Raw genomic sequence first — 288,358 nt, forward strand, 5'->3', positions numbered from 1 at the left:
TTCTCCCTTCATTCTATCCTTATTGATGTGGAGCCATACCTTGTCCCCCACTTGAAATTGATGGTCAACTCGATGCTTATCATGTCTAGCTTTATACCGGGCCTAAATTTTCTCCAACTGCTCATGTACTACTTGATGAATCACTTGTATCCACTGAATAAACTTCTCTATTTTGTCCCTTTCCATCATCATCTTTCCTAAATACCATGTCTAAGGGATCCCTTGGTAGGTAACCAAAACATGTCTCGAATGGTGAGCTCTGTGTGGATGAATGTGTTTCTCAATTGTATGCATGATGCACATAAGGAAGTTCTTCATCCCACAACTTGGTATGTTTTCCACAATAGCCTTGAAACAAGGTGTACCACGATGCGGTTGACGGCCACTGTCTACCCATCTGTTTGTGGATGAAATTTCACACTTCTTTTCATCTTATTATCCATCATTCTCCACAAGCTAGTCGAGAACTATCTAATAAAGAGAGAGTCTCGATTAACACAATAGATGTGGGCAACCCAAAATGGACCCAAACATGCTGAAAGAAAAGATAAGAAGTATGCTCAGCATTGACCTGCTTTTTAATTCCTTTTAAAAGGAATTAAAATACACATTTTACTAAAATTATCCGCGATGACATACAAATAGTTGTGACCTTTCCTATACATAGGCAAACCACCTACAAAATCCATGTACACACTCTCCCATGGTCGACTTGGAATAGGGAGTGGTGTGTAGAGCCCAAGTTTTCTATTAGCTTTGAAACAGACCACAACACACAACCCTTTACAAAGTGATTCACAATGTTTTTCATATGAGGCCAAAAAAAAAACCTCTGTAAATGACAAAGTATTTTCAACCCCAAAATGACCAAACACAAGAGAGGTATGAGCCTCTCAAATTACATGTACCCTTTCATCAATGGGTATGCACAGTTTGCCAAGGTGAAACAATAGTTTCCCTTGCAAGTAATAATTCTCCACTTGCGATCCACGAGTCATTTTTGCATAAATCTCTTTAAGATCATTATCATTAGCATATTTTTTAGCATAACCTTCTAATGATAAAGAAGAATTTTGCAAAACTAGAGATGTAGAAATAGGAGGGCGAGAAACCATATCTGCTACTTTGTTGTTGGCGCCCTTCTTGTATTTTATTACCAGACGAAATTTCTAGAGGAATCTCATCCATCTAAAATGAAGGGCTTGTTGAAGCTTGGTCTATGATTGAAGTTACTACAAGGGCTGATGATATGTATGGATGATGGTCTCCTTGTTGATCAGGTAATGTTTCTACTTCTTTATGCTCTGGACCAAGGCGTACAACTCCATGTCGTATGTAGGATAATTCACAACATCCTGGGAGAAATTTTCTGAATGGTAACATACAGGCTTCCTTTTCTGCATCAATACAGTGCCCATGGCATATCTGTTGGAATCTATTTCAATCTCAAAAGGTTGTTGAAGGTCTGGTAAGGCTAGCACGGGTGTTGTGCTGATCTTCTCTTTCAGCATGTCGAAGGGTTTCTGCTGCTTTCCTCCCCACTGAAAGGTATCCTTCACACTTTTCAATGTGTGTAAGGGAGCTGTGATAATAGTGAAGTTCGCAATGAACCTTATCTAATATTGTACCGTGCCCAAAAATCTTCAAACCTCTGTAACATTTGTGGGATTAGGCCACTTCATAATGGCATATACTTTAGAGGGATCTATTTTGAATTTCCCATTACCGACTATGTGACCTAAATAAACCAAAGAGGTCTTCCAAAACTCACACTTTGAAAGTTTTACATACAATTTTTCTTCTTTTAGAACATCAAGCACTTTCTTCACGTGACATAAATGTTCATCCCATGCCCTACTATAAACAAGAATATCGTCCAAATATACAAGCCCAAATTTTTCAAGAAAAGGACTAAACATATCATTCATTACCCTCATAAATGTGGCATCACCATCCATTCGAACAACCCCTATTTGGTTTTGAATGAAGTGTTCCAAATGTCTTGTTCTGCAACTCTAACCTAGTGATATCCACTACGCAAATCGGGTTTTGTAAAATAGACAACATTTTTCAACTGATCTAATAATTCATCAATGTGAGGGAGAGGGTATCCATTCTTCACCGTAATTTTTTTTAGCACCCTGCTGTCTACACACATTCTCCATGTGTCATATTTCTTTGGCACCAACATGATCAGTGAGCCACACAGAGAAGAACTCAGTCTGATGACCCCTTGATTTATCAATTCATGCACCTATTTCTTGATCTCATCCATGTCGATAGAATCCATCCTGTACATGCCAATATTCATTAAAGGAGCATCCTGTAATAAATGGATCTCATGTTGGATTCCCATTTTGGGGGCAATCCTCTCGATTCCTGAAGCAATCCATCATAGCAAAAATAATTTCAAATAATTATTTCTTATGATCAGGATCACAACCTTTGAAAGTGCCAGTTGACTTGGCCTCTTTTTCTCTCACTACCATGATCATGCACCCTTTACTACAATTAACCAGTTGTTTATTCTTTCGTGCACTTACAAGGCTAGCACTAACTTTTGTATGATGAGCTCTGACTATATATTCTACCCCGTCCTTTGTGAGGTGGTATTTATTTTCGTGCCGAAAGAAAACTTCATTTTTGTCATATAAATACGGACTTCCCAGGATAATTCCATAGATATCCAAAGGCACAACATCTAACTCTACCTCATCAACTAATTTGGAAGCAATAACAAATCTGTCCCTACACCGCTTGGTTACTTGTAATTTTCCATGATCGCTTACCCAACCAAGCGGGTATGGACTCGAATGAGGCTTAGTTTCGAGGCCTAACTTTTTCACTAAGGACTCTGAGATTAAATTTGCTTGGGATCCTAAATCAAACGAATTTTCCACCTTTGTGTGTTTTATAATAACTCTAATGTGGAATAATTCAATTATCTTTTGCTCATTACTTACAAGATCATTCAAATAAATAGTACTTGCCATTGAATAAGAATTATTACTAACAGAAGGAGTACCTTTTGTGCCCTCGGTTGTGATCAATGTCTCATCATTGGAATTTGATCCAAGGTCCTACTGCGTTGTTGCCACTATCTTCTGCTTTCCCTTTTTGTTGAATCTCTTTGGTCTCAGCTCTGGATGTAGCTTCCAATAATAGTACTCGTCATGACCTTCTCTCTTGCAATGCATGCAAGATGGTTTTGCTCCATCCTCTTTCTTGGCTGTGACAGTCTTCTTAGCCTTCCCCTTGCCTTTCTTCTGGAATTTGCCATGCTGAGGGTTGAACAGTGTTTTCTTGGCTTAATCATCTCTGTCATTCTTACCTCGGATTTCAAGATGAATTGCCTTTACTCTGGATGCATCAATTATAATAGGCTCGAACAATAATAGTGAGTGTCTTATGTAACTATGTAGTGCACCAACATACTTAGTTACAGTCTCTAGCGAATCTAATGAGATGTTGAAAATCAATGCTTGTTTCTAAAATTCTTTAGTGAAGCTTTGTACATTTTGGCCTTTACCTTTCCTTAGATATTGTCATTCCATTAGTGCCTTTTGTTTATAACCCAAAGGGTAAAATTGGTCTTTCAATGCGAAAATAAAACTGGACCAAGAGGAAAGAAGGTTACCTGACTTTTTGTTGCCCTTCTACAACTTCCTCTCCCACCAAACGAGGGCAGTGCCACTCAGCCAAAGAGATGCTAATTGGACCGTTGCCTCATCTTCTTAGATTTGTTGAATCCGGCAGTAGACCTCTATCTGTCTTATCCAATTATTAAGTTTTTTCTACACTACACTCTCCATTGTACATGGTAAAGTCAAACTTTACATCTAGCTTGAAGAATGGTTTCTTAGATGTATTTTTGGAATTGTGATTAGAGTGATGAGAGCTATCAATTGAAGAAGGAGAGGGAGGAGGCTCTTCTCCACCACCTTCATGATTTTTTAATCTATTATCATCGACATCTTCCTTCTCATACTCTGAAAACAGCTTGTCCATGTTCTCTACCATATTGTAGAATACCTTGCAGATATTTTGTTCCTCTTGCCAACGAGCCTATTCATTTTCCATGTTTCTTCTTCTTTGTGCACATCCTCTTCATGGTCAAAGGACTTAAGTGTTCCTTCTCCTTTTCGCAGCTTGTTCCAAGTTAGCATATACTCATGCAATTTGCATCAACAAATACATTCTCTAATACCAAACTTGATCCAAGACATTTTACTTATATATGCATCATAGTTACATGAAATCAAGCTTGTAAACCATGGAACTTTCAAGCACATAAAACAATGTGGAAATAACATGATAAGCAAGAAACCATGACACAAATATTTGATTACAGAGTTCGTCCAATTTGGACTATGCCTCCAGGCATTACTCAATAGTGGGGAGGCCTTCTTTCATTAAGTGGCATAAAAAGAGATAAAAGTACAAGAATCATTCAATTACAATCCTTATAACTCCAAGATGGTAGATGGACGAAGAATGGAGAGCCCGGCTTGAAAAACAGATAGTACCACCGAACTCCTGGCGAAAAATCATGCAAAAACGCCTATCTAAACACCTAATTCGAATAATCAGGATTTCTGCACCTTCTCGGAACCTCCCTATTTTTCAAGGCAAGGTTTTGGCCCCTGCTGCCAAGTCAGGTTATTGCTACATACAATTCTGAATTATCAGCTAGTCTCTTCCCCTTCTATGATGTGGATAGTCCTTTATATATGCTGGCGGTAAACCCCTCAACTCCTGGGTAGTTCTAAACAATAGACAAAGTTAGCATGCGGGTTTGATTTAATATCAAGGATCTCGGGTTATGGCAACAACCCTTAATTAACATGGAAAATCTCTTTAATTGCGTGTTTAACCCGACGGCCTTTTACTATCGGTGTTTCCCCCATTAGCATTTCTAATTGGCGGACAGACCAAAGCCCATACATTAAGTGCCCTACGATAACCGTGGACCCGATGAACTATTAACCACAATATATAAAATATCGAGCCTTATTGCAAATTGCAATCGGTGGGAACTGGGGTTGGCACTCCATACTATTGCTCCCCTTTTGCCAATTGTGATTGTGATATATCGCATCGCAACTGGAATATGATGGGGGCCAATTCATAAACACTTGATCCCCTCCAATCCGCGATCTGCAATATCGCAATTGCAACCGGGATCCTGTCGGAGGCCGCTTCATAAACACTTTGCCTTTTGTGATTTTAATATGAGATTATCGCATCATAACTTTTCTTGCCTAGGCACGATTTGAAACCACTAACCTCTGCCTTCTGCGATAAGAGAAATGTGGGACCAATGGTGTCCTACCACTTGGTGCTTCCCCATTTGCTAAAGTTTTGCCACGTCATCTCCTCTTGCCACTTGTCCAAATCAAACATAAACTTTGACTTCCTATGACTTCTTCATATGAGCTCGAGTTTGAGTGTCGTTCACACCATTGGAATCAGGATGACAAGCACTTCGATCCAATGCTAATTTTATAGAGTTTCTACCACTTTTAGTTTTGAGCCTTCTTACCATGCCACTGGTACTTTTTAGAGATCCTGGATCATTGTTTAGCCATGTTTGGCCATTCTAACCTTGGTTGACCCTAGTTGACCATTAGGAATAGGTGGAGGAATGAGTTTTCTAGGTTGATAGGGATGAGCATGGTTGACCATGGTTGACTATGGTTGACCAAGGTTAACCATGGTTGACTATAGCTAACTAAGGTTGTGCATCATTGAGCATGGGCAAAAATGAGTGACAATGATTGACCATATATGACCATGGTTGAGTTTGTTTTACCATATTTGCCCTTGGTTGCTTTTGTTTTTCTATATTTGATTGTAATGTAAATATAATTAATGTTATTTATTAATATTAATCTTAATAATATATATTTAAAATGTTAATATCATTAATACTATCATTTATAATTTTTTAAATATCATCATTATTTTTTATAATGTCATTATTAGTATAGAATTTTTAGATTTAATTTTTTATTAATTATTACAAATTAAATATTAAAACACTATTATTTATTAATATTAATGATAATTCTATTTATATTAACAATGTTAATCTGTTTAATAATATTGATATTATTAATTAATGTTAATAATATTAATATTATAATTCAAATGTTATTAATAATATTAATGTTATTATGTTAATAACATTAAATGCTAAAAAAAAATTATTATGATTAAAAACATTATTTTTCTATGCAAATAATATTAATGATAATATTATTAATATTTATTTTAATATTAATTTGAATGTTGTTGTTGTTGTTGTTGTTGTTGTTGTTGTTATTATTATTGATGATATATATTAATATTAATAATATTCAAATATGACCATAATTGACTATGATTCACCTAGGTTTTCCATGGTTGAACATGATTAGCTATCGTTTGATATATTTCAACATGGTCAACCATACTTTCCTATGATAGAATATGGTTGTCCAAATTTACAACGGTTGACCACGTTCAACCATAGAGAGCTTGGTTGACCATGTTTGGCCATTCTAACCTTGGTTGATTATAGTTGGCCATTAGCAATGGGTAGAGAAACAGGTTTTCTAGGTTGAAAGGGATAAACATGGTTGACAAAGGTCGACCATAGTTGACTATGGTTGAAAAAAGTTAATAATAGTTTACTATAGCTAACAAAAGCTGTGCATCATTGAGCATGAGCAAAAATCAGTGACAGTGATTGGCCATACATGACCATGGTTGAGTTTGTTTTACCATATTTGATTAGAATGTAAATATAATTAATGTAATTTATTAATATTAATATTAATAATATTTATATTAAAAATGTTAATGTTAATATCATTAATATTTTTTAAATATAATTATTGTAATTATTAGTATCATTACTAGTACATAATTTTTAGATTTAAATTTTTATTAATTAATTTATTATTAATTTTTATAAGGTAAATATTATTAAAAAAATCTTCTAGTCTAAAAGGGTCATGAATCTTCATAAATGAGGATCTTATTCCAGAAGAGCAAGTTGAACTAAGGAAAGAGGTCCAAAAGGTAAAAAGGCAAGAAAGGAAAGCAAATGGGTAATCATTAGAAATAGAAAAGTTATTATTAGAGATAGAGTCCAAAATAAAAGTGATAAATAGGAATTACAAACACATTGGATCCTCTTCTGGAACTGTCATGGTTTTCCGTGGCACAAATTTCCTAAGTTAAGTTGGATCCCATGTAATTGGGCAGTATTTTCATATATTCAATAATTGGACCATATGACTTTACTTATCCTTTTCATAGTGTGAAAATGCATCCATTTCCCTTGCATCCATTTCGATGGGAAAACTATTGGAGTGCAAGAAGTGATCTAAGGAAGGAGAGAGGCCGAATCAATAACAAGTCAATACCTTGTATGCTAAGAAACGTTTGAGGTCTATTCGTGGTGATAAACACAAATTACAAGGATTAACATGGTCCAAAAGGCATATCGATCATGATCGAATTTGTAAGCTTACTTGGGTCATGAGATTTTAACTGGAATAATAAAATTGCCAATGATGGATGATCATGGACAATATTAGTTCCTATTCTTCCAATTCCTCTTCCATCACGGGAAAAATAAGTGATATATACTTCCTCCAGTTATTGTTCGATCCGGATGCTGAAAATGGTCCAATCATTGAATATATGAAAATATTGCCCCATTAACTCATTAGTCAAAACCTGGGAGCATAATGAATCTTGGGTTCCCCACATTGATGGGTTCACTCTTTAGTCTACCTGGAACAAGAGATCTTCTCATGGAGGAGTTGGTGGTATAACCTGTTATATAAAAAATAACATTTCTTCCCACATACGACTTCATAATATTGACCCCCTTAATTAATATGTTTGGATTGACATCTCTAACTCTAATACCAATAGAATCTTCCTTGAAACTTACTATTTTTCTCCATTCAACTCTACTTCCTATAAGAAGAACAACCTAAATAAGCATTGTCCCTTCATAAACTTAGAGTGTGATATGCACAACCTAAGGAATGAAGGAAACATTCTCTTACTTGGGGACTTTAATTCTCATATTTCCAATAACAAGGCCACCCTATTAATTAATACCTATAACCCTAACCCTTTATGGCTTCATGAGTATTGTGTTTTGGCTAGTAGATTCCAAAGAAATTTTGAAGACATTACCGAGAACCTTTTTGGCATTGAGCTAATTAAGCTTTGCAGTTCCCAAGTCCTAATTATTTGTAATGGGACCAATAGGTGTCCTTCCTCTACCCAGATGACTTGTATTCATAGGTGTGGTAGTGGTGTTGTGGACTATGTGATATATGTTACCCAAGTTCTCCACCATATTGTTAATTTTGACCTCTAAAGTGACCATGAGCCTGAATCTAACCATAGACCTCTCTCCTTAACCCTTAGCCTCAATATGTACACCAACCACACACATAAGAATGATGAGATTCCAAGGCACATGTGTTTTGACAAAATTAAAATGAATCTCTTCTTAAAAGTTTTAACAAGGGATCTAGGTTCCTTAACATATAATGACAGCATTTATCACATATATCGCAACTTTACTACTATCCTCTCCACTACCATTAACAACTTCTCTAAGGAGGTATCATATAATAAGGACAATAGGACTTCCAACCAGTGGTATGACAATGATTGTAAATCTACCAGGAAATCATTTAGAGATGCTCCCAATGAAACTATTAAGGATGAAAAATAAAGGTGTACAAATCTATTATCAAAAGGGAAAAAAGAGAGTATATAAATAAGAGGCAAGATCGTCTCCTTAACTTCTCTAAAGTTGAGCCTAGAAAGTTTTGGAGGAATATTCTTGTCCATAAATCAAAATAAAATAATCTGATCCCCATAAAGGAATAGGATGTCTATCTTAGGAATCTCTAAGACTTCCTAGACACCATGAGCTACATCAAAAGCACTCCTATATGTTGGAAAATCAAAGTAATTATATTAGGGTTTGATTCTTCTTTCTTGATAATTACTTGTGAGTGTTTTTCCTTCTTTTACTTATTTATTATCTTATCTTTCATCAATAAATTACCATATTATGTGTGTATGAAGATCACAAAACAAGACACACAAGATATAGGCACATGATAGGGTAAAACCCCCTCGCGGGGAAAACCTAGTCAAGATAATTCTTCCTTTCAATAGTATTCTTTGAGACTCTTCACCCTAGAAAAATACAAGACCTTCCCTCCACACAAAGTCAGCCTCCCAAAATTTCGACCTCTTTCCAGAAACTTTGACTAGGGCAGCAACTTTATGGAAACTAGCAGCTTCCGGCAACAATGAAACTTAGGTGACTTCATTATCCTAATCCATAACATGAAACAGGGAGAAAGACGCACCAAATTTTTTTATTTTTCCTTTATCCTTAGACCCCCCCAAATTCGCATTCACTTCAGCTCCCCAGCAACAGACTTCACACATTTTCCCATCTACAAGACAACTTCGCACTTCTTCCCAGCGACAAGAGAATTTAAACTTGTGTGTAAGAATGATGCTCTAAATGAATTTTATGAGCTTACTTTTATAGGCTTCATGTGGGGTTGAATAAGGTCCTTATGCCAACTTGATCTTCTTCTAGGCCAACATGGTGTGGAGGTTACATAATTCATATTTGACTCAATACTTAACCTTTTTACATGATTCAAAATCCCAAGAATGGTCTCTTTAAATGTTCAATGACTCTATAGACTCAGAATAAATCCTAGAAGTCCTCAATGGGGAATTTGACCTGAAACATGGTGACCCAAGCATGAAACCCATGCTTTAATAAGTCACAATAAAAATAATAGTTATTATTTTCTTTATTCATTTGACAAGTACATTACATGATGACTCAAGTACATTATTGAAGACCAAACATAGTTACATTTTCCAACATTATAGAGGGAGATACCTTTTCTTTGGAGGACGTTGAATCCAGGATTAAGAAGCTTGCTAATAGGAAAGTTAGGGATATTGAAAGGTACCAAGCTAAAATTCTCAAAATTGGGAATTCCATCCTCACCCCACACTCTCACAATCTCCTCAACTTGGCTATTAAAGAAGGCTTCCCTAACATGTGGACGCAAAGCCTTATTGTGCCTATATTTAAAAGCGGGGATAAAAAGGTTCCCTCTAACTATAGGACTTTCATGATTAGCCACATTTTAGCCAAGTTGTGTGGGCTCATTCTGGAAAACAATATTAGCACATGGCTTGAAATCCATGGTAAAAGACCCACTCGGAGAGCTAGTTTTAGAAGGCATCACTCTACGATCGACCACTTTGTCACTCTTAGGACCATTGTCTAGGATTATAATAACAGTAAGACTGATCTCTTCTGCTGTTTTGTTGACTTTAGAAAAGATTTCAACACAGTTCCTCGACAGAAGTTATAGAAAAGTCTCAAGGAGATAATGGTTCCTCCCAAGTTAAGGGTCATTGTTATTCGATTATTCAAGAATGTTATTGCCAATATTAAGACCATTGAGGGTTGGTCTACTCATATTAAATGCAACATCAATGTTAAGCAAGGGTTTCCCCTATCCCCTACCCTTTTAGGCTTTTACATTGACAACCTTGAGGAATGCTTAGAAGTTATTGGTTGTGAAGGACCCAAGCTCATTGGCATAGTCATTACTATTATCCTTTATTCTGATGATATCATTCTTATTTCTAGGAGTCCCAACAATCTCAATAAGAATCTTAACACCCTCCATGATTACTATTCCAAGATGGGTATGATTTTTAATACTAACAAGAATAAAGTTACGATTATTAAATCCAAAAGGATTGCCTATGATAATTTCATTTATGATAACAATTACTTAGAGAATGTTTCTTCTTACAAATATTTAGGTATTGACATCGATCATCATCTCAATTGGAACTATAGCATTGAGAAAAGGATTATAGAATGTCGAAAAGCTTACGATGACCTTGAAAACAATTGTAATATGTCCAATCTTTGGGTTTGGAGTAAAAAAAATTCCTCTTTGAGACTCTCGTCACCCCTGTTATTTTATATGGATATGAGGTGTGGGGTTGCAGTCTATCTAAATATTCATGGAGAAATATTGAAATGATCCAAATCAATTCATAACCTACAACCTCAAGATTAAAGGTAATAGTCCCTACCCTATTCTCTTAATTGGGACTAGCCTTTCCCCCATTGAATGCATGTCTATTTTTAGGTATTTGATTTATAATAAGAGGTTATATGACATGGAAGCCAAGAGACTCCAAAAAATTGCTTCTAACTCTAGTCAAAACCACCTTTGACTCAAGTGAGGGTGGCATAAAGATGCCAATTCCTGGCTCAATTATTATATATTTATTAATATAATTGTCAATATCTTTTATATATATATATATGGATATATATATATATATATATATATATATATATATATATATAACCCAAGAGATTAATAATCCCATTGAATTAATATTATAAACTTAAGGGATTAATATTATAAACCCAATAGATTAATAAAACCAAAAATTTTATTAACATTATAAACCCAATGGATTAGTAGACCCAAGAGATTAATAAACCCAAGGGATTATTAATATTGTAAGCTCAACAGATTAATATTATAAACCCAATGCATTAATATTAAAAAACGAGGGGAATAATATTATAAAACCAATGGATTAATAAACCCAAGGTATTATTATTATAAACCCAAAAAATTAATAATCTAGACTAAACCTAATGGGTTAATAAACCCCAAGTGATTAATAATATAAACCCAATGGAAAATAAACCCAAGAGATTAATATTATAAATCCATCAGATTAATAAAACCTTGGGCAATATTATAAACCCAAGGGATTAGTAAACACAAGAGATCGTTAATATTTTAAACCTAAGGGATTGTTAATATTTTAAACTTAGTGGATTGTTAATATTACAAAGCTTATGGTTAATAAACCCCAGGGATTATTAATATTATAAACCCATGGGGTGATTTTGTTTACACTCTGACGTTGGACAGATTTTTGTACCGAGGAGATTAATAAACCCAAGGGATTAATATTATAAACCCAAAGGATTAATAAACCCAAGCGTTGTAAACCCAACAGATTAATAAACCCAAGGGATAAATATTATAAACCCAAGGGATTAATATTATAAACACAAGGTATTATTTATACTATAAATCCAAGGGATTAATAAACCCTTGGTATTAGTATTATAAACCCAAGGGATTATTAATATTATAATCCAAAGGGATTAATATTAAAAGCCAAAGAGATTAATATAGCCAAGGGATTAATATTATAAACCCAATGCATTGATAATAAAAATTCACGAGATTAATATAATAAAAACAAGGGATTAATAAACCCAAGAGATAGATATTATAAACCCAACAGATTAATAGTTTGGACTAAACCCAACGGGTTAATAAACCCAAGGGATTAATATTATAAACCCGAGAGATTATTATAAAGCCAAAGGATTAATAAATCTAAGGGATTAATAAACCCTTGGGATTAATATTATAAACCCAAGGGATTAATAAATCTAAGGGATTATTGATATTATAAACCAAGGGACTAATGATATTATAAACTCAAGGGATTAATAAACCCAAGGGATTAATATTATAAACCAAACGGATAATTAACCCTAGGGAATAATATTAAACACTATGTTATATATTATAAACCTAAAGAATTATAAACTCTAGGATTAATATTATAAACCCAAGAATTAAAAACCCTAGGATTAATATTAAAAACCCTAAACCCAATATTACAAACGAGAATATTAAACCCTAATTTATTCAATGTCACAATGTGTTATTGAATAAATTGCAATGTAATGTATAATTGTGGCAATGATTGTCATGCTGCTTGTCACATTGGAAAGATTCTTATCACACTGCGATGTTGGATAGATTTTCATACCCAAGAGATTAATAAACCCAAGGGATCAATAAACCTAAGGGATTAATATTGAAAATATAAGGCATTAATATTATAAACCCTTGGGATTAATATTATAAACTCAAGGGATTAATACTATAAACACTAGGATTAACATTAAACCCTCGGAATATAAACCCTAAGATTAATAATATAAACTCACAAAATTATAAACTTAAGAGATTATTATTAAACCATAGGATTAATATTATAAACCATAAGATTAATATTATAAACCCTAAAATTATAAACCTTAATCTATTATTATACACATTAGAGATTAATATTATAAAACTAAAGGATTATTGATATTATAAGCCAAAGGAATTAATAAATGTAAGGGACTAATAATATTATAAACTCGAGGGATTAATAAACCCAAAAGATTAATATTATAAACCCAACGGATAATAAATACAAGGGGATAATATTAAACCATGGGCTTTATAATATAAAACCAAGGGATTATATAACCTAGGATTAATATTATAAATCCTATGATTATAAACCCTAAACCCAATATTATAAACTAGAATAAACCCTAAAACTCAAAGCCAATATCATAAACTAGAATATTAAACCTTATTTTTTTCAATGTCACAATGTGACATTGAATAAATTGCAATGTAATGTATCATTGTGACAATGCTTGTCACACTCCTTGTCGCATTGTGACGATGTTTATCAAACTGAAACATCGGATAGATTTTTGTATCATTCCAATGTCATATTATTAAACCCTAATATTAAACCAAATATTATAAACTCTAACATTTTAAAATCCAATATTATAAACTCTAAGATTAATATTATAATCCCTATGATTAATATTGTAAAACCTACTATAAATATTATAAATTGTAGGATAAATATTATAAACGTTAAGATTAATATTACAAAACCTTGCATTAATATTATAAATCTTAAAATTATAAAACTCAATATTAAACCCAACATGATAAACCCCAAGGGATTAATATTGAAAACCTAATGGATTATTATTACAGAGCCTTGGGATTAATATTAAACACTAGAATTAATATTATAGACCTTAGGATTAATATTAAACCCTATGAATATAAATCCTAAGATTAAAATATCAAACCCAAACTTAATATTATAAACCCTAATATATAATTATACATATTAGGTATTAATATTATAAACCCATGGGACTATAGATATTATAAACCAAAGGGATTAATAAACCCAAGGGACTAATAATATTATAAACTCAGGGGATTAATATTGTAAACCCAATCGATAATAAGCTGAAGGGAATAATATTAAACACTTGGATTTATATTATAAACCCAATGGATTATAAACCCTAGGATTAATATTATAAACACTATGATTATAAACCATAAACCCAATATTATAAGATGGAATATTAAACCCTAATTTATTCAATGTCACAATGTTATATTGAATAAATTGCAATGTAATGTATCATTGTGACAATGGTTGTCACACGTCGCATTGTGACAATGCTTGTCAAACTGCAATGTTGGATAGATTTGTATATCATTCCAATGTCACAATATTAAACCCTAATAATATTAAACCATAAGATTTATATTATACACATATTAGATTATAGACCCTACGATTAGAGCATGGAATGTTCTAGGTTTTCTTTAGTTGACCAAAGATGACAACAAGATTGTGACCATGGTTGCCCAAATATGACCATGATTGACCTAGGTTTCCCATGATTGAACATGATTGGCCATGGTTTGATATATTTGGTCATGGTCGACCATAATTTTATTGATAGAATATGGTTGTCCAATTTTACAATGGTTGACCATGTCCAACCATAGAGAGCTTGGTTGACCATGTTTGGTCATTCTAGCCTTGGTTGACCCTAGTTGGCCATTAGGAATGGGTAGAGCAACAATTTTTCTAGGTCCAGAGGGATGATCATGGTTTACCAAAGTTGACCATGATTGACTATTGTTAACCAAGGTTAACGATGGTTGACTATAGCTAATGAAGTTTGTGTATCATTGAGTATGGGTGACAATGAATAACAATGAATGACCTTGTATGACCATGTTGACTTTGTTTTTCCATGTTTAACCTTGGTTGGTTTTCTTTCACCATGTTTGATTATAATTTCAATATAATTAATGTTATTTATTTATATTAATCTTAACAATATTTATATTAACAATGTTAATGTTAATATCATTAATAATTTTATAAATATCATCATTATTATTAATAATATCATTATTAGTATAGAATTTTTAGATTTATTTTTTTATTAATTATTACAAAGTAAATATTATTAATATTATTTAAAAATCAATATAATTAAATTAAAATAGATATAATTAAAACATTAAATAATTAGGACTAATAAAATTAAACAATAAAAACTAAAACTATAAAAAAAATAATAATAAATAAATAAATAAATAAAAATAAAAATAAAGATAAGATAAAATAAATAAATAAATAAAATTTAAAGACCTGTCGGCTAAGCATCTCATGCATCTCTATATATATTTGGCAAAAAAGACCAGTCTCTCAATTAATTCTCTCACATCCTGAAGATGAACCACCGTTGCTGGTTCGAAACGTCAATCTAAAAAGAAATTGAATGCGATGGATCCGGAAGAAAATCTACACAAACATGAAACTCGCAGAAACCTCAAAGACAAAATGTGAGGATCATTCCAAGCATTTTCAAGCAGAGGAAGACCACATTCTAGAGGACAATGACATGGAACCAGCAATGACAAAAACTTCCCCTAAAAACAACGCAATAGAGGAATCCCTCGAAGGAGTTGATCTCATCTCCATAGCAAAAGAATGGAAAAAATATGGCTTGGCAGCTATACGAATAGAGCACATACAGAGAATAGAAGGAGCTTACCTTTTACAAGAAGAACTAAAACAAGGTACGTTCTAGAAATTCCCAGAGGACCCGGTACACAAAGGAATACTGGAAAACATCACAGTCGAGTAGTATAACCCCAAAGGACCCAACAGAAAAAGAGGAAGGAAAACCACAAGCCAACTCCTCCAGGAACTTGGAGAAAGACTTCTCAATGAGGGCAAGGTAAAATCTCTCACTCTAACCCCACATATTTATCAATGAATTGTATCTCATGGAATATAAGAGGCCTAAATGGTCCAGGAAAAAGAAGAATCTTAAAACACAAACTCATCACAGAAAAACCAGACATTGTTCTCATTCAAGAGACCAAGATTGCCATGGAGAACCTTAACACTCCTCGAAAGAATTGTTTCAAAAACTATAGCTACATTGCTAACTCAGCAATTGGCACTACAAGAGGGAAATTGATACTATGGAAAATCTCACTTTATGAGCTATCCTCATCTGTTGCGACGAGAAACTCCATCACTATAGTTCTAAATATCATTGGTTCCAATGATAACATATGTGTTACAAACATATATGTTCCCCATAAGGCTGCTGAGAGAATCCAAATGCTACAAACGGTCAGGAAGATCCTTGAGACCATACCTCTACCCTACAAAATCATTGTAGGGGATTTTAATATGGTCCTAAATCTAGATGAAATGAAAGGTGGGATTTGCAAGTTGGACAAAGACTCAGAATCCTTCCAAACAACCATTGATGAGCTCAGTGTGATTGATATCCCAATGATAAATTACACCTTCACCTGGAAAAATGGAAGGGGTGGAGTAAGACAGATCACCTCTAGGCTTGATCATTTTCTACTCTCATAAGTCATCTATATGACCTCCTAAGAAACTAAAGCTCACATCCTCCCCCAAATGGGTTCAGATCACTGGCCTATAGCACTAAAAGTGCACATATCCTCTGGCCCCAAAAATTGGCCCTTTTGTTTTGAAAAATTCTGCCTTGAGCATCCAGACATCACTGAAAATCTGAAGGAATGGTGGAAAGGCCTACCACCCCAATCAGGTACCATAATATATCAATTCCAACAAAAATTAAAGTTCAAAAATAAAATCAAATTATGGAATAAAGAGGTCTTTGGCAACATCCTTAAAGACAAAAAAAAACTGGAACAAAGTATGGAAAATCTCCAACAAAGAATCATCAGCAATGGCATCACTGGCCAAACGAAATAGTAAGAAATAAGCCTCCATAAGGGATGGGAAGAAAGAGTCTCACAAGAGGAGAAACTTTGGCAACAAAATTCTCGAATCAGATGGCTTAAGTGTGGTGAACGCAAATCTTCCTTCTTCCATCGCTCCATGATTCAACACAGGAGACACAACAAAATCCTTGGCCTCAAATCTAAAGAAGGAAGCATTGTACATACCCATGAGGACATATCGAATGAACTAAATGAATACTTCAGCAATATTCTAGAGGAGCCCAGGGTAGACAAAACCAGAGCAATCATGGAAATCACTCACAACATCCCTGTCGTCCTCGACCAGGATCATAACAAAATGCTTCTAAGGGAAGTAACAATGCAAGAAGTGGAGGAGGTTGTAATGTCTATGCCAACGGGAAAGCCCCTAGACCTGATGATTTCAATATTGATTTCTATAAAGCCTATTGGCCTTTCTTAAAAGAGGAATTTCATGCTCTAGTGGAAGACTCCAGAATAATCCATTAATGCCACCTTCCTTACTCTCATTCCTAAAGAAGGTGGTGTCGATTCTCTGGATTGGTTATGTCCAATTTCCCTCTGTAATGTAATCTAAAAAATCATCTCTAAGGTCCTGGCCAACGGAATCAAGTCTGTCCTTCACCTCCTTATATCCTCAAACCATTCGAGCTATGTGGAGGGTAGACAAATAATGGACAACATTATTCTATCTCATGAACTGATTCACTCACTCAAAGTTCAAAAGAAACCTGGCATGATGATGCAGCTCGACATGTCGAAGGCCTTTGATAAAATAAGTTTGGATTACATGCAAGAAGTAGTAAAGGAATTTGGATTCAATCAGGATTGTATAAATTGGATCATGGCCATTGTTTCTGGAGCCTCCTTCTCCATCCTTCTCAATGCCTCCCCCCCCCCCCCCCCCCCCCCTCCAAGCCTCTTTTCAGGGAAACCCATGTCTCCCTTCCTCTTTGCCATTATGGCCAAAGGCCTAAGAAAATACCTAAAGGTTTTGAATCTTAAAAACTCCCGCATTGGCCTCAAGATTCATAATAATGCCCCCTCCTCAACCCATCAGCAATTTGTAGATGATACCTTGTTAATGGGCATACCCATAGTCAAGGAAGCTCTCACTTTCAAAGAAATTCTCAAATATTTTTCAGATGCCTCAGGAACTTCTATCAACCTTGAAAAATCTAAATTATTCTTCTTCAATACTCCCATTTCCATTCAAAGAAATATCACTAAAACGTTGGGCTTTCAAAGATGTTATCTCCCCTCCAAATATCTGGGTGTCCCTCTAACCGACAAATATTTCAAAAAATTGAACTAGGAGGACCTTCTCAACAAACTTAGCAAAATACTTTCAAACTGGACATTCTACTCCCTTTATTTGGTGGGAAGATTGGTCCTGGTTAAATCAGTGTTGCAATCCATGCCTTTGTATATGTTTTCTACTCTAGTCGCCCCCAAGTCAATCACCAATGCCATTAGATGCATCCAAAGGAACTTTTTATGGAGGGTCTTAGACACTAAGAAAAAATGGGCTCTTGTAGCCTGGGAGAATGTTTGCAAACCAAAAAATGTTGGAGGGTTGGGTTTGAGGGATATGGATATTCTTGGAAAAGCCCTAGGGGCCAAGACCTGGTGGCGTTGGCTAGACAACCCACAAACACCTTGGGGCCTCATATGGAGGGAAAAATATGTGCCTACTCACTCAAATGACGATCTCATCAGGCTTACAGGCGACATCAAAGGTTCGACGATTTGGAATCAAGCTTGGGAGAATAAGGCTATCATTCAAAAGCACAGCTTCTAGGAGATTGGTAATGGAGAAAAAGCCCTCTTTTGGGAAGACACCTGGCAGCGACTACCCGACCTAAATAGGGACCAGTTCGCCTCACTTCATAGTGCTATGAAAGAAAAATTCAAGCACAGGGTGGCTCATTACTGGAAGCCCAACAACGGAATGGAAATATAGTGAGAATGGCTAGAAGACAAAGATTGGGAACCTCTACCCATAGGCTTTGATTGGAACACTTTTGTCGCTACCATTCAAGAAAGACAAATCCAATTCGACAGAGGAGAAGATAAGATTAGATAGGGTAAAAAGTCAGAAAGGCATTTCAATCTTAAAGAAGCCTATGGCTATATGGAAAACCATGATCAACTACAACCTCAGCAAAAATGGGAAATTCTATGGAGTAGACAATTATGGCCCAAAATCACCCTTTTTCTTTGGCTAACCATGCAGAGGAAGATACTAACATGGGACAATTTCAAGGGACCTTCAAGATTCCCTCTTTGTAAAGAGAACGAGGAAATAATAAACCATCTCCTGAACAACTATGATTACACCAACAGAATTTGGGAGTGGGTTGAGGTTAATTCAACTATTTTGACAGGGACAGGGCTTCCATCCTTAACACTCAAGAAAATTGGAGAACTTCATTTTCCTCACACCTAATGGTTGACAGTGCCTGGAACATTATCTCAGGTACCATATGTTAGGCAGTATGGAAAGAGTGAAACGCGCGAATTTTTAGAGAAGAAAAAAGGCCAGAAGAGAATATCCTCACCTCAATTAAACAGGTAATCTGGGAATCTGTCACCATCTCTAAATTGCCAAACTTCAGTGACATCCCTCGTCCTATTGATCATAGGATCTTGCAACTCCTTGAAATCCATCCTCCCCCTCAGAAAAACATGTCTCTAACGATGGAAAACCAGGAAGCTCCCTGTCATTGGCATCCTCCAGATAAAGACATCCTCAAATTGAATTGTGATGGAGCTTCTAAAGGCTATCCGGGAGTTGCAGGTTTTGGTGGAGTATTTTCAGGAACTCAAAAGGAGAGATAATAGGTTTATACGCAGGTAGCCTGGGCATAGATACCAACAATGCAGCTAAACTCCACGCTCTGGAACACAGTCTGGACATTGCCAAAGTCTAGGTATTATGGCCTGTCATCATGGAAGGAGATTCAACTCTCGCTACACAGGCCTGTCGAAAGCTTCAGCAAAGCATGGTTGTCACCAAGGTTACAGACAACTAGAGGCTCAGCAAGTCTACCCGACATCGCATCAACTGGCACGTCGAAGAGTTGAGTGAGCTCCACTTCTAGGCCATCAGACAAAAGACTAACAGCCTAGCTGACAAGTTGGAAAATGAAGGTACATATGGCAGCACAAGAATCCGCTCCCTTGAATGGAGGGACCTGGAGGATGGACCTCTTAGCCGGGATTGTGAGGCTTTAAACAACAATGAAAAAGGAGTACGGTAAACTCTCAATAATGAGATCGCATGTCAATCTCCAGAATAGGAATGGTACAATCCTCGCATTCCCTCATAATGAATTCCTCAGATAGCAGTTGTCCCAATTCTTCGCATGAGGTAGGAAAATCCCATATCGCATCGATCTTTCATAATCATCGCTTACCTGATCCCTCGACTAGTATCGTTTCTTGCTCTCTCATGAATTCTCTATACCTCACACTAGCCACAATTAATGGCTCATTCATGGTTGCCTCTTTCCCTCCTACCTCTATCGTCTGCTCCTCCTATGAATACCTCGCCCGCTCACTCTTCCCCACTACTTTTTTCTTCCTCGGGACTTCACTTTCATCACCTCTGCCCTAGTTTTACCTCTTGATTCCCCTCTCGCCCATATCATGGCTTCTCATCATGGCTCATCCCTTGTCCCCCGCCACGGCCACAACTGCAACAATGAAAGGTGGGACAAACCCAGCATGAAGCCCCGCACAAGATTTGAGACATCGGTGAGAAGAACATTCCTCAATTATTTTATCTCTATTAACCCTGAAACTCAAGACCGAATTCAGAATATGGAGCTCCATGCATGGAACATAAGAAGGCGGGTGACCACGAAAGAGGTAGATGCCCAATTTGAGTGGATACCCGACCCAAGCCTCACCTGAGCTAGAGAGAATTTATACAGTCGCACCATAGAGCTCTTGTGGCAGCTCAAGTCCATACTTGGACTCGCATTGCAAGAACAGTCTGAAAATACTAAAGCATTGGAGGCAATGTTAGACATGTTGAATGATAAATTCATTGTCTATGTGGAATAAGTCCACCACCGGCATTTCGTTACGAGAGACTCGCCCCACTATGCTTTGCTCAAGCATCATATCACCACCGTGTAGGCCAGCAATGGTGGCTCTCCGAGCATCAAGAAAGAGACAGCAGGTGCATCCACCAATCACCAGGACGCAGCGGATGCCCCAACTGGCAGCTCTCTAGAGAAGCCCATCAGGTTGGAGGACGATCCCTAAGACGAAATTTCTTAATGAATATTTTTATGATGCTTTCTGCATGTATTTGTCACTTGCCGCATGTCTATGGAAATCTTGGCAGTAATGCTACTCTCTGCGGTTTGGTTCCCATTGTCACTTACAATTCTCGCCCTCTCGGGTTAATGGGCAATTTTGGTAAATTTTGTAAAATTGGCAAGCATAACTTCTATCTCTCCTTTCAGCCCAGAAGAAGGGGATTTTTTTGTAACTATTCTAAAAGGAAAGTTTGTAACTGGTGTAAGAGCCTTGTGCTCGAAACACCCCACTACGAATGTAAATACCATCGTTTAAATTAATAGAAACTTTCTTACTTACAATAAAAAAATACAACCCCTCACTCTGGCTCTTCTCTCCTCCAATCTCTGTGTGACTACCTGAACTGCATCCCAACTAATTCAGAATTCGTGTTGCATGTGTGGTCTTCCTTCCAACTCCAAAAATGCATAGAATTTACCTCCATAGTGTGGCACTCATGGTCCACCGAAAAAGCGGGTGAATTTCCCCTTGGAAACCTCTGGTGCTAAATAGCACCTATGACTCAATTGAACAGCTTGAGCAACAAAGTGCAAAATATCAAATGATCAAAAAGTGTTTAATGATGTTTCCTTCCGCTTATTTATAATTATTTCTCTCTTCCTTCACATGGGCCCCTTCACCAAACAATTTGATCCCCCTCCTTAGCCATTCGAAATTATCCATCATGGGGTGCATATTTAATCATGGCGTGGTCCCCACATCTCACTATGTGATTAATCTTCCCTTTGTCTAATGTTTGGGGCCTCCACTACCACACAAAATTAATTTAATTAATGTCCATCTGCTTTTCCGAAGTTTGTATCCAAAATTTTCCCCATCCATAATTTACAAAAATTGAGAAAGGCACTTAGAAAATTTTTATGGGAAGGGATATTACAAAAGCTAATCAAAGAGGACATCATTCTACTACATGGTATGTTATTTAAGATTAGGATTTGGACTTCACTACTCCATATTATTTAAATTTGTATCTTGAAGTTTTTGTTTTTTTATGTTGGTACAAATTTTGGAGGTAAATAAGAGGCTTACTGAGTTCATGATTAAGGTTAAAGGTTGCTAGTCATTAAAAGCTAGAGACAAATAACTTTTCTAATTTAAAATCCTAGTTACAACCATTGCTCTAATGTTAGGGGAACATTGTCTCTAATAGTTTATATTATTCAAATGAGCTTATAAGAAATATATTTCTGTAACGTTCATTTTGTCCTTGGAAGAAATATATCAGGCCAATATTTGGAACAATATATATCCATGGTTTTGATCATTTTGAACAGATTGGTCATAGAATTGAGCAAAATTTTCTTCATATTATGTTCGATGCTTTATATTTCGGTAAGAGATTTGACAATAATGGTTTTATTTTGTGATGCTTCTACATGGATGAGGCTTAATCACAAGCATTTTTATCTTCCTTTTCTTCAAAGATCGAGAAGAGGAAAGCCAAAAGAGTGTGGTCTAACAATGAGCAATGAGGTGATCGGGATTTTTTTAACACAAAGACTCAAGTTCAACACCCCCGCCCCACCCTCTTCCCCCAAGTGGGTGAAAATGAGGGCAGGTGCAAGTCCTTGGTGATTTTTATAGCATAAGCATGCCCCTCATAGGCGACAACTTACCCAAATATATTATATAAGTATTTCTCTAACCAAACAAACAAAAAATGGTAATGATACCCTCTTACCCCCTTCTAATTTGTATCAACGAAATCTCATCACATTCGTGTGGAATTTTCCATTGGTGCTCCTCCAAAGGTTGAACCCTCACCACTAGTCAAGGATTGCCTAATCTTTGGCTTGAATGATAAGAATATTAAATGTAGAATTCACTGATCATAGTTGAATTTTTTGAACAACAATTTCCCTTTCAAGTTGATTTTTACCAAGATTGGATGGCTTTTCAAGTCAAGAATTTATATTTCCCTCAAATGTAACAATATTTGTGGATATGCCTTTTCTTTAGAAATTTTCTTAAGGTTAACAAAAAAACACTATGGATTGAAAAAATTAGTCTAGCTCTCATAAAGTTCTTTTTTCCAAAGAGGAGATTTCATGTTTCTCAAAAATATAGTTTCTCTTTTCTTACTTATTATTATAGATGTACATTTTGATATGAAAAGAGGATTATGTGAGATTATTTAAATTGTGAGGGTAAATGGTATGACATGAAATAATGTAGAAATGATATGATTTCCCTTGACATAGCAAAATTCCTAGCTTTAATCTCACTTGTAAATTGATCACAAACTCTTTGAAAGGTATTATCCTATGAAAATGCTTGCAAGGTGCACTATTAATACAAGTTTTACAAAGAAACAAAAGTAGATAGGCCCTTCTTTAATTAATCTTTTATGTGGAGCATTTGAAATTAAGGTTGAAATTTCTCCTTTTTGTTAAAATCAATCTGGAATGTTGGGTCTTGTTAAGAATTTATTTATCAACCCTTTTTGCCAAGCAGATAATCCCAAGGATTTTACAAGAGGAGGTTGTTGATAGAGCTCGTTGTATAATAAACTTATCTAACCTGATTTAAAGGCACTTCAAATTAATGAGGTTGAAAAAGGATATTATGAAATTTACCCATCTCTACCTTTGTAAAGTTAAGGAAATGAAATCTAGGGGGTAGGGGATGTCAAGGTTGTTAAATTCAAAAACTAACTCAATGGATATGGTTAGGGAGCAAGTCAGATCACATGCATTGGTAAGATTGATGTCCAATGGCAATATGTTTCTTCTACCTTTTCATCATTGTCTAACACCCTCAAAGACAGTAATAGGCTTGAAACCCTCTAATAGATTATGGATAAGAAAGTGACTTGCAGAAATAATCATAACATTGAATAAGATGCTACTTACAACCAAGTCTTGTTTTAAGTGGTTTGAAATGAAATTGATTTTGGATTATGGAATTTATTGTAAGAAGCCCTCTTTAAGAGGGTTATGATCAAGCTAAAACACTCAAGACAGTGTTGTATAATAATTCATTTGTTAGAGGATTCTTTAAAAAGTCTTCAATGATATATAATTTTTTGTTGGAAGACTAATAATTTGTGAAAATATATGGCCAAACCAATTCAATGTAATAAAATCCCCCATATTTAGTTTCATTTTATATAATGTTCATGCTACAAAAATTTTAGACTGCATGAAAAGTTAAAAATAGAGATAACTTTAGTAAGCAGTAAACTTACTATCTTTGACTTGAAGTCACCCTTTACCACATCAGTTTATAAAGAGTTATTTGAGTTAGATATTGATTTAGTTCAATTAAGATCATTTTCCATAACTAGCAATCCTTTAATTAGTAGTATGCATTTCCTTTAGAAAAATGACTTTAATTGTTGTTATCAAAGTTGTTCATGGTAAGTATGATAAAAGATATAGATTAGGTCATCATTTTCATTATTTCATCTTTGCCTAATAGAAGGCTAGTTTTGGTAAGCTAGAAGGAACAAGAGCTAACATGAACAATTTGATAATCACCCCAAGATAATGTTTTTGGATGGTTTGTTGATCAAGAGTACAATGGATGAAAACGAACAGTTACCTGGAGACACTATTGGGGGATATCTTTGATGGTAGAGACCAAGGCGACTTCGGAGCGGAAGCGAGACGCAGGAGTGGAAGCGGCAGCGAGGAGCGACATTTTCAAAAGCTCCCAGGTCGGGAGCAAATCTGGAGCGAAATATTCATACAATATATATTTTTATATATTTTGATGCATATATGTCAACAAAAGCGTGTAGAATGATGAATTTGATTTTAAAAGCAAACAAACATGCATTGAACCATATAACGTCAATCATATATAAGTTATAATCTTCAACCACGTCCACAAGTTAGTAACATCCAACATATCGAGTCTCATGATTCATCAATCTTAGAGTTTCAAGCTTTCAAAATTCAATATATAACATTTATCATCATTGATCACTAAAGTTGTACTTGTAACCATTACAATTACCAATTAACCAAACTATAACAAAGAATATCTAACATGAAATGAAATGCTTCAACTTTCATGAAGCATCATATTCATAACTCATTACCAATGATTTATAATTGCCAACTTCAAACTTAAATTTCCATAAATTGTTTACAAAAAATATCATAATAAATATGAAAGAGTCAACGGTTATAAAAACTACTAGAAACTAGAAAAGACAAGTGAATCTATTATCTATTGCTTCCTCTGGCTCTTGCCACGAGAAATGTCTAATTTCTGAGAAGGTCGTGGTGGTCTACTGGGAGTCTCCTCCCACATAATCGGACGACCATGTCCAAAACCAAAACCAAAAAGCACATGACCTCCATGTGAGGATGTAGATGGAGGTGGCGGCAACAAAGGAAAAGAGTGTGGAACTAGAGCACTGCTACTAGATGCTGGGGGTGGCATGGATGTGGTTGTTGCTTCATCATCATCTTTCAAAAGTTCTATTTCCAATTCTTCTACATGTAGAGCTCCATCCTCCAATAGATGATGGGGGTGGCATGGATGTTGTTGTTGCTTCATCATCATCTTTCAAAAGTTCTATTTCCAATTCTTCTACATGTAGAGCTCCATCCTCCAAATTATCTTCCTTTGGGTTGTTGTCCCTAGTCATATATTGTGTATCATCACGAGCCTAGTCACAATAATGTGTCAACAACCTCAAGTTGTATTGCACAAAAAACAAGGTTTCTTCCTGGTTTTCATTGAGGTTGCTTCTTCTCACATTATGGATGAAGCTATAGGTGCTCCAACACCTCTCTACAAAAGAAGTATTTACAACCTATGAAAACACTTTTTTTGCCAATTTTCCCAAAAGTCCCTGGCTACCATACATTTCCCACCATGCGACAACATCTAATCTATCCATATCTTCCATTGCATGCAAAAAACCAAACACTCCATTGCTAGTGAAGTATATTCCTAATTCAAGACCTAATCTAGCACACACCTCTCTATCAGGGACCAGTTTGTCTAATGTCATCATATACCCATTTTGTACCTCTGGATTTGTATGGGGGTTAGTCCTAACCCCACCCCTAGGTGCAAGTTTTCCCAACCAAGATGGAGAGTAGTATTTTGGCATAAAGATATACGCCAAGGTATGTAGTGGAACATTGAATTTATCCCACTGTGCACACACAAAATTGTAAATAATATCATACAAGTAGGGATCTTTTTGCTGAACAATATCTTTTATTTGCCACAAAATGTTATCCATCTGCTCATACACCTCCCCAAGCACTGGTGCATTTGTATCTGCAAAACAAATCATGTTATAAATGGGCATGGTGTATTGCAAAACATCCTTCGCACGTGCCCAAAACAGAGCATCAAGAGTCATCTCCTCCACCTCTTCAAAACCTTGTATGCCAAGTGTGATTGGAGCCCTATCCTTTAATACCTGCCTATGTTGACTTGATATCATCCTACCCAATGACTCTGTTACCTTCAAAAGGCACCTGAAGGTGAGGTAATAGATAGCAAATCTAGTCTTCGCAATCTTCAACAGCTCCAACCTTGAGTGGCTGTGGAAAAGCCCATGTATATTGCTATGGTTGGTAATAGATTTTATCATTCTCTTGCTTCTCTTGTACAAATCACCAATCCATCTGTATTGAGGTTGTTTGTTCTTACTAATATCATGCATCAAAAGGTGCATTGTGTGAACCAAACACCTAGCCTGAAATATGTTGGGTTATTTATCCTCAATGATTCTTCTTGTTGCCTTACAATTAAAAGCATTATCAATGATGACTTGGATGACAGTGTATGGCCAATACTTTCAATTGTTTGAAGTCATGGTTCTGCAATGTTGATGGTGGTCTTGAACTTTTTTGAGTAATCATATGTTGAAATGAAGACTACACCACTAGCAGACACACCAAGAACACTTATCAATGGCTCTCCTTTTACATTTGTCCAGCCATTAGATATAATGGATACCCCATAGTCATTTCAAGAATTTGTCAATTTACCCAAAGCATGTGTTATTTTAGTTTATTTCATGATCAAGTCACACGGTTCTAGCTTTGTCATACTCAGGGCTCTTGTACCCTTTAGGGGCATCATTGATGCCGGCAACCATTTCATGCCAGTAAGGAGAGCGAAGAACATTCAACAGTATTCCACATGCATAGAAAAACCATAAAAATTTTGCGTCCATATCATCCCTACACCCTTGATCAAGAAAATCTGATATGGTTCGACGCCTTAAAGGGATGTTTATGCTTGTACCTCCATATCCACTACCATGGGTAGATGTTGATGGAGTTCTTAGTCTATGTGATTGTGGGCTAGTGGTGTCATGTTCAAAGTCACCCGTTGATCTTTTCGATTCGTATTGGGCTTCCTCCTCTTCCCTTGTGTATTTTGCTCATTGAACTTGTGACACACTTCCACAAGTTTTGGTTCCTATCTGTTTATTTCCTCCCATGCCATTTTCCCACTGAGATGTTTTCTAGCACGAGTTGCATAAGTTTTTTTGTAATGGAGACATGTAAATTTAGTGGTTCCACCCCCTTTCCCTCATTAAATCCTAGTAACATATTTCCACAAAAGGATTTGGTACACTTTGATTTTTTTCCCTCATCATCTCCACTCTCATTATCCTCCTCCTCTTCCTCTCGGTACTCCTCTCTAGGGTTTTAATCCTCCACCACCCACTTCTTCATCATCTTCATCACTTTTCTTCTTCTGCTCCCCAACACCATCATAACAAAAAAGGGAACCAACATCAAGAAAATGCCAAGCCATATAGCCATGATGTTAAAAGTTTTGAACTTTAGTGGGGTTACAGTTTCTTGATTGCAATAAAATGGAGGAATGGGAATGTGAAAGAGAGGAGAACATCTTTCATTTAACAATGAACATATAAAAAACACAAATGCTACATGGAAAAGTAAAAGCAATGGGAATAGACTCTAGACCCTACCTCTTTGGCTCTCCAATGATGCCTTCAATCCCAAGCTCCAATCTCCCTTGCAATCTTCAAGCAACCCTCTCAATCTTCCTCTCACTCACCTCAAGCTCCAAATGCGAATGATGCATTGTGGGAGGGGAGGAGGGCTTTTATTTCTTTTGTCCTTTTCCCTCCCTCCCACCAAAAAAAAAATTCATGCCCTTTTTTTTGCCAGGTGAGCGCTTTTTGGCAACATGGGAGCGGTCGAGAGCAATCACTCCCCAACTTAAAAATTCACTCCGAGAGTGAACGAAAGCAATCATGGAGCAACCACTCCCTGACCGCTCCCTTGTTCGCTCCTAGAGAGGCAAGGAGTGAAATTTTTTTAAGGGAGCGCACTCCCGAGGTCACTTTAGATCTGCTCCTGAATGGAGCGCACTCCCGGAGCGGATTCAGGGGGGTGCTCCCCCACAGCCCTAGTAAAGACTTGCTCATTCAACCACAACTTGGGATCCATATTACATCAGTTTGAGAAAGAAAATCAAAAGAAACTAGTCTTACTATGCTGGAATTGCATGTGCTAAAGGACAGTCAAATGCTCCAAGGAATCAATTAAATATTGGAGTTTTCTAATGTAAAGGAAACTAATCTTAAGATGCTGGAATTGCATGTACTAAAGGACGATAAAATATGCCAAGGAATCAATTAAATGTTGGGGTTGTATAATGTTTGATGTTGAGGTTCTTGTTATTATTAATTTTGATGCATTGATAGCCTTTAAACTTCTTAGCGGTTGTTGTGGGTAAAAATGCCTATGCAGGACGATCCTATCCACCTAAGGTGTGACAGTGCCTTAGCAACAAACAAGGACAGTTATTCTGGCTTCTTCCTTTATGAAATGTGAAAGAAGAGAGATCAATAGACTTACCGGTGTCTTCCGTTTGTCCCTCGATCCGGTCTCTCTTCTCTTTGGGAGTTCACAGCTACTTGCCTTCTCACTCGCCCAGCTTCAACAGGTTCATGCAAGATCACAAGAGAACAGCTACTTGCCTTCTTGCTTGTCCAGCTTCAACGGGTTCCTGTAAGATCACAAGAGAACAGCTACTTGCGACAAGAGAAGAACACTACACAAAGACAGATATTCACATTCATAACTAGTTTAGGATTAGAAATAAACCAAATACACTAATGCAATCATACATCAAGAATACATCAGTATATAGGAGAAACCAAGATAGCTTTATTGATTAATAACAAGGTTCAGGAAGAGATACAACCCAGAGGGCTCCAATCCAGCATCTCCTTCCCAGCAAATGGAATTCCTATCTTCACCCCCTTCAAAGCATTACGCACCCAATGATTCCAATCTCAAACCAACAGCGATTCTTTGCAATAACAAAATTCCAGCCCCCTAGATCTCATGGAGGAGAGATCCATATATAGATGTTTGGAGAGAGGATGAGTCAGCTTGAGATCTGACTAGTGTCCTCTTCCTCTGTCAGTTCTTGATTCCACTTGGAGGTTCTTGCTTCCACTTGGAGATTTGGAACCTCTTACTCATCACCAGTCGAATTCCCTGAGGCAAGTGTCATTTTGGAAGCTTCCTGGGTTTTGACACCTTGAGAAATGAGCTTGCCACATGTCCACTCTCGTTCAGCGCAGGTAGCCAGTGTTCCCTTTGACATTCAACGCAGGTAGCCAGTGTTGGCTTTGACATTCAACGCAAACAGCGAGTGTAGCCACTGAAATGATCCTGAATTGACTTGTTTTTGAGCAGTTTCTGGTGGAGAACTTCTGTGAATTGCTGTGGTTTGTTAGCCTTGTTCCTCTAGGGGTAAGAACAACATGTTTAGGGACTTTGGATCCCTTAAATTATGGACATTTCATGCTCAATGCTGTAAGGCACAAAAATGTCTATAACAGTTGCCCCCTAAAGTATGAGGCTGTTTATCGGGTGAAATGCTTTATCAGGGGGATCCGAAGTTCATCCAATGCCGGGAGGAGACCTGTAATAAGATACAATACAATACATTATTTTTCATACTGCTTTCATGATCTAGCTGAGGCGGGCATTCCCATGCTCAACTTTATAAATTCATTTTTCTGTACATAGAACAAACAATTGTCTGATGGTAGACTGATAATTTTGATGAAATTATCATCCTTTGAGTAGGATGATTATCTACTGCAATGATGTACATGTCAATGTCTTTATCTTTCCTGAATATATATCGCAGCCCGGATGGATGAAACTAGATCCGGGGTCTTCAAACTCGTTCGATCTTCACTCTAAGTACAAGTCGATCCATGTGAGAAATGTTCTGAAGTCGAACATGGAAAGACATCGCTTGATTACCGGTCAATGATGTAAACCGTTAACAAGCGCGAGAGGAATCACCGATAATGATAATGACCCTCAAGGTACTGCAGTACAATTCACGTGATGTGAATAAAGGACTTGGCGTCGAACACCACGCAAAATCTTTCGGTCGAAGGTCATTGATGTATACCTGTCGCCGGAAATGAGAAACTTGCCATTGAGGCATGCAAGCTTCAAAGTACTGAAGGGGTTGTTCCTAGATCAACTTCTTGGATAATGAGCTGATGTCGACAAGAAGTGATCCGTCAAAGGAGGGCCTTAATGAATCCCACATCAGTGACACGGAACGGAGCTAATGATTTTGATGGAGGTGAAAACGATCTGTGACATATGATTCAGGGTGGCGGTCATGAAAGGATGAAGGATAATGTATGGCAGTGGATGGGACACGGTTGACTTTTTCTGAACGACTTCTCTTGAACATATGGCGACACTGATGCGATGGATTGGTAACATTACCCCAAATATGGATGGTATGGCGAGACCATGGTGATGTGACCGGTGAATGAAACAACCCAACCCGATTGTGGTACGGAGGAAAAGTGTCATGTTCAAGAGCGACTTGCTACCATCAAAGTTTTCTTTAGTTTCTCCCAATTTTTCCCCAGTCATTGTTGACCAGTACCTCTTTATTTTTGTCAAGCTTGAAGAGGATAACATATGCTTGTTCTATAACATGCCCTTCGGGCAAGCCCATCGCTATGTTTTAACGAGCCTAGCGATAGTGAAACTCGTTCTCGTCTAAAGAGAAGTTTGTCGCTATTTAATGATTTTAACGAGTCTAACGACAAGGATAACTCGGTCCTTTTCATTTTTAGAGAGTCTGAAAAGGTACATAAAGTTAACTCCAAAAGTCCTTTTTCGTCATCTAATCCCTTAAGTCCGAAAAAGTATAAAACAATACAGAAGGGATGAGTTTTCGATAGTTTTAACGAGCCGAACAAAACAAGCGCTCGATCTTTTTGTGCAATAATCACTCAGGTCCAAAAAGATTAAAATCTAGAGGAGGGATAGCTCTTCCGGTCGCTTTAACGAGCCGGAAGGCCAAAACTCGGCAATCTTTTCATATTTTACGAGTCAGATGAAAAGAGCTTAAAGAAGACTCGTCTTTTGAGGAACGAGTGATAAACAGGGTTAGCAGCTGATTCCAGGTACAAGTTGGAATTTTCCAATCACGGCAGTGTCACAAGGATGGCTAGGTGTAATCACTCTTCGCAGTTGTTCCTCAAAATGGGTAAACAATCATATGGAGGTGAACGATCAGCCAATGGAAAAGTGGAGGTGACGGTGCAAACACGACCAAGGCTTTAATGGCTGATTATACTACATTCACTGTGGTTATTTACCGGGATAGTTCATTTTTTAACGAGCTTAAACGCGGGTGGAAACATTTGCTCGGTCTTATGTTTATTTTTTAACGAGCATGAACTATGTGCTAAAACTGCTCGGATCTTGCGTTTATTTTTTAACGAGCATGAACTGTGTGCTAAAACTGCTCGATTTTATGTTTGCATGCCCCCAGCATAATAACGCAAATCGAGGTGCATGCATATTGGTCACTATTTAAGCATAGTAACGCTTGAGGTACAACCCATTACGGGGCTGCGCCAGTGGAATTCCGTCATAATCCATTAACTCGTAGGCTCCTTTTGCTAACACTCGTTTAACAATATAGGGGCCCATCCATAAAGAATTAAATTTACCCGCTCCCAATTTATCGGATTCTTGATCGTAAAGCAAGACCAAGTCACCTTCTGAGAAGACACGGGGTTTGACATTTTTGTCGAACTGCGCCTTCACTAGTTTCTTATGGGCTTCGTTAGCCAAAGCGGCATCACGACGGGTTTCATCCAATTGGATTAATTCCAAGAAACGGGTCTCTTCTTTTGAAGTTCCGGGGAGGAGATCAATTGCGAGTTTAAGAGACGAGATTTCACACTGGATTGGCAAGACTGCTTCCAGGCCATACACCAGTTGGAAAGGTGTGAACCCGGTCGCATTCCTTACCGATGTTCGGTAAGCCCACAAGGCTGAGTACAGGATTAGGTGCCACCTTCTTTTGTGAACTCCGATCATCCTTTGCAACATACGCTTCAGGACCTTGTTGATTGCTTCAACTTGTCCGTTGGCTTGTGGATAATACGGGGTAGAGCTGTCGTGAGATAGCCCTAGCTTGGCAGCTAATTCAACCATCATGTGATTGCGAAAATGCGATCCATGATCTGTAACTATAGCCTGTGGTACGCCGAACCTGGCGACTACATGATTGAAAAAGAAAAGGGCAGTTGTTTCACCAGTGACTGGGGAAAAATTGGGAGAAACTAAATAAAACTTTGATGGTAGCAAGTCGCTCTTGAACATGACACTTTTCCTCCGTACCACAATCGGGTTGGGTTGTTTCATTCACCGGTCACATCACCATGGTCTCGCCATACCATCCATATTTGGGGTAATGCTACCAATCCATCACATCAATGTCGCCATATGTTCAAGAGAAGTCGTTCAAAAAAAGTCAACCGTGTCCCATCCACTGCCATACATTATCCTTCATCCTTTCATGACCGCCACCCTGAATCATATGTCACAGATCGTTTTCACCTCCATCAAAATCATTAGCTCCGTTCCGTGTCACTGATGTGGGATTCATTAAGGCCCTCCTTTGACGGATCGCTTCTTGTCGACATCAGCTCATTATCCAAGAAGTTGATCTAGGAACAACCCCTTCAGTAATTTGAAGCTTGCATGCCTCAATGGCAAGTTTCTCACTTCCGGCGACAGGTATACATCAATGACCTTCGACCGAAAGATTTTGCGTGGTGTTCGACGCCAAGTCCTTTATTCACACCACGTGAATTGTACTGCAGTACCTTGAGGGTCATTATCATTATCGGTGATTCCTCTCACGCTTGTTAACGGTTTACATCATTGACCGGTAATCAAGCGATGTCTTTCCATGTTCGACTTCAGAACATTTCTCACATGGATCGACTTGTACTTAGAGTGAAGATCGAACGAGTTTGAAGACCCCGGCTCTAGTTTCATCCATCCGGGTTGCGATATATATTCAGGAAAGATAAAGACATTGACATGTACATCATTGCAGCAGATAATCATCCTACTCAAAGGATGATAATTTCATCAAAATTATCAGTCTACCATCAGACGATTCTCTGTTCTATGTACAGAAAAATGAATTTATAAAGCTGAGCATGGGAATGTCCGCCTCAGCTAGATCATGAAAGCAGTATGAAAAATAATGTATTGTATTGTATCTTATTACAGGTCTCCTCCCGGCATTGGATGAACTTCGGATCCCCCTGATAAAGCATTTCACCCGATAAACAGCCTCATACTTTAGGGGGCAACTGTTATAGACATTTTTGTGCCTTACAGCATTGAGCATGAAATGTCCATAATCTAAGGGATCCAAAGTCCCTAAACATGTTGTTCCTACCCCTAGAGGAACAAGGCTAACAAACCACACAATTCACAGAAGTTCTCCACCAGAAACTGCTCAAAAACAAGTCAATTCAGGATCATTTCAGTGGCTACACTAGCTGTTTGCGCTGAATGTCAAAGCCAACACTGGCTACCTGCGTTGAATGTCAAAGGGAACACTGGCTACCTGCGCTAAACGAGAGTGGACATGTGGCAAGCTCATTTCTCAAGGTGTCAAAACCCAGGAAGCTTCCAAAATGACACTTGCCTCAGGGAATTCGACTGGTAATGAGTAAGAGGTTCCAAATCTCCAAGTGGAAGCAAGAACCTCCAAGTGGAATCAAGAACTGACAGAGGAAGAGGACACCAGTCAGATCTCAAGCTGACTCATCCTCTCTCCAAACATCTATATATGGATCTCTCCTCCATGAGATCTAGGGGGCTGGAATTTAAGCAGAGAAAAGGAGTTATCAGACTGGTACCTATGCTGGTTACAGGCTGCAAAAATCAGAGATCAAAACAAGGCAAAACAGAGCAGAGAACCCCAGCTGCACAAGGGCAGACTGGATCAGCGCAACCTCAACACAGGGGTTTTGACATTCAGCGCAGGTAGCCTTCACGGGACCTACGTTGAAATGCAGAATCCCTTCACTGGGTCTGCGCTGAAGGAGAAACTCTCGTTTCTCACTGGTTCTGGGTCACAGATTGCTATTTAATTCACTGTTTCAGGCCAAATAAAAGCAACAAGCAAGGTGTAATCAAAGGGATGCTTTGAGGGGGTACTAAGATCTATCACAAAGGATCATCAAATCATTTGTGAGTCCATTGTTCAGATCATAGACAAGTCCAGTGATTGGATCAAAGCAGCAACTGTCTACTTTGCATCCGGGAATAGCAGATGCAGTTCGATTGTTGCTGTCAAGTCTATGAAACAAACAATGATAGAAACACAAATAAAATGACTAAACAGATCTCCCCAGCGGAGTCGCCAATTTGTTGTGGGGAAAAATGCCTATGCAGGACGATCCTATCCACCTAAGGTGTGACAGTGCCTTAGCAACAAACAAGGACAGCTATTCTGGCTTCTTCCTTTATGAAATGTGAAAGAAGAGAGATCAATAGACTTACCGGTGTCTTCCGTTTGTCCCTCGATCCGGTCTCTCTTCTCTTTGGGAGTTCACAGCTACTTGCCTTCTCACTCGCCCAGCTTCAACAGGTTCATGCAAGATCACAAGAGAACAGCTACTTGCCTTCTTGCTTGTCCAGCTTCAACGGGTTCCTGTAAGATCACAAGAGAACAGCTACTTGCGACAAGAGAAGAACACTACACAAAGACAGAAATTCACATTCATAACTAGTTTAGGATTAGAAATAAACCAAATACACTAATGCAATCATACATCAAGAATACATCAGTATATAGGAGAAACCAAGATAGCTTTATTGATGAATAACAAGGTTCAGGAAGAGATACAACCCAGAGGGCTCCAATCCAGCATCTCCTTCCCAGCAAATGGAATTCCTATCTTCACCCCCTTCAAAGCATTAAGCACCCAATGATTCAATCTCAAACCAACAGCAATTCTTTGCAATAACAAAATTCCAGCCCCCTAGATCTCATGGAGGAGAGATCCATATATAGATGTTTGGAGAGAGGATGAGTCAGCTTGAGATCTGACTAGTGTCCTCTTCCTCTGTCAGTTCTTGATTCCACTTGGAGGTTCTTGCTTCCACTTGGAGATTTGGAACCTCTTACCCATCACCAGTCGAATTCCCTGAGGCAAGTGTCATTTTGGAAGCTTCCCGGGTTTTGACACCTTGAGAAATGAGCTTGCCACATGTCCACTCTCGTTCAGCGCAGGTAGCCAGTGTTCCCTTTGACATTCAACGCAGGTAGCCAGTGTTGGCTTTGACATTCAGCGCAAACAGCTAGTGTAGCCACTGAAATGATCCTGAATTGACTTGTTTTTTAGCAGTTTCTGGTGGAGAACTTCTGTGAATTGCTGTGGTTTGTTAGCCTTGTTCCTCTAGGGGTAGGAACAACATGTTTAGGGACTTTGGATCCCTTAGATTATGGACATTTCATGCTCAATGCTGTAAGGCACAAAAATGTCTATAACAACGGTAAAACCTTGTGGCTTACATTTTTTTATCGATAGTTTATCCTCTTGGTTTATGCATCCATCAGATACAAGGTTCTTAACACATTCTATCTCTGTACCCATTAGGTGGCATGGTGGTTCTATTTCAATCTTAAATAATGGCCTAAGAATTTTATTGTAATATTTGGATCACACTATAGCAATCGATTGTAATTGCATTGTTGCTAGTGTGCAGAGATGCTTTGGGGGGTTTATAATTTACGAGTCAAAGAGACAGTGAGAGAATAGTCTCTACAGGAGATATATTGCCCACCAATAGAGGCCTTTTTCAACCTGCTTCAGCATGGATAGGAGAATAATCACATATGAAGAATAACATGAAGTAGAAAGGGATTTTAATATACAACGAGACATGTTTTTACCTCAACTGAAGGGAACCATTTAATTAGGTAAAATATTAATAACCCTAACCCTAAAACAAAAGACCGATTAATTCAATGAACATCATTTATTTGAGTAACAGCTCATATCAACATAACCAGAAAGCTAAATTTCACATCGCCAACCAACTATTAAAAGCTAATAGCACCACTGGAATCCATAGAATTTAGGAAAGCTTCAAACAAAAAGTAAAAACAATCTTTGAATCCAACGCTATAGTCTCCAAAGCCGAACTCCTCTAAGGCATAAACAACTTTAAGTTATTGTCTTGCATCTATTTACCATAATCAAACATCAATTCCAATACATTAATGCATTTCTAACCACAGATAATTAAGAACTCGGCCATATAACTATTTTCACCATCATTAGCAGCTAACACTCTTGTTATATTGCCCGTCCTGAGAACAGCATTCATACAGCCCAAATTCACAACACCTTATGTATAAGCCAATAACCCATAATACCATCTTAAGTGATCCCCCTCTATACCATCACATATCCAAGCCTTAAAATGCAGAGATCTATCTAACATTCATTGCATAGACAACTACCCTAACAATGCTTGGACTACATCTCACCCGCATTATTAATCAATGTAAATATGTGTATCCTCACCTGTATGCACTCACTTCTATTGTTACACTTATTAGCACCCGCAATCCTGATATATAAACCCCCTACCCCATTTAATTATGGTGGTTGCAGTTCACAAGTTGCATAATTTCTATTAGCATATTTTCAAATTGCATTATTCCTATCATCACAGAATGGCGTGCCTCCAGCATTAAGGGAAGAATCACTTGAAATACAACCATTGATTTGCTAGCCATCATCTTCATTCTGCATGCATTTGGAGTTGACTTGCATCATGCCATATGAGTGATCAAGAAAGACAAATTTTTTTGTATATAATTTCCAACAAAATAAGTCACTATTTTGCAAGCTTTAATGGCCTACAGTCAATAGCATTTATTAACTACCACTATAGGAGAATTCCTGTGTGCAGTTGATGAAGCTATTCTGACAGTTGACTAGTCTAAAGCAAACAGGGAGACCAGACAATACTTAGCCATAATTCTATACAATTTAGTGATTTACATGACACGACACACCAGGATATCTACAAAGTATTTGATTAATATACAACAAACAACTTTATTAATATACAAAAATAGCATACAAGAGGTTTGAGAAAACAAAGATGATTACAATATCTAGCAAGCTTCCATAGAATATCTTAATAAAGCGCAAACAGCTTCTACAGTCTTTGGTATTGAAAAGGACCAAACAAGGAATACACCAAACAATCCAAAACATTCAACATATTAGTTTCAAATAGGAGCCCTAATTCAAATAGTAGCCTTCTGAACATGTCCAAAGTGCTCTGACACATTTAGAAATTCCTCACAATCTGCTCCAACTTCCTTAAATGCTGAAACAAGCTTTGGAATAAGCTTAGCCAACATAATCTTGAAACCAATCGAGCTGGTGCTTTGAGTGTCTGCCCTGTCATGCACTCCCATCATTGTTTCTCCTGAAAGACATCCGACTTGAGCACCCATCATATATGCATTGCAGGCAGCAAGAATATAATGGCCCCGTTGGCGGAAGTGCTCTCTCACAAATGATTCAAAATGCTGCAAAAAATGTAAGGAACAATATAAGGGTTCTACAGTTAAAAGCTATAAACAATCAGATGGAAACAGAAATAAATTATACCTGCCTAAAGAATAACTTTTGAAGCTTAACTGTCAGATTTGCATGAGCGATCTCAATGAATCATACCTTTGGAGGTTTACGTAGCAGATATAACATTGATTTACAGGATAACAAGAAAGAATTTTCATTATATGCCAGAGAGTTCTTCTCCCCTTCAGCTCTACCAATCTGTTTCTCATATCCAGCCTCGTTGAAGTAAGGCTTTGAATTTAATACGAGACCTTGAAGTGAAACAAGAACTTGAAGGATGCTTGAATTCAACGGGTCCCAAATTTCATTCCCTCTGCCTGTCCATGTGTTTAAAAGACTAAGGCAGATCTTCCCATTTTCATACAGATTGGGATTTAATCGAAGACCACCAGAATGATAGTGTACTGACTGCGAGGATTGAATCATCAACCCAAATAAAATAAATAAAACATCACATGAGATTTAACAAGCAGAAAGAAATAAAAATCGTGTTTACATGAATTTTCTATAAAAATAAGCTTACTGGTGGAGTTCGAGGATACTCTGATGGAAGATGAATATCAAAGAAGAAAAGGCCATCTTGATATGGTGTGCCAGCTGCTCCAATAATTACAGCCCTAAGTAAATCTATCCGATCCTCATAGACTCTAACATAAATCGCGTCTGTCCAGTTAAAGCAGAGTTCATAAGATTTACGTATATAATAAAGTAGAAGACCAGAGGAGGAGCTAAAACATTACTGACAAATAACGGATGAATTGATTTGATTTTTATAACTAACACTAGACAGCAGCATATTTCTGGAGGATTTGGTGAAAGTCTCCCTATTAATATAGAATAAATAACCTGTCAGAAATCTAATGAGTTTTTCTGTGACCAACAAATCACTCTAATGGCAAACTAGCATTGCCTACAAAACATGAGATCAAATTTCACTTGAGAGGCTGGCATACAATATTAGCAGAGAACTGAAATTACGGACAAGAAGGATCACAAATAATTTTTAGTAAAGAAGTGAAATGCCTGCAGTGCTTACCCGGCAAATTCTTTTCTAAGATAGCCCACTCTTGATGAACTTTCTTTGTCCATTGATGCTGACCAGTAGACTGTACATGAGGACACAAATTTTCATAATCTTCTTCAAGAAATTTTGAGCTTTTTTGACACCTATCAAGCAGATACACATTCATATAAAATCTTTGAAATCCACTTGCAGTGATAGAGCCACAATGCCATACAAAAAAAATACCTGGCTGGTTTTGTTCAAGAAGAAATGGTCCATGGGATCCTTCACAGTATCAAGATGATTTAAGTATCCAGATTCATCGTTGTCAGAAGTAGCCAAATCAGACAAAGGATCCTCCTTTTTCTGTTTCTTAACAGTATTAAATGTACATTCCCCTGAATCATCTACACATTTTTTGAAACACTGTACTCGATCGTCAACCCTACAAACACTGTATTTTGATTTATCTTTTGGAGTACATAACTCTGCTTCCTCTTTCCCTTCTTGCATAGCTGAGTCATCTATAGGGTAGAGTGCATCCATCGATTCCAGCAGATGATACTGTGAACCTCTCATGAATTCTTTTTCCTTGAAAATGTCCAGATCAGTCCTATCAAGAATATGTTTCTGGGCACGCTCTCCATGATTACTCAAATTTGATGCATCTGGCAGCATTTTGGACTCTCCAAACCCAAGCAAACCCCTGGCAAGCTGTGCAACAAATTTAAAAGCAGCTTGAGAAATTGAAAGAGTTCCACTATCACCTTGGTTCAATCTTTCCTGTGCATGAATAGCACTTTTCCCATGTGCACTATTATGATCACTGTATGCATCAATCTGGCACAAAGAATATTCCTCGACCTGTTTCATTCCACCGATCCATCACTTACAAGTAAAGACACTATATCCCAGACTTTAACGTATCATAACCCCAACAAATTCAACCAAAGGAATTCCTGAAAGACCTGTCTTGACTCTTACCAGTTGCTCCTGATCAGGTATATGCATTCTATCAGAATCAGCAATCTCCCAACTAGCAGCATCGTACCTATCATCCTCAGTTTCCTCATCAGAGCCACTCTGGATTGAATCATCTTCATATTCATCTTTGTGAACAACATCAATCTCTTGAGGTCCAACCTGCAAGAAATAAAGAAAAGCAGAACAGTCATGCCAACTGCTAGGAATGATCTAGCTATAGCCAAGGAAAGTAGGCTGCCAATGTGAAAAAGCAAGGCAACATATAGAATGGCACTGTGAATGCAATCATGCTACAGAAAAATAGATTTTATTACAACGTTATAAGGTTTACGCCATCAAATATCCTCCATCTGCATGCTTCTTGGATAGAGAGAAGACTTATCGTCACTAGAAAACATAGTTATATAGTATGTAATGCCAATGCAGCATATAAATATCATGCTTATTTGAGTGGTTTCTTTATATTACATGAGAATGCTGCCATGACATCTCTTTTTTGTTGTAAAATCATTCCAGAGCCTTCGTTAAAAAGTTAGATCACATGCATTATTGTCTCCTTCAAAAAGTAAACGCATCTATGATATACAGGTAAGATTTTGAATAAAGTCCTTCCTAAAATTGGTTCTTGAACAATATGATCAATTCTCACCTCCAATTATCTTACATCAAACTTAAATTGCAAAACTGAAATCTTTAAAACGTTGTAAATATTCAAAGAGAGGTTAGTATCTGTTTCAATAAATGACAAGGAATAAAATCTTGAAAAGATGAGCCATATGACCATTTCCAAATATTCCATATTGGACGTTGTGCATCCAATATGAGTTGATGTTGGGAATGATAGTGCCGCAAAAGTTTGTTTGTCAGCTATAATATTTGGGTGCAATCAACTCCTCTCCATGGCAGCCAATTGCACAAATCTGTGTCCCAAAAATCACCCTATGTATGAAAATCACATCCTTGTGCTGAATACTCAATGTCGGGCCTGAGTTTTCATGTTCCATACATGCCTCAAAGTCAAAACCAAATGCTGCCTCCTCCCATTCCTACAAATTTCAGCACTAGAGATGGAAATATACACATTTTTTTTTGCTCCCCACACAACCTAGTGCCCAACTAGATCAGATGGCATGAGTTAAAAAAAGAATATCCATAGTCAAGCAAAGATAAGTAATTTTATTAATGTCCAATGAATAACCACATAAAGTAGGTCAATGAAACTGTTGGGAATCATGATGTCAATACAAAGTGAAAGCACTAAAATAGCTCCTATAAAAAGCAAGATGCAGAAAGTAAAGAGTGAATCTAATCTAAATCCCAAAAGGCTAACTCTGAAGGTAGAAAGCCAATCTAGGAGAGAGATAATGGATCTGAAACTATGATAAAAAAAGTAGTAAGCCTATCATGGTCCACCGGAACCATCTCCCCTAACATCGAAGGTTGGATGGAGGAATCTCAAAATAGAACTCCTAGAGGAAGAATTGGAAGAAGAGCACGACTGAGTAATTGTTGTTGTCTGGAAAAAGGGGCTTATCGTTGTGACCTAGAAGATAGCATTTGACTGCTATTATGAGACCAAGACTAGCCATGCTACTTGGGTGACTGGGTCTACTTGGGTCTTGCAGAAGTGGAGGTGGTCCTCTGTATCTACACCAATGCTATCAAAACGGGAGTGGATATTGAACTGGTCAACCCCAAAAATGTGAAACGGAGCAGTACTGGAAAAAAACCAGACCCAAAAACCGATTGACAAAAAATACATAAAATATTCAAATTTCCAAGGAAAAAAACATATATATTCATATGTATCCATATGAATCCAAACTATCATACACAAATATTCAAAGTTTATCATATATATATATATATATATATAGCAAGGGTGCATATAACCAATATAGCACCAACTGCAAACCATCTCTGAACCAAAAATACATCAACAAAGAGACTCTAAATAGCCTCTCAAGTAAAAAAAACTCATGCTACAACAAACAACTAAATATCATCAAAATCATTGCCTATATTGGGATCCTCATTATCAATATAACCCTCTAAGCATTATAATAAGATAGAAAAAGCTTAACATGTCAGAACAGTGATTTCGCTTGAGCAAAGGGTACATTTTAGTAGGTCATGGCAGAGGAGTTCAGCAATCAATGCCACCAACATTCATGTACATAGAGGACATGGTGCTCTTGACTAAATGCTATTTCCATACACTCAAACATGATAGAATCCAATGGAGACATTGCAGTCTGTCCAATCTTGAAATCCTGAAAACTATTAAGTCTACTAAATTTTGAATGTGATCTAAAATTCTACTTTCTCCATTTGAAATCCAATGAGATTGGAACCACTCTCAAACATCCTGAAACAATTAATGGTAATGTTAAAAATTCAAGTACAGTTGTTGTCACTTTTACTTTAAGAATTTAACATTACCACTAATTACATAGCATTAGTAGGGCCCTAGGGTTAAGTATTACGCTGCCCCACCCATAAATTATTGGTTTTTTTAGATTTGAGTTTTGTCCTTAGTTGCATCATACAATATTGTATAGAACTAGCCAGTTTGGTGAAAAAATGTCAGTTCAATATTGAATCTGCCTTTTCTTGTTCAGGGCAACTGGTTGGACCGGTTTTGCCTCCAAATCAATCAGACTGGCTAGTTCCACCAGCCCCAATAATGCCGGTCTTCACTAATCTATCGAAAACAATATCACCATCTATCTACCTTCTAGTGCCCCTATAACATGGGAGCACTCTAAAAAAGGAAGTGACCCACCAAATGGAGGCTATTCCAAGATGTAATGTAGTTGGAGGAGGAGGAAGCAAAGCTAGAGAGCCTCCTACATGTATAAGGCTAAACATTTCCGGTCAAGGTCCCCAAAAAAACTAGCCAGAGTCTGGAGCTCCCTAACAAGAACCTCCTGGAATAGATAATGGAACTGCCATCGGATCACAGAGTAGACAAGATAACGGAAAATCAAGTGCTCCTCAATCTCAAACTCCTAAAGGTGGCACATATGGTAGATCCCTTTTGATTAGTGAATCTAGTGATTCATCTCCACCCTAAGTCTATGAGAACCCACTTTGTATTGGCCTAAGGGAATACGAAGAGCATGCACCCAATGGTGAAGTGTGTAATAGGGCCAAACAATGAGCTTGTCTTTTAGATCAATTAATTGCTCAACATAAAAGGCCATCTTTGGACATAATCCACCCTAAGAGTTGATCCAAGTGACCTACCAGGCTACCTATAGATATCATCTAAATTGATCCTATTCATCTCTACATGGTATGTAAGAGGTGACCAAGCATGTCCAGGGAATATATAAACAAAAGAAGTCAGTCTATCTGCAATAATAACATACTCCAAAAGGCCCAATACCCCTACATAACTGCAATGATTGCAACGTCAAGGGTTCGCTAAGGCAATGGACTCCAATAAACAATAGGACACATAGGGATATTGATCTTGTCCCTTTGTCAAGTCAACGAAGCTCCAAATGCGAAGCAGAAGTAAGACAAGGCTTAGCATAGTCTCAAGCCGAAAAGGCCAAGCACCAAACTCCACAAGTATGAGTTGAGGTATTGTCTATTTGCATCTAATGATGCAGCAAAGGAGGAGGAGTTGAACTCTCTCTATTGAGGCCCAATTAGAATCTAGTAAACAAGGCCCCCACACCTCTAAACCATAAAAAATTGTGGGTCAGATAAGGGTGTCCATGAGAGACAACTTGGACGAGATGTCTTTAAAATGGTTCTAGAATACTCTCTTGATAAGGGAAAAGAATCCATAGCCATTGTTGAATCGAGGCCAAAGGGAATGTCACAAAATGAAATGAGGAACTTTGTACCCTTAAGGTGGTATAGTGTTGGTGATCTTAGACGATCCAAGAGGAGCTTCTTCAACCGTCGAAGGTCATGACCTTGGTTTTACCCAAGTTGATTGTAAATTGATTAAGGTCACAAAAGAGGAATTAGGCATCCAACCATATTTGTAGCCCCTCTAGAGATGAGGCAAAGAGAACCATGTAATCAGGGAGAAGTAGGATAGATATCAAGACCTTGTGGATGAGAAGGAACCAATCACTATCCTAAATGTTCTCCCATAAGGACTCCAACTCATTAATGTAGATCCCATATGAAGTGGGGGATAGGGGGGCAATCCTAAATGTTCTTACTGGGAAATCTTGAATGTTCTCTTATAAGGACTCTAACTCATTGATGTAGATCCCAAATAGAGTGGGGGATAGCAGACATCCCTGATTGACCCCAATGGTACTTTTTGCAGCAAAATCTAGCAATCCTTGAGAGTGAAACCTTACAAGGTATAAACTAGACCAAGAAGCAACAATGGGATAGTGGCCCACTATCACCACAACCAAAACCCCCTGCTCTTTATGGACTTTCACCGATGGGATGAGTCCCGGTAAGAGAGGGATCACTCATAATAGATATTTTAGGGTTAATGTGTGTAATGATCTCACTAGGAAGCCTCCAAGAAAGACACAATTTAGGTTCAAGGCTTCACAAAGAAGCAATTCACTTTATGAAGAGACCTAGAAATAAGGGAACAAGACCTAGGGTTTGATAGATTTGACGAGTGTTGGAGAAACTCAAGGTCAAGGCAAGGAGAAAAGGTTTCTTGTAATGTATGTTAGCTAAGCTAAGGCTCATGAAACCTTCAATAAAGTCCTCAAGTTGAAGGAAGAAAGACTAGGGTTTCCCTCTTAGGGAAAACACCTAGGGCAAGAGAATTTATAGATGAAATTGGAGTGGATGCCCACCAAAATGTAGGTTTTGTGGGAAGCCCCATCCTCTTGATGTTTAGGCTTTCCAACCACCAAAATACCTTCTCCATAGAATTTCGCCCTAGCCTTGAAAGAACTGAAATTTAGAAGGAATAAAAATGGATTGAAGTAAGAGATGATCACCAAACAACTTGACCAGTGTCTTTCCCCTTGGGAGAATGGAGTCAAGGATGATTTAGGATAGTTGAACTTGTTTGTAAGGGGTCGAAATTTGATGCCCTAGCAAGCAAATTTCAAGCATTTACCCACTCAATGAACAAATGAGCTTTTATGGAAGAACTTCATTGAGTTCACCGCTAGGACTATTCAATACATGTTATACATGAGTAATGCATGCAATATTCATCTAGATAGCGACATTAATTAATTTTCAACAAATTAGGGCACAATTTTGCATGACCTAGAATCAATAATTCCATACATTAGACATAGAAAAATAAATCTTCAACAAATTAGGGCACTTACAAGACAACATGCAAGAATTCCTTCCATTATGCCAAAGAGTAGCTCCAAAGAATATCCAAGATTAACTCAAAATATCAAAATGCATCCAAAGGTTCCAGTTCATCCATAAGAGAGAAGTGCGAGTTCCTCTATGAGGCTAAAATTCCAAGTGTGATGATGAGAGATCAAATGAAATGATCTCTAATATATATGTGTGCTACTAACTCTAATTTTAGCCTACAAACCCCTCAAGTAATAAAATAATGGACAATCATTAATCAAGGTCACAAGCCAACATTGTAGCTAATGTAAAAAGTTAAAACAAGATAAATCTCTGAAAGGAGGGTCAAAATCTTGATGTCATGTTGTCGTAAGACCTTTTAGGGCACACATTGAGCTCCTTCGGTGCCATGATGAGTGTAGAAGGCTCCTAAAATCAAGATCTAGGGGTTAGCCCCTAGATTTCTCTACAAATCATCCTGTAGCCCCCAAATGTGGGTTTGGGGCACAAAATTGGGTCTCATGGGTCTCTAAGTGATGAATAATCTTGATTCTGCTCCAAAATTGAGGGCTCTAAAGATGGTGCTAGCCCTCCCATCTCTCACGGTGTAAGACAAGCCTCCTCTAGGCCCTGGATCAACTGCCACACCATGTAATTACAACTAAGCCGGTTGGGGCAAACTGGTCCAACTGCATCCTCCCATGAATAATGAAGCAAATGCAAGAACGTTGTGGGTGCTATAGGCGCCCATGGCTATGAATGATGCTCTATGACTACTCGGAGTCCCATGTCTCTCAATGCATCACCTAAGGGTGTCAATAGGTTCCTCTAGAAGACCTGGACCCCAGTTAAGTTGCCCAAACCTATAGATGGAACCACCTGCCAATTACACATGATATCCAATGCTACAACTTTCACCATCAAGTACATTAATCATTATTGCATCTAAGTGAACCAAGCTTGAAAGAAATGGTCACAATAACACTTGATATGTGGCTTCTCTTCCAAAATTTGGGGCCTTGGTCACGTCATGGTATTACCTCCCTAAGTAGGGGTGGCTAATAGACGACCCTATTAGGTGTTCTCTACCCCCAAAGGGAAGTGACCTGTCCTTGGTCCACCCTTCAATCAATAAGTGCCATGTGAATAATGAAAGAAAGAAGAAAGAAATTATTTTAACGCCCATGAGGCTAAAGATAGCCTATGGGACAGATTGCTTCTTCATCTGCTTGATGTATTCGGCCCTTTTTCTATGAAGCTTCAAAATAAATGCTCCCAACTTCTCGACAAACCCCTCAATAAATAGATTATCCCAAGAGCTAACTGCCAGCATATCTGCATAACTTTCCCTATTGTATTTGAAGGCCTCACATTCTAAAATGAAATGTTTTTTCTGTTTCCACTTTTCCGGAAGAACAAAAAATGCATACCCTTTCCTCCCACACTTCGTTTGGCCTTTTCCAGTGCCCTATTTCACAACGGAGTTGATGAGAATTAGTCCTTAATTGAGCAATAAGAATTTTGGCTCTCCAAGAGATATTGGCCTCTATGTATGCTTTTGGTTGATGATTATGAGTGGGATTAAACACTTCAATATAGTAATTTTTCTTTCTTCCTAGCTCCTTATCCCAAGTACGTTTGTGGAAATTTTCCATAACAAAAGCTTTTATCTCTTTGTTGTTTATGAGACACGCGTTCAAGCATATACCCCATTTACTAAACCATTTGTTATTTTGCTGCATCCAAGTTTTTTTGCTCTTACGCAATCTATCATTAAAGACAACCTTAGGCCATCTACCTTCTTCCATTTGCTCAATTTTTTTTAAATACCTTATGACTCGCACCATAGCAATTGCTTCAATAGGAGCAGTCCCTATTTCACTTAACAAGATATCATAAAAAACCGCACTTTTAATCTTAAATTTGTTTGTAATCAAACGCTTCTGAATTTTCTCAATTTGTCTCCACTGCATGTCGGAGGTACTGCTAGCCCACAATTCACAACCATAGAGAATCACCGGAATCACTAGAAGCCCAAAAAGAGTTTGAGTGGTTTTCCAATCCCATAACTCTGCCTCTCTACACCTATTTTGAAAAGCATAAAATGCTTTCCAACCCCCCAAAGTTCTTTTCTTTCTACAACCATTCCAGCTTAGATTTTTGTTGAAGTCAATTCTAAGGTATTTGTAATCCGCAACTTCTTCCAGAATGTTGCCTTCAAAGTAGAACTTATGCTGGTTATGTTTTCTTTTCTTAGAGAAGACCACTACTTTTGTTTTGTTGATATTGACTTGCATCCCCACACTTTCACAAAAATGCTCAAGGGATAGTAAGTGCTCTTGCAAACCAAGAGCCGATTTAGCAATCAGAATAAGGTCATCTGCATACAAAATAAGCCTTATAACAAACTTGCACAAATAGATACCATCACCCCCTTGCGAATTTAACCACTCCTCAAGCTTGTCGATATATAAACCAAAAAGGGTAGGAGACAATGGGCAACCTTGCTTGACCCCGATATCGCTTCTAAAACTTTCAGAAATGCCTGCTGAAGTTCTAATTTTGACTTTCACCTCTTCATACAGCCTATGCACAGCTGCTCTCAAATGTTTAGGAACCCCAAGTTCCTCCATTCTGTGCCAAAGTTTATCCCTAGGAACCGAGTCAAACGCTTTTCTGAAATCAACAAAGCAACAAAAGACTTCTTCCTTTTTCTCCCAAACTTTTTCAATGATGTGCCTTAAAGTTATGCAATGATCAACTGTGGAATGTTTAGGTCTAAAACCTGCTTGCCCTTTAGCACGCTTATCTCTTTCTTCTGCCCACTTGCTAATTTTGTTTTCTAGCATGCTTCCAAATAGCTTTGCAAACAAAGGGTTTATCATGATGGTCCTATAATTGGAGGGATTATTGACATCACCGCTCTTGAAAAGAGGTATTGCCAGACTAGTTGTCCAATCTGTGGGGAGCCCTTGTTGTATGATGTTGTTGAAGATTTTTGTAATGTGAGGTGCAAGAATCTTTGAGCCCTACTTTAGATATTCTGCTTGGATTTCAGCTAAGTCTTTTGCTTTTCCAACACCAAAACTCCATGGCCAAGTGCCATAGTCAAAGGGACCGATTATGATGGAATACCTCATCCTGGGTGTACAGATGTAAGGAGGGTGCAATTGTGGATGCATGAGTTACCTCCACCATCGTTTTTCCACCCCTTTATATTCCCTTTTACCTTTTCTTAATTTTTCCTAGTATTACTACTCGTAGCTTAAGGAATGACAGCTTGCATTGTATGATGTATAGCAGTTATTACCTTCTTTAGGATGGCATAGTTCATTGCCCATCAGGGGTTGGGACATGCAAAGGTTCCTTGTCTTCTATGAGATAGGGTTCCGGGTGATGGCCATATGATAGAGGTAGAGCTCATGCTTGGCTTTTGCCCACATGCTAATTTGTAAGTCCCGACCATCTTTTGCATTTTGATTTTTCGTTTATTTTTCCCGTAGCCATCATATGCTCTTTCTTTTTCTTTTAGTTGCATCAACCTCCCAGGGTGCATTTCCAGGCCCTACCCAAGTATAAGGATGTGTGGATGCAAAATCCCAATGAACCAATGGTTAGTTGACCTGAAGAAGGGAGGTGGAATAGGGGCTCGTAATGTAAGATGGAAAGTGGTACGTACTACGTATGAAATAGGAATAGATGGGACTACGCTATCTCAATCATGGTTTCCCAAGTAGTGCTCCTTCCTAAATCCATGGGCCATTAGGGGAGGTCCCATTTAAGGTGAGGGGAAAAAACCATGACCAAGACCTTTCTTTCTTCCAAGTTACCTCATAATCCATGTCAAAATGCCCAAATACAAACAAGCATAAGCACTCGATTGCAAAATGAGAAAAGTACCTTTTGATCAAAAGCCCATCTTCCATGTGATCTTGACAAATGGGTGAGGAAACATATGACTAATGCAAGCGACGAAGATATGAATGGCATGTCACATCGGCTAAAAGGTGGCTCTCAAGAGCTACTGGCTACCGGCTGGAAGAGATTAATAGGAAAAAAAAATCCTAGGGGTCACCCACTTTTGGTGGGTAACAATAATCATAAAATATGATGCCCCATGGATTGTCCAGAGACAACCAAAAACCGACTTATACAAGTACATGATGGCAATTAGTGTTAGAAAATGTAACTAGGTTCGGTCTTCATAATTGCTATTGTACTTATATTATTGTATATTTCATGTAAAGATCAAAAGAAGAAAAAGAAATATTATTTTTCAAGCATGGGTTTCATGCTCAAATTATTTGGTCATCTAGGTCAAGCATGTTCTTCATGCTTCTAGGGTTTATTGAGTCAAAAGAATATTTGTCATAAGTCAAAATATTGTCTTAGAGTCAAGTCCCATTTGGACTTTGAAGAGAAAATGGAAAAAGAAATTTATTTGAGTCAAAAATGTAATTTTTGTGTCTACAAGACCAAGTCGACCAAGAAAGGGGTAATTTGATCTCCTGGATGTGTATAAATAGAGAGAACTCAACATCATTTGAAGCACCACTAAAGCAAGTTCAATCTCCAAGACAAGAAGAGAAAAAATCAAGAGAGGAAGTTGGGAAGGAAGAAAATCGAAGTTTCTGCCCTAGAATCTACCCTAAAACTCTCACATGTGCAATGTTGCATGAAGCGAGGATGTTGTTTGGAAGCAGATACATGGAAGCATCTCATAAGCGTCTATATATATATATATATATATATATATATATATATATAGCATTAATATTCAAAAAAAACATCCAAAATACCAAATTAGTTGTAAAAGATATCAAAATATGCATATTTGTACATAAATGAAGATAGATATGGCATCCATTGTACATCAATGATTAATTATTCAAGCATCAACCATCTAGAATCTAGATTCTTATCCTGTAATCTCATCTTTGCCTCTACTTCAATTGTCTAGGGATATTAGTCAACATTGCACAATTTTGATCAAACTACCTAATCCAAGCCTTAAAATATCGTGGAAAAAGCTTAACATGCTTGATCAATGATTTTGACTTAATTGAAAGGTATTTTTTTGCTAAGGCTATGACAAAGGAGTTCAACAATTAACACCACCAACACTAAGGTACATGAGCACATAAAGGGCTTGATGCTCTTTATTAAATGTCAATCACATGCCCTCATACATGATATAATCTAATGAAATGCCACAATCTCATTGATCCTGAATTCCTAAACACTATTAAGTCCGCTAAATTTTGAATGGGATATGAAATTCTATTTTCTCCATATGAAATCGGCTAGAACCACTCTCAAACATCCTAAGTCATTTCATGGTAATGTTAAAAATTTAAGTAACCATTCTCCTTTAGGCTTTATCTTTCATTTTCATCCTTTTACTTTAAGAATTTAACATTACCATGAGGGAGCATCAAGGGAGCACCTTGGGAGTGTCAGGGAAGCCCCAACCCAAACTTAGGTCAAAGAAAAAATTAAAAAGAAAATTAGAACCCCGCAGAACTGCCCATCTATCCGTGCCCGAACCTCCACAAATCTACGGTAGATCCTTTTCCGAATCCGAGGATCAGGAATCAAGAATCGCAGATCGGGCTCACGCGGTTCTAGATTTCCAAGAATCGCCTCAAACGGTGGAACCACCGGATCTGATTTTTTGATCCGCGGTTATGTTGAAGGATTGCCCAAGGATCCGTACATGACATCGTTTCAGCATTGGATCCTTGAGGGGGGGCTCGTGAAATATTGCACACATGCGAAATTTTGAAGTTGTTGCAGGGGCCGAAGTTGCAGGTCCAAAATTCTGAAGCTGGAATCCGAAGTTCTAAAGTTGGAAGTTGTTTTGATGATTTTGACTTGAGTTGACTTTGTCTTATTGGAAGAGCTTGGGGGAAGGGTTGACTTGGGTCTTGCTGAAGGTCTTATTCTTGTTGTTTAGGTCTTGGAATCCTCATTTGATCTTATTATATAAGAAGAGAAGAATTTTTTGGGTTTTCCCCTTAGAGGGGTTTTGCCTTGGCTTGGAGCCTATATCTTGTGTTCATTGTCTATTTGTGATCTTCATAGTTTATGGTTTTGGTAATTGTTTGATGAATAGAACATAATAAAGTAATAAAAAACCAACAAAAATGTACAAGCAATTATCAAGTAAAGAGAAATCATACTAGCTATTGACCCTATAGATTTCTCAACATGGTATCAAAGCTAAAGTGAAGAAGAAGGTAGCTTGAAGATCACTCTTATTGGCACAAGGAGAAGACTTTCATCAAAGACACTAGGAAGGATATCATTTGCAAGAAGGACACAAGGAAAGACACTAGGAAAGGATATAATGAGGGGCATAAGAGAAGGATACAAGGAAGAGAACTCAAAAAGTTCATCTTGAAGGAAGGCTACTACTCCTCCATTGAAGGATTTTTATCTTGAATAAGAACATTAATCTCTCTCTCTTGGAAGGTTCTTTAAAAGACAAGGAAGCATCAAGAATCCTAAGAGCATCATCCACACTCTTTGAAGCAGCTTGAAGTCGCTATTGATTGAAGCATCCTAGAAGTCATCACTCTAGGGCATCTTTGAAGTCTCTTGGAAGTCTTGGGAACATCAAGGTATTTGAAGATCTCTTTATCAAGCTAGACACTCTTATATCAAGTAAGTACTACATTATTCTCTATGGCTCAATCTTCAAATCAAATGACTTCATTTTGTAAGGAAGGCAATAAGCTTGATGGGTCAACAAACTTTCAAGCATGGAAGAAAAGAATAGATTTGATACTTGTAGAAAATGAAGTCATGGACCATGTTCAAGGCAAAGTTGCAGAACCAGAGAAAGATAAGTCTCAAGAATGGGCCAAGTACATGAAAGGAGAAGTGAGAGCTCAAAGGATCCTCATTGAATCCATTAAGGATCATCTCATTCCTTTTGTGGCAGATTTGGGCACATCTAAAGCAATGTATGACAAGTTGGTGAAATTGTATTCGGTAAGCACTACAGGTCAGAAGATATCTCTAAGGAATAAGCTTTACAAGACAAGGTTATCAAAGGATGAAGACTTGACCTCATATCTCTTGAAGGTCTCACAATTAAGGGATCAATTACAAGGGCTTGGAGAAGTTGTGACTGATTCTGAACTAATAACTTGTATACTCAATGCATTACCTCCCGAATGGAGTAGTTTTGTGACAAGCATTTACTCAAGAAAGGACACTCCGAACTTTGATGAGATATGGTCTTTGTGTATGATAGAAGAAACAAGAATAAAGGCAAAAGATGACACCGAACCAAATGAAAGGTCTCAAGCTTTTGCTACTAAAGTAAAGAAGAAGAAAGGGAAGTTTGGAAAGTTTGAACCTCGTCAAAGGAACTTCAATCAGCCACAAAGAAATCTAGATATGTCCAAAGTGCAATGCTTTGGATGCAATGAATATGGACATTTTAAGAGAGATTGTCCCAAAGACCCACAAAACAAAAAGAACAACAAAAGGAAAGAAGTGGAGCACATACAGCTGAATAAAATGAAGAACCTGAGAAGAAACCAAAGAATGAAGACACCAAGTATCTATACTATTGAAGGACTCCTCCACTATCAGTTCTGCTTACAGTATGTTTTCTTACAGTTCTGCTTACAGTATGTTTTCTTTTTAATTAGAAGATGGCAGTTAGAGTAGCATGTATAGTTTCATTTGTAGAAGAAGTTTGGTTTTTGAAGCATGGCATCATGAAAGAAGCATAAAGCATTGGAAGGATTAGAATGTACAGTCAGTTGCATCTCACCAGTAGCAGTCATCAAGCGAAGATAGAAGCTTTTGGACCATCCAACACTTTACCATTCATGCAGTTACTTTTGGATAATCACAAATCATTACAGAAGCAGTCTACTAACTAGTAAAGACCACAAGGATCCTTGATAGTGGTTATGAAGGTTCTTCACTATGTGAAAGAATCCTTGCAACATGACAAAAGGTATATTTCTACCAAAATTATGGAAAGTTGCATCAAAGAAGCTCGCAGAAATAAAAATAATCAAGTGGCAGCATAAAGATATAATTGAGCACTTCTCATCTTGGAGAAGGAGTCTCATCTTGAACATTATTTTACACATCATCCTCATGGAAAGATGTAGCTCAGTCAAAAGGAAGAACACTAGATGGCAAGCAAAAAGGAAGAAGTATGTATATATTTAAGAACTTCTCATTAAGAAGTAGAATTCATGTCTTCAGTAATATTGCAGGAAGAGATTGTTTTGCCAATAATATTCTTATGTAATATATATATATATATATATATAAAACCAGCCTAAATCCATATTAATTCCAAATCTATAAAACATATAATTCATGTATGATAAAAAACAATAAAATAGAAACATGTGAAATCAAATATGAAACAATAATACAAGAGTCACTGCCATATTTGATTCCTCACACTACTGTGAGAAAAAAGAAGTAAATGAACTCGTAAAGTAAACAATAATGATGTGACTTACTGATCTAAGATATGAATGATTGAAAATATATATCATGTGCTCATGGTGATCAGTTAAGACATAATAAAAGGGTTACTTCATTGACTTTGCTTCCATGACAGCGCCTCTCAAAAAGGGAAGAAAGGTAACATAATGCACTGATCAACTTGATTCCTCACAGTACCGTAAGAAAAAATTAGTAAATGAAATCGTAAAGTAAACAATAATGATGTGACTTACTGATCTAAGATATGAATGATTGAAAATATATATCATGTGCTCACGGTGATCATTTAAGACATAATGAAAGGGTTACTTCATTGACTTTGCTTCCATGTTAGCGCCTCTCAAAAAGGGAAGAAAGGTAACATAATGCACTTATCAACTTGAATCAAATAATGCAATTTTGGTCTAAATTTATTCCATAATTATCTTTTGTTCACAATGACTCAATTGGGTTGAATAAGTATCTTAAGTATTCCACTTATGCCTGATAGTAAAGATTTAGAAGCCTACATAATTGACATTAAGAAGAGACCACCATGTATAAAGTACTATACCATCACTTTATTTGTCAAACTAGTATACGTAACTTAAGGAAATAAACGAGGCAGTAGGTATTTAGAGGAAGCAGTGATATCAACGTGATATCAAATAGGAAGCAATGATACAAGGGTCAGTGCCATATCTGATTCCTCACACTACCATGAGAAAAAAAAGTTAATGAAATCATACAGTAGTAATAATGATGTGACTTACTGATTTAAGATATGAATGATTGAAACATATGTGATGGGCTCATGTGATCATTTAATACATAATGAAAGACAACGTGATATCAAATAGGAAGCAATGATCTAAGGATCACTGTCATATATGATTCCACGCACTACCATAAGAAAAAATGTGACTTATTGATTTAAGATTGAAAAGATATATGATGGGCTCATGGTGATTATTTAAGACTTAGAGGAAGGGTTAATTCGTTGACTTTGTTTCCCTGGCCACCCTTATTGATTTAAGATTGAAAATATATATGATGGGCTCATGGTGATCATTTAAGACTTAGTGAAAGGGCTATTTCGTTGACTTTGCTTCCATGACAACCCTCTTAAGAAGGGAATTAAGAAGAAAGGTAACATTAATCAACTTGAATCAAATAATGCAATCTTGGTCTAGATTTATTCCATAATTATTTTTATGTTCGCTATGACTTAATTGGGTTGAATAAGTATCTTAAGTATTTCATTTGTGCGTAATAATAAAGACTTATAAGCCTCGATAATTGGCATTAAGAAAAGACCATCGTCTATGAAGTACTATACCATCACTTTATTTGTCAAACTAGTCTATGTAATTTAAGGAAATAAACGATACACTATGTATATTGAGACAAGATATGGGGAAATCCCCATATAATTGATCAATCTGAAAGAATAGTAGTACAATTTCCTAATAATACACATAAAACGAAATCAAAATTGACAACAATGTGTATTCCCTTAAAATAGAATGCAACTACATCTGGAATAATAGTTAACCTATTATTAAAAAGAGAAGATAGAAATATAAGTATAGAGAAACAAGAGTTTTAAGAAAGGAAGAGAAGGTTCTAAGTTTAATTGTCAATGTTAGCGATATATATATAAAAAATAAAGTTACCCTATCGATGAAGGGCAAAGGAGCAACTTACAAATTTTCTAAAAGTGATAACAAATCGTAGCCCTCATAATCATGACCAACCTGGACTGATGAGGTAAGCAAAAAAAAAATGCTAGATAAATACTTAAGGTGGATGAGTGAAAGTTTCACAAATGAGTGTAAGAATCAACAAGAAACAGTACCCTATCCTAGAACATGATGAAAGATTTGGAATAACATGATTCACAAGATTTTGGAGGTATTATAGTAATAGTTCCTATAAGAACATGATAAGGGTCACTATAAGGTCTAAATAAGAATGATGTTTATTGGAAATTAAATATTGTCAATCAATCAATGAAGTTAAATGATCATGATAATGATGAAACCCAATTTATAAGAACATGATAAAGATCAAAATAAGGTCTAAATAAGAATGATGTTTATTGGAAATTAAATATTGTCAATCAATCAATGAAGTTAAATGATCATGATAATGATGAAACTCATTTTAAGGCACTGCAGAAAGTATGGTGACATTATATTAGAGAAGTGATAAACCCATGAGTGGCTATAGAATGGAAATGTAAAAACTAGTCAGAAATAGTGAAAATTCCACAAATAGAAAAAGGGGAAATATTCTCTTAGCCAGTTACAATTACTAATCATACAGCAGGGCACCCAACAATTTAAATCACAAAAATATGGAATTGTCAAGATTAGAGATGTTAATAAAAGCCCAAATGACTCCCTTGCGGTGTATACATGATGGACAACATTGAAGTGCTAGAGGGACTATGAAAATGTAATAAAACCTAGGGCCAATTTATGTGATGACACTAAAGGGATGTGTATCTCTCAAGTGGAAAGCTCTCTTAAGGATATTGATAAGCAGATTGAGCAACATGAATGATGATTAAAGATGACTATTGAGGGTCATAGTGATGACTCATATAATTCTAAGGCATCATGATAGGGAATTGTGAACTAGAAACACTCGAAACTAGCAAAGAATGACAAATGAGAGGCCAAAAAGGGTTTAAAGGCTTAAATGATCAAGGATAACAATTACCTTCTTTTTGGCAAAGAAAATAGATAATGTCATAGGTTGAGCCTTAGAGATTGATGAGCAAACAACTAGCATGAAGAGTAAGAAGCTTCTATGACAATGATGAGTATTTGGATTAGGCATGTCAATCTTTCTAACGGAGGGCAATGATAATTACCAGGTGGTGTATAAATCACCAAAGTTTAACCATTCATTTGTGCAAGTGGATTAAGTATGACAAAAACAAAATATAATGGCCTAGTATTTATATGATATTGGATATAGTGGTTCTTGAATGAATAAATTCAAGATGTAAAGTGACATAAGAGCCTAAGGTAACGATCAAAAGATATACAAAATCAAGGATTTAAATATTGATGAATTATGGCATGCTAGTAAGGCCAACAACACCTCAATGTTGAATTTCACCAAAAATTCCATAAGTAGTAAACAATACATAACTAGAGATTGCGGCTCTACATGATAGAAGCTTGAAAGTTTGGCAGGGTATGTAAGGGAAATACATTAAAACTTTATCGTGCTAACAGGGTGATTATTCATACTTTATAAATTGTCAACCTTTTTGTTGTAAGGAGAGAAATAATAATTACAAAATGGTCAATATCTTAATTATCACATGGCCCTCATATTATTGATGATCTTTTGTAAAGTCAGCTTGGGTTGACAAACTTAACCAAGGTATATCCATGTGCTAAATGGATGTTTTTACGATATTCTTGCATTAGATTGAATGACTAATAGTCATTGGTTATATATTCATGTAGGCTAGTGAGTTCGATTTCGGTGATGAATTATGATAAGAATGTTCAAAACGTTTTATTGCTCTACATGTGATATGAATTGAGGTGATTATCATATTTGTTATGTTATAATATGATGTTATATTAACATGTGGTTCCATCTATTATACTGATGTAATTCTATATCTTGATAAAGATCTGCTGAGATTATAATCTTATGATGGCATTTCATGAAGTGATTGAATGTGGTAATCGCATGCAACATTTATGAAGAGATGTTTAATGATGCCATGCCTAAGCATGCTGTGCCTTACTATTCAAGATGTTGTGATAACAATAATTTTGTGTTCTAATGATGACATGTGAGAGCCAACATGTGGATTATTTTATATGAAATGATAATGTTATTATTATAACTAATGCATTGATTGCATGTTGTGATGTAGTGATTGAGAAAAAATCCAACTAGTGGGTTGAGAGGGATAGCTCATTTGATGACCTTATGGGAGCCCATACTTACAAAAGAGAATATCTACAAAGTAACACATTATGGGCTAGGAGAAAACTCAATAAACTACTTATGCTAGTGTTTATTTTGCTTTGTATAAATTCTCAATAGGATATGGTACCATCTTGAGAAAGTTGGAGTGTCTGATATTGGCTTTATGATGTCAAAATCCAAAGAAGAATAAGAGTAGAACTCACTAGTGGAGTTGTGGGATTGGATTTTGATACCTCGACCTTGTTTCTGGTCTGAGTTGTAGAGGAATTTTAGGTCAATTTTTCAAGATACATGGGGTACATGAGTACCACACTGGATACCTACTTGGGCAAATGAGACTATAGCCATGGTGCTCTGGTTAGACCAATAAAAGTTAAGCCTAATTCCAAAAGTTGGTAAGAAGGGATAGAAAGTACTCGTGCTTCCCCGAAGTTGTGATGTAAACTTTTGATGCCTCATTAATGATTTAGATGCAAATGTCCATCATCGATTGGGATTTAATCTCAACCCTCAATCTTATTGAGAGATTAGGGTTGTGGGGACTTGGTCATCAACTCAATGTTATAAAATAAAGATAAAGAAAAAGAAAAAGATGTGTGATACATAGAGAGTGTCGAAAAAACACAAACGAGAGAATAATAAAGGATTTTCACTTAGAGTGCAAGTCCAAAGGAGAAAAAAGGAAACGGTGTGAGCAGCTAAAAGAGATTAACTCAGTCGTTAGAAATTGAAGGGTTGTACACAACAGGTGTAGAGGCAACTTCAAGAGGCCATACAACCCAACAAAAGAGAAGGGTGGCCATACAAAATTCTGGGACAGATTTTAGCAATAGCATGAGGGATTTTAGAACAAGTTTTGGTAGGTTCATACGATTTGTACGGTGCACCAAAACAGTGAAGTTTTACTGTAATTTTTCCTTATTTTCTCAATAGGCTATTTTCCCAATTTGGGAGCCCTTGTAAGTTTGGAGTAATTTTAATGAAACACTTATGTTTGAAGGGAAAAAAATTGTATGTAATTTGGAGATTGGTTTCCTGTAGCTTCCGCTAATTTTTTATTAGCAAATTGTTGATTTGGGGTAGCATCGGATGTGCTCTAGCCACGAAAGTTGGTGGAGAGGTTGAGGAACATGAAATCTCAAATACCCAGAAAGGGTTTGGGCAGATTCTAAACAGCTCAAGAGATATTAAAATAATTAATATTTTTAATGGAGTCCCTAAGTCTAAACTTAGAGAAATTAAAATATTAATGTGGATTAATATGAAATTATGTTAGAATGGTCCAAAAGACATGGATCAAGCCAGATCTAATCTTAGCCGTTGATTAGGGATTTAATCTCGGCCGTTGATATGTCAACAGGAAAAGTATAAGAAGAGGCTTGAGGGTCACTTGGAGAGGACACCAGAGTGATCAGTCACTCTATTCTCTAGAGCGGGGTTTGCTAAGAGAGATAGAATCAGTGATCGGAGTTGTAGCTGAGGGGCATTGAGTACAGAGAAACAGAGAGGCAGAGATAGTGTCGGGAGAGCAGCGCAGTAGCCGAGAAGAGTGACGCAGTAGCAACTAGAGCTCACGAAGGGCCACGCAGACGTAGTCGGGAGCTGCACAGAGCCTCAGAGAGGCCAGCGTTGCTGACACAAAGGGCCAGAAGGCTAACACAGACCCATCCGAGGTGACGCAGGGCCAATGCTAGGCAGAGAGGGGCCAACGCAGTCTAGAAAAGGCTGACGCTGGGGTTTTTGGGGCAGATTGGAGCTAAGAAGCTGTCGAAAGGACCATCCGGGGTTTCAGCCAGGAGATTTGTCTCGAACTAAGAGGTATTACTGCCAAGGAAATTGTCTATTGGGTAGGCCAGTTTCGGCACCCAGATTGTACTCTGATATTGCTTAATAAGAAAACCCTCAGATAGTTGCACCGGTTTTCCCACATTGGGTTTTTTCGGGGACATTGGTCCAAAAATAACAATGTCATTTGGTGTGATTGTTTCTGTTTCTTTCAGTTGTTGATTTGTAATATGTTGAGCATGCACTAGTGTTTATTTTCAGTATTTACATTGTAAATAACTTGTTAAGTAACGGAACAAGTAGGTAGGAATAAATCAGATAAAGTGCATGGAGGGTTTCTAACTAAGTAGACTTAGAAACTTCAACATGGTATCAGAGCATGATTGCAGATCACAGGAGGACTGAGGACATCAGTCGAGCGGAGCAATAGCAGCAGAAAACAGTTGTCCCGAGGTGACAGAAGTTATTTCTAGCAGAGCAGCAACAAGGGAAGGGTGACGCAGTTCTTATGTCATCAAGGGTGAGCTGGGAAGAGGCAGCGCAGAGGCTAAGGAAGGCAAAGGGAGCCTCACGCAAAGCCACACAGAAGCTGGGAGGGCTGACGCAGTTGGCTGAGGAGGCCAGGTTGCTGGTGTCAGGATTGCGCAGAGCCTAGGAGCTCTCACCTTCAGGTTGTTGGGGTTTAGAAGGCTGTGGGAATATTGCAGAGTGAAGCTGGTGAGGTACTATAGTCAGAACAATACCTAACAGAGCAAGGCCAAGAGGAGGGAGTTGCTACCGAGGGTTTCTAGCAGAGGAACCCGGATCAGTGGTGTGGTTTCACAAGACGATCAATGTAGGGGGCATCTCGACAACGGCAGAAGGATTTCCAGAAGGGAAATCGGGACTCAGAGGGAGTCCAAAAGAGAACTTCCAGACAGGAAGTAGAGACTTGGAGGAGTCAAACAGAGAACTTCCAGGAGGGAAGTAGAAGAGCATCATGGCACTAAACAGAGTAAGAGACCAGGATAGACTGGACGGAGCGTCGAACTTTGCAGTCTGGAAGGCCAGAATCTTATACGTACTTGACAGAAATCATGTCAATAACTTCGCCTTGAAGGTTATAGCTATCCCAGTCGACCCCAATGATAATGACAAGTACGAGGAGGCAATGGCGAGGGCCAAGAGCATCATCCTTGACTGGGTCAAGGACCATGTAATACCACACGTTGCCAAGAAGGAAATGGCATATGAGATGTGGGAGGCCCTCAAGAAATTGTACCAGCATACTTCTGTGCAGAGAAGAATGTTACTTGAGAATCAGTTGAGGTCGTATCAGATGAAGAAGGGAGAACCAATTGACACCTTCCTCGGAGGACTGAATGAGATCCGAGATCAGTTGACTGCTATAGAAGCCACGCCAGATCAGAATTGATGGTGAGGACGGCCCTGAATGCAATCTCAGAAGACAGGGAGGTATTTTTTTAGAGTATATTGGGCAGAGGGACACTTCCACCTTAGGATGACATGTGGGCTGCTCTTCGCCAAAAATAGATCAGACGGCAGTCGAAAACGGGTAGCAATAGCAAAGGGATCAAAGTCAAGCAGGAGGAGGAAGATGTTGCCCTAGCATCTGAGGGAAAGCAAGAAAAGCGGAAGAAGAAGGATCTCTCCAAGATCAAGTGCTTCCACTGTGGGGAGTTGGGTCATTATGCAACCCAGTGTCCAAGGAAGAAGAGTAAGGGAGAATCTTTCGAGACTAAGGCAACGCTAGCAAGGGCAGAGAAGGACGTTTTGACTGACGATGACTGTGCCATGAGTGCACACGCACCACTTGAGCGGAAGTGGGGAGACATTGAGCTGTAGTCAAGCGGACTAAGGCAATGAAGGGCAGGATCCTCGAGGTGCCCAGCCTCTTGGATTAGACCTTGCTACATGAGCCCTGAAGAGGAGTAGCAGGACTGGTTGAGTCGGGTAGAGACGGATGCGGATGGAGTGGTAGAGAGAGCTACAGTGAGGGAGTCTCGAGACAAAGCGAGGCTAGCAGGCTGCAGCAGTGCGAGAGGCACAGGAGTGTTGCACCAGTGCAGGATGGCACAAAGAGGTGTGCAACGATGCGAGATGCAGGGAGTTGTTGAAGCAGTGCAAAGGTCAAAGAGGGATCACTTATCAGCGGCAGAGGGAGCTTCAGCATCAGTGGGTGTCTCTAGCCCAACAAGGAAGTCAGGTTGAGAGATCAGTTACTTACTTCTCAGTAATTGAGTTGCAGTGCAGCAGTGGGCAGCACGATGCAACATGATGAGAGGAGGTGTAGTGTGGATGCAGTGCTGGGAGAAAGGACCAGCAGCAGCACAGATGCAGAGGGAGTTGTCGTACAGATGCAGCAGTGGCAGTGGCAAAACCATGGGCAGCAGTACAGGATACAGCAGTGCAGAGGATGGTGGGCAGCAAGCCTAGCATCAGCACAAGGACCGATGCCGGATGATCAGAGTAATACTCAATGAGGAGTATTGCTAGAGCACAATCCTCGCTAAGAGGGAGTGTTGATTTGGGGTAGCATCGGATGTGCTTTAGACATGAAAGTTGGTGGAGAGGTTGGGGCACATGAGATCTCCAATACCCAGAAAGGGTTTGGGCAAATTCTAAACAGTTCTGGAGATATTAAAATAATTAATATTTTTAATGGAGTCCCTAAGTCTAAACTTAGAGAAATTAAAATATTATTGTGGATTAATATGAAACTATGTTAGAATGGTCCAAAAGACATGGATCAAACCAGATCTAATCTTAGCCGTTGATTAGGGACTTAATCTCGGCCGTTGATATGTCAACAGGAAAAGTATAAGAGGAGGCTTGTGTGAAAATTCTATCGCTGCAGCAACTGATTTACTTTTCCTACTTATTTCACCATAAGTTATTCATGAAATTACTTCAATAAACATTAAAATAAATATTGTTGCAGATATCACACCGTAATTCAGAAACAAACATATGCACAAGAATCAACACATTAACACAGTTATTTAGGACTAATGTCCCCAGAAAAACCCAATGTGGAAAAACCGGTGCAGCAAGGGAGGATTTTATTATTCAGCAATTTTCTAGTACAACAAGGTGCCAAATTGGCTTACCCATAGATAGACAAATTCTCCAGCATTTCTTCTGAACCCAGCGTCAGCCCTACTGACCTTTACGTGACTTGAAACCCTCTGCATCAGCCTGTTGAGTCTTTGCGCAGCCTCTCTAGCCTTCTACGTTCCTGCAGCCTCTGCATGGATGACGCAGGCCCTGCTGGCTCTGCGCAGTCTCTGGTGCCTCTGTGTGGCTCCCTCTAGCCCTGCGTCTAACTTTTCTACCTCTGCGCTAATCTCCCATCTCTTTGTTCCGTACTTGCTACCTCCAGACTGCTCTCCAGACCACTAGTTCAATTTCTCAGCCAACCCCGCTCCAAAAATTGAACTGACTGGTCTCCCTCAGTATGTCCTCCAAGTGCCCCTCAAGCCTTCTCTTATACTTTTCTCGTTAACAAATCAACGGCCGAGATTAAGTCCCTAATCAAAAACTAAGATTAGATCTGGCTTGATCCATGACTTTTGGACCATTCTAACACAATTTCATATTAATTCACATTAATATTTTATTTTCCCTAAGTTTAAACTTAGAGATTACATTAGAAATATTAATTATTTTAATATCTCCCAAACTGTTTAGAATCTGCCCAAACCCTTTCTGGGCATTGGAGATCTCATATGCCTTAGCCTCTCCACCAAGTTTCGTGGCTAGAGCACATCCAATGCTATCCCAAATCAACAGCTTGAGGGTCACTTGGAGAGGACACCAGAGTGATCAGTCATTCTATTCTCTAGAGCAGGGTTTGCTAAGAGAGATAGAATCGGTGATCAGAGTTGCAGCTGAGGGGCATTGAATACAAAAAGACAGAGAGGCAGAGATAGTGTCGGGAGAGCAGTGCAGTAGCCGAGGAGAGTGACGCAGTAGCAACAGCCAGAGCTCACGCAGGGCCACGCAGAGGTAGTCGGGAGCTGCGCAAAGCCTCGAAGAGGCCACTGTTGCTGACGCAGAGGGCCAGAAGGCTGACGCAGGGCCTCCTAAGGCTGACACAAACCCATCCAAGGTGACACAAGGCCATCACTAGGCAGAGAGGAGCTGATGCAGTCCAGAAAAGGCTGACGCTAGGGTTTCTGGGGCAGATTGGAGCTGAGAAGCTGCCGGAGAAAGGACCATTCGGGGTTTTAGCCAAGAGATTTGTCTCAAACTGAGAGGTATTAGTGCCAAGGAAATTCTCTGTTGGGTAGGTCAATTTCGGCACCCAGATTGTACTCTGATATTGCTTAATAAGAAAACCCTCAGATCGTTGCACTGGTTTTCCCACATTGGGTTTTTCTGGGGACATGGGTCCAAAAATAACAGTGTCATTTGGTGTGATTGTTTCTGTTTCTTTTAGTTGTTGATCTATAATATGTTGAGCATGCACTAGTGTTTATTTTTAGTATTTACATTGTAAATAACTTGTTAAGTAACAGAACAAGTAGTTAGGAATAAATCAGATAAAGTGCATGGAGGGTTTCTAACTAAGTAGACTTAGAAACTTCAACACAAATGTATTTAATTCTATGGGTTGAACAATACAATCTAAATTAATTTTCAGTAAGGAAATAATAAGAAATTAATTTACCTATGTTGTTGGAATAGAGATTTTAACATGGTATCAAAACCTAATCTCTAAGAGAAGTCAATTTCCAAACAGTCATGGCAGCAGGTCTAAAGATTACAACAGCAACAAATACAAAGCCTGCAACTATAGATCTAGGTTTACAGCACACAGATTTGAGTTTCCAGCAGATATATCTAGTGCAGATCAAAGTATAAAACAAGTAGATCTTGCATATCTAAGTGACTAGTAGAAATATGTATATAGTGCAGATCTGGGTATACAGCTAGCAGATCTTGCAGATCTAACCGACCAATAGATAGACCTAGAGCAGATCTGGGTTTACAGCAAGCAACTCTTCCAAGTTGAAGTGACCAACAGATAGATCTAGTGCAAATCTAGTTATACAATAGGCAGCTCTAGTAGATCTGGGGACCAGCAGTTACTTTTTGTATTGGGTATTTTAAGGACTAAGCACATTCACAGGGCAGTGTTGTTTAGATCTGGAAGATGGCAGCAACTAGTCTCAAGTTTGAAAACAGATTGAATGGAGCTTCAAACTTCATGCCCTAGAAAGCAAGAGTTACTTTGCTTTTGAAGGAAAAAACATCTTTGCAAGATTGTCAACAAAGTAGTTCCTTCACTGACAAATATGCAGCAATTGATAGCTCATGAGAAGGAGATCAGAGCCATGTGGGTAATCTTGGATGCAGTGAAAGATCATCTAATTCCTCACTTGTCTGAGAAAAAAACAGCCAAGGAGATGTTCAATGCCCTTGTGAGTCTCCAGCAGAGCGAGAACGTAAATAGGAATATGGTGTTAAGGAATAAGCTCAGATCTATGCCAATGTCCAGATCAAACTCAGTTATCAATTACCTCACGAAAATCACTCAAATCCGTGATCAGCTTGCAACATTTGGGGAGAAGATGATCGATGCAAAATTGGTAAATACGGCACTAAATGGATTCTCAAAGCCTTGGGAACCATTTGTCAAGGGTATATGTACATGGGAGAACCTTCCCACTTTTGAGAGGCTTTAGGATAATTGTGTCCAGGAAGAGACTTGAGAGAAGTCTAAAGCCAGTAAGAGGGAAGATAACGAGAACTTGGCCATTGTAGGAACTTGTCATCTTCAACCAGAGGTAGCAGCCTCAAAAGGAACTCAAATGAGCGAGTTTGCAAGAAATTTGAGAAGGATTTATCATTTGTTTCTTGCCTTTCTACCAGCATAGTTTCCAAAAGTGCATGGTATGTGAATAGTGGTGCATCTCGCCATGTGACATCAACATGGGAGTTGTTTATCAATTTAACAGACCAAAACACAAAAGGAGCTTGCTAATGATGCCAAGTATGTAATAAAAAGGGTTGGGACAATTTTGTTCAACTCGAGTCAAGTAACTTGTTTGAAATGAAGGACGTGTTGTATGTTCTAGGGCTCAAGAAGAGCCTACTTTCAGTCTTAGTCATAGAAGATAAGGATTTCACCGTAAAGTTCCAGAAAGGGGCAAGCACTTATCAAAGCAAAAGGATCTAGCCTTGACACAGCTCAAGTTATTGGGGTTACATAAGGCAAATTGTATAGGTTATGTGGTGAGCCTATGACACAGAGTCCAGATGAGGAATTTCTCAAAGAAACAAACATAACATTTATTAATTCATTCTCTCCAAACTTGGGTTTACAAATGAATTACATTGCTATTTATTCTTAAGGAAGAAAACTCTCGAATTCCTCAAAGAGAAACTTCTTCCTAGATATTTGGAGGAAGTTGAGAAAAATCCTCTCAATTCTAGGCATCTATTCTAACTAAATCTCTAACAAATTCTAGAAGCATCTAGAATTTTCTAGATTCTCCAAATTAAATAAATACATAATTACAAAATAAGAGATGCTCCTGCATCATACTACCGGGGAGGAAAAGATACATTCTTATGCCTTGCTTCTAGAGTTTTTCAATACTGATACCATATTTTGAAATCTCTGTTTAATTAAATGAAAAGTGTACGTGATGGTGAACATGATAAAGGAGATGAAGATGACTATGGATAGTCATTTGCAAAATTCAGGGAAAAGCCACAGTGATGCCATAGCAGCTGACATAAATGATGAAGAATTTGAGAAAAAGATTGTTGAGTTGAAGAAATGACTTGATGTGTTGATGGAGCTACTGTAAAGTCAGAAACACGGATGGATAATCATGAAGACAGCTAGATGGTCAATCAAGCAATTGATGGCAAGAAGACAAAAACACAAGTTGAAAGTTTTGCTAAAAGAAACGGAAAAACTCCAGATAACCGAGATGAATGTACGCATTTGTGAACCAGAACAAGGATTGATGCTTCGTGAGGACAATGACGATGTTAAAATGAAATCTATTGATATGAACGTGGGTTTGAGTCCCACAGATGGCACCACAAATTGTTTAAAAGATCCGCATATGATAACTAAATTGTCAATGGAAGATAACAATTATGTTGGTTTTAAATCTAACAATTGGTGTGCGGATGCAAGATGTGTTGCAGATAATGGTTTTATTGAAATGATTTCTGAAAGTGACCGTAAAATGCTAATGAAATGTGAAGAAGAATTACAATTGCTAGAGAAGATGTTGATGGAACCTGAATCTAAGCAAGTTGCAAATGAAGAAGAGAAATTCTCCAGCATGCTTAACAACGAAAATATGGAACTTGAATGTAATTTGCAATTTAATGTTGGAAATGATGAATTGATGTTCCAAACTAGTAACACTAAAATTCAATCAGAAACTAAATTGGATGATGAGATTGAAGAATTAAGGAAACTGATGGAAAAAGCACATAAACCAAGATATTGCAAGAAGAGGCAGAAATACAACAACATGATACATTTGACTGCTCGAGTATACATCAACAAAGAAGGAGGAGAATTGCAGCATAAAATTTGGAAACCTGTCAAATCAAAAGTCACAATCACTGAAGCAGAACAACAAAGAATGGATTATCAACAACAGACTAAAGTTTGGAATCCAGGAGGAATTTAATCAGTTTATGAAGTCATATGGTCGGGAGACCATGATTTTCTTTTACCTAGGGAGTCTGATGCAAGAGCATCTAATCATGTTTACTAAAGGAGTTAATTCCCTAAGTTAGGATTTGATTATTTAATGTATTTTTCCTATAGTTTTAAGAGAAAATGAGAATTATGTAATTAGGAGAAAGTTTGAGAATATTGAGTTGATAGATTTAAGGATTAGTTAGATCTCATCTAGAGATAAGGGATTATGTGAAAAATTTTATGGATCATAAGAGATATTGTGGGAGTTTGTTTAGGATCTAGAACCTACTTTGGGTTTAGATCCAGTTGTATAAATCTAGGTGAGCCCATGAGGCATGTATGTTGAGTGAGAGTGAGGAATGAGTGGCCAATGATAAGGCCAATATTTCTCTTGTAAATATTTTATTTATCAATGAATTATTCATCAATTGGGAAGCTTCGAAGGTTGAGTCTAGATCAGTAACTTCGAGTTCAAGAAGTCAACCTTCATATGAGGAGGAGAGATCAACCCCTTCTAGTTTTGTCATGAGACCTCAACAGTTCATGCAGACATTGAGAGATACTCAGAATCATGTGGAGCGTTCTAGGAGTGTAGTCAAGGAGAGCAAGCCTCCAAAATATGTTGCCAAACTATATGGCACTAATAAGTAGCATCATTGAATAAGCAGCAAACCAACAGCTTTGGAGTAATGTTATGGTGCACCAAGCCTAGAGGGACAGCCAGTCCCAGATTGCTCTTCAAGAAATTTCTTCCTCAAGAGGGAGTGTTGGTGTTTGCAGCATCAGATAGGAATTTCCACACGTGTCTAGTGTCAAACGTGTGGAAGTCGTCCAAAAAGGTCCTTTCTATTTTGTAATTCACTTTAATTAAAGTTAATTATTAAAGTGAAGTCTTTTATTAGTGAGTTGATTAATGTCTAATAAAATGTAAAGTATTTACATTAGTGATTTAGATGTAATCTCCACCGTCGATTGGGATTTAATCTCAACCGTCAATCTCATTGAGAGATTAGGGTTATGGAGACTTGGTCATCAACTCAATGTTATAAAAGAAAGACAAAGTGAAAGGAAAAAACACCAAGGGTGTGAATCATGTGATACATAGAGAGTGTTAGAATAACACAAGTAAGAGAGTGATAAAGGATTTTTGTGCAGTGTGCAAGTCCAAAGGAGAAAAGAGGAAATAGTGTGAGCAACAAAAGGAGATTAACCCAACTCTCAGAAATTGAATGGGCCATACACAATAGGTGCAGAGGCAACTTCAGGATGTGATACAACCTAGCAAAAGAGAAGGGCGGCCATACAAATTTCTAGGACATAATTCAGCAGCAGCAGCAGGGTTCTTATAGCATGCTTTGGCAGAGTCGTATAGGTTATACAGTGCATCAAAACATCTAGGTTTTGCTGAAATTTTTCCTTGTTTTCTTAGTGGGCTATTTTCCCAGTTTGAGAGCCCTTGTAAGCTTGGATTAATTTTAATGAAAAGTTCATATTTGAAGGGCATAAATTTCTACATGTATTTTGGAAATTGGTTTCCTGTAGCTTCTGCTGTTTTTTTTCAAGTTCAGTTAAATTTCCAGCAAGTGTATTTTATTCTACGAGCTAAAGAATTTAATTTAAATTAGTTTTTCAGTAAAAAAAACCACAAGTACCTAGGTTATTAGAGTAGAGATTTTAACACCTTCTACACAAACTTATATAGTGATAACCACCAGTGGGCATCAAAAAAATGATGTGGGGCTTTCTAGTGGAAAACAAGCCAATACCTTTTCCCATAAAAGGGCAAGAGGGAATTGTTACTAGATAGCTAGCTGCTAGATTTGTCATTATAAATGACTCATGAGAATGAGATACATTTATATATTTGTTGTCATTTTATATTGGTTGTCCACTTTTGAGTACCTGATTCGAAAGCTATCAGAATTTAGGATTCAATATCTACTATCAACTTCGATGTATGATTTTTGTTTGCAATCCACTAACATCATATTGGTGTTTCTCCACATATGCCAATGTGCTTATTTGATGTTTTAGTTGGTTTATATCAATGTTACCCACCAACATCAGCTAGGACTCGCTCCCCCCGCTCCATAAAATCACGTTCTAAGCAGAAGCACCCCTAGGAGTGTGCTCCCTACCATTTTATGACGTTTCCTTCCAATTTTAGAATGTGACCTGCCCTAGGATGCTCCCTAGATGCTCGCCACATGCTTCCTGAGATGGTTGGATGCTCAAACGCATTAATGAAAAAATATAAGTTTGTTTTCTTAATTTTTAAGTGGGGGTGGGACATAAGGTAGATTTAGGTTGGGTTTAGCAGTATTCCCCCTCCATTTTCCTCATTCTTTCATATTTGTTTGCTTGAGCTTAAAGTGGACAAAACAAAAAGGAGCTTGGAGGAGAGAGGAAAGGAGATGTTAGAGCTTTGGAGGTGAGAACAAACGAGAGAAAAGGAGACCTAGGAGGAGTGCAGAAAGAGGAGCTTGGAGAAGAGAACAAAAGTTTCCTTCTATTTTAAGAACTAAAGAGGTAAGCCAAACCCCAACTCTCTCATTTCCTTGTGTTATTTGTTTGTGTTTTTGTCCTCTTCTTCTACTCTTTCCCGTTCCTTCTCCCTTATTTTTTGCCAATTGTTCATCAAAGACTTGAGAAAAATGGTCTTCTTGTGATTTATTATTCCACCAGTTTTGGTTCTCATGGTGTTGGTGGGGGCATACGTATCAAAGGGAAGAAAGCGAAAAAGATGATAATGGTCACACTCAGAGTGACCCAATGTCTGAAGATGGTGAAGAGTTTGAAGGGTGATGAAAGTGGCAATGAAGAGGGCAATGAAGGTAGCAAAGCTTCATTAACACACTTGGGGAGATATGTAACAAAACTTCAAAAGGGTAAAGGTCGTGAAACCACCAAATTTTTATGTCATCATGATTTTCTTCAAGGAAAACCTTATATTGGTTCATATACCTATGTGAGAAGGAATCTTTGTAGGGTAATGGAAAGTTATGACAATAAGGGTGCCATTGGAATCTCAGTTTGCCCTGAGATATCAAAGGAAGAGAAAACAAAAATACATCAAGATAGAGGTAGTTGCACGAAAAAAAATATGGTTAAAAACAAAACCTTTAACCATCAGATGCATAATCTAGACTTGGTGGCAACACGTCTCCATCTCCTCATGGTTTTGAAACCTCTAGATCTAGAAGAACAATAGTAAATTTCCTTGATATTGGTGGTAGGCATGAAGTGGATGCCAAAGTCATGAGGTTTATCTATGCTTACAATATACCATTCAATGTGTTTCGCTCTCCATGTTGGCATGATATGGTTAAGGCCATCAATGAATTCCCCCAAAGGATGCAAGAGCCCTAACTATGAGAAAGCTAGAGTTGTATTACTAGATACAGAAACAACAAAATTTCAAAGAGCTCTAACATGGTTTGTAGACGAGTACGGGGACTTTGGCATATCCATTGTATCTGATGGGTGGACAAATGTTAGAAACCATCGTTTGATAAATGCCCTTGGTATTCCTACTATTGGTGCAATGTTTCTTATAGTGCATTACTCAATCACTACATTTGCTCAAAACATTTCAGAGCTCCTATTGAAAACCATTAATGATGTTGGTACTAATGCAATTCAAGTAATCACTGATAATGCAACAAACTGTAAGGGAACGGGTAAAAACATTGAGCAAGTCACCCACACATCTGTTGGTCTAATTTGTTTGGTGCACACAATGCACATGGAATCTTTTGATGCAAGATATTGTAAAGCATAAAGAATGTGGATGGATTAATGACTTGTACAAGAGGTGAAGCAACTGATCAAATTTGTCACTGGCATACAAGGGTGAATTACTTTTATGGCACTCACTCTAGGTTGCAAATACTCAAGATTGCAAAAACTAGTTTTGCTAGTTATCTCCCCACTTTTAGGCACCTACTAAAAGTAAGACAAGCTTTGGGTGCTATGGTCGTGGGTGACACATGGGATGAATTGAGCATTGATAAAGATGGTGCCAATGACTGAAGGAAATTGCTCTTGACAATATTTTTTGGTCACAAATTTGGTATGTTTTGCAATTCAAAATCCATCTAAAAATTTGAAAAAAAAGATATTTTGTATTTTTGAATGCTTGTCATTGTTTGCCAATTTTCCCCATTTTTTCGCCAATGTTGCCGATAAGTTCTCTTGCAGACCCTTGTCGATTTTTTGCCTATTTTCAACAATGATCATTAGAACCTTTATGGCCAACATAATCAACACTACGCTCTACCTCCTCTTCCTCCTCCTCAACTCGACATTATGTTTTTTGGTCCTCACTCCTCTTATTCAAATTATTTGCACAACCCCCTCATTTCACAAAGGGTAACTACTTGGATTCCACCTAACCTCCTAGAATTGTTTAAATTTAACAAAGCTCCTAGTCAATGCCCTACCACGCATGTGTACACCTTTGTCATTTCCTTTATTGAGTATATGCCTCACAAAGACATTTTCCTGAAACCCTTTCCCCACTCTTTGGTTGATGAATCCCTTTGTTGGTTGCACCCATTTTCCCAAGGTCTCCATTTTTAACTTCCAACAATTGTAGACAAATTTATCAAATAGCATGATGTAGGCAATCCTTATTTAGGCCTAACCACACACTTCAACAATAGTCAAGACAAAAAATAATGAAACTTGACCTTTATCCTTCAATGGCACCAAATTGTCCATGCCTTAACTACTCCCTTCTCTGACCATCAACTCTCCAATGTTTTGTGAATGCACTCTTGTACAAACTTGACTTAAGGTCCTCAAATCTGAAACTAGAACCCATCAGGCTGCCAGCAATATGTGCCTTGAGAACAAAGCCATTATTGTTCGAGTGTTAACACTCGAATAGTGTTTGTGTTAGGAGTCAATGATATTGTGTCGCTTCATATGTTTGTGACGTGTGACTAATGAAATGTTACATCTTGTGTTTAGAATTAGGTGATTAAATGTTAAAATGGCAACTAGGGCCAAACTCCATGTGGGTCATCTTATTAATGGAAGCTGATATTTTTCTTGGATCCCTCTCATCGAGATGAGTAGGATTGATCCAAATATCATCCGATTCCGATAAGTATTCATGGAGATATGAATTTATTTGTGTTATGGGACAATTCGTCAAGGTCGGCCAGCAACCAAATCAACCCCACTTGTGCTCAACGTTTTAGTATAAATAGAGGTGGCCTTCAAGTCATTTTCAACACACTTGGGATCTCTTCCTCTCTACTTGTCTTTGGGTTTGCATAGGAGGAGAGATCCTAAGGGATAACGCTGCCCTAATGCAGAGGGCAAACGCTGGAACTGCCGGAACTGTCGGGAAAAGCCGGAACTGCCAGCACTGCCGGGAATAGCCAGAATTGTCAAAACTGCCGGGAATAGCCAGAATTCTCGGAACCGTCGGGAATAGCCGGAATTGCCGGAACTGCCGGAACTGCTGGGAATAGCTAGAATTGCAGGAACTTTCGGCACTGTCGGAACCAATGTTGCACAAAGCGGGGACGAAACGGGGGACGTTTTTTGGAAGTGGGGACGCGGAAGCGTCATTTTCCAAAAATCTAGGAAGCGAAGCGTCTGCGGAAGCGTCTGCTATATATATATATATATATATATATATATATATATATATATATTTGCATTTATACTCAAAACAAACATCCCAAATACCAAATTAGTTGTAGAAGACATGAAAACATGCATATTTTTGCATAAATCAAGATAGATATAGCATCCATTGTATATTAATGATTAATTGTTCGAGCATCAACCATCTAGAATCTAGATTCTTCTCCTCTTGTCTAGCCTTTGCCTCTACCTCGATTATCTAGGGATATTAGTCAACATTGCCCAATTTTGATCAAACTACCTAATTCAAGACTTAAAATATGGTAGAAAAAGCTTAACATGCTTAATCGATGATTTTGACTTGATTGAAAGGTAATTTTTTGCTAAGGACGTGACAAAGGAGTTCAACAATTAACACCACCAACACTAGGGTACATATAGGACTTGGTGCTCTTGATTAAATGCTAATCACATACCTTCATACTTGATATAATCTAATGAAATGCCACAATCCCATTGATCATGAATTCCTGAAAACTGTTAAGTCTTTAGATATCATTTTGGGATTCAACTGCGTTAAGTAAGTCATTCACGTATGACCATTTCCATGAGAGGTAGTCGTAACTGACTAATTTCTCATGATTTTTGAATAGTTCACTTAGCACTCATTGCATCGGGTGATGCTCGCAGGGGTGAAGAAGTGGGATTGAAACTAGTGAAATGAATCACATAGCATCAATCATCACTTCCGGGGCTTGCACCCGGTAACCAGGACTTCCCAGGAGGTCACCCATCCCAGAACTCCTCTGGCTCAAGCGCGCTTAACTGTGGAGTTTTCCCCACAATCAAGCCCACTTAGCTTGCTACCCCATTTGCAAAACCTTAGCAAGTATTGTGCCTCATGAACCATTCAAGTAGAGATCCCTTGACTCTTTTTGAATTTAAGTATGGGGGTTTACGCAGTGCATTATATTAGATATCATTTTAGGATTCAACTGCGTTAAGTAAGTCATTCACGTATGACCATTTCCATGAGAGGTAGTCGTAACTGACTAATTTCTCATGATTTTTGAATAGTTCACTTAGCACTCATTGCATCGGGTGATGCTCACAGGGGTGAAGAAGTGGGATTGAAACTAGTGAAATGAATCACATAGCATCAATCATCACTTCCGGGGCTTGCACCCGGTAACTAGGACTTCCCAGGAGGTCACCCATCCCAGAACTCCTCTGGCTCAAGCGCGCTTAACTATTAAGTCTACTGAATTTTGAATAGGATATGAAATTCTATTTTCTCCATATGAAGTCCAGTGAGACTGGAACCACTCTCAAACATCCTGAGTCATTTCATGGTAATGTTAAAAATTTAAGTAAAAGGATGAAAATGAAAAATAAAGGAGAATGTCACTTTTACTTTAAGAATTTAACATTACCATGAGCGAGTATATGCTATATTTATATTTTTTTATTTCTTTTTGCCTTCATTCATCACCCTAACCCAAGGTGGACCCACCCCCAATATGCAAACTCACCTAAAATTAAACAAAAATAAAAAAATAAAAAATTGATTTTCTAAACTGCGCGACGCTTTTTCCGGAAGCGTGTATGGAACCATATGGGAACCGTACGCTTCGCCCTCTAAAGCGCCTCGCTTCGTACGACCGAAGCATCGTACGAAGCGCGCTTTGGAGGGACGCTTTCGGAATTTCTAGGAAACGTTCAAAACAGGCGGAACCGCGTTTCCGAATTTTGGAGTCGCGCTTCCGGGGACACTTCCTGTACGAATCCGTATGGGACACGCTTCGGGCATTAGAATCAAGGGGGGACGTTTCCTGCAACATTGGTTGGAACTGCCAGGAATAGTCGGAATTGCCAAAACTGCTGGAACTGCCGAAACAGTCGGGAAAGCTGACACAGAGGGCAGACGCCGGAACTGTCGGAACTGCCGAGAATAGCCGAAACAGCCAGGAAAGTTGACGCAAAGGGCAGAAGCCAGAACTGCAGGGAACTACCGGAACAGCCGGGAAAGCTGACGCACAGGGCAGAAGCCGGAACTACCGGGAAAGTTGACGCAGAGAGCAAAAGTTGGCACTGTCGAGAACTGCCGAGAACAGCCGGAACTGCCGAGAATAGCCGGAATTGCTGAAACTGCTAGAACTACCGAGAACTGCCGGAACAGGCGGGAACACTGACGCAGAGGGCAGAAGCCGGAACTGCCGAGAACAGCCGGAATTTCTGGAACTGCCGGGAATAGCCGAAATTGCCTGAACTGCCAGAACTGTTGAGAACAACCGGAAAAGCTGGAACAGCTAGAGCATCTATCTCCGAATGAGAGCAGCATTCAAGGGACAACTAACTAACATTGGGACAGTTGTATGGTACTTAGCAACAAATACACCAAGCATGCAATGTTACAACTAGCATGCAAGGGACAGCTAGCATGCAACATCAAGCATGCAAAGGACAACAAGCATGCTAGGGACAACAAGCAAGCTAGGGACAACATGCAAGCAAGATGCAGCGAGCACATAGGTCAGTATGGCAACATGGTGCAGCAATGGCACATAATGCAGTACAGTGATGGTTACAGTCATGATTAATGAAGCATGATGAGATGCAGCATAGTGATGATGGGTGCAGCATGGTGAGGTGTAGCATGATGACAAAATGCAACACGATGATAGGTGAAGGAATCACCTTGGAGAATCAGTTGAAGCAGCATGTCTTCAACTGATCTCATGTATCATCTTCTTAGAGATGATCTATGCTCCTATCTAGATAAGTCAAAGTGTTGACTTCTGTTGTAAACATACTATCTCTCTCTCTCTCTCTGCTGAACTATTGAAGAACATATAAGAAGAATTGATCAAGGGTTTCCCCACATTGGGGTTTGTCCCTGGCTAGCGCCACATCTTGTGTCCTCTTGTCTTGGCTTGTCTTCTGCAATTTATGTTTATGTTCTATCTGCATTTTACTTTAATGTTGATGTGATTGCTAATCTGGAAAAGATATTGAGCTAACTGAAAAAATTGAAATAAATTGCTCCAAGCATAGAACATACCTAAAATTAACATGGTATCAAAGTTGAGGTGAAGACAATGCCCAAGCAAGAGTGAAAGAGCAATCACCGAAGACAGTTGGGAAAGGACAAAAGGATCAGTGGATTCATCATCCCTCTTCAAATTCACTGAGGGTGAAGTCAAAGCAGAGAATATTATCAGAATAGCGCAGCGGAAGTTTCTGATGGCCTACCTAAAGATCACTTCATTAGGAAGTCCGGATCTAAGGGTGGAAGGAAAGGCAGATGCCTTGGTTACAATAAGTTCGGCCATTATGCGAAGGATTGTCTGAATGGCAGAGACACATCTCTGATGAAGATAACAATCATTCCAGGGACATCTTCAATGATCAAAGGAATGACAGGTAATGCAGGTCATCAAGGAAATGGCCGACTCTTCAAAAAAAAAAACAAAGAACCCCAGGTATGAAGAATAAAATGTTGTTTTTGATAAGATAAAGAAGCGTTATCTTGTATTGGCCCTCTCCTTCAGATTCTTTTGGAATCCGGCTTATTGATTGTAGTGCTTCAAGGCACTTCATCGAATAGTAGGGTGCACTCTCTAATTTGGTAGAGATGAAAACAATCGTGGGATTATACTTGGAGCCAATGCCACCTATCCCGGAAAGGATGTAGGGAATGTTACCCCTCAATTGAATGAGGGTAACTCGATTCATTTACAGAATCTCTTTTATGTACCTGATCGCAAGAAGAACCTAGTGTCCATTTAGGCAATGGAAGTCAAAGGTTACAGGGTGGCACTCATCAATGGAAAGGTACGTGTTTGAAAATAGAATTTTCAAAGATGTTTTTGAGTTCAGGGTTGTATCAAGTTGCAGGAAGTCCAATGGGGACCATGTCCATTGACACATAGCACCGGAGGTCTGTGAGTCAGATGGTGACAGGGATGCCTAAATTCAAAAAGAGCATGAAAGTATATGTCTGAGATGTACCGAAGGAAAATCTTACAAGGGGACCATTCCCCTCATGTAGCAGGTCCACAAGTTTGGAACAACCTAAGGGGTTTGAGATTCATGATCAGGAATCTCACGTATGAAGGTGGAAGAAATCCCTCTATGGCTTGAAGCAAAATTCCCCGGGCATAGTATGAGAGGATTGATAGCTGTCAGATGAAGCTAAGATTCACTAAAAGTGAAGCCGATCCAAACCATTGTTTGAAGGTTGTGGATGATAGACCTCTCATACCAGCACCTTCTAAGGACGACCTATTTCAAACAGGTGCAAACCCTCTCACTTGCAAAAGTAAGAGGGAGTTGGATTCTAGATGTGGAATGGTAAACTGCAAGCCCGTGACTACCTCGAGGATCTTAACTTTCAGAATTTATATGGTAGTGATGTCGGACCAGATTTGGGAAATGCCTCTCAGTTTCATAAACTCATTCGTGTTGATGTTCTTGGTGAACTTCCGTCCGGACATATGTTTTGCAGTTAGCATGGTGACCTCATATTTGGTTGAGCCTCACTGGATTGGTGCCAAGAATCTTTTGAGATATCTTCGGGGTACAATCTCTCATGGATTGAGATACACTGTCGGAAATATGAAACTAAATGATTATTCGAATGCTGACTGGGCAGGCAGTGTGGAGGATCAATAGAGCACTTCTTAGTGTTGGTTCTCTTTGGATTCTGCTTCGATATCATGGATGAGCAAGAAGTAGAAGTCGGTTGCTATAAGCACTGTCGAGACCGAATACATAGCTACGAGTATGATCTCGTGTGAAGTTGCATGGTTGCAGAAGCTCTTAAGTGAGTTGTTTGTACACATGATGAATACCACCGTGATTCTCTATGACAACCAGAGGGGGGATTCAATTATTGAGGAATCCCGTATTCGATAATTGCTCTAGCAAATAGACATCAGATACTGCCTTATCTGGGATATGGTAAGTCAATGAGCGAGTAGGCTCCATCGCATTGAGACTGATGTACAGGTCGCAGACATTTTGTCAAAGCCCTGGGGAAAGGTCAAATTCGTGACTTTCCCGAACGACTTGGAGTCGTTGAGAGACCTTCTTATAAGGGTCCTGCATTTTGCATGCATTGAGCTCTCGGAGATCTGGGGGGCTTGGGGTACTTACTGGAGCAACATATGACCACAGGGCGACTCGCCCTCCCCTGGTGGTGCACTATGTACAGCATGATAGGTTCAACCTTCCCCTGTGATACCCCGTGGCGACTGTGGAACAAGATGATTAGTTCTCTTGTGGGCCGGGATGATTAGTTCTCCCGTGGCAACTGTGAAACAAGATGATTACTTCTCTTGTGGGCCGAGATGATTAGTTCTCCCGTGGCAACTATGAAACAGGGTGATTAGTTCTCCTGTGGGCCGGGATGATTAGTTCTCCCGTGGCAACTGTGGAACATGATGATTAGTTCTCCCGTGGCAACTGTGGAACATGATGATTAGTTCTCCTATGGGTCGGGATGACTAACTCTCCCGTGGCAACTGTGGAACAGGATGATTAGTTCTCTTGTGGGCCGGGATGATTAGTTCTCCCATGGCGACTTTGGGGCAGGATGATTCGTTCTCCTGTGGACAGGATGATTAGTTCTCCTGTCGAGGCATCCTACCCATGCAGTCTGGGACTCATGGGAAGTACCTCTCATCCAATCAATGAGCAGGGAAACCGAGTTAGGGACCATAGTAGTACTATCGATGGATGCATCGATGTATCTACCGTACTCCCTATGCTAGGATGACCTCCATTGATCTAGGATCAATGAAACTGATCTGGGATCAGTATGAGCAGTTTGAGACACTCTCTTGTGATATTGATCTGGGATCAATAAAACTGACTTCGGGTCAGTAAGAGTGATGTGACACACTCTCTTCAGATGAAATTGACTTCGGGTCAGTAGAGAATGGTATGAGACATTCTCGATCAATTCTTCTTCTTCATGGTTCAGCAGAGCAGAGGAGTGCAGGGCACTGACGGCAGATATAGTACAGTCGGACATATGGATCAGCAGATGGAGTTCTCCCTAGTTAAGAGGGAGTGTTAAAATTGGCAACTAGGGCCAAACTCCATGTGGGTCATCTTATTAATCGATGCTGATATTTTTCTTGGATCCCTCTCATCGAGAGGTGTAGGATTGATCTAAAGGTCATCCGATTCCGATAAGTATTCATGGAGATATGAATTTATTTATGTTATGGGACAATTCGTCAAGGTCGGTCAGCAACCAAATAAACCCCACTTGTGCTCAACGTTTTAGTATAAATAGAGGTGGCCTTCAAGTCATTTTCAACACACTATCTCTTCCTCTATACTTGTCTTTGGGTTTTAGTAGGAGGAGAGATCCTAAGGGGTAATGCTGCCCTAACGCAGAGGGAAAAAGCCGGAACTATCGGGAAAAGCCAGAACTGTTGGAACTGCCGAGAATAGCCGAATTGCCGGAACTATCGGGAATAGTTGGAACTGTCGGGAACTTCCAGAACTGTCGGGAATAGCGGGAATTACAGGAACTTTCGGAACTGCCGGAACTGCCTGAAATAGCCAGAATTGCCAAAACTGTCGGAACTGCTGGGAACTGCCGGAACAGTCGAGAAATGCCGGAATAGCCGGGAAAGCTAACGCAGAGGGCAGAAGCCGGAACTGCCGGGAACTGTTGGAACAGCCAGGAAAGCTGACGCAGAAGGCAGAAGCCGAAACTGTCGGGACTGTTGGGAACAATCGGAGCTTCCAGAACTGCCGGGAATAGCCAGAATTGCCGAAACTACCGGAACTGCTGAGAACAGAAGGGAAAGCTAACGCAGAGGGCAGAAGCTGGAACTGTCAGGAACAGCCGGAATTTCCGGAACTGTCAGAACTGTCGAGAACAGCCGGAATTTCCAGAACTGTCGGAACTGCTAGGAACAACCGAGGTTGCCAGAACTGTCGGGAACAGCCAAAACAGCGAGAGCCACTGTCTCCGAAGGAGAGCAACATTCAAGGGACAACTAACTAACATTGGGACAATTGTATGGTACTTAGCAACAAATACACCAAGCATGCAATGTTACAGCTAGCATGCAAGGGACAGCTAGCATGCAACATCAAGCATGCAAAGGACAACAAGCATGCTAGGGACAACAAGCAAGCAAGATGCAGCCAGCACATAGGTCAATATGGCAACATGGTGCAGCAATGGCACATAATGCAGTACAGTGATGGGTACAGTCATGATTAATGAAGCATGATGAGATGCAGCATAGCAGTGTTGCGGGGGAGCGCCCCCCCCCCTTTGAACCCGCTCCCGAAGCGCGCTCCCGTAAAAAAATTTACGCTCCCTGGTCTGTTAGGGAGCGACTCAGGGAGCGATCGCTCCCGCGCTCCCGGAGCGTTTTGTAATGCCCGGGAGCGATCGGGGAGCGATCGTTCCCTGATCGCTCCGGGCATTAAAAAACGCTCCGGGAGCGAATCGGGCCGGGCCGGGAGCGGTTCGGCGGAAAAAAAATCCGCCGAACCCGAAAAAATTAAAAATTTTAGAAAATTTTTTATGTTTTATAAGGCCAATGGGCCAAAAAAACATTCATTATCACTTCATTGAGCAAGTTGGAGCTGGAGCAAGAGCATTGGAGCGAAGAGCAATTGCTAAGGAGCGAGGAGCAACTGCCAAGGAGCGAGGAGCAAGCCTGCAGAGGTAAGTAACTTAGTAATCTAGTTAGTTTAGCTGGTTAGGTAGTTAATTTAGTTGATTTAATTTAATTGTTTGAGTTTAACTGTTTAAAAATCATGTATTTAAATTAAATTAAATGAATTAATCCCAATAAACTAAATTAATTTGCAGATTCAAGACTCAAAACCCTACAAACATCAAACACCATGGACCTGGGGATATTTATTGGCATTTTCCTCTTCCTGGTCCCTTTTATGGTTATTATGGTGGTGGAGAGTAGGAAACGGAGGGGGCCTGAAACTGAAGAGGTGGATGAAGAAGCCGGAGGAAGTCAAATGGGTGAAAACCCCAGTGAGGAGGAGGTGGAGGAGGGTGAACATGACCCTCAAAAAACTAAACAAGACCAAACTCCATTGTGGAAATATGTTCACAGGGCTGAAACAGGGAGAGGGGGTGGAACCACTAAATTTCATTGCCCCATTGCAACACTGATTACACAGGTTCATACACCCGTGCTAGAAGACACCTCTGCAGGAAAAGGCCATGGGATGGAGAGAAACAAATAGGAATCAAAACTTGTGCAGCGGTGTCAACAGCAGATAGAGCCAAATACATAAAGGAAGAGGAGGACGCCCAATACAGAACAAAAAGATCAAGGGGTTTCTTTGAACCAAGCTCACAATCACAAAGAACTCCTTCAGCATCCTCCCAAGGCAATGGATATGGACATGGAGGCACAGGGTCATCATCTTTAAGGCGTAGAACCATATCAGATTTCCTTGATGAGGGGTGTAGGAATGATGTGGATTCAAAAGTTTACAGGTTCCTCTATGCATGTGGGATACCATTCAATGTTCCACGCTCACCTTATTGGCACGAAATGGTTTCTGCCATAAATGATGCCCCTAAAGGATACAAGAGCCCTGGGTATGACAAGGCAAGAACTGTTGGCCTTGATCATGAAAAAGCAAAAATATCACATTCTTTGAATAAAATGACAAGTTCTTGGACTGACAATGGGGTGTCCATTGTATCTGATGGATGGACAAATGTAAAAGGCAAGCCATTGATAAGTGTTCTTGCTGTGTCTGTTAGTGGTCCCATCTTTCTAGCTGCACATGATTACTCAGACAAGTTCAAGACCGCTATCAACATTGCAGAAGCATTACTTGAAACAATTGAGCGTATTGGCCCATACAATGTCATCCAAGTCATCACTGATAATGCTCCTAATTGTAAGGCAGCGGGAGCAATTATTGAGGATAAATACCCGAACATATTTTGGTCTGGATGTTTGGTTCACACATTGAACCTTCTGTTGCATGATATTGTCAAAAACAAAAATGAACAATACCAATGGATTGGTGATTTGTACAAGAAAGGAAAACAAATGATAAAATTTATTACAAATCATAGCAATACCCATGGCCTTTTCCGCAGTCACTCGAGATTGGAGTTGCTGAAGATTGCGAGGACTAGATTTGGTAGCTATTACCTCACCTTCAGGCGCCTTTTGAAGGTAAGAGAGGCATTAGCTAGCATGGTATCAAGTCCACATTGACAGGTGTTAAAGGAAAGGGCTACAAATGTAGTTGACATGGCAGGTTTTGAAACGGTGGAGGAGGCCGCTCTTGATGGGCAGTTTTGGACAACTGTGAGGCAAGTATTGGATTTCACCAAGCCAATTTATCACATGATTCGGTTTGCAGATACAGACAAACCAGTGATTGGCGAGGTGTATGAGCAAATGGATACCATGTTGGGGGAAATAAAAGACATTGTTCATAATAGAGATCCCAACTTGTACAAACTGATTCATGATTGTGTGTGTGAACAGTGGAATAGGCTTAACCTTCCACTACATTGCTTGGCGTATATCCTTACGCCAAAATACTACTCTACATCTTGGTTGGGCCAACCTGCAACAGGGGGTGGGGTTAGGACCAAACCCCATTTAGATCAAGAGGTAACTAAAGGATATCTGGAAGCATTAGAAAAGTTGGTGCCTGACAGGGAGGAATGTGCAGCTGTGCGCCTTGAAATAGGCAGATACTTCAGTGGCACTGGTTTGTATGGTAACTTCCATGCAATGGACGACAAAGATAAATTTGATTCTCTCACATGGTGGGAAACATATGGCGGCCACGGACTTTTGCCAAAATTGGCAAAAAAGGTTCTTTCACAGGTTGTAAATTCTTCTTCTGCAGAGAGGTGTTGGAGCACCTACAGTTATATACATAGTGTGAAAAGAAACAGACTCAATGAAAACCGAGCAGAAAGCTTGGTTTATGTGAACTACAACTTGAGGTTGTTGAGCCATTACTGTGATCGGGCTAATGAAGATCCCACATATAAAATTTGGGACAATCACCCTGAGGACGACAATTTGGAGGATGGCATTGTACATATTGAAGAACTAGAAGAGGAGCTTGTAAGGGATGAAAATGAAGCAGCTGCAGCAGCCATGCCACCTCCACCTCCACCATCCAGTAGCAGTGCTCGAGGCCCGAGTCTTGTTCCATTGCTGTCGCCACCTCCATCGACACCCTCGCGTGGAGGTTCTAGTTCTGGTCGTCGGTCTGTGTGGGAGACTCCTAGAAGACCACCACGACCTGCTTATACTCCTGGAGACTCTCGTGGCAAGGGCCACTTGTAGATTTACAGTTTACTTGTCTTTTTTAGTTTCTATTAGACTTTAGTTTTCATAACTGTTGAGTTTTGAGTCCTTGACTCTTGACTCTTGACTCTTTCATATCATTATGATATTTTTTGTAAACATTATATCACTGTGACAATGAAAATTTGAAGTTTGAAGTTGGGCCTTGGCAATTATAACTCATTGGTAATGATTGTGAATTATGAATATGATGCTTTGTGAAAGACTAAAGTTGTTTCATTTCATCTCATTATTCATGTTTCATTTTATAAATTTTTAACATTTCATATCATGTTAACAGTTAGAAGTTAGGACTTAGAAATATCTTCGATATTACTTCTTGTAATGGTTAAACTTGGCTTACACGTACAACTTTGGTGATCAATGATGATAAATGTTATTGAATTTTCAATTCTGAAAGCTTGAAGTTGAAACTTTAATATTGAATTTGATGAATCATGATTTATAAGACTCAATATGTTGCAGTTGTAATATGTATTTTACTAACTTGTGGACATGGTTGATGACGATTATAATTTCTAGATGATTGATGTGATATGGTTCAATGATCAATTTATGTTTTTTTATGTTTTTTATGTCTATTTCATCATTCTACATGTTTTTGTTGACATATATGTATCAAAAATTAAAAAATATAAAATATATATATATTTTTAAAAAATCGCTCCCGGATTCGCTCCCAAACCGGGAGCTTCTGAAAATGGTCGCTCCCGCTCCCGTTTTCGCTCCCGCTCCCGCTCCCAAGTAACATTGCAGCATAGTGATGATGGGTGCAGCATGGTGCAACACGATGAGGTGCAGCATGATGATGAAATGCAGCGCAACAATAGGTGAAGGAGTCACCTTGGAGAATCAGTTGAAGCAGCATGTCTTCAACTGATCTCATGTATCATCTTCTTAGAGATGATCTATGCTCTTATCTAGATAAGTCAAAGTGTTGACTTCTGTTGTAAACGTACTATCTCTCTCTCTGTGCTGAACTATTGAAGAACATATAAGCAATGTTCCACCAAGACTCCGGTGCGGGGAGACGCGGGTGCGGGGAGACGCACAGGGGGGACGTGTGGGAGCACCCTAAAATTTTAGGGAAATTTCGGGGGTGCGGGAGACGTCGAGGTATATATATATATATATATATATATATATATATATATAATTCAAGTTCATATTCATTGTTCATTGTTCAATAATGAAAGAATAAAAATATTAAATAGACAACTGAATCATTGATCCATCCTCATCATTCATTTTGATAAATACATCATTCATATGACGTACTCAAGTCTCATTATTGAATTATTCATACATACCATGAGATTCGATAAAATGCATAAAAATCAACAATGAAATATTTAAATACATTGATCCATATCATTCATCATTCAATGATTCATCATTCTACAATCTACATTTATTTAAAAATTAAATTCATCATTCATCATTCTAGAATCTAAATTGAAACCAAAACATACTAGAATATTTTCAAAGTTTGAACACTAAATTTATATAACTCAAAGTTTAAACCTAGGTTTTAGACTTTTAGTTATTTAATATTTTTTTGTTCTATTTAGTTTTAATTTTAAATTTTTTTAATTGTTTTGATTTTTAACTTTTAATTTGGGTCTTAGTAGACAAATTTAAAGGGGGACACCCAGAAGCACCCTTTTTGAAGGGGGACGCCTAGACGCACCCTTTTTGGGGAGTCTAGACTCCCACACTGGGGAAACGCACCCCCTTGCATCTCCCCAAGACTCCCCAAAAAGGGTGTGTGGGGAAACGCACCCCCAAGAGACTCCCCGTCCCGGGTGCGAGGGGTGCGTGCACCCGACGCTGGGGGACGCATCCGCATGGAACACTGCATATAAGAAGAATTGATCAAGGGTTTCCCCACATTGGGGTTTGTCCCTGGCTAGCGCCACACCTTGTGTCCTCTTGTCTTGGCTTGTCTTTTGCGATTTATGTTTATGTTCTATCTGCAGTTTACTTTAATGCTGATGTGATTGCTAATCTGGAAAAGATATTGAGCTAACTGTGAAAATTGAAATAAATTGCTCTAAGCATAGAACATACCTAAAATTAACATTAAACCACCATAAACAACCAGAGGCACCAGAAATGATATAGTATGAGTTGATACAGATGAAAGTGTGACACATATATATTGCATAGCCTACCTCAGACTCCCATAAGATGTAATAACCATAGAAATAATACATTGTGACATTAATTATTCTCTCCACATATGTATCTATTTTTATTCTGTTATGCGCCAACATAAAATTCTACACGATAACAGAGTGATACCAATCTGGTCACTAGAAACAATTACATTGAAGAAGTCAGACCATTAGAGGTTGTGTCCAAGGAGAAGCAATATGAGAAAAGTATATGTGGTTTTGGTAAACAAGGTAAGATGAGGTTTGTGACACATTTTCAGGATGAGGGTAGGATTGAAGTCGCATTTTTTCGCCCTCGATGATGGTAAACAGTATGCTGTTTGGGAACTGGGCACCATATTGATGATGTTGAATAATGGTATAGAGAACATATGTGATGCAATATATGTCCCACATTTGGAGAAAAAATTTCTTTCTTTAGCCAAATAACCAAGCAAAAATGTGAGGTTAAAATTTATGTTGACAAATGTCTTTTTAGAAATGTGAAAAAGAACTATAAAGCATATAGTTGAAAGGGAAGAACTAAAAAGATTTGAAGTTTTCATAGCAAAGACATAGGCACGTTCAGCAGTCTTGGGAGATCAAAATGGATTGTGGCATGAGAGGTATGAGCATCCTAATTTTCATTATTTGTAGTTGTTGTCCAAGTTGGATATAGTTGAGGTCTGCCAAAGGTAAAAGATAAAAGATGGAGAGGTTATTGTTTTGGTAGTGTATCAGAGATATTTAATGGTCATACTTAGTACTTCGGGATTTTAAGTTTGTAGCTATTGGATGTCTAATTTGTAGACGATATAGATTAATTTTTAAAAATTGAAGAAGAGATTTAGAGGCAGGATGATCAAAACTGGGCACATTAGGGTAGGGAAGTTGCTGCGCCATATTGGTTGAATCAGCAGGGTTCGAAGTAGAGAGGGCCTCAAGAACATTCAAGGTATTTCATCCCAGTAAACCCTCATATCATTAACAGTGGCATAGTATTCTCCGTCTATTAGCAGACTGGCTTCAAGTTTGTCCACAGGTGTTATCTTCTTTTCATAGTTACTTAAAATTTTGCCTCTTGTTGGATCTTAGTGTTCCCATCTTGCTCAGTATGGTGAGACTGCAAAGAACTATGTTTGATTGGATGGTAAGAATAAGCAAAGGATGCAAGGTGCTAACAAGATGTGTACAACTCCAAGGATGATAGGGCATTGAGCCTTTGGAATTAAATGCAAGGTGCAGCCCTTTTCCTTAAACTGTATGGACACATATATGTATAATGGTTGGCACCTACAGTGATCCCTTGTAAGTCTCGGCGCAGAGCAATATCAAGCGGGGATGGTCTTGGAGGGAGTAGTATAAGTTTGGCCAACTTGACTTTTGACTCCTTTAAGATTGTATAGAAACGGGTTGTTGTTTAAACATTCAAAACCTAAATTTATGGTGGGAACTGAAAACTGACCTAAAGACACTATTATTTATCACTGAAATTTGACCTACTGTTCACCTGTCCTCTAGGAAGGTATAAGATTCCAATTTCTAAGTCACCTCCGTAATAGATACACGAAAAAAATTGAATAGAGCTCACAAACCTATGGCTTTTTACATTTTCGAGACAAAATCAGGCATCTTCATTAATGCATGCTGATGCATTTAGTACTCCACGTGGCAAAAATCTACTACATTTATTCAGCAATAAATGCACTTAAGAGAAAGAAGACATACCTTTGATACCATCCCATTTGCCCATGCTACCTCAATGTCCCCATCTTTAAGGCCAATAATATTTCCAATATTGCACAAATTTGAATCCTCGAAGCTACCACCACCATCAATATTCTGCCTTGTCATAAAAGCTCTCTCTCCAAAAATTGGCTCCAGGGTTTTGTCATCCTTATCTGGCTTTAATTTGTGCTGACATTCCTTTTGTTCACCAAGCTGATTAGCGACACTAGACTCCACTGAAGTCACTTGGACAGAGGACAGCCGAATCACAATATCACCAATACAGTAACTGTAATCTGGATGTTCGGATAGTTCATAGACACTTACCACCTCCTCCCTGCCAAATTCTCGAGGATCTCCTGGACATTCCACAGGCTTCACCCATTTCACCCTTACCGTGCGTTCCTTAGAATCCACACTTTTCACAACTCCTATTCGTTTGGCATTAAGAGCCGCCCCATCCTCATCCTGACCTTTCTCCATAACATACTGTCCAGGCCAAAAGTCATGATCTCCCAGATTATCGACAGGAGACAAGGTCCGTGAATCTAAACAAAAGGACTGTGTGCCATCCTGCCAAACCACATCCACCTTGGCCTTTGTCTTCAGTACAGAGAGCACCTGTTTACTAACATCCTCCATGCACCCTCCTTGATGACCTTTCACAAGGTTTCTGCAGATTTTCTCATGACTTAAAGCATCATCACTTCCAGAATTGGATTTCAATCTGCCATTCTCTTTAACTGTTTTTGCCTCTCCATCTGATGCAAAGTCTTCCATCTTAATAGGTACTGATGTGGAAATTTTTGCATAGGCGGGAAGCAAACACCAGTCACCAAGTTGCCAATTAGCATGAGTGAAACAAGACAAAAGCGTCAATTTTTTAGGGTCTTGCTGCTCTGCAGGTGTAGTTGGTGATTGGGAACCACCGTCTGGACCAGCTGCAGCAATCCAGGTTACAACTAGAGATTTGATTTCCACATTACTTATTGTAGCTTCTGTACGCCCTGCTTTGTGTGTTCCTTGCAACCATTGAGCATCCCTGAAAACTGCAGATGTACTGCCACGGACACGCTGACCTGGATAATAAGGATAATTCTCATCTTCTATTAGATTATGACATATAGGGATTAGACATCCAGGATCAGCCCTCTTTATCTTGCACTTTGCGTTGTCATCAAACTGGACAGTTACATTTTGGACCACATCTTCAACCCTTCCCAACCATGGCCCATATATAACATGATCTCCGACTGCAAAGGGGAATAACCTTACCAGATGCTTGCTATTAATGTTTCTTACAATTTCTCCACTTGGAGCTTTTAAATCCACAATGAGATCAACATTGACTACTGTGCCCGTCTGCCCCGATGGATCTGAAACAGATGCAACAATGTCACCATAGAAAAAAGCTCTGTCAACTACTAAAATATCATCAATTTTCTCAATTGTTTCTGCCAGACTTGTCCATATTATCTGAGCATGGTCTTCAAACATAGAATCACTCTCATCCTGATCTTCGCTGTCACTGCTGCTGCTGTCCAGATCTGAATCACCTAGGCTTTTAGCCGCCATCCGTACCTGGCCTGACTGTTTGGAGCTTTGGAGTATATATTCTCTGTAAAGATCTGCAGCAAGTGATTTGGAAGTAGTTTCAGTCGGCAAATACAATGGTTCAGTTACATAGCTTTTAGATCGATGTGTAGATTGAGATATGCAGTACTCTTGGAAAAGAGTCAGGAGGGATGAGTCCTATGCTATTACTCTCTGGGATGTCTTTAGACTTGAATGTATGATACTTTGTCGTGATCTTTGCACTCCATTCAAATGCCCCTGACTTAACTGTAGTAGATAACAAAATATTCACCACCAATTGTGAATTTTATTAGTAATGGAACAGAACCTCCAGCCAAGTTTACAACTATCAAGCTAATAAATCCTTTCACAGGTATTTTCCTGGCATGAAACAAAAAATGTAAGCAAATTCTCCTTGAATGAATCTTATGCCAAGCTTAAAAAGTTTGATCACAATGCTTGCAATGTGCCAAAAAAGATATAAAAGGCACCACCTCTGTTTATTGGTAGGCTCTATCACCTTCTGAGATTCTTGACATCACCACCTAAACAGTTCCTTCCACCATCGAATGTAAATAAACTTATGAAATTCAAGAAGCTCATCATTGCAACAGGGATGGCATAGACTTACCTATGATAATTTCAATAGACAATGATCAATAGGAAGCAGCGTCTAATCTGTGCTTTGCATTGTTTTTGTTGCACGATGCCCAAAGAAAAGTGACTTTCCAGATTCATGACATTGATATATAGTAACAGGATCTACTTGAACAATCTTTGAAGAACTACCGAAAAAGAAGTCTCCTGATACTGAAGTACTCCAAAAGATGCTTGATCTGAGCAATCTTTGGCAAAAGAAATACCAAAGAATAACTGTCTAAATCTTGAAAGTAACTGCCAAAGGAGAACTGCCCGAAGCAACTGTTGAATGTAGCAAGCTTCCAAACAACAACTGCAAAAGAGAATTGCTGGAAGCAATCTTCCAAAAAAGTAACGGCTATGAGATAACCTGCCAAAGGAGAATTGCCCAAAGACACCCTCTCAATATAGAACCTGCCAAAGGAGAATTGCCCAAAGCAACCTTCTTAATATGGAACCTGCCAAAGGAGAGTTGCCCAAAGAAGATCTCCAGACATAGAGCCAAAGGGGCACTACCCTTGGTAATCTGTCAAGATATAAATGCCAAAGGAGAGTTGCCCAAAGAAACTTTCTCAATATGGAACCTGCCAAAGGAGAGTTGCCCAAAGAAGCTCTCTAGACATACTACCAATTTCCAACAGCACACAACCCTCAGTAATCTTTCGAAATGTAAATGCCAAAGGAGAATTGCCCAAAGCAATCTTCAAAATATAAACGCTGCCAAAGAAGAACTGCCCAAAGGAACCTTCAAGATCTAGTGCCAAAACTGTCCTGACCGATCTTCTAAATAAAACTGCTAAAATATAACTCAATCTTCTGAAAATTCCAAAGGAGAACAGATCTGAATAGCTCCAAGCACTGAACTACTAAACAACACGTATTCAGCAATCTTCAAAGATCAATCTTGAAACTGCTGAAGAGGATTGTCCAGTTATCTTCAACAATCAAACTGCTGATGTCGAATTTTGAAACTTGGAACTGCACTCTAACACAGGATGCTGAAAGACGCAGTAAAACAGGCACCAATCTCCAGAATCATAGACCCAGAAAATGTGCTGACTAAGAAGAATATCCCCTAGAAAGGGATAACTCAAGAATGAAAAGCAGCTGCAATATAAACCTTGATTCTGTTAACATTAGTGACACAGATAAATTTATTATTTTTAAGTTGCAATCCTGTCATGAGTTACTTATAGTGCAACAAAAAGTCAAGTAAAAAGGATTGGGTCCTGAAAATGTTCTCTAGATGGTGGACCCAGTATAATAATAATGTTGGGGGTGGCACAGTATACCTATATTATTAAATACAGGAAAGTCCAACAAAACCACCAGCATACCCACAAGTTAGGATATAATATAACCTCTTAACAGAACATTAAAATTTTGCTTTTTGTCCAATACAGAAAAAAATGATCCAAGATAAACTAGAAGAATGTTTATTTTAATGAGTTCACAGGGATCTTTGATGAAATAAGCTAAACACATTTCCAGTTATGTCAAAATGCCAAGGTGATGCAATATTGATAAAAAACATACAACCATGTACTCCTACTTCAGAGCATATTTTCCACATATTATTCCCAGATTCATCTCAATCATGATAGTCCAAACTCCATACTACAACAAATTTCATGTGAGAAAACTTAAATAAGTTAAACACAGTTCCAGTTATGTCAAAATGCCAAGGTGATGCAATATTGATAAAAAACATACAACCATGTACTCCTACTTCAGAGCATATTTTCCACATATTATTCCCAGATTCATCTCAATCATGATAGTCCAGACTCCATACCACAACAGATTTCATGTGAGAAAACTTATCCAAATTATCATATACATCATAAAAATGAAATAAATACTTCTTGGAATCAAACAGATCTTCAGGATTTCAAACTTTAAATTAAGGGCTAAACGATATAATCTCTAGGTTTAAAAACTTAGTGATATCATGTATGTCACTTTATGTCAAGTTGGATGATCTTTGCAGAATGTCACTCGATTACTTTCAACTCTTGAGCAAACTACAGGATAAATGGCCAAGAACTACAGTTGTCTGTGTAAGTTTGCAGATTGCTGGAACCTCTAAACTATTATAACCAACACAAATAGCATGTAACTAAACAAAAGGAAAAAGAAAAGAAACAAACAAACAAAAAAACAATACTTTGGATGCCTTTATATAATTGTAAGGTAAAGGAATTATACGCCCATGCATATGGTCGAGGTGAATAGTGAAGAAACAAAAGGGGGGACCAACGGCAACTTAAGTTGCCAGGTGATGGAACTTAAAAAGGGTGACGGAAAAGGTAGAGGAACAAAGGTCGGATGAGGAGGAAAGTTGACAATACATTAGGATTGCCCCAACTGACTCTTATATGATATACAATGAGAAAAATACTGTGTCTGTATTTGCAAAATCCAAAAAGATCAAATTGCAATGGGACATGGCCTAAGGGGCAAAAGTTGCAAAACAAAACAAATTAACACATATTCCACACTCATAAAAGATTTTTTATTCTGAGTGAAAAAGGATTGTCTAATTCATATTTGCAAAGTATAACAGGATTTAACAGCTCGGCTTCTGACATACGTGGGAAATGAACTCAGCTCCAAAGGGTTAGCTCAACCAGTTGTGACAAATGTTGTTGGACATTTGGCTAGTTCCGTGCCAGCAGACACCCAGTTGAAATCACCCTGGGTTAGGTGCACTAGTCTACACCAACAAGTTTACTAGGAATGCCATCCACAAATGTCAGGAAGGGTCCCTTAGGTTTCCCTGCCAGATTTTCCTTGGATAAAAAAGCTGGAAGATGTGCTTGACACAGTTAAGAAAGCCACTAGTTGAGCTTTTACTTGTACAAAACAAAAAATATAAAAAGCATCTTAATGATGGGCACCTACTAGGGTCATAGTTCTAGCAGTACCTCTACGAACCATTTTTAGAGAACTGGTTATTTGGATTTTCCAATCATTCTGATCTTGATTTCAATTTAAATCCTTCACTAAATCAATCATATCAAACATTAGAAGTTAATCTCCATGTTTACATGATCAGTTCCTTCAGAGTTTCAGAAGAGAATGACGATATTTTGACCTCTATTAAAACCATTACTAAATCAATTTGCTGAACATTAACATGATCTTCATGTTTTCATACATAATATCTTCATCTGCCAATACCTTGTAAGGATTAATGCTACAATGAACATGACAATAACATGTGAATAAAATGGGTGACAGGTGTGGAATGGGTTATCACTAACCCTGGATGAAGGATTTATACCTATGCCTAAAGCCCGGGAATCTCTCTTCTAGCAATCAAGCTGAAGCATATGCACTCCTGCAAAGTTCTGAAAATAGCTAGCAATCTCCATACTTAAAGCTTGATTGTGATGGGGGATTCAAAGAATGTTATTCAGCACATGGTCTTGGGTACCAATCTTTTGGACTTCAGGTTATCCTCTGTGATTGTAACTTGTACGAATTCATCAAGCTGCAACCCTCATTCCCATCGTTAAATTCTATCATGTGCTCCCATAAAACAATCAACTAGCTGATAAATATGCAAATAAGGCAACATTAGGACAAGCAGGGATTACTGCCATTAATCACAAAATTTATCACCACTCAATCCCATGATGATGCATGTCCACTCACATAGGCTCCAATTAAATGAGCACATGGCCCATAGCTGAACACTTGCTAACCAACATTGGGTGAAGCGACTGCTCCTATGTGACATGCCTCAATCACCATTATGAAATGGCACTCTAAAACTAGCATGATCGAGGCAGGGTTAAGGCACAATGGAATCTGTCAAGCAACAACTCAAGCATTTCTACTTGTGACTCTAGTTGGTGTATTTCAGCGTAGCTTTTGGACCATCGGAATGGTGGTTCTTCCCTGTGGAATTTGTGACTGAGTGGACACCCTCTCTCAATTTTGTTTCTACAGATTGGCAAAAATCAGGGGAGGTTTCAAATTTCAACCTTAGTTTTGCTTTGGATGTTTGGCATCCTATTGAGGGTTTGGGCAATTCTATAGGAACCCCCATTTTCAGTTCTTCTTGTCCGGCTTGTTTGGTTGAGAATTGGTCTTTCTGGTCTTTGAGGCAATCATCCTTAACGTCCCTAAAAGCAGTCTTTACATTGCTCTAGGTAGTGGGTGGATTTTGTTGGCTTCATCACCTCTCTGTGATAGGGGAAGGGGGCGTCAATTCCAAAGTCAATTTGTCTTCTAGTTTTCTTCCGCCTAAGCTCGGCCTTCGCTTTTGGGTGGGCACATAAGAGTTCAGTGTTCACCCTCCTACAGGCTCAGCAGAATGGAATCTCTTATACACTTCTCTCTTGTTCATGATTTGGATCTCTATTGAATTCCTATGGAATATCATGAGTTTCATGAGATTCATTGAGGATTAAGGACGCAAGAGGGTCTTATTAAAAGCAAAAATATCGCAATTTAGGCAATTTAGGCAATTTTGACGAAAATGCAAGTGCAAGACACCAGTGTATCAGCTCAACTGGAAATTATCATGGGGATCATTACCCACCAAGATTATGTAACCCCATAGGGGAAAACTTTTCTCCTACCTTGCGCAGCAAGCCAACCAGCAGCCCTACAAATTTCTCAGTTATGATGATATGCCACATTCCTCTGCCATTTGCACCGGTCATACACCTCTCACCATCCAACATTCCTCTTGAATGAAGGTGGGCTGCCACTTGGCAAGTATTTTAACCATTTTGCAATCATGTGCTTTTACTTAATGTTTTTGGCATTCTAACATGGATAAAGGGGTGATCTGGATAATTGACCAATCTTGACTGTAAACTTGTTCTCTCACCTTACCAAGGGGTTTGGTCATTAGCCCTAGTCCAATGGGACCTCCTCTAAGGCCTTAGAGTTATAGGAGGGACACTACTTGGGAAACTTGGATTGAAGTAGTGTGTCCATAACCATTCCACACTTACCACTTTTCACCTTTCCCTTGATATCACATCCATCCTTAAAGTTAACTGCCATTGGTTCTTGGGGATTTGGCAACCATACATCCACATCCTTGAGTTAGGACCAAAAAGCTTTACCTTGGAGGTTGATGCAGCTGCGAGAAAGATAAAAGCATGAGATGGCCACAACAAAAGAAAAAGAAAAGTTAAAATGCAAAAGATGGCCGAGACATAATTAACATGGGCAAAATCTTAGCTTGAGTTCTAACCCCCTCATTAGCCATCACCTGGTTATGAAGCACTAGATGCTCCATCACATCATAAGGAACCCTTGCATGTCCCAACCTTGATGAGTGAGAAACCAACTCATACTTGAGAGGTAAATAAATGTTATATCATAAAAAATAAGCTTGGATACTTAAGTTATGCTCCATATCAAAGCATTATAAAAAAGAAGTAAAAGGCACACCAAATGGGTGGAAAAAGCAAGCTGAAGAAAAGGGTAACTCGTGCCTCCATAATTGCTCTCTCCATTACATCTATACACTTAGGATGTGGACCTCCATCAGATGGTCCCATAACCATGGCACTTAGACATGAAGTATTTCCCCTTCGTTGCCATTATGATCATTAAAACCTATGAATTGAAGGGTTGACCTTGGAAGTGTCACTTTCCCTTAGGGGCTAGAAGCACCTTATAGGGTTGATTACCTAGCCACCTCTATCAGGGTAGGTACCATTTTTACGGGACATGGTCTAGTTAGATATTTGAAAGCGATCCATGTTTGAAGTCATACTATGTCCTTGACAATTAAGTATAGTCCACTACGATACATCTATGGTCATTGTCTCTAATGAGTGGTTGCCTTCACTTGAGTTTGAGATGGCTTTTCCAGTTGTTTCTTCACAAAGCAACAAAGGCCTAAAGGGCACAATCATTCTATGCCTACCCCACATGATGCCCAAGTCATACTACAATTCAATAGAGCAATGATGACCGTGCACATGCATGTTGAAGTTTCTAAGTTTACTTAGTTAGAAACCCGCCATGCACTTTATTTGATTTATTCCTACCTACTTGTTATTTTCCATAACAAGTTATTTACAATGTAAATACTGAAAATAAACACTAGTGCATGCTCAACATATTATAGATCAGCAACTAAAAGAAACAGAAACAAACACACCATATGACACCATTACTTTTGGACTAATGTCACCAGAAAAACCCAATGTGGGAAAACTGGTGCAGCTATCTGAGGGTTTTCTTATTAAGCAATATCAGAGTACAATCTGGGTGCCGAAACTAGCCTACCCAACAGAGAATTTCCTTGGTAGTAATACCTCTCAGTTTCTGACAAATCCCCTCACTGAAACCCCGGATAATCCTTCCGATAGCTACTCGGCACCAATCTACCCCAGAAACCCCAGCGTCAGCCTCTCTCTGGACTGCGTCAGCCCCTCTCTGCCTCACGCTGGCCCTGCATCACCCCGGATGGGTCTGCGTCAACCCTGGGAGACCCTGCGCTAGCCCTCTGGCCCTATGCATCAGTAACGCTAGCCTCTCTGAGGCTCTGTGCAACTCCCGGCTTCCTCTGTGTGGCCCTGCATGAGCCCTGGATGGCTCTGCGTCACTCTCCTTGGCTACTGCACTGCTATCCCGGCACTATCTTTGCCTCTCTGTTTCTCTGTACTCAAATGCCCCTCAACTGCATCTCTCGATCACTAATTCTATCTCTCTTAGCAAACCCCGCTCTAGAGAATAGAATGACTAATCACTTTGGTGTGTTCTCCAAGTGACCCTCAAGCCTCCTCTTATACTTTCCCTATTGACATATCAATGGCCGAGATTAAGTCCCTAATTCTTATACTTTCCCTATTGACATATCAACGGCCGAGATTAAGTCCCTAATCAACGGCTAAGATTAGATCTGGCTTGATCCATGTCTTTTGGACCATTCTAACACAGTTTCATATTAATCCACATTAATATTTTATTTTCCTAAGTTTAGACTTAGGGATTCCATTAAAAATATTAATTATTTTAATATCTCCTGAACTGTTTAGAATCTGCCCAAACCCTTTCTGGGTATTGGAGATCTCATGTGCCCCAACCTCTCCACCAAATTTCGTGGCTGGAGCACATCCGATGCTACCCCAAATCAACAATGCACCATTTCCCTTCCATGGTAGAGCATTGGGAACTTTGCTGATCCTAACAGTGGATTAACACCTCAAAGCACCCACAAATGTTGAAACGATGAGCTCACTTTGTGTCACATTGGAGATTCTTGATGATGTACCTAGCAGACCCAATATGCCCCAAGTTGGCCTTAACATTGTTTGATGGGCATGCCTTGATCCAAAGTCCAAATGATGATGATCATCCCCAAGATGATTAGGGAGGGCTTGTGACACCTCATGGAGCCCCAATGCTAGAGAGATTGCACCATGTAGTCTTGATGGCACCCATGGAGATGACACAGGGCACCTGGAGCTGGATTTTGGATACATGGAGATGTTTTGAGGCTTGATTTGAGGATTCTTCCTCAATTCATGGTTGATTATGATAGTTGGATATGCATACGTTTGGAATCTGGAGCCTTATTAGCCCTAAATGGGCATGACATAATGCCTGGAGAGGATTTTCCACTCACACTATGGGCAATTAGTGGCTTATTTTGTTATATTGAGGTATTGGGTTGGCTTGTAACCCACTTAATTCATGTTCACTCAAAATGAAACTTGTTATATGGCATTTAGATGAATTAATGGATGTGATAGACCTCATATAAATAGAGGATCACTCCATTATTATTTTCATCATCATTTGTGGATTTTGGCCTCCTTTAGAGAGCACGCATTAGCCTAGTTGTATCTTGATACTTGTGGAGATGTGATATTTTTGGAGCTATTGCTATTGGAGAATGAATTTTGTCTTGGAGTTGTTTTTTTAGGATTGAAAGAAGGCCACTTATTTATAAAATTGTAAGTTGAATTGCAAATTTTTAATGGTTTTTCATATAATGAAATGTATGCTAGGGTGTTTCTCTTATTCCATGCCGCATATCTTTATTGAAAATTCTTGCTTGATTATTGCATGTTAACTTTATTTTCCTTTAATGCCATAGAGGACCTCCTAGAGAGCTTTCCTCTACTTAATTTCTTCCCTCATAAAAAGAGAGCTAGGGCTTATCAAGTGAAAACTAGGGTTTCCCCCTTACTCCAAGCATAAATTTAATTTCTCCTAAATTTACCCTGAAAGACTCCATCATCCAAGTAGGGAAAGGCATTGGGAATCCCTGTGGTGGTCAAAAATCACCAAAATTCTACTCTTTATTTCTTTTTCATCTTTCTAAGCCCTTTAACACAAGTCATTAGGGCTAGGGCATAGGGCCAAGTTCAATTAGGGCAAGTTCTAGATTGATGTTGAGGCTACCATAGCTTGAATTCACCTTGATTGATCCTTTACACTCAAAATCTAGTATTTTTCAAGGTTGAATTTGCCCTAATAGGGCTAGCGTCATCTTCCCTAATCAAATTTTGCCCTAGAGATGCTCGAACTTTGGCTAATGCTTCAACTTGGGCTTTAAATTGAAGGTTTCCCCTCTTTTTGTTGATTTCATCATTTGCAAACCTTTCTTTGTGCTTGTATGCCTACACACGCATTCATTGAACTACATCTTCGAACCCTAGGTGTCAAGTGCCTTTCTAAGGCTTTGTATATGGTATGTTACTCCTACACAGAGAATTGTGCCCTTGTCCATTCAAGAATTAATTTGCTTAGCCTTTTATTCATATCACCTTGAGTCAATTGACTTAGAATATCATTTAGGTGAAAACTGGGAAGCCTCCCATGTGGTGAAATTCCACTTAAGAGCAAGAGGAGGATTGTTGGGGGAATAATGGAAATCCACATCATTTGTTGCCTCTAAGTCTAGTCATTGCCTTGTGAGGCATCTCACAAGGCCTGCTAGAATTTAAGGTAATAGAGATTCTCATGCAATAGAGGCAACATATTAAAATACTAGAAGATGAATCTATGGCCACTTGCAACACCATAGTAAATATGGCACGAGAGAAGCGGGTTGATCCTCTTACTCATACATTGTGCATTCGAACAATGGTAAATTCATCATGGACAGCCCACTAATTTCCTAACTTGAGGCAACATATTAAAAGACTAGAAGATGAATCTATGGCCACTTACAACACCATAGTAAATATGGCACGAGAGAAGCAGGTTGATCCTCTAACTCAGACATTGTGCATTCAAACAATGGTAAATTCATCATGGACAATTCAGCCCACTAGTTTCCAAACTTGAATGTGCAAGTAATGGAGTCCAACAAAGTAGTTGATAAAGTCGATAATAAGCATGCACTTGGATGAGTTGGTATGTATTTACGACTATAAGGCTTTTAGGCATTCACTATAAAAGTTACACTATTAGGAACTTATTTGAAATCATGTATTTGAAACTATTTGTATTGGACAACTATATGTTGAATATTAGTTCTTTTTTGGATTGTGGGATTCTGACAATAAGCCCTTTTTTATGTATCCATACTGCAAGCATTCATGATAGCTTTTTGTTTGATACATTATATCTACTAGTTATCATTTAAAAGAAAATTTGAATAATCTAGGTAACTCGTAGACTTTTGATTTGGTGGGTAATATTGATGAAGCTATCGCAAAGGCTATGAACTCCAAAATGAAAAACTAATACTGAAAATGACCCTAAATCTTCATGTACTGTCTCCTAATCGAGCCATTTGAGATTCAAAAGTTAAATAGATAATCTTATCGACTAATAATGGTCAAATTGGCGTAATACCCAATCATGCTTCACTTGTGGCAGTTGTATATATAAGATAAGATAAGATAAATGTATTTAATGTCCAATTGATGACTACAAAAGTAGGTCAATGGAATTGAGATAGGTACAATGATGTCAGTACAAATGGGAGCACTAAAGTGGCTCCTATATAAGACAAAAAAAGTCAGGAAGTAAAGGAAAATACTAATTTTAAACCCTAGACGGCCAACCCCAAAGAATGAAGAAGCGATCCAAAAGAAAGATGTGCAACATAAGCGGCTTATTGGCCTATGATACTAGCCAGAAGAGGCGATGCTAGATCACTAGAGCTCTCTCTCCTAACATCCAAGGCCAAATGGAGGAAACTCAACATAATTGTTTGCCCTGAAGAATAGTGGGGCGAGGGTCTCAAGTGAATATTGTGCGATTGTCTGCATAGAAGGGTTCATCACTGAGGTCTAGAAGGTCTCAACGTACGACTAAACTGATTGTTGTAATGAGGTTTGATCTGAGGGTGCGGATATCACTGAGACTAGAATGGAGCCTCATGTCCTAACTAATCTGGAATCATTTGTCCCCATTCGTTTCTTGGTGCTCTGAATCAGGAGCACCATAAGAAAAAAAGGTAATCTGTTGAGTAGAAGTTGATCTCCAAAATGTATGTGGTTAGGGGATGAACACACGAAAACAAAGAGCCTCATGCATATATAAGGAAAAGCATCTATGATCGGGGTAGCTAAAGAATCAACTATTGACAAATCTAGGGGCAACTAGATTAGGTGATTTCTCTTATTTTGATAACTGCTTGTGATGTGTTTTTACTTAACTTGATTAGCTTCTTCTTTCACTTGATTATAATTAGTGTTCTTATCATCAAACAGCTACCAAACAATAAAGAACAATGAGACAAGAGGACACAAGATATAGGCTATCAACCAGGGCCAAAACCTCTCCTCTTGAGAGGAAAACCCACAAGAACTCTTCTCTTCTTATAGAACTTCAAATGACAAATTCCAAGACCTATGACCCTTGACCAAGACCCCTCCAAGACCAAGTCAAACCTCTCCTTGATGAGCTTCTCTTCCACAAAGTCAACTTCAGTCAAACTGGCCTTCCAACAACTGCTTGCTTCCTCTTCGACCTCAATTTCAGACCTGTACTTTTTTACTGTGATTCTCGGCCCTCCTGCAACAACCCTAACTCGCACGTGTGATAGGAATATGGTAGAAATGGTCTCTTTTCTCCTTCACTTGGGCAGCAGTTCCTTCTCCAACAATTTGGCTTGTATACTAGACTGATATTACCCCAAAACTTGATTTCTTGTAGTGACTGCAATTCGGTCTATCTGCAACAGATTGATGCCCTAATCTTTCGCACGTGTGGAAGGAATTTGGTCCAAAAAATTCAGATTTCAATGTCCTTGCTTCTCCTTGTTCTTCGCTCCTTTCTTAAGTCTTTTTATCCTTTTTTGATCGAGCTTGATTATTTATGTCATGTCTTCTTAATGAGGTCGAGGTCTGCCTTACATATAAGCTTCTTTAAGGTGGTCAAACAGCCCTTCCAATAGGTCGACTTGTCACTTTAAGAGCCGACTTGATCTCCCTTGAACGTCAACTTGTTGTAGCTTGTTTGACTAGGTCTTGGAGGGTCTTAAAATCTTATTTTGACTCAAATAAATTTTTCTTTACAATATGTAACATGCCCAAAAGGGTCTTCCATATATGACAATGACTTGTTGACTCAAAGACAAGCCCTAAAAGCACTCAATGGGTGCTTGACCTTTAAATCAAATAACCTTGAGCATGAAACCTATGCCTCAAGAATGACAATAATAATTTTATTTTTGTCTTTACATCAAATACATAAAATCATGATTACATATTTCATTATGAAGACCAAACCTAGTTAAACATCTCAACACTCCCTCTTAACTAGGGAGGTATTCATAATCCATACAAGGTACTTGGACATTCTCAAACCGAAGAATTCTCATAAGAAGAGTCGGATTGGTAAGCCATCTCATAAGGTATTAATTCAACTTATCTTATTGCATCTCATCATACCAACCAACATTGTCACATAGCAAGGCCTTGACTAACAGCTCTATCTCTCCACAAGATCAGAGCACAATGTTGGCAAGACAAATAACTAATAGACACCATCTTCATTGTCTCTCAAGCCGCATACCCCACCCGGGTGTTCAAAGGGTATGTCCTTTTAGGGCGAATCCTGTCTTGGAATAACACATCCTCAAGGAATTTCCTCCTCAACTACTCTTGCCTATTGGATGCCCTACCACATCCTCAAAGAGTATCAAAATCAATCTTGAATGCTTACCCAATCTTCCATTCTTTCTTCATAGCATGAAGACAAGAATGATGTGTCTATCTCTCCTAGTGTTTTAAAAACATGCCAGTTTGAACTGGTAACCGGTCAAACCAGCCGGTTCATTAGCCCACCGAGTCAAACCGGCAGAAAAGGAAGGTTTGACCCCTCACTTCGCCTAGAAACCACAAAGAACTAGTCCTAACCGGTCGATTTATGGTCAAACCAGCCAATTCCGTCCTAAACCGGTCGGTTAGCTGCCAAGGTCGTGGAGGACCCACGCAGCGCAATTTAGGAAGCTTCTAGGGTTCTTTGGAGGGAAAATAAGGGTTGTTTCCCTCCAAAAAGACCCTCTCCAAGCCTTTAAAAGGAGCTCACCCCCCTCATTTGCCTCACACATCTCATTTGGAGTTTTTGTGAGTGTGATTGGGAGCTTGGAAAGTGTTGAGTTTTTGCTGGAGTAGTGAAACAGTAGAGAGTTTAAGCTAAGTAGTAGTCATCATGCCTCCAAAAGCCAAGGGTACTGCATGGGCTCATTGTGATACGATTGATGGCAAAATGATCTGCAAATATTGCCAAAAATCTATTGAAGGAGGGGGTATTACTAGGTTCAAACAACAATTCGTTGGGATAGGAGGTCATGTAAAGCCATGTGGAGCACCAAATGAAGTAATAGGTTATATTAGGGCAGAATACCTTCAGAAGTTTGAGACTCAAGTCACTTAACCAATAGAGAAGTTTGTGACTCAAGTAGTTGCAAAGTTTGGGAGTCGAGACTCAACCAACTGAGTTTGATCATGATGACTCATGAGAATTTTCAAGTGATAATGTTGATCACTATTATCATATATGTAGACTTGTAGTAGGCTAGTGGTCGCATAGTTTGTAGGCTTTGTTTTTGCACTCTATAGACCATTTAGAGCCTCATTGATTATATATTTTGTTGCTAATATGTATTGCACTTGGTGCCATTTTGATATATTCACCTTTACATGGTATATATATGAGCAAACTTTGAAAATTTTGTGTCTATTAATTTGGAATCATGGTTTTAAATCTTAAAATAGTTTTCTTCATTAAAATTTAATTATTTAATGTATTTTTTTTAAAATCAGTTCATTTAGACCTGACCAGTTTCAATTTGAAACCCGATTTATTAGGTGGACTGGTTCCAATTTTTAAAACTATGATCTCTCCCTCTCAACTAGGGAGGATATACTCATTCCTATAAAGGAATATACTCAAGCTCCCTCTTAAAAAGGGACTTGCCCAAGTTCCCTCTCAACTAGGGACTTGTTTCCAACAACAACTATCTGCTCTTTGGTGGAGATCATGGCACTATCAGCTGCTAGTAGGGCTCCTTCTTTCGATGTCATGAACTTCAACTTCTTCATCATTGAACCTTCATCTTCTTAGATCTTCTTCATAGGGCATCATCCATCTATCACTTTCCTTTCAACAAACCATAGTGTTGAACTAATAGTCATGTCATCCTTTTCTTCATCAGGAAGTGATCTTCTAATCCACATCTGGCTTTTCCTCATATAGCTACCTTTTCCAAATCATGTTTCTTTTAGGATCTGTAATATTCCAAAATAGGAAAAACAGTGATATGCAAGCAAATAGCAAATTTACACCACAGAAAATTTTAAAACAATTTAGTAAACACCCAGAACAATCAGAAATATGGAAGCAGTTAAGCCATTTTATTATAATTGGTGCAAGAGTGCAAAGATATGGAAGGAATACACCTGGGCTTGCCTTTTTTGGCAAGAGGAGCAATGCTTAAGTGAAGCAATGATAACCTAGAAATTGTCCAACTGCTACTCTGCACTGCCCCAGCGAATATGCACTGTCTGCTGCAAAGATATGGCCGAAAACCCCACCTCCTGTGCTCAAAAAATTCTGCAAATTTATTTTTGAGGTCCTTGTCAAAAGCCCAAAAAAAACCATAAATGATTTGGCCTAGTTTTGACCTTCCAAAATCGACCCTGAAAAAGGCACTTCGCAGTCCCCAGCAATTTCGCATTATCTGCTACAAAGATATGGCTGAAAACCCCACCTTCGGTGCTCAAAAAATTCTGCAAATTTATATTTGGGGTCCTTGTCAAAAACCTAGAAAAATCCAGAAATGGTTTGGCCTAGTTTTCACCTTCCAAAATCGACCCCCAAAAGGCCCTATGCCCTCCAAATCTGTTGAAGCACACTGCCTACCAATACACTAGTGAAATCCTCCCCATACACTCCTGAAATGCAACAATCAACTCCACCAATACTTCCCTTATTTCTCCCGGCAAGCAATAGCCCCAATGGCTGAAACTTTATCTCCCACGTATGCCCAGTTTCTCTCTTTTGCATTGGCCAGTGAGTCTGCAAAATCATTCCTGAATATTGTTGCCACTTCTGCAAAATCATTCCTCTTACTCATACATTGTGCATTCGAACAATGGTAAATTCATCATGGACAGCCCACTAATTTCCTAACTTGAGGCAACATATTAAAAGACTAGAAGATGAATCTATGGCCACTTACAACACCATAGTAAATATGGCACGAGAGAAGCAGGTTGATCCTCTAACTCAGACATTGTGCATTCAAACAATGGTAAATTCATCATGGACAATTCAGCCCACTAGTTTCCAAACTTGAATGTGCAAGTAATGGAGTCCAACAAAGTAGTTGATAAAGTCGATAATAAGCATGCACTTGGATGAGTTGGTATGTATTTACGACTATAAGGCTTTTAGGCATTCACTATAAAAGTTACACTATTAGGAACTTATTTGAAATCATGTATTTGAAACTATTTGTATTGGACAACTATATGTTGAATATTAGTTCTTTTTTGGATTGTGGGATTCTGACAATAAGCCCTTTTTTATGTATCCATACTGCAAGCATTCATGATAGCTTTTTGTTTGATACATTATATCTACTAGTTATCATTTAAAAGAAAATTTGAATAATCTAGGTAACTCGTAGACTTTTGATTTGGTGGGTAATATTGATGAAGCTATCGCAAAGGCTATGAACTCCAAAATGAAAAACTAATACTGAAAATGACCCTAAATCTTCATGTACTGTCTCCTAATCGAGCCATTTGAGATTCAAAAGTTAAATAGATAATCTTATCGACTAATAATGGTCAAATTGGCGTAATACCCAATCATGCTTCACTTGTGGCAGTTGTATATATAAGATAAGATAAGATAAATGTATTTAATGTCCAATTGATGACTACAAAAGTAGGTCAATGGAATTGAGATAGGTACAATGATGTCAGTACAAATGGGAGCACTAAAGTGGCTCCTATATAAGACAAAAAAAGTCAGGAAGTAAAGGAAAATACTAATTTTAAACCCTAGACGGCCAACCCCAAAGAATGAAGAAGCGATCCAAAAGAAAGATGTGCAACATAAGCGGCTTATTGGCCTATGATACTAGCCAGAAGAGGCGATGCTAGATCACTAGAGCTCTCTCTCCTAACATCCAAGGCCAAATGGAGGAAACTCAACATAATTGTTTGCCCTGAAGAATAGTGGGGCGAGGGTCTCAAGTGAATATTGTGCGATTGTCTGCATAGAAGGGTTCATCACTGAGGTCTAGAAGGTCTCAACGTACGACTAAACTGATTGTTGTAATGAGGTTTGATCTGAGGGTGCGGATATCACTGAGACTAGAATGGAGCCTCATGTCCTAACTAATCTGGAATCATTTGTCCCCATTCGTTTCTTGGTGCTCTGAATCAGGAGCACCATAAGAAAAAAAGGTAATCTGTTGAGTAGAAGTTGATCTCCAAAATGTATGTGGTTAGGGGATGAACACACGAAAACAAAGAGCCTCATGCATATATAAGGAAAAGCATCTATGATCGGGGTAGCTAAAGAATCAACTATTGACAAATCTAGGGGCAACTAGATTAGGTGATTTCTCTTATTTTGATAACTGCTTGTGATGAGTGTTTACTTAAATTGATTAGCTTCTTCTTTCACTTTATTATAATTAGTGTTCTTATCATCAAACAGCTACCAAACAATAAAGAACAATGAGACAAGAGGACATAAGATATAGGCTATCAACCAGGGCCAAAACCTCTCCTCTTGAGAGGAAAACCCACAAGAACTCTTCTCTTCTTATAGAACTTCAAATGACAAATTCCAAGACCTATGACCCTTGACCAAGGCTCCTCCAAGACCAAGTCAAACCTCTCCTTGATGAGTTTCTCTTCCACAAAGTCAACTTCAGTCAAACTGGCCTTCCAACAACTGCTTGCTTCCTCTTCGACCTCAATTTCAGACCTGTACTTTTTTACTGTGATTCTCGGCCCTCCTGCAACAACCCTAACTCGCACGTGTGATAGGAATATGGTAGAAATGGTCTCTTTTCTCCTTCACTTGGGCAGCAGTTCCTTCTCCAACAATTTGGCTTGTATACTAGACTGATATTACACCAAAACTTGATTTCTTGTAGTGACTGCAATTCGATCAATCTGCAACAGATTGATGCCCTAATCTTTCGCACGTGTGGAAGGAATTTGGTCCAAAAAATTCAGATTTCAATGTCCTTTCTTCTCCTTGTTCTTCACTCCTTTCTTAAGTCTTTTTATCCTTTTTTATCGAGCTTGATTATTTATGTCATGTCTTCTTAATGAGGTCGAGGTCTGCCTTACATATAAGCTTCTTTAAGGTGGTCAAACAGCCCTTCCAATAGGTCGACTTGTCACTTTAAGAGCCGACTTGATCTCCCTTGAACGTCAACTTGTTGTAGCTTGTTTGACTAGGTCTTGGAGGGTCTTAAAATCTTATTTTGACTCAAATAAATTTTTCTTTACAATATGTAACATGCCCAAAAGGGTCTTCCATATATGACAATGACTTGTTGACTCAAAGACAAGCCCTATAAGCACTCAATGGGTGCTTGACCTATAAATCAAATAACCTTGAGCATGAAACCCATGCCTCAAGAATGACAATAATAATTTTATTTTTCTCTTTACATCAAATACATAAAATCATGATTACATATGTCATTATGAAGACCAAACCTAGTTACACATTTCAACACTCCCTCTTAACTAGGGAGGTATTCATAATCCATACATGGTACTTGGACATTCTCAAACTGAAGAATTCTCATAAGAAGAGTCGGATTGGTAAGCCATCTCATAAGCTATTAATTCAACTTATCTTATTGCATCTCATCATACCAACCAACATTGTCACATAGCAAGGCCTTGACTAACAGCTCTATCTCTCCACAAGATCAGAGCACAATGTTGGCAAGACAAATGACTAATAGACACCATCATCATTGTCTCTCAAGGCACATACCCCACCCGGGTGTTCAAAGGGTATGTCCTTTTAGGGCAATTCCTGTCTTGGAATAACACATCCTCAAGGAATTTCCTCTTCAACTACTCTTGCCTATTGGATGCCCTACCACATCCTCAAAGAGTATCAAAATCAATCTTAGATGCTTACCCAATCCTCCATTCTTTCTTCATAGCATGAAGACAAGAATGATGTGTCTATCTCTCCTAGTGTTTTAAAAACATGCCAGTTTGAACTGGTAACCGGTCAAACCAGCCGGTTCATTAGCCCACCGAGTCAAACCGGCAGAAAAGGAAGGTTTGACCCCTCACTTCGCCTAGAAACCACAAAGAACTAGTCCTAACCGGTCGATTTATGGTCAAACCAGCCAATTCCGTCCTAAACCGGTCGGTTAGCTGCCAAGGTCGTGGAGGACCCACGCAGCGCAATTTAGGAAGCTTCTAGGGTTCTTTGGAGGGAAAATAAGGGTTGTTTCCCTCCAAAAAGACCCTCTCCAAGCCTTTAAAAGGAGCTCACCCCCCTCATTTGCCTCACACATCTCATTTGGAGTTTTTGTGAGTGTGATTGGGAGCTTGGAAAGTGTTGAGTTTTTGCTGGAGTAGTGAAACAGTAGAGAGTTTAAGCTAAGTAGTAGTCATCATGCCTCCAAAAGCCAAGGGTACTGCATGGGCTCATTGTGATACGATTGATGGCAAAATGATCTGCAAATATTGCCAAAAATCTATTGAAGGAGGGGGTATTACTAGGTTCAAACAACAATTCGTTGGGATAGGAGGTCATGTAAAGCCATGTGGAGCACCAAATGAAGTAATAGGTTATATTAGGGCAGAATACCTTCAGAAGTTTGAGACTCAAGTCACTTAACCAATAGAGAAGTTTGTGACTCAAGTAGTTGCAAAGTTTGGGAGTCGAGACTCAACCAACTGAGTTTGATCATGATGACTCATGAGAATTTTCAAGTGATAATGTTGATCACTATTATCATATATGTAGACTTGTAGTAGGCTAGTGGTCGCATAGTTTGTAGGCTTTGTTTTTGCACTCTATAGACCATTTAGAGCCTCATTGATTATATATTTTGTTGCTAATATGTATTGCACTTGGTGCCATTTTGATATATTCACCTTTACATGGTATATATATGAGCAAACTTTGAAAATTTTGTGTCTATTAATTTGGAATCATGGTTTTAAATCTTAAAATAGTTTTCTTCATTAAAATTTAATTATTTAATGTATTTTTTTTAAAATCAGTTCATTTAGACCTGACCAGTTTCAATTTGAAACCCGATTTATTAGGTGGACTGGTTCCAATTTTTAAAACTATGATCTCTCCCTCTCAACTAGGGAGGATATACTCATTCCTATAAAGGAATATACTCAAGCTCCCTCTTAAAAAGGGACTTGCCCAAGTTCCCTCTCAACTAGGGACTTGTTTCCAACAACAACTATCTGCTCTTTGGTGGAGATCATGGCACTATCAGCTGCTAGTAGGGCTCCTTCTTTCGATGTCATGAACTTCAACTTCTTCATCATTGAACCTTCATCTTCTTAGATCTTCTTCATAGGGCATCATCCATCTATCACTTTCCTTTCAACAAACCATAGTGTTGAACTAATAGTCATGTCATCCTTTTCTTCATCAGGAAGTGATCTTCTAATCCACATCTGGCTTTTCCTCATATAGCTACCTTTTCCAAATCATGTTTCTTTTAGGATCTGTAATGTTCCAAAATAGGAAAAACAGTGATATGCAAGCAAATAGCAAATTTACACCACAGAAAATTTTAAAACAATTTAGTAAACACCCAGAACAATCAGAAATATGGAAGCAGTTGAGCCATTTTATTATAATTGGTGCAAGAGTACAAATATATGGAAGGAATACACCTGGGCTTGCCTTTTTGGCAAGCGGAGCAATGCTTAAGTGAAGCAATGATAACCCAGAAATTGTCCAACTGCTACTCTGCACTGCCCCAGCGAATATGCACTGTCTGCTGCAAAGATATGGCTGAAAACCCCACCTCCTGTGCTCAAAAAATTCTGCAAATTTATTTTTGAGGTCCTTGTCAAAAGCCCAAAAAAAACCATAAATGATTTGGCCTAGTTTTGACCTTCCAAAATCGACCCTGAAAAAGGCACTTCGCAGTCCCCAGCAATTTCGCATTATCTGCTACAAAGATATGGCTGAAAACCCTACCTTCGGCGCTCATAAAATTTTGCAAATTTATATTTGGGGCCTTGTCCAAAACCTAGAAAAATCCAGAAATGGTTTGGCCTAGTTTTCACCTTCCAAAATCGACCCCCAAAAGGCCCTATGCCCTCCAAATCTGTTGAAGCACACTGCCTACCAATACACTAGTGAAATCCTCCCCATACACTCCTGAAATGTAGCAATCAACTCCACCAATACTTCCCTTATTTCTCCCGGCAAGCAATAGCCCCAATGGCTGAAACTTTATCTCCCACGTATGCCCAGTTTCTCTCTTTTGCATTGGCCACAGAGTCTGCAAAATCATTCCTGAATATTGTTGCCACTTCTAGCCCTCAAACTCACCCAATAGCCAAAAAATATATTGAGCCTTCTTCTCCTAATTTCTCTCGGCAATAGCCCTCTGGAAGAATGCTGCAATGGCCACACTAGATCCACTACTGCGTCCTCTAGAAATACGCATTGTTGGGGCAAACTGAATACAAATGTTGGAAATCTCTCTACAAATCTCCTCCAAATGATAATGGATGAACCTCTCTAGGGTGGCACTCGAAGTCCCCCAAAGAAAGGGTGAGTTCTCCGCTTGGAAAACTCTTGCTAAACAACAAGTGACCCGGCTAAACAGCGCGAGCAACAGAATCAAATTCGATAAGCCAAGAATGCCAAATGAAGTGTGTTGCCTTCCTTTTATAACTTTCGTGGAGCCTTTCTTCCCACCTTTTCTTCCCTCTCATGCATTTTGAATCATTGGCTTAGGGAGTGTGTATTTCTTATGTGGGTGGTCCCCACATATCATTAACAAAACAAAATAATATAAAATTAACTTGCCTCTAACTCCTAAGTCTTCTATCAAAAATCAAATGGGCCCCGTCTTCACCAAAATTGGCCCCCAAAATGTAGAAATAAATCATGTTCCAAAATAATTTAGGAAGGGACATTACAGTCCTCCCCGCCAAAAATTGCTTGTCCTCAAGCAATGCCTGAACAAGTGCCCTCTCTGACTATTGATCACCACTGTAACCACCAATAATACCAAGGTCCCAAATGTACCATTGAGTCATCCCCAATCTCAACACTGTCCCAACATGAAGGAATCCCTCAATACCAGGATCCCAAGCCATCCTAATCAATGTGAAGCACACCTTGCTCCACTTTCTATCCAACCAGATACAAGTACCAAAAGACCTCTACATACTAGCAATAAGCAGAGCATCATGATAATGTAGGACTTTGCCCAACTCCCCATGAAATTTCCCTACTGAGTAGTCCATCTCATGCACTACAAGAGTAAACTCCTGAAGATGCAATCCACTCTTGGTGGAATTTAACCCTCGTCTACCCGGGCCTCCCCTAATCTCCTCTTGTCAATCACCCCACACCGATGAAGTTCCCCACACCATCAACGAATCACTAAAACCAAATGGAAGATCTAGATGACCTTCCCCTGTAGAAACCAACTCACCTGTACGGGTAGTTGAACTGCTCAACCCTGTTATGCCAAAATCCCCTGCCCGTCGCAGAAAGAACCTATCATGATGACATTGTGACACTCTAGTCATTACTGACTGCATAGCATGCTTGTACTAGAGCCTCCTCTCCCATAACTCTTGGCCATAATCTATGTGATGATCAAGGCTAGGCCAATCTTGCCAAAGAGACTCGACAATGCAAGCGCCTATCACTCCATGGCTAGCCCTAATCCTGAGCAATAATTTGCCGTGTCCTATGGTGAAGGCTTCGGTGATCCCCCATGTGTCCCCCTGTGAATGAATCAGTCCACCTATTATCCCGACCATGCTCACTAAGGAGTGGAGTATCCCACTAATCCACTGGATTCCTGGATCCCATAACCATACTGGAGGTCCACAACCCCCAATCCTCTCTGCCTGCCGCTATGATATGCTGCTAGTTGTTGGGACCCCTCTATCCCCTGTCTCTGCCTCTTGTAGGTATCCAATAGGTAGGCATCGAGCATCAAGAACATGTGCCATGAATATCCAGCTGCTTTGTGCCTACCAAATCACACAACGAGATTTCTTATCCCAGTTCCTGATGATGTGCCCAAGTACTGCCGGAAGCCTAGGCATCATCCTGCCAACAAGGACTACCGTCCTCCGCACCTCATGCTCACATAACGCCTCAAGCTGTCTAGCTGAAAAAGCACCATGTAACTCCCTCTCGGTCACCTCCCCAAGTGTGATCCTAAGGATGGAACATATGCTACCTCGACCATCAACCATTGCATCCCTAAGCCTGTAACCATCAACTCGTGAACCTACCAAGTCTCTCCACTGGAGAGTCTCCTCTCGGCCCATGACACGCGGTGTCTCATCCAACTGCCTAGGGTGAGCCTCCCATGCCTTGCTGCCTGAATGGAGAGTGTCAAAGGGCAACAACCAAACCCTCTGCGACTGTAAGCAACACTAGAGGATGATGGGTGGGTATGTCCCAAAGAGTATGATCAAGAGTCTGTCGGAATGCTCAAGAGTAATCCTACAAACGGCCCTCTCTCCTCCTTGAATCTGTTGATAACACCCTCGACGCCCTACCTCCACTAGACATGGTGTCCCAGATGCTCAACAATGTCCTCATCGTTCCTAGGTGAGTTGTGTCCAATGGTACACCTATTGTCCTTGTCCATAAGTCTCCCTAGAGGCAACGCTCCAAGAGGTTGCGTCGCATCATGTGTCACTGCATACCACCAAGTACCACAGCACTCCTCAACATGCCACTGTACACCGCAACATGTCCCTATACACCACTAGATACCCCCGGCTACGGCTATACCATCTTGTACCATCCTGTGTCACTACACCTGTCACTCCCCGCACATCCTCAATGCCATGCGAGTCACTCCTCCTACCCCACAGTGTAAACTAGCATGTTGTGGTATATCACCATGCATATCCATGCTCCTCTGTAGGCCAATGCTCCTAGCTGCATAGCCGTGCACACCACTGGGTGCTATGGCCTAGAACTGGGTATGTATGCATCAGGCCACATCCCTCTATATAACACTGGATGCTACGACTTGACTATATGCAATCTTGTGTACCACTACCTACTGTCATACCACCCTATAACATATGGTATCTCGCATGCGCTAAAGTGTCTGCCACTCTGCTAGTGAACCCACCATGACACGCGTCATGTCCCCTTGTACATCCTAGTAGACCTAAGCACCCTAACTCCACTCTTGCTAGAAGGGATATCCCTGTTGTGCCAATCCTCTGTGACCTCTGAGTCCTAAACTACCATGGGAGAACATCGACTCCATACAATATCCGGTTCGGTGGCCTACCCATGCCACCTCCTCCAACCAGCTCCTGCCAGAGAATGCTAATCATCTTGTGACCCCATGCGCAACCAACATGCCAATACAATCCATGGAGCCTGCTCACAAACTGCCTGTCTGCTAATGCCGACTGGAATTCCCCTAGGGAATGTATGTGCTTAGTCACTAGGTCGACTACCTCATCAATGCCATAGCCATCCCGCATGTCTGATATCAATAAGGAGCTCCACCTAGATCCCAGTGCCAACCTGGGCCTCCAGTGCCCTCAGTGTCTAAGAGCTCCCACTGAGCCTTACTCCAGACTATGACCATCTCCATGAGTCCAGTCCACTCCACCGGGTACCAACTCAGAATCTCTCACCATCCAACCCCAAGAGAGGGATCGAATGCACGAACTCCCGCACATAGAACAACCCCGACATGCAGATGTTGCACCTTATGCAACTTTGATCGCCTCATCCCGCTATCCATGTCAACACATGAGATTTGACTAGGTAGCTTTGTCTCCCTCTCTTCAAAGGAAAAAGGTGACCCAATAGTGTTGTTAACATGGTCATCCCCTCTGGTATGTCTAGACAACTCTGCCTCCCTCAATCGAATGCATAAGGGTGGGCCAACAATGCAATAGATCCCATCAGTGTGCCTCTTACGCGAACCGTGTTGAAAACCCAATGTGTGGTCTCTATGTTGTCCCTCATCAATGGCTAGCCCAAAGGATGGTTGCACATCATCATCCATCATGGGCTCTACACGAGCCTCCAACTGCTCCTCCATACACAACCCAACATGTAAGACATGCTCGCCAATCAGTTGTAGGTGACTGCCGTCTGACAACTCTGTCATAGATCCGGATGCCTTTGTACCTATTGGCTCCTCATCAACAGTGGGGATGTCTCCTAGCACCTCATCAACCTGTGGTGCGCTACTATCACTTGAGAACTCTGTCACAACCCGTGATACCTCATCAATGGATACCTCAACAACGGATGACATCTCATCAACGAGTGTATGCTCAATTGTCTCCTTGCCAACCATGGCCCCTTGAACTACTCTCTCGCCTTCTTCCATAATCCTCTCCATCATCCCAACATAATTACACGAGCCTCCAACTGCTCCTCCATACACAACCCAACATGTAAGACATGCTCGCCAATCAGTTGTAGGCAGTGTTCCACGGGGACGCGTCCCCCAGGGTCGGGTGCGCGCACCCCTCGCACCCCACGCACCCGGGACGGGGAGTCTCTTGGGGGTGCGTTTCCCCACGCACCCTTTTTGGGGAGTCTTGGGGAGACGCAAGGGGGTGCGTTTCCCCAGTGTGGGAGTCTAGACTCCCCAAGACTCCCCAAAAAGGGTGCTTCTGGGCGTCCCCCTTCAGTATGGGAGTCTAGACTCCCCAAAAAGGGTGCGCCTGGGCGTCCCCCTTTAAATTTGTCTAATAAGACTTAAAAATTCAAAATTCAAAATCAAAAATTCAAAACTCAAAACCATTAAAGTTTATTTTTTTTAAACTAAATAACTAAAACTTAAAAGTCTAAAAAAAAATTAAATTAAAACTAAATAACTAAAACTTAAAAGCCTAAACCTTAAAGTTAAAAGCTCATTTCATTTCAACCCAAAGTCATTTCCATTTCACTCTTAACTATTTTTGAGTTTGAACTTTGAAACTTTGAGTTATATTGATTTAGTGTTCAAACTTTGAAAACATACTAGTATGTTTTGCTTTCAATTTAGATTCTAGATTGATGGATGATGAATTTAGTTTTTAAATCAATGTAGATTCTAGAATGATGAACCATTGAATGATGAATGATATCGATCAATGTATTTGAATATTTTATTATTGATTTTTATTTTTGTTTTTCGAATCTCATGGTATGTATGAATAATAATTAATTCAATAATGAGACTTGTCACTTGAGTATGTCATATGAATGATGTATGTATCAAAATGAATGATGAGGATGGATCAATGATTCAAATTTCAATTGTCTATTTAATATTTTTATGCTTTCATTATTGAAGAGTGAACAATGAATATGAACTTGAATATATATATATATATATATATATATATATATATATACCTCGACGACTCCCCGCACCCCCGAAATTTCCCTAAAATTTGAGGGTACTCCCACACGTCCCCCCTGTGCGTCTCCCGCACCCGCGTCTCCCCGCACCAGAGTCTTGGTGAACATTGGTTGTAGGTGACTGTCGTCTGACAACTCTGTCATAGATCTGGATGCCTTTGTACCTATTGGCTCCTCATCAACAGTGGGGATGTCTCCTAGCACCTCATCAACCTGTGGTGCGCTACTATCACTTGAGAACTCGGTCACAACCCGGGATACCTCATCAATGGATACCTCAACAACGGATGACATCTCATCAACGAGTGTATGCTCAATTGTCTCCTTGCCAACCATGGCCCCTTGAACTACTCTCTCGTCTTCTTCCTTAATCCTCTCCATCATCCCAACATAATTCCACTGAATCCCCATTGGTTTGTGCATGCCTCTTAGTTCACAGAACTCCCAAAAAGAGAGGGACACCTTAATGTCATGACCCAACAATTGGTATGCCCTCCAATTTGCTTCCAATAACTCCACATCAATTGTAATCATGTCTTGCATTACCCATAATTTTGGGCATAGTGGATTTGTTGTATAATTGAGAATGGTCTTGATTCCCAATTGTGGAATGAATCAACTTTTCCCCCACATCAATCATCATTTGTTGCATCCTAATCACCTCATTCAAGGTTATTGCCATGTTGTTTGATTCTAATCTTTCTTTGGATCCCATGATTTCTTAGCTTTTTATTCTGGTCTTGTCATAGAACGAAGGGTTTCCACAGGATGAACCAAGATTATGGCTATGATACCATTGCAATGTTCCAAAATAGGAAAAACAGTGATGTGCAAGCAAATAGCAATTTACACCATAGAAAATTTTAAACCAATTTAGCAAACACCTAGAACAATCAAAAATATGGAAGCAGCTAAGCCAGTTTATTATAACTGGCGCAAGAGTACAAATATATGGAGGCAATACACCTGGGCTTGCCTTTTTGGCAAGAGGAGCAATGCCTAGGTGAAGCAATGATAACCCATAAACTGTCCAAATGTTGCTCTGCGCTGCTCCAGCAAATATGCATTGTCTACTGCAAAGATATGGTCGAGAACCCCACCTTCGATTCTCAGAAAATTTTGCAAATTTATTTCTGAGGTCCTTGTCAAAAACCCATAAATGGTTTGGCTTGGTTTTGACCTTCCAAAATCGACCCCCAAAAAGGCACTGCGCAGTCCCCAACAATTTTGCACTGTCTGCTGCAAAGATACGGCTGAAAACCCCACCTTCGGTGCTCAGAAAATTCTGCAAATTTATATTTGGGGTCCTTGTCAAAAACCCAGAAATGGTTTGGCCTGGTTTTGACCTTCCAAAATCGACCCCCAAAAGGCCCTACGCCCTCCAAATCTGTTGAAGCACACTGCTTGCCAATACACTAGAAAAATCCTCCCCAGACACTCCTGAAATGTAGCAATCAACTCCACCAATACTTCCCTTATTTCTCCCGGCAAGCAATAGCCCCAATGGCTAAAACTCTATCTCCCATGTATGCCTAGTTTCTCTCTTCTGCGCTGGCCACAAAGTCTGCAAAATCATTCCTAAATATTGTTGCCACTTCCAACCCTCAAACTCACCCAATAGCCAAAAAATCTATTGAACCTTCTTCTCCTAATTTCTCTCGACAATAGCCCTCTAGAAGAATGTTGCAATGGCCACACTAGATCCACTATTGCGTCCTCCAGAAATACGCACTGTTGGGGCGAATTGAATACAAATGTTGGAAATCTCTCTACAAATCTCCTCTAGATGATAATGGATGAACCTCTCTAGGGTGGCACTCGAAGTCCCTCAAAGAAAGGGTGAGTTCTCCGCTTGGAAAACTCTTGCTAAATAACAAGTGACCCAGCTAAACAACTCGAGCAACAGAATCAAATTCGATAAGCCAAGAATGCCAAATGAAGTGTGTTGCCTTCCTTTTATAACTTTCGTGGAGCCTTTCTTCCCGCCTTTTCTTCCCTCTCATGCATTTCGAATCATTGGCTTAGGGAGTGTGTATTTCTTATGTGGGTGGTCCCCACATATCATTAACAAAACAAAATAATATAAAATTAACTTGCCTCTAACTCCCAAGTCTTCTATCAAAAATCAAATGGACCCCCGTCTTCACCAAAATTGGCCCCCAAAATGTAGAAATAAATCTTGTTCCAAAATAATTTAGGAAGGGGCATTATAGGATCTTCCATCCAATCACAATGAGTGCAAGTTGTAGGTGACATCTTCTTTTGGTAGGCATGTTTCAACCCAACCAGATAATTTCAAAAATCAAAATGAAAATCAAATCAAAATTACCTTTTTATGATGGCCTTTCGTCATGACATCAGCTTAATGCAACATCAACATCCTGCACATGAATGACTCCATCTCTAAGACATTTGTTGAACATTGGATTAACCAACGCTCCTGTCTGTTTCACGACATGGACTAACGGCCTCTCGTGGATCCTTATCTCTAGCGATGCAATCGTTGGCTAACACCTATAGGTTTTGGTCTAATGGCAATCGTGATTCCCAACATGTGGTATCAGAGCGTAGGTCACGAGTTCGATACATACCCGGCTCGCGTTAGGGGGGAGATTGTTGAACATTGAATAAACCAACGCTCCCGTATGTTTTGTGACATGGACTAACTGCCTCTTGTGGATCCTTATCTCTAGCGATGCAATCGTTGACTAACACCTATGGGTTTTGGTCTAACCGCAATCGTGATTCCCAACAACATTCAATGTCAAGGGTCTCCTTCCTTCACAGACTTTATCAAGGTCATCATACCTTCTCCATGGAGATGTCATAGCTAATTCTTCTAGTTATCGGATGTTAATCACTTACCTTATCTTATATGACAATTGTTGCATCTTTCACAAACACTTCTTCCTTTCTTCACATATAGCTTCCCCAGGAATTTTTATGCATAGTTCCTTCATCATAGGAGTCATGATTGTCAACCACCTCATATTCTATATGAGGTCATATTATGTTGACTTCATCTTATCAATATGAATAAGAGTTCAAGGCACATTATCTACATGCCTTCATGTTTCATTCTAATGAAATAGATCCTTCTTCTTCGATCATGCTCATGAGATAAAGCATTCAACCATTCCAACGGCAACCATATGATGACATGACTTTACCAAATGTATACATACCTCTTCCTTCATGTGGTCATCTAGACTTCCTTTGGCACCTTCCTTTCCTTGCTTGAAGATTAAAGTACTTCAACCATCTTGACATGTTGCACTCCTTTGTCACCATACTATCATCGTTTTAAACAATAGATCCCACACATGGTGGAATGTAGACTATCAGCGAGACGCTTCTTCCAAGTAGAGATGAACCTTATAAAGATTCTAGTGGAGGATCTCGATGTTGCTCGCTTTGCAAATGCTCCTTTCTAATAATGATGATGTATCATGACCTTTATCTATTTTCTATCTCGCTAGATGACTTTCCTCCAATTATTTAGATTGCTACTTCGGATAACCTTCCATATCATGAACTATATTCATTCTATGATGACTGCTTTATATCAATTTCTACTTCGGTTATCTTTTCATGCTTCTATAATGATGTCATGAGCTATTTTCGGCTTCAATCATATGCTTTTAGTATGATGCCATCGTCTAATATGAAGCATCCTATCATACTTACAATGCTTCTCATCATGACTGCAATCTCTAATCATAGTAGAGGTCTTTTCACCTCCTACTATTCCTTGCTATGTACCTGAATGTGTGAGAGGCCTTAATAGTGAAAAACTATCACTTCTTCCTTCTTGGATTTCTTCTCATCAGGTTCTTCTACATCCTCAGTAACATGAGCTTCATTTCTTTTCCTCTTTTTTGTTGCCCTTCTTGAGTTTAGGACAATCTCTCTTGAAATGCCCATATTCCTTACATTCATAGCATTGGATCTTTTACATATCGATCTTCTTCTTTTTTTGAGGATCAAACTTTCCAAAACTTTCTTTTCTCCTAGCCATGGCAACAAATGCTTGAACTTGTTCATTTGATCCAACATCGCTTTTTGTCTTCAACCTAGTTTCTTCAATCTTACATAATGACCAAAGTTCACTAGATGGAGTGGCTTCCTTCTTTCCATAGATACTCGATACAAAGTTGCCCCATTCATCTGGTAGTGCATTGAGCACAACGGTGGTCAATTTTTTATCGGGCATGATTTCCCTTAACTCTTGTAGTTGGTCTCTTATTTGTGACACCTTCATAAAGTATGAGGCTATCCCTTCTTCCTTTGATACCTTCATCTTGTATAGCTCGATTCTCAAAGATATAACTTCTCCTATAGTGCTTACGGAGAACAATTCTACCAATTTATCATAGATTTCTTTTGATGTCTCCAACTTTACTACATAAGGGATGAGTGAATCCTTGATTGATTCTATAAGGATTCTTTGAGCCCTTATTTCCCCTTTCATATACTTTGATAATGCTTGAGCTTGCTCTTGAGATGGTTTCGAGATGGAGCCCTTTACATATTCAACAACTTCATTCTCTATGAGGATCAAATCTATCCTCTTCTTCCATGCAAGGAAATTTGATGACCCAACCAATTTATTGCTTTCCTTGCAAAATGAAGTCATTTTGATAGTAGATTCAGACATAGATATAAAGATACTTACTTGTCAAGTGAAGATGCTCCTTTGATGATGATATCTTCAACTTGATGCCTTCTTGATTTTGATGATTATTGATGATGTTTGCTTCCTTGAAGATGACAATACTTCATCTTCTAGAGATGTCATTCTTCAAATATGCTTGAGAGGGGGATCACCTTGATTTGATGATGATAGTAATGCTTCTTCTTGCTTCCTTGGATGATAATGTAGAATGAGGAGGCTTCAAGATGCTTCAAATGTGTAGTCCTTTCTTTGAGTGGAGGTAGGGTCTTTGAGGTCCTCTTTTCCTTGTGATGTGATGGATGGTCCTTTGATGCTCCTTAGTTTGTTCGGTCCTTATGTGTCCTTATTCAATTGAATGATCTTCTTCAAGTTGCCTTTCCTTGTTGTAGTCACCTTAGCTCTGATACCATGTTGAGAAATCTAGGGGCAACTAGATTAGGTGATTTCTCTTACTTTGATAATTGCTTGTGATGTGCGTTTACTTAACTTGATTAGCTTCTTCTTTTACTTGATTATGATTAGTTTTCTTATCATCAAATAGCTACCAAACAATAAAGAACAATGAGACAAGAGGACACAAGAGGACACAAGATATAGGCTATCAGTCAGGGCCAAAACCTCTCCTCTTGAGAGGAAAACCCACAAGAACTCTTCTCTTCTTATAGAACTTCAAATGACGATTTCCAAGACCTATGACCCTTGACCAAGACTCCTCCAAGACCAAGTCAAACCTCTCCTTGATGAGGTTCTCTTCCACAAAGTCAACTTCAGTCAAACTGGCCTTCCAACAACTGCTTGCTCCCTCTTCGACCTCAATTTCAGACCTTTACTTTTTTACTGTGATTCTCGGCCCTGGTGCAGCAACCCTTACTCACACATGTGATAGGAATATGGTAGAAATGGTCTCTTTTCTCCTTCGCTTGGGCCACAGTTCCTTCTCCAACAATTGGCTTGTATTCTAGACTAATATTACCCCAAAACTTGATTTCTTGTAGTGATTTCTTGATTTCAAAATTCGGTCAATCTACAACAGATTGATGCCCTGATCTTTCGCATGTGTGGAAGGAATTGTGGCCCAAAAACTTCAGATTTCGGTGTCCTTCTCCTTGTTCTTCACTCCTTTCTTAAGTTGTTTTATCCTTTTTTATCGAACTTGATTTCTCATGTCATGTCTTCTTAATGAAGTTGAGGTCTACCTTATATAAGGGTTCTTTAAGGTGGTCGAACAGCCCTTCCTATAGGTCGACTTGTCACTTTGAGAGCCGACTTGATCTCCCTTGAAGGCCAACTTGTTGTAGCATGTTTGACTAGGTCTTGGAGGGTCTTTGACTCTTATTTTGACACAAATAATTTTTTCTTTACAATATCTAACATGCACAAAAGGGTCTTCCATATATGACAATGAGTCTTATGACTCACCAACACAAAGACAAGCCCTATAAGCACTCAATGGGTGCTTAACCTACAAATCAAATAACCTTGAGCATGAAACCCATGCCTCAAGAATGACAATAATAATTATATTTTTCTCTTTACATCAAATACATAAAATCATGATTACATATGTCATTATGAAGACCAAACCTAGTTACACATTTCAACATCGACCAAGTGTTTGCATATCGCGGAAAAGACAATGGAGCTACCCTTCAATCTCATAATAAATTGGACAGCAAAAGATGAAGTACTGCTCAATCTCTACCTCTTGCATATGGCACAACTAGCATATCCTATCTTAGCGGCTAATTTGGTGGTCACGCTCAATCCATAATCAATGAGACCCAACTCCAAATTGGCCCAAGGGAATCCGAAGGGCATGCATTCAATGGCAAGATGTATAAGGAGGTCGAATAACTATGTTACACGGGTACTGCTCCCAACGCTTGGTGAGCATGTACCCCACACTCCGACGCTCCTGAGAGCTTGGGAGCTAGTACAAAATGCTCCAAAACCGCCAGGAGCGTTTGTAGGTACTTTGGAGCTTTCCGGGAGCGTGACTATGCAAAATTTACCATTTCGGGTACGAGTTTCGATTGGGTTCTACATGCAACTTCATCTCTTTCGTTTTTTTCTCCTTTAACACAGCAAAGGCTTCAACTAGTTTGTTCATTTTGGTATTTAATTCATTTGTTTTCTTCTCTAGATCACATTTTGCTTGACAAAGTTGATTTTGCTTGAGACGAAGTGTCCCTTTTAGCTGAGCAATCTTTTCAGCATGAGTCAGTCTCCAGTGCGGCTGGTTGACTACTTTGTGGTTGGCTTTAAGCTTCTCGTCCAACATTTCTTGTAAGAAATCACGATCACGTTTTGCGGCATTGAGAAGCTCATACTTGTCATTTAAATTGCGATTCACACAAGCTTGACAAAGTGAAGGAGAATTTGCATTTTCACAGTTTCCACAAACGTGAGTTTTCGTCTCCATAGATGTCGAAACAGAAAGAAGAAAAATGTTCGCTACCTCCAAAGCCTCTAGCAAAATTGTGGCGCCTGCTAACCAATATGATCCAATTACTACTCTCGCTGACTAACGGAACAAGTGGGTACTCAAATATTAGTGTTCTGAGCATTAGCCAATTTAATCAATCTCCCTCACTTTAATATATCTCTTCGTTCGTACCTTACAAATTGATGATCTATTTAGAAGGCCAACTTTGGACTTCCTAACATGACATTACATTCATTTTCTACACCATTAACAAATAACATACCACAATACCGAAATAATAATTGTTATTTAAAAGAATTAAAAAGGAGACTTAGGATTTATTCGAGGTTTGTGTTAAGTTGTTCATTCGTCTTACATGAATATTAATTATATGAAGTTTGAACTTTGTTACTTCTAGCATATGCCCATTTTGGATGATGTCAGTCTCATAGAAGGCACATTATGTCTATGATTATATAATTGAATAGAAGGGGCACATTTATGATTCATTGATTTTCGTTTATGTTATACGATCTTCATTTTCAACCTTGAATATTGGAGTTATTAAGTATTTTGATTTATGATATACTCTTATGTTAATTGTTTGTTTTAATTTGGTATGTACATTTAATCTTTATACTTTATTTAAATATATATATATACACATTAAATTTTAAAATATTATATTATTGTCGCTCCCAACTTAACGTTTCCTGTAAATTTGGGCAAAGCTTCTAGCCATACAGGATACTTGTTCCCATGTACCCAAAACACCCACGTACCGAAAAGTCATGCAACAAAGTCGAATAATAAGTCCATGTCCATCTCTTATAACCATGAAGTGCTCCGCGTAGAAGGCCATTTTTGTGCGTAACCCACCCTGGGGATTGATCCAAGTAACTGTCATCTACTACCTATAGATGTCCTCTGATGATCATGTTCAACTCTTGTCGTGTGGTAGAAGGTGACCAAGTGCATCCAGGTATAATCTTAAAGGGGGGAGGCAATCATGCTAATGGGTGCTAGAAGATCTAAGACACCACAAACCAGCAATAAGAACGATCTAGAAGATTAATGGATGCAATGAACTCCAATGTGTAGTAGGCCAAGTACGAGTACCAATCTCGTCCCTTTGCAATATCATCTAAGCTCTAAATGCAATGCAAGAGATAGATGAGGCCAAACATTCTTTCAAGTCGAAAGGGATAAGCTTCGAACTTTGCAAGAATGAAGGGCTAGGGGACTAAATGCTTGCACCTTGTGATGCAGCAAAGAAGGGTGATATGAAATCTCTCTATTGAAGACCAGTCTAACTCTAATAACCTAAGGCCCCACACCTTGGAACCATATAGGATAGTGAGCCAAATTAAAGTATTCTGGAGATATCTTAGACAATATGTCCTAGAAGTAATTTTGGAAACATTGTCTCTCAAGAAGAGCAAGGGAACCATAACCTTTTCTAACTCAAGGCGATAGTGCATAAGCCGCAGACAACATAGTTGAACAAGTTGGCTAGGTGGTTATCCATGGCATGAGACCCTACTTGAAAAGATCTACTTTGAGTCCTTCCTCGTCAACTGCTAAAGTTGTACTCATCATCCAAACAACCTCTTGAATATTCCAGTAGGAGAATAAATGGAAAGAAAGTTAATGGGCACTGGTCAACTATTGCTTTGATGGGTGGTTTAGCAAAGATAACAATGATAGAGCATAATTCAAATAGAGGTAAGAATTGTATCATAAAGTCAATTAAGTGTAGTTCAAGAGGTTGGGAGGAAAATTGTTACTCCCCCCACATGGGTTCAAATCCCACATTGTGAGTCAATTGTTGATGAACTATATATGATCTACTCATAAGTTGTTGACCTAGCCTTGTGTTCTAAAGAATCTAATGTTCACCCTACGTACCATCCTCAAAATAAGAGGAAATGCTCAAGATTTTCCCCTAGGATATGTTCCCTCGATAAAGATATGACCAAGAATAAAGATTTACTCATGGTGAATCCACTATTGCAATGATGTTCTTGGCCCAAGAAAGTATACATTGCCTCTAGAATCCACTATGACTCCATGATATTTTCTTCTCTCTCAATGATTATACACCCTTTCAATGACTATACACAAATGTTGGAAAAATCCTTGATTTCTCACAAATTTTCCAAATTTTCCATTCTTCTAGAATGCACTATGACTCCACACATCTTTTCTTCCTTCTCAATGACTATACACAAATGTTGGAAAAATCCTTGATTTCTCCCAATTTTCCCAAGTTCTTCATGTTGCCATTTTTCCTGAGTTTTTAAGGTTCAAGTTTATGCTTGCCAGTATTTCCAATAAAATTCTTTATGGACCCTCAACAATATATTCCACAAAACAATATTAGCAACATTGCTATACAAGGTGTGGTGGTGGCAATCTTTCTTCCCAAAAGAACAATAGAACAGTTTGCTTGGAAACTAGAAGTGTTTTCCAATAATTTAACAGAGTTGTATGCATTATTGCAAGGAATCATCTTAACCCGATCCTATCATCCAAGTCATCTTCTTGTCCTTGGAGATATTCTAGTAATTTTGAGACGTATGTACTAAGGAATAAGGGCTAAAGACCTTAGGCTCAAAACCATACTTAGTAGAATTTGTGTTATGGTGAATAACATGGAGTGTCGGGTTGAATGGTTTCATGTGAAAAAGGTAAAATAATTCATTGGTTGATTCACAAGCAAACTTGACCATCCAGTTAAGCAAAAAATGAGTTTATTTAATCAATGGATTACTTGTTAATCAACCTATTCCTTAACCTTAAACTCTCTTCAAGTGTCATGTCATCGTGGAATCATGAGGGTACTCTTGTGGTCATTTCACCGCACACAACATGCAAAAAGGACACAGAGCATCCACCTCTCACTATAATTGTTTACATCTTCGCCACTCTGGATAAATATGGCTCCTTTCATGGCATATCCTACATTAGAAAGTTGAGCTTCTAGTGCAGTCGAGATTCAATTGCTATTTTCACTACATGAATGCTCAATAGGGAATACACCCTATTCCTTCCAAGTTACAATGGAGATATTCTTAAACACTCTAAGCTTCAAAAGTGAGAACATCACAACCATGGATTATATGGAACTGCGAGCAACTCACAGCTACCTACATCAACACAAACAAGCAATCCAGGAGCTATGAGTGGATTTCGACGAATTGGCAAGACATTTGTATGTGGTCAAGGGCAATTCGGGATCAGGAATAGAGGTTTTAATGAGCACTCTTCTTCATTTGAAGTGCATAGTGGACACCATGGAACAAATGGTTATCAAGCATACTCAAATGGACCCGTACACTCCATAGCATGCTCTATGCGTAGGTAAGGTTTTTACTAGATCCAGAATGGGAATTTCTTCTTCTATAAAGAAAGACTAGCATACTATAATTTTGGAAGCTCCTTGTAACTTAGTATCAAGTTGAAGAAATCTATTAATTTCAGCTCTTTTCGATAATAAGAGAATATGTATGATCTATTAATTTCTAAAAACCAATGCCTAGGTAAATAGATCGAATCTACATTTATACTATAGGAATTCTTTAACCAAATAAAGCAAGAAAAGCAAATCTCGTGCATGCATAATTTTTTTGCTCTTCAACATCAATTCATCATTCAAATAACTTTTGAACTCACAAGAGCTCCCATAGTTGGGAAAATGAATATGAAAAAAATACAAAAAAACCCAGCAAACTTGAATTTTCAGCTCTCATAAATCAGCCCCAAATCACCTCTATGTTAGACTGTACGGATAGCCTGCAAATTAATGGCTTCCCTCTCCTTTGTTCTTGCTGCAATTCTTCTCCTTGCCTAAAAAATCAAAAGGTCCTTCTTTTGGTTTTCTCTCTCTTTCTCAAAATCCTTCTTGAGAAAATAATTGATGTGTCCTCTCTTTCACTTGGCTTCCTTTTATAATTTTGAGTTGGGCCAAATCCCTAATCTCAACAATCAAGATTAAATCTAATCTTGAGTTGAGATCAATGGTCCAAAATTCAACTTAAATCACTAGTACCCAAACTTAGGCACTTTATTAAATTAAACTCACTTTATAAAAAGACATTCACTTTATTAATTAATTAATTAAGTGAACTCCTAAGTCTAAGAGTCATTTAATGATGATTCATGCAACTTGGACACTTTGTTATCAACACTCCCTCTTAGCGAGGAAGGTATTCTCCACCACTCCAAGCTTATCTCAAAAGGAAACAAACTATCCTTTCACTAGAGGTTTGGTGAGCAAACACTCCCTCTTAACAAGGAAGGTATTCTCCACCACTCCAAGCTTATATCAAAAGAAAACAAACTTTCCTTTCACTAGAGGTTTGGTGAGTATGCCTGCAACCTGCCCACCTATCAGAATATACTCCAACTTGACTGCTCCCTTCAAGACCTTATCTCTAATGAAATGGTATATGATCTCGATGTGCTTCAACCTTTCATGAAATACTAGATTCTCTGCAATTTCATTCAACTGTGAGTGTCACAATGAATCATCATAGGCTCTAGCTCTTGATCAAATAAACCTGTAAGCAAATTGCAAAGCCAAATTGCTTCACAACTAGCCAAACTGGCTGCCATATACTCAGCTTCTGCCGAATTGATTGGTACTGAAGTTTTCTTCCTGTGAACCAGGAAATCATTGCAAACCCAAACTGAAACAAAACCTAGAGGTGCTCTTCCAATCTGTATCACTCCTTTGCCAGTCTGAATCTAAACATCCCTGCAACTTCACTCCATCTCCACCAAGGTACCTCAAGCCATACTCCATTGTGCCCTGCAAGTATCTGAGCACATGCTTTGCTACGATCCAATGCACCTGCCTCAGCTCCACCATGTACTGACTCAAGGTGTTCACAGCATAACAAATGTTTGGTCGAGTGTTGACCAAATACATCAATGAGCCAATCAACTACATGTACTGTCTGGAATTTGCCAACTTTGACTCTGAAGAATCCACCTTCTTCAAGTTGGTCACCATTGGAGTAGCCATAAATCTATTGTCCTCCATCCCAAATCTCTTTAGGATCTCCATTGTATACTTTCCTTGTCCAAGGAAGACTTCTCTTGATCTCTACCAAAACTCAGGCCCCAAAAAATAATGCATCGGCCCAATGTCTTTCATCTCAAAATCTATTGCCAAGGTTGACTTGCACTTACAAATCGGCTTTTATGCCCTAGTAAGAATCAAATCATCTACATAAAGCACCAAGACAAGCGGCTCAAATCCAACCAGTATGAAGTATAGGTTGGAATCTTCCTCACTCTTCGTGAAGCCCATACTCTAGAAATAGTTGTCTATCCTAGAGTACCATGCTCTTGCCGTCTATTTAAGTCCATGCAAGGCTATCTTAAGCCTACATGCATGTGACTCTCTGTCATGTACTTCAAACCCCTATGGCTGCTCCACATATATCTCTTCCTCAAAACTTCATTGAGGAATGTTGTCTTCACATCCATCTGGGGAATCTTCCACCCCATCTCTGAAGCAATAGATAACACCGCTTAGATAGAGGAGTATCTAACAACAAGAATGAAAGTCTCCTCATAATCAACTCCCTTTTTCTGAGAGAATCCTTAGGCCACAAATATCACCTTGTACTTCTCCACACTGCCATTTGTTGCATGCTTGATTTTGAACAACCACCTAGAAGTCACCATTGACTTCCCTATTGGTCTTTGCACAATCTCCTAGACATCATTCTTCATAATGGAGTTGTGCTCCTCTACCATGGCATCTCTCCATACCTGCTAATTGGTTGCTTCCTCAAAGTTGGAAGGCTCTGAGTCTATGATGCTAGTCATCAAAGCCATATATATTGGAAAATTTTGTGGAAGCTTGCTCTCAGTGAATGTGGTTCTAGGAGCCTCCCCATCATATCAGGCATCTCTCAAGGTTTGCTTAAACCATATGGGCCTCCTAACTGATTTGGAAGGGGCTAACTTGCTCTCCTCCCACAAAGACTAGCCCTTTGCACTAAAAGTATGTGAACTCACTCACCATTTGGATCCACCTATTAGGAATCCTCTGCGACTATAGATAGATCACGAGATTTCTTAGAGGTCATGCTCTCATTGAACTTGACATCCCTATTCACAACTATCTTCTGTTGTAACTTGTGTTGGTATAAAGATCTTGTGTGCCTTCAACTCCTCACTATATCCAACCAGAATTCCCTTCTCATTTGAGGGCTCCAACTTTGTCCTCTTCTCCACAAGCACGTGGATATAGACTAGACAACCAAAAATCCTAAGATGTCATATCTCAGGTCTCACCCTTGAGAATGCTTCCTCTAGGGTCTTGCCTTCCAGAGTCTTGTGAGAACCATTGTTATGCAAGTACATGGTTGTGTTGCATGCTTCTACCCATAGAAATATTGACAAACTTTGATCATGGATCATGGCCATCACAAAACTAATGATGGATCTATTCTTGTTATTTGTGACCCCATTCTACTACAAGTTGTAGGCAATTGTCTTCTCCTTCTTGATTCTTGCATCCTTGCATAAATCTTTGAACTCATTGGAGGTATACTCAACCTCGTTGTCAAAACTCAACACTTTAATCTTCTTCCCTGTCAAGTTCTCCACTTGAGCTTTGAACACCTTAAACTAACTGAAGACCCCATCTTTGGTCATCATGACGCAGATCCAGGTCCCCTTGGAGAAATAATCAATGAAGGTGACATAATAGGATGCACCCTTCATTGATGTCACTAACACAGGACACAAACATCGGAATGAATCAGATCCAAAATCCCTTTGGATCGATTCTCACTGCTAGGAAACAAAACCTTGACAGACTTGCCAAGCGCACAACCTCTACACACCCTCTCAAGATCCAGACTGAATTTTGGAATTCCAGTGACCATCTCCCTTAGTATGGGTAGTTCCCAGTGATGCAGATGCCCCATCCTCCTATTCCAAAGCTCGCATAATCTCTCACTGTCATGCACTAATGCTTATACATGTTTTCCCTGTAGGCTGTAGCTTGTATAAGTTGCCTTCCTTGACTCCAATCCTCACAATTGTGTCTGGCCTGGCTCAATCTAGGCATATGATCACCTGCACTTTCTTAAAGATAACTGCATGACCTTTGTCCTCCATGACTAAGATGGATAACAAGTTCTTCAAACCAAGAATATACAACACCTCCTGAGCATCAAACGATCCTCCTTACTCAAGTTGAAACTGCACCATCTCCTATCCCCTCGCTACATACTTAGCATCATCGCCAAGCTCCACATTGATCCCTGAGGCATCCTCTGAAAGTTGATTGAATAGCTCTCATGCTTCAGTCATGAGTAGGAGGAACCACTATCTAGGTACCAAGCACTCTTGACAATGGTGTTGGTAGAGAGGCAAGAAACAAGGGGAAAATCATTCTCAAACTTTGTTGCAAATTCACTTAGTTGGGTCCCTGCCACTGCTAGTCTGCTACTACCTGTTGTGTGTTCCCTTTTCCTTTATTCTTATGTAGACACTGAGAAGCATAGTGACCTTGCTTATGGCAAATAAAGCACTTGATCTTGTTCATATCTTTCTTCTTTCAAGGTTGATGTCCTTATCTGTCACTATTACCTTTCTTAGTGAAAACTTTCCCTTTGTCCTTCTTCGTTTTGCTAATGAGGACCGAGTTTTCATCACCACCTCCCTACTTGTTGGCTCTGGACTCCTCTTTAGTCTCCTATGGAGTCATCCCATAGTCTCTACCAGTTTGGAACAACGTTACATGAAGGGGGGATGTTTTTTGGAAGCGGGGACACAAAAGCATCATTTCCCTAAAATTTAGGAAGCGACGCGTCTCAGAAGCATCTACTATATATATATATATATATATATATATATATTTGCATTTATATTAAAAAATCATCCAAAATACCAAATTAGTTGTAGAAGACATGAAAACATGCATATTTTTACATAAATCAAGATAGATATGGCATCCATTGTACATCAATGATTAACTATTCCAACATCAACCATCTAGAATCTAGATTTCCTCTTCTCTTGTCTAGCCTTTGCCTCTACTTCAATTCTATAGGGATATTTGTCAACATTGCCTAATTTTGATCAAACAGCCTAATTCAAGCCTTATAATATGGTAGAGAAAGCTTAACATGCTTGATCAATGATTTTGACTTGAATAAAGGGTACATAATTGCTAAGGCCATGACAAAGGAGTTCAACAATCAACAACACCAACGCTGGGATACATATAGGGCTTGGTGCTCTTCATTAAATGCCAATCACATGCCCTCATACATGATATAATCCAATGAAACGCCACAATCCAAATGATCCTTAAAACTGTTAAGTCTACTGAATTTTGAATGGGATATGAAATGTTGTTTTCTCCATATGAAGTTTGATGAGGTTGGAACCACTCTCAAACATCCTGAGTCATTTCATGCTAATGCTAAACAAATTAAGTAAAAGGATGGAAATGAAAGATAAAGGAGAATGTCACTTTTACTTCAAGAATTTAACATTACCATTAGGGAGCATCTAGGAAGCGTCTAGGGAGCATCAAGGGGCACCTTGGGAGTATTCGGAAAGTGTAGTTCCTCACATAACAGTTCAAAATTTCCAAAAAAATAACAAAAAAAGCCCCGCAGAATCGTGTGAACTGTCCACCTTCTCTCGGATATGCTCGCGATCCGCGGGGGATACACGCCTGAACCTCCACAGATCCAATTTTCCAGGAAACGCCAAAAAAAGGCAGAACCACGGATCTGATTTTTGGATCCGCAGTTCCGCTCAAGGATCAATGGCAGATCCGTATGGGACACAGTTCTGCCTCCAAATCCTTGGGGGGGAGACTGTTCCTACAACTACGGTCTGGGATGTTCTCCTGCACACAGATCCCCTTCACAAACAATTCCCAAGGTTTGGTGAACCCATTTAGAGCTACATTCACTAGCTCTACATCCACAATTTTTTCTCCAACTACTGCAAGTTGACAACGGACTTGTGTGATCCTCATAAGGTAGCTGGTAACATTGTCGGATCAGATCATCCGGCATTCTCAATGCTTGTTCTTCAGAACCATCTTCCAATTCATATTGCCACTCTGGAAGAGACCAACAAGGGCATCAAACATGTTCTTGGTTGTGGTCTTCTCTACCACATGCGGGCTCAAGTGCCCTTTCACAGCATCTAACATCACCCCCTGTGCTTTGATATCCTTCTTGTCCTATGTTGCCTGATCTTCAGGATCTGCTTGCACTGGAAGGACCTTCTCCACATTCGCACACAAGTCTTGCTCTTTCAAGAGCAGTGTAAATCTTGCTTTCCAAGACAAAAAAGTTTAAGCCCCAATGTACAATGTGTGGGACCACATGATCTTTGAACCCGTCTAGAATCATGCATTTAACCTTCACCTGGGCTTCCTCGTATTTCTTTAGCGGATCAACGTCGACCGGAACAACAACTACCTTCAAGGCATAGTCCTTGATGCGATTCTTGTCTAGGACTGCCAGGATCTTGGCCTTCTAGATGACAAAATTGGATGCTCCATCCAATCTGTCTTGATCCCTCGGTCCATTGACTACCATCTCTGCTCAACAAATATAGGATTGGTTCTCTTCTCCCTCTCCTGTTGTTAATCCAGCAAAACTTGGATCTGGATTTCTTCGGCACTAGAAATCGTCTAAGGAATAAGCTATTCTAGACTCCCTCTAGGTCCTGATTTCCTTCACGAAATCTTTCGACCAAATGTCGAATCACTCCTCTCTAATCCTCCTTTGCTGCTGCAACTTGGATCTACATTTCTTTGGCTAGAAATTTGTCAAGGCAACCCCCTCTACCTCGGCTTTGTCTCCAAAGACACTATTCTGGACCAACAGCAATAGCGTCCCACCAGCTCCACTGATCGAATCTTCTCTGCTCCTCTAGCCCCAGCAACTGACTGATTTGAGCCTCTCAGGCTCTGCGCTGGCCCAGAGAGCTGACGCAATCACTATGTGAGCTCCTCTCGAGTACAACGTCACCCTCTACAGGCTCGAAATGCTGACGCAGGCACTGCGTGAGCCTCTGCATTACTTATCTGACGCTGCATCACTCCTTCAGCTGCTCCTCTGCCTCTGAAACAGCGCTGTCACTCAGGACAGTTGCTTCTCTGCAGCAAATTCACTAGATCTCTCGACTGATGTCTTTAGTGTCCTATGATCTGCAATCCTCTGATAACATGTGAAAATTTCTAATCTACATATCATAAATCCTACTGCAATCACTGGTTTATCATCTCCTACTTGTTTCTTTTTTACATTCAGCAAGTTATTTAATTATTTAAACATTGATGAAAAACATTATTGCAGACTACACTAACATATAGATCATAAACTGAAATAGATATGAGACAAACACACAAGGGACATTGTTTTTTTTGGACAAACGTCCCCAGAAAAACCCAATGCGGGAAAACTGGTGCAGCAGCTCCGAGGGTTTTCTATTATTAAGCAGTGGTTATGAATACAACTCTGTATGCCCTCTCGACAATGCAATTATCGAGATAAAATATACGGGCAGAAACCTAAGTGAGATTACCTCACTTCACCCGGCAAAATCCCTCCAATCCAGCAACTGGACTGACTATCCCCGGCTACAACTGTGCTACCCCTTTGCAGTAGCTGCGTGGAGCACTCTGAGACTCTGTGTCAGCTCTACGCTACCTCCTCTACCTCCTGGAGCTTTAACGTCAGCCTTCTCGACTGATCCTGCTGCTCCCCGCTGAATTCGGACTTCTGCAAGAGGGTAGCTCTTCCCCTGCGCTGGCACTGAGTCAAGCAATGCATGGGCCCTCCTGGCCCAGCGTCAACCTCCCTAGTCTGCGCTGCCTCCTCTGGCTTATCTCTGCCTCTCTCCGTTGTGTATTCGAGGTCCCAAAGAAGATCCTCCAACCCCAACTATCCTTGCCCCTCTACTGCAACTCAGATCACCAGTGCAATTTTCTCAGTTAACCACGCCCCAAAAAAATCGAACTTCTTTGATCACTTAGTATATCTCCAACTGACCCTCAAGCCTCCTCTTATACTTTTCTTGTTGATGAATCAACGGTCAAGATTAAATCACTAATCAACGGCTAAGATTAAAACAGACTTGATCCTCGTCACTTAGAAGTTTCTCACCCATATTCTTATTAAAACCCATTAATATTTTTATTTTCCTAAGTTTAGACTTAGGAGCCCATTAAAAATATTAATTATTTTAATAACTCTTCATTTGGGTGGAATTTCTCCAAACGATTTCTAGGTCTTGGAGATCTCATGTGTTCTAGCCCCTCCACAAGATTTTGTAGCTAGAGCACATTCGATGCTACCCAAAAATCAACACATTGGAGATTTGTTAAACAGGTTTGGCATGGTTGGGTGCAATCGTTTAACTACTCCAATGGAACATAATTTAAAGCTCGCATCCACTGAAGGAAAAGAATTTGAGGATGCAACAAAGTATAGACATCTCGTAGGAAGTCTCAACTACCTGACTACTACCAGAGCAGACATTTCATTTGTTGTTGGAATTGTCTACAAGTTTATGCAAAAGGCTTGTGAGAGTCATTGGTCTGCTGCAAAAAGAGTTCTAGAGTACTTGAAGGGAACTCAAGACTTTGGACTCAAGTATACACAGGTGGGTGACTTCAGCGTAATTGGATACTCTAATTCAGATTTTGATGTAGATAAAGAAACTAGAGTATCTACTTCAGGTTATGTTATGAGTCTTGGATCAGGAGTTGTCTCTTGGAGGTCACGCAAACAATCAGTTCTCGCAGACTCCATAACTGAGGCAGAATATGTGGCAGCAGCTGAAGCAATAAAGGAAATGTGTGGCTCAGGAAAATTCTGGAAGATTTGCAGGAGAAACAAGTACATGTTGAAATTTCTAAGTCTAACCATTTGAAATTTTATCTGTATTCTTCCGGTTTATTTCTTCTAATTGTTAGTTACAAACAAGTTATTTAAAACATATAAATAACGAAATAAACACAATACAATCTTAACCATCTACAAATGAACAGCTGAAAGAAAACAAACACACAAGTGACAACGTTATTTTTGGACAACTCGTCCCCGGAAAAACCCAATGCGGGAAAATCGGTGCAGCAATTCTGTGGGTTTATTATTATGCAGTATATCCTTGAGTACAATTGGGTGCCAAACTGGTTCATCGGACAAAGAAAAATAACCGGCAGTAATACCTCTCTATTCGGAAGTAGGTATTCAAAAAACTTGCCCCACGAAACCCTCTCCAACAACATTGAAGCACTATGTTAGCCCTTATGGCCTTTGTGTCAGCCTCAAAACCCTCTGCGTCAGCCCTCTAAGGCACTGCGCAGCCTCTGGGACCCTCTACGTCACTCCTGCTGCCCTTTGTGCGGATGATGCAGGCCCTCTGGCCTCTACGTGGCCTACTCTGGCTTCTACGTCTGCCTCTGCGTTAGTCTCTCAGCACTATCTCTGCCTCTCTGTCCAATACCCACTTACCCTTGTTGCTGATCACTTATTCGACTTTACTTAGCAACCCCGCTCTAATAAATCGAATGTCTGATCACTCTGGTGTATCTTCCAACTGACCCTCAAACCTCCTCTTATACTTTTCCTGTTGGTCCTTCAACGGTCGAGATTACATCTCTAATCAACGGCTAAGATTAGATTTTGCTTGATCCATGACTTTTGGAACCTTCTAACCCAGTTTTATAACCTATTAATATTTTATTTTTCCTAAGTTTAGACTTAGGAACTCCATTAAAAATATTAATTATTTTAATATCTCCCAAACTGGGTACAATCTACCCAAACCATTTCTGGATCTTGGAGTCCTCATGTGCTTTAGCCTCTCTACCAATTTTCATGGCTAGAGCACATTCGATGCTACCCCAAATCAACACTCCTTAGCAAGGACTGTGCTCTAGTAATACTCCACACTGAGCATTACTCTAATTATACGGCACCGATACCTATGTTGATGCTAGGCCTCCCCACCCAACATCCTTTACATTGTTGCATCCTATACCACTGCCCATGGCTCTACCACTGCCACTACTGCATCCGTACAACAGCTCCCTCTGCATCCGTGCTGTTGCTGGTCCTTTCTCCCAACACTGCATCTGCTTTGCAACCCCCTCTCATCATGTTGCATCGTGCTACTGCTAACCGCCACTGCACTGCAACTCAGTGACTAAGAAGTAAGTAATTGATCCACCCAACTACTGACATCCCTGTCAGGCTAGAAACACTCTTGATGTTGAAGCTCTCTCTGTCACTAACAAGTGCTCCCTCTATTGCCTTTGCACTCCTGTAACAACTCCCTGCATCTCGCACCTTTGCAACCTTCTCTGTGCCATCCTACACCGTTGCAACATTCTTCGTGCCTCTCGCATTGTTGCAGCCTGCTAGCCTCGTGCTGCCCGGGGAGTCCTACATTGTAGCACTCTTTGTCGCTTCATCCACATCCGTCTCTACCAATATCCGCCAGTCCTGCTACTCTCTCTTTGGGGCTCCCGTAGCAAGGTATAATCCAAGAAGTTGGGTACCTCAAGGATCCTGCCCCTCATCGCCTATGGTCTTCCTGACTACAGCTCGATGTCTCCCCACCTCTTCTCTAGAGGTACATGAGCACTCATGGCACAATCATCATCCTCCTCTACCTCCTCCGCCTTCATTGGCGTTGCCTTGGAATTAGACGCCTCTCCCTTAGTCTTCTTCCTCGGATACTGGTTCGCATAATGACCCAGTTCCCCACAATTGAAGCACTTGACTTTAGAGAGGTCCTTTTTCTTCCTCTTCTCCTACTTTCCCGCAAATGCCAGAGCTGCATCGTCTTCCTCTTCCTTCTTGATCCAGACTCCTTTGCTACTACTTCCCGTCTTGCTCAGTCGTCTAATCTCTTCTTGACAAAGATCCGCCCACAATTCTTCCCAATCTAGAAGACTCGCCCTACCCAGAATGCTCTAGACAAATGTCTCCCACTCCTCGGAGACTGCGTTTAAAGCAGTCCTCACCAACATCTCTTGATCTGGCGTGGCCCCTATGGAAGTCAGTTGGTCCCGGATCTCCTTCAACCGACCGAGAAAGTGATCTATCTGCTCCCCCTTCTACATTTGGTATGACCGTAGCTGATTCTCAAGAAACATCTTCCTCTGCACGGAAGTATGCTGGTACAACTTCTTCAAGGCATCCCACATTTCCTTTGTCGTCTTCTTCTCGGCAATATGTTGGACCACATGATCCTTGACCCCATCAAGGATGATGCATTTCGCCTTGGCCATTGTCTCCTCGTACTTCTCATTATTAGCCATGTCAACCGGGATCGCCACTGTTCTCAAGGTGAAGGCCTTGATGCGATGTCTATTTAGAATGGACAGGATCCTGGCCTTCCAGACCACAAAGTTGGACGCCCCATCCAGCCTGTCCTAATCCCTCAACCCATTCATGGCCATCTCTCTGTTCTTCTTGTCGACTCCTCTGAGTCTCTCTACTTCCCTCCGGAAGTTCTCTCTTCGACTCTTGCTGAGTCTCTCTACTTCCTGCCTGGAAGTTCTCTGCTAGACTCCCTCTGAGTCACAATTTCCCTTCTGGAAATCCTCCTGCCAATCGTCAAGTCGTACCTCTCCGATCTTCTGTGCACCTGCAACACTGATCCAGATTTCTTGGCTAGAAATCTGCCTCAGTAGCGACTCCCTCTACCTTGGTTTTGCCCTATTAGGTATTGTTCTACCCATGGTACCCCACCAACTTCACTCCCGCAGACTGCCCATAGCTTCCTATGCCCCAGCAACTAAAGGACTGAGCCTCTAAGCTCTGCACAATCCCAACACTGGCAAAAATGCTCCGTCAGCCAACTGTGTCAACCCTCCTGCTCTCTGCGTGAGCCTTTTTCTGCCCTCCTCGGCCTCTGCACTGGCCTTTCTCTGGCCCAGACTGATGACGTAGTCTCTCTGAGTCAACCCTTCTTCTATCGCTTTCTACAAGGATCAGCTTTTGTCACTCGGGACAGCCGATTCTGCTACAAATGCTCTGCTTCAGTTGATGCCTTCAACTCTCCGGTGATCTGCAACCACGCTCTAATACCATATTGAAATTTATAAGTCTAATTGTTAGAAATTTATCTGTATTCTTCTGATTTATTTCTTCTACTTGTTAATTATGAACAAGTTATTTAAAACATATAAATAATGAAATAAACACAATACAGTCTCAACCATCTACAGATCAACAACTGAAAGAAAACAAACACACAAGTGACACCGTTATTTTTGGACAACTCATCCTTTAAAAAACCCAATGCGGGAAAACCGGTGCAGCAATTTTGAAGGTTTATTATTATGCAGTATATCCTTGAGTACAAATGGGTGCCAAACTAGCTCACTTGATAGAGAAAAATAATCGGCAGTAATACCTCTCTATTCGGAAGCAAGAATTCAGAAAACCTGCCCCATGAAACCCTCTCCAGCAACACTGAAGCACTGTGTCAGCCCTTCTGGCCTCTGTGTCAGCTTTAGAACCCTCTACGTCAGTCCTTGGAGGCACTGCGCAGCCTCTGGGACCCTCTGTGTCACTCCTACTGCCCTTTACGTTGATGACGCAGGCCCTCTGGCCTCTGTGTTGTCTCTGTTGGGCTCTGTGTGGCCTTCTTTGGCTTCTGCGTCTGCCTCTCAACCTCTGTGTTGGTCTCTCGGCACTATCTATGCCTCTCTGTCCAGTACTCACTACCCCTCGCTATTGAACACTGATTCGACTTTACTTAGCAACCTCACTCTAGTAAATCGAATGACTGATCACTCTGGTGTATCTTCCAACTAACCCTCAAGCCTCCTCTTATACTTTTCCTGTTAGTCCTTCAATGGTTGAGATTACATCACTAATCAATGGCTAAAATTAGATTTGGCTTGATCCATGACTTTTGGAACCTTCTAACCGAGTTTTATATTAATACCCATTAATATTTTATTTTCCCTAAGTTTAAACTTAGGAACTCCATTAAAAATATTAATTATTTTAATATCTCCCAAACCGGGTACAATTTGCCCAAACCATTTCTAGGTCTTGGAGATCTCATGTGTGTTAGCCTCTCCGCCAATTTTCATGGCTAGAGCACATCCGATGCTACCCCAAATCCACAGTGCATTCAACTCCTCTCTTGATTGACAACACTTTTGCAATAAAGTTGGCCAAGAACCCAAAATTCCATGATCGAACGAAGCACATCAATACAAAATACCATCTAATTCGACATCATGTTGAGGCCAAAACAATCCACCTACAACATTGTTCCACAAATGAGCAGATTGCAGACATCTTCACCAAAGCGCTTGGAAGGGAAAAGTTTGAAAGATTCAGAATGATGCTTGGACTCACCAACATCCCTTCATATTAAGGGGGGGAATGTTGACACCTAATCTTTGGGATTAGGAAAACTTATGTAAATATTGTAAATAGCAAAAATAAAGGAAGTTAGAAGACGAAGAGACATTGGGAGATGAAACCCAATAGTCTCCCTCTCCTTGTATATATTCATATTCTCTCTTAATGCAAAACAACAATTACATTCGTGGAGTTACTCTTGGCCTAACACTCCATGACACATTGCGCCTACATGATCTCTCCTTAGGGCGTGCGTGGATGGGACCTAATGCCACTCTTTTCCTCTGCTTTCGGACACTTAAGGACCGAATCAAAGCCCTCTGGGCAAAGAAAAAAATGACCACTCTCCCACCCACTCAAAGGATCTTCCTCGATGTTGACCTCACCAAAGCACAACAGGCAAAACTCAAACAGGCCAGAGATCAAGTAGCAACTACATAGAAAGAGGGGAAATGGGAAGTTATTAGGGACCTTAAAGTTGTCATTCACGACTCGCACCCCCTCCCCCCGGAGTTATTCCTAGTCATGGGCCAAGTGACGGTCACGTTTGAGGGGGGGCAAGGAAAGGGGGACGGGCCCATTATCTCCATCGGTTGCTAGAATTGTAATGTTGCATTTTGATCTTCTTTGAGCACGTTGCATGATGCTATAAGTTCTCGTGATCTCCTTTTTCTCACGAAGAAACATGCGAGCCCCATGCAAACCCCATCCCCAATCTCGAGGTATCACTAATTTGGGCATGCAAATAAGAGACACATCTGACAACGTGAGAGGATCTAGGGGAGTTGCTTGCCTTGTACAAGACTCCCTTCGCAGTCAAGTTACCATGTTGTCTTTGGACGAGCACACTAGATTCTTATGGGTCTGGCTACATTAGGACTGCTACCGACTTTGCAACATTTACATTACAGTCTATTACTTCCCCCCTCCCTCATCACCTTTTGTGACTCATAGGGAGTCCGAGGGGGACCCGTTCCTCGATCTCTACGAGGATATATCTCATTACTCTTCTTAGGGGGATGTAATTCTTTTGGGCGACTTCAATGCCCGAACCAAGAGTATAGAGGTATCCCTTCATGACAAAGCTAAGGATGCTCTATGCCTCCAGGATATAGAACCAAAGTCAGTTGGTCTTCACAAATGTTCACAGGATGAGCATGGGCCCCTCACAGGTCATGGGAGGCATCTCTTACAGTTGGGCGAATCCCATGGGTTATTGATCTTGAACAGGCTCCCCCACTTCCCTGGCTCAAGAGATTTCACTTGTTTTCCCCAAAATGGGGGGCAAGCATGTGGATTATGCCTTGACCACCCATGATCTTCTCCCACATATCCAACATCTCTCCATTTCTCGCCTCCCTCTAGCAAATCATGCCCTCTCCACTTTCCTCCTCTCTACTTCCCCTATTCTTGCTACCTCCATCACCTTCCAAACCACCTCAATACCCCCCCCCATACCACTTTCTGTCTCGATAGAGATTATGCCCCTTTATAGCTATTCGTCTCAAGGAATTTCTCCCCCCCCCATCTCCCATTTTAGAGCCTTGGAAACTACCACAACCAAGTATGAGTTACTCTCCACCAAAGCCCTTGTGGAAGTTGCCCTGGGCTCTTACCACCATTTGACTCACAAGCACACCCATAAGCCCACCCCTGGCTCCTATCCCATGAACCGATGGTACGATGAAGACTGCAAAGCTCTTCACAAGCAACTTCGCTTTGCCCTCACACAGGGTCGCTCTGCCTCCCCTTCTCTCTAGACAACCTACCATAAACTCCTTCAACATAAAAAGCGTATATTTCTCTCCCAAAGGAGACGAGAGCTTCTTAAGGCCCTCCATAGCTTCCCCAAGGCCTTTTGGTGTACCCTTATCCCCAGGCATCAAACCATCCCACCTGAATTGGATTCCATAACCACATTTTCACATACTACCTCCCTCTATGACATTCCCAAGCAGCGTCCAATCCATGTCTCCTCCCCCCCCCCTTCATGCCACCTTTTTTCAGAATTGGACATCAAGAGGGCAAACAAAGCTTTGAACTCTAGCAAAGCTACCAACGAATAAGGCCTTCGGGCAAAATTCCTAAAGCATAACAGTAAGCCCCTCGTGTCCTATCTTGCCGATCTTTTTAACCAAGTGGTTTGCTCTGGCTTTCCCCCTGCCTGGAACAAACACATCATCCATCCTATCCACAAGTCGGGGAGCATTTTGGATCCAAATAACTATCGAACTATTATGGTGGGTCATACACTCTCCAAGATTTATGCCACTATTCTACATTAATGGCTTTATGGAGAGCTAGAGCAAAGAAATCTCAGAGCTAGGGGACAAGCAGGTTTCTGTCCAAACTACCAAACGATTGACCACACATTTACACTTTGAGCTATCATTGAGGAGGCCCATCGCCATTCTTCAAGAGTCTACAACTGCTTTGTCGACTTCTAGAAAGCATTCGACACAATGTTGAGGGAGGCACTATTTTAGAGACTCAATGACATTGGAATTTTCGAGACCCTCTTGGCATCCATCATGAGATTGTATGAGTGTATTACTGGACACCTAAAGATGGCACATGGCCTATCAAATTTCATTCAAAGTACCATTGGTGTTAAGCAGGGATGCCCTCTCTCACCTACCCTCTTCGGGATTTATATTGGCCATCTTTCCTCCAGAAGCATATTCAGGAGGGGGACGGTTGCCTTCTTCATCAGGTGATGATCTCTCTACTCCTTTTTGTTGACGACTTAGTTTTATTGGCCTTTACCCCTGAGGACCTGCAAAGACAATTGGATGCCCTAGCCGATTTCTGTGACCTTCAACTGCTAAAGGTCAACCTAGGTAAAACCAAGGTTATGATCTTCAACACATCGAAGAGCTCCCTTACAGACTTGCATTTTTATTTTCAAGGAGAAGAGATTGAGATCACCACATCTTATATTTACTTGGGAGTGTAGTTCACAAGGCCTCGTTTTGGCATGAGATAGGCCCTCCAGCCCCAGCTCAACAAAGGGTATGGCTCTCTTGCCCTCATCGAGAGACAATGCTTCCAAAGTGAGTTTCAAGACATCTCGTCCAAACTCCACCTCATGGACGTGATTATTCACCTATAATTCTTTATGGCTCCAAGATCTGGGGACCAGGTTTGGTACAGACCAATGTTACTTGGGAGCGGGAGCGAAAGTAGGGAGCAGGAGCGAAAACGGGAGCAGGAGCGACATTTTCAGAAGCTCCCAGTTTGGGAGCGAATCTCGAAGCGATTTTTTAAAAATATATATATATATATATATATATATTATTTTTTAATTTTTGATACATATATGTCAACAAAAACATGTAGAATGATGAATTAGATATAAAAAACATAGATTGATCATTGAACCATATCACATCAATCATCTAGAAGTTATAATCTTCATCAACCATGTCCACAAGTTAGTAACATACATATTACAACTGCAACATATTGAGTCTCGTGAATCATGATTCATCAAATTCAATCTTAAAGTTTCAACTTCAACCTTTCGAAATTGAAAATTCAATATATAACATTTATCATCATTGATCACCAAAGTTGTACTTGTAAGCTAAGTTTAACCATTACAAGAAATAATATCTTAGATATTTCTAAGTTCTAACTTCTAATTGTTAACATGAAATGAAATGTTATAAAATGAAATACGAATAATGAAATGAAATGAAACAACTTTAGTCTTTCACGAAGCATCATATTCATAATTCACAATCATTACCAATGAGTTATAATTGCCAACTTCAAACTTCAAACTTTCATTGTCACAGTCATATATTGTTTACAAAAAATATCATTACGATATGAAAGAGTCAAGAGTCAAGAGTCAAGGACTCAAGACTCAACAGTTATGAAAACTAATAGAAACTAGAAAAGACAAGTAAACTGTAAATCTACATGTGGCCCTTGCCACGAGAGTTTCCTGTATAAGCAGGTCGTGGTGGTCTTCTAGGAGTCTCCCGCATAAACCGACGACCATAACTAGAAGGCACATGCCCTTCACGTGAGGGTGTAGATGGAGGTGGCACCAGCAAAGGAACAAGACTCGGAACTCGAGCACTGCTACTGGATGGTGGAGGTGGCATGGCTGTTGCAGCTGCTTCATCTTCATCCCTTATAAGTTCCTCTTCCAGTTCTTCAAGATGTATAGTGCCATCCTCCAAATTGTCATCCTCTAGGTGGTTGTCCCAAATTTTATATGTGGGATCCTCATAAGCCCGATCATGGTAATGACTCAACAACCTCAAGTTGTAGTGCACATAAACCAAGCTTTCTGCCCGGTTTTCATTGAGTCTGTTTCTTTTCACATTATGTATGAAGCTGTAGGTGCTCCAACACCTCTCTGCAGAAGAAGTATTTACAACCTGTGATAGAACTTTTTTTGCCAATTTTGGCAAAAGTCCCTGCCCGCCATATGTTTCCCACCATGTGAGAGCATCAAATCTGTCTCTGTCTTCCATTGCATGAAAGGTACCAAACAAACCAGTGCCACTGAAGTATCTGCCTATTTCAAGGCGCACGGCTGCACATTCCTCCCTGTTAGATATCAACTTTTCTAATGCATCCAAATATCCTCTAGTTACCTCTACATCTAAATGGGGTTTGGTCCTAATCCCACCCCTGGTGCAGGTTGGCCCAACCAAGATGTAGAGTAGTATTTTGGCGTAAGGATATACGCCAAGCAATGTAGTGGAAGATTAAGTTTATTCCACCGTACACACACAATCGTGAATCAGTTTGTACAAGTCGAGATCTTTGTTATGAACAGTATCTTTTATTTGCCCCAACATGGTATCCATTTGTTCATACACCTCGCCAATCACTGGTTTATCTGTATCTGCAAACCAAATCATGTGATAAATGGGCTTGGTGAAATCCAATACTTGCCTCACACTTGACCAAAACATACCATCAAGAGCGGCCTCCTCCACCAGTTCAAATCCTCACCTGTCAGTTACATTTGTAGCCCTTTCCTTTAATACCTGCCAGTGTGGACTTGATTGCTAGCCAATGACTCTCTTACCTTCAAAAGGCGCCTGAAGGTGAGGTAATAGCTACCAAATCTGGTCTTCGCAATCTTCAACAACTCCAATCTTGAGTGACTGCGGAAAAGGCCATGGGTATTGCTATGATTTGTAATAAATTTTATCATTTGTTTGCCTTTCTTGTACAAATCACCAATCCATTTGTATTGTGCATTTTTGTTCTTAACAACATCATGCATCAAAAGGTTCAATGTGTGAACCAAACACCCAGACCAAAATATGTTGGGGTATTTATCCTCAATAATTGCTCCCGCTGCCTTACAATTAGGAGCATTATCAGTGATGACTTGGATGACATTGTATGGCCTAATACGGTCAATTGTTTCAAGTAATGTTTCTGCAATGTTGATGGCGGCCTTGAACTTGTCTGAGTAATCATATGCATTTAGAAAGATGGCACCACTAACAAACACAACAAGAACACTTATCAATGGCTTGCCTTTTACATTTGTCCATCCATCAGATACAATGGACACCCCATGGTCAATCCAAGAACTTGTCATTCTATTCAAAGAATGTGATATTTTTGCTTTTTCATGATCAAGTCCAACGATACTTGCCTTGTCATACCCGGGGCTCTTGTATCCTTTAGGGGCATCATTTATGGCAGAAACCATTTCGTGCCAATAAGGTGAGCGAAGAACATTGAATGGTATCCCACATGCATAGAGAACCCTGTAAACTTTTGAATCCACATCATTCCTACACCCCTCATCAAGGAAATCTGATATGGTTCTACGCCTTAAAGCTGGTGACCATGTGCCTCCATATCCACTGCCTTGGGAGGATGTTGAAGGAGTTCTTTGTGCTTGTGATTGTGAGTTTGGTTCAAAGAAACCCCTTGATTTTTTAGATTTGTATTGGGCTTCCTCCTCTTCCCTTATGTATTTGGCTCTATCTACTGCTGACATAGCTGCACAAGTTTTAATTCCTATTTGTTTATCTCCATCCCATGGCCTTTTCCCGCAGAGGTGTTTTCTGGCACGGGTGTATGAACCTATGTAATTATTGTTGCAATGGGGGCAATGAAATTTAGTGGTTCCACCCCCTTTCCCTGCTTCAGGACTGTTAACATATTTCCACAATGGGGTTTGGTCTTGTTTAGTTTTTTTAGAGTCATGTTCACCCTCCTCCAGCTCCTCCTCACCGGGGTTTTCATCAAATCCACTTTCTCCAGCTTCTTCATCCCCCTCTTCATTTTGGCCCCTCTGTTTCCTACTCTCTAGCACCATAATAACCAGAAAAAGGACCAAGAAGAGGAAAATGCCAAGAAATATAGATAGGTCCATGATGTTTGATATTTGTAGGCTTGTGAATCTACAAAATTTAATGGGAATGGGAATGGGAATAGCAATGAAAAAATTAATTTAATTTATTTAGATTAATTTATTTAAATTCATGATTTATTTACTAAATAAGTTATATATTTACTAAACTAAACTAAATTACTAAATTACTAAGTAAATAAAGTTTAAACTACTAAATTACAAAGTTACTAACCTCCTTGCAGGCTTGCTCCTTGCTCCTCGGCGCTCGCTCCTCGCTTCTCCTCGCTCCTTTGCTCAATCTCCTTAGCTCTCCTCAACTCATTCAAGTCACAATGAAATGTTTTTTGCCCCCCAAGCCCTTTTAAAACAAAAAAATAAAATAAAATTTAAAATTAATTTTTTTTTGGCGTCCGCGGATTTTTTTCGTGCAATTCGCTCCCGGCATCGCGCGCGTCGCTCCGGGAGTGAAAATTAAAAGCTCAGGAGCGATCGGGAGCAATCGCTCCCTGATCGCTCCCGAGCTTTAATTTTCGCTCCAGGAGCGACGCTCCCAAAATCGATCCCAATTTTGGCACGGAGCGGAAATTTTTTTATCGGGAGTGCGCTCCCGCCCGGAGCGTGGAATGGGAGCGGGTTCGAGGGGGGGTGCTCCCCCACAACTCTGGTACAGACAGATTGGGCTTAGATGGAGAGAGTCTAGACCATGCTTCTTAGACGCATCATACGATGCAAACATACAGTTCCATTGACTATTATCCAAGCAAATTTCAGGGCCCATCTATTCCGCCTTGAGGTCATCTTCTGTCTAGTCTCTTTCCTCCATCGAGTTAGATATCTCTGGGACTCTGCGATGGGTAGAGATCATTACCCCTACCTAGCACTTTGCTCTTATGATCAAGCCATGCTCGAAGGTGGTTCTCTAAGGCATCCTATCTCCTCCAGTCTATGGTCATTTCCCCAAAGTGCCTCCCCCCATTTAAATTGTCTCTTAATGCACCAAGCCATGTTTTGTCGACTAAACAAGATTGAATTAGTCCATCAGAGAGGATATCTATCGGTTATACACTCAGGTCACATGGACTTTCCCACCAACGGGCCTTGGTCCGAAGACGTCTTTCTATTTTGAGCACTTCTTAGAGTTTCAATGTTGAAAATGCAACAAGAAAATCCTAATTTAATTTTGTCCTTGAATTAAATTAGGAATTAAATTGTAATTCCACATCTCATGACAACTTGTAATAGTTAACTAAGTTAATTTGACTTAGTTGGCTCAATTAATTCGAGTTGAGAGTCTAACTAGAGTCATGTAGAGTGTCTCCTACATTTTAGGAGCCCTAGTTGAGTTTATTTTGAGTTGTAATTATTTAATTCAGTTTAACTGAGTTAAATTCAGTTAAACTAGTTCCAACTAATGGAGGAATTAGTGGGAGATCCAGTAGTGGGGTGTAACTTGCAGTAGTGGGGTGTAACCAGCACTGATCAACCAATAAACTGAAGATTCACTCATAATTAACTCATGCATGTCAGATTAGAGAAAGACCCAGTTGAGATTGGAGTTTAGGGACAGTGTACTATCAGTTGTATAATCATCTGAATTGTACAAGTGGTGCATGCAATCAAAGGAAGGCCTATGAGGATTGCGCAATCATATTTGTGGAATTTCCCAATTAAATATGGGCTAATTCCCTAGGAAACTGTGCAAGGAAATAGGAGCTTGGCAAGCAGCAGAATTGGCTAAGTATTGGCTTGAGCTTGTCTGGGAAGTAGTGAGATAGATAGAGATAGTGTAGAGGTTGCTTGGGCTTGAGCAAAGCATTGTAATCTTCTCATATTTTCTGATTAATGCAATATACAGATAGCAGGGGTTTTTAGTTGTGGCTTTCCCCATAAAATTATTGTGTTATGTGTGATTGAATTCTTTCTCTTATATGCTTCGTGATTTCATCGATCGTTTATTGTTTCCGCTAATGAGTAGAGTAGATTCAAGTCAATTGTTTTAGCATATTACATTCTGCAGTTTGAATCTAAAAGGAATATACATGGTATCAAAGTTGAAATCACTATAGAAGAGAAGAATATGAGTTTGTCTTTTTGCAGGAGAAATCGAATTTGCAGTATCATACTTCAGAGCCAGCAAGATGTCGTTCTACGGATTGAGACTCGAATATGCCCTTGAGGGTATTTCGAACTATATTGCTTGGAAGGACAGGATGGAGGCAGTGTTGGAAGACAACAAGCTTAAGGAATTCATAGACAAAGATATTCCTAAGCCAGTTGATGCTCAAGATCCAGCAGAGTGGAGAAAATGTGTGGCAAAGTCGAGAAGGTTTGTCCTAGAAGGAGTTCGAGATCATATTATCTCGAATCTCCACGGTAAGGAAACTCCATTTGCAATGTGGAAGGCCTTGACAAACCTGTTTCAAAACAGGAGTGACCACAGCAAGTTGGCACTGAAAGACAAGCTCAAAAAGATAAAGATGGAGAAGGGCAACTCAATACCTAAGTATTTCACCAAGTTCACGCAATATCGGGATGAGCTTGGAAGTGTCAGTGTTATAGTTGTTGAAGATGACCTGGTGAGCCTAGCACTTCTAGGCCTTCCCAAGCACTGGCACAGATGCCAAGACTCGATTAATGGGAGGGAGAAGCTACCAGAGTGGGAGCGATTGTGGTCCAACTTGGTACAAGAAGAGATTCGACAAAACACTGGAGATAGATCCTCATCCAAGCATGATGATGAGGAGCATTGTGCCTTAGCTAAAAAGGCGAAGAAAGGGAAGGGGAAGTCATCCCATTCCAAATCAAATACCAGTCACGGCGGCAAGAAGAAGGACATGTCAAAGATTAAATGTTTTCACTGTCACGAGTTGGGACACGATGCCACAAAGTGTCCGCACAAAAAGGTCGGTAAAAAGCCCTCAGGGGGAGTGGCACGTAAAGTTCTTGCTTCACAATTCGAGTTGGATTTCACCCTCATCGCTTGCATGGTGACATCGGTGATGGGTAGTGTGTGGCACCTGGATAGTGAAGCATCATTCCATATGACCAGCAATAAAGAGTTCTTCAGTAACTTGGAGGAGAAGGACCTCTAGACGCACATCGAGATGGGAGATGATGGAGGTACAATACGACCGGCATCGATATTGTTACCTTTCAAAGGGAGACTGGTTCTCCTCTCACCTTTAAAAGATGTCATGTATGTTTCAGGTTTGAAGAAGAATTTGGTTTCAGTTGCCATGTTGGAGGACTGTGGCTACGATGTGATATTTAGCAAGGGAAAGGCTTTCCTTCGTCACATAACCTCAGGACAGGTGAAGCGGATCGGGGTTCAAGTGAAGAACCTCTACAAATTGGATGTAGAAGACTGCGCTGCTTTGAGCACAAAAGCAGAGAAGGTGCAAAGCCGAGACATCAGTGAGTTGTGGCATAAAATATTGGGTCACTTGCACCACAGAGCTTTGAAGATCATGCAACAAATTTCTACAGGACTTCCCAAGGGTACACTAGAGCAGAGAGACACATGCAAAGGGTGTACATTGGGGAAGTACACCAAAGCTTCCTTTCATGATAAAGGCAGTCGAGCGCAAGCGATCCTTGATAGAGTTCACTCAGATGTGTGTGGATCGTTCTCGACAGCATCCACAGCCAAGCACAGGTATTATGTAATATTTGTTGATGATTTTTCTCGTAAGTGTTGGATTTTCTTCATGCAAAAGAAAGATCAGACGTTTGCTAAATTTTGTGAATTTAAAGCACTTGTCGAGAAAGATACTGGCAGGAAAGTTAAAGCTCTCAGAAGCGATAATAGTGGAGAATATGTGTCAAATGAATTCAAGAACTTCTGTGCATCAAAAGGCATTCGACGGGAGTTAATAGCACCTCATAACCCACAGCAAAATGGGGTGGTTGAAAGGAAGAACAGAAGTATTATGGGAGTTGCACGGGCAATGTTACATGATCAGGGCCTATCGTTGCACTTATGGGCTAAAACATGTAACACAGTTGTTTATTTGCAAAACATAAGCCCTCATCGAATTCACGGGATGAGTACACCAGAAGAAGCTTTTTCAAGTAAAAAACCAAATGTGGCACACTTCAGGATCTTTGGCTCATCAATCTACTGCCATGTTAGTAGTTACCAAGGATGCATGGAAAAAGCTAGAGCCAACAGCTGAGTTGGGCATATTTATGGGATACACTTCACAACTATCAGGTGTGCCTACCATCCAACAGGATGACAGTGGTTCGTAGAGATGTGAAGTTCGATGAAGAGAAGGCCATGAGATGTTCCCTTGAGAGGGAGCTTCAGTTACATGCAGATGAGGAGCTTTTAGCTCCAAAGGAGGAACCTCAGAATGATGTGGAGCGGCCACATGCCGAGGAGCAAAGAGTGGAAGCACCCACTCATGCAAAGATTTCCAGAGATGGAAGGAAGCGCACCAAAGAGGCTGACAAATTGATGCATGATGCTAGAGAGAATGTGGGAGCACCCACATCACAACGCAGGCAGAGGAGGTCACCAGATCGATACACTGGCTACATTGCTCTGATGAGCGAGAGTGTAGAGATTGAGCCATTCTCATTCGAGGAAGTAGTGCAGCAACCAATATGGGTTGATGCCATGGTTGAGGAGTATGACTCCATTATTAGAAATAGTGTTTGGGAAGTGGTCCCAAGACCAGCAAACAAGTCAGTGGTGATTTGCAGATGGCTTTACAATATAAAGCAAGCAGCAGATGGGAGTGTGGAGAAACAAAAGGCCAGATTTGTGGCCAGAGGATTCTCTCAGGTGAGGGAATTGATTACGAGGAGACCTTTGCTCCAATAGCAAGGTACTCTTCAATCAAATTTATTCTAGCATTGTCAGCGCAGATGGGATGGAAGATACATCAGATGGATGTGAAGACAGCATTCCTCAACGGTATGATTGAGGAAGAGGTGTATATTGAGCAGTCGAAAGGATTTGAGACCTTCAACAGAGAGTCGCATGTGTGCAGACTCCAACGAGCGTGTGATGGACTAAAACAAGCACCCTGTGCTTGGTACACTATAATTGACAGTTATTTCACCGGGTTGGGCCTCACCAAAAGTGAAGTAGATGCGAACCTTTACCATATTATGGTTGAAGGTAAATTGTTGATTATAATATTATATATCGATGATTTGATTCTAACAGGTGATGAGAAGCTAATAAAATCTTGCAAAGAGGACCTTGCAAGAGAATTTGAGATGAAAAAACTGGGGCTCATGCATTACTTTCTTGGTATGGAAGTATGGCAAGGAGATGAGGAATTGTTTGTCTCTCAAGGCAAGTACGCCAACGAGATACTAAAGAAGTTCCACATGGAGAGCAGCAAACCCATGGAGACTCCTCTAACAAGTAATTAGAGGAAGAAAGATGCTACTTCAGGTGAAATAGTGGAAGCTACTATTTATAGACAGCTTGTGGGTCCACTTATTTATTTGGTGAACACACGACCGGACATGTGTTTTGCAATTAACCAACTTAGTCAAGCCATGGTTAAGCCAACCAAACTTTATTGGAAGGAAGCTAAAAATGTGTTGAGATACATCAAAGGCACCACTCAGTTTGGTCTTTGGTACAAAGTCCAGACAGAGAAAGAGAGTGAAGCTTCAAGGCTTCACAGACGCAGATTGGGCAGGGAGTCCATTTGACAGGAAGAGCACATCAGGGGGGATCTTCAGTATTGGGTCAATAGCAGTTTCTTGGTACAACAAGAAGCAAAGATCAGTTGCACTCAGTTTAGCAGAAGCAGAGTACATGGTTGCTAGTCAAGCAACTTGTGAGGCTATCTGGATGAGGAAGATCCTTGTTGGGTTATTTGGTTAGCAGATGGATCCTACAGTGATTTACTGTGACAATTAGAGTTGTATCAAACTCTCTGAGAATCCAGTTTTTCATGATCGATCCAAGCATATCGACATCTGGTATCACCATCTACGAGATTGTGTGCAAAGGAGAATCATGTTGTTGGAGTACATTCCTACAGAGGAGCAAGATGCAGATATTTTGACAAAGGCATTGTCAAGATGCAAATTCAAGTTTCACAGAGGTAGGATCGGGGTAGCAGATAATCCCTTTCTTGTTGAGAGGGAGTGTTGAAAATGCAACAAGAAAATCCTAATTTAATTTTGTCCTTGAATTAAATTAGGAAATTGTAATTCCACATCTCATGACAACTTGTAATAGTTAACTACGTTAATTTGATTTAGCTGGCTTAGCTAATTCGAGTTGAGAGTCTAAATAGAGTCATGTAGAGTGTCTCCTACTTTTTAGGAGCCCTGGTTGAGTTTATTTGAGTTGTAATTATTTAATTCAGTTTAACTGAGTTAAATTCAGTTAAACTAGTTCCAACTGATGGAGGAATTAGTGGGAGATCCAGTAGTGGGGTGTAACCAACACTGATCAACCGATAAATTGAAGATTCACTCATAATTAACTCATGCATGTCAGATCAGAGAAAGACCCAGTTGAGATTGGAGTTTAGGGACAGTGTACTATTAGTTATATAATCATTCGAATTGTACAGGTGGCGCACGCAATCAAAGGAAGGGCTATGAGGATTGCGCAATTCATATTTGTGGAATTTCCCAATTAAATATGGGCTAATTCCCTAGGAAACTGCACAAGGAAATAGAAGCTTGGCAGGCAGAAGAATTGGCTAAGTATTGGCTTGAGCTTGTCTGGGAAGTAGTGGGATAGATAGAGATAGTGCAGAGGTTGCTCGAGCTTGAGCAAAGCATTGTAATCTTCTCGTATTTTCTGATTGATGCAATCAACAAATAGCAATGATTTTTAGCTTTGGCTTTCCCTAGAAAATCATTGTGTTATGTGTGATTGAATTGTTTCTCTTATATTCTTCGTGATTTCATTGATCGTTTATTGTTTTCGCTGATGAGTAGAGTAGATTCAAGTCAATTGTTTTAGCATATTACATTTTGTAGTTTGAATCTACAAGGAATTTCTACATGTAGGATGGCCTCATCATCCGGCCCCATTACTTGCCCCAACATTGGATGTACTTACTCAGGATACCCCTGGGGCAACTTTGTGTGAGCTCGCATCGTCTTAGAGTCGAGACCGGCCATCATATTCCTTGATCAGATAGAATTTGTCAGGGGTGCCATCTACAAGAGTTGAAGACTGAGTGTCACCTCATCTTCAGGTGCCCTGTTTACTATGAGATAAGAGGACGTTTCCATTGTCTCTACAAGTATTCCAAGGGCTCCCTCCCTACTTTTTTCCAATACCAAGACTAGAGATGCCTAGCCCTCTTTATCAGGGAGATCTTTACATACAAATCTCAATTCTTGCATGGCTCGACTCACCTTGGGATTTTTGGAAATACTACCTCTTACTTCCAGGTGGTTTTGTCTGACCGAAACAATAAGCTGCAAGCAGAGTCTCAATATGCCGCAGATAGGAGAAGGGTAAGACCTTGGGGTTCACCGCAACCCCCCCCCCCCCGGGGACCCTTTACAAGACAAATATGTATCTTGAGACAAGCCTATAGATTCGATACCATGCTTCAACCGACCTATCCTCAAAGAGTCGGATGGAATGGTTCGAGACAAAGACAGCGTAAGTCGCCTCCCATCCGCCAAACTTCCTCTCAGCCACAATACAACAGGCAGAGAATAATCAGCATCTTCTATCTTTTGGCCTTGAATGTTAGGAGTAGCCCTCGCTCCTCTACTCCCCCTAGGATCATAAAGTTGGATTTCCCGACAATTCCGAAGGACATGGAAGGACAGGGAGAGATTGCCTTGCTCACCTCCCTCGCCATCAACCATCTGATTCAAGAGATGTTGACCTCATTGGCCTCATCTTCAGCGCCCCTTCACTTTTTTGGAGTTATACAGTCCAACTACAGACATACTCCATACTTGTCATTTTTGGTCGTTTCATGCAATTTTATACATTATCTATTTGTACCTTTATTTCATTTTAGTCTTATTTTAGTCATATTTTAGTCTTTCTAGCTTTGGAGTTACAATGGAGTCGCATTTACACTCCCACGTCTTGTATTTACACTGGATGTATCTTTTAGTCCCATTGACCTACTCTTGTGGTCACCTAAGGACATTAATAAAATTACCTTATCTTATTTATAAAGAAAGACCAACGTACTACAATTCTAAAAGCTCCTTGTAACTTAGGATCAAGATGAAGAAATTTGTTAATTTCAGATCTTTTCTATAATAAGAGTATATGTATGATCATGTGGCTTTGTGTCTCTTATGGATGTATCCAAGTGGATTTCAGTTTTTGAAGCACCCTAGTTTTACATGGATCAACTATGTAGTTACTTTGTGTGCATCTACCACAAACCTTTTTATAAATAATATTTCCAACTTTATGTTTAAAAAAAAACATTGCTCCATACACACATACACAATCCATTTTTAATATTAGATAAGCAATTACAACCATTCTATTTTTTTCGAGAACTAGAAGTACTCAGAATAGCCCAGAGATGCTTAACATGACCCGTAACTATTTTTTGTTCAATATCTCGTCTAAATTCTATCATTTTTTCCCGAATGAAAACAACCTTCTCCAATTTTGAATGTACCCTTGTGATCCTATAAGGCGTTTATGTCCTCTATTTAAAAGGTCCAAAAAACCAATAAACAACGTTACAACGAACATTTTGTTTTTTAAAATATTAATAAAACTAAACTAATATTCTTTCCTCAATTTTGAACATGAAGTGCTACTACTAAACTTGGGTTTGAATGAGTACAACCTAAGAACAGAGATACCACACTCTGATAAGAACATCTTAATAATCATGTAATTCAATAAATAAAAAACTCATTTATCTCAGTGGTAATCAACTCCACCATTCTAGTCCTAAGAACCTCCATTTTCAATAGCAAGCCCAAGTTCAACAAGAACAGTTTCACTGAAATCCAGTGTTGCGAAAATCGCAATTTTTTGAAATAATCACAAGTTTTTCCCTGAAACGATTAAATCGACGATTTTTCAGAAAAAAAAAACCGCAATCTGACCCCAAAAAATCTAATTTTTTTGTATTTTTTGTATTTTTTTGTATTTTTTTTTATTTTGCTGATTTTTTTGGCAATCTTTACTGATTTTTTCCCAATTTTTACGATTTTTTCTTTTTCTAGACCCTCACTGATTTAATCCCAATCACAATTATCGCAACATTGCTAAAATCTACTATCAATATATGGTATGGATCAATGTTGCAAGAATGCGAAGTGGAGAGGGAGTGTCAAGAGCATCATTTTCCAAAAATGCTTGGGAGTAAAGTGTCCCGATAGTGTGTGTGCGAGAGAATATATATATCTGCGTGTGTGTGTTTTTAAAAAAAACCATCCAAATGCCAAATTAGTTGCAGAATATATGAAAACATACATATTTGTACATAAATTAAAATAGAAATGGCATCTATAATACATTAATGCTTACAAATATACAAATTTTTAAGCCATATAATAGAACGTATACCATTAACTTACCATTGAAATAGGTTATCCAACAACTGTCAACATGACCAAATAGTAATGTTAACAAAACAAGCCATCTACACACTTAAGTATGAAGACCGAAAGGTCCAAAAAACTAATCTATCATCTATGACAAATAAAGTAGTGAACAAGGAGAAACAATTTTCTAATATCTATGATTCTATCCATTATTCTCTCCTTACACTACCACAACTGTTTATATATATATATATATGCCATATTAGTTGCAGCGTACATGAGAACATGCATATTTGTACTTCAATGAAGATAGAAATGGTATCCATAGTACATTAATGATTAATTATTTGAGCATTAACCATGTAAATTCTAGCAATTACAAACAAACATACAAATTTTTAAACAATATGATAGAAAGTTGACCATTAACTTATCATTGAAATGGGTTATCCAACAACTGTCGACATGACCAAATAGTAATGCTTACAAATAAAGGCTATATAAACACTTAGGTATGAAGGCCGAAAAGTCCAAAACACTAATCTATCATTTACGACAAATGAAGTAGTGAACAAGGAGAATATATGAAAACATGCATATTTGTACATCAGTGAAGATGAAAATAGCAGCCATTGTACATTAATGATTAACCCTTCGAGCATCAACATGCAGATTCTAGCAATTAAAAACAAACATACAAATTTTTAAGCCACATAATAGAAAGTAGACCTTTAATTTATTATTGAAATAGTTTATACAGCCACTGTCAACATGACCAAACAGTAATGTTTACAAAACAGACCATCTACATACTTAAGTATAAAGACTGAAAGGTCTAAAACACTAATCTATCATCTATGATAAATAAAGTAGTGGACAAGGTAAAACAATTTTCTAATATCTATGATTCTATCTACTATTCTCTCTTCCTTGCACCACAACAACTATTTGCAGGCCTCCGCGTGGTAGTAGTGAAGTAAGTTGAAGTAAAAGCTACAAAACTGAAGATGAAGCCCATATTGTTGTAGCTAGAGTCCTGGACATGGGGACCATGACACTGGATTGGGTGACATGTCAACACGGTCATCATCATCCATCAGAGCACCCTCTAATTGCTCTGAATAGTATAATACACCAGCCCCATCCATGGCACTAAATGGGGGTGACATCTCAACACGCTCGTCATCATCCATAGGAGCATTGCATCCTCAGTTTCCCCAACCCTAAACCTGCCATAAGCCTACCTCCACTCAAAAATTAGAAAAATAAATATTTTTTTTATCCGCATGGGAGCATGCAATAGGCTGAGGGGGCATCCAGGGAGCAGGGTTCCGCACGTGAGAACATCACTGTTCCAAGTTGGCAGAGAGCGCGGTTTTGAAGGCCAGAGCGCGCTCTCAAGGTCGCTCCTTGAGCACTCCAACTTAGAACGCGGTTCCAGGGATAGAGCAGGGAGGGGTTCTGCAACACTGATATGAATGGATTGACCTGCTGCATCTATGGTTACAATTACAAATCTCAAAATAGCCACATACAATATAAGTTTCAACTGTTTTACACTTACTAAACTGCCAAATTCACTGAATTCGAATTCTTGTTTCTACCAGCACTGATAGACCAATACAAAGGGAAGGGCTAAAACACCTACTGTCCATGAACGTTCAATGGACTAAAGTCCTTTGAGTTGGTTCAAAGAAATTGCGGTGCTTTAATTTCCACAGTCACCTGAAGACAGAAAATGATGCTAACCAAGTGTGGTTCAAGAACCCTGCTGATTTTGTTTCAGGGTTTACTTAGCTAATTCATCTTCTATTTAAAAAACAGCGAGAGAAAAGCGGGCAGGAGAGAAGATTCTATGTTCCATCTTAACTCTGAATCTATTAAGCACAATGAGTGATAAAAAAAAGAAAAACAGAGGGCTCTCTGTGCTTGAAAGATTCAAGGTTAAGATGAATCTGTGCTAGACTTTTTTAAACATTGGCCCAGAACTCAGACTTGTAAGAGCACCTTGACTCTTTGAGTGCAATTGAATGTCAACAACAATTACAATGAGTAGATCCGGAGATGCTTTTGATGCTCCAATTGCCAACTTTTCAGAGAAGAAACTAAACTGTCTCTTCACTCTTTCTAGTCTCAGGCCTAAATACCACCCTCACGTATCATCACACTCGAGATGCTTGCTCAATTGGACGTAAGTTTATCGCCATAACTGTCAATCTTATCTTTATTCCAAAAGCGACCCTAGCTACTAATCATCATCATTTGTATCTTCCTAACCTAATATGGTACCATGCTTTTTACGGTTTTCCTTTATATTATGGCGCATGTCTCTGCCTATGACTCTGCATCAAGAATGATTGTATCAGGAAAAGCATGCATGCAGACACATACGTGATGAATTACAAGTATTAATAGCAGAAAGAATTAATTTCTGCTAATTTTAGACATAGCACCACCTAAAACTAGACAAGGGAGAATAACAACGCTAAGCTTATCTCCTCCAAAAGCTGAAATAACAAGGGTAGAATAATGAGAAAATTGGAAACCTCAGCCATCTCTGAGACAATCACGCTCTGAGAATCCTTTCACGTAATGCAGAGAATAAAACATACATGAAAAAAAAGGGTTTCGACTAACGCTGGTCACAATTTGAACTCCCTTGACCATACCATCTTGAAGGGGTTCGGTCGCTTCTTCAATTAACCCATAACGCATTGTAACGCTTAAAACTTTACGTCCAACAGACAAAAACCCATATTCCACAGAAACGAAAATAAAAAGTGCACAGTTAGAGAGAGACATTGAAGCCATTAAATAAATGTACAAAAGAAGAAACTTTTAGAGAACCTACAGAGTTATAGTCGATATCTCCACCAAAACAGAGAACTAAAAGCTCGATCAGCTCGTCCTGAGGGGAGGGGGAGGCGGAGGGGGAGGGATCGAGTGCCCTGGCCTCTCCCTGAACACCAGCAATCACGCCATTAAGACAAACCTCATCACAAAACCCCCAATTTGACCCATACTACTAGTTCACTTGTGCAACTTCAACTTGAGACCGCAAATGCAATCAAGAAACGGAGGAACCTCTCTCTCGTACAAACCAGAGCGGAGAAGAGGGGAGCATTGCAAAAGAGAACAGGTGAAGTCACGATACGCACTAACAAATAAACTATGATGGGTGCGCAAATAGCCATTTCATTATCATGTTTTGTGAAAGTCCACCATAGAGCATGGGCCCATTCGATTTTTCCAGCATCGCTCTTTATGTGTATTTCTAATGGTAATGCCCCGAATATGACTGGGTATATACCTCGACTCCCTTCAGACTTTATACTTGCCTTTCCTTTCATTGCTGCACATGCACTTCCACCTGCAATTACATGGAATTACTTTATAGTGTGCACTTCCACCTTCAATAACAGCGAATTACTTTATTTATTGTGTGCAGCTCCACCTTGATTTACATGGAATTACTTTATTGTTATCCACCTTGGATGATGTTATTGAACATCACATTAACAAAGTGTACATGGGCTTTCTCATGGTGAGAAGGTAGATATATACGTGTCAATGATCTAATGTCTGTTTGTGCTTTGCAACCAGAAGAAGCTTCATATTTATACATATTATATATATATATTCGTTCTTCCACTCTCATTCAACAGTAAATCCACCCGCACAAAATCCCAATTGCCTGGTCAACACAAATGGAATTATGTAAGTCATCGCTTCTACTTCCACTGCACTTAATTCTTCAAATAACTTTATGACATCGGCGTCCCTGTCCTTTGATATAAGTGCAGCCAAATATGCTTTAGAAGTACTTTTAGGCAATCTCTGTTTCATACTCTTTGGGCCATTAATGCTTTTTATTATTATTAATTAATATTTTATAAAATATGAAAAATAAAAATAATATAATTTTAATGTAGTAGTTAAATTAGATAGTGAATTTATTTAATTTAATTACTTTAAAATTATATTAGGATAGGTTTTTTTAAATATGGAAAAAAAAGTTACATAGTAAATTAGTGTATGAGATTCTGTTTGTGAAATAAGGTATCTCTTTTACACAATAATTCAACTATTAAAGTCTATATAAGTATATATAATCAATTTGAAATTAGACTTCTTAAAATTGTACTAAAAATCATTATTGTATTAAATATTTTGTATATTATTTATAAATTAATCTAGATTTCCCCGGATGCGGGTGCCACGAGCGAGGAAATGGGACCGCCACCTGGTCACCATGGGCGGTACCAGGCTTAAAATGAGCATTCACTGTGAGCAGCCGTCGGGGACTGCAAGCGTGTGTGCTGAGGAGGGAAAGGATGGCAATTTAAGACCTGGTCCGGATCAGAGCCTTGGTTGCTGTGTGCAGTTATGGAGGGCGAGGGCCGAGACGTTGCAGAGAAGCATAAATTCAATGCAGATGAGGAATGTTTCGTTGTGGATCATTTACAGTGGGGGGAATTGGGATTTTGGTTGTCAGTTTCCGGAGGTCTGGCTCAAGGCGCCCCTGTTGCACTTGGATTTGGGAGCAAGCCTGCTAGCGTGGGCGACGGGTGTGTGTCTGTTCACCCTGCTCCGTTTCGATATCTGGTATCCAAGACCACCATGGTCAAGCTCAGGCAACGCCTCATCAGCTGTCGAGGCTCAGGTAGAGGCAGAACTTCGCGCCCATCTGTTGATAATGTCTCTTCTCGCTGTTGCCGATGTTTATGTCACCGAGTTGAAGAAGCGAACCCCTTGCAATCGCGCCAATTCATGGATGCTGGCAATTCTGAAGCGGGTTCCAATCCTCTCCCAGCGTTTGGAACCGCGGTTTTCTCCTTTAACAGCTCCCAGGCCAATTCGCGCATTAATGCCCATGTCTCTGTTCTTTTTCTGGAAGAACCGGTGGAGGAGGTCGGGGAGCAGCCCCGCCCACAGCCTCATCAGGCCGAAAGCTCCAGAGCAGCTGAAGGAATGCCGGAGGACTACCCGAGGCCAGACATCGACCCCCCAGCGACTCAGCCAGCGCCTTCGTCAAAGAAAGCCAAGGCCGATTGGGCCCCCCCCCCCCAGAAGGAATGTGCTGGATATATGAGGAGGAGCCGGACGAGGAGCCGGACGCGCGCTCACTCTCTTCCTTGTCTTCGATGCTCTGTTTTTGTCTACGGCAGCTGGTATGTTTTGATTGTCTCGGTTTTGTATGTGAATTTTACTGCTCAGTGTGTCTCCACGCCCCTGCGAGGGAGTTTGATGAAGATTTTCGTTTTCTTATCCACGCCTCTGAACGGAATGACTACTTCTGCCCTCACTGTTGCTCTAAGGTCCAAAGCCCCTGCGTGGGCATTCAATGTCTGTGGTAGCGCCCCTGCGTGGGCTTTCAATTTCTGTGGTAGCGCCCCTGCGTGGGTGTCTGGTCTCAAGGATGCTGCCCCTGTGCGGGTGATAAGTTTTCAGGTCAAGGCCCCTGCGTGGGTAATCAATCGAGTGGTATGGACCCTGTATGGGTGGTTTTTTGAGCACTGTAAGTCCAGAGTGCCATCCACGGCCTCTGGCACATGACTTCATGGCTGTAACCGTTTTTCTGTTTTAATGTAAATATTAGCATAGCATAGTATTAACGAGAAAAAATAAATTAATCTAGATTTATCTAAACTTGGGATCTATCAAGCACTAAGAGGGATCAAATCTCTCAAGGTGCAAATATTTCCTCAAGTTTTGCATTCAAAAAAGAGATTTGCACCTTCATAGATTTAATCCCTCTCAGTTGATAGATTTGGAGTTAAAATGGATCTAGGTTGGTTTGTGTGATTTAGTTGTACTCCTTATTTATTTATGTGATTTTGTTAGAGTTGTAAATCACTAAGTCAATGGGCTCTTCAAAAAGTTTCAAACTAATAAAAGAATTGAATTATCAGGTGGTTGTACTCCTTAGGTACACATGTTTAATTATGTATTTTTGTTAAAGCTATAAATCACTAGGTGAATAGGCTCTTTAAAAAGTTTCAAAATCAAATAAAAAATTTGAAAATAAAAACACATTTCTCCTCTTAAAAATCTTGCCATCAATTTCAAAATTACAAGGATTTGATTTCTACTAAAAATCTTAGGTCAACTTTTTACATTGATTCTCATTGCATTTGGTAAAGAAAACAGAGTAGCTTTGTCCTTATGACATTTTGTAAAAAGAAAAAGAAAAACAGCTTTCTCCTCTGGTAATTTTATTTTTCTATTTAATATTTAAATCTAATAATTAATAGTTAAAAAATGAAATTTAAACTATAGCTAATAAATTTATAAAGCTAACGAAAATGCAAAACATTAAATACCTAAAGGCTCACTACCATCAATTGATAGCATTTTTATATTCGTGTCAAATTTACAAGGAAATTATGACTACAATTTTATCATATCAATTTATCAATGAGTAGGCACAAAATATTACTTTCAGGTTTTCCAACTTGTCAAAACAATAAGTAACCTAGAAATATTACTTACATATTATTAGAGCACCCCCTTTAATTATTCAATTAATCCTAAGTATCAATCCACTGTAATAGCGCCTCCTTCGATTATTCAATTAAAGTCAATCATCTGCAACTCACAAATATGAGAAATGTATATTTGGATATATAATAAAAGAAAATTACTCTCATCAATATTAAACAATTTTACTGCAAAACAGTATCTCTCTATTTATTTATCATTTCTATAAATATTTTTTCAAACCCTTTTTCCAATAAAAGAAGGTCATAACCTAAACAAATCTCACCGAAATTAAACAATTTTACTACAAAACAATATCTCTTAGTTTGTCTATCCTTCCTGTAAATATTTTTTCAAACCCTTTTTCCAATAAAAGTATGGACGTAACCTAGATAAACCTTTTATTTTATTAGAAGGAAAAAATTATGTACCTAATCTCTTCAAATATTGCTCAAAGTCCATGCTTGGTTGGAGATATCTAATTAGCTACAATGGAACTACAAATATTGAGGATTTCAAATAATATACAACAACTTTACACCCACGCATTAAATTTCCAAAACAATACCATGAAATTTGTTAAAAAAATGGTTTTCCTACCTCTAGTATATAAACTATCCTTCCCGTAAATATTTTTTCAAACCCTTTTTCCAATAAAATTTTGCCATAACCTAAAGGAATCTCATTGGTATAAAATAGCTTCTCTTAGTTTATCTATCCTTCTCGTAAATATTTTTTCAAATTGTTTTTCCAATAAAAATATAACCATACCCTAAACAAATTTGTATTTTAGGAAGAACAATTTATGTACCTAATTTCTTCAAATAACATGACTTCTTTGAAAAAAAGGAAAATTAATTGGAATTTTATGCCTTTAAATAGGCTACATTAGAAAATAATACCATGGGAAAAAGTATGGGTTGTCAAAAAATGAAGTCTGAAAACCACTAGTAATTTGACCAGGTATAGGACATTATAACAACTTTTCCATATTGGGCTGGAGAGTGCCTCTCGGCACAAATACAAACTAAGTTAGAATAGGATATTATCTTCTAAAGAAGAATGAATATTGTTATATCTAATAATTAAATTCCATATAATTAAAGAACAAACATGTAATAATTCAAAGGAGGGGATCAACTCGAACTTGCAGTGAGCAGCCTTCACAAGAGGAACCAGCTAGCGGGAGCCTGGAGCAACCTTCGGCCAGCAGGAGAAAGCCCAGAGGCAAAGAGACACAGCCATCCTCAAGACTGAGCGAAGCTCCAGAGCCATGGCCCCAGGAGTGGGTCGCGAAAAGGAAACTACCTTGCCACCAGAGCTAGTCACATTCCGGGATCTGGTTGCAGCTTGCAATAAAAGGCAAACATCCAAAAATCAACAAAAGTTCGTGAAAAAAATGGCAACTATCCCCACAGTTGCTCTGCCTACTGAAGAGCCTTGCAAAGTGGCACTAAACCTAGCAGAAAGAGGACTTATCAACCAGTTCACAGGCTTATGGCCCTCGCCAAAAGCAGTTGAAGCCTGGGTTCAAAGGAACTGGCGTCCACTGGTCAAAGAAGGAATAAAAAGCCATTTCGTCGGAAAAGGCTTCTTTGTATTTTTATTCGAAGCAGCAGAAGATAGAAACCTAATATTCAGAAACGGCTCGTACTTCATGGGGCCTCAGGGACTATATCTGAACCAATGGACTCCAGACTTCGACCCGACCCAGGATGTGCCCTCGGCCGTTCTGGTCTGGGTGAGATTGCCCCACCTTCCTCTCCACTGCTGGAACCCTAAATCCTTGGAAACCATAGGCAACAAGCTAGGTAAATACATTGACCGAGGAAAAAGAAGAGACCAGTATTCCTGTGCTCGAATTTGTGTAGAAGTAGACCTGGAGGAAGGTCTCCCTGAAGCCATTAAAATCACGGTGGTTGATTGGTCACACATACAAGTGCTAGATTACGAGCAACTACCATTTAAATGCAAACATTGCCATGGCTACGGGCACTTTGCCAAGTATTGTAAAAAGAAATCAGAGGAGGTAGTTGACAAAGAGAAGGGAGATCGATGGACTCAGGTCCAGAAACTAGGACCATCTAAGCAGAGCAACAGGAACAAAGGGAAAGTCACCTCCACTCAGAGGGTTGCTCCTACAGAACCCCCAGCAGAAGGAAGTTCAGTCCCTCCAATAACAGACATATCAACCAATCCCTTTGATATTCTCAGCACACCAGGAGAACCCCTAGTTCCAGCAGATAAAGAGAATGAACAGTAGGAAAACAACATGGAAGAAAACAAAAGGCAAGAGGAACCAATCCAAGCCTCAAAAGGTATCTCTAGTTCGCCAACCTATGTAGATATGATAAGAAAGAAGACCCTGACACATCGAGATCCTCGGAAGATGAAACAACTGAGAGGCACTTGAAAAGAGTGGGGAGGAAATCTCACAGAGAGGCCAGAGAAGTAGAAGCAGGGAGACAAAAAATGCAAGGCAGTCTGGCCACTATAGAGATGAATATCGACAGAAATACTAGAACCAGGCCTCCCAAGGGAGGAGTTGCCTCAACCCCTAACAGTAAATAATGTGATTAGTCTCTTGGAATTGCAGAGGACTGGGGAACCCATCAAAAGCGGAAGCAGTCAAGAGCCTATTAAAGTTTCCCGACATCCTCATTCTCCAAGAGACTAAAATAGAAAGAGAATCCCTTATGGAACTCAGCAAAGTAAAATGGAAAACAAAAGAGGGAAAAGTGGTAAGTGCTAGAGGTACATGCGGTGGGTTAGCCACTCTCTGGGAGGCTGACAAATTCTTGCTTGAGAGCTCCTTTCAGACGCAACAATGGATTTACACCGAACTCCGACACCTTCCAAGTAAGATAAGCATTGTTTTCTTTAATCTCTATGTTCCAATACTCTATGTAGAAAAGGAACAATGTTGGCAAACCCTGACTGGTTTTTTGGAAGATTACTCCCTCAATAATATAATTATTGCAAAAGACTACAATCTACTCCTAGACCCAAAGGAAAGAAGAGGAGGAACCAGCAGCAGGGACCGCTTCCTCCCCTTAGTGGACAACCTGATTCAATAATGGGACTTAATGGACTTCAAGCCAAAAAAAGGGCTATACACCTGGACAAACAACAGAATAGGGGAGGAGCATATCTCAGCCAGGCTGGACAGATTCCTTATTCAAAGTTCCTTCCTCTCCAAGAAGATGATCATTTCCACAAAAATTCTACCAAAGTGGAACTCAAACCATAAGCCCATCCTCCTTCTAATGGAAGAAGAAGAAAACCTGGGACCAATCCCCTTCCGGTTCAGCCCACTATGGGCAAACAGGGAAGGGTTTTTGGACACAGTCCTGGTCCACTCCTATTCAAGGATCACCCAATTATGTTGGGAGCAAAAGATAAAAGCCACCAAAACAGCCCTGAAGCAATGGATAAAAAAGTCCACAGTCTCCCCCACTACCCAAAGAAAACAGAGCACCAAGCAGCTGTTGGATCTTCAAATGGGCCTGGAGACACAAGACATAACTAGAGCAGATATTCACAGGGAGCAAGAACACCAAATCAACACTCTCCGGACATTTAGAGAAGAGGAAGAATACTTGAGGCTCAAGTCACACAACCTCTGGCTTGAGCCTGGAGACAAGAATACAACCTTCTTCCATAAGCAAATTCGTACCCACCTCTCTGGAAACCACATTGTTGAAATCACCTCACCAGATGGGACTGTTCTTAAAGGAACATCTCTGATAAAAGAGGCGGAAACCTCTCATTGTCAGTTGTTGTTCAATGAAGAAGGCGTGGAGGATAATGAGGAAGAGCATGACTTCCTCAAGCATGTTCCAAGGATGGTTAACGAGGAGGACAATGCAACTCTCCTGAAGCCATTCACTGAAGAAGAAATCAGCAATGTCATATGGAAGATGGAACCAGACAAAGCCCCAGGACCAGATGGATTCTCAATACACTTTTATAGACTCTGTTGGGATATCATCAAGGCTGATTTGCACCGAATGATCAAAGGATTCCTTCAGAAAGCCAAAGTGGGAGGAAGCACAAATTCCACCTTCCTAGCCCTAATTCCCAAAGAAGCCAACCCAGAGACTTTTGACAGATTCAAACCAATCTCGCTTTGCAACACGTCCTACAAAATTCTCACCAAGCTACTTGCCAATAGAATAAAACCTCTATTGGACAAACTCATCTCTCCCAATCAAGGAGGGTTTGTCAAAGGTAGGCATATCTTGGACAATGTGATCTTGGTGCAGGAATCATCCATTCCAGCCACTAGCGCAAAGAGCAAGGTATGCTCATCAAACTGGATATGGTGAATGCCTTTGATAGAGTAAGACATTCCTTCCTTCTCCATGTTCTTTCTGCTTTTGGTTTCAATTCTGAATTTGTGAAATTGATTAAATCATGCATTAGAGAACCTTGGATAGCCCCTCTAGTAAACGGTAGACCTACAAACTACTTCAAAGCTACAAGGGGAATCAAGCAAGGCTACCCTCTGTCCCCCTTCCTGTATATTCTGATGGCATACTCTCTAAGCCGAAAGCTCTCTGATGAGAAACTCAACGGGACTCTTCCTGGCATCAGGGCGATACTAGGAACAATCCCAACCAATCATGCCTTGTTCGCAGATGACTATATCCTTTTGGGAGGAGCCTCTATTAAAATAGCAAGAGCCTTCAGCGGAGTAATCCAAAGCTTCTGCAGAGTCTCCGGAGCTATGGTCAATAATAGAAAAAGTGCAGTGTATGGCTGGGCTGTAGACCAACAATCTATTCTCAGGATTTCCCAAGCCCTAGGCTTCATCAGATATGTATCTTGGGATAAATTCAAGTATCTTGGTCTGCCTTTAACCTTGGGCACTACTAAGGCCCCTCACTGGATGGAAATTATCAACAAAATCAAGGCAAAAATGACTGCTTGGGGAGGATAGTGGCTCACCATAGCAGGGAAGCTTACTCTGGTCAAGTTAGTCCTCTCATCCCTTCCTATCTATCAGGCCTTCTTCCTCTTAGCTCAAAAAATGATCACTGATTAGTTAGCAAAGCTGATCAGAAATTTTCTATGGCAAGGAGGAAAGGGCAACCAAAAAAATTTCCATATAGTAAGCTGGGACATAGTGAAAAGGCCAATAACTGAAGGTGGTCTTCAAGTTAGAGATCCTATGTGGGCCAATTTGGCAATGGGAGGGAAGATCCTTTGGAAAATCTTCTCAAACCAAAGACACCCTGTAAGTCAAGTTCTAATTAAAAAATATCTGCACAGACTCTCGATAAAGAATATGGATGAAGGAGCTTCTCACAAAGGAACCACGTTGTGGAAGTTGTGTAGCCAAGGCTGGAATTTCTTCAAAAAACAGCTTTACAAAATACCAGGAAATGGGAAAAGAATTAGACTGTGGGAGGACAAGATCATGGGTCTCCATCCCCTAAGCCTGGCACCAGATATAGCTGACTTGCATAACTGGCTCTCCCAAAAAGGTATTCACAAACTTGCTGACATTTGTACATGGGACTCAGAAGGGAACTGGAGTAACTGGGACCTTCATCGCCCTCCTGAATGGATGCTCCCCCAACTTCACCAATTATTAGATAAACTCACGGGACTAGCTCCTGTGCACCTGCATTCGAGGGACAAGTGGGGCTAGGGGAAGACCAGAACTTACTCAGCACGGCTGGGCTTTGCAACTCTCCAAGAACAACAACATGAGATCCATACTATAAAGCTCTGGAACCATATATGGAACCCATTTGGACTCCCAAAAATCAACTTCTTCAGCTGGACTCTCATGCACAGAAGGACCTCATAGGGGAAAACTTAGAGAAAAGAGGAATTGTAGGTCCTCACAGATGTCCTCTCTGCTGCAAGGACCAAGAAATGATCGATCATTTGTTCATTGAGTACCCCTTTTCTCAAAAGGTCTCGTTGCAAGCAATCATGAGGCTCAACGCTCAAATCCCTCAACAGTCTTCAGTGGTTAGTCTTTTCACAACTTGGAAAGATCGATATCCACACCCTTTGAACAACAACTCAACTTGGACTAAAATCTGGAATGAAATCCCAAAATATATCTGTTGGGGAATCTGGTTGGCTAGGAATGAAGCCATCTTCAACAACAAACTCCAATCCACCATCATAGTAACTGCCAAGGCCAAAGCCTTACTGTTGGAAACTATTGAAAATAGACCTCATAAGCCAGACAACTCCCTACTCCCTGAAGAGCTCAACTGGCTAGGTGAGTCCCTGAGATGGGCAAGCATCAAGAAAAATATCCACTTGCCTAGCCATAATCCAGAGTGGCGTCTCCGGATCTTTGAGGAGGATTTTAAAAAATGGTGGAAAAATCAGAGAAAAGTCACGATTTTCTTCGATGGAGCCTCCAAAGGAAACCCTGGGATATCAGGGGCAGGAGGAACAATTTATTCAGCAGATGAACAGAAACAGGACAACTTTTGTTGGGGTCTAGGACAAAGCACCAACAACCAGGCTGAGATTCTAAGTCTGCTCAAAGCGTGTCAGCGAGCTCAAAGGAATATAGGGGAAAACCTTCAAATATTCAGGGACTCCGAAATCCTAATTAAAACCCTTAATAAGGGCAACCAACTCAATAGCTTTGCTCTAAACAAGACCCTAAAAAGAATAAGAAAGTTAACCCAAAACTTCACTTCATGCTCTTTCTATCATATCCTGTGAGCCCAGAACAAGGAAGTTGATACGATGGCTAACAAAGGATGTCTACTAGCCCAAGGTATGCTAGTGAACAATGAAGAAGAAGCTGAAAGGCACCCAATTCCTTAACAGGTTAGGAGAGTTGTTCAAGGATAGATTCCCGCAGATCAAAAGTTGGCACAGACAGACTTCCACTGACGAGGAAGAGTGGCTCACTTCTCGACACGTCTTCAGCTTCCCACATGGGCTAGCAGGGATGGGAATAATAACAGGGCGCAGAATGGATTCCATTCAGAATAAGGCTTTGATGGCTAAGATGTGTAGGCTCAAGGCGAGGGATGATTCGGCAGCCACCGCATGTTGGAATAGGTGGGGGGCTAAAGATGCGGGGAGTGGTAAGTAGTATTCTTCACACCGCTTTCGGTTGATTGGTGTTGAAAATGCAACAAGATGATGGAGCTTAGTGAAAAGAAGTCGCCTTCACTAAGTGGACCCACAGGCTATTTTTGGCGCAAAGTCTATTTTTAGACTATGGATCATGGTCTATGAGTTGTAGGATGCTATTTATGGATGATTGGTCATGTTGGTAAAATATATGGACTTCTATTCTTAGACATATGGGCGGAGTCTATTTTTAGACTACCAGTCCAAAAATAGAACTGTCGAATATTATTAGCTCTTAATAATATTTGGACTATAAACATTATCTTATCCTCTTGCAGCACTTCAGTTCAAGCTACGGATGTGGCACATGCAACTGCCAGAAGGAAATACGCTTTTCCTATGGGTTAGTTGAGCTATTCCATGATGGACTTCAGTTAGAACTCAAGTGCTTGAGTTTGGTGGAGTCGATTAAGGAGTTGATGGAGTTGTGTTCAATTTGACTTAGTTGAACTAGTTGTATTTAGTCTAACTATCAAATACACTAGTTACGAGTGATGTGAATTAATTATTAATTAATTCACTAATTATTAACTCATAAATCAACTAAAGAATACATCAGTTAACTCAGTGCATGGACAGTTCAGTGGAGACAAGAGTTAGAGGTGGGTGAAAGGGTAAGACTACTATCAGTTGTGACTATAGTTGTGCATGAGATTTGCACAATCATTGATTGAGATTGCCAATTAGGATTGCGTAGTACAAGCCAAGGGAATTTGAACTTGGATCTGATCTTTTCTCAACTTGGATTGTGCAGTAGAGGCAGGCAAATAGTGGAGGAGATTTGAACCCATGACTTGTTCAGATCTGAGCTAGTTTGTGTGTAGCATGTGGAGATAGTACTGATTACTTGCGAGGAGTATTGTACTATGTATTGTTACATGTTCTCTATCATTATAATATATAGATAGTTGGGGGTTTTCAGCTGTATGCTTTCCCCATTACATACTGTGTTGATATGTGTGATTGATGTTTCAATGTGCGCATGCGATTGTTTCTTAATTCCGCAAATTGATGATCAATGGTAGAGGAGGTTATGTATTATGCATGCATTCTGCAAATAGTTTATAATCAGGATAATCTCTGTGAATAAGTGTTATATTATTCAAAATTTCTACATGGTATCAGAGCTAGCTGATGTGTAGAGAAATTCTACATGGTATCGGACCGAAGTTGATCATCAGATCTATTATTCAGAAAGTGATTACATTTTATTTCTTCAGGCAGAGTCTGTAATCGGGCCAGGTAGCCTTTGGATTCATCCTTCTTTTGGAAGGTGAGATATCCGGTAAATTCCCATACAGTCAATCTATGTACGAGAAATACTTTTTTCTCACGAATTTTAGATCAGAAGCGTTTGAGTTTAGAGCTGGTGGAATTCGAATTTGCAGCAATATTTTCTTGGTGTCGAAGTTGAAATGTATTTCAACGGATTGCGATTGGAGTATGCCCTTGAAGGCAGCTCAAATTATATTGCATGGAAAGACAGGATGGAGGCAGTGTTAGATGACAATGGGTTGAAGGAGTTCATAGAGGCTGAGTTCCCAAAACCTACTGATGCTGCTCAAGTTGAGGCTTGGCAAAATAAGACAGCAAAGTGTCGAAGGATTCTGTTGGAGGGCGTGAAGGATCACATTGTATCCAGCCTGCATGGAAAGGCTTCTCCATACTTGATGTGGAAAGCGTTGACAGATTTATTCCAAAGCAAGAGTGAGTAGAGGAAGTTGGCGCTCAAGGATAAACTCAGAAACATTAAGTGTGAGAAAGGAGACAGTATGCCCAAGTATCTCACGAAGTTCACCCAATGCCGGGATGAGTTGGGAAGTGTGGGGTTGACTGTCGATGATGAGGAATTGGTGAGCTTGGCTCTCGTTGTTCTTTCGAAGAGTTGGAATTCCTATCAGGACTCTGTCAATGGTCAGGAGAAATTGCCAAGATGGGAGAGACTTTGGTCTGATCTTGTGCAAGAGGAGATCAGGCGGAATACCAGGGACGGATCTTCATCAAAGGCATCTGATGAAGAAAATTGCGCTATGGCTGCCAAAGCAAAGAAGGGGAAGAACAAGAAAGCTTCTCATTCTGGTGCGAAAGGCAAGAAGCGGGACATGTCCAAGGTGAAGTGCCTTCACTGTCACCAGCACAGACATTATGCCACAAATTGTCCACAGAAGAAGAAAAATAAGCAAGCTATTGGATCTGCAGCGGGAGAGGCCTTAGTTTGAGCTGGATTTTTCGTTGATCGCATGCTTGGTATCAAGTGTGATGGGATCGGTATGGTTCTTGGACAGTGGTGCGTCTTTTCTCATGACAGGAGATCAAGATTTGTTTTCTGATCTGGATGAGAAAGATCTTGGAGTGCACATCAAGATGGGCGATGATGGTAGATACAGTGCGACCGGTTTCGTTACCATTTCCTTTGAGAGGGAGTCTGGTAAACCCTTTGTATTGAAGGAAGTGATGCATGTTCCAGGATTGAAGAAGAATCTTATCTCTATGGCGATGTTAGAAGACAAGGGATACGATGTTGTCTTCAGCGAGGGAAAGGCTTTCCTGCGCGATAAGACAACTGGAGAAACCCGGAAGATAGGGGTTCGAGTCAAGAACCTTTATCAATTGCATGTAGATGGCTGCGCAACAATGGCATGCAAGGCAGAAGGATTGGTGAGTCGGGATGATGGCACGTTGTGGCACCGGAGATTGGGCCACCTTCACCATGGAGCCTTGAAGATACTGCAGCAGATTTCTACTGGGCTTCCTAAAGGCACTCTTGCGCAGTCAGATCAGTGCAAGGGGTGTACTTTGGGAAAATTTGTGAAAGCCACCTTTCACGAGAAGGATAGTCGCGCCATGACGATCCTTGAGAGAATTCACACAAACGTGTGTGGACCTTTCTCAGTAGCTTCGACAGCAAATCACAAGTACTATGTGATCTTTGTTGATGATTTCTCTCGAAAGTGTTGGATCTTCTTCATGCAGAAGAAGAGCGAGACATACTCAAAGTTCTGTGAGTTCAAAGCACTAGTCGAGAAGGAATCGGGGAAGAAGGTGAAGGCTCTTAGGAGTGACAATGGTGGTGAATTCATCTCTGGCGAGTTCAAGGACTTCTGCAGCGTAGAAGGGATTCGAAGAGAGCTCATAGCTCCCCATAACCCACAGCAGAACGGAGTTGTTGAGCGGAAGAACAGAACGATCGTGGGTGTTGCACGGGCGATGTTGCATGATCAGGGCCTACCCCTTCACTTGTGGGCGGAGGCATGCAATATTGCAATATATGTGCAGAACCGTTGTCCTCACAAGATACTTGGCATGTACACCCGAGGAGGCTTATTCTGGTAAGAGGCCTGATATTTCCCATTTGAGGATTTTTGGTTCTCCTGTTTACATGCATGTGACGAAGGATGCCAGGAAGAAGCTGGAGTCGACCGTAGAGGTTGGGATATTTGTGGGGTACATTGATACGCCCCACAACTATCGTGTGTATTTGCCAGATAGTCGCAAGACTGTTGTGCAACGAGATATCAAATTTCAGGAGGAGAAAGCCATGAAGTGTTCGCTTGAGAGGGAGCCACGCTTGCATGCAGATGAGGAGCTATTAGTTCCTAAGGATGAGCTTCAGGATGTGGATCAGCCACAAGATGAAGTTCATGGAGTGGAAGAGACCACTCATGCAACGCTAACCATCAGAGGGCGAAAGCGCACTACAGAAGCTGAGCGACTGGCTCAAGATGCAGAGAAGGTTGTAGGACCACCTACAACACAGCGCAGATAGAGACAGTCACATGATCAGTACACTGGATACATGGCTCTTATGAGCAAATGTGTCGTGACTGAGCCATCCTCTTTCGAGGAATCTGTGGAGGATCTCGCATGGGTAGATTCCATGGTGGAAGAGTATGATTTGATTGTGAGAAATAGTGCATGGGAGATTGTCCCAAGACCGGAGGGGAAATCAGTGGTGGGTTCGAGATGGATCTACAAAGTGAAGCAGGCAACTGACGGGAGTGTGGAGAAGTACAAGGCAAGATTTGTTGCTCAAGGCTTTTCACAGATAGAGGGGATCGATTATGAGGAGACCTTTGCACCTATTGCAAGGTATTCTTCCATACGGACGATTCTTGCTCTCTCAGTGCAGATGGGGTGGCACATCCATCAGATGGATGTGAAGACTGCGTTCCTCAATGGAGTCATTGAGGAGGAGGTGTACATAGATCAGCCCGAAGGTTTCGAGATCTTCAGCAGTGAGTCGCATGTGTGCAGGCTCAAGAGAGCGTTGTATGGGTTGAAACAAGCACCTCGTGCTTGGTACACACGGATAGACAGTTATTTCACCGGACTTGGATTCTCCAAGAGTGAGGCGAATCCTAACCTATACCAGATTGTGGTGGAGGGTAAGTTGCTGATCATTGTACTTTGTGCAGATGATTTGATTTTGACGAGAGATGAGCTGTTGATACTTTCATGCAAGGAGGATCTTGCTAGAGAGTTTGAGATGAAGGACTTGGGCCTCCTTCATTATTTCCTGGGATTGGAAATTTGGCAGCGCAGTGATGGACTATTTGTTTCTCAGGGTAAGTATGCCTGGGAGATACTAGAGAAGTTCAACATGCATGGCTGCAAGCCTGTTGATACTCCTCTTCCTGGAGGTTGGAGGAAGGAGGATTCTACTTCAGCGGAGGTAGTGGATGCCACTGTTTATCGACAGTTGGTGGGGTCGCTTATGTATTTGGTCAATACACGACCCGATATATGCTATGTTGTTAACCAGCTTTCACAACTATGGTTAAACCAACCAAGATCTTCTGGAAGGCAGGCAAGCATGTATTGCGTTATCTTAGAGGCACATTGGGATATGGATTGTGGTACAGACAGGAGGATGAGGTGAAGCTATGTGGCTTCACGGATGCAGATTGGGCAGGGATCCTAACGGACAGAAAGAGCACATCCGGAGGGATCTTCCGTATCGGGTCGACAACAATTTCTTGGTACAGCAGGAAGCAAAGATCCGTGGCACTCAGTTCAGCAGAGGCCGAGTATATGGCAGCAAGTTTGGCTGCATGCGAGGCTATATGGATGAGGAAGATCCTGGTCAGGTTGTGCGGGTTACACTTGGAGCCCACTGTGATTTATTGTGATAACCAGAGTTGCATTAAACTCTCGGCTAATCCAGTATTTCATGATAGATCCAAGCACATCGACATTAGGTACCATCATATCAGAGATTGTGTGCAGCGGAAAATCATGTTACTTTCATACATTCCCACGGAGGATCAGGATGTTGATATCTTGACGAAGGCGCTCACCAGAATCAAATTCAAATACCACAGAGGCAGGATAGGGGTTGCAGATAATCTGTATCTTGTTGAGAGGGAGTGTTGAAAATGCATCAAGATGATGAAGCTTAGTGAAAAGAAGTCGCCTTCACTAAGTGGGCCCGCAGGCTATTTTTGGCACAAAGTCTATTTTTAGACTATGTCTATTTTTAGACATATGGATCATGGTCGATGAGTTGCAAGATGCTATTTATGGATGATTGGTCATGTTGGTAAAAATAGATGGACTTCTATTTTTAGACATATGGGCGGAGTCTATTTTTAGACTGCCAGTCTAAAAATAGAACAGTCGAATATTATTAGCTCTTAATAATATTTGGACTATAAACATTATCTTATCCTCTTGCGACACTTCAGTTCGAGCTATGGATGTGGCACATGCAACTGCAAGAAGGAAATACGCTTTTCCTATGGGTTAGTTGAGCTATTGCATGATGGACTTTAGTTAGAACTCAAGTGATTGAGTTTGGTGGAGTTGAATGAGGAGTTGATGGAGTTGTGTTCAGTTTGACTTAGTTGAACTAGTTGTATTTAGTCTAACTACCAAATACACTAGTGATGAGTGATGTGAATTAATTATTAATTAATTCACTAATTATTAACTCATAAATCAACTAAAGAATACATCAGTTAACTTAGTGCATGGACAGTTCAGTGGAGACAAGTGTTAGAGATGGGTGAAAGGGTAAGACTACTATCAGTTGTGACTATATTTGTGCATGAGATTTGCACAATCATTGATTGAGATTGCCAATGAGGATTGCACAGTGCAAGCCAAGGGAATTCAAACTTGGATTTGATCTATTCTCAACTTGGATTGTGCAGTAGAGGCAGGCAAACAGTGGAGGAGATTTGAACCCATGACTTGTTCAGATCTGAGCTAGTTTGTGTGTAGCATGTGGAGATAGTACTGAGTACTTGTGAGGAGTATTGTCTATGTATTGTTACATGTTCTCTATCATTATAATATATAGATAGTTGGGGGTTTTCAGCTGTATGCTTTCCCCATTACATACTGTGTTGATATGTGTGATTGATGTTTCAATATGCGCATGCGATTGTTTCTTAATTCTGCAAATTGATGATCAATGGTAGAGGAGGTTATGTATTATGCATGCATTCCATAAATAGTGTATAATCAGGATAATCTCTGTGAATAAGTGTTATATTATTCAAAATTTCTACAATTGGCAGTGATTCACGAATAGGACGCGATGTTCCTCTCGACATGACGCGTGGTAGGATTAAACCACCCTCAACGCGTGCTCCAGCGGAGTTAATGGATGGAAAACAATTGGATTCGATTATCGTCAGATCTGGGTGGGGGAAGATTTGACGGACATCACTCGCTTTCCTTGGCGGGGTCTTATCCATGTCGTGGGGCTAGGTACAGAGACAACTCTGGTTAAAGCTAGGTCAACAAGGGACACAATAACTGTCAGATCTGGGAGGGTTCGATCTGACGGTCATCGTGCTTCACAATTGGAGGGGAGTTATTTAGCCGGGAGCGGTAAGCGGGTTTCATTGCACTGCTCTTCGCTGCTTGGCAGTTTTGTATGAATTGCACGTGATACCACTCAAGGGTCGATGCGTGGCATTACAAAACCACCCATACCGTGCACTCCTAAGGAGATAAAGGTCGGAAAGCAATGGACATGATATGCGTCGGATCTGGGTAAGGGTAGATCCGACGACCACCGAGTGTTGATAACAGCGGGGGCTACCATGTAGTGGGGTCCAGTACGGTGGAAACAACAGGATTTAATTAAACTCATTAAATATATGCGGGTTTGTATTTTGACCGTGGAACATAGTTTAAGTGGGTTTTATATCAATCCAGGAAAGCACCAAAGTTTCAAAGAAAAGAGGAAAGAAAGACAAAACTCTAAGCTGACTTTAGCAAAGCAAGGATCTCTCAACCAGCCAACTGCCTTAAATCAGCAAATAACCTCAGATTCAAAAGCCAGTTTAGGACGTCTCAAATGAGCTAGTTTTCTCGCATCTTTCTGTATTCGAGGTCATTTGGTGTGCCCAACCTCTTTTTATAAATAAAACTTAACTGCTTATGTTAAAAAAAAAAACGAACATGTAAAGCTACATCTCATATTAAGATTTGGAGAGATATACTCTAGGTATATGTATAGCTACATCTTACATTAAAATCTCAAGAGATAAATGACAACATACATATGGACATATCTCATGCTAAGATCTGCATTATGATTGCTTCACTTAAATGCCTATTTTTTAGTCTAAAAAATAAACATTTAAGTGAAGCAATCGTATTGTAAATCTTAGCGTGAGATATAGCCATGCATATATTTGTTTATGTCAAGTGCCTTTAAATAAGTGGATATCCAGGAGGTGTATACTAGTTGGTTTGTGTTGGAATTAGTTGAGGATGGAAACCATCTTTTGGGGAATTAAATTATCCTAGGAGGCATCCAAACTCAACCAAACTTCACGCAATCTTGTGATAGCATCTCACTAGTAAGAAGATCATTTTTCCATCCAAAATTGGGATTGACTCCAACTTAAGAAAAAAAAACTATTGTTTATACCAAATCTCATTATTTTTACCATGTCAAAATATCACGTTTAGGTTGGATGTATACATAATAGACAATGTTCCTCTTTAATTCTTATTTGTTTTGTCTATATAAACCCTATTTTAAGTTCACTTAAAATATTTTAGTATATGAAAATTGAATCAATTTATTCCCACCTACATATGAATATTAAGTTTTCCCATCAATTACAAAGTTTTGTATCAAAATGGTGATTGATATAGACATAGTTTGTTTATATTCCGAATGGCATGACTACTACAATGGTAAGAGTCATCATAATTACTAACAAAAGATGATAGCAATGAAATTCAAATAACATCACATAATTAAAAAAAACTAAAAAAGGTTGGGATACTTACGTTCACATGTGTGGATTGCACATGTGCTAACCTAAATTATATGGAAGAAGAGGATTCCAATTAAAGTTGTTAACTATTTTTCTCCAACTAATTATATTATTAAAAATGATAAAAGATTAACCAATAAGAGAGGAAACTCCATATTTATATAAAATATTGACAAAATCTTAACTTAAAGTTTAAGTTATTAATAAAAATGTTAAAGCCTTTATTACATGAAAGTGACATTTTACAAGATATTGGCGTGTGGTAGTTGCATGGTTAATTTTGTACTCTTTTTAGGCTGCCACAAATCCCAAACTTTACGTGTAGGAAACCTAGTGAAGTAACAATTGAAGTCAAAAATGAATTCACATTAGATAGAGTATGTAATGTAGACAAAGTAAAAAAATCCACAAAAACCTAAGTATGTGTATCCCCCAAACCTCTACGCAGGGAAGACTTTTATCATAAATGCACCAACCTTAGATACCCTACAAAAGGAGATCTAATAGAATCTTGTGAATCATTCTAGAATCTTTTGTCATTGCCATCAAAGCATGTGTGTGTGTGTGCGCGCGTGTGTGTGGGTGTGTGGGTGTGTGTGTGTGTGTGGGTGTGTGTGTGTGTGGGTGTGTGTGTGTTGATAACAAATATAGGTGTAATGTGTTTGTTTGTTTTTTAGTTTCAATTTTTGAGCATTCTATGTCATGTTTTGAGGCTATGTACCTTTTAATGCTAGATATATAATGATGTAACCCCTTATGTTCCTAATATACTGAAGACCTGTCGAGGTTTTGCATGTTCGTTTGTATTCATTGTGTCTATAGATCATGTTCTTGTTTTGGTTTTACATTATAGTAATATGTTTTATCTTTTGTGTCCATAATGAACTAATAAGGAATTGTACAATAGATTATACGACCATTACATTTCCCTATATTCTCTACCATAAATAACAACAACATCATCCATGCTTTTGGTGACACATTCTCTCTTTATAAACTTGAAAATGTCACCATAACTAGCTTACAATAGACATCTTTGCAAACCTTAGGTCTTAAAAGGAGCCAACAATTGGTTTTACTGTTAAGAACTTGATTGATGTAGAGCAATGTAGTTTCGATGGAATTTGATGAAAATTAAGCTTCAAGGCTATTTTAGTATATAAGTCCAAGCTTTCATGTGTCAAGATGCGTGCATTCAGAGTTCTTTTTAATATTGTACGTATGGCTCAAAAGACTATATGAGCAATGTTGTTGCTAGTATTTGTAGGCAAATGTTCCTTTAAATGCTAAAATATGTAGAAGTTGGAAAGATTCAAATATGAGGCCACATGCTTAGTCGATTTATTGTCCAAAGGTGCAATTTTATTTTATGCTCTAAAATTTTCAACGAACTACCTCAAATGTTTCACAAATGCATTGAAATTGTTAAAGAATGAGCCCTGCAAAAGGTTAATTAATAATATTCTAGTCAAATTCAGGATCTTGTAGAATGAGGTATAGAAGCATAAACCTGCGTAAAGCATGTTCCTAATGAATTGAAATATTATTACCAAAAAAGAACAACACTTAAGGAGAAGTGGCAATATCATATGGGAATAATCTCCTGTGACAACCCTTTGGGCTAATCCCCCATTGTAATATTGTAATTATGTTTATGAAAATAATTGGCTGAGATATTGGGACATGGATTTCAGAGCTTGGGGAGGGAGATTGCTTGGAAATTGGAGGAAGTTGAGTTATTTAATGTCGGTATGGGAAACTAACTAGTGTCTTTTAAATGGGTTTACTGCACAATTATGGAGTTAGAGGAAGAGAGGACGATCCCTTACTCCTTTGGGAAAGTCCATAAGAAAAAAGGGACAAAAATTAATTAAAAGAGTGGGTTGCGCTAACAGGGAGACTAGCGATGGGAAGGACACACCACCACACCATCACCATACGGTTACAATAGTTGCAACAGGGATGTTGTTGGGCTGCCAAATTAGCATACACTTTCACTCCATTTTCACCTTTATCCTCATTTTGTCACCTCATTTCATCACATTATCATTATATTTCCATTACCATATGGGTTCATATTTTCATTTTCCAAAGTTATTTATTTTATGTATTTAAAGTGAATTTATGATTAAAAGTTAGAAAAATAACATGTATTTGCTTATACCTAAAGGTGGAATGAGTTTGGTGACATGTGTAGGTGATTTGGAAGGTTCCAAGACACTCTTATGTGGCCTCCAAGACTCAAATTCGAATTCTCTTGAAGATTTGAAGGAGATTTGGGATAGGGGTCAAGCATATCTCATGGAGAAAAATCATGGATAAAGGAATATGTGTCTCATATTGGTTGTAACCATATGAAGGATTTGTGGATCTAGGAGGGATTAGTGGATCTCCATTAATGAGTTAGTTGCTTATGTTTTTGTATAAATAGGAGTACCTCCTCCATTCCAAAGAAAGGACTCTTGGAGCATGTATCCTAACTTATGATGGAATAGAATAAAGTTTTCTTTCTATAGTTTTAGATATAAATTGTCTTAATGTAGTATATGAATTTATGGAATAGTTTGTCACTTTATTCTTAAGAGAATTAAGCTCACTATAAAAGGATTAAAGAAACATTTTATTTCATTATAGATTTTATTTTCATTTAATTACTTAGATGTTTGAAGATTTTTCATTATTAATGAATGAATTTTAGTTTAAATCTTATCAGCATATGAAAGGACAAACAAGGGTCTAAGTTAGACTCTCTTCCATTTGATATGAGTAATAATTGAAATTCATTCTCTTTTTCTAGTTTCAAGTGATTTTCTGAATTTCCAGTTTTCCAACAATGGCATTAATGATGAATGAATTTGTAATGAAGAACAACAAGGACCTCCTTAGTTAGGAGCCTCTTCTATTATTTGTTTATGCATCTTAAGCTATTGTCCATTAGTGGTTTTTGATTTCTGTTCATGAAGTAGTATTCTAGAAGAAGGACAAATCTGGTTCTCCTAAGTTAGGAGCCACTTCTCCTACTTATTACATAATGAATTAGAAATTACTTAGTTAAATTTTATATTTGTAATATGCACTTCTAATTAGTTTATAATTGCATTCCCTTCAGTTTCCATAACTTATCTTCTAAAGCTGATTATAGTTGCATATGAGGTCCCATATATTTTGGTTTGCTTCTAAGTTTTACGAAACCCCCGGGTTGACAATTAAATAATAGGTATTTAACAGACAATTAAATCACCGAACAGATGTCGAGAAAAAAACAACAGAGGGAGGCAGTAAGGAAAAAATATATAGAGAGAACATTTACAGAGCGGTGAGACTCGGTGTAGAGAGGAGCAGGGGAATCACAAGTGGCCAAGAAGGAGAAGTGATAACTTCCCAAGGAACTGGAAAGAAGAATGGACAAGCCTATTGTAGTGAAAAACAACGAGGAACCTTCATCTCAGGTTGCTAATTTGCAGTGTTCCAGTGTCCTCTGGATTCCCGGTGTAGGGTGGAGGCACTAGGGTATCAAAGTATTTGGGTTATTGGGTGGAGGTAGGTGAATCTGTAGGTTCCTAGTGGTGTGGAATGTGTGATAAGCTCCTTTGAGCACTCTTCCTCAAGCTCTAAAATTTGGTGCGAGAGTGTTGGCTATGAGAAAGGTTGTAGTGCAAGTCAATCTAAGGTTGGGTGGAGAGTTGAAGTCCCAATATCATATGCCAAACTTATTTTCTATGATAATTGTTTACTTAAGCTCTTGTACATGTTCATATTATATATATTTATTGTGTTATCAAGATGTGTAAGCTCATGTTGAGTAGTACTTATCTCATATATGTGAATAATGAAGAATGTTACACCCTATATAAATAATGAGGAATGTTGATTTTTGTGTGGTTATATGAGGAGTAGTTAATTTTTGAGTTATTGATGTGGGATGGTTAATTTATGTGTTTATTTCTTAGATCAAACTCTATCTAATCCCCTAAGTATAAGAGTTGGGTGAACCTCTATTGTTTGGTTAATCTCCCGCATTAAAATGATGTGTAATGGTAGGCCTTATGCCATGGAGTGCTTGAGAGAAGCATGCATTCTTTCTTAAACTGATGTAATTCGGGTATAAGCTCAAGGGAGAGAGCATTTTATATGTTTATATCTAAGTATGGGCTTAGTTGAGTGCTCGTTGAGCTCAGGAGAGATAAATTTTATATAAAATGCAAGCTCAAGAGGGATAGCCCTATCAATTATACGTCGTAGGTTGCATATATATGTGTGTGTGTGTGTGTTCTGTTACGTGAGAAACCAAGTTCAGGGGGGATGGATCCTCTCTCTCTCTCTCTCTCTCTCTCTATATATATATATATATATATATATATACATACACACACATATATATACATATGTCTATATATATATATATATATATATATATATATATATATATATGTATCTGTATGTATGTATGTACATATATATATATATATATATGTACATACATACACACACATATATATATACATATGTCTATATATATATATATATATATATATGACATATGTATATATATATATGTGTATGTATGTATGTATATATATATATATATATATATATATATATATATATATATATATATATATATATATATATATATATATATATATATATATATAGAGGAGGATCCATCCCTCTTGAACTTGGTTTCTCATGTAACAGAACAAACGCACGCGCGCACACACACACACGTATATATGCAACCTACGACATATAATTGATAGGGCTATCCCTCTTGAGCTTGCATTTTATATAAACATTATCTCTCTTGAGCTCAACGAGCACTCAACTAGGCCCATACTTAGATATAAACATATAAAATGCTCTCTCTCTTGCGCTAATACCCGAATTACATCAATTTAAGAGAGAATGCATGCTTCTCTCAAGCACTCCATGGCATAAGGCCTACCATTACACATCATTTTAATGCGGGAGATTAACCAAACAATAGAGGTTCACCCAACTCTTATACTTAGGGGATTAGATAGAGTTTGATCTAAGAAATAAACACATAAATTAACCATCCCACATCAATAACTCAAAAATTAACTATTCCTCATATAACCACACAAAAATCAACATTCCTCATATATATGTATGTATGTATGTATGTATGTATGTACGTATGTATGTATGTAGACATACATATATATATACATACATACATACATATATATATATATATATACATATATATATATATATATATATATATATACACACACACACACACATATATATATATATATATAACGTGCCAACGTCAGAATGGCAGGCTAATTTATGTGTCGAGACAAAGATGGGGAATGGCAGTTGACGAAGATGATTTCCCGTCTAAGGACCTCGAGGATTTCACAAGCGTGCACTATGAGTTTTGGGTGAGAGATGGAGCTCAAGATTAAAGGCAAGTCTGGCAAGGAGTAGAAAAGTTTTCGTCTCAAACTGATGAGAGGGTGACATCACCCTAGTGCTCAACAAGTTTGGCAATATGTATCTAGGAGAAATGGGCGAGATGGTAAATAAGCATCGTAGTTGACAGTAAAAATTTATGTCTCGATGCATTGGACCTCAACATGTCTTGGTTAAGACAGGAAATCCTCTTTTTGTTTGACACAGATGGAGTTTATCTCGCCTGGGGTTGTGGTGATATGCAATGCGTTGATGAGCGAGGGGATGAGATGGGAAATCCTCCCATTGTTTAACATGGAAGGATTTTTGTCTCGCCTCGGGAATTTTGAAATGTTCTTGCTAATGTGTCATGGAGTTGGGCCAAGACCAAAATTTATTATAACGAAAGTTTGATGAATTACAAGGTTCCGGGAGGAGCAGGACATTAATTGAGGGACCCCCCTTCCCCTTCGTACTTTGTGGGAGGTACCCCCCATCATTCTGTTGATTTAGTCTAGATAGAGGTCAACCATTCAATCTTGAATGTGAAACCACAAGTAGAACCATGACTGAGGGACCCCTCATGACGTCAGCGAGGGGGGGGGGGTCCTCATTTGATATCAATCGTCAATTTGTGTGGCAGATGAAGGTTGTTGATTAGTCATAGGGGCATGATATAGATATATGCATGATATATATATCACATATAGACACAATCACACATATCTATATCATGCCCCCTTGGTCGATACAACCTTCATTTGCCACATAAATCGATGGTTGAGATCAAATGAGGACCCCCCTTGCTGACATCACGGGGGGCTGGGGGACGGGGGGCATCCCTTAGTCACTTGGTTCCGCTTGTGGTTCCACATCGGAGATCGAATGGTTGACCTTTGACTATACCAAATTGATGGAAAATATATACACGTTAAGGGGTGGATCAATAGTTAATAGTTGATGGGATGGTGTGGTGACGTGAACCTTCCCCTGAAGGGTCGAGGGATACCATGTGAACCCCACAGGTGGTCCACGTGAGTGGCATGTGGCAACAAAATGCTAACGTGGGAAGGATTTAATGGCCCGACTTCAAATGGCCATATCTTGTGATCCAGACATCAGTTTTTGATCAATTTTATATCACCAAAAAGATCTCGATGAGTCGTACGTAATGGAGATATTTATTTCAAGTTCCAGGGAGTTTGAAAAATGATGAAATTTTAAGACCCCATTTCCATAACAAGACTTTGGAGGTCGGGTCATGGATAGTAATGCCATCTTATACCCTTACTATGGGTTATAGGGTGGATGGGGATGTTACAAAGTGGTATCAGAGTAAAGGTTCAACACTAAGCCTTTGGGAGTAAGGACTAGAGCTCTGTTATAGAGTGTTTTAGAGTAATGTCAGAGCAGAAGGTGCAACATTGGACCTCTAGAGATGAGTGGAGATCAAGCTTTAAGTGTAGTAGTTGAATGTCAATATGATCGTGTACTACTTATAACATTGATTGTGGATTGCATGCTAACTGCAATGGTGTTTGAATTATGTAGAAATTTTGAATAATAAACACATATTCAACGGAGATTATCCTGATCATGTACTATTGCGGAATACATACACAATACATAAGCTCCTCTATGTTGATCATCAATTTAGCAGCATCAATAACAATAAAACATCAATAGCATGCACACATTAACACAATATGTAACCCGGGGAAAGCTTACAGCTAAAAACCCCACACTATCTGTATATTAATGATTGAGAACATGTAACATTACATAGTCAATACTCCTCACAAGTATCCAGCAGTATCTCCACCTATTACACACAAACCAGCTCAGACCCAAACAAGTCACAAGTTCAAATCTGCTCCACTGCTTTGCCTGCCTCTATTGCATAAACCTGCTGACAATCACTCACACTGGAAATCACGTGAGCATAGGATATTCTACTGGGCAAATCAACGCAATACTCATTGGAATACTCAATACATTGCTTGTGCAAATCCTCATGCACAACTATAGTCACAACTGATAGCAATCTCAACCTCTAACACCTGTCCCTGTTGAACTGTACATGCATTGACATGCAACTGAGTTAACTGATGTATTCTTTAGTTGCTTTATGCGTTAATAATTAGTTTAACAACTCATCATTAGTCTATTTGCAGTCAGACTAATTACAACTAGTTTAACCAAGTCAAACTGAACACAAATCCATCAACTCCATAATCAACTCCACCAAACTCAACTGCTTGAGTTCTAACTGAAGTCCTGCATGCAACAACTCAACTGACCCACAAAGAAAGCGTATTTCCTTCTAACAGTTGCATGTGCCACATCTGTGGCTCAAACTGAAGTGCTCCAAGAGTATAAGATAAAGTTTATAGTCCAAATATTATTATGAGACAATAATATTAGACTTTTCTATTTTTGACTAGCAGTCTAAAAATAGACTCTGATCACTCCTGCTGCGATAAAAAAATAGAAGTCCATCTATTTTTCCCAACATGACCAATCATCCATAAACAACATTCTGCAGCTCATAGAACATGATCCATATGTCTAAAAATAGACATAGTCTAAAAATAGACTTTGCACCATAATTTGCCTGCAGGCCCACTTAGTGAAGGCGACTCCTTTCCACTAAGCTCCATCATCTTGTTGCATTCTCAACACTCCCTCTCAACAAGATATGGATTATCAGCAACCCCTATCCTGCCTCGGTGGTATTCGAATTTGCTCCTGGTGAGCGCCTTCGTCAAGATATCAGCGTCCTGATCCTCCGTTGGAATGTATGAAAGTAACATGATTCTCCGCTGCACACAATCTCTGATATGATGGTACCTGATGTCAATATGCTTAGATCTATCATGAAATACAGGATTAGCCGAGAGTTTAATGCAACTCTGGTTATCACAGTAAATCACAGTAGGATCCAAATGAGAACCAAACAAATCGACCAAGATCTTCCTCATCCATATAGCCTCGCATGCAGCCAAACCTGCTGCCATATACTCGGCCTCTGCTGAACTGAGTGCCATGGATCTCTGCTTCCTGCTGTACCAAGAAAATGTTGTCGACCCAATATTGAAGACACCTTCTGATGTGCTCTTTCTGTCCGTTGGGCTCCCTTCCCAATCTGCATCTGTGAAGCCACATAGCTTCACCTCATCCTCCTGTCTGTACCACAATCCATATCCCGATGTGCCTCTCAAATAACGCAATACATGCTTGCCCGCCTTCCAGAAGAGCTTGGTAGGCTTAATCATAGCTTGTGAAAGCTGGTTAACTACATAGCCTATATCGGGTCATGTATTGACCAGATACATAAGTGACCCCACCAACTATCAATAAACAGTGGCATCCACTTCTTCTGTCGAAGTGGCATCCTCCTTCCTTCAACCTCCAGGAAGAGGAGTATCAATAGGCTTGCAGCCATGCATGTTGAACTTCTCCAGTATCTCCCGAGCATACTTACCCTGAGAAACAAACAGTCCACCACTACACTACCAAATTTCCAATCCCAGGAAATAATGAAGGAGGCCCGAGCCCTTCATCTCAAACTCCTTAGCAAGATCATCCTTGCATGAAAGTATCAACAGCTCATCACCCGTTAGAATCAAGTCATCTACATACAGTACAATGATAAGCAACTTACCCTCCACCACAATCTGGTATAGGTTAGGATCCGCCTCGCTCTTGGAGAATCCAAGTCCGATGAAATAGCTGTATATCCGTGTGTACCAAGCACGTAGTGCTTGTTTTAACCCATACAACGCTCTCTTGAGCTTGCACACATGCGACTCGCTGCTGAAGATCTCAAAACCTTCGTGCTGCTCAATATACACCTCCTCCTCAATGACTCCGTTGAGGAACGCAGTCTTCACATCCATCTGATGAATGTGCCATCCCATCTGCGCTGAGAGAGCAAGAATCGTCCGTATGGAATAATACCTTGCGACAGGTGCAAAGGTCTCCTCATAATCAATCCCCTCTATCTGTGAAAAGCCTCGGGCAACAAATCTTGCCTTGTACTTCTCCACACTCCCGTTAGCTGCCTGCTTAACTTTGTAGATCCATCTCGAACCCACCACTGATTTCCCTTCCGGTCTAGAAACAATCTCCCACGCACTGTTTCTGACAATAGAATCATACTCTTCCACCATGGTGTCTACCCATGCGGGATCCTCCATAGCTTCCTCGAAAGAGGATGGCTCAGTCACAACACACTCGCTCATAAGAGCCATGTATCCAGTGTATCAATCAGGTGATTGTCTCTGCCTGCATTGGGCTGTAGGTGGTCCTACAACTTTCTCTCCATCTTGATCCAGTCGCTCAGCTTCTGTCAAGCGCTTTCGCCCTCTGATGGTTGGTGCTGCATGAGTGGTTTCTTCCACTCCATGAACCTCGTCCTGTGGCTGATCCACATCCTGAAGCTCATCCTTAGGAACTAATAGCTCCTCATCTGCATGCAAGTGTAGCTCCCTCTCAAGCGAACACTTCATGGCTTTCTCCTCCTGAAATTTTATATCCCGTCGCACAACAGTTTTACCACTGCCTGGCAAATACACACGATAGTTGTGGGGCGTATCAGTGTACCCCACAAATATCCCAACCTCTGCGGTAGGTTCCAACTTCTTCCTGGCATCCTTCGTCACATGCATGTAAACGTTAGCACCCAAAATCCTCAAATGAGAAAGATCAGGCTTCTTACCAGAATAAGCCTCCTCGGGTGTACTCATGCCAAGTATCCTGTGAGGACAATGGTTCTACACATAAACTGTTGTATTGCATGCTTTCATCCGCAAGTGAAGGGGTAGGCCCTGATCATGCAACATCGCCCATGCAGCACCCACGATCGTTCTGTTCTTCCGCTCAGCAACCCCGTTCTGTTGTGGGTTATGGGGAGCTATGAGCTCTCTTCGAATCCCTTCTGCCTTGCAGAAATCCTTGAACTCATCAGAGATGTATTCACCACCATTATCGCTCCTAAGAGCCTTCTCCTTCTTCCCCAACTCCTTCCCGACCAGTGCTTTTAATTCACAGAACTTTGAATATGTCTCGCTCTTCTTCTGCATAAAGAATATCCAGCACTTACGAGAGAAATCATCAACAAAAATCACATAATACCTATGTTTTGTTGTCGAAGCAACTGAGAAAGGTCCACACACCTCTGTGTGAATTCTCTCAAGGATCGTCGTGGCGTGACTATCCTTCTCGTGAAAGGTGGCTTTCACAAACTTCCCCAAAGTACACCCCTTGCACTGATCTGACTGCGCAAGAGTGCCTTTAGGAAGCCCTGTAGTGATCTGCTGCAGTATCTTCAAGGCTCCATGGTGAAGGTGACCCAATCTCCTGTGCCACAACTCACCATCATCCCAGCTCACCAATCCTTCTGCCTTGCATGCCATTGCTGCGCATCCATCTACATGCAACTGATAAAGGTTCCTCACTCTAACCCCTATCTTCCGGGTTTCACCAGTTGTCTTGCTGCGCATGAAAGCCTTTCCCTCGCTGAAAACAACATCATACCCCTTGTCTTCTAACATCGCCATAGAGATAAGATTCTTCTTCAATCCTATAACATGCACGACTTCCCCTCTCAAAGGAAATGGTACCGATACCAGTCGCACTGTATCTACCATCATTGCCCATCTCGATGTGCACTCCAAGATCTTTGTCCTCCAGATCATAAAACAAATCTCGATCTCCCGTCATGTGAAAAGACGCACCACTGTCCAAGAACCACACCGATCCCATCACACTTGAAACCAAGCATGCGATCAATGAAAAATCAAGCTCAAGCTGCGAGGCTAGAGTCTCTCCTGCATCAGATCCAGCAACTTGCTTGTTCTTCTTCTTCTGCAGACAATTAGTGGCATAGTGTCCGTGCTGGTGACAGTGAAAACACTTCACCTTGGACATGTCCTGCTTCTTGCCTTTCGCATCAGACTGAGAAGCTTTCTTGCTCTTCGCCTTCTTTGCTTTGGCAACCAAAGCGCAATTTTCTTCATCAACTCCCTTTGATGAAGATCCGTCCCTGGTACTCCGCTTGATCTCCTCCTGCACAAGATCTGACCACAGTCTTTCCCATCCTGGCAATTTCTCCCGACCATCGACAGAGTCCTGATAGGAATGCCAACACTTCGGAAGACCAAGAAGAGCCAAGCTCACTAAGTCCTCATCATCGACAGTAACCGCCACACTTCCCAGCTCATCTCGACACTGAGTGAACTTCGTGAGATACTTGGGCATACTGTCACCCTTCTCGCATTTGATGTTTCTGAGTTTATCTTTGAGCGCCAGCTTCCTCTGATCGCTCTTGCTTTGGAATAGATCTATTAAAGCCTTCCACATCAAGTATGGAGAAGTCTTTCCATGCAGGCTGGACACAATGTGATCCTTCACTCCCTCCAACAGAATCCTTCGACACTTTGCTGTCTTCTTTTTCCAAGCATCAGCTTGAGTAGCACCAGTGGGCTTTGGGACATCAGTCTCTATGAACTCCTTCAGCCCGTCATCATCCAATACTACCTCCATCTTTTCCTTCCATGCAATATAGTTTGAGCTGCCCTCAAGAGCATACTCCAATCGCAATCCGTTGAAAGACATTGCTTCTTTGACACCAAGAAAACACTGCTGCAAATTCGAATTCCACCAGCTCCAAACTCAACTGCCTCGGATCTAAGATTCGTGAGAACAAAATATTTCTCGTACAGAGATTGACTGTATGGGCTTTTACCGGATATCTCACCTTCCAAAGGAAGGATGAATCCAGAGGCTACCTGGCCCGATTACAGACTCTGCCTGAAGAAATAGAATGTAAACACTTCCTGAATAGTAGATTTGATGATCAACAGCTTCGATATCATGTAGAAATTTTGAATAATAAACACATATTCAATGGAGATTATCGTAATCATGTACTATTGCGGAATACATACACAATACATAAGCTCCTCTACGTTGATCATCAATTTAGCGGCATCAATAACAATAAAACATCAAGAGCATGCACACATTAACACAGTATGTAACCCGGGGAAAGCTTACAACTGAAAACTCCACACTATCTATATATTAATGATCGAGAAAATGTAACATTACATAGTCAATACTCCTCACAAGTATCCAACACTATCTCCACCTGTTACACACAAACCAACTCAGACCCAAACAAGTCACAAGTTCAAATATGCTCCACTGCTTTGCCTGCCTCTATTGCATAAACCTGCTGAGAATCACTCACACTGGAAATCACGTGAGCACAGGCTATTCTACTAGGCAAATCAACGCAATACTCATTGGCATACTCAATACATTGCTTGTGAAAATCCTCATGCACAACTATAGTCACAACTGATAGCAATCTCAACCTCTAACACCTGTCCCTGTTGAACTGTACATGCACCGACATGCAACTAAGTTAACTGATGTATTCTTAAGTTGCTTTATGCGTTAATAATTAGTTTAACAACTCATCATTAGTCTATTTGCAGTTAGACTAATTACAGCTAGTTTAACCAAGTCAAACTGAACACTACTCCATCAACTCCACAATCAACTCCACCAAACTTAACTGCTTGAGTTCTAACTGAAGTCCTGCATGCAACAACTCAACTGACCCACAAAGAAAGCGTATTTCCTTATGACAGCTGCATGTGCCACATCTGTGGCTCAAACTGAAGTGCTCCAAGAGGATAAGATAAAGTTTATAGTCCAAATATTATTATGAGACAATAATATTAAACTTTTCTATTTTTGACTAGCAGTCTAAAAATAGACTCTGATCACTCCTACTGTGATCACTCCTGCTGTGATAAAAAAATAGAAGTCCATCTATTTTTCCCAACATGACCAATCATCCATAAACAACATTCTGCAGCTCATAGACCATGATCCATATGTCTAAAAATAGATATAGTCTAAAAATAGACTTTGCGCCATAATTTTCCTGCGGGCCCACTTAGTGAAGGCGACTCCTTTCCACTAAGCTCCATCATCTTATTGCATTCTCAACAAATTATTCTACTAGATGCATTGACATTGCATGGGTTTGCTTGCTTGTATTCCTAAGGTCAAGACAATATATTTTTGTGACCTTGGATGATTGTCATTTCTCTAATTGTAGCAGGATTGTCTGCCATGGCTGGGTGCATGGTTGTTTGTAGTGTACCAATATTACTAGTTAAGTGGTATGTTCTTACATACTTGGAATGAAATGCACATGTGAATGTTCATATGATATGAGGAATTTGGGGAAATCCCTATGTTGCTTGATTATGTTGAATGTTAGGTATTTATATATATGTTGATTGGGATGTGGGGACCCCATGCTCTGTATGTTATGTGGCAAGAGCCTTAGTGGATTAGAGGCATGAGATTTTGTAACTTTGTTACAAATCGTTGTGTTTCTAGCAATGAGGCATTGATTATAACATTGTGATTGATGTCTATGTGTTGAGTGCAGACATGTATAATATGTATATACATGATGACATTACGACTGTGAAATTCTAAAAAGGACAAATGTTACTATGTTAGATTGCTTCTAACTTACTTTTGAGATTGTAGATATCATGGTTGCTAGCCTTGATAAATAAGTTCATTTTAATTAATGATGTTGGTTTTAGAGGTTGATTTTAACATATGATGATGATCTTGGTAGACTTGATTGATTTCTAAATCTTGTAATTTGTTATGCAACCAGATCACAAAAGATATGAAAAGACAGATCAATGACTTAAGAATTAGCCTCTTTAGGGGGGAACCCCCTTTAAATCACATAAATGAACAATTATTTGATTATACAAATGAAAAGACCTCCTTTGTATATATAGGAGTCTAAGGGGTCACAACATAATCAGAGCCTACATAACAATAATAATGTAAGGGCGCAACAATAACAATAATGAGGCTACACTAATAATAACAATAAGGGGGCTACACTAGTATCATAAGGACCTAACATGCCCCTCTCCTTAAAAAAAGTGTTGTCATCAATGCTGGAGTAGTTTTGGATGCTTCTGTATAAAATTCTCATCCTCCCATGTGGAATCTTCAATGGGTAAGTTCTTCCACTTAATGAGATACTCTAGAAGTAATCGATTTTGTAGCTGTGAGGTTCTTGTTTCTGTGATTGCTTCAGGCTCCAATATGTTTTTTCCTTCCTCGTCAAGTTTGGAAATATTGTTTGAACAGTGAGCTTGTCACCGATAACCTTCTTTAATTCTAAAACATGGAAAACTAGGTGTACTCAAGAAGATGCAGGAAGCTCCAATTTGTATGCCATAGTACCAATCTTTTGCAACACCTTGTAAGGACCATAGAACATGGGTGATAATTTATTATCCTTCTTAGCTTACTTAAGGGACATTTGTTTCTATGGTTGTAGCCATAAAAATACCCAATCACCTACATCGAAACTTCTTTCACTATGATGTTGATATGCCTGTTGTTTCATTCGATTTTATGTCAGAGTGAGGTTATCCTTTAAGAGTTGGAGAACTTGTTGTTGATGCTCGATGTGATCTTCCACTACTTGAACCTTAGAACTTTATCTTAAAGATGATGTGATGGACATTGGATGACATCCATAAAGTGCCATAAATGGGGTCATTTTTGTTATAGTATGGAAGGAAGTGTTATACCATCATTCAACCAAAGGTAACCACTTGACCCATTGTGTTTGTTTATCATATACAAATCAATGAAGATATCCTTTCAAAGATTTGTTCACTATCTCAATTTCTCCATCAGATTGAGGATTATAAGATGAGCTATGAGCTAATTGAGTACCAAGACAAGAAAATAATTCCATCCAAGAATTTCTTATGAAAACATGAACTTCGTCACTTACAATAATCTTTGGGTTTCCATTTAGCTTTTGAATTGTTTCCATAAATGCAGTAGCAACTGCACTAGATTTAAAAGGATGGTATAATGCACAAAAGTGTGCATACTTGGTAATTCTATCAACTACCACCATGATGACACTCTTTCCTTCGGAGTTGGGTAAACTTGTGATAAAATCCATTGAGACCTCCTCTCAACGTTGACTTAGAATGGCTAAAGGTTGTAGCAGACCAAGGGTCTTAATTGTTTCAACTTTATTTTGTTGGCAAACAAAAGATTTTGCCACAAAATTTTGAATATCATATTTAAGGCCATCACAAAAAAAATCCCTCTTGACCCTGTGGTATGTTTTTAAAAATATTGAGTGCCCTCCTAAAGGAGAGGTGGGCAATTCTAAAAGATCCTTTTGTTTGAGTTGGGAATTCTTACATTGATATAAGTAATCTTTATACTATAATGAGTCGTTTTTCCAGATAAATATATCTAATGTAATGGGATCTTGTTGCAATTTTTGAATGAGTGTCCACACCTCTTCGTTATTCTTCCATTCCTCCCTTGCTTTAGTTATCCAGTCAGGTTGGATAATCAAAATGGCATAGAGCAATGATTCCACATCCTCATCTCTTCTTGAGAGGGGATTTGCAACAACATTTTGTTCCCCTTTTTTGTAGATGATTTCAAATTCATAACCCAACATCTTAATGACCCATTTTTGTTGCTCTTTTGAAGATAATATTTGTTCCAAAGACTATCATGATCAGTTTTTACCTTGAAGTGTCTTCCCATTAGGTAAGGGCGTCATTGCTCCAGGTCATGTAGTATTGCCAACATTTCCTTATCATGAATAGGTTTGTGCAAATACTTTCCCTTGATTGGATGACTTTCAAAATAAATGGGTCTTCCTTCTTGCATTAAAACAACACCAAATCCATTTCCTGAGGCATCTCATTCCACCATAAAGGTTTTTGTGAATTCTGGAGTAGCTAAAACCGGATTTTGGCACATTTCCTCTTTAAAATGTTCAAAGGTCTTAGTTGCTTCTGGAGACCAAAATAATGCATCTTTCTTTAGTAATTTTGTTAGAGGTGCTACTATTTTCCTATAATTCTTAACAAACTTGCCATAATTCCCTGTCAACCCGAGAAATCCTCGAAGATACTTTAGGGTTGTGGGAATTTTCCATTCCTTGATGGCTTTAAATTTGTTAGGATCTACCTTAGCACCCTCATGAGATACAATATAACCCAATTATTCCACCTCTTATACCCCAAAGAAACATTTGGAGGTTTTTGCATACAATTGCTTTTCCTCCAATAGTTTGAGCACCCTATCAACATGTTGAACATGATCCTTCCAAGACTTGTTGTAGATTAGTATATCATCAAAAAATACTAACACAAGTTTTCTAAGGAAGTGTTTGAAAATGGAATTCATCAAACCTTGAAATGTGGAAGGTGCATTAGTAAGGCCAAAAGGCATGACCAAAAATTCATAATGACCTTCATAAGTTCTGAATGTTGTTTTCATAATATCTTCAGTCTTCATTATAATTTGATGATATCCTGAATGAAGATCCAGCTTGGTGAAGTAAATTGCTTCATGTAGTTCGTCCAACAATTCATCAATGGCAAGAATGGGAAATTTATCTTTGATAGTGAGCTTGTTGAACTCCCTATAATCCAGACACGTATGCCATGCTCCATCCTTCTTGTGTACCAATACTACTGGAGTAGAGAAAAAATTTGTCTAGGTTGAATTATACCTACCTCTAGCATTTTTGTAAGCATACGTTCAATTTCATTATTTTTGGCATAAGGATATCTATAAGGGTTGATGTTTGGAGGAATGCTTCCCGAAATCAAGTGAATATCATGATCATGATCATGAATAGGTGGGAGGTCTTTAGGAGTCTCAAATACTTTGGAATTATTGTCCAATATTCTTTGGAGATATGGAGAAATAGATGATTTCGATGTTTGAACATCTAGTTAGCATAATTGGGAAATTATGCCATGTTATTCTTTCTTCAAAAGATTTTTCGTGCCATTAGAGTTGATTGTCTTCCCTACTTTCCCTATGACGCCCCTTAATTCAATTTCCTTTCATTCCCATGAAAATTTCAAGAAAAGTTCTTGAAAATTAAAAGTTATTGTCCCCAAAGATTGTAACTATTGGACTCCTAATACAACATTAACACCACCCATTGGAATGGAAAGCATTGGACTATTCAATACATATTCCCCCATGGTTAGATTGATAATATGACACTTCCTTGAACAATTTATTGTTCCTCAATTTGCAACTATCACTTGACACTCTGGTGCTGGATATAGAAAGCAATTCAATTCCTTGGCTATCTTACAATAAATAAAATTGTGGATACTACCATAATCGATCATTACTATTACCTTTTTTTCTTGATAAATCCTTCTATATTGAGAGTTTGAAGAGTGGTAATTCCTGCCAATACATTACAATATATGGTTGGATTCATTTCTTCTTTCTCTGGGGTTGGTTTTTGGTGTATATCCTCTTCTTTTTATGTTTCTAGTTCCTTTTCGTCCTCCTCTTCACAATCTACATAAAATAATTTCTTCTCGACACACTTATGACCCTTAAAGTATTTGTTATCATAGCTGTAACAAATCCATTTTATTCCTTTTTCTTCCAGTTGTTGTGGTGTCAACCTTGTAGGTTTTGGGAGGGTATAAGCAACAACACTTCCATATTTATAGTTGTGAGTAGTAGACTTGTTACCATAATTTTGTTTTCAACTTTTCTTGCCACCTTGAATGCCTTCTCCAATGAATTAAGTTCCCAAAGGCAAACCTCATGTTGGATGTTATTCTTTAAAGTCCTTGTGAAGACATCAATCCTATGCTCCTCTAGAATATCATTTACCTTGATATTCAATGTTTGGAAGGCCTCAGTGTGCTCCGCCATTGAACCCTTTTGTTTGAGATTTATCCATTGGCTAAAGAAGTATTTCTCTCTATATCCTCATAATGTGATACCAATTCTTTCGCAAAAATTGTTCAAGTGACAATTTATTTACGAGAACGTAACCGAGGATAACCCAACAAAAATATGTGACCTAGGTAAGGCCCTGCATATAAATAAAGAGCTATGAAAAATGAGAAAGGATGGAGTGGAACAGATGACCGAAAAAATACCATCACTGGTGTATGTTGGAGTGTTGCTCCTGAATGTAATAGCAAGCATGAATGAGGGAACATAAGTGGGCTGGAAATTTACTGTGTGAACAATAATAGTAGAAAACATCAGTTGGAATTTTGGTAATAACAATAAGGTAAAAAGGTAAAAGGGAGGAATTTGGATAAATAATTCCTTTGGAAGCCCTATCAATTGCTATTGAAATTCTATGCATATATGCAAGGAGTTCTCTAAACTCTAGTTTCATTGAAAAATGTTATTATGCATGTGTTATATTCATGAATATGGTAACGGCTAAATGAATGTTAAAATTGATATTGACAGGTTCTTGTCAGGGATCATTCTTGTGAAAGAATGAATAATCATGTTTATGAATTGAATGCACATATGAATGGCATGCTTGAGATTCTCGGTTATGTAAGGAATCCATCGATAAAAAAGGAAATAATTGTCGTTATTTTTTTTGTCATGTGATTATTACTTTCATATGATTTTGTTTATAATATGATAATGAAATGTTGATCATGAATAGTTGTTGGTATAGGTTCACCACCCAGGTTTGGGGGTTTCCTTAGCCTAGGAGAAGTGATGGGCAGGGACGATGTAGTCTCTGAATTCTCATGATGTTGTGTAATGTGTATATGTTTACGTGTGTATATGTGTCTATGGTGTATCGTGTGTATACATGTAAGGGACAAGTAGGTATGGGACTACCTAGGCCTACATGTTGTATATTGTGTTTGGGACAAGGAGATATGGGACTGTCTGGCCCTATGTGTTGTATAATGTGTTTGGGACAGGAAGGTATGCAATTGTTTGGGCCCGTGATAATATTCTTGAGAGTTGTAACAATCATGAAAGAAGAAAAGCACCATGCTAAGACTAGAAGAGAAATTATGTGAAGTAGGGATGCCATGATGATAACCCGATAGAGAAACTTGTGGGCTTGTTGGTTGAGAGTCACCAAAGGTTGTGGCTTGCTTTCGGGGCTGATAAAACAACTAGAGGATATGATGGCTGAAAAATTATTGATAGGTTGAGGCACCCTAGTGTTATTTGGACTAATACCACTTGGTGTGGCCTTGGGCTGAGAACATAGATGTAGTACCATTGATAAGTTATTGGACAAGTGCACTTCTATTCCTACAAAAGAAACACAACTCAAAACCCCTCATCTTTAATTATACAAATCTCTGTCCAAAACTAAACTAAGACTCTTTGTGCCCCGTTGAAGATAAGAGAAGAGAATATTGAAGACCTTATGGATCACCTCCACCATTGGATGCTTTTCAGGTTTGGAAATTGATTCTCTGTGTGTGTGTGGGTGTGTGTGAGTAGAAGAGAAGAGAAGAGAAGAATAAAGATTGCATGGAGCGTGTCCACCACTGGATGTTGTCAGGTTTGGAAACCATCTTGGTGCATGTGAGTTGAAGACTGCATGGAGTTGTGTGAGCATTGTTGAGTGCTAGTCAGGCTTGGAAAATCACTCAGTACATGTGGATCAAAGAAGCCAAAAGAAAACCAAAGATAAGTATCGATCATTCCATTTGAATTAATTAATTTCTAAGTTATTACCATGATTTAGTTTTATTTAAAGTTCTGATTCATGATGATTTAGATTATGGACTAATTGGTTATGTTGGGATAGGAAGTAAAATGAAAATGGCAAGGTACATCTCATGGATAGATATGCTATTGAGGTATAATTTAATTTTATTGCAGTTTCTCTATGATGTGTCTCATGAAAATATACGTGCCTATGATGTAGGAAGGACATCAGACTGCATGGTTTGGGTGAATGAAGTTGGCTGAAAAATTAAACAATGGAAACATGAAGATGCAAAATGTGTAGAAGCATACTGGGGTTGGAAAATTTCAAGAACAAGGCCATTGTGAGGATGTAGACCTAGTGATGCCCATTAATTTTCATGAAGGATGCCATGAGAGATATGAATATATAAATGCAGGGAGTTACCTTGGATTGTGAGGACCCATCCGGGTAAGGAGGATGAATCGGATCGCTTGAGAGACTAGGAAACAAAGAAGGGGATGGAAATATAGATTGGTAATTTTTTATTTTTATTTTTTTTAAACATTCATGGGTATGACTGATTAGAATCAAGGGATTACATTGGGCATGTCCTAGGAACCAATGAGCCAAAACTATTGTTGAAAGGCATTGAGTGCAATGGACAACAACGGTGGACATGGAGGTTGGTAACACTTCAGAAAAAGCAAGTCATCAAAGTTGGACAAGGCACATCAAGAAGCATAAAAAGCCACTGAAAATGGTTGATTTAATGATTTTTTATGTCCATTGAGTTGTTGGGCAAGTAATTGTGTATGCAAAAAAAAAATTGTAACTAAAAACTAACCTATGTATACATAATGAACCTCAAATTACACCCTTAAAAAAATGGTGTTGACTGAATTATAGTACTTAAGCGGTTCTCCACATGAATGAAGTATATTATTATGTTACAAGTTCGATCATTGACCAATTTTCCTTTGTAATAACCAAGTAGAAGTTGATTTTAAGTTCTAACACAAGATTTACTTGCCTTATAACATATACATTTTTAGGCTCCCCATAACCTTTCCAAAAACACCCTTCTGTCTATGATTTAGGCTAGTGACATATTATAATACAATTACTCCTAAATCCACTATAGGGTATTTTAACCACCATACTATTCAACTTAAATATTGACTTATACGAATGTAATTAGGTCTAGATTCGCTTTATACCCCTCAATGAATTTATACAAGATTTGTTTTATCAACATATTATGGAAAACATATTATGGGGCTTCACCCTTCGCCCTTTGTTTCTTTATGAAAAGGTTTTTACCCCATCTTAGTTTACAAATTTTAATAATGGCATATAATATTTGGTTTGATGTGATCTATGTTTTAAATTTTCATTTGGTTTATGGCTATGTTTAAAGTTTGCCTTATTCCACGCTTGTGGTGGCATATGAATTCTTACGCGGGGACCATAATTGGCTACATGGATCAATTCTATTGATCCATGAAGGGGCTCCCCACCTAGTCTTACATGATATGCATGGTAAGGCATAGACTTTTGAATCAAAGGAAATGATTGAGTTTGATAAATTGACAGTGTCCAAAGCTAGGGTTTCTTGTAAGTACGTTCCCACCACTTGTTGATTTGGTCATTTTCACTTGGGTTACAATTAGAGTGTTGCTTTGCTTTGCAACCAGGTTTCGATCTGCCATTCATTACTAAATTACCATAATAGTTGTACCTTCATCCTCTTTTCAGGATCCAATCTTTATCTTTTAGTGGAAACACATTGTATCTCCATATGGCTGAATCGGTAAGAAATATAGTGAGTGTAAGGTTAGTTTTATTGTGTGTGTGTGTGTGCATATATGTATATATATAGATATAGATGTATGTATGTACACATTACCCTCCGTCAATTTGGTTGAACCTTTGGTTGAACCAGTTTTTTTTCTTTTCCTTGCATATGACATATTTTGGTTTGATAATAAGCCAGGGTTTTGTATTAACCATTTTCCTTCTATGTGCAAGTTTAATGCGAGGTTATAGAGTTACTTCAAGCCCTCTCTCAGTAGGGGTTAGTTCTCAATAGGTAATTCATTTTTTTTAAGAAAAAAACCCCCTTAGTGCATCCTCGCTCTTCTCGATTTTAATTCCTGGTTAACTTATGAATTAGGGTTTGAATGTTGAAACCCTAATACACCATGGATATTGTATGGCCATGATTATATCCTAGCTTGAATTTTTTCCCAAAACCACATAAGTAAACATCATGTCACGGTTGAACTTTCTTACTTAGAGTTTATTTAATGTACAAAGTTTGACCCTACGCAATTGCATTAACTTAGTATTCTTTTGTAATATTTTGATGAAGTTTACATCTGTTACATGTAGAAAATGTGTGATTTCAGACATGGGCTCTTCCTCAATTATAATCTTCTTCCACTTGTTCTTTTGTTTCCTCTTGTCAATAGTTTCTATTGTTAAAGTCGTAACTCACATTTCATACTGACGGGGTTTCCAGGTACACTAAACCCTCGGTGTATCAGATACATTCTTTTTTATTCAATTTGGAACCCTTCTAGTCCCTTAACGTATTCAACTTCCTCCCTTACAACTTGGATGCAGTTGAACTCCCTGGTCACTTTTGTATAGAAATTCTATCATAAGTTTAGTTCACTCATCAAGGAATGAGACACCAGAGCTTCTACTTTGAATTAGGTATCGTGGGAGTTGTCCAAATTTTTACCCTAAGGGGGAATTTAATATTAAAGGAAATGATGCCATGTCTATGTTTTTAGAACAACCAAGGATGGAAGCCTTCAATCAATATGTACTTTTTTATTTTCCTTATGAAATAGGTTCAATTCAACCTTTTGGTTAACACCTGGTTCTTTATGGTTAATATTGTGTGCTAGGTTTAGTTTGATGATTTGAAGGGATCATTCCCTAACTTATATATATATATATATATATATATATATATATATATATATATATATATATATATATATAATTTTTTCTCTACTATCTCAAATTTGTTGAAAAGTGTGCAACAAGGAATGCTTGTTGAGAATGCAACAAGATGATGGAGCTTAGTGAAAAGAGTCGCCTTCACTAAGTGGGCCCGCAGGAAAATTATGGCGCAAGTTCTATTTTTGATCACAGTGTGGGTGACCACAGTATTGGTGACCACAGTGTGAGTGATCACAGTGTGAGTGATCAAAGTCTATTTTTAGACTGGCTGTCAAAAATAGAAAAGTCAAATATTATTGTCTCATAACAATATTTGGACTATAAAATTGATCTTATTCTCTTGGAGCACTTCAGGATGAGCTACGGATGTGGTACATGTAGATCCCAGAGGGAAATACGTGGTTACCTACGGGATGACCAATATTTGCATGCAGGACTTTAGTTAGCACTCAAGTGAGTTGAGTTTAGTGGATTAGAAGTGCAGTTGATGGAGTTGTGTTCAGTTTAGCTTTGTTAAACTAGTTGTATTTAGTCTAACTGATCAATAGACTAGAGATGAGTTGGGTGAATTAGTTATTAATTAATTCACAAGTTATTAACTCATAATGCAACTATAGAATACATCAGTTAACTCAGTTGCATGTCAGTGCATGTTCAGTTCAGCAGGGACAGGTGTTAGAGGATCAGATTGCTATCAGTTGTGACTATAGCTGTGCATGATGATTTGCACAATCAGAGGGATTGAGTATGTCAATGAATTGGCCAATATCAAGTATTGTAGCCTTTGCTCACGTCCAACAAAGTGTGAGTGATTATTTTGAGGTGAAATACGAGTTTCGGAAGCCATTCTCATCAGTTCTTGAGCAGGTATTGAGCAGTGGAGGCAGGCAAGCAGTGGAATAGATTTGGAGATCAGATCTTAGCTGTATTGCGTGTAACAGGTGGAGCTGGTACTAAATTGCTTGTGATAAGCATTGTACTTTGTAATGTTACATGATTCAATCAATATAATATACAGATAGTGTGGGGTTTTTAGCGAGATGCTTTCCCCGGGATACATACTGTGTTAATGAGTTTGATTGATGCTTCTATGTGCGCCTGTGAATGTTTCTGCTTCTGTAAATTGATGATCAACGTAGAGGTGGTTATGTATTATGCATGTTCCGCTTATAAGTGTATAATCAGGATAATCTCTGTGAATATGTGTCATATTATTCAAAATTTCTACAAAATTGACAAATATAATGTTCCCAATAACTCCCAATATTTGCATGCATTGATGTAATTACAGTATAAATATTCTAATACAATTTTACCCATTTGTTGGGTTTCCTTTCTCTTTCATCTAGAATTGTAGAGATTGGCTACCACCCCTCAATATATGTTTATAAAGAAAATTTTCCATTCTTTTTTAAACTGATAATAAATATCTCAATTCCTTACTATGTTGAATTCTCACATGCTAGTTTTTTTTGCACTTCAACTTGCACTTTACATACTAGCTTTGGTTCTAGTTAATTCCTTTTTTTTTTTTTTTTTTCATGTTTACCTGTATACTAGAACTATAACAGATAAATATTGTCATTGCATTTTGAAAACAAATGTCCATCAATTATTGCTCAAATAAATCTTTATGCAATAAATATATAACATGTTCTTTTCACTATTCAAAGTACAATATTTTTTGATTTGTAAATATACTAAATACTGGAACAATTTTCAAAAAAAAACTTAGAGAATATATTTTTATTTTTCCTTATCATTCATATATAAAAGCATTCAAAACTTTGGTAGTTCATTTTGTTATATATTTGCAATCTGTATCAAAATTGTTACTATTCATATCACAACACAAATTCTAAGTAAAATACACAACATGAGACAACTTGTAGAATGTCTAGAAATATCGACTTCTCAAGTTTTCCTAGAAAACAATATTAGAGCTGCAATACTCCTCCCAACCTTGACTCTTCCTCATGGATGAGTCCCCTCAAGCTTCAATGGTTTACCATAAAAGACTCTATTCTATCTTTCTTTCTTTTTCTATCATAACTCCTCACTATTTAGTACCCCTTGTACTCGTCAGTCCAAAACAATACATATACAAAAACCCCCTTTCAAGATTCTGTTAACTTCTAGTAACTACCTCCTCCCTTATCCATTAGGTGGCAGGCAATTATTTTTCTCATTAATGAGCTCCACTCTCCCCAGCTCCTAAGACAATGTCCTATCTATCTGGGGGAGTTATTGATCAATTAATATTCCATATTTTAATAATCTAATCCTCATATTAGATTCGTAGGTCTTACATTATCCAAGAGTGAATGGATCTAATTATTTTCTTGCATTGCATAACTTCTCTTTAGCCATTTGCAGCTTCAACATTATTTCCTAGATTTTTTTTATTAATAAATTATTAAAAAAATTATTTATATAAGATAACTATAAACAACAAAATATTTTATGTTACTAATAAACCAATTTCATTTAAGTCTTAAAGTCACAACATCATCACACTTGACATATACAAATTCACAAATAATACTAAGCCAGGGGATATCACAATATATAAATATCACAATGATTGGCTTGGGATTAGGCATGTTTTTGTATTTGTGTTCAGGATTAGAACACCGAGGAAGGTGTTCCTCCAAGGGGGTGGGGTGTATGACAAACCATTCAGACTAATCCCCTATTGGGACAAAAATTTTAGAGATATTGGGACACACATTTTAGAGCTTAGGGAGGGAGATTGCTTGGAAATTGGAGGAAGCTGAGTTATTTAATGTTGGTATGGGAACTTGACTAATGTGCTTTAAATGGGTTGACTGCACATTTATGGAGTTAGAGGAGGGGAGAATGAGCTCGTACTCCTTTGGAAATGTCCACAAGAAAAAAAGGGACAAAAATTAATTAAAAGAGTGGGATGCATTGGCAGGGAGACTAGAGATGGGTAGGACATGCAAACAAACCACCGCCATATGGTTATAATGGTGGTAATAGGGAGGTTAAGAAAAAACAATAGACAAGTGCAATAAATAAAAAAAAGTACAAAGAGAACATATGTAGAGGGGTGAGACTCAATGCATAGAGGAGTAGGGTAGTGCAAGCAGGGAATAAGGAGGAGCAACAACTTCCGAAGGAGATGGAGAGCAGCGTGGACAAACCTGATATAGTGGAAAAAAACAATGAGACTTCATCTCATATTGTTGGTTTGTAGTGTTCTAGTGTCCTTTGGGTTCCCGATGTAGGGTGGAGGAACTGGGGTATCAAAGTATTTGGGTTGTTGGGTAGAGATAGGTGAATCTATGGGTTCCCAATGGTGTTTAATGTGTGAGAATTCCTTTGAGCACTCTCCTCAAGCTCTGAAATCTAGCTCGGGGGTGATTAGATGCAAGAAAGGTTGTAGTGGAAGCCAATCTAATGTTGGGTTGAGAGTTGAAGTCCCATTCTCAGTTTCCAGACTTCTTTTATATGATAAGTGTTCACTTAAGCTCCTATACATGTGCATATTATATATATTTATTATGTTGTAAACATGTGTAAGCTCATGTTGAGGAATATTTATCTCATCTATGTGAATAATGAAGAATGTTAGACCCTGTACAAATAATAAGGAATATTGATTTATGTGTAGTTTTCTAAGGAATGGTTAATTTTTGAGTTATTGATGTGGGATGGCTAATTTTTGTGTTTATTTTTGAGCTCAAATTCTATCTATTGCCGTGAGTATAAGAGTTAGGTGAACCTCTATTGTTAGATTAATCTCCTACATCAAAAAGATGTGTAATGGTAGGCCTTGTGTTATGGGAGTGCTTGGGGGAATCATGCATTCTCTCTTATTCATGTATTTATAGTTGAGCAAAGGGAGCCTCGACACACACACACACACACACACATATATATGGTAGATATTAGGAGAGATAATGTTTATATGAAATGCAAGCTTAGGAGGGATATCTCTGTCAATTATACATTGTAGGTTGTATAACAAAGCTTAGGAGGGAGTGCTGTAGAGAAAAGGAACTAAGTGTTGAAGGGCGATTTTCCACGATAATCACACACACACACACACATTACATACCAACTCTGGGATGACATGCTAATTTACGTGCCAAGACAAAGATGGGGAATGGAAGTTGATGGAGATGAATTATCATTTAGGGGCCTCGAGGTCTTGGGATCTCAGGGGATTTCACAAGCACACAAAATGAGTTTTGGGCGAGAGACGAAGGGAAAGATTGAAGGAAAGTCTAGTAAGTGACAACAAAGTTGCCATCTCTGGTTAATGATACGGTGACATCATCTTGGGGCTCAATTGGGTTGGAAATATGCACTGAGGAGAAATGGGAAATATGGGAAATAATCACCACAATTGATGGGAAAACTTTACGTTTTGGTGTATTTGACCTCAGTGTGTCTTATCATGGTAACACTGAGAAATGGTTGAGAGACTAGGCCGAGATAGGAAATACTCTCATCGTTTGATGTGGATGGAGTTCGTCTTGCCTTGGGATATGTTGATATGAAATGTGCGGTATTGAGGGAACATGCCGAGGAGTGATGGGTTGAGATGGGAAATCCTCCCGTCATTTGACGTGGAAGGATTTTTGTATCGCCTCAGGAATTTTGAAATGTTCTTGATAATGTGAGAAGGAGTTGGGTCGAGACCGAGATTTATTATAACAGAATTTTGATGAATTACAAGGTTCTAGGAGGGGCGGAACATTAACTAAGTGTTTCCCCTTCCTCTCCATACTTCGTGGGGGGTACCCCCCCTCATTCCGCTAATTTTGTTTGGTTGAATATCAACCATTTGACCTTGGATGTGGAGCCATGATTGAGGGACCCCACCACCCCCCATCCACCCCTGCATGTGGGTGGAATGTGGTAGCATAATGCTAACATGGAAAAAAATTAATGGCTCAACTTCAAATTTCCCTATCTTGTGATTTAGATGTCAGTTTTTGTGAAATTTTATATTCGCCAGAAAGCTCTCGAGGAGCAGTGCAATGTCGATGTTTATTTTAAGTTCCGAGGAGTTTGAAAAATGATGAAATTTTAAGACCCCATTTCCATAACAAGACTTTGGAGGTCGGGTAAAGGATAGTAATGCCTTCTTTTACCCTTAGTATGGGTTATGGGGTGGATGGGGGTGTTACATCACTCCAGTTAGCACTCCGTAGTTTTCTTAGGTTGAAAAGGAAACTACAGAGGTAATCACAAACCACTTTTAAAGCTGGGATCTAGCCCTTCCAACTTCAGAGAGGGCTCTCTTTGTATAATTTTAATCTTACTATTTAGATATTAGGCTAGGTATGAAAGGTCATGATAGTTTTTTTTAAAGTTTTGGTTGTAGAATGAAAGAAAATTCCATTGGGCACAGAGTCATAAAATCTGCAGTAATCAATCAAAAATCAACAGTTGCTGAAACAGGGCGAGGTAGGCAAACTCTTGGATCTCACGAAGTATGTGTGGTATGCATAAGATGAATATGAGGTAAGAATCAATTAACCAGAGCATAGTACTGCAAGTAAATTTAGCTCTTAATCTTCTTGCAACAACCAAGGAAGAATATCCATATGAAAACTTAGAAAGAAAAATAGGTTTATAAAGAGGGAAACATCACCATTTATTTGACACAAGAATCCTGAAACAATATTGCATTTGTATTTCTGAATTGATTGCTTAAAAATAAAGTTCACAACTTACAATCAAAATATCTTCTCTTTTACATAATCCAACCCTTTCTAAATATTTTTTCAAAATGTTTATAGAGCTCCTCTTTAACTAATTCGGACCTCAAAACAAATTAATTACAAAATAATATCTACCAGAAGATGTAGATATTTCAAAAATAGAACTAAGTAATAGGAAATCTGGACTAATTTGGATGTTTTGTTCACACTTTGAGGAGAGTTGTTGCTAACTGTAGCTACATTTCTGCTTCTTCCATTTGCCTGCTCCCCAATCTGTAGGATTTTTGTTTACCCTTATTCGACAAGCTCCAACAATTTATCCCACCGCTCTTCACTAGGAATGGAGAAATTTACCATACTCTGAAATCTCTCATCTACTTCTATATATGTTTGAAAAGTTGGTTTGTTTAGAAATAGATGATGGATTTCATGTTGAATGAAGAGATCATATTGCAGTCCTTCCATGAAAGCTTCTCCACTTATTGTTCCTCTTACTTTAGTGAACTTGGATGTGTCTGCAACTATATTACACAATTGATCTTGATAATTTTCTAATGGAATCAATTTTCCATTAGAAGCTCTTAGGGCTAGGAGTCCTTTATCCTGCAATAAACCAAATTTTATGTTAAATCTTTTCACTTGAAGTTATAATTCTTTGCATTTTTTTTGCAGTTGTATCATGAGGTTCTTCTTTGTTAGGACTCTGTCACTTCCATGATTGTTCCTGTTCTGTCTTGAATCTGGAGCTCTTCAAGCTCATCCTTAGTTTTGGAATTCAACATTTTAATAATTCTGTGTGCTTCTGTTGGCCTGTGTTCAATCTCAATCTTTGTTTGCTCAACTGTTGCCCTAACATTCTGCACTAGTTCCTCTTGCTCAAATATGATCTGAATTGATGACCATAACTTTGTAATATTTTCATTTATATTATGCCATATGCTCCACTTGGCCTATGCCAACATTTGAGTTGTTAAAGACTGATTCTCATATTTTTCAATTTGTTGAGTCAGTTTGAAGTTTCTTTACACCTCTGCTAGATATGCATTATCAACTTTGATTTTTTTTTCCTCCATCTTTGTCAGTGTTTCCATTAACTTCTCGTTCTCCTTGTTTGTTAATGATAGTTCTCCCAAAGCTTTGACTAGCTTTTTAGAAGAATCTGCAGTGGATGTTTTTGTTGTTTGTTGTACTTCCTACTGTGTTGATGTACCTATAGCTGCTAATTGCTCCTTTTCTTTCAATAACGCCTCCATGTCCGTCTCCATTTTCTAAATTTGAATGTTTTGTTCAACTATTAATTTGAACAACTTTTCCTTTTCTATCTCCAAATTAGTTATTTCTTTGGCCTGAGGGTGCTATTTGGTTGGAAGCTTGAGTTGTTTCCTCAGAGCTTGAATACATCCATATTTATTTTTAATCATCTCCTCAGCTAATTTGAGCTTACTAGGATTATATCCTAGTTTAATCACCAAATCTTCTAAAGTTTTAGTTCAAGTGTCTTTGGCCAAGGATGACTTTCGCTCTATCTTTAGCTGTGAATGCATATTTTTCAAAGGGGCCTGCAGTTTTGAGGCAGACATGGATGAACTTGTCAGTATTGAATAAATCATTTCACCTGCCTGTTTATGCGAATCAATTTAATCGATTATATGAACCTTTTTTGTATCAAAAGAAAATACTAAGGCTTTGTAGTCTTCTGCACTTTTGGGGACTGGAACTGTAGGTTCCAAGAATGCCAATTAGAACTATCCCTTCTTTGTGTCAAGTGCAGACAACAACCTATGTTGAGTAGTAGCAGTTTTCTTCCAGAACTCTGAATATGTTGTAGCCTTCAATGCTTCATTCTTCTTCTTAATCTCTTTGTATCTCATAAAAATGTTGTGTTGTGTTGCAATTTGGGATGTAGAAGATACATGTGACTGTTATTGCCTAGATCTACCTCAGGCTGAGAAAGGCAGGTCTAGGGTTACATCAAACCATGCTTAACCTGGTAGCTAGCCCTACTAGGTCGGGAGAGGGCTCTCTCCTTGTCAATCTCAAAGAAAATATGGTAAGTAATGCTTGAGATGATTGATATGAAAACTAATTTTAGGCTAGGTATATGCTCAAAGGATTTTGTTTGATTTTGATGTTTGGTTGCTGGATCAGATGAGGAAGGTAGCTTTGGGTCCAGGAAATCAACTCAGATTTGCAAAGGTTTCTGTGGGGTGAGGTAGGCAAGTGTTTTATCACTTTGAAATGAATGTAATGGTGAGGGTAAAGATTGGTGAGGAGTTTGAGAGGGCATGCAACTGTCATGAGTCCTCTTCAAACAACAGAAAACATTTAAAACTAAATAAACCCCAAGGCAGATCACTAACACACCAATGGATTCCACCTTTTACACTTGATTCATTTAGTTATGTAGAAAGAGAGAGATGATGGCACATATAAACATAAGATAAACTGAATAATTGAGAAGAAAACAATGCTAATTCAAATTACCACAAGAATCCCACAAAAAGCTGCAAAACCCTGGTTTATTTCCTTGCCAAACTGCAGAAGTGATGTACAATAGTGCTCAATGCATCCACAAGAGTCTAACCTTGACAAATGACTAAGAAAGTACAAGATATAGGCATCAAACCACCTATGCTAGCCATTAGGTGTCGAATCCATGAGTCAAGGAGCTGTTTCAAGAAGATCTAAACTAGGAACTGAAAAATAGGCAGTGGAACAACTTGCCTCTAAAACTATGGAAACTGATTCATTCAACTCAAAACCACCTATAACTGATGTATCTACCTCCTTAAGTAAATTTTCATCATTTTTACATCATAATACATCCAGTTACATCATATTACATCATGAATTTTACCATGAGAGAAGAAAAAGTCAAACTGGTAGAAAACTAGGCGAAATTTTGAGTTTTTGAGCAAAATTGGCAAAATTTTGCCTGATGCGTAGTGCCACTTCAAGGCTGATTTTGAAGGCCTTCCCCTTCACCAAATTAGGTCCAAGATGGCTTGTTGGAAAGCTCTATCTGTCTAATTTCTAGGACAACTATAATTTTTGGATTTGGAGTCCATTTACCCCTTCAAAAATCACTTCTCCCAAGACTGCTTCCGGTGGGTCCAAAAGGTGGCAGAGAGGGCATTTTTTAGGTGTTTTTTGCCCTTTAGGTGACCAAGATCTCCTCCAAATTTCATGAAACTTTATAGGTTTCAGTATTTTTTCATGAGGAATCCAAAAATGCAAGCCATTTTTCAAAATTCCAAGCCAACAGAGGAAAATTCCTGTGTTTTGCAATTAAAATTTGTGAAATGACAAAAATTTCTAAAAATTGCTTCAAAATTGGCAAGAGGCAAGCTTACTAATTACTTTGCTGAGCCAAGGAAGCTTTAGCCAAGATTTTAAGTTTATCTTGCTCATTTTTTGCTTTTAAGGTTCTATTTAACTTAGCTTTTAGGCTTCTTATCCTTGTTTTGCAAATCTTATTCTGGGCCAAGTAGTGATAAGCCATGTGGTGAATCATGTTCTTATCTTTGTTTTCCTTCTTCAGTAACCTCTCCAAGTGCATATTCACCTTCTCCAACAAATATTCTTGGTCATTTTCTTGTTCAATGGATGTCAACTTGCCCTTTGCCCTCTTGGACCTTTGCCGGTTTTCTTTGATGATTTGCAGCTTCAGGATTTCTTATTTGTCGGTAAGCTACTTGTTTTCTTGCTCAAGGAAGTTAATGATCCACTTAGCCCTCTCAAGGTCAAGTGATAAGGCTTGGATCTCAACTTCTTTCTCTTTGATGACCACATCCTTGAGTTTTGAGCTTTGGGTGCCCAAATCAGTGTCATCTTCCTCAACTAAAACAAAATCCTTGTCTTGCCCTTGAGAAGGCCCTTCATCATGCAATTGTTGCTTTCCTTTGTCCTGTACTTGTTCTGCTAAAGAAGAAAGCAAAGCCGCTTTCACCCCAGGTGAAGATAGCATTTTCTTGTGATACGATGCAGCAAACGAGACCCCTTCCACCCTTGGTGGAGATAATACTTGTTTGGCAGCTGAAAAAAGTCTGCTTGTGCATTTTTCATAAGTTATAAACACAGGAATGTGAGCCTCTTTAGTTTTGCTTTCATGCTCTTTTTGTTGGCCGGAAGGTCCACCTTCCTCTTGAGGATCTGTAAAAGTTTGAGGCCCCTTGAAGATTTCATGGGCAATGAAGGTGTACCATGACACTCCCAACTGAGTAAGCTAATGCACGACAATAATCTTGATGACAACAAAGTGATAAATACTGTTAAGCTGCTGTGGGTATGGTTTTCTCTTTGCAATCACAATCATCCTCTCTATGTTTTTGAAAATAAAATACGAAACACTCATCATTCCAACCCTAGTGAAATGCATAAGTAATCTGATATGATAGGCATAGCTTCTGGAGAACCTTCCCTCACATGTGAAGTATTTGATGATGTGTTTCATGAGTGGAACATATCGGTCCTCCAAGAACTTGAAAGGAAACACCCTGCTCAATTTACCATGATATTTGGCCTTAATGTATGGTTCATAATGCTGTTTGCTGATATTCTGTCTTTTGTTCCACCTTTCCCTACATCTGGCATTCTAGTTGCTTCTGCAATAATGGCCGGTGAAAGATTGAAATTGATGCCAACAAAGTTTACCATATTGTTCTCCATGTTGATGACAAATTTCCTTGCCAATTCATGATGATACTTAACCCTCTCAACCATCTCACAAAACTCAAAGCAAGATTGGTATCTGAAACAAGTGGTGGCAAGGGGACAAGCAAGGAGTTCAGCAATGCTAATAGGTTTCTCTCTGATAATTTTCCAGCCCTTGTGTGGTCTCCTAGGCTGTACATTCCTCTCTCTTGAATTGTCACTTAGTGTTTCTTCTTCATAGCTTGACTCACTATTTCTTGCCATGGTGCTTGGTGCTTATCTTAGGGAAGGGATGTGATGATGATATGGTGAAAAATGGTAATGAGGGAGGACAAGAGTGATGAGTATGAATAGATTTTACTAAAGGAAAATGGACTTGGGGGATGAAGGGATTAGTTTTGAGAAACTAGGGTTTAGTGAGGGATTTAGGGTTTGGTGAAGGGAATTAGTTGTTTTAGGGGAGTGGGATATGGAAAATGGGATAAATGGAGTGATTTAGGCAAATGGAAGAGGGAAAAGGGTTTAATGATGCTTTTTGGGATTATGGAGTGAAAATTGCACAATGGAATGGAAAATAATGAAGACAAGCTAGGGTTTAACTTTCAACATGCAAAACTCATGAAGAACACAAGTATGACCTCAAATTCAGGTCTAGTATGATGATAACTTACTTGTAGAATAGCAAAGTTATGTTTTTGAGGGTTATTGAATGATTTGGAACGATTTAGCAAGTTCTGGACTAATGCGGAGCGCACTGGGCCCAATGCGCAGCGCCCTCCTGATGCGCAGCACCCGTGCAAATTAACATTGGTAGAAAGTCACTGATGTGCAATGCCAGGCAAGTTTGCTTGGAAAACAAGGTTTTTAATCTCCTCAACTCAATTTGCCTCCAAATTGTGATTTTGTGCTCTCCAATGGTCTTTTGCACAATGAAATGATGAATGGCACTCTTTTGACTTTATATATGGATGGCTTTTAATTTTTTACTTTTTCAAACCCACTTTTCTAATGTCAAAGTCACTTTTGGTCATTAGCTTTGTTTTTTCATTTGAGTTGACTTTTCTTGATCATTTGGTAAACTGATGCATTGATTCTTTTACTTTTTTCTGCAGTGGATAGAGTTGGCAAGGTGAATAAGGGCAATAGCTGATACTTATTACATATAGAAAATATTTCAAATTACATAAATTTTGTACATAGAAAATAAAAACTCTGTTTTCATTTTGAGGTAAAAATTACTTATTGAGCATATCATTTGTGAAATTTTGATCTTATGAATTTATTAGACCTCCTCATGTGCTTGCTGACCCTTTATTAGGTTTTTGATGACCATGGTGGCAAACCCTAGACCTAGTGAGACCTAAAAACCCTAAAAATGGCTTTTGCAAATGAAATGACATAAAATGACAGTAAATGAGCTAAACATGTGAAAACAGGCCAGCAAGTAAATGCCATGAGGGAAAATGACAATGAACCACTGCCATCAGTTGATCCATGACCTAATGGAATGTAGTTGATCGGATGGGACACCTAACATGCATGCAAAAAGAGAAATTTGATCACTGATGGAGGGATGAAGATACCGACACTAACAGTAACTATGTTATATATTCAAAATTTGAGAAAGAGGTAGGGATAACTGTCAAAACAATTGTAGTTTGCTCTTGTTACTCCTCTTCTGATGATTGTTCTTGAATGGTTGTCTGTGTATCATTTTTAACATCAATAATAGTATTGGCCTTAGGATATGTCTTCTTTCTTCACTTGAGAAAAAAAAAATCTTGAGACTCTAAATTTGTAGGACACATCCTTTCCCTTAGTCTTTTGGCTTCCTTGCCTTTTGGAATAGGAGTTTGTAGAGATGTTTGACTGACAATTTGTTCTTCAGCCTCCTATAGTGTGTTCTCTATCCACTACTCCTGATTGTCATACCACTCTATTTCTGGTCTAGGTGTATGTGCATATGGTGTGGTCTTTTGCTCGACTCTTAGTATTGAAATTATCCCTAGTGGATCATAAGACCATGTGAATCTTAGCTTAAATTTCATTAGTTTTAGTAATTCATCCACTTCCTTTGTTGTTGGTATTTACAATATAAGGCCCAACAGGTGTCTTCAATTTAAATTGTGCCTTATTTTTGCTTGATACAAAATGTAGGTCATCCATTTTTAACATCTGTCTAATGTATTCCAAGACAAAAATTATTAATGGTACAAATAATGGCAATATGTAGGGAGGAAGTTCACACTGATAGATTCAAATTTCTATATAATTCTGGTAAAGATACTGGTCTCCAACCTTATCTTGTGTTGTAAGATGCAAAACTCTTTTGACCTCTGGTGAAATTCTTGGTATAATACTGTTTGATAAGAAGACACAAGGACACATGTCAAAACTGATCTACAAAATTACTGAATGAATAATCCTTTGAATTCTTTCTAGCCAAGGAAGTCCATTGAATGACTGATAGTGGACTTCCCTATTCATCCACCTTCTGTAATTGGAACTTGAACCTATCTGCTTGATAGAATAACATCAAATATACTAGGATTGACTGGTGTTTGAATGCACCTTCAGCTTTAAATTTCAAAAATTTCTCATGAATAACATCTGATAGGTATTGACTGTAGTTGAAAATGACTGATGGCTTCTAACCAATTGAAAATACTGACAAAAACCCTAACACTACTTCATCTACCCATTGGTTTGTGGGATAACCTAATAGGCAAGTAACCATGGAAATAACTTGCCTTGACATTTTAGGGAAAATAGAAGTAGAGTATGGGGGATTATTTCTAGGTAATTTAGAATTCTCAAGCAGAAAACATTCAAAAATATGGGCTCACTGGGGGAAGGTAAGCTTTTGGTATATTTCCATGAGTGCATTAGTGGAAAATGGATGTAAAGAAGTTTGGGAATTAATCTGAACGGCTTGACAGATAAATTCTAGGGTAATTGAGAATAAGATTTCATTGTTTTGAGCCATTACCACTTTTTGGCTTGGGAGGTACCTAAGATGACATCGTGTAATGAACTCTGGGAAAATATTAGTATGGGGAAAGGTAAACTGAGGTAAAAACGATTCCCAAATACTTAAATCATCACTGTTATCTAAAAACTTTTGATTCGCCCAATTATGAATCTCATATAAGTCAAATTCATACTGAGTTCCGCATCCTATACTGTGTGTCAACCAAAGGTAGCTCATTTAAATTGGGAATAGAGGGTAAGATAGGACTCTTGATGAAAATTTTCGATTTTCCCTTATGTGACGACATTTTAGATTGTAAAGAGGCTCAAGGGAAATTACCCGATTTGTACTTCATTGATAATAGAAGAGGACGACGATTGCAGAAGGCACTGGTGCACTGAAACAATCTTTGGGCATGGACCTACACTGATACAATGAAATGGAAAAGGGAGAAATGCTAGGTAATGCAAGGTTTTTAAAGCGAAAGGGAAAGAAAATTAATGACAAAATTACCATTTTTGGAGTGTCACAATTAAAGGTGTAAACATTGGTGGGAGTTAATGACCAACGTCCATATGACTGTTGGTGGGAAATTTGGCCAACGATAATGTGACGTAAGGGGGTGAGGTGACGTGGATGGAGGGGGTGGCACACTATGAACGGAGCGGGAGCCAGCGGGAGTGGGGGCAAGTGAAAACAAGAGATGTTTTTTGGGGTTTGGGGGGGGGTTGAACGGTAAGCGGTAAGGGAGGAGAGGCCCCCGAAATGCCTGTGGGGCCACCATGTGGTCGTTGGTGGTTTCAATCAAACCACTTTTCGGACCCCCCTACTCATTAACCTTTGGGAGGTTGGGGGGGCCCGAAGATCGTTCCCTGCCATTGATTTTGGCAGGGACGATCTCATTCGTCCAAAAGCACCAATACATTATTACAAAATGACAAAACATCACGTCGATTTTTATTCACTATTTAAACCATTCTTTTGCTAATTTAACCAAGATTTAAGGATAATAAACAAAACGATTTATGTGACATCTTGGCTAGCGCACCCTTTTGAGGATTTTATTTCATTTAATTTTTTCTTTAAATACTTTTATTTTAACACCTCACAAGATATAGATCGCGGAAGCCTCAAATCAATTACTTTTATTTTATTCATCTCTTCATTTTTTCTCTATTTTTCTTTCTTTTCCCATTTTAATAATTTCTTTTTCATTCTATTTTTCCCATTTTTCTTATTTTTCTTTTGAAAGGCTTAACACCTTTAAAATAAAAATAAATTTACAACATCCCGTTGGGATAAATAACTAGATAATCATACCTTGATCACTATATTTATAGGACCCTAACATCCCCCATGAAAGATTCCCTTATAAGAGAGTATACTGTTGAGGTGTATTTAAAAGATGAGATGATGAAGGATGCAAAGGTTGAATAGAGAACTAACCCATGTTACAAAGTACTAAAGAGTAGAGGAGGGGAACAAAAAGTGTGAAGAAAAAGGATGCATTGAAGTCAAAGTATGCATATGAACTTCTTCTCCACTTTCACTTGGAAGATTGTAAACCAATGCCTCCCTCCTTCTCATCTAGAATCAAACTTGTTGCCACATGTACAACACCTAAAGTAAATGTCACTTTATATTTTCAATTAGTTGGTAGATTTTTATATTAAACACATACTCATCTTGGTACATCCTTTGCTTTTGGTCTTATTATCCAATATATGTAAACACCCCATGAAATACATTGGATACCAACAAAAATGATACTTTGATGTATATAAGGTGTAGTTCAATTTTATATTCATTACAATTAAGGTGGACTCCTTTATTGGTTGGTTTCACCGATTTTAATTTAGCTTGCAATGTTGATGCTAAAAAATCTACTACGGGTTATGTTTTCAATCTTGGTTATAGAATTTTTACTCGAGCTTGTGGGAAACAACAAGCTCTTTCTCTTTCTTCAATAGAATTAGAGCATAAAGCAAAATTTAATGCAAGTCAAGAAGCATTTTAGCTTTCACATCCCTTTAGAGTTAGGATTCCAGCAATAGCATTTGATTTCACTCTTGTGTGATAATGAAAGTGCCATCAAGCTTTCTAAATATTTAGATCTAGTTCAAAATCAACACAACAAACACATTCAACTACACTATCATCATAAATATTATTCAAGATCACGTTCTTGAAGTGCTCTTCTACCTTACAAATGATCAAGTTGTAAACATTTTCAGAAAGTTTCTTATAGAAGTAAATTTTTCCAAATTTTACCCCAACAGTTTATATTATCCTCAATATTAATGCTTATATTGATTTGCATCCATGATTTATATTTAAAGAGCATGGAGGGCCATTTGATGATGATCAAATGTGAGAAACTCATATGTAAAATTGTTTTATTCTGCACTAATATATTGTTAGTTTTTGTAGCATCGAATGTGTTCTAGCCCTGAAATTTGGTGGAGATGCTAGAATACATGAGATCTCCATAGCCCAGAAATCGTTTCTGGAAATTCTGCCTAGAAGTGTCTCAGTTATACTATTAACCATTTTCTAAATATTTCATAAGTCTAAACTTAGGGAAAATGGTTAATTAATCAGTATGAATTGATATAAGGCGAGAATAGTCTAGAAATTCACACAGATCGATCCAGAGATGATCCTAGCCATCAATTATGTTTTAATCTTGGTCGTTGGTGCTCCAACAATGGATTATAAGAGGAGGTCGATGTGGTGATGGAGAATACACTTTAGTAGTTCGATTTCTTGGCAGATTGATGTCCAGAGTAGCAACAGTCAGTTGTCAGAGAGAGTCAAAGATTGAAGCAGAGAGTGAGTGGCAGGGACAGTGATCCAGAGGAAGTTTTCCAGATCTAGAGAGGCATCAGTTAGAGGCTGAGTTATCCCAATGAGGCAGCGTGGAGCTTTGCACAGTAGCTTCAAAGAGGAGAGAAAATCGTTCTCAGATCCAGAGGCAGAGCATAGGTTCTAGAGGGCCAAAGAGATGAATTTCTCAGTAGCAGAAGGTGTAATGACTTCATCAAAGACCAGTTAGAGGCTAGATGTCATAGTGAATGCGCAGTCCAACTTAGACAGTAACGCAAAAGCTTCAGGAGGTCAAGTTTTCTGTAGGCAAGTTGTGTAGGGATTGCTTGTGAAGGAAGGGTAACTTCCCTTCAATAATTTTTGCCCATATTTTCTTGCTGTGGATTTCTAGTTTAGGCATCTAGATTGTACTCAGATTTTCACTTCTGCACAATAATAAAAACCCTCACTGTTGGATCGGTTTTCCCAAGTTGGGTTTTCTTGAGGACATTTGTCCAAAAATAATTGTCTCATATTTTGTGTGGGTGTGCTAAGCATATCTCAGTTTCCAGTGCATTATTTTTCTACAATATTTTATTTGTGAAGGTTGCAATGTGTTTTGTTCGATAGTTGTCGAAGCAGAATTTTTTTTTAAATTAATTAACAATTATGAGAAATAATACCAGTTGTTGCAATATGGTTTCAATTTGGAATTTTCACATGGTATCAGAGTGCAGTTGATCAACTAGAGAGCTTAGAAGTGAAAGAAGGAATTTCGTTGTTCAATAAGAGCAACAGGTTGAAATTCCTAGGATCAATGCAGTCCTTTTGCCAGTAGGCCGAGTTACTTAAGGAAACTTGATTTTTTAGAGCAGAAAAAATTGATTTTCCAGATCGAGTAATTATAGAGGCAGAGGGAGCAACTCAAATTTTTCGTTGGGCAGATCTCTAGCTAGATGCTGAGGGTTTTGTAGCAGTTCGCTAGAGCAGAGCCAACATCGAGTGGAAGAGAGAGAAGCACACATAGTTGAGGGAAAATTTTCCTCAGGGAACTTCTAGTCTCAGAAGTTCGATTTTCCTTGTAGATTGGCAAAAGTTGTGAGAAGATATTCTCACTCCAGAAGGAAGTGTGAGTAGCAGAGCAATAGCTTAGCAAAAGGAAAGAGGGAGTTTTCAAGAGTTCGTTGAGATAGTCACTGCAGGGCTTCGTGATCAGGATAGGTTGGATGGAGCTTACAACTATGTCATCTAGAAGTCTAGGATGTCCGTCTTTCTATATGAATATGGCCTGAAAGCTTACATTGATAATGTAGTGGTAGTTCCCCAGGATGCAGATTAGTAGAAAGAATACAAGAAAGAGATAGCGTGGGCAAAGCAGTTGATCTTGGATGGATTCTGGGATCATATAGTTTCACATATAGCTTGCAAAGATACTGCAAAATAGATGTGGGATGCTCTCTCCACATTATACCAGGGAAATTCCGAGGAGTGGAAGATGTTTCTTGAGGAGAAGATGAGATGAATCTGGATGCAAAAGGGGAAGGAATATATCCCTTCTTGACCAGGATTCAGGAGGTCTGAGACTAGCTGTTAGCTGTTAGTGCAGTGCCTCAACCCATAGAGCTAGTGTGATTGGCATTCAACGGTGTCTCAAAGGGTTGGAAGATCTTTGTTCAAATCTTATTTGGCAGAGATAGGCTACAGAGTGGGACAGGATGTGGGCTGATTTGCAGTAGGAGGAGTTTAGACGAGCTCTATTAAAGAGCTCCTTTAGTGGTAGCAACAACAATGGATCGAAGGTATTGAATAAGGAGGAGAATGTTTCCCTTTCATCAAAGGGTCCCAAGCAGGGGAAGGGGGATCAGAGGAAGAAGAATAAGAACCTGTCAAAGGTCAAATGCTTCAAGTTGGTGAGCTTGGTCACTATAGTACCCAGTGTCCCCTTAGGAAGAAGGACAAGGAGGAGAAGCAATACCAGCAAGTAGCCTTAGCAGAGATTGACAGGTTTTCCTCTAGGTTGGAGGAAGACTTCGTGATATTTGCACATATACGTCCAGGAGTGAGGTGGGGAGATTTGGTGTTATAGCCCCAGAGAGCTACAGAGTTTCGACAAGGTCCTTGAGGAGTCCACCTCATGGATTAGTACCTTGCTATAGGGGCCCATAGTATTTGGTAGCAGGATGGATCAATGGTAGTTGATGCAATCAGAGACCGAGTGAGTTGGCAGTGCAATGCAATGCAGAGTTGGCAGTGGTGCAATTAGGCACAATGTAGAGTCAGTAGTAGCGCAAATTATTCAGTGATAGTGCAAATGCTAGTAGAAATCAGAGACTCGAGAGACAAATGCATCATATTGAACACAATTGATTGAATATTTTGGTGCTTTTCAGTTGCAGATGATGCAGTTGCAACATTAACAAATGAGAGGGAGTTGCAGTGCAGATGCAGATTTGGAAATAGTACGATAGTGTCAACAACAACACAAATGCAAAACATATCAGAGTTGAGCAGTGGTTGGTGGGTAGCAGCAGCCATACATCAACATCGTCACAAGAAATGATGGAGAGACATGGTGTTTTGGTAGGGAGTGCAGCACTAGAACACATTCCTTGCTAAGAGGGAGTGTTAGTTTTTGTAGAATCATATTTGTTATAGCCACAAAATTTGGTGGAGAGGCTAGAATACATGAGATCTCCAAAAACCATAAATTGATTCTAGAAATTCCAACTAGAAGTGTCTAAATTAGGTTATCAATCGGTTTTTAAATATTTCATAAGTTTAAACTTAGGGAATATGGTTAATTAATAAGTATTAATTGAGATAAGGCGAGAATAGTCTAGAAACTCACACGGATCGATCCATAGATGATCCTATCCATCAATTATGTTTTAATATTGGTTGTTGGTGCTCCAACAGTGGATTGTAAGAGGAGGTCGATGTGGTGATGGAGAATGCACTTGAGTAGTTCGATTTCTTGGCAAATTGATTTATAGAGTAGTAGAAGTCAATTTCCAGAGAGAGTGAGAGATCGAAGCAGTGAGTGAGGGGTAGGGACAGTGATCTGGAGGAAGTTTTCCAGATCTAGAGAGGCAACAACAAGAGGGTTGAGTTATCCCACTGAGGTAGCATAGAGCTCTGAGCAATAGCTTCAGAGAGGGCAGTTTGATTTGTTGGAGAGAAAATCATTCTCAAATCCAAAGTCTAGCAAAGGTTTCGGAGGGACAAAGAGACAAAATTCTTAGCAGCAAAAGGGAGAAATACTTCATCAGAGACCAGTCAAAGGCTAGACGTCATAGTGACTACACAGTCCAGCACAGAGGGTGACGCAGAAGCTTCAGGAGGCCGAGTTTTCTGTAGGCAAGTTGTGTCGGGATTGCTTGTGGAGGAAGGGTAAATCCCCTTCAATAATTTTGCCTAGATTTTCTTGTTGTGGATTGCCAGTTTCAGGCATCTAGATTGTACTCAAATTTTCACTACTGCATAATAATAAAAACCCTCACTATTGCATCGATTTTCCCAATTTGGGTTTTTCTGAGGACATTTGTCCAAAAATAATTGTCTCATATTTTATGTGTGTGTGCTAGCATTTCTCAGTTTCCAGCACATTATTTTTCCGCAATATTTTATTTGTGAAGGTTGCAGTGTGTTTATTTCTATATTTTCCAAAACAGATAAATTGTTAAATAAATTAACAATTAGGAGAAATAATACCAGTTGCTGCAATAAGATTCCATATTGGAATTTTCACATATATTACCTCAAGTTGTTGTATTGGCTAGGGATGTGGAATATTTCCTCTAAGAGTTATAAACACATGATACACTCATGTACTAAATTTGGTATGTTTTTGTGAGTGGTTTCATAAGGTGCTTGGCCTATGCAGATGAGCATACCAAAAGCCTTCTCCTAACCAATAGTTAAAGCTAGAAGCAAAAAATAAGGCAAGTAGACAACAATATAAACCAATAAACTATTCTCTAGCATGCATGATAACTATAAAAGCATCAAACAAGAGATATCAATGATTCAAATGGAATATAAATAATATTTTTTGGGGGAAAGAGTAGCAAATAATCTTATTCCAATGGAAAATTTATAACAAATAAACTAGGTCACTTAGGTATAGGTTTGTAGTTGGTAAGCTACAATATTCTCCATGGGAGAGTATTTTTATCCTCCAAAAGGCTCAATATTGATTTATAAAGAATAATGTACAACACTTCCATAAATGTATGGTCGCTTTGGAGGGAAAATAGGCATCGTGAAAGAAAGAAAACTCAGAATAAGTGAGTGGAAGCAATGGACTTCTTATTCTTTGGATGTATTCCTCTAGTGTAACCTTAGTCTCACTTTCTTCCGTCCAAATACTTCATAATGGATTCTATTTATAATTTGTATTAAAGCTCTAATATGAATTGGATTTAAGGGGAATGTAGGTTTTATCCCTATACAAAAGTTACCTGCAAACAAATTCTTAAAAAAAAATTGAAAATATAAAATGGCGAGAAACATAAAACAAATACACAAATATTTTCCCCTAGATCCCAAAATTGGGACTACCAAATTGATTTTTCATTATGTTCATTTCAATGTTACAATACATATATATACTTGTCGAAGCATTCATAAACCCCAATCCATTAACCCTGAATTAGAACATAATCGTAGTTCCCTTGACCGGATCTACAAAAGGCCATGGGGAAAAAACAATCATGCCCAAAACCATGTGTAAAACCCATGCACAAAACCATAGGTAGGTCCGCCCACCTAATATAGGTCCAAAAAAAATTTCTCGAGGCATTGCCCCAGAACCCGTGCAGCGGGGCTACCACCCCCTTGAAACCCCCCTAATAGGGGGGATTGTGCCCCCCTATTGTGCTCGATGCAATGAACAGAGGGGGATATCGCCCCCCTTGTTGCACCCGACGCAACGAACAAGGGGGAATATCGCCCCCTTGTAACCCCCTTGGGTGTGTGACTAGTCGTGGAAAGAATATAACACACACCCAACATGGAAAACCATACTTTAGATATGGTGACCTATGTGTATGATTTGAACCAAATGTTATTAACATGGGAGATATAGTTGTTGTTAGGTTAATCTTGACACAATTGACTTAATAAAGGGTGGGCCAATGAGGATTTACCATATGAAGTTTACAAGTCAATGGTGTTCACCCATCTTATTGATGTGAAGATTCATATTTAAATGATTGAAGTAATTCATTGTAAATGCTTGAGTTGACCATCTTGGAAAAATTTCCTAAGGAAATAATAGATATCTATTTGATGTTGTTTTTCTTGGCAAAGGGTTTCTAGTGTGAATCACTAGTGTTTGCTTTGACCTTTTTGTTCAATTATTTTTATTTCTCTCATTATTGTTAATTCTACACATGGTATAGATAACATGGGCAAGCTTGGAATTTTTGGTTAAAGTGGCCCTAAACATCTATTAGTGATTGTAGGTGTGTTGTGTAAGCATTTGTGAACGAGATATGGAATGGGTTGCTCATGGATATGAAGGAGGGTGTTGTTGCAAAATATATTTTACTTGTGTTGTCATAGGGAACATACCAGACTAGGTCCATGTAAGTGCATCAATTTAATGACTATCGTGTAAGATAGTCAATTTGGCATGCTTGAGATTTGATGCCTAAGATATATTACCGGCAGGCTACTCTCATAGTGTATGTTGTTGAGAATCCACTTGTGTGCAATTAATCTGCAATTTTTGGTGCATTGATCTATTGTCGCAGGCCCTTAGATGTAAACTCTATGGTTTGGTTTAAGTAAGTTGAATGTTATCTTTGTACTATAAAATGGATCTATTGTTTCACGCCTTTAGTTTATACAAATGTTAAAATAAATATTAAAAGGCCTCCTATTATAAGTGATGGGAATGGATCTGATGGCAAGGCAAAGAAAACAATCCATTGTGTGACTAAATCATTATGTTTATTGATTCCTGGATGCAATAATGATAGGCATCTAGGTCAGATCTAAAATTGAGTATGTAGTATAAATACATCAAATCTAGAGGTTGGCTTGTATTAAAGTGCTCTCCAATGTGAAAACGCTACTAGTGGCCAACTAGAGTGAAGCTAGTCATTAATGTTTACTCGCTATCCATGATATAATGTTTTTCTATGAAAGTATATCATGGAATTACCTTAAATGTGGAGAACTAGATGACATGCTCAACCAAAAAATTCATGATTATCATTGATAGATCTATTAAGAATCATGATATATGAAAGCTAAACACTGATAGTGTTACCTAGATATCTAGAAAAATTATTATTTTCTAAAGAAAACAATGGCATGCCTTCTCTATATTTGAAAGGTGTTCCTACAAAGAGATCATTGTGAAGGAACATTTATTTTATGCATATGTCAATGTAAAGCATAGAACTGGTAAAGGCTCATTGTTGTGCTATGTGTGGTGGCTTCCCATTCCTTTAGTGGGCACTTATTTTTGTTGCTAAGTTCTTGGGAAATTAGGTTTTATAAGCAATGAATGAGGTGGTTAAAGAAGGCATTTCCAAAGGCAAGTAAACTTACTTAAATAGTTATTAAAAAAATAAAGAGAGAAACTATCATTATGTGCTTATACTTGTTGCCCAAGGTTTCATAGGCTCGTGGTACTTGGTAATTATATTTGAAATGCTATGGTAATGAAGTAGATAGATGCTTTAGCATTATATGTGTAGACACACAATGGTAAATTTTTTTGGAGCAAGTTACATGTAAAAGGGTATATAACTATAACACCTTATTTAGGCATTCATATCTCTAATTTGTGGGTTCACTAGTGTAAGTTCTAGAAGTAGACCTTGGTGACATAACTGAGGGGAGAAGTTATTGTAATCTTATATACTAGGATAATAAATCTTGAGGGGTACACGCTTATCCAATCTCAAGTTTAAAAGGCGAAATGTTAGGTTAACTTTGACCTAGTTGACTCGATAATGAGAGGGGCAATGATGGTTTGCTATAGGTAGTTACAGGCCCATGGTATTCACCTATGTTATGATAAAGCCTATTTAAAGGCTTCAAATACTCCACTGTACAATGCCCAAGTTAGCTAGCCTGGTTGGAATGGGCAAGGATAATATGTCTCTCTCTCTCTCTCTCTCTATAGAGTTTCACCTAGTTTTGGAAGGGAATGAATGTAAAGAGATATAGTTTAGTTTTGTATTTATTAATGTATTTTAATCACTTCCAACTATTGCATGATTATATATGTACTAAATTGTAAAGTATAACAAGATTGCATGGTTGCATACAATTTTTTATTGTGTATACATGAATAACATGGTTATAACTTGTTTTCCTTTGATTTCTATGAACTATTCTTATATAGTATATTTCTATAAGAAATGTGTAAGGGTTGATGAATTTGTCAAAATTTGAAATGATTTTTTCTAAGATATGTCTTGAGTGAGACTTTCCCTTCCAAAGGGTTTTCATGTAGTTGTATTCATAGAAATAGTCAAGTTGACACTAGATTATAATCCTTGTTTGTCACACCTTGGTATTTGAGATTGTGCCAACAAAACTCTGTTCATCAATTTTATAGAATGAGAGACAATTTATAAATAATGGTGTAGAGGAATGGTTTATCACCATATTAACCTCTTCTTAGAAAAACAAGTTTTATGCTTTGGGACTTGAGGAGAAAGGTTTAAAGATGAATTCCTATTTGAGTGTGTCCATGAGATGTTTTGGAATGAGTTCCCAATGATGGTATTTGAGTGGTTATATAGGTTAGAGGAACAACTATGAAACACTAGGTGGGAACAAAATAGTATTTGTTGGAACACTAAGAATTTGTTTGGTGCTACAAAGATGGGATGATTAGAATATCACATGATTGATTATTGGCTAAAGCACACTTTTGGTAAGTACATCCTGGAATTTGTAGCTAAAATCCATACTCCACAAGCATGAGCATAATGCCTATTTAAAAGAGGCCATCATGGAAATTTGTTGAAGGAGGTCCTTATGTGTATTAAGTTATTACTAGTAGAGGAAATAATGATGACATTTGCTCCTCTTGGTATGGAAGTGTAAGCTTCCTTATGCTAGTGGGGTGGACATAGATAAGTTGGTATGAGCAAGGAAAATTAACTAGTGGGTAATACTAGGAAATATGATTAAGTAACAGAAAGAAAAAAAATATCAATGAAAAGTGTTGTATGCATTGAGGCTTGGAGGTCAAAGTAGATGAAAGAAATAAAGGACAAAGGAACTTGTGAGGATGGTGGAAGTCAACTATAGCTAAAGAACCTAAGGGAAAGTGGGGAGTGGCCTTTAGGATGCTATAAGAAACGAATATTAAACTAGCATGCAACCCCCCTTAGGAACAATGAAATGGAGACACATCCTTTTAAGGAGAAGTCCAAGTTATCAACAGTTGCATGAAGATATAAGGTATAATGGATGTGTAGTTAGAAGATCCCCTCTCCGAGTCGAAAAATCTCATAACTAAGATTCTAACCTTGGAAATACGGTCTAGTGATTCCTTCCAAGGTGTGTGTAACAACCCTGGTGAAAAATCCATGTAATAAAAATTAATAAAGGAAAAATAATAACCATGGTTGATGGTGTTAGAGGCCTAAATCTGCCTCAGGCTGAGAAAGGCAGGATCTAGGGTAACATCAAACCACGCTTAACGTGGTAGCTAACCCTACCAGGTCGGGAGAGGGCTCTCTCCTTGTCAATCTCAGGAAAAGATGGCCAATAAAGCTTGAGATGACTGATGTAAGGACTGATTTTAGGCTAGGTATGTGTACAGAGGTTGTTTTATTGAATTTAATATGGGTTTGCTAGCTCAAATGTGAAAGGCAGATTTGGGTCGGGAGAATGTACACAGTTTTGCAAAGATCTCTATGGGGCAAGGTAGGCAAATGGTTTAACACTTCAGATTAAGTGAGATAGAGAGATTTTAGACTGGTGAGGAGTTGGAGAGGGCATGAAAACTTAGGGATCCTCTTCAAACAGTTGAAAACATAGATAACTAAACAAACCCTAGGTAGAGCACTATAATTTCAATGTATTCTAATTTTTATCCTTGTTTGATTTAGTTAAGATGAAAAAAAGAGAGATAATGGCATACATAAATCACATATAAAACTTGCAATTACAGAAGAAAACACAATACCAAATCAAGATTCCACAAGAATCCCATAAAGTGCTGCAAACCCTGGTCAATTCCTTAGCCAAACTGCTAAAAAGAGTGTACAACAATGCTCAAAACATTCACAAGAGTCCAACCTTTCTTAATGACTGAAAAACTACTAGATATAGGCATCAAACAACTCATGCTAGGCTTTAGGGGTCGAGCTCATGAGTTTAGGAGCTATTTCAACAAGATCTAAACTAAGAACTAAAAAGTAGGCAGTGGAACAACATGCCTCTAAAACTTAGGAAACTGATTCATTCAGTTGCAAACTACTTTTTCATGATGAATCTACCTCTATGAGTGAAAATTTAGCATAATTACATCAAAATACATCAAGTCACATTAAATTACATCATGATTTTGACTTTTAGAAAGATAAAAGTCAAACTGTGAAGAAACTGGCGAAAAATAGAGTTTTTTGGCCAAAATGAGCAAATTTCCTCCAATGCGCCGCGCTGATTTCCCAATGCGTAGCGCCTTTTTGCAGCTGATTTTGGAGGACTTCCCGTGCACCAAATTTTTTCCAAGTGGGCTTGTTGGAAAGGTCCACCTGTCTAATTTACAAAACAAGTGGAATTTCTGAATTTGGCCTCCATTTGGCCATTCAAAATTGAGTTCTCCCAACACTGCTTCCTGTGTGTCCAAAAAGGGGCAGAAAGGTCATTTTTGAGGTGTTTTTGACCTTTTTGGAAGCTCAAAACCTGTCAAAATTTCTTGTCCAAGTGAGGGAATTCACATTTTTCCATGAAAAATCCAAAAATTCAAGCCATTTTGCAAAATTCCTATCCAAATGAATGCGTAGCACCGGTGGCGCAGCGCATTGAGCAGAAAAACCTGTTTTTTAGCCCAAAAATTTCAAAATTGCAAAAATTTTCCCAAATTTCTTGAAGTTTAGGCTAAGTGTTCCTCATCAGGTGATGTGTTGGGCTAAGGAAGCCTCAGCCAATATCTGGAGTCTATTTGTCTCTTTTCTCTTCTTCATGGCTTTCTTCAACTTGGCCTTCAAATTCCTGATTCTCGCTTGGCACACCTTGTTTCTCGCCAAGTAGTGGTATGCAATGTTCATCAACATGTTTTTCTCGTTGTTGGACTTCTCTAGCATCCTCTCTAGGTGCATGTTTGTCCTCTCAAGCCAAGATTCACGATCAACTTGAATTTCTTGCTCAAGTGTGGTCAATTTGATTTTCCTCCTCTTGGAAGCGTACCGTTTTTTCTTTATGTTTTTGAGCTACATGACGGTTTGCTGATATTCTAGTTGCTTGTTCCTCTACTCCAAATAATTAATGATCCTCTTACCTCTATCCAAGTTGAGAGACAAATGCTGAATGTCATCTTGCTGCTCCTGAATGATATATCTAAGTCTTGAGCTTTGTGAGCCCAAATCAGTGTTCTCATCCTGAATGAGGATGAAATCTATCTCATGACCTCCTAAAGGTCCCTCATCATTCAAGGGCTGCTTACCCTTGTCCTGTACCTGCTCCGCTGATGGAGGAAATGAGACCCCTTCCACCCCGGGTGGAGATAGTACTCGTTTTGTTGCTGCATACAACCTTCTAGTGCCCTTTTGATATGTGATAAACACTGGCACACTAATGGTTTGTGTCTCATGAATCTCCTGCTGATGTGAAGGTTCTCCCACCTCATGAAAGACTACTGGGGGTACTTGAGGACCTATAAAGACCTCATGTGCAATTAAATGCTCCCATGAGATGTTTTCAGTAGACCAAGCTGATGCAAGACCACAATTTTGATTAGTGCAAGATGATATATGTTGTTATACTGCTGTTGAGGAGGCTTATTTTGTACTAAGGAGGTCATCTTCTCAATGTTCCGACAAATGAAATAAGGGAGGTTCATCATCCTCACCCTAGTAAAGTGCATCAACAATCTGATATAATAAGCATATAGATGAGAAAATCTGCCCTCACAGCTGAAATATCTATTTATGAGTTTCATTAAGGGAGCATATGTACCCTGAAGATACTTGAAAGGAAAAACTCTGCTGATATGTCTATGAAACCTAGCTTTGATGTAAGGCTCATAATGCTCTCTGTCTATTAGCTGCCTCTTATACCATTGCTCACCTACATTTGGAATGCCTGTTGCTTGAGCAACAGTCTCAGGTGTCAAGGTGAATGTCACACCTGCCAAAGTGATTTGGCCGTTATGAAGATGGAGCATAAACAATCTGGCCAACTCAAGGTGATACTTGACTCTCTCCACCATCTCACAGAACTAATAATAAGATTGGCGTTGAAAGCATGTGATAGCAAGAGGATAGGCCAACAACTTGGCAAGTGAATTAGGCTCCTCCCTGTTCTGTTTTCCATCCTTGTGAGGCCTCCTTGGTGCATGCATTTCTCTAGAAGAATCATTGACTGTCTCCTCATCTCTGTCATAGGAATATCCTGACTCCATGTTTTCCAATGTTTGAGTTTTCTTAGATGAGTATGAAGAGATTTTATGGTGTCTTTAGGTTTTTTGCTGCCAAGGATATGAATGTGTGAGGGACTGTGGAAGGAGTGTGTATGAGGGATTTTGAAATGTTGCTGACGGGTTCTTGAGGAATAGAAGGGTTTAGGGGATAATTTTTAGAGTTTAGGAATAGAAATTAGGGTTTTGGGATAATGGGATTAGGGTTTTAGGGTTAGAAATTTAGGGATATGGGGTTGAGGGAATGGGTAGATGTGAATGTAAAGAAAGGGAGAAATGGATTGAGGGAATGAAAGAGTGAGGGAGTGGGAAATGGCTAGGAGTGGAATTGGCAACAAGAAATCTAATTCATAAACCCTATGCAATTGTATTTGACAAAAAATGCAAGGAGGTAGGTTTTTAATTTTTCACCATTAAATCACCATAAGCACCAAGAAAAATTCATTGTTTGGTCATGGAGGGATGTTGACTTACTTGAACAAGTGAGGATTTGGAAAATTTGTGAATTTGGAAGAGATTGGGAGTGATTTCGGGCTTGTACCCCTGTGCGTCACGCCACCTCACAGGTGCGCCGCGCCCGTTACAAGTTTGCACTGCAAAGCGCAGCCCAATTCACTGCACCTTCTGAATGCGCCGCGTCCACGACCCAGTGCACCGCGCCCTGATTTTTCTCTTGTCTTTGGCACAAACTCACTCTCTTGGCACTTGGAAGACCAATACACTTGCTCTCTTTCTCTTGAGGATGCAAATGAACTTTTTAAACATGAAAATAGTTTATATACATATAGCTTTGATTTTTCATTTACAAAAACCCACTTTTCTAATGTTTGCTTTTAAATTGCTTTTAAAAAACTTTGTTTTTGGGTAGTTTGCTTTATTTTTGCCTTTGATGGACTGAATACTTTGACTTTTTGTTTTGCTTTGTAGGTGGTGAAGTTGCAGAGGTTTGGCAAGGTGACCAGGGCTGCTTCTGAAGTTATTACATATGGAACAGCTGAAATTACATCAAATTGTACATGAAAAGATAAAAAACTTTGTTTTTCCTCAAAACAGGGTTTTGAGGAAAAATCAATCACTGAGCATGTGATTATGGAAATTATTGTTGCTGAAACTTTATTTGACCTCCTCATGCTCCCGCTGACCGTTATTGAGCATTATGAAGACCTTATTGACGAAACCCTAGACCTAATGAGACCTAAAGCCCTAACAATGACTTTTGTAAATTTAAAGACAAAAATTGACTGTGGATGATCTAGATGTATGAATATGGGCCAGCAGGTAAAGGACATGAGGGAAAATGTATAGTATACCACTACCATCAGATGATCCATGACCCTAATGGAATGCAGCTGATTTAGTGAGACACTTAACATGCAATGCAACAAGAGAATTTAATCACTAATGGAGGGATGGAGATACCGACACTAACAGATGGGACACTTATTCCAAGTTGAATGTTGGGCAAGACATCCTAATGTGGGTGTTCATTTGATTATTAATGACTAATGAAATTGGAAAAGGCAATGGTTAAGGCTTTGGAAAGGCAAAATGGCATTTTTGTCACATTTATTTATGAAAATAATGGAAATTAGGAGAAAATGGAGGTGAAAGGTCACGGGATGCACGTGAGGAGGAAATTGAAGGAAAATAATGGAAAATGAAGAAAATAGAGGCCTTATTCATAAAAAGGGTTCTGAGGATCAGTTGGTAACCTTTTTCAGTTTAGTGTTGGAACTCTCTCATTATTCTCTCTCTCTCCCTCTCATACTCTTGGATACTTAGAGTTTTCTTGAAGAACTCTTGGAGGGCGTGGCATACTTGGATTTTGGAGCAAGAAGGCAAAGGAAGAGTAGGAAAGCGTAAGAGGACATTAGGATCAACAACTACAATGGGATTTGCTTGCAGGTACCAAGTTGCATGTATGTTTCCCTCACTATTTTTTTCATGCATGGCATATGTATGTGGTTTATTGGTCATGATCTATCACTGGCATGGAGGATTTCCTAGATTGAAAGTGGATTGCCTAGCCTTGCCATTTCCTAGATAGCCATGGAAACTGTGGGTTTATTTCCCTTGTTTGTTTTGGTTGAATCTCATGTTTCCTTAGCTTGGGTTGAGTTATTAGTCCTTGGAAACCCTGGTTGGACAAACGTTGTTGAAGCCATGTAACAACTTGGGTTGAGTTATTAGTTCCTGGAAGCCCTGGTTGGACAAATGTTGTGGAAGCCCTGTAACAGCTTGGGATGAGTTACTAGTCCTGGAAGCCTTGGTTGGACAAACGCTCTGGAAGCCCTTGGTGGGTTGAGTTACTAGTCCTAGAAGCCTTGGTTGGAAAAACGCTTTAGACACCCGGTGGCAAATGTGGGTTGAGTTATTAGTCCTGGAACCCTTGGTTGGAACAAACACTCTGGAAGCCCTGAAAGTCTTGGATAGAGACCAATATGATGATGGTTTTGTGATGTCTGACCATGAGGTGGAATCCTTATTGATGGGTTGAGTTAGATCGCCTCTGGAAGCCTTGGATGGTTTTGGATTGATGTGTTCTATGAAATCCCACATTCATGCTTAGAATATGGCATGGGAGTGAATGATTGAAGAGAGATTTGGCTCATCCATTCTACGGTCGAGTGGAACGTAGAAGTCCCATCCCGGGTTTGGATTTTGAATCATCAATATTCAGTTATTTCTCCTTGTATTTTCGTGAGTATTATACTAGTTTATATGTGGATCATATGGTTGTGAGTTCATTACTACTTCTATTGTTATTATGTTGGTTATATATATGTTTTATGACAATAACTATGTATGGCTCTCATCATGTTTTTACTGGTAAATGAATGAACAATGTATATATGACCTAATGGATGAAATGGTAGTTGATGTGTTGAGGCATCAATGCTTCTTAAAGATTCTCAACTAAGTATGGGACCCCTATGCTCAAATCTATTACTTACACTTGTTGGTTACGTATTCATGATATGTTTGACAAAATTCTTGTCATGGCTAGTAGGGATCCAGTCAAGGTATTATTCAAGTGATTGCATTTTTACTATAATTTCTCTAATATTTTACTATTATGAAGATATCATTCAATTCTAAGTAGTGACTTGGGCTCTGGGCCTAAAAAACTAGCTCAAATCCTAGGAATGTTGGCACAACACTATGCAAAATAGTCCCTGGACATTGGCTTGCAGGCTTGTGAGAGCGTCCAGAGGTCCCTGGACGCTGGCATGCCCATAGCATGAGAGCATCTAGAGGTCAAGTGGTCCAAATTCTCAGTGGGACCTAGAGGTTGGTTGGAAGCAAGGTTGGATTGGTTCTTGAGGGCCCTAATGCTAATGTTGAATGTTTTTATGGTGTGTTTCCATCAGTTCCACTTCCTTAACGTGACTTAGGAGGTCGAATCATATCATAGTGGCCTCTCGTCGCATGTTTACCCTGGATAGCCAGTTGCTTGGGTAGATGTGGGAGGAGGGTTTTACAAAGTGGTATCATAACATGGTTCATCCCTCGGACAGGATGGGTTGTGTGTTGGTCATGCATGCATGTTAGTTGCATGTGTGTCTCTTAGGCTTGCATTCCATGTACTTGTTGCATTTGCATAATGTTGATCATGGTTTTAGTGATGTCACCATGTGGAAGTTGAAGTTGTTATTGTGGGATGCTTCGTCATGAGTGTATGACTGGTTACATGTTGTTATATGTTGCTTACATGTATCATTTTTTATGCTTGGTTACATTCTCGTCTGTTTGGTTACATTCTTGTATGATTGGTTACATGTATCATTATTGTAGGTTGGTTACAAGTATTGTTCGTTTATGCTTGATTACATGTGTTTATGCACATGTATGGTTGATTACACATTGCTTATGCATGTTAATGTTTGCATGTGGTCAAGTGTATAAAGATGTAGTGGTTGTTGTCATGCATGAGGTCGTGGTATGAGTTGTTGATAAGGTCATGCATTGATGACTGGACCTTAGCTAAAATGATGGTTGCATGGTTATATGCTTATGTTTTATGTTTCTATATTGTTATAGACATTTTTGTGCCTTACAACATTGAGCATGAAATTTCCATAATCTAAGGGATCCAAAGTCCCTAAACATGTTGTTCCTACCCCTAGAGGAACAAGGCTAACAAACCACATCAATTCACAGAAGTTCTCCACCAGAAACTGCTCAAAAACAAGTCAATTCAGGATCATTTCAGTGGCTCCACTAGCTGTCTGCGCTGAATGTCAACGCCAACACTGGCTACCTACGCTGAATGTCAAAGCAAACACTGGCTACCTGCGCTGAGCGAGAGTTGACATGTGGCAAGTTCATTCCAAGAGGTGTCAAGACCCAGGAAGCTTCCAGAATCTTCCTCAATGACACTTGCCTCAGTGAATTCGACTGGTGATGAGTAAGAGGTTCCAAATCTCCAAGTGGAAGCAAGAACCTCCAAGTGGAATCAAGAACTGACAGAGGGAGAGGACACTAGTCAGATCTCAAGCTGACTCATCCTCTCTCCAAACATCTATATATGGATCTCTCCTCCATGAGATCTAGAGGCTGGAATTTTGTTATTGCAAAGAATTGTTGTTGGTTTGAGATTGGAATCATTGGGTGCTTAATGCTTTGAAGGGGGTGAAGATAGGAATTCCATTTGCTGGGAAGGAGATGCTGGATTGGAGCCCTCTGGGTTGTATCTCTTCCTGAACCTTGTTATTCATCAATAAAGCTATCTTGGTTTCTCCTATATACTGATGTATTTTTGATGTATGATTGCATTAGTATGTTTAGTTTATTTCTAATCCTGAACTAGTTATGAATATGAATCCATGTCTTGTGTGTTGAGATTTTCTGTTTGTAGCAAAATAGGAAAAAATATCAGCTGATGACAACAATAGAAATTCAGTTCCTAGATTAGCTCCAGGTTGTTGGGAGGGAGTTAATGCCTCCTATATTTGATGTGAGGGAGTTAATGAGGCTATTAGATTCTCTATGCTATATAACAGGCAACCATTCGGATGGTTTGCTGAGAGGGTCAGAGTTTTGTGAGGATTTCATTATGTAATCTCCAGTTTGAATAATAAAATTGCCGATGCCTATGTTGTGTGGACGTAGCCCAGATTGGTTGGGTGAACCACGTTAAAAGCTGTGTTTTCTGTGCATGATTCTTTCTGCTGTGTTATCTTGTTTATTTAATTAGCTGTGCATCACTCCAACAATTGGTATCAGAGCGCGTTGGAGGAGCGGCACTGCTGAAGGTGGAGCGCTAAGGGTGCTGAGAAAGTTCTGTGCGGATCGTTTGTGGGCGTGGAGGCCTGTACAGTGCTGGAGACGTGGATTGTTCTGTGAGTGGATTGCTGGCAGCGTGTGAACGCTGCGCGCATGGTTGTTAATTGATGTAACGGAGCGCTGAGCTACCTACGTGCCGGAGCGCTGTTCATGATCTACCAGCGTGCGTGAAGCTGTACTGGAGCCTTGCGTGAGCACTGATATACCTGGTGGAGCGTTGTTATGGGTGCATATTGGCTGTGCGTTGACAACCCTGCGCGTTGGTAAAACATGCTGTTTGTTTGATTGGAGGTATGTGTTGATACAATTTTTTGTTTGGTCGCTGCTATAACCTTTGATTGGTTGCCGGAGCCTGGACAAGGAATGCGCAGAGATTACCTGAACCACGTCAATTGGCAGCAGCATGTGATTACCATACGGGTTTCCTACATCCGCCATCTACATATTTTCAAAGCCAATCTCAAGGGCTGAAAGCATTTGATGTCATTTACTCCTTGATGGCATGTTCAAAACAGCGTTAATACTGACCTTGACAGAATTGACGTCGAGCTCTAAAGCTTTCCTGCAATCAGATTCGACCTTTTTCCCAATCGTCGTGTTTCCTATGGCAAAGAGCTCTGTTAGTCCAATAGACGGTAACATTCGGGCATAGAGTTATAGCCTGTGTATAAGCCTCGATGGCTGCACATAGATGATCTTTCTTGAAGTAAGTATTGCCATCTTGCTTCAGTAATTCCACCTGTTTTGCCACGTTCACAGGAACGTCCAATCCTGGAGCCATAATTCTGTGGTTCCTGTAATTTCAGAGTAATTGCTCAGTGGATGCTCAGTTCTGCGACACTGTTTGCCCGAAACATTATCATAGGCAGTTTTTTTGTTTAAAAAGGCATCTAAGTGCGCATGCATATTGCAATTTTTTTTTTGAGCCAGAAGCAGGGAATTTGTTTTTATTTTTATTTTGGCGGTGGTCTTTAAATGTATTGTAATTCACAGCAATTTTTTTTTTTGTTGTGTAAAAACAAAGGCATAGGCAGTTTTTTGGTTGTGTAAAAACAAAGGCATAAGCAGTTTGATTTTTAAATTGCTGGTATTTAAACGTTAGTTTTGGAGATTACTGTGTTGTTTTTTGCTGATACAAGATGGCCAAAACATAAAGTGGCCTTTTTGAAATAGAGAAATTTAATGGGAAAAATAATTTCGAGATCTGGAAGGTCAAGATGCATGATCTGCTGGTTCAACAAGGTGTGGCGAAAGCGCTGTTGGGGAAAAACAAAAGACCTCCTTCTATGACGGAGGATGAATGGGATGAGATGGACGATAGAGCTCTGAGCGCAATTCGGTTATGTCTGGCGGACGATGTTCTGTTCAACATTGTGTCAGAGAAAACCGCCGTAGGCTTGTGGTCGAAGCTTGAGAAGCTTTATATGACGAAATCTTTGACAAATCGGATTCTCCTGAAACGACAGCTTTACGGTTTGCGAATGAAAGAAGGTACCTCGATTGCTGATCACCTGAATGTTTTTAATACCTTACTGGTGCAATTAGACAGTCTAGATGTGAAATTTGATTCAGAGGATAAGGCAATAACTATATTATGTTCTTTGCCTGAATCCTGGGATCACTTTGTTACTTCCATAAGCTTTAGTACATCAGAAATCCTTGAGTTTGACGATGTTGTTGGAGCCTTGTTGGCTGAGGAGACGAGGAAGAGGTCGAATGCAGACACCTCTACATCAGAGGTAATGATGGCTAGAGGTCGCTCACGAGAGAGACACTCCGAGGAAAGCATAGCGACTCTCGCTCAAAGTCCAAAGGAAAGAAACCAAAGGCGAAGTGCTGGCATTGTGGCAAGGCTGGACATCTGAAAAAGGATTGCTGGAAGCGAAAGCAGGCTGCTAAAGAAGGCTCTTCAACAGAAAAGAAGGAAGCCAACACCACAGATACAGGTTCAGGTATCAGTGATGAGGTATTGTCTGTTAATGTTTCAAAACATGATCAACATTGGTTGTTAGATTCCGGGGCATCTAACCACATGTGTATACATAGAGATTGGTTTAAAACATATAGATCAGTTGATGATGGTGTTGTGTACATGGGTAATGATGTAACATGTAATATTGTGGGAATTGGGAGCATACAACTGCAAATGTTTGATGGCACAACAAAAATATTAACAGATGTGAGGCATGTACCAGATTTAAGGAAAAATTTGATTTCATTAGGAGAACTTGATTCAAATGGATATAAAACTATAATTCAAGGTGGAGTAATGAAAATTTACAAAGGCATTTTACTAGTTATGAAAGCTAAGAAAGTAGGAAATCTATTTCAGTTAGAAGGTAGAACTGGGTCAGATCATGTGTCTGTGTCTGAACATGACAGTAGTTCCATTCACTTATGGCATCAAAGATTGGGGCATATGAGTGAGAGAGGATTGAAAATTTTGGCTGACCGAAAGTTACTTCCTAATCTAAGATCTGGAAAGTTAGATTTCTGTAAACATTGCTTGTTTGGAAAACAAAGTAAACAAAAGTTTAAAACAGGCAAACATACTAGTAAAGGGATACTTGATTATATTCATTCAGATGTTTGGGGTCCAGCCCCTACAGCATCGTATGGTGGCTCGTCGTATTTTGTGTCGTTTATTGATGACTTTTCTCGGAAAGTATGGGTCTACATGTTGAAAAAGAAGTCTGATGTTTTTACAGTTTTCAAGCAGTTTAGAGCATTGGTAGAAAACAACACTGGTAGAACAATAAAGTGTTTAAGAACTGACAATGGTGGTGAGTTTTCCTCCAAGGAGTTTGACAGCTATTGCAAGGATGCAGGGATTGAAAGACATAAGACCACGATTTATACTCCTCAGCAGAATGGAGTTGCTGAACGCATGAACAGGACTCTTCTAGAAAGAGCAAGGTGTATGCTGAGTAACGCCGGGTTGCAAAAGGAGTTGTGGACGGAAGCAGTGGCAACAGCTTGCTATGTGATAAACCGATCTCCATCAACGGCAATAGGCTGCAAGATTCCGCAAGAGGTATGGAAAGGACACCCTTGTGACTATTCTAAACTCAGAGTGTTTGGTTGTGATGCATATGCTCTAGTGCCTAAACATCAGCGAACTAAATTAGATCCGAAATCGAAAAAGTATGTCTTTGTTGGGTATGGTGATGGAACAAAGGGATTTAGATTGTGGGATCCTACTACCCGCAAAATCATCATCAACAGAGATGTAAAGTTTGATGAATCCTCTCTTGTACAGTTAGATGTAAATAGTAGATTGAAACAGGATGATGTATCTGATTTCCAGCATATTCAGTTTGACAACATTTCTAATGATAGTCATAACGACCATAGTTCAGATTCTAGTCATGAACAGGTTTCAGAATCAGATTATGAACAGGGTTCAGATGGAGGTCATGAACAGGTCTCAGATGGCAATCATGAAGAAGTTCCTACAGATGATAGACAGCCAATTGTGGAAGCACCAGAAACATTCTTAAGGAGGTCTACAAGGATCAAACGTCCTCCGAGAAGGTATGATGATCATGTTACTTCAGTTGCTTTGATCGCTAATGATGATGAACCTTTGTGTTATGAGGAAGCTGTAGAAGGTTCAAATAGTGACAAATGGAAAGCAGCCATGAAGGAAGAAATGATGGCCTTAGGTAAGAATGGCACGTGGGATCTGGTTGAACTTCCTAAAGGCAGGAAAACTGTGGGATGCAAGTGGGTGTTCAAGGTGAAACGGGGTGTGAATGATACGGAAGACAGGTACAAAGCGAGGTTGGTTGCAAAAGGGTTTTCTCAGAAAGCTGGCATAAACTTTCATGAGAGTTTTTCACCAGTGGTTAAAATTGTTTCAATTAGAATTGTGTTAGCATTAGTGGCTTTGTTTGATTTAGAGTTGCAGCAATTAGATGTTAAGACTGCATTTCTACATGGTGATTTAGATGAGGAAATTTATATGGAACAACCGGAAGGGTTTGTTCAGCGTCGCAATGAGAAATTTGTCTGCAGGCTCAAGAAGTCATTATATGGCCTGAAGCAGTCGCCTCGGCAGTGGTATAAGAAGTTTGATTCTTTCATGTTGAGTCAGAAATATGTTAGAAGTGAATATGATCATTGTGTTTATTTTAAACAGTTGAATAATGGCATATTCATTATCTTGGTGTTGTATGTTGATGATATGCTTTTAGCAAGCAAAAGCATTGAAGAAATCAACAGGTTGACGACTCAGATGGCAAGGACGTTTGATATGAAAGATCTAGGAGCGGCAAGACAGATTTTGGGCATGGAGATTTTCAGAGACAGGGGCAATGGTAAGCTGTGGCTATCACAACAGAAGTATGTTGAGAAAATACTTTTGAGGTTTGGTATGAATAATGTGAAGCCTGTGTCAGTCCCTTTAGCTTCCCATTTTAAGCTTTCTTCGAGTTTATGTCCTAATACAGATGAAGAAAAGGATTATATGTCTCGAATTCCATATGCCAATATAGTAGGATGTTTGATGTATGCGATGGTGTGTACGCGACCAGATATTTCTCATGCAGTTGGGTTTGTCAGCAGGTACATGGCAAATCCGGGTAAAGAGCACTGGTCAGCAGTGAAATGGGTGCTTCGGTGTATGAGAGGCACAAGTAGTTATTGTATTTCTTACAATAAGAGTAGTGAATTTGTTTGCGGATATGTTGATTCCGATTTTGCAGGTGATTTGGATAAGAGAAGATCAACTTCAGGGTACGTCTTTACTCTTGCAGGTGGAGCTATAAGCTGGATGTCAAAGCTACAGAATATTGTTGCTTTGTCCACTACTGAAGCAGAATACATTGCTGCTTCTCATGCTTGCAAAGAGGCGGTTTGGTTGAAAGGTTTGCTTGGTGAGTTTGGTAGGTTACAGGACAACATCAGGTTACTTTGTGATAGTCAAAGTGCAATACATTTGGCTAAGAATCCAGCCTATCATAGTAAATGAAAGCATATTCCAATTAAGTACCATTTTGTAAGACAGGTTATCACTGAAAGGGGAGTCTCTCTTGAAAAGGTGCATACAAAGGAGAACTGTGTAGACATGTTCACGAAACCAGTTTTGTTGGAGAAGCTACCCTGGTGTTTGGCTTCTCTTGGCTTGCAGAAAAGATAAAATAATAATAACAGGGCATCAGGCGAATTGTTGTCAAGGTGGAGATTGTTGAGATTTTCTGTTTGTAGCAAAATAGGAAAAAATCTCAGCTGATGACAACAATAGAAATTCAGTTCCTAGATTAGCTCCAGGTTGTTGGGAGGGAGTTAATGCCTCCTATATTTGATGTGAGGGAGTTAATGAGGCTGTTAGATTCTCTATGCTATATAACAGGCAACCATTCAGATGGTTTGCTGAGAGGGTCAGAGTTTTGTGAGGATTTCATTATGTAATCTCCAGTTTGAATAATAAAATTGCCGATGCCTATGTTGTGTGGACGTAGCCCAGATTGGTTGGGTGAACCACGTTAAAAGCTGTGTTTTCTGTGCATGATTCTTTCTGCTGTGTTATCTTGTTTATTAATTTAGTTGTGCATCACTCCAACATTGTGTAGTGTCCTCTTCTTGTGATCTTGCAGAAACCTCTTGAAGCTGGGCGAGCGAGAAGGCAAGTAGCTGGGAACTCTCCAAGAGAAGAGAAACCGGATCGAGGGACAAACGGAAGACACCGGTTAGTCCATCCATCTCTCTTCATTCTTGATTCATAAAGGAAGAATACTAGAATAGCTGTCTCTGTTTGTTGCTAAGGCATTGTCACACCTTAGGTTGATAGGATCATCCTGCATAGGCATTTTTCCCCACAACAAATTGGCGACTCCGCTGGGGAGATCTGTTTAGTCATTTTATTTGTGTTTCTATCATCATTTGTTTCATAGACTTGACAGCAACAATCGAACTGCATTTGCTATTCCCAGATGCAAAGTAGACAGTGGCTGCTTTGATCCAATCACTGGACTTGTCTATGATCTGAACAATGGACTCACAAATGATTTGATAATCCTTTGTGATAGATCTTAGTACTCCCTCAAAGCATCCCTTTGATTACACCTTGCTTGTTGCTTTTATTTGGCCTGAAACAATAGATTAAATAGCAATCTGTGACCCAGAACCAGTGAGAAACGAGAGTTTCTCCTTCAGCGCAGACCCTGTGAAGGGATTCTGCATTTCAACGCAGGTCCCGTGAAGGCTACCTGCGCTGAATGTCAAAACCCCTGTGTTGAGGTTGCGCTGAATCAGTTTGGCCTTGTGCAGCTGGGGTTCTCTTCTCTGTTTTGCCTTGTTTTGATCTCTGATTTTTGCAGCCTGTAACCAGCATAGGTACCAGTCTGATAACTCCTTTTCTCTGCTTAAATTCCGCCTCCTTTTGTACAAAAAGACTGTGAGTGTTTTTATGTGTTTGTGGCGTCATTTACAGTTTTCCTTTGCATGAGTGAAATAGTCATCCTGTAGCCCTTAATTCAGATCTGTTGATTGTGATCTTAGAAGAGAGTTCATTGGCTGTTTGCAGTTGATTATACATTTACTCTTGCTTATTGGTTTGAGTTTGTCTCTTTTAAGTGTCGAAACAAGTATTCATTTCGAAAATCATTAAGTGTTGTAATCTCTTCTACCCTCTCTGATTTCGAAAAAGTAAACTTGTTTGTATTTGTCATTTAAAAGCAAATTCAAAGTTGTACAAAAACCTTTCTTTGTAGGCATCAATACTAAGAAAGCGGAAAACAAACACCTACATTGTGCATTTGCATCTTGATAGTTTGCATGTCTGATTTAGGAAAAGTGCATTAGAGTGTGCTGATTGCTCTTTGAGAAAAGATGGTGTCTTTCTTTTCCCTTAGTAGCTAGGATTTTCAAAGTTGAAAATATATAAAGCTTGCTTATCATCTTTAGACTGCATTTAGGAATTGTATCATACATCTCGTGGTGAACCTCAAAAGGCAAACTTCTAAAAAGATCAACCTAAAATAAATTGAATGAACTTAACAACGCTTTGCAACATAACGCACAACATAGAGGTCTAGGCTAGAGACGTGTTCTGGCGTCGTAAAGCCTGGTGACTGTCGATCTCGTGGATGGTGGGTGATTCCTCCTGAGGGACGACAGCGCCAGTACGGATTGTGCTCCCACGTACCGTCACGTATATATTGGGAGACCCCTATAGGCATAAAACCTTTATCCTTAGGAAGCCGTGTCGGCCGCCCTATTGATCGCAATGCACTGAACACAACATTCAGGAAGATCGACCGCCCGTACCCTAAAAAGTATTCTGCGGTTTTGCGAAAAGTTTGGCACACCCTCTGCCTAGAACTCCAGAGCAGTTCCTTTTGGCCTTTTTCAGACTCTATAACGGAAAAAGTCCATCCGAGCATTTGTCACTTCGGGCTCGTTAAAACATCGAAGGAGACTAGAGTCATCTTTAGCTTTTTCTCGACTCTTTAAAATTGAAAAAGCAAGTTGTGTCTAAAGCGTCGTTAAAATTTATTTTAAACGGAACAATCACCCCTATTCCCGCCTTGATCTTTAGGTTGAAAAAATGGAGCACTCCAACCAAGGAATTCCCCTTGGTGGAAATCCTAGTCCCTTCTCCTCTTGGGGAGATGTTGGTGCGCCCCATATGGCCACATTGTCGCTTCCAGGACTGACAATTGGCCTGCCGGTCTGGCTCTTTTCAACCAATGTCGTTCAGAACACCACTATTCCTGAACAGTCGAGTCAACAGTTAGACCAGACCAGAATTGCCCACCAGCCTTCTACTTCATCTGATTCTTCCTCTCCTCCTTCCTCTTCGCTTGACGGAACTGGTAAAACAAAAAACCAGGTTCCTAAGGAGAAGAAGGAAAAGAAGAAGAAGGAGCCAAAAGCGACTGGGGGCAAACAAGCGTCGTCTGACAAAAATCCACACACAGCACTGACTAGGCCTAAATCGCCATGTGTCATATGCAAGGGAGACCACTTCCACAGAGATTGTCCCTGCATCCCTCGGATACTAAGGGACTGGTCTCCCCGTTTGCACAATTCGGTAGCGTCAACCTCTGATAGCCATGTTGACTGCTCACCGTCAACTAGTGAAAGTGAAGCCACATGACAGAGAGGGAAAGCTAGATTTCCCTGCAAACTGTGTGAAGGCGACCATGCCATCCACCGTTGTCCCTTCTTAGACGAGGCTAAAAGAGTTTTGGAAGATCGCCCGATCTTACGAGCGCAACTTCCTCCTGGATATCAAAAACTCCTGCCAAGTCCTTCACTAGTTGAGAACCCGGCTGGCCCGCCCAAGTGGTCAGCCGAAGCACCTATCATTGAGGATGAACCGTCTGAATCCATACCTGACGAGAGTCAAAAGGTTGAGGCGACAGTTGAGCCGGTTTTTCCTTCAGAGGCTCTATCCTCGAATGATACCATCACAAAGGAGAGTAAAAACGACACCGTCCAAATTCTCTTCATCAACACAGACTCCGATGAACAAGGGGGAAATTTGCCCATTCCTTTATCGCAGGAAGGAACTTCGTCAGAGTCGTACCCGGTCGTCTATTCGGTCCCACCACCAAGCAACCTAGTTTTCTCGTTCGACTGGAACTAACTAGGCAGACCCCGGTTGCCAGCAAGCATACCATTCAGAATTATCGTTCAAATATACAGAATGGTAATGGCTGGCACTATCATTGATGAGGGGGCATCTGTGAGTATCCTTTCCTCTATTGCTTGGAAAGCGCTTGGTTCGCCAGCGCTTTTGCCTGAAATGAGAAATCTATTAGGCTTTGATAAAGGAACCAGTCGACCTTTAGGGATCCTCCCCAATGTGCCCATAACATTGAAAGGGAAGACCGTTCAAATGAACGTGATGGTCGTTCAAGGACCCTTGGATTATAACCTACTCCTTGGACGAGACTATATATATTGCATGGGAGCCATCGTCTCCTCACTCTTTAGAGTAATGAGTTTTCCGCATGAAGGAAGAGTGGTCAAGCTCGTGGACCAACTTTCATTTCCCGGATCACGCATCGCAAATAGTCATATACCATCCCTAAATGGTCTCTTCACGCAAGAAGTGTCTGAACCCACGGTACGTCCTCCTGATGAGCGCGAGTAATCCGGGAGGATATGACTGGAACCCAGGGGGCATGCGTCCTGGTCTGCTTCGGCAGGAAAACTTTGGGTATAGAGTAGGTTTCCGCGGGAGAATATGACTAGTCTGTACCCCATCCGTCTAGGAAGAGGGTTATTCTAGAATAAGATTCTTTTGTCAAAGTTATGTGAGTTGGCGGGTTACGTCGCTCACCTTTGTCTACTTCGGTAGACATTGCTGAGGAAGTGTTTTGTTTGAAAGATTAACGAGACAATCTTTGGGTAACCTGAAAGAGGTAGGCCTCTCTCGGTGAAACGAATGTTTTGACGGAAATGAAGTAGAGGTAACCTTGAAATCGTACTTTATACCTGGGGGCATGCAAACCTTTTGGAGTGCAAGCAAGGGGCGGCTATTTATTTTTAAAATTTTTAGGTCCTCCCTTTAAACCTGTAGGTCTAACCCTTTAAACTTGTAGGATTAGTCGTTTCCGAACTTGCATAACGAAAGGATCCGGGGCAAAGCTTTGTGAGATGAAGCTCCATAAAAAATAGAATCTCAATGAGACACTCTTATCATATGACTGGGTTATTCGAGCAGTTTTAGCACACAGTTCATGCTCGTTAAAAAATAAATGCAAGATCCGAGCAGTTTTAACGCGGACTTCATGCTCGTTAAAAAATAAACATAAGCAATGAGCAAGTGTTTCCACCAGCGTTTAAGCTCATTTTAAAATAAAAAATGAACCTACCCGGTAAATAACCACTGTGAATGTAACCTTATCAGCCATTAAAGCCTTGGTCGTGTTTGCACCGTCACCTCCACTTTTCATTTGGCCGATCGTTCACCTCCATATGATTGTTTACCCATTTTGAGGAACAGCTGTGAAGAGTGATTTCACCTAGCCATCCTTGTGACACTGCCGTGATTGGAAAATTCCAACCTGTACCTGGAATCAGCTGCTAACCCTGTTTATCACTCGTTCCTCAAAAGACGAGTCTTCTTTAAGCTCTTTTCAACTGACTCGTAAAATATGAAAAGATTGCCGAGTCCTTGGCCTTCCAGCTCGTTAAAGGGACAGGAAGTGCTATCCCTCCTCTAGATTTTAATCTTTTTGGACCTGAGGGATTATTGCACAAAAAGATCGAGCGCTTGTTTTGTTCGGCTCGTTAAAACTGTCGAAAACTCATCCCTTCTGTATTGTTTTATACTTTTTCGGACTTAAGGGATTAGATGACGAAAAAGGACTTTTGGAGTTAACTTTATGTACCTTTTCAGACTCTCTAAAAATGAAAAGGACCGAGTTATCTTTGTCGTTAGACTCGTTAAAATCATTAAATAGCGACAAACTTGTCTTTAGACGAGAACGAGTTTCATTATCGCTAGGCTCGTTAAAACATAGCGATGGGCTTGCCCGAAGGGCAGGTTATAGAACAAGCATATGTTATCCTCCTCAAGCTTGACAAAATAAAAGAGGTACTGGTCAGCAATGACTGGGGAAAAATTGGGAGAAACTCAAGAAAACTTTGATGGTAGCAAGTGGCTCTTGAACATGACACTTTTCCTCCGTACCACAATCGGGTTGGGTTGTTTCATTCACCGGTCACATCCATGGTCTCGCCATACCATCCATATTTGGGGTAATGCTACCAATCCATCGCATTAGTGTCGCAATATGTTCAAGAGAAGTCGTTCACAAAAGTCAACCGTGTCCCATCCACTGCCATACATTATCCTTCATCCTTTCATGACCGCCACCCTGAATCATATGTCTCAGATCGTTTTCACCTCCATTAAAATCATTAGCTCCGTTCCGTGTCACTGATGTGGGATTCATTAAGGCCCTCCTTTGACGGATCGCTTCTTGTCGACATCAGCTCATTATCCAAGAAGTTGGTCTAGGAACAACCCCTTCAGTACTTTGAAGCTTGCATGCCTCAATGGCAAGTTTCTCACTTCCGGCGATAGGTATACATCAATGACCTTCGACCGAAAGATTTCGCGTGGTGTTCGACGCCAAGTCCTTTATTCACACCACGTGAATTGTACTGCAGTACCTTGAGGGTCATTATCATTATCGGTGATTCCTCTCGCGCTTGTTAACGATTTACCTCATTGACCGGTAATCAAGCGATGTCTTTCCATGTTCGACTTCAGAACATTTCTCACATGGATCGACTTGTACTTAGAGTGAAGATCGAACGAGTTTGAAGACCCCGGATCTAGTTTCATCCATCCGGGCTGTGATATATATTCAGGAAAGATAAAGACATTGACATGTACATCATTGCAGCGGATAATCATCCTACTCAAAGGATGATAATTTCATCAAAATTATCAGTCTACCATCAGACGATTGTCTGTTCTATGTACGAAAAAATGAATTTATAAAGTTGAGCATGGGAATGCCCGCCTCAGCTAGATCATGAAAGCAGTATGAAAAATAATGTATTGTATTGTATCTTATTACAGGTCTCCTCCCAGCATTGGATGAACTTCGGATCCCCCTGATAAAGCATTTCACCTGATAAACGGCCTCATACTTTAGGGGGCAACTGTTATAGACATTTTTGTGCCTTACAGCATTGAGCATGAAATGTCCATAATCTAAGGGATCCAAAGTCCCTAAACATGTTGTTCCTACCCATAGAGGAACAAGGCTAACAAACCACAGCAATTCACAGAAGTTCTCCACCAGAAACTGCTCAAAAACAAGTCAATTCAGGATCATTTCAGTGGCTCCACTAGTTGTCTGCGCTGAATGTCAAAGCCAACACTGGCTACCTGCGCTGAATGTCAAAGCCAACACTGGATACCTGCGCTGAGCGAGAGTTGACATGTGGCAAGTTCATTCCAAGAGGTGTCAAGACCCAGGAAGCTTCCAGAATCTTCCTCAATGACACTTGCCTCAGTGAATTCGACTGGTGATGAGTAAGAGGTTCCAAATCTCCAAGTGGAAGCAAGAACCTCCAAGTGGAATCAAGAAATGACAGAGGGAGAGGACACTAGTCAGATCTCAAGCTGACTCATCCTCTCTCCAAACATCTATATATGGATCTCTCCTCCATGAGATCTAGAGGCTGGAATTTTGTTATTGCAAAGAATTACTGTTGGTTTGAGATTGGAATCATTGGGTGCTTAATGCTTTGAAGGGGGTGAAGATAGGAATTCCATTTGCTGGGAAGGAGATGCTGGATTGGAGCCCTCTGGGTTGTATCTCTTCCTGAACCTTGTTATTCATCAATAAAGCTATCTTGGTTTCTCCTATATACTGATGTATTTTTGATGTATGATTGCATTAGTATGTTTAGTTTATTTCTAATCCTGAACTAGTTATGAATATGAATCCATGTCTTGTGTAGTGTCCTCTTCTTGTGATCTTGCAGAAACCTCTTGAAGCTGGGCGAGCGAGAAGGCAAGTAGCTGGGAACTCTCCAAGAGAAGAGAAACCGGATCAAGGGACAAACGGAAGACACCGGTTAGTCCATCCATCTCTCTTCATTCTTAATTCATAAAGGAAGAATACTAGAATAGCTGTCTCTGTTTGCTGCTAAGGCACTGTCACACCTTAGGTGGATAGGATCGTCTTGCATAGGCATTTTTCCCCACAACATATATGCTATCATGATTATGTTATACATCTATCATGCTTATTTTTTGATCTTGCAGACAAGGTATCCTTCTCGAGTTATACTAAGGTACTATGGTTTATTTTGGTTTGGTTTAGTTGACATGATATACCTTGCATGAAGAAATATCAAATGGCTAGAAAGACGGTAGACTACAAGGACTCCCCCTATGAATCAAATGAGCAGTATGGTGTTGGGAATACTTTTGATTTGGCAGATACATTGAGAAGATGAAAGGAATAAATAAGGAGTTGTAAGGTGGATAATGACAGAATCATGCAGGCATAGGAGAAACAATCAGAGGTAAATGCAGTGATACTTCATAGTTTGTCAGATTTATAGCGACAGGGACCACGTCAGATCAACTATGAGCAAGAGGACCAAACTAATGGGGCACATGGTAGTAGATCACATGGTGGTCAAAGGTCAGAGAGATATGACATGGTTAGAGATGGTATATTGTTGGACAATTCGGATAGGAGGAGGGATAGACACAGGTACTATTCTAGTTCTAATTCAAATAGGCACTATGATCATCATCGTTCTCATCCTTACATGAGGAGTGATAGGGGATAATTTCTAGATGAGTTTAAGAAAGCAAATCCACCTACTTTTGAAGGAGAGATGAAGAAACCATAGGATGCAGAGGCTGCTTGGCATAAGGAAGTTCTTAAGGTTGCATGACTATTCAGAGAACATGAAAGCCAGAGTAGCTACATTCAGTATCAAAGGTAAAGTAGACATTTGGTGGGAAGATGTGAAGAATGTCAGATGTATTCACGGGGAAGGCTTGAATTGGATTGAGTTTGAGCGGCTATTCAAGAAGAAGTATTTGTCAGAGAGATATTTTCATGACAAGGAAAAATAATTCTATGAGTTAAAGATGGGATCAATGACAGATGAGGCGTACACTGGCAGGTTCTTGGAGCTACTAAGGTATGTACCTTACGTAATAGAGGAAAAGGCCAATATTCAGAGGTTCATTAGTGGATTACTAGTTGCTGTCAAAGACATGATTGAGATCAATGAGCCTAAGTCATTGGAGGAAACCATATGAAATCTGAGGCATTGCTATGAGCAATCGAAGTGCAGATCTAAGATTAAGCCAGACTAGAAAGGTAATGAAAAGAACAAAATAAAATGGGACAGAAAGTGAGCAATACCTCAGTGAATAGGTAATAAGGAGAATGAAATGACATATAAGAAGTTCAATGCATCAGATAGAGGATAGGTTCATCGATCTAAGGAGTAGAATATGGATTTAGGCTGGAAGCCTATAGAGTGTTGCACTTGTGGCAAACATCATTGCAGGAGAGATTGTCCGCAAAATCAGGGTAGTAGGCCTCATATATATATCGCATAGGACACAAATACTGTTGGGAATGTTGGCCAAAGCGTTCCTCTTATCTATGCAGCATTGGATAACAAATAGGCAGACCATCAAGCATCTATCATTGAGATGGATAGTAAGCTTTGTGATCAAGTTATTTCTATTTTGATTGACCCTGGATATAATTATAACTATGTTAGTCCTGACTTGGTGGATAAGTGTGGTTTGAGTAAGGAATTGCATGTATAATATTGGTTAGTGCAGTTGGCTACCGGTACAAAGAAGTGAGTTCACCATTGGGAAAGAACTTGTGCATTTGATTTGAATGGTATGCCTATAACATCACATTTGAATGTATTACCGTTGGGATGATAACGTATGTTTTTGGGCATGGATTGGTTGTACCTTCATAGAACCAAGGTGGATTTGTTATGGCAAGGCCATTGAGTACTTGGATAAGAATGGGGAACCAAGAGTCTTGTAAGGAAAGAAGAAAGCCACAACAGTTAGGATGGTGACAACTATGCAGGCAAAGAAGAAAGCCACAACAGTTAGGATGGTGACAACTATGCAGGCAAAGCGAAGTCACAAAAAAGGGTGTGTGTTATTTGTAGTGCGTATCTCTAGTGACAAAGGTAAGGAAGTTGAGGATGCAAATGTTTTGAGCAGGTACCCAGTTCGACAATAGTTTCAGGATGTATTTCCTGAGGACATTTTAGAGTTGCCACCTCACAGGGAGGTATACTTTTCTATTGAGTTAGTGCCAGAGGAAGCTCCAACATCAAAATCACCTTAGAGGATGAGCACACATGAGTTGGTAGAGTTGAACCTACAGTTGAAGGAAATGTTGGAAAAGGGATACATTAGGCCAAGTGTATCACCATGGGGCGCATGAGTATTATTTTTGAAGAAGAAAGATGGTACTCTCAGGCTATGCAATGATTACAAGTAGTTGAACAAAGTGACCATCAAGAAAAGGTATCCATTGTCAAGGATTGATGACTTGTTCGAGCAGTTGAAGGGACCAGCGGTGTTATCGAAGATTGATTTGAGATCCAGATATCGTCAGGTATGCATCAAAGAGGAGGACATTTACAAGGCAACTTTTCGGATGAGGTATGGCCATTATGAGTTTGTTGTAGTTCTATTCAATTTGACTAATGATCCAGCTACATTTATGTACTTGATGAATAGTGTGTTGCATCCATATTTGGATAAGTTTGTTATTGTGTTCATTGATGACATATTGGTATATTCTAAAAATGAGGAAGAGCATGTTGAGCATTTAGCAGTAGTTTTTAGGTTGTTGAGAGAGCATCAGTTGTATGCTAAGCTCAACAAGTGTAGTTTCTTTCAGACTAAGGTACACTACTTGGGACATGTTGTCTCCAACAAGGGCATTGCAGTAGATATAGAAAAGATAAGGGCCATCATGGAATGGTGTTATAGACATTTTTGTGCCTTACAGCATTGAGCATTTGATAGTTTGCATGTTGGATTTAGGAAAAGTGCATTAGAGTGTGCTGATTGCTCTTTGAGAAAAGATGGTGTCTTTCTTTTCCCTTAGTAGCTAGGATTTTCAAAGTTGAAAAGATATAAAGCTTGCTTATCATCTTTAGACTGCATTTAGGAATTTGTATCATACATCTCGTGGTGAACCTTGAAAGGCAAACTTTAAAAAGATCAACCTAAAATAAATTGAATGAACTTAACAACGCTTTGCAACATAACGCACAACATAGAGGTCTAGGCTAGAGACGTGTTCCGGCGTCGTTAAACCTGGTGACTGTCGATCTCGTGGATGGTGGGTGATTCCTCCTGAGGGACGATAGTGCCAGTACGGATTGTGCTCCCACGTACCGTCGCGTATATATTGGGAGACCCCTATAGGCATAAAACCTTTATCCTTAGGAAGCCGTGTCGGCCGCCCTACTGATCGCAATGCACTGAACACAGCATTCAGGAAGATCGACCGCCCGTACCCTAAAAAGTATTCTGTGGTTTTGCGAAAAGTTTGGCACACCCTCTGCCTAGAACTCCAGAGCAGTTCCTTTTGGCCTTTTTCAGACTCTATAACGGAAAAAGTCCATCCGAGCATTTGTCACTTCGGGCTCGTTAAAACATCGAAGGAGACTAGAGTCATCTTTAGCTTTTTCTCGACTCTTTAAAAGTGAAAAAGCAAGTTGTGTCTAAAGCGTCGTTAAAATTTATTTTAAACGGAACAATCACCCTTTAAATCCTGCGTTGATCTTTAGGTTGAAAAAATGGAGCACACCAACCAAGGAATTCCCCTTGGTAAAAATCCTAGTCCCTTCTCCTCTTGGGGAGATGTTGGTGCGCCCCATATGGCCACATTGTCGCTTCCAAGACTGACAATTGGCCTGCCAGTCTGGCTCTTTTCAACCAATGTCGTTCAGAACACCACCATTCCTGAACAGTCGAGTCAACAGTTAGACCAGACCAGGGTTGCCGACCAACCTTCTACTTCATCTAACTCTTCCTCTCCTCCTTCCTCTTCGCTTGACGGAACTGGTAAAACAAAAAACCAAGTTCCTAAGGAGAAGAAGGAAAAGAAGAAGAAAGAGAAGAAGAAGAAGGAGCCAAAGGCGACTGGGGGAAAACAAGTGTCGTCTGACAAAAATCCACACACAGCACTGACCAGGCCTAAATCGCCATGTGTCATATGCAAAGGAGACCATTTCCACAGAGATTGTCCCTGTATCCCTCAAATACTAAGGGACTGGTCTCCCCGTTTGCACAATTCGGTAGCATCAACCTCTGATAGCCATGTTGACTGCTCACCGTCGACTAGTGAAAGTGAAGTCCCAGGACAGAGAGGGAAATCTAGATTTCCCTGCAAACTGTGTGAAGGCGATCACGCCATCCACCGTTGTCCCTTCTTAGACGAGGCCAAAAGAGTTTTGGAAGATCGCCTGATTTTACGAGCGCAACTTCCTCCTGGATATCAAAAACTCCTTCCAAGTCCTTCACTAGTTGAGAACCCGACTGGCCCGTCCAGGTGGTCAGCCGAAGCACCTATCATTGAAGATGAACCGTCTGGATCCATGCCTGACGAAAGTCAAAAGGTTGATACGGCAGTTGACCCAGTTTTGCCTTCAGAGGCTCTATCTTCGAATGATACCATCACAGAGGAGAATAAAGACGACACCGTCCAAGTTCTCTTCATCAACACTGACTCTGATGAACAAGGGGGCAATGCCCCCATTCCTTTATCGTAGGAAGGAAGTTCGTCAGAGTGATATCCGGCCGTCTACTCGGTCCCACCACCAAGCAACCTGGTTGTGTCCTTCGACTGGAACCAACTAGGCAGACCCCGGTTGCTAGCAAGCATACCATTCAGGATTATCGTTCAAATATACAGAATGGTAATGGCTGGCACTATCATTGATGAGGGGGCATATGTGAGTATCCTTTCCTCTATTGCTTGGAAAGCGCTTGGTTCGCCAGCGCTTTTGCCTGAAATGAGAAATCTATCAGGCTTTGATAAAGGAACCAGTCGACCTTTAGGGATCCTCCCCAATGTGCCCATAACATTGAAAGGGAAGACCGTTCAAATGAACGTGATGGTCGTTCAAGGACCCTTGGATTATAACCTACTCCTTGGACGAGACTATATATATTGCATGGGAGCTATAGTCTCCTCACTCTTTAGAGTAATGTGTTTTCCGCATGAAGGAAGAGTGGTCAAGCTCGTGGACCAACTTTCATTTCCCGGATCACGCATCGCAAATAGTCATGTACCATCCCTAAATGGTCTCTTCACGCAAGAAATGTGTCAACCCACGGTCCGTCCTCCTGATGAGCGTGAGTAATCCGGGAGGATATGACTGGAACCCATGGGGCATGCGTCCTGGTCTTCTTCGGCAGGAAAACTTTGGGTATAGAGTAGGTTTCCGCGGGAGAATATGACTAGTCTGTACCCCACCCTTGCTGGAGAGGGGTTATTCTAGGATAAGATTCTTTTGTCAAAGTTACGTGTTTGGCACTAAGGTCATTCACCTTTGTCTATTTCGGTAGATATCGTCGAAGAAGTGTTTTGTTTGAAATATTAACGAGACAATCTTCGGGTAACCTGAAAGAGGTAACCTTGAAATCGTACTTTATACCTGGGGGCATGCAAACCTTTTGGAATGCAAGCAAAGAGCGGTTATTTATCTGTTTTTTGGGTTAGCCGTTTCCTAACTTGCATAAAGAAAGGATGCGGGGCATAGCTTTGTGAGATGAAGCTTCGTAAAAAAATAGAATCTCAATGAGACACTCTCATCATATGACTGGGTAATTGAGCAGTTTTAGCACACAGTTCATGCTCGTTAAAAAATAAACGCAAGATCCGAGCAGTTTTAGCACGTAATTCATGCTCATTAAAAAATAAACGTAAGATCGAGCAGTTTTAGCACGTAATTCATGCTCGTTAAAAAATAAACGTAAGATCGAGCAAATGTTTCCACCCGCGTTTAAGCTCGTTAAAAAATGAACTATCCCGGTAAATAACCATTGTGAATGTAATATCATCAGCCATTAAAGCCTTGGTCGTGTTTGCACCGTCACCTCCACTTTTCCATTGGCTGATCGTTCACCTCCATATGTTTGTTTACCCATTTTGAGGAACAGCTGCGAAGAGTGATTTCACCTAGCCATCCTTGTGACACTGCCGTGATTGGAAAATTCCAACCTGTACCTGGAATCAGCTGCTAACCCTGTTTATCACTCGTTCCTCAAAAGACGAGTCTTCTTTAAGCTCTTTTCAACTGACTCGTAAAATATGAAAATATTGCCGAGTCCTTGGCCTTCCAGCTCGTTAAAGGGACAGGAAGAGCTATCCCTCCTCTAGATTTTAATCTTTTTTGGACCTGAGGGATTATTGCACAAAAAGATCGAGCGCTTGTTTTATTCGGCTCGTTAAAACTATCGAAAACTCATCCCTTCTATATTGTTTTATACTTTTTCGGACTTAAGGGATTAGCTGACGAAAAAGGACTTTTGGAGTTAACTTTATGTATCTTTTCAGACTCTCTAAAAATGAAAAGAACCGAGTTATCCTTGTCGTTAGACTCGTTAAAATCATTAAATAGCGACAAACTTGTCTTTAGACGAGAACGAGTTTCACTATCGCTAGACTCGTTAAAACATAGCGATGGGCTTACCCGAAGGGCAGGTTATAGAACAAGCATATGTTATCCTCCTCAAGCTTGACAAAAATAAAGAGGTACTGGTCAGCAATGACGGGAAAAATTGGGAGAAACTAAAGAAAACTTTGATGGTAGCAAGTCGCTCTTGAACATGACACTTTTCCTCTGTACCACAATCGGGTTGGGTTGTTTCATTCACCGGTCACATCCATGGTCTCGCCATACCATCCATATTTGGGGTAATGCTACTGATCCATCGTATCAGTGTCGCCATATGTTCAAGAGAAGTCGTTTAGAAAAGTCAACCGTGTCCCATCCACTGCCATACATTATCCTTCATCCTTTCATGACCGCCACCCTGAATCATATGTCACAGATCGTTTTCACCTCCATTAAAATCATTAGCTCCGTTCCGTGTCACTGATGTGGGATTCATCAAGGCCCTCCTTTGACGGATTGCTTCTTGTCGACATCAGCTCATTATCCAAGAGGTTGATCTAGGAACAACCCCTCCAGTACTTTGAAGCTTGCATGCCACAATGGCAAGTTTCTCACTTCCGGTGATAGGTATACATTAATGACCTTCGACCGAAAGATTTTGCGTGGTGTTCGACGCCAAGTCCTTTATTCACACCACGTGAATTGTACTGCAGTACCTTGAGGGTCATTATCATTATCGGTGATTCCTCTCGCGCTTGTTAACGGTTTTCATCATTGACCGGTAATCAAGCGATGTCTTTCCATGTTCGACTTCAGAACATTTCTCACATGGATCGACTTGTACTTAGAGTGAAGATCGAACGAGTTTGAAGACCCCGGATCTTGTTTCATCCATCCGGGCTGCGATATATATTCAGAAAAGATAAAGACATTGACATGTACATCATTGCAGCAGATAATCATCCTACTCAAAGGATGACAATTTCATCAAAATTATCAGTCTACCATCAGACGGTTGTTTGTTCTATGTACAGAAAAATGAATTTATAAAGCTGAGCATGGGAATGCCCGCCTCAGCTAGATCATGAAAGCAGAATGAAAAATAATGTATTGTATTGTATCTTATTACAGGTCTCCTCCCAGCATTGGATGAACTTCGGATCCCCCTGATAAAGCATTTCACCCGATAAACAGCCTCATACTTTAGGGGGCAACTGTTATAGACATTTTTGTGCCTTACAGCATTGAGCATGAAATGTCCATAATCTAAGGGATCCAAAGTCCCTAAACATGTTGTTCCTACCCCTAGAGGAACAAGGCTAACAAACCACAACAATTCACAGAAGTTCTCCACCAGAAACTGCTCAAAAACAAGTCAATTCAGGATCATTTCAGTGGCTACACTAGCTGTTTGCGCTGAATGTCAAAGCCAACACTGGCTACCTGCGTTGAATGTCAAAGGGAACACTGGCTACCTGCGCTGAACGAGAATGGACATGTGGCAGGCTCATTTCTCAAGGTGTCAAAACCCAGGAAGCTTCCAAAATGACACTTGCCTCAGGGAATTCGACTGGTGATGAGTAAGAGGTTCCAAATCTCCAAGTGGAAGCAAGAACCTCCAAGTGGACTCAAGAACTGACAGAGGGAGAGGACACTAGTCAGATCTCAAGCTGACTCATCCTCTCTCCAAACATCTATATATGGATCTCTCCTCCATGAGATCGAGGGGCTGGAATTTTGTTATTGCAAAGAATTGATGTTGGTTTGAGATTGGAATCATTGGGTGCTTAATGCTTTGAAGGGGGAAAAGAGAGGAATTCCATTTGCTGGGAAGGAGATGCTGGATTGGATCCCTCTGGGTTGTATCTCTTCCTGAACCTTGTTATTCATCAATAAAGCTATCTTGGTTTCTCCTATATGCTGGTGTATTTTGATGTATGAATGTATTAGTGTATTTGGTTTATTTCTAATCCTAAACTAGTTATGAATGTGAATATTTGTCCTTGTGTAGTGTTCTTCTCTTGTCGCAAGTAGCTGTTCTCTTGTCACAAGTAGTTGTTCTCTTGTGATCTTGCAGGAAGTTGAAACTGGATAAGCAAGAAGGCAAGTAGCTGTGAACACCCAAAGAGAAGAGAGACCGGATCGAGGGACAAACGGAAGACACCGGTAAGTCTATTGATCTCTCTTATTTCACATTTCATAAAGGAAGAAACTAGAATAGCTGTACTCGTTTGTTGCTAAGGCGCTGTCACACCTTAGGTGGATAGGATAGTCCTGCATAGGCATTTTTCCCCACAACAAATGGGTAGCTCTCAGGAATGTAGACGAGATGAGATATTTCATGGGGTTGGTAGGCTATTAAAGGAGGTTCATCAAGAATAACTCACAAATTTATTATTGTATAACATTGTTGCTGAGGAAAGGTAAGAATTTTGAATGGATAGAGGAGTGTGAGGCTAGTTTTGAGAAGCTTAAGTAGTTATTGACACGTGCACCAGTGTTAAAGATTGCATATTCAGACAAAGAGTTTGTACTATGCACAGATTGCAAGAAAAGGCTTGGTAGAGTCCTTATACATGATGGACAGGTGGTGTGCTATGAGTCACAAAAACTAAATGAGCACAAGCAGAACTACCCCACACATTATCTTGAGTTGGAAATGATTATACATGCATTGAAGATGTGGAGGCATAATCTTCTATGCATGAGTTTTACATTGATGAGTGATCACAGTGGTCTGCGATATCTATTTTGTAGGTTTTAACCCCATACAAAAATTACCTGCATATGAATTCTAAAACATAGAAAATAAACAATGTGAGAGCATAACACATAAAACACATATACACAGAGATTTTCCCTTGGATCCCAAAATTGGGCCTACCAGATTGATTTTTCGTTATGTTCCTTTCAATGTTATAATATATATTTATACATGCCAAAGCATCCAATACCATGGACCGAAAACCATCACGTCCAAAACCATGGACCGAAAACCCTCTCGTTCAAAACCATGTGCGAAAACCATGCACAAAACCATAGGTAGGTCCGCCCAACCTAATATAGGGTCGAAATTTTTTTTCCCCAGGGTGTTGCCCGCTCCCTTCAAACCCCCTGGACAAGGGGGGCTGCCACCCCCCATGTGACCCCCTCACTGCGTAATCGGCATAACAAAGGGGGGGCTCCGCCCCCACCCTAACCCCCCCCCCCCCCGGTTGACTACATAGGCTAGCTATGGAAAGAATATAACACAACCCAACATTCTCCCACTTATTGTTTTCTTTCCACATGAGAGCTTAGTCATTTATCCATCCCTCCAATGCCCATTGTTTCTCTACACCAAGAGAACTTCTTAGAGCTCACAGATTTTGTTAATGCATCTGCAGTATTCTTCAAAGTGTCCACCTTTACCAGCATCACCTTTTTGTCGTATATCATATCCCTCACAAAGTGATACTGAACATCAATGTGCTTTGTCTTTGAATGGTAAGCAGGGTTCTTTGCCAAGAAAATTGTACTTTGGCTGTCACAGTCTATCCTTATAGCTCCCTGTACTAACCCCATACTTGAACACAATCTCTGCAACCAAATTGCTTCCTTTCTTGCATGAGTGGCTGCCATGTATTCTTCCTCTGTAGTCGAAAGTGCCACTATAGATTTTTCTTACTCATCCAACTAACTGCACCTCCAAATAGGTTAAACACATACCCACTTGTAGATCTTCTCTGATCCAGATCTCCAGCCCAATCCGCATCAACAAAGCCACGGATATCCAAAACTCTGTCCAATCCTAGTCTTCCTTGATAGCATAAGCCATAATCGCTAGTGGCACACAAACACCTGAAAACCCGCTTCACTGCTGTCCAATGCTCCTTCCCTAGTTTTGACATAAACCTGCTCAATACTCCCACTGCATGTGAAATGTTTGGTCTAGTACAACTATCACATACATCAGGCTACTGACTGCACTTGCATATGGAACACAAGACATATCCTCTTCCTCTTCGTATGTCTTGGGACAATGTTCAACAGATAACTTTACACCTATAGGAATAAGAACCTTCACCGGTTTACTATCCTGCATATTAAACCTTTGCGGTATTGTCTCGACATACTTCCTCTGGTTTAACCAGAGCTTCCTCTTTGCCCGATCTCTTTTAATTTACATGCCCAAAAGATAGTTTGCAACACCAAGATCTTTCATGTCGAATTTGGAGGAAAATTGGGTCTTCAAATCTTGGATAATTTCTTTGTCATTTCCAAACGGCAACATATCATTCACATACAAGACCAGATAAATAACACAGTCACCAATTAATTTAAAATACACACAGTGATCTGCCTTTCTTCTGGTGAAGCCAAGTCCCCATATAAATGTATCAAATTTCTGATACCACATCCCTGGTGACTGTTTTAACTCATACAGGGACTTCTTTAACCTGCATACCAGTTATTTCTTACCCTTCACTGCAAAGCCTTTAGGTTGCTTCATGTAGATATCCTCTTCTAGATCCCCATGAAGAAATGATGTCTTCACATCCATCTGTTCTACCTCAAAATCAAAAGCAACAACAACAAATAAAAGTAATCTAATAGAAGCTACCTTGGCAACAGGAGAAAAAATATCACCACAATCAATTCTCGACACCTGGGAACAACCTTTTGCTACCAACCGAGCTTTGTATTTCTCCACCTTTCCTTCTGCATTTGTCTTCTTCTTGAACACCCATTTACTGCCAATGGGTTTCCTTCCAGATAGCAACTCCACCAGATCCCAAGCCTCATTTTTGTGTAAAGATGCCATTTCATCAACCATGGTCTCTTTCCAGAGTTTTCCATCCTCTGAATCTACTGCTTCCTTCACAATTCTGGGATCATCATCAGTAACAGATAAAGAAAAATTTGAACAGAAAGTAGATGGATTATACCTTTCTAGCTGCCTTCTTTCTTGAACTGATCTTCTCACACCCAGAGTTTGTGGCTCTTCATCTTTTGATTCCTCCTCTGCTGTAGAGTCTGATTCTTCCTCCTTAAGCTCAAACTCTATCTTCTCAGGTTCCTTTGGTTTGAATTCATGTTTAATAACATCTTTCACATTTTTGAACACCACATCTAGGCTGTACACAACCTTCCTTGTTACTGGGTTCCAAAGCTTATAACCCTTTAAGCCATCCTTATACCCAATAAAGATGCACTTCTCAGATTTACTATCCAACTTGGTTCTTTTCTCCTTTGGAACATGTACATATGCATCATATCCAAATACCCTCAGATGTGAAAGAGAGGGTTTCTTACCAGTCCATACCTCTTATGGAGTCTTATTCTCCAACGCTGATGAAGGTGATCTGTTGACCAAGTAACATGCTGTCTCCACTGCCTCTGCCCAGAATTCCTGTCCTAACCCGACACCACTAAGCATGCTTCTTGCCCTTTCCATCAATGTTTTGTTCATTCTTTCTGCAACTCCATTTTGCTCAGGTGTGTATGGAGTAGTCTTTTGCCGTGCTATACCACACTTCTTACAGAATTCTTCAAATTCATTGCTGCAAAACTCTCCACTGTTATTTGACCTCAACACCTTTGTCTTCTTCTCTGTCTGGTTTTCCACCAGAGCCTTAAATTATTTAAACCTGTCAAAGACTTCATATTTCTTCTTAAGGAAATATATCCATGTATTCCTTGATAAGCCATCTATAAATGATACATAATACACATACTTACCTAGTGATGGAACCTTCACAGGTCCAAACACATCACTATGCACAAGCTCTAATATTTGTGTCACCCTCTTACCACCAGAGGGGAAACTCACCCGATTCTGCTTCCCATATACACAATTTTCACAGAAATCAAAATCCAGAGAGCTATTACTCATACCTTCTATCATACATTTACCATGAAGTATTCAAAGGGCATTCTCTCTAATATGTCCAAGCCTTTGATGCTACAACATGGTCTTCTCTCCAGAGACCACTATATTTTCTGCTCCTCTTTCAGGAACCACTGAAATGTTGCACCCATCAACAACAGTGATACCTTGCAGCTTGTACAGAGTTCCAATCCAAACTCCCCGCATCAATACCAGTGCTCCCCGAACCATCTTGCAGGTATCTTTCTCAAACACTATTTTTACACCTGCATCATACAACTTGCTTATAGAAATCAGATTTCTGGCCAATGCAGGTATTAACAGAACACCCGGAAGTGTTCTAACCCTTCCACCTTGCAACTTCAACTTTACTTTTCTGTGACCAACAATTCTAGCCTTCCTATCATCCCCTAAGAAGACATCATCACCATCGTATTTCTCATACTCACAGAACCACTCTCTATGGGGAGTGAAGTGAATGGATGTACTTGAGTCAATGAACCATGCTTCATGATCTACATGTGTACTTGAAGAATCCAAGTACACATCCCCACCTTCATCTGAGGTGGTTTTCGCCTCTGCAAAAGGAGCATCATCAGATCCCTTTCCTTTTTCAGGAGCTTTAGATTTACAATCCCTTTTGTAGTTCCCTTCCTTTCCGCATTTCCAGCAAACCACCTTTACAGGTTTTCCTGGAGATTTAGATCTCCGACTAGATGACTTATTTTTGTTTCTGTTCTGGGACCATCCTAGTACAAACAAGGCATCACCATTCTGGCTCTCCATATTTTTCCATCTCATCTCCTCTGTCAGCAAGGATGAGACTATTTCATCAAACTGCAAGGCAGATGCATTGCTACCTATTGCAATAACCAAACTATCCCATGAATCTGGTAGAGAACACAACAAACTGATGCACTTATCTTCATCTGAAATTTTAATATCAACAGATAATAATTGACTTACCACAATATTAAATGCGTTCAGATGCTCTGTCACTGAGTCTCCATCTTTCATCCTCAGGTTATACAGCTTTTTCTGTAGGAACAGTTTATTCACGAGAGACTTAGATTGGTACAAAGTCCCTAACTTCTCCCACAAAGCTTTCATTGTAGCTTCCCCTGATACATTTAGCAATACTGAATCTAAGACACACAATCGTATTGTGCTCTTTGCCTTCTGATCCAACTTCTTCCATTCTTCATCAGACACTCCCGTTGGTTTAGTACTTGGATCTACCGCGATCCACTGATCTTTATCCACCAACAAATCCTCCATCTTGAGTTTCCATAACTTAAAACTCTGACCATTAAGTTTCTTGATCTATATCTTTCCACTGCTCACCATCTTCTTTCACCACCAAAATCGATCCTGCAGATCTCCCACTCAACAAGGTCTAGCACAAGACTGAGGTAAACCCCTCAGCAACAAAGGCATCCCCTTGAAGCCAAAATAACTCTGATACCAAATGTAGGTTTTAACCCCGTACAGATATTACCTGCATACAAATTCTAAAATATAGAAAATAAACAATGCGAGAGCATAACACATAAAACACATATACACAAAGATTTCCCCTGGATCTCAAAACCGGGACTACCAGATTGATTTTTCATTATGTTCCTTTCAATGTTACAATACATATTTATACATGCCGAAGCATCCAATACCATGGACCGAAAACCATATAACACAATCCAACATATTTGACCAACCAAATCTGAATGGTAGGTAAGCTCTGTGGTTGGCTTCGATCAATGAGTTCATTTTTGAGATAAGGTACATCAAAGGCAAAGAGAGCAGAGTGGCATATGCTCTTAGTAGGTGGATACAAGTAAATCACTTAGCATCTATGAGCTCTTATGGGACATACTTACAAGATAAGATCTTGCAGGTAGGTCAACGGGATGTCAGATATATGGAGATTATGCATAGGTTGCAACACAGTATTGGTACATGTACAAGTGGTAGTATAGGTACATGTATAGGTGGTAGTACATGTACATTTACATGTATAGGTGGTAGTATAGGTACATGTACATAAAGTAGTACATGTACATGTACATGTATTGGTATAAGTACAAGTACAAGTGCAGGTGCACAATATGTGGACTATTACCTTACTGTAGATGGATTGGTTAGACTTAGAGACAAGATATATGTGCCAGACAGTAGTGAGCTCAAGAAGGTAATCTTAAGGGAGCTTCAAGCCAAACCGTATTTGGGTCACCCAGGTTATCAGAAGACACTGACAGCTGTGAAGAGATTTTATTATTGGTCGAACCTGAAGAAGGATGTAGCAGAGTTTGTGGCTAGTTGTTTCGATTGTCAGCGTGTGAAGGCAGAGTGTAAGCATCTAGGTGGGCTGCTACATCCGATTGCGATTCCATAATGGAAATGGGAGGTCATTTCCATGGACTTCAAGGTTTGTAGAGGATAGTGAGACAATATGATTCCATCATGGTTATTGTGGATAGGTTGACAAAGGTTGCACACTTCATTCCAGTGAAGTCTACATTCTTAGCTAGTGATGTGGCATAGGTATTCATAAGAGATGTGGTTAGATTGCATGGTGTTCCGAAGAAGATTGTGTCAGACATGGATGCGAAGTTCACTTCCAATTTTTGGAAGGAGTTATTTGCAGGTTTGGGCACAAAGTTGGCCTTTAGTACAACTTATCATCCACATACAGATGGACAAACATAGAGGGTCAATAGGACATTGGAGGACATGTTGAGGATGTATGTGATGCATCAACAACGGAAGTGGGAATAATATCTTCCACTGGTAGAGTTCGCTTACAACAATGGGTATCAGGAGTCTTTGAAGGTTAGTCTATTGTGGGGCATTGTATGGACGGAGTTGCAATACTCCTGTCAGTTGGAGTGATCCAGTTAACAAGGTTTTGATCAGACTAGACATGTTGGAAGACATGGAAACAATAAATGCAGGTAATCAAGAAAAATCTAAAGGCAACATGTGATAGGCAAAAGAGCTATGTAGATCAAAACAGGTTGTTCAAGGAGTTGCAGGTCGGGGAACAAGTGTACCTGCGTATTAAACTGAAGAAGAGATCCTTAGGGATTGGATCTTGTGCCAAGCTGACACCATGGTTTTGTGGAAGCTTCCGTATTATTGAAAGGATTGCATCAGTAGCCTATCGAATTACACTACCTCTGACAGTGAAAGTCCATGTTGTTTTCCATGTGTCATTGCTTAAGAAGTATGTTAAATATGTTAATCATGTGATTGTTTGGTCTGTATTGCAGGTGGAACCAGATGGAGTATTCCAATTGGAACCTCAGTGTATATTGCAGAAAAAGGTGCTCATGCTCCAAAACAAGCAATCAAGCAAGTTAAAATGAAATGAAAGCACTTTGGGCCTGATGAAGTTACATGGGAGATGGCAGATAAGATGTGGGTTATGTATCCTTCTCTATTTGCCGGTTGAGGCAAAGAAGTTTTGGTATAGTGCTTTGGTATATGTTTTGGTACATGTTTTGTTTATGTTGGTATATGTACATATGTATATGGATTTAAATACCACCATGAGCTATGTTATAAAGCTCCAATAAGCAGTATGGGTGTCATGTCATTATGATGTTATGTTTTTTATGTTTTCATGTTGGTTTACTTCTCAACAGGTTGATCATTGTAAATACTACATCGAGCTAAGTTATAAAACTCCATCAACAATATATATTTCTTACAGTAGTTTTGTGGTTATAGGTGTGGTTGAACACCAAGGACGGTGTTCCCCCAAGGGGGAGGGTTTTGTTACAACCCTGTTGAAAATTCCATGTAATAAAAGTTAATAAAGGCCAAATAATAACCACAGTTGATGGGACACTTATTCCAAGTTGAATGTTGGGTAAGACATCGTACTGTGGGTGTTCATTTGGTTATTAATGGCTAAGGAAATTGGAAAAGGAAATGGCTAAGGATTTGGAAAGGCAAAATGGCATTTCTGGCACAATTATTTATGAAAATAATGGAAATTAGGATAAAAGGGAGGTGAAAGGTCACATGTTGCAAGTGAGGAGGAAATTGAAGGAAAATAATGGAAAATGAAGAAAATGGAGGCCCCATTCATAAAAAGGATTTTGAGGACCAGTTGGTAACCTTTTGTTAATTCAGTGTTGTAGCTCTCTTATTATTCTCTCTCTCTCATACTCTTAGATACTTATATTTTTCTTGAAGCACTCTTGGAGGGTGTGGCATACTTGGATTTTGGAGCAAGAAGGCAAAGGAAGAGCAGGAAAGTGCAATAGGACATTAGGTGCAGCAGCTACAATGAGATTTTCTTACAGGTACTGAGTTGCATGTATGTTTTCCTCACTAGTTTTGGCATGCATGACATACGCATGTGGTTTATTGGCCATGATTTGTCGCTGGCATGGAGGATTGCCAAGATTGACAATGGATTTCCTAGCCTTGCCATTTCTTGGATAGCCATGGATATTGTGGGTTTATTTTCCTTTTTTGTTTTGGTTGGTTCTCATGTTTCCTTAGCTTGGGTTGAGTAATTAGTTCCTGGAAGCCTTGGTTAGAAAAATGCTCTGGAAGCCTTGTAACAACTTGGGTTGAGTTAGTAGTCCTAGAATCCTTGTTTGGACAAACACTCTGGAAGCCCTTGGTGGGTTGAGTTACTAGTCCTAGAAGCTCGGCGACAACTATGGGTTGAGTTACTAGTCCTGGAAGCTCGACGACAACTATGGGTTGAGTTACTAGTCTTCAAAGCCTTGGTTGGAAAAAAAGTTCTAGAAGCCATGGAAGGCTTGGATAGAGACCAATATGATGATGGTTTTGTGATGTCTAACCGTGGGGTGGAATCACTGTTGATGGGTTGATGTGGATGGTCTCTGGAAGCCATGGATAGTTTTGGATTGATGTGTTCTATGAGATCCCACATTCATGGTTGGAATATGGCACGAGGGTGAATGGCTAAAGAGAGATTTGGCTTAGCCATTTTATGGTCGAGTGGAACGTGGAAGTCCCATCTCGGGTTTGGATTTTGCATCATCAATATGAGGTTATTTCTCCTTGTATTCTGAAAGTATTATACTGGTTTATATGTGGATCGTATGGCTGTGATTTTATTGGTATTTCTGTTGGTATTATGTTGGTTAGATATATGTTTTATGATAGTAGTTATGAATGAATCTCATCATGTTTTTACTAGTAAATGAATGAACAATGTATCTATGACCTAATGGATGAAATGGCTATTGATGTGTTGAGCATGTGTTGAGCATCAATGATTCTTAGTGATTCTCAGCTAAGTATGAGACCCTTATGCTCAGATATGTTATTTACACTTGTAGATTACATATTCGTGATATGTTTGATAAAATCCTAGTCATGGATGGTAGGGGTCCAATCAAGGTATTATTCAAGTGATTGCATTTGTACTGTCATTTCACTGTTATTTTACTATTTTTAAGATGTCATTCAATTTTTGGCAGTGACCTGGGTTGTGGGCCTAAAAAAGTGGCTCAAATGCAGTGGACGTTGGCACAACACTGTGCAAAATAGTCCTTGGACACTGGCTTGTAGGCATGTGACAGTGTCCAAAGTTCCCTAGACGCTGGCATGCCCATAACATGAGATCATCGAGAGGTCAAGTGGTCCAAAATTTTAGTGGGACCCAGGGTCTGGTTGGCAACAAGGTTGGATTGGTTCTTGAGGCTCCTAATGTTGATGTTGAATGTCTGTATGGTGTGTTTCCGTCGGTTCCACTTCCTTAACGTGACTTCGGTAGATGTGGGAGGAGGGTGTTATAGAGTGGTACCATAGCATGGTTCACCCCTAAGACTGGATGGGCTGTATGTTGGTCGTGCATGCATATCTCTTACACTTGAATTCCATGTGCTTGTTGCGTTTGCATAATGTTGATCATGGTTGTAGTGATGTCGCCATGTGGAACTTGATGTTGTTATTATGGGATGCATCGTCATGAGTGGTTACATGTTGTTATATGTCACTTAAATGTATCATTTTGTAGGCTTGGTTAAATTCTCGTATGTTTGGTTACATTCTTGTATGCTTGGTTACATGTATCATTCTTGTAGGCTGGTTACAAGTATTGTTCGTTTATGCTTGATTACATGTGTTTATGCACATGTATGGTTGGTTATGCATTGCTTATGCATGTTAATGTTTGCATGTGGTCAAGTATACAATGATGTAGTGGTGGTTGTCATGCATGAGGTCATGTATGGGTTATTGATAAGGTCATGCATTGATGACTGGACCCTAGATAGAATGATGGTTGCATGGTTATATGCTCATGTGTTATGTTTCTATATGTTGTCATGATTATGTTATACATGTATCACACTGATTTTTTGATCTTCCAGGCAAGGTATCCTCCATGAGCTATTCTAAGGTATGTTGGTTTATTCTGATTTTGTTTAGCTGACATGATTTACCTAGCATGAAGAAATATCAAATGGCTAGCAAGATAGTAAAATACAAGGACTCTCCCTACGAATTAAACAAGTAGTATAGCTTTATGAATTCTTCTGGTTTGGCAGATACATTGAGAATCATAAAGGAGGAAATAAGGAGTTGTAATACAAATAATGACAGAATCATGCAGGCACACGAGAAACAAGTAGAGGTGAATGTTGTGATACTTTAGAGTTTGTCAGATTTATAGTGACAGGGACCACGTCGGATCAACTATGAGCAGGAGGACCAAACTATTGGGGCATATGGTAGTAAGTCACATGATGGCCACAAGTTAGATAAAGATGACATGGTTAGAGATGGTAGATTGTTGGACACTCCGGATAGGAGGAGGGATAGAGTTAGGTAATATTCTAGTTCTGATTCATATAGACACTATGATTGTCATTGTTATCATCCTTACAAGAGGAGTGATAGCAAATACTTTCCAGATGAGTTTAAGAAAGCAAAGCCACCTAATTTTTTCGGAGAGATGAAGAAACCATAGGATGCAGAGGCATGGTTTCTTGCCATGAGGAAGTTCTTCAGGTTATATGACTATTCAGAGAACATGAAAGCCAGAGTAGCTACATTCAGTCTCAAAGGTAAAGCAGACATTTGGTGGGAAGATGTGAAGAATGTCAGATGTATTCATGGTGAAGACTTGTCTTGGAGTGAGTTTGAGCGACTATTCAAGAAGAAGTATATGTTGAAGAGATACTTCGATGACAAGGCAAAAGAATTCTACAAGCTAAATATGGGATCGATGACAGATGAGGAGTACACTAGTAGGTTCTTGGAGCTACCAAGGTATGTGCCTTACCTCACAGAGGAAAAGGCCAAGATTCAGAGGTTCATTAGTGGATTAGCGGTTTCATTCAAAGACATGATTGAGTTTGATGAGCCTAAGTCATTGGAGGAAACCATCCGAAAGCTAAGGCATTGTTATGAACAATCAAAGCACATATTTAAGACTATGCGGGACTGTAAAGGTAATGTAAAGAATAAAGGAAAAAGGGACAGAAAGTTAGCAAGACCTCAGGGCATAGGTAATAAAGGGAATGAAGCACCATATAAGAAGTTCACTGCATTAGATAGAGGATGAGGGGCATCAATCTAAGGAGAAAAATAAGGATGCAGGTTGGAAGCCTATACAATGTTGGACTTGTGGCAAAGATCATCGCAGGAGAGATTGTCTAAAAATCAGGGTGGTAGGCCTTAGATATATACTGCACAGGATGCACAGACTATTGGGGATGTTGGTCAGAGCGTTCCTCATATCTATGCAACATTGGATAACAAAGAGGTAGACCATCAAGCATCTACAATTGATATGGACAATATACTTTCTGATCAAGTTATTTCTATTTTGATTGACCCTGGATCTAATTATAGCTATGTTAGTCCTGACTTGGTGGATAAGTGTGGTTTGAGTAAGTAATTGCATGCAGAAACTTGGTTAGTGTAGTTGGTTATAGGTACAAATAAGTGAGTTCACCATTTGGTAAGAGCTTGTGAATTTTATTTGAATGGTATGCCTATCGCATCACATTTGCATGTATTACCGTTGGGATCTAACAATATGTTGTTGGGCATGGATTGGTTGTATCTTCATATAACCAAGGTGACTTGTTATGATAAGGCCATTAAGTGCTTGCATGATAACGGGGAGCCAAGAGTCTTACAAGGAAAGAAGAAATTCACATCAGTTAGGATGGTGTTAACTATGCAGGGAAAGCACAACGATAGAAAAGGGCATGTGTTATTTGCAGTGCATATCTCTAGTGACAAAGGTAAGGAGGTTGAGGATGTAGATGTTTTGAGCAGGTACCATGTTCTACAACCGTTTCACGATGTATTTCGTGAGGACATTTAGAGTTTCCACCTCATAGGGAGGTAGACGTTTCTATTGAGTTAGAGTTAGGGGCAGCCCCAACATCAAAAGAACCTTGTCAATTTTGAGGCACCAACCTCAAGGGCTCCAACCCTATATCTGGTTCAAGCTCCGACCTAGTTTCTTGAGGACTCCAATCCTCTAGGGCTTCAACCCTATCCTCGAAGACATCAACCTTGTCTTTTCGAGGCTCCAACCTCTTGGGCTCCAACCCTTAGTTTACTTCGTCAAGATATAATTGGTTATACTTCACGATTCCCATTGTCTTCTTCAATGAGCCCTGTCAATCTTCAACTATCCCTTCACTTAGTCTCCACGTCACGTCATCAATGACAACCTTGATCTTCACATGAAGGTGTCTCTGTTGTTCTTCATGGTACCCAAACAATTTCTCCAATGTCACCTCATGATGGCTAGTGCATCATGTCCTCCAAGGATCTCCACAAATCTTCAAAGTCAGCTCCAAGGGCAAGGATGATCAAGTGTGTTCCAGAAATACTCAAGAGGCAGCTCCAAGATGTCTCCAACAACTTTCTTCAAGCAGGTCCAAACTGTATCTTTCCAAAGTATGCTCAAGGGAGTCTCCAATAAACTATTTCAAGGGTTCTTCAAGACAATGGTGTCTTTCTCAAGATGTCTTCACTGAGCTGTGCTAAGATATTCTCCAAGATGTTCAATTTCCCTTCAACAAGATGCTTCAACAAGCCTTCAATGTTTGGTTAAATAAATAGTGCCTCCTTCCACAAGGCTGAGAAGTAATCTAGACAAGGCAATCTGAATTCGACCAAGAAAATGAAAATCCAAACAATCTCTGTTTTCCTTTCTTCATTTCCTTGTACTTCTGCTCTTGTTTTGACTGAAATTGAATGTAGAAATGGAGGTATGCGACTATATTTATATACATAATGTTATGAAAATGAAGGGATGTGACCTTTGGAAGGAGGCCCACATGAAGGATAGGTTATAGGTCAGCTAGATGTCATATATATATATATATATATATATATATATATATATATATATATATTTTAACTTGAAAATTCATTATCTCATCAACTACTGGGAGTTTCGGGACCAATTAGGGCTCATTAGAAAGGAAAAAATATACTCTACATGTATAGGACCCATGTTGATAGGATGCCTCTAATATGCCAATTTTTTTTTTTTTTTGTAACTGTCCTTGAAATATTTAGTGCAGAAGATTATTAGGACAACAATAGGTCATTAGGGCTTGATGATTAGGAAAACAAGAAGGTTATTAGTGTGTCCCAAGTGTTTTGTCATCATGTAGGTCATCCATGTCACCATGATAGTGTATCTGACATCATGATAGTGTATTTAGCATTCCTATCATCATGATAGTGTAACATCATGTATCCAATAATAGTGCAGTGATATGTCACCAACCATAGTGCAACATTTATTAATTTGTCATTACGAGATTTCCAAGTCCTTCATGTCATGTCTCCAATCATTGTCCATGTCATCAATACCTTCATCAAGTGCCATCACGTATGACATCATCAAGTGTGTTCATTCATGTATAGTCCTTCAATATCAAGGGTAAGGACATCATTTGAGTTCTAGGCTTCTTCATCAAGAGTAAGAACATCATCATGATTCCTAGGGTTTCTTCATCAAGATCAAGGATAAATGAGGTTATGGTGTTTTCATGGTTAGTTCAAGCATCTAGGACAAGACATCTTCTTAGTGGCTTGACATCACAATGGCATCATTAATAGCTTGACATCTTCATTAATGACATTCTTATCAAACAAGAGTGACTTGTCATCATGAGCAAGGACATCATCATATAATGCATCACAAGAATATTTGCTATCCCAATAATGTCATATTGACATCAATGATAACCTTGATTAACAAGTTTGTAAAACGTGTTCATATTTGGATAAGTTTGTTATTGCATTCATTGATGACATATTGGTATATTCTAAAAATGAGGAAGAACATGCTGATCATTTAGCAGCGGTATTGAGGTTGTTGAGAGAGCATCAATTGTATGCTAAACTCAGCAGGTGTAGTTTCTTTCAGACTGAGGTACACTACTTGGGACATGTTGTCTCCAAGGAGGGCATTACAGCAGATCCATAAAAGATAAGGGCCATCATGGAAAGGGTAGTTTCCAGAAATGTAGATGAGGTGAGATCTTTGATGTGGTTGGCAGGTTATTATAGGAGGTTCATCAGGAATTTCTAAGATATTGCTTATCCTATCACATCGTTGCAAAGGAAAGGTAAGAAGTTCGAATGGACAGAGGAGTGTGAGGCTAGTTTTGAGAAGCTAAAGTAGTTGTTGACACATGCACCGGTGTTAAAGATTGCAGATCCATACAAAGAATTTGTAATATGCACAGATGCTTGCAAGAAAAGGCTTGGTGGAGTTCTTATGCAGTATGGACAGGTGGTATGCTATGAGTCGCGAAAAATAAACGAGCACGAGTAGAACTACCCCATACATGATCTTGAGTCGGAAACGATTATACATGATTTGAATATGTGGAGACACTATCATCTGGGAAGGAGGTTTACATTGATGAGTGATCACAATGGTTTGAGGTATCTATTTGACTAACCGAATCTGAATGGTAGGCAGGCTCAACGGTTGGCTACGATCAGTGAGTTTGATTTTGAGATCAGGTACATTAAAGGGAAAGAGAACAAAGTGGCAGATGCTCTTAGCAGGTGGATACGGTAAATCACTTAACAACTATGAGCTCCTATGGGACATACTTACAGGATAGGATCTTGCAGACAGGTTAGCAGGATATAAGATATATCGATATTATGCACAGGTTGCAACAGAGTATTGGTACACGTATAAATGGTAGTATAGGTACAAGTATAGGTGGTAGTATAGGTACATGTACGAGTACAAGTGGTAGTATGTGTAGAGGTACATGTGGTAGTACATGTACATGTAGTGGTACAGGTACATGTATAGGTGCACAAGATGTGGACTATTGCCTTAACACAGATGGATTGGTTAGATTCAGAGACAGGATATATGTGCTAGACAATAGTGAGCTCAAGAAGGTGATCTTGAGGGAGTTTCATGCGAAACCATATTCGAGTCACTCAAGTTATTAGAAGACATTGACAATAGTGAAGATATTTTATTATTGGCCAAACCTAAAGAAGGATGTAGTAGATTTTGTGGCTAGGTGTTTCAATTGTTAGCATGTGAAGGAAGAGTGTAAGAATCCAGGTGGACTGCTACAGTAGATTGCAATTCTAGAATGGAAATGGGAGGTCATTTCTGTTAGCTCTGCTATACAACGAGGGTTTTCTATGGTCAGAGAAAAAATTGGTCTGCTTGGTTGTGCTCAAAAAGGTCCAAGGCATACACAGGGGCCGCTTCATTTAGTAGACAACCATATCCTATTGCAATCACAATCGCAACTTTCAGGAGGAAGAGAGACCGAAATGCAAAGAATTGTTGCTTATTAAAAATATCAGGAAGGTCCACATGCCACGTCACAATCGCAATCGCCGATCGCAGCTTTTAGGAGGCCTTTTATAAGTCATGTCTATAACTTTGCCGATGGCCGATTGCCGATTGCCCCTATCGGATGCGATGTTGCTATTAAACCATGTTACAATGCCTGTCGGGTCCACAACAATATCGCTATCGGCAAAAAATCAAAGGAGGACTTACGGAGGGGCACAAAACACCACCGAACGACGATCACCGATGATCGGATCGGCGGGTCGCATCGGCTAAAACCAAAGGGGCAGGGCCTTTACATATAAATGTGTGTGACCCAATGGGCCGGACCCGATGGCACTACAAATGGTTTCTCATAAAATTTCAAGTCCGCGCACAAGCCGTTTTCGATGTATTTGGTATATTTTCGTTAGATAAATGAAAATACAAAGGGAGCCTTGGAGCCTTGCGATTGCGATGAAGATCTAACTTGAAAGGGTCCGAGAAGGGAAATTTATAATTTTTGAAGTCCGCCAAAGGCAATTTTTCATGTTTTCTAGCGTTTTTCATGAATTTCCAAATACAAAGGGAAGCGAGGGAACTGGTCGGCTGCGATATGCGACAACAACCTGAAGAGCAGACCCGATAAAGGAATTAATCATACTTGAGGACTTTTGAAGTCCGAAAGAAGCAGAATGGGCAGGATTTCTAAGTGTTACAGCGTTTTCTGTATACAACAGAAAACAATCATTATTAAGCATTTTTCAAGAGAGCACAAAAGCCCGAATAGCCATCCCATCACCTAAAAGAGGCCGAGAGATAGAGGCAGAAGGTTGGAAGTGGAAAGGCGACAACACAACACGATGCAGCCCGCAACAGAGGTGATTAAGGAGCATAGACAGCGCAACATGGTCATTTCCTACTCCCGAAAGAACACAGGTGGCCAGTGTTCACCACTTTGCGCAATTACTCTTCAACCACCGCATTCAACAAACAAGATGGCCGAGAAGGGAAGAGGACGTGCCTTGAGTAGATCACAACATTTATCAATCATGGAATTCCATCCATATTACACTCCACCCGCTCGAGGAGTACAAAAGTGCACCAGAGAATGTCAAATTAATTCATGGAAGCAAGCATATTGCAGCACAGACCCATATTAGATAGTTAAAGTGGTTGGTGGTCCATTATGACCCCTCCACGCATAAAATAGCAGAACATTTTGTAATGAAACTCTATATATACCTAGAAAACATATATAATGAGGGTTGATGGTTACAGTTTTGATGTAAGGTTCAACTTTTGGAGACTGTAACTACTTTGATACTTGCAGTGTCTGGTCTTCATTTTTAGCTAATACAAGCTTCTTTTGCTGTTAATTGCTCACTTTCCATTTCTACTATGTTCTAGGCTGTGCCTGTTATGCATTTGTTCATGTGCTCTTGATATTTAGTATTAGAGGGGCTGTCATCCCACCTCTGTGTTGATGTCTAGTATGTATCATTGAATGTGTTATGCAGGTTTCTGTTTACTTAATGCCAAAGCGCTGCCATCTTGTCTATGCATTAGGAAATAGATTTTCAGACCTCTTTACTGGTTGTAGCCGGGCATCACATGGTCTTGTGCATTTGCTGGTGTGGTCAGTATTCTCCATGTTCACCTAATCCTAAAACTATGAGTAATTGGTGGTCTAAAGCCTTTTAGTCCGGGGGTGTTCACCCATGTCTGGAGTTAAGCATAGTAGAAGTGGTTATCTGGCTTGGAAAAGCATCATTCCTTCCATTCATCCATTTCCAACATTTTTGTTGAGTTTATAATGTTCCTGAGCATCTCCGAGATACAACCTAGGAGAGTTTCTTGGGGTGCTAACATTAATTGGCGCCGTTACTGGGGAGAGGATATTGAAGCTCAGCTTCCCTGGGAAAATGACACAGTTCCAGATTTTGATGATAGACAAAGTCTGGGCACATTTCTGGTTGTAATCATCTATCTGGCGACTCCACTGGAGGAATACCATCCTTTGGCGACTCCACCTTATAGTCCTGGCTCAGTTCGTGAGACACACTCGAAGAAATCCTCAGAAATCACCAGCTGTTCTAGTGCCTGACCTTAAGAAGATTGTTAACCCGAAGAAAACATCGCAGAAAGGAGCATCATAATCAGGTAAGCCCAAGAAATATTATTTGTCTCTGCATGAGAAGTTTTTAGTTGACGATAGACAATTTGAAGATTTAAAGCCTAATATTTCTAGTGAAGAAATACCTGCAGAGATTCATAAAGCTCCTTGTCCATTTAGTTCCCCTTTGAATCTCAGTGCAAAGAAAGCTTCCCATACAGTCCGTAACATCCTTTTGTCTCTGTCATCCATTTCATTGTTCCATACTAATCAATCTACAAGTATCCTTTCACATACCCCAGTCATGGCAGGCCAGCAAGCACCTACAAAGATGGAAAGAATCATTGCTGCTAGGTATGGACCCTTGGTCTTGCCTGTTCCTTTGAATGCTATGCCTGCAGGAGAGTATCAAAAATATATGCCTAAGTTCACTGGTACAGAAGGAGTAACAACTGAAGAGCACCTTGAGTCCTTTTATAGCTATGCTGATAACTTAGATATCAGTGAAAATTATGTGTGGATGAGAGTTTTTGTCCAGGGCCTTGATGGAGAGGCCAGAAAGTGGTTCAAAGAATTTCCCCCTCAAGCTATTGCTGATATTGAAGCCTTAGATGAAGAATTTTTGAAGCACCGGGGAGATAAAAAAGACTTGCTGTATTACCATATTGAGTTTGGTAACCTGAAGAGGGAGAAGGGGGAATCACTGCCTGATTTTAATAAAATATTCAATCATATGTATAGTAAGATACTAGCTGAAGTAAAGCCTACCCCCACCTCTACCAAACTTGCCTATGCCAGTGCCTTTGACTCTGATTTCTGCTTGTTGTTGAGAGAAAGAAGATGTGCTACTCTGGCTGACATGCAGGATATAGCGCTAGAAGTAGAGTCTAATATTATGGCTAGAGAAAAACTCAGAAGTCATGCTAATAGAAGGAGGCAGAGAGGTGAGGCATCTTCTTCCTCTGCCTCACCTTCCGAACCCCAATTTGATAAAATGACTAAGATGATCGAGTCATTGGATGCTAAAATATCTAAGCTGGAGGTTGAGCAGAACTCTGGGAACAAGGATTCCAAACAGATTTTCTCCAAGAAACCCAAATCCATTCAAGAGAGAAAATGAGCAAATGCAAATCATCCAGAGGGGTAAAGAAGTTAACGAAGATCAAAGAGTTAAAGCTCCTTTCCAAAATGTAGTCATGGAGGAGGAACAGATTGAAGATGATGATGAAATTCACTGCATGGAAGATAAAGGCAGTGCTGCCTTTTTAACACTGGCTGCATACGAAGAATCTTTTATGTAGGAACAAGATAATAAAAGTTGGGATAGGGAGGCTGTTCTACAAACTGAGGAGCAATGAAGATATAATCTGAGGTCAAATGCAAATAATGTCAAGGAGAATCTCGCCCAAAGAGCTGTTGTCCAAACAGAGTCACAGAACAACAAACAAAGAAGACCGATAGCTAATCCAATCATCCTCAAAGCTCTAGTTCAAGAGGTTCTGACAAGTTACCTCCCTCTTTCAGCTTTGAATCAGAAGTCCAAAAGTTAAAAATATCTGTGCCTCTGGTAGAGTTGGTAAAGAGTGAAGTGTTTAAAAAGCCTATCCTTGAAGCTCTTGAGCTGAAAACCACACAAACTTCCACTGTCTCTGTCAATTTTCAAGATGATAGGCCTGCAGTTGTGCTTAGCCCAATGATCGAACCTGTTGATGATAATTCTCCATCATTTTATGTCTCCTTGACCATCCATGACAAAATCCTCCACAACTGCCTGCTAGATATTGGGGCCAGCCACAATCTGATGCCTAAAGCTGTCATGGAAGAGGTAGGCCTTGACATCACCAGACCATATCATGATTTATTCTCATTTGATTCAAGAAAGGTGAAATGTCTGGGGTTGATTAAAGATTTAGCTATTACCCTAACTCAGCTGCCCATGAAAAGTATGATGATGGATATTGTGGTAGCGGATGTCCCTCCCAAATTTGGCATGCTTTTGTCTAGAGGATGGATTAAGAGACTAGGTGGGACATTACAGAATGATCTGTCTTATGCCACTATCCCAGTTTTTGGAGGAGAAAGCAGGAGATTGTACAGAGAAGCACAACTGACATACATCATCAGTGATGAAAAGAATCCATCCAATCATCCCATTTATGCTGTGGACACCGATTTTGGAGCATGTATTCTCCAGATGGAAGAATCTTAGAAGGCATCAATGCAGCTTAAGAAACCAATAGTTCAGGCCGAGGAAGAGCAAGGAAGTCAGGTTTGGGAGATGTTCTTTGATGGAGCATGTTCTAGGGAGACTGCAGGAGCAGGGGTAGTGCTGGTATCTCCAGAGCAAGAAAGCACACATCTGTCTTTTAAGCTGGCTTTTCAAGTCACTAATAACTTAGCAGAATATGAGGCTCTGATATTGGGCCTTAACGCAGCTAAAGACAGAGGAATCAGAGGCATAAAGGTGTTCGGAGATGCTGATTTGATCATTCAACAAGTAAACATAGAATTTCAAGCAAAGCACCCAAGGCTAAAAGAATACAAAGATGAAGTATGGAGACTCAAAGATTCTTTTGATAATTTCTACATTTCATATATCCCTAGAGCCAAAAATCAGCTTGCTGATTCCCTTGCTGTGTCTGCTAGAATGTTTATCCCTCCCATGCCTCCCAGACTAGTTTATGAAGTCCAAATGAAGTACAGACCATCCTTGCCTGATAATGTCCATCATTGGAAAGTTTTTGAAGATGATGATGATGAAGTGAACTGATTCCTACAAGTCATTGATGAATTTGCTAAAATGCAAATTTACCAAGAAAATGAAGCCTTGGAAGAAAGCCCTCAATCCAGCCTAGAAACAAAATTGGCAAAGATAGCATTGTCCAGCTTCCCAGCAATCATATTGCTAAGGGTTTAATTCCTCTAGAAAGACTGTTTGACCAGAATGACGTGCCCTATAAAGTTGCCCAAAATGAAGACCAGTCTACAGTCTGTAAGCATAATATAGGGAGTCCAGGTAAGCCAAGATACATAAATCTGTCCACGCATCTGTCTGCTGACCAAAGTTTTGAATACTGTAATCTAATGAAGCAATTTGCTGACGTTTTTGCCTGGGAATATAGTGACCTGAAGACGTATGATAAGAAGATCATCCAACATAAAATCCCTTTAGAGAAAGATACCATTCCTTTCAAGCAGAAGATGAGACCAATAAATCCTATGCTCCTCCCTCTGATTAAAAAAGAAATTAAAAAGTTGCTGGCTGCCAAAATCATAGTCCCTCTCAGATATTCAAAATGGGTAGCCAATTTGGCTGTGATGAGGAAGAAAAGCGGAGAAATCAGACTCTGCGTTGATTTAAATAAGTGCTCCAAGAAAGACAATTATCCTCTGCCCAAGATGGAGCATTTGCTGCAGAAAGTCTCAGGAGCCAAAGTGATGTCTTTCTTGGATGGATTTTCAGGGTATAATTAGGTTGCTATGCATCCAGATGATCAAGAAAAGACCGCATTCACCACTCCTTGGGGCACTTTTATTCCAAGATGCCTTTTGGGTTGATGAATGTTGGAGCTACCTTTCAGAGAACTATGGATATAGCATTTGTGGGAGAGAAGGACAAATTTGTCCTTATCTACCTTGATGACATAACAGTATACTCCAGTAGCCATCAAAACCATTTGCAACATTTGAAAAAAGTGTTCCTGAAGTGCAGAAGGTTTGGGATTTCAGTCAATCCTAAAAAATCACAATTTGCTTTAGAAGAAGGCAAGCTGTTAGGACATGTTGTTTCTGCTGCAGGTGTCCGAATTGACCCAGAAAGAGTAAAAGCAATACAAACCCTGTCTGTCTCGAGATCAAAGAAGGACATCCAGTCTGTTAGCGTTTGAAATCTCACCTCAGGCTGAGAAGGCAAATCTCAAAGCTACATCAAACCATTTCACCTCGTAGCTAGCCCTACGGGGTATGAGAAGGCTCTCTCCGGTCTATCTCGGAAAATTTTCAATGGGATGAGATGACCAATCAAAGGTAACACTGATATTAGGCTAGTAAACTGATTAAAAGGTTGATTTAAAGTTTTTGGGGTTTTTGGTGGCAATTGGAGGGAGTGCAATTCAGGGTGCGGGGATTGAGCTCAGGTTTTGCAGGTGGGTCTTTGGGGCAAGGTAGGAGTTTGTGCTGATGCCTTTAGCTGAGATGGATGATCAAGGAAGAAAAAAGAGAAGCTAAAGAGGGCAAACAATGACTTTGAATCCTCTCTAGACAGTGGAAAACATAAACATTAAACAAATTTGAAAGCTGAGCATGGCAAGCATGAATTCAAACTTTATGACTTCATTTGTTTAACATGCAGCAGTAAAGAAAGAGATGGAACACATAAACACACTTACAATTACAATAAGAGAACACACCATCAACACAAGAGTCCACAAGAATCCCAATGATGTCTGCAAAACCCTGGTCTTCCTTTTCCTCAAATTGCAGAGATACAAGTAAAATATACAATGATAGTTCCTCCCTCAAGAGTCCAACCATGAAAATGAGCATGAAAGTACATAATATAGATGATCTAACCTCTTTTCCTGCCTCTAGGGGTCGAGCTCACCATCCTAGGAGCTGTTTGAACAACTCCTAAACTAAGCACTACAAAATAGGCAGTCAAAACCACTTGCCTCTAAAAACTTGGAAACCAGTTCATACAGTCAATTTTACTCTTTTACATGAGGAAAACTTCTAGAAGAGTAAAACAATAATAAAAGTATCTAAAAAGTGCCACAAGTACAATCAAAAGGACCACCATCGACCTCAGCAAGTCAAACTGGAGCTGAACTATAAATTCTGGGCTGAACTGGTCAAATCTGGCAAAAATTTCCCAAGGGGTCGCGCACATCCAGCTGAAGGGGTCGCGCACTTTGAAGCCCTGTTTGGAGGCCTTCCCGGTGTCAAAATGAGGTGCAGGATAGCTCGTTGGAAAGGTCTCTGAGTCTAATTTCCAACCCAACCGGAATTTTTTGGATTTGGAGGTCATTTGCCTAGTCAAAAGTCAATTCTCCCAAGACTACTTCTGCAGCTCAAAAAAGGGGCAGAAAGTCAAAATTTGGCTGTATTTTGACTTTTTGGAGACCCAAAACTCCATGAAAACTCAAGCTAATCCATAGGCATGTGTAAATTTGCATGAAAAATCCATCAATGTTGAGTTTTCACAAAACGGAGCTACGAGGACAAAGGGTCTCACCGGGGGTGAGACCCCTTGAGGAGCCAAAACCTGTAAATTGCACAAAAAATTCACAAATGACAAAATTTTCTCCAAATTTCTTGAAATTTGGGCTGGGAGTCCCCAATCAAGTACCATGCTCAGTCAAAGAGGCTTTGGCCAAATTTTGGAGTGGATCGGGCGTTTTCCTTCGTTTTTGTGCTTTGGCCAACCGTCCTTGGAGCACCTTCGTTCTCGCCGGTATTTTTGACATTTCTCTCAAACCATGACACCTGTGTAAAAAGTGAAGGAGGTTTTTCTTCTTTGGCATGTTATGGACAAAAAACTCTCTCAGTTTTCCCAAATTCATCTTTTATTGCTCTGAAACATCATTTGAGTGCAACTTGTCCCGATGTGTGAAACAAGGAATTTTGTCGAAATGGAGCGAAATGAAGGGGATAGGGGGCTTCTAAATTCTTGGGGAAATTTTTGGAAGTAGGGAGGGATGTTAGGAAGCAGGGGAAAGTGGAATCTCAGAGATTGAGTGAGGGGAAGGGGTCCAAAAGGGCAAAACACAGGCCCAACCTAGAAAATTGCCAGGTTGTAGCTAGAAACTAGGGTTTGTGCAAAAATGAGGAATTTGGGGGATCTGAGTGATGGGAAGCATTTGATAAGGTACTTTAAGGATAGGGGAAGGTGTATGAACATCAGGAAACAAGTTTTGCCGGTGATTTGACCATCCAAGAAAAATTAGCTTTCAAAACCCTAGGAGAGGGAAATGAGCTTGCCTAGGCACAACTGAAGCATGAACAAGATGTAAAATGACCCATTAGATATTGACATGACGATGAAAACCCTCTGAATGATGATACACTCAGCTGAATGATGACATAGACTGACATTTGGGCAAACCCTAGGCCTAATGCCTAGTGACCAAATTTTGCTTGAAGACTCACTGAAATGACAAAATTTGACCTTGACACTTCAAAATCACTTTGTAAGAGCACATTTGATCACTGGAGGAAGGCTGGAAAGGCTGACACTAACACAGTCCTTTTTGGGCAAGATTAATTTTGTGAGGAGGTTTATACCAAATTTTGCAGAACTGGTGAAGCATATTACCTCCATGTTGAAGAAGGGGGCAGAAATCAAATGGACTGATGCAGCTAGAAAATCCTTTGATTCCATTAAAAAAGCTATTATGGAGGCTCCCACTTTAATCAGTCCAGATTACAGCAAGGAGTTCCATATATTTTCTTTTGCCTCTAATGACACCCTTGCAACAATTCTATTGCAAGCAGATGAAGAAGGCTCAGAGCATCCGGTGGCATTTTTGAGCAAAACCTTAAGGGATGTTGAGCTGGGGTGTGATATCATTGAGAAACAAGCATATGCTCTTATCAAATCTTTGAAAGCTTTCAGAGTTTATATTTTGCATTCCAAGATAATTGCATATGTGCCTTCTGCTTCAATAAAATATGTCCTAACACAGCCTGATGCTGATGGAAGAAGGGCTAAATGGATTGCAAAGTTGATTGAATTTAATATAGAACTAAAGCCCACTAAGCTTGTCAGAGGTCAGGGTCTTGCCAGACTGTTAGCTGAAGAAAATTTCAGAACGTTGGACATAAATCTCATAAGCACAGATGCAGAAAAGGGTCAAACAGAAGAAGAGGAAGCAGCTGAACCAGAGAGAAAGCAATCATTGGCTGAAAATCTAACTTCTTGTGATTGGTACTCTACAATAGCCAATTTCTTGCTGAAACTAGAAATCCCTCCAGGCTTCACTCAAAGTCAAGCCAGAACTGTTAAACTCAGGGAAGAAAAATATTGCATCCATGAAAATCTGCTCTACTGGAGGGATCCATCTGGCATGCTTTTGAGGAGTCTAGACAAAGAACAGTCAATGGAAGTTATGCAGCAGTTTCATTCCAGCATGTGTGGAGGAAACCATTATTGGAAAACTACAGCCCACAAGACCTCAGAGCTGGGTACTATTGGCCCACCTTATTTTCTAATGTCTTTTCATTTGTTAAATCTTGTGACAGGTTCCAAAGATTTGAAGGGAAACAAAAGTTGAAGTCCCTGCCCTTAAAACCAATACATGCAAAAGGCCCTTTTCAGTAGTGGGGCTTGGATTTCATTGGAGAAATCAATCCACATTCCAGTGGCCAGCACAGATGGATATTAGTAGCCACTGATTACTTCACTAAGTGGATTGAAGCAATCCCGACCAGAAAGGCTGATCATAATGTGGTCATGAAGTTTTTGATAGAGCATATCTTTACCAGATTTGGTTGTCATAAATTAGTCATAGACAATGCAGCAGCCTTCAGGGAAAAATAATTGGTGGATATGTGTGATTCAATGGGCATTAAATTGGTTCATTCCACCTCATATTATCCTAAAGGCAATGGTCTAGCGGAATCCTCTAACAAAAGCCTTATCAGGATAATAAAAAAGCTGTTGGAGGACAACAAAAAGAATTGGGATTCTAAGCTCAAGTATGCACTTTGGGCTGACAGAGTGACCATTAAGAAATCCACATGGAATTTTCCATTCAGGCTGGTATATGGCACTGAGGCCATGTTCCCAATTCAGTTGACTCTCCCTGTGGCAAAGTTCCTGCAACAAGAACAGAATGAGGAGGAAGACATGGCAAAAAGGATCACTGATTTAGCAGAGGTACATCAAATCAGAGAACAACTGGTTGAAAAGGCTGCAACACATTAGAAAAAGATCAAGGAAGCTTTTGACAAAAGGAAAAAAATAGATAATTTTCAGGTTGGAGACTTGGTTCTGAAGTGGGATGCACTAAAAGAAAAGAAAGGAAATCATGGGAAGTTTGATGCTTTCTGGACAGGGCCTTTTATCATTTCTCAAATTCAAGGGAACAACACCTTCATACTGAAAAGTATGGGAGCAGAAGCATTTTTTGATGGCCCAGTTAATGGGCGTTTTCTGAAAATTTATGTGGTTTAAGGTCTTTTGGCCTTAAAGTTGTAAATATTTTGTTTATCAGTTTAGTGTAAGCAAAGTAGAATCCATTCCCAATGGAACACTAGGAAATTTTGCTAATTTGTTTTTCACAGGAAAGGCGTTGATCTGCAAGTTCTTGAGATCTCATAGGGAGGATCTCATCCCCAGAAGGAGCCAGAGAGATACAACGAGGGTTTTCTATGGTCAGAGACAAACTTGGTCTGCTTGGTTGTGCTCAAAAGGGTCCAAGGCATACACAGGGGCTGCTTCATTTAGCAGCCATCCATATCCTATTTCAATCACAATCGCAGCTTTCAGGAGGAAGAGAGGCCGAAATGCAAAGAATTGTTGCTTATTAAAAATATCAGGAAGGTCCACGTGCCACGTCACAATCGCAATCGGCGATCGCAACTTTCAGGAGAACTTTTATAAGTCATGTCTATAACATTGCCAATGGCCGATTGCCGATTGCCCCTATAGAATGCGATGTTGCTATTAAACCATGTTACAATTCCTGTCGGGTCCACAACAATATCGCTATCAACAAAAAAACAAAGGAGGACTTACGGAGGGGCACACAAGACACCGCCGATCGACGATCGCCGATGATTGGATCGACAGGTCGCATCGGTGGAAACCAAAGGGGCAGGGTATTTACATATACATGCATGCGACCCGATGGGTCGGACTCGATGGCACTACAAATGGTTTCTCATAAAATTTCAAGTCCGCGCAAAAGCCGTTTTCAATGTATTTGGTATATTTTCGTTAGATAAATGAAAATACAAAGGGAGCCTTGGAGCCTTGCGATTACGATGAAGCCTGAACCCGAAAGGGTTCGAGAAGGGAAATTTATAATTTTTGAAGTCCGCCAAAGGAAAATTTTCATGTTTTCCAGCGTTTTTCATGAATTTCCAAATACAAAGGGAAGCAAGGGAACCAGTCGGCTGCGATATGCGGCCAAAACCTGAAGAGCGGACCCGATAAAGGAATTAATCATACTTGAGGACTTTTGAAGTCCAAAAGAAGCAGAATGGGCATGATTTCTCAGTGTTAGAGTGTTTTCTGTATACAACAGAAAACAATCATTATTAAGCATTTTTCAAGAGAGAAAAAAAGCCTGAATAGCCATCCCATCACCTAAAAGAGGCCGAGAGACAGAGACAGAAGGTTAGAAGTGGAAAGGCAACAACACAACACAATGCCGCCCACAACAGAGGTAATCAAGGAGCATAGACAACGCAACATGGTCATTTCCTACTCCTGAAAGGACACAGGTGGCCAGTGTTCACCACTCCGCGCAGTTACTCTTCAACCACTGCATTCAACAAATAGTATGGCCGAGAAGGGAAGAGGACGTGCATCGAGCAGATCACAACATTGATCAGTCATGGCATTCCATCCATATTACACTCCACTCGCTCGAGGAGTACAACAACGCACTAGAGAATGTCAAATTAATTCATGGAAGCAAGCAGATTGCAGCAGAGACCCCTATTAGATAGTTAAAGTGGTTGGTGGTCCATTATGACCCCTCCACGCATAGAATAGCAGAACATTTTGTAATGAAACTCTATATATACCCAGAAAACAAATGTAATGAGGGTTGATGGTTGTAGTTTTGTTGTAAGGTTCAACTTCTAGAGATTGTAACTACTTTGATACTTGTAGCATCTGGTCTTCATTTTTAGCTAATACAAGCTTCTTTTGCTGTTAATTGCTCACTTTCCATTTCTACTCTGTTCTAGGCTGTGCCTGTTATGCATTTTTTCATGTGCTCTTGATATTTAGCATTAGAGGGGTTGTCATCCCACCTCTGTGTTCAAGTCTAGTATGTATCATTGAATGTGTTATGCAGGTTTCTCTTTACTTAATGCCAGAGAGCTGTCATCCTGTCCATGCAGTAGGAAATAGATTTGCAGACCTCTTTACTGGTTGCAGCCAGCCATCACATGGTCTTGTGCATCTGCTGGTGTGGTCAGTATTCTCCATGTTCACCTAATTCTCAAATTGTGAGTAATTGGTGGTCTAATGCCTTGTAGTCTGGGGGTGTTCACCCATGTCTGGAGTTAAGCATAGTAGAAGTGGTTATTTGGCTTGGACAAGCATCATTCCTTCCATTCATCCATTTCCAACATTTTGGTTGAGTTTGTAATGTTCCCGAGCATCTCCGAGATACAACCTAGGAGAGTTTCTTGGGGTGATAACAATTTCGATGGAATTCATCACAGATTTTCCAAGGACAGTGAGACAACATGATTCCATCATGGTTATTGTGGACATGTTGACAAGGTTGTACACTTCATTCCAGTGAAGTCTACATTCTCAACTAGCGATATGGCACAGGTATTCATCAAAGATGTGGTCAGATTGCATGGTGTTTTGAAGAAGATTGTGTCATACATGGATGTGAAGTTCACTTCCAAAATTTGGAAGGAGTTATTTGCAGGTTTTGGCATAGAGTTGGCCTTTCAGTACAACTTATCATCCTCAAACAGATGGATAGACGGAGAGGGTCAACAAGATATTGGAGGACATGTTGAGAATGTATTTGATGCATCAACAGTGGAAGTGGGAAGAGTATATTCCACTGGTGGAGTTCACTTACAACAATGGGTATCACGAATATTTGAAGATGAGTTTATTTGAGGCATTGTATGGATAGAGTTACAATACTCCTATCAGTTGGAGTGATCCAGTTAACAGGGTGTTGATCATACCAAACATGGAACATGAAATGCAGGTAATAAAGAAAAATATGAAGGCAACATTGGATAGGGAGAAGAGATATGTAGATCGGAACAGGTTGTTTAAGGAGTTCTAGGTTGGGGAACATGTGTACTTGCGTATTAAATTGAAGAAGAGCTCCTTACAGATTAGATCATGTGCCAAGCTGACACCAAAGTTTTGAGGACCCTTCAGTATTATTGAGAGGATTGGACCAGTAGCCTATTGACTTGCACTGTCTCCAATAGTGAAATTCCATGATGTTTTCCATGCGCCATTGCTTAAGAAGTATGTTAAAGATGTTGATTATGTGATTGACTGGTCTATATTGTAGGTGGAACCAGATGTAGAATTCCAGCCTGAGCCTCAGTGTATATTACAGAAAAAGGTGCTCATGCTCTGCAACCGAGCAATCAAGCAAGTTAAAGTGCAATGGAAGCACCTTTGTCTTGATGAAGCTACATGGGAGATGGTGGATCATATGCATGCTATGTATCCTTTGTTGTTTGTTGGTTGAGGCAAAGCATTTTTAGTATGGTGCTTTGGTATTTTTATGTAGACTAATTGCAAGTGTGGACACAAGCAATCTCGCTAGGTTTCAAAGAACCCTAGTAACAAACAAACAATCAAACTAATTCCTTCCCTGAATCTATATTTTCTTGAATCATAAATTAACAAGGTGAGAAAAGGAAATTCATACCTTATTACGACATGCTTGATGAATATCCCCCTTTGTGCTTCAGTGCAACTCCTCCATGCTTGAATCCAAACCTACACACATGGAAACAACAAAGGATCAAAGGCACATGCAACATACATGATTCAGTAATTCAAACTAGTGATCAAGGAGACTAGTAACAAACATCATTCCAATGGACAAATATAAATAACATAAACCATCCATGAAATTCATCAATTAATACATTAAATAATGTAGTGATAAGAAACACTTGTTTGTATTAATTTCAAAAACATAAAAGAGCTACAAAACCTGTGCCTTGATGTTGTGAAGCTCCTCCCATTGATCTCAATCCTCTCCAAGAATGATAAGCTCTCCAACCTAATTTCTCCAGCATAAACTTATTCTCAGTAGCCTCCCTCAACTCCCCCACCTATGGCTTGATTAATAGGCCAAAAGGAAGTATTTTGAGATCCTTAGCTCAAGGATATAATCCACTAAAAGAGGGATGAGGGCTCCTTGAATAATTAGGATTAACTCCATTAAAAATGAGGTTCAACTCAAATAAACACGAGTTCGAGGTTTTCTGTTGGGAATGATTTGCCCAACAATGTTTCTAGATCTCACTTTTTATTTTTACTTTTTATTGAGTCACGTGTGCACTTTTTAGTGGCAGACAAAGTGCATATCTACATAGGGATCAATGTCAATAACTATGTATGCGCAGAAATTGACTAGGAAACCGCGGAGGAGACAAAAAGTTGGTTTATGGACCATGTTTCCCAAAATTTTCACTTTATTCAAGGTATATAAGTTGCTAACTTGCAAGGGAGTGCTTCATGACACTTGGATGGATGGTTAGAGATCCAATTTGATGATCATTTACCTAATGCGACCAAATGATGTGTAACACATTTCCCCCTAAAGTGAAAAGTCAGAAAAGTTTGAGGACTGAAGTACTTTATCATATCAAGGATTGGATCATAGATCATGGTTGGAAACCTACAACAATCAATCAAGGATTACAATGCAATATAATAATCATCACTGAGGTAGGAATTCCCATACTCAGAACATAAATGTCTCAAAGCACAGTACAAAAATACATCTGAAGGTCCATGTCAATAGACGACATAGTATGGATGCAACCATCAATGAATCTATGTTTACAATCATGAATATTTAATAACTCCATGCAACTTGGATATATGAAACTAGATCGAGGGTCTTGATCTCCATCTCTCGATTTGTAGTACGAATATAACCATGTGAGTGAATGTCTCATAGTCGAACATGGTATAAACCACTTGATTATCGGTCAGTAATCTGAACCATTAACAAGTGCGAGAGCAACCACCAATAATGACAATGGCTGTCAAGGTACTTCCAGTACAATCTATGAAGTGCGAATAGATGTGCTAATGTCGTACACTCATAAAATCATTCTATCAAAGGTCAATGATGAGAACCTATCATCGAAGGCGAGAAACCTTCCATTAAGGCATACATGCCTCAAGGTACTGAAGGTTTCTAGATCAACTTACCAGATAATGAGCTGAAGTCGATAGGAAGTGATCTATCGTAGGAGGGCCTACGACATAAAACTCATGTCAAGTTTGAAGAATAGTTTGCAAGGACTAAATCAGGGATGGTTGACGTGATTGAAGGCTACAAATTGAAAGGTAATTTGAACCGAGGTTTATAGTTCTCTTGAACATATTGGCGACATGACAAAATGACTCAGCAAAATTGGACTCAATGATAATACCCAAAACCAACTGAATACTTTCAGTGAAGTTCAATTAACTGTGAGAGAAATGAATTCCCCAACCCGAACAGATATGCGACAGTGTCATGTTCAAGAGTGACATAATCCTTGAAATACAAGAAACGAACATTTCTTCTCAATTTTCCCTACCATTACTAGAAAGTACCTCTTTATTTTTAACAAGCTTGAGGAGGATAACATATGCTTGTCCTATAAGCTCATCCTTCGGATGAGTCCTTCAAAGTATTTTTAATGAACCCTAAGAAGGAGTGGTTCGGTTTCGTCATGCTTAACGAATCGTGTACTCTTTAATTTTTATGAGTCTAGTAAAGAAGTAACTCAATGTTGTTTTCTTGTTTAAAGAGTGTTATCACCAAAAAAATGATCACCTAGCCATTTCTAACTAGGTGGATCGAAATACACCATGTAGATTTGAATTTACCATAGTAAAATCACTTTCACTATGGAAAATAATTTAGTAAACCACTTTTATTAAATTATTTTCCGATTTAAATAAAAAAACACATGAGAATAATTAGATAAATCATTATTCATTTCATTTTCTCTAGGAATAATTATTCCTTGTCACATTTGACTAAATCCCGTAGGAATATTTAAATAAATCACCATTTATTTAATTTTCCTTTTTTTTCCCCTGGGAAAAAGTCGTAATTTCTATTAAGGTAAGAAATTACATTTTGCATATGCCGAAGCATTCAAGAAGAGGCAGCTGTGCCTATCGAGTTCAGTCTGTAGACTGTATAATCAAAAATAAACATCACTCTCCACGCAGGGAGCTGTCCAAAATTGTTACTGTAAAGTATAACAAAATTTGTGTCTGTTGCTCTTCGCAGAGAGCCATATAGATCTATAAATATTTACAGCAAAATTACAAAAATATAAAACTGTAAATGGGCCTTAATGCCCATTTTCCATCTGGTCATCAAAGGGCCTATGGTAATACTGATAGAATGACCCTTCTCTCTCCTCCTGAATCAGCCAATTGTCTCCTTGCCTGTGCGCTGCCTCTTTGGAGAGATGGTCAGCATCAGTGTTTTGTTCCCTGTAGATATGAAGACAAGTAAATGAGTCAAATGAAGTTATCAGCCTCTTTGCCTCATCAAGAATGTGCCTTAATGTAAATGCATGACAATGTGATGCACCAGACAGCCAATTGCATACAATTTTGGAATCACCAAATAATTGGAGATGTCTACAGTGTTTAAGAATGGCAAAATGTATGAGGTGCTTGGCAGTGCATAGTTCAGCATAGTTATTAGTTCCTCTGCCAAGGTTGATTTGTATTTTGTAGCAGTGTGAATCATTAAGGTGTAGTATTGCTCCTCCCCCACACCCCACCTCCTGAGCTGAACCATCAAAAAAACCCCAAGGTTTAGATTTGTCAATGTCCAGTTGTCTCAAGATGCGAATAGGACCAGTGTGTTCTTCGTCCGGGATTAAGTTATACTCTGCAATGGTATGAAGAAGGATAGATGGCCAGTGGGGGACCTTAAGGTTGAAGATGGCCTGGTTCCGGGCAATCCAGATTGCCCAGCAAGCAAGAGGCGGTAAGTTAATAGCTTTCCCCGAATGTACTGTATTCCAGTTCTCCCATGCTTCCACAATACTGTTTCCTTGCCAATGTCTCAGATGCGGGAAATGAGAGATGAGTTCATTCCAGAAGTGAATTGTGATCCTGCAGGTCAGAAATAGGTGTAATGTGCTTTCTTCGTCCTGGTGACAGAGGTGGCACCGGAATGGCCCATGGAAGGAGCGCTTCATCAAGTTAGTGCCTGTGGGTACTTTGTCGAAGATGATATTCCACATGAGCAGTCTAGTACGCGGGGCAGACTTGAGTTTCCATAATGTCCTCCAAATGGGCTGTATGACGGGAGGTATGTGAGACTCCATGAGCTTTAAATAGCCGAGTTTCGGGGTATAATATCCATGTTTAGAATAAGCCCATATGATTTCGTCGGGACCATCAGTAAGTCTGATATGAGCTTGTGAAAGTGCATCCGTAAATACAGCCCATTCATCGTGCCATTGTGCCGGAATATCAAGTGCTTGTGCACTGGCCCAAGCTTGATGAAGAAATGATGAGTTGGCCTGGTCCCCAATGTGCATGATGTGAGTTATGCCCCTGTCATTAAGGTGTTGGATGATACCTTCAGAGAGTCTGTGAGTATTTCCACATCCAACCCAGGGATCCAGGCCTATTCGAACAGCATTGCCAGCCTTGATGCGCCAAGTTAGACTTTCTCGGAGTAAAGGAAGGGTACCAATGACAGCTTTCCAGATGGAGGATATGTTGTGATTAGCTCTCCGTTCACTACATATCCAGTCCATCACATTCATAGGCCATATGTATTTTGCGCTTGCTACCTTGGTCCAGAGACTTTCTGAGGTGAGTAGTTGCCAACCAAGTTTGGCAGCCAGTGCTCTAGAGAAGAGGTCAAGTCGCTTGATACCCCATCCCCCCCAGCGCTTGGGTCGTGCAATAGTGTCCCATTTCACCCATGCAAAGATTCTGCCCGGCTGGTGACCCTTCCAAAGAAACCTGCTACAAATATGCTGTAATCTGTTGAGTATGCCCTTGGGTATCCAAGTCAGGGCCATCCAGTAAACTGGAGTGGCCTCAATCACTGCCTTAATAAGAATGAGTCTGCCTGCTCGGGAAAGATAACGGTGATACCAAACTTGTAATCTCTTTTCCACCTTGGCAATCAGCCACAGCCAATCAGCGATCCTGTAACCATTAGGCTTCAATCGGAAGCCAAGATATTTAATACCATCTGCCAGGGTCAGGTTATTATAAGGAAATCGCTGATTTGCATATGCAATTTCATTGACAGAGCATCCATATGAGGTGATGGAGGATTTCTGTACATTGATCATCATTCCAGTAGCATGTTGAAAAAGATGAAATGAATTATGGAGGGTGGTGGAGTCTCCAATACCGCCATTAAGAAAGATAAGGATATCGTCAACAAAAAGAAGGTGAGTGAGGATGAGATGATCAGTGATCTTGATCCCAGTAAGCTGGTGTCTATCACGAGCAGAAGAAAGGATTCTACTCAGCCCTTCCATGATGAGTAAAAACAACAGGGGGGAGAGAGGGCAACCCTGTCTAAGTCCTCTCTCAGAAGTAAAGAATGAGGAGGCTTCCCCATTTAGAAGTACACTGTAAGAGACATCAGTGATACAGCTCATGGTCCATTTGATGAAATCATAGGGGAAGCCCAGGTGAGTAAGCAGCAGCCTCAGATAAAGCCAATTGGTACGGTCAAATGCCTTGGAAAGATCTACCTTAAGGATCATACCTTTCTGTTTTTTGATATGCATGGTGTGCAGCAGTTCTTGAGCGGATGCGATGGCCTCATGGATCTGGCGATGGTGTAGGAATGCAAATTGTTCTGCTGAAATGTGCTGAGAAAGGATAGGCTTGAGCCGGTTGGCAATGGTTTTAGCAATGATCTTGTAAAGGCAATTGCAGAGTGATATAGGCCGGAAATCATCAAAAGTGCAGGGGGCGTTAGACTTGGGTATAAGAGCTATGAATGTAGATTTAATGGCAGAGGAGATACGACCTCTTTTTCTGCTATCTTCAACTACGTTCAGGAGGTCATGGCCTAATAGATCAAAGAATGCAAGATAGAATTCTATGGTCCATCCATCAGGTCCAGGACTCTTGTCTTTCTTGAACCATTTCAATGTAGCTTCTAATTCTGCCATTGTCACTTCCTTCTGCAGTTCGTCTGCATCTTCCTGCTCAATGTATCTGGGAAAGAGTTCGGCCACTCTCATAATTTCCATGATATTTGCCTGTACAGGTGCTTTATAGATGCCTCTAAAATGTTCGGTGGCTAATCTGGTCAGGTTCCGTTGTGAAGTGACAGAGTCCCCCTGTGCATTCTTTAGTTCCCAGATAGTATTAATGACTTTACGTCCATTTGCAAACTTATGATAAAATTTGGTGTTTGCATCTCCTTCAGTGAGCCATATAGCTCTGCTTCTGAGTCTCCATCCTTCTTCTCTTTCTTTCAGAATTTGAGTACGTTTGGCAATCAGGGCGGTGTAGTTCTCCTTACAAACCGCGGAGGGGAAAGTCCCATCAGAGGATTCCTCAAAATCAGCAATGACCTTTTCAGCTTCCTTAAGAATTAAATTATCCTGAATGCGCTTATGGTGAGCCCAGTTCTTGGTGATCTGCTTAAGTTCCTTGAGTTTCCTCACAAAACCCACTGAGATATCCTCATCTTCTCTGATTGCGTTGGTTCGCCAAAAGTTATGCACCAGTTGGATAAATGAGGGATCTTGTAGCCAAGCTGCATTGAACTTATAGGGGCTCTTAATTTTATGGGCAATATCTTCAGCTTCTAAG

General features: G+C 39.5%; 1 protein-coding gene and 1 long non-coding RNA gene across 5 annotated transcripts; both read right to left on the bottom strand.

Moving 5' to 3' along the window:
• Window positions 1–37,849: 37,849 nt before the first annotated feature.
• On the bottom strand, window positions 37,850–90,375 carry LOC149205334 (putative ubiquitin-conjugating enzyme E2 23). 4 transcript variants are annotated; one of them, XM_089395005.1, is made up of 9 exons: window positions 89,546–90,375; window positions 89,104–89,181; window positions 87,340–88,967; window positions 40,340–40,498; window positions 39,602–40,219; window positions 39,389–39,458; window positions 38,876–39,015; window positions 38,449–38,760; window positions 37,850–38,300 (listed from the first exon to the last, which is right to left on the bottom strand). In XM_089395005.1, the coding sequence occupies exons 3-9, from the start codon at window positions 88,912–88,914 to the stop codon at window positions 38,013–38,015; spliced, it is 3,162 nt and encodes a 1,053-aa protein (XP_089251131.1). In that variant the 5' UTR covers window positions 88,915–88,967; window positions 89,104–89,181; window positions 89,546–90,375; the 3' UTR covers window positions 37,850–38,012. The 4 variants fall into 4 exon arrangements, with proteins under 4 accessions (XP_089251131.1, XP_089251129.1, XP_089251130.1 ...); XM_089395003.1 differs by having other exon boundaries at window positions 87,340–89,181; XM_089395004.1 differs by having other exon boundaries at window positions 87,340–89,295.
• A 28-nt stretch (window positions 90,376–90,403) lies between these two features.
• LOC149205335 (uncharacterized) lies at window positions 90,404–157,476 on the bottom strand. The gene is made up of 2 exons (XR_016252445.1): window positions 156,745–157,476; window positions 90,404–90,660 (listed from the first exon to the last, which is right to left on the bottom strand). It is a non-coding gene; the product is annotated as an uncharacterized LOC149205335 (long non-coding RNA).
• Between the last annotated feature and the right edge of the window lie 130,882 nt (window positions 157,477–288,358).

This window comes from Pinus tabuliformis, chromosome 1_2, assembly GCF_031772625.1.
Source record: "Pinus tabuliformis cultivar Carrire ecotype Pingquan chromosome 1_2, CPIR1, whole genome shotgun sequence".
In the NCBI taxonomy this organism is placed as follows: Eukaryota; Viridiplantae; Streptophyta; class Pinopsida; order Pinales; family Pinaceae; genus Pinus; species Pinus tabuliformis.

What these genes read in the sequence shown, in the direction of transcription:
- LOC149205334 (XM_089395005.1), bottom strand. Translation starts at nt 88,914, where the DNA reads ATGGCGGCTAAAAGCCTAGGTGATTCAGATCTGGACAGCAGCAGCAGT. An exon ending in CTTAGAAAAGAATTTGCCGG is followed by an intron (nt 39,016 to 39,388) that starts GTAAGCACTGCA and finishes TTAACTGGACAG; the next exon opens with ACGCGATTTATGTTAGAGTC. An exon ending in AGTATCCTCGAACTCCACCA is followed by an intron (nt 38,761 to 38,875) that starts GTAAGCTTATTT and finishes CAATCCTCGCAG; the next exon opens with TCAGTACACTATCATTCTGG.